The sequence below is a fragment of the Sarcophilus harrisii genome, chromosome 1 (genome assembly GCF_902635505.1).
Source record: "Sarcophilus harrisii chromosome 1, mSarHar1.11, whole genome shotgun sequence".
NCBI lineage: Eukaryota > Metazoa > Chordata > Mammalia > Dasyuromorphia > Dasyuridae > Sarcophilus > Sarcophilus harrisii.
Genome location: NC_045426.1, coordinates 335928378 through 336182967, shown reverse-complemented (window position 1 = coordinate 336182967; position 254590 = coordinate 335928378). Strand labels below are relative to the sequence as shown.

At 34.4% G+C, this 254590-nt stretch overlaps 1 protein-coding gene across 4 annotated transcripts; it reads right to left on the bottom strand.

The window, feature by feature from the left end:
• Window positions 1-60298: 60298 nt before the first annotated feature.
• CREBBP (CREB binding protein) lies at window positions 60299-223945 on the bottom strand. 4 transcript variants are annotated; one of them, XM_031945613.1, is made up of 31 exons: window positions 223704-223945; window positions 196116-196828; window positions 148926-149102; window positions 139429-139678; window positions 136924-137037; window positions 119529-119771; window positions 118750-118849; window positions 114475-114621; window positions 113516-113633; window positions 112893-113085; window positions 112111-112164; window positions 109348-109472; window positions 108544-108732; window positions 106134-106553; window positions 103218-103418; window positions 102382-102568; window positions 98041-98159; window positions 96112-96351; window positions 94879-94967; window positions 88996-89106; window positions 87208-87264; window positions 84279-84356; window positions 83863-83930; window positions 76165-76315; window positions 75679-75825; window positions 74019-74132; window positions 73363-73528; window positions 72450-72617; window positions 69274-69435; window positions 67668-67949; window positions 60299-65529 (listed from the first exon to the last, which is right to left on the bottom strand). In XM_031945613.1, the coding sequence occupies exons 1-31, from the start codon at window positions 223786-223788 to the stop codon at window positions 63388-63390; spliced, it is 7410 nt and encodes a 2469-aa protein (XP_031801473.1). In that variant the 5' UTR covers window positions 223789-223945; the 3' UTR covers window positions 60299-63387. The 4 variants fall into 4 exon arrangements, with proteins under 4 accessions (XP_031801473.1, XP_031801474.1, XP_012398614.1 ...); XM_031945614.1 differs by having other exon boundaries at window positions 88996-89076; XM_012543160.3 differs by having other exon boundaries at window positions 103218-103397.
• Between the last annotated feature and the right edge of the window lie 30645 nt (window positions 223946-254590).

Here is a 254590-nt window from a genome sequence, read left to right as displayed (position 1 = left end):
AAGGGAAAGGGATCTGTATGTGCATTAATGTTTGTGGCAGCCATCTTTGTAGTGGCCAGAAACTGGAAACTGAATAGATGCCCATCAATTGGAGAATGGATGAATAAATTGTGGTATATGAATATTATGGAATATTATTGTTTGGTAAGAAATGACTAACAGGATGATTTCAGAGAGGCCTGGAGAGACTTACACGAACTGATGCTGAGTGAAATGAGCAGGACCAGGAGATCATTATATACTTCAGCAACAATACTATATGATGATCAATTCTGATGGACCTGGCCATCCTCAGCAATGAGATGAACCAAATCAGTTCCAATGGAGCAGTAATGAACTGAACCAGCGACGCTCAGCGAAAGAACTCTGGGAGATGACTAAGAACTATTACATTGAATTCCCAATCCCTATATTTTTGCCTGCCTGCATTTTGGATTTCCTTCACAGGCTAATTGTACACTATTTCAGAGTCTGATTCTTTTTGTACAGCAAAATAACGGTTTGGTCACGTATACTTATTGTGTATCTAATTTATACTTTAATATATTTAACATCTACTGGTCATCCTGCCATCTAGGGGAGAGGGTGGGAGGAAGGAGGGGAAAAATTGGAACAAAAGGTTTGGCAATTGTCAATGCTATAAAATTACCTATACATATAACTTGTAAATAAAAAGCTATGAAGAAAAAAAAATTAAAAAATAAAATGACAATGAGAGTTAAAAAAAAATAAAAAGAATGAAGTGATTCCAGAAAGTCAGCCCCAGGATAATACACTATAACCAAGTAGGATTTATACCAGGAATGTAGAGCTGGTTCAATATTAGGAAAACTATTAGCATAATCAGCTATATCAATAACCAAACTAACAAAAATCATATGATTATCTCAATAGGTATAGAAAAACCATTTGATAAAATCCAACACCTATTCTTATTAAAAACACTAGAGAGTATAGGAATAAATGGACTTTTCCTTAAAATGATCATTAGCATCTATTTAAAACCATTAGCAAGCATCATATGTTATGGGAACAATTCCCATTGTTCCCGATAAGAACAGGAATCAGGGCAGCTAGGTGGTGCAGTGGATACAGCTCAAGCCCTGAAGTCAGGAGGACGTGAGTTCAAATCTTGCCTCAGACACTTAACACGTCCTAGCTGTGTGACCCAGAGCAAGTCACTTAACCCCAATTATCTCAGAAAAGAAAAACCCATCAGGAATGAAACAAGGTTGCCCACTATCACCCTAAATGCCCACTATCACCATTACTATTCAATATTGTATTTTAAAATGTTAGCTTTGGCTATAAAAGAAGAAAGAGAGATTAAAGGAATTAGAGTAGGTCATGAGGAAATCTCATTTATCACTCTTTGCAGATGATATGATGGTATACTTAGAGAACCCTAGAGAATGAACTAAAAAACTACTAGAAACAATTCACAACTTTAGCAAAGTTGCAGGATACAAAATAAATCCACATAAATCATCAGCATTTTTAAATGTTACCAACAAAGTCCAGCAGCAAGAGATACAAAAAGAAACTCCATTCAAAATAACTGTCAATAGTATAAAATATTGGGGAATCTATCTGCCAAGGGAAAGTCAGGAACTATACGAACACAACTACAAAAGACTATCCACACAAATAAAGTCAGACCTAATCAGTTGGAAAAATATCAAGTGTTCATGGGTAAGCTGAGTGAATATAATTTAAACGGCAATACTACCTAAGTTAATCTACTTATTTAGTACCATATCAATCATAGTCCCAAGAAATTATTATACAGATTTAGAAAAAATAGTAACAAAGTTCATTTGGAAGAACAGAAAGTCAAGAATTTCAAGGAAATTAATGAAAAAAATGCTAATGAAGATGGCCTAGCTGTGCCAGACCTATATTATAAAGCAACAGTCATCAAAATCATTTGGTACTGGCTAAGAAACAGAGTAGTTGATCAGCGGAATAAGTTAGGACCACAGGACAAAACAGGCAACGACTATAGCAACCTAGTGTTTAACAAACCCAAAGACCCCAGCTTTTTGGATAAAAATTCACTATTTCACAAAAACTGCTGAGAAAATTGGAAACTAGTATGGAAGAAATTAGGGCTCGACCCATACCTAACACCACATACCAAGATAAGATATAAAGAGGTTCATGATTTAGACGTAAAGAGTGATATTATAAGCAAATCAGAGGAACAAAGTATAGTTTAGCTCTCAGTTCTGTGGAGAAGGAAGGAAATTGTGTCCAAAGAAGAACTGGAATTCATAATTGAACACCAGATAGACAGTTTTGATTATATTAAGTTAAAAAGTTTTTGTAAAAACAAAATTAATACTGACAAGATCAGAAGGGAAGCAATAAATTAGGAAATCCTTTTTACATTGAAGAGTTCTGATAAAGGCCTCATTTCTAAAATATATAGAGAATTGACTCAAATTTATAAGCATCCAAGCCATTCTTTAATTGATAAATGGTCAAAGGATATGAACAGATAATTTTCAGATGAAGAAATTAAAACTATTTCTAATCATATGAGAAGGTGCTCTAAATCATTATTGATCAGAGAAATGCAAATTAAGACAACTCTGAGATACAACTATACTATGAGATCCTCTCATATTGGCTAAGATGACAGGAAAAGATAATGACAAATGTTGGAGGGGATGTGGGAAAACTAGGACACTAATACATTATTGATAGAGTTGTGAACAGATCCAGCTATTCTGGAGAGTAATTTGGAACTATGTTCAAAAAGTTATCAAACTGGCATATCCTTTGACCCAGCAGTGTTTCTATTGGGCTTATGTCCCAAAGAGATCTTAAAGGAGGGAAAGGGACCCACATGTACAAAAATGTTTGTGGCAGCCCTCTTTGTAGTGGCCAGAAACTGGAAACTGAGTGGATGCCCATCAATTGGAGAATGGCTGAATAAGTTATTACTGTTGTGTAAGAAATGATAAGAAGGATGATTTTAGAAAGGCCTGGAGAGACGTCTATGAACTGATGCTGAGTGAAATGAGCAGAACAAGGAGATCATTATACATGGCAACATCAATATTATATGACGATCAATTCTGATGAATGTGACTCTTTCCAACAATGATATGATTGATAACAATTCCAATGATCTTGTGATGAAGAGAGCCATCTACACCCAAAGAGAGAACTATGGAAATTGAATGTGGATTATAACATAACATTGTCACTCTTTTTGTCATTGTTCGCTTGCATTTTCTTTTCTTATTCATTTACTTTCTTTTTTTGATCTGATTTTTCTTGTGCAGCAAGAGAATCATATAAATATGTTCATACATATTGGATTTAACATATATTTTAATATGTTCAAAAAAGAAGAAGAAAAGAAAAACCATCCAAATATCAGAATAGCAGGAAGCAATGCAGTCTAGGTCACCCCTAGGCACAAAAATCCAAAGAGAAAAATGCCTTAAAAAACAGAATTCATAAACATACACATACACACACACACACACACACAAAAAAAAAACATACAAAAATTCACTGAAGAGAACTACCTAAAAAGCAAAATTGGACAAATGGAAAAAAGACATATGCAAAAATTCATTGAAGAAAAGATCTTAAAATGTAAACCCAGACAAGTGGAAAGACTTATACAAACTGATGCAAAGCAGCATCAGTAAAGCATTGTCCATACATTTCACAACAATATTGTATGTTAATCAGGTTGTAAATAACTTAGCTAGAATAATTATGATGATCCAAGACAATTCCAAATAACTTATGATGAAAAATGCTCTCCATCTCCAAAGAAAGAAGTGATAGAATCTGAAAGCAGATTTAAACATGGTTTGTTTTAACTTTCTTTTTCTTTGGCCTGTTTTTTCCTCCCACAATTTGATTAATATTTTATTGTTTATCATTTCAGGAAAGGGGGAGGAAGGCAGAGAAAGAATTTGGAACTAAATTTTTTAAGTTAATGTTTAAAATTGTTTTTACATGTAATTGGGGCAAAATTAAAATGTTAAGAATGTTTAAAAAAAAAAAAAGAATGAGGTGATTCAGGCCAATTCCAATGGTCTTGTGATGGAGAAAGCCATCTGCAACCAGAGGTGCACCCCCAACCCTGGCTGTGGGAACTGAACGTGGATCATAGTATAGTGGTTTTACCCTTTTGTTGGTATTGTTGTTACCTTACTTGTTTTTTTTTTTTTCCCCCTCTCACTTTTTTTTCTTTTTGATCCGATTTTTCTTGTGTAGCATGGTGGATGTGGGGGAGTGTTTGGAAGAACTGTACATGTTGGGCTTGGGTTGGATTGCTTGCTGTCTGGGGGAAGAGGGAGGTGAAGAGGGAGGAAGAAAAATATGGAACACAAGATTTTGCAAGGATGAATGTTAAAAACCATCTTTGCATGTGTTTTGAAAAATAAAGAGCTATTACATTAAAAACAAATTTTAAAAAATTTTAAAAGGAAAAAAGACATATTTATACAAAAGTATTTATAGTAACTCTTTTTGTGGTGACAAAGAATGGAAATTGAAGGGATGTCCAATTGAACAATAGCTGAACAAGTAATTGTTTATGATTGTGATGGATTATTATTGACAACAAATGCCAAGAAAAATAATTTAAGAAAAACCTGGAAAGATTGATGCAAACTAAGGCAAAGTGAAGTGAGTACAAGCAAGAAAATATTTTATACAGTAACAGCAATATTGTATGATGGTCAACTGTGAATGACATATCTATTCTCATCAATGTAATGATACAAAATAACTCCAAAGGACTCATGATGAAAAATGCCATCCACGTCCAGAGAAAGAATTAATGGAGTCTGAATGCAGATTGAAGCACACTATTTTTCATTTTATTTTTTGCATATTTTTTAGTCTTCGTTTTACAACATGAGTAATATGGAAATATGTTTTTGGTGATTGTACATATAAGACTTTTATCAAATTGTTTACCATCTCAAGGATGGGGAAGAGGAGGAGGAGGGAGGGAGAGAAATTGGAACACATGATTTTTAAACATGAATTTAAACTTGTTTTATATGTAATTTGGAAAAAACAAAATATGAAAAAATTTTAATTTTTAAAGAAAAGGAAGTAGTACATATTAATAAATGTTATCAGTTTCGTATATAATACAAATGTTTTCTGTTCTACCATGTATTTGATAATGTTTATTTTATATGGTGCTTGTTAAGTAGTGGCATAGATTTCTTAGGGTATACTTGTAAATGGCTATCATTATAACATTAGCTCCCAAGTTCCCACTAGTATTTGCCCCTTTAATAATCAACCAGTAAACTCAGTTACTTAGTAAAAGACATTTACTTAAATGGAATAACAAAAATAGTAGTTAAGAAATATTTCCTTCAATGACAAGGGAACACTATTTTACATGGAGGAATACAGAGTCCATGGAGAAAGGGTAGATGTGATAATGAAGTATAGTGGAAGTGAGACATGCTTGTAAGGAACATACATGGCTAAGGCAACTCGTGTCTCCAGAGATGATCTCCATATCCTTTTTTTCCCTAGAGGATTCTCATCATGTGTGAGCTAATGCTCAACTGGACCTTCTTCAAAGATGGCTCAGTTAGACAGATAGCTCAGTTGAGATCATTCCTTTTAGTGTGTCTTGCCTAGATAGTTCAGTCTGTTAGACTAGATTGAACAATTTACCCAGTGATTGTGTTGAGTTGCTGCTGAGCTGCATCTATCAGGCTGAACTGCTACTGGGAAATGGCTATTGAATGAGGTAAGACAGGATTCTTTGTCCTTGAATAATTGTTAGCTTTCGACTTTCAGCCTTGACTTGCATTTGTCACCTGGAGTGTTATGGTGTTTCTCTTCAGCTAGAATGGTCTTTCAGCTAAGGCAATGATGCTTAGTTTAGGATTATACTCCTTCTCTTATATTCCTTCAGAGCTGAGGCTAAATTATTACCTCTAAGCAGAAATTTTACTGCTCCTATTCCAAGATCCCTTTTTAGCTCAAAAGCTCTTTTCTTCAATAAGCCTTTCTAACCTGTCTTAGGGAGATTAATTTCAATATAATCAGTTCCCCTCCTATGCAGATGAATAGTTGGGGACAATCTTATATAGATAAGTAGTTAGGGTAGTTAGGTAACACAGTGGGCAACATGCTGGGTCTGGAATCAGGAAGACTCATCTTCTTAAGTTCAAATCTGACCTCAGACACTTAACTGTGTGAACCTACTCAAGTCACTTAGCCCTGTTTACCTCAATTTCCTCATTTGTAAAATAAGTTGGAAAAGAAAATGGCAAACCACTTTGCCAAGTATCTTTGCCAAGAAAACTCCAAATGGGATCACAAAGAGTCAGACATGACTGAAAACAACTGAACAAAAAAGTTGGGAACAAGAAAATGAATATACAAAGTATATCATGGAGGCAACTTCACTGTCTTTCTGGCAATATCATGTGCCTGTGCCAGAGATCAGTGATGGGAAAGCTCTCACATTCCCCCCTACTCTACTGCCCATACCAGAGACACTTGCTAGTAGCAGGCAGTACATATATCAAGCTGGGAGCAAAGAAATAGTAAGGATGGTTCATGTTTCCTTACTCCACAGAAGAATGCCTGCTCTGGACTCAAGAAAGGACTTCCTGGCCATAGAGTACTAGGACTTATAAATCAGACCTTTGTTACATGGGTATTGTAACATTTCTTCCACATGTCCCATTTTCTCCATCCACAAAAAGGTTTTGGTTCTTATACATGCCTTAATTATTGCAGTAGTCTTCTCGTGGGTGTTTTTGACCTGTTTCTCTATTCACTTCAGCATATGCTTCCGTTAGCTGCCAGAGTGATTTTCCTAAAGTGTAGGTAGGATCATGACTTCTAATTTTCAAATTAAATATAAAATTATCTTTTCTGAATTTTAAACCCTTTCACAACTTGGACATTTTCTCTCTTTCCAGTTTTTTTATATTCCATTTCCCTTTACATGTTCTATAATCCAGTAACCCTGGTTTTCTTGCCATTACTCATGTAAGACACTCCATTTCTCCACTCCATGCCTTTTCACAGGCTGTCTCATCCCCGGAATACTATCCCTCCTCATTGTTTCCTTCTGGCTTCTTTGAAGACTCAGCTCAAATTCTATCTTTTGGAGGGGGTCTTTTCTGGTGCCCTCCACAATTTGTGCTTTCCTTCTGAAATTAACTTTCACTTACACTAAATATAGTTTTCATGTACAATTTTTTTTCACATTGTCCCCCCAATGAGAATTTGAGTTTCTTGATATCAAGGATCATGTTTTTGTTCTCTCTTTGTATTCTAGCACAAAGCATGTGCTTGATAAATTCCAATTAATTAATTTGCTGCCTCCCATTATACCCTGTCTGAGCCTCTTTCCCATAGATGTTTGTCTATTTGAGAGATCATATGTTTCACACTTTGGGAGCATGGTTTGTACTGACTTATTATACCATCCTAGCAAATGTCTTTATGAAAAGATAATTATTCTGGAAGTTGATAACTAATGAGAAGTTCACTGGCAGGGGCTTTTGAGTCACAGTATTAGGAGTATTGAGCCACAGTGTAGCCACTAGATCACTGAACAGTAATCAGCTGCCTTTTGGGGCCCTAACTCAACTCAAGAGTTTGTGTAAATTGGGGGAAATGGTTCTCATGGGGGTACCACACTTTTATTTTTATTTGAATTTAATTTCATGTATGTGCCTTCTCTACTTAGGAAGCCATTTCTTTAACAAAAAATAAAAAAGTAGAAAAAATCAATTCAGCAAAACTAACCAACATTTCAACTTAGTCTGACAGCATATGAAATATTCCATAACCATAGTACTCCACTTCTGCAAAGAAGGAAAAGGAGTATCTCTTCTGCAGTGCCAAATTTGTTCATTATAATTACAAAGTTGTCATTTTGGGATATTTTTATTGTTCTTTATTGTAGTAATTGTATATAATTTTTCTCATTCTGCTTACTTCCCCTTACATCAGTTTATACTGATATTTCTGACAAGGTTCTGACTTTCAAAATATATAGGGAAATAAGATAAACATATAAGACCAAGAACCATTCCTCAATAGGAATGATCAAATAATATGAAGACACAATTCTCAAAGGAAGAACAACAAATTATTAATAACATGTAGTTATTGGAAGATTGTTCCAATTTATAATTATGAAAATTTGCACAGTTTTTTTTTTGAAGTTTCTTCTTCCATTCATCAAACTAACAAAGCTGAAAAAAGGAATAGGCAACGTTGAAGTAGTTATGGAAGCATAGGAAGACTAATATGGTTTTAGTGGAGTTCTGAATTGGTTATTCCACCTAAGGGTAAAAGAGATGAAATCCAGGTGAATCTTCTATAAAGTCTGACAGTGTGTGAAGGAATCACTTAAAAAAGTTGTAGTGAGCAGCAAAAAAAAAAAAAAAAAATCACAAAAATTCAGGCTATGAAATAAATAAAACAAGCATAAGAATGCCTTGACTATTCAGTTTATTTGCTGTGTGTAGCTTTAAACCAATTACTTCCCCTTTCTGGGTGTGAGTTTCTTCATCTTAAAAGTGAAGTATTAGACTAATGTTTTCTTATAACTTAAGACAATTTTTTGAATCTATCTGAGATTCAGGAAGCATGAAGTAATGCTTCGATCATACTTTATTCTACTGAAATAGCTGATTCTGACCATATCTTCCTCAAATGCCACCTATCCAATGCATTGATTTAAGAAAAGCCCAGAAATACTGGCAAGGGTTTATAGCGGGAAGAAGGATAATGTACTAGAAAGCAAAGTATATGAGGAAAAGCTAAAGAAAGGTCAAATTCATTTGTCCTCAAGACCTTGAAGTCAAGAAGGATTTGTACTTTATGAAGTTTTTATTCCAACAGATTACAGGAACTTCTGCCTCCACTGATGTCAAAATAAAGGAAGTATACTCAAAATACTGTGTAAAGAATTTAGCAACAGTGAAAAAAAAATCTTCGTTGTAAACGTTGTTCAACACAGGATCAACCTGTAAAAGAGGTGGGATAATTTACCTTGCTGGATATTCATTAAACTAAAATTCTCTTCTTCCTAAAGTCATGATTTGATTCTACTAAAATCACAGTATCATAGAAGCTTAGAACTATAAGGATCCTCATACCAACAACTGAAATTTTTATAGAGAGCTTTAAATTTTGTTAAGTTCTTTATCACAAAGTTCTAAAAAGGCTCAAGCTATAAATTATTTCCCTTGGGCTTAAAGATTTGGGAAGTGTATGAGGCAGCCTAACCCTTCCCTTTAGAGGTCAAGTGTCCTTATGACTGAATCTATTCCCTGTTGCGTGGGTCTAGAATTAAGAAGGACCACTTAGTAGAAAGTGAGAGGGCAAGTTTCCCAGATCCCTTGGGGTCATCAGTGCTTTTTTGTACATAGACATTCTCCCCATTTTACAGATAAGGAAATTGAGGCTGAAAAAAAGACTGAGGGACTTGTCCTGAGTCACATAGTTAATACATGTCAGTTCTTCCTGACTTTAAGTATAATACCCACTATACTTCTCTTCCTTCTCTTCCTCCTTCTTCTCCTCTTTCTCCTCCTCCTACTCCTGTTCCTCCTCCTCCTTCTCCTTCTCTTCTTTATTCTTCTCCTTCTTTTCCTTCTCTTCCTCTAGCTCCTCCTCTTCTTCCTCCTTCTTCTTCTCTCTTCTTAATTTTCTTCTTCTTTGTCTTCATCTTCTCTTCTTCTTCTTCCTCCTTCTGTTCCTTTCCCTACTCTTCTCTTCCTCCTCTTCCTTCTTCTTTTTCTCTGCTTCTCTGTCTCTGTCTCTCTCATGCACAGATACACACACACACACACACACACACTCACATACACATTCATATAATAATTTCTTAATAGCCTAAGGTCTTTTAAAAATTTTATCATAGCTTTTTATTTACAAGATATATGCATGGGTCATTTTTCAGCATTGATAATTGTAAAACCTTTTGTTCCAACTTTTCCCTTCCTTCCCCCAACCCCTTCCCCCAGATGGCAGATTGACCAATACATGTAAAATATGTTAAAGTATAAGTTAAAAACAATATATGTACACATGTCCAAACAATTCTTTTAATAGCCTAATGACTTGATAAAAAAGCTGAGGCTCAGTGGTCTAGTAATCTGCTCAAGGATGTTTAGTAAATCAGCAGCAGAGATGTATCCAAGACCCAAGTTTTCTGACTCAGAACCCAGGGCTTTTTCCAGCCTTTCCATCATGTTGCTGTGGAATATGGGTTGAATGGTCTAGCTTGTAATCTTTACAAAATTGGATGTGTGTAGCCTATCAATATGCCCCTACAAATACCAGCATTATGTTGGATATAAATACTTGTTCACACTGGATACATGAGTAGTTGTTCACTTGAGATTTAGACTGTGCTTTATCCACAAAGTTAGTGATCTCTTTAACTAATATAGTCATCAGGGGGGTCAAATGATGTCTAGAACATTACTCCTGGACAGAGAGGAGGCATGAGAGAAAAAGGTAGAAAGGAGACATTAGATACATAACAGGTTCTTAATAAGACTCTACTGGATTGTACTGGATCATGAAGAAAGCTGCATCCAGCAGACTGGACTGGCCCTGGGAAATGACTATTGAATCAGATAAGATAGGATACTCTGCCTCTGAACAGAGAAAGAAAAAAATGATCATAGAGTTGGAAACTAAAGAAAAAGGGTGACTAATATCCATAGCCACTTCTGTGCTGTTCGTGGTTTTTCAACCAACCCCTTCTCTAGGCAGTATGTGCAAAATTCCTGCTGATGAGGGAAACTAAACTCTGACTCATTCCTTTTTCTTTGGCTTTTGTTGAATTGAGTCAATTTTTGGATAAATTTCTACCTGAGTCACCACTACTTCCTCTCAGGTTCATAAGAACTTATTAAAATCTCTTAGATAAATCAAGAAGTCCAATAAAAAGTTTGGGGAAGGAGAGGGTAGTAGGAAATGTTTTATTTTGAGTTAAGATTGTGTAGTTTCTACATTTTGAGGTGAAGAGATAGAGAATAAAAACTTCCTGTAAGAAAATCAGTTGTGAATGTTTGGCATTTCAGTTAATTTTAAGACCTAAGGGCTAAATTTATCTTTGCAAGACAAAATCGTCAGACTAAAGTATGGCATTTCCAGGAGAAAGGACTTTGTAAATCTTTTATGTCTTCAGCCTAGCAGAAATCATAAGTTCTCTGTAGTACTCAATGCTTCATTTGGAATTCAAATTTCTTTTATTGCATACTGGCATTTATATGGCACTTATATCCTTAAAACTGTTGAGGTTTGGGAAAGGGACCCCAAAAGGTTGGGGGTCACAGACCGGTGTCTCAAAAGAATTTGCAGGCTTGAACCCATTCCAAGTCAAGGAGCAAAGTTTGTTATTATTGTAATGCCAATTGGAAGCTGTCTAAATTCCAAGAGAATTTAGCAAAGGAACAGAAGCAAAGAGACACATTCATCTAGTTTTTCATGTTATATATATGTTAATTTTATGGCCCAGAGGTAGGACCAAGGAGTGGTCTCTGGAATTTGGTTATCATTGACCACTAGTCAGCAATGAACTGAGGAATGGTCTATTCACTATTGTCTCAGGAATTTGATTTGTGGGACTATCCTGAGGCCAGAAGACTAAAATAGATTGGGTGCAGGAGTTCCCAGGGTCAGACTCCAAAGTCAAAGGACTTAAAATCACTGACTTATTGTTGAACAGAAGCCCCCTAAGGGCAGGGAATGTCAAAATCATTGCTGTCTCCCCTAGAAGGTATCAAAACAATTTCACACTCACCTTCTATTTTGATCCTCACAGCCATCTTATAGCTTTGAAATCTCAGGATTTATCCCCATTTTACAAAAAAAAAACAAACAAAAAACTGAGGTCAGAAAGTGGTCAATATTATCTGAAAAGCATTTACTAAATATCTACTCTGTAACAGGCATTGTAATAGTAAAAACTAAAAACAAACAAAACAAAACAATCCCCAATATCAAGGATCTTACATTTTGTTGGAAAGTCAACATATGTATATATAGATAGGTAAATGCAAAAATATATAAAATGAATATAAAGTGATGGGACTGGTATGGACTGGTACGGGGAGAAACAGAAAAGACTTATGTATGAGGTGACATGTAAATTAAGCTTTGTAGAGAGGTAGGGATTCAAAGAGGCAGGGGTAAGAAGGGAGTAGTGTGTTTTGGCTTGGAGAAGAGAAAGCCTAAGGAAAAACATGGAGGTGAGAATGTTGTGCACATGGAAGAGTGCTGATATATAAAGTTAGAGGAAGTGATATAAAATCAGTCTGGAAAGACAGGTTGGAGCCAGTTTGTAAAGGAGTTTAAATGATAAATGAAGGATTTTGTGTTTCATTTTAGAGACAACAGGGAACCCTTGAAATTTATTGAACAGGGGGGAGTGACCTGTGCTTTAGGAAAATCAACTTGGCACCTGTGTGGAGGGATGGATTGGAGTATGGATATATTAGAGGTAGAGAAAGGCTAATATGGAATCTAGTTCAACAAATCAAGAGAGAAATAAAGAGTACCTGAAATAGGGGAATGACCATGTGAGTGATGATAAAGTGGAAAAGAGAGATGTGAAGGTAAATCAACAAGACTGGGCAACTGATTGGATATGAAGAAGAGTGAGAGACAGAGATAGAAGAATTGAAAATGAGATTGTAAACCAGGATATGGTGTTTTTGACAAAAATAAGGGGGTTTAAGAAGAATAGGTTTGGGGAAAACGATGAATTCCATTGTAGATATATTAAATTTTCATTGAAATTCATTTGATATCCATGGGATATCCAAGTAGAAATATCCAGACAGACACAGATGTTTGACTCAAGAAAAAGAAGAGGATTGGATATGTATATTTGGAAGTCACACTTACATGGAGATAATTGAACCAGTGGGAGTTGATAAAATCACCAAGAGACTTGAGAAAGAAAGGAGGGACAAAATAGAACCTTCAGTGATCACTAAACACTGGAAGTAGAATATGGATAATTATCAAGCATTGGAAATTTAGAAGCTGTCAGATGCATACTAGGAAGACCAGAAAGCAGCAGTGTTTTACAAATACAAGAGAGAGAGTTTTCCTGAATTTTATAATAGCCAATAGTATCAAATACTAGAATGAAGTCCTAAAGGATGAGGACTAAGAAAAAGACAACAGATCTAACAACTAAGGAATTATGATAACTTTGGAAGAACAGTCTGAGAGGATTTGGGGAGTTAAAGATTGCAAAGGTTTGAGAAGTAAGTGGAAGGTAAGAAAATGGAGGAAATGAGCATAGGAAGTCTTTCTCAATTTAGTTGGAAGGGAGATGATATAAGATGACAGCAGAAGAAGATCTTGGTTGCAGACAGAAGGAGAGAGTCAAGGAAGAAATATTGGTGATTATAGAGAGGGGAAGGTCAAAAAGGGCAAGATTCTAGAGGTGATAGGAGGCAATGGAATCAAAAGTACAAATAAAAGGATGGAAAAAGATCTTTTGAGAAAGGAAGGAGAGAATGAGTGACAATCCCTTTATTAGGGGATATGAAGTTTGAGAAAAGTAGAACCAGGAATTCTTAATAGATGCAATCAGGTTTCTTTTTTTATTTAATAAATTTTTATTTTTACATCACTAACCTTTCCCAATGTATTCTTCTTTGTCTTTCCCAAGGAATTACTACTAAGAGTAAAAAAATTTTAAAAGGGGGGAAAGTTCAGTAAAACTAATCAAGATATTTTAAAGAGTCTGACATTTTATTTAGTATTCCACATCCATAGTCTCCACCTTTGCAAAGAAGTAGGGAGACATGTCTTCTCATACCTTTTCTTTGGAATCAGCCTTGCTCATTATAATTCACAGTGTTCAGTTTTGATTGTCATGCTTTTTCCATTTATATTGTTGTACTTACTGTGTATTTTATTTTCACAATTATTTTCATATAATTTCCTAGGCTTTTTTGAAACTGTCCCTTTCATCATTCCTTATGACATTTATATTCTACTTCATTCACATGCTGTAATTTGTTCAACCACTCCCCAATTGAGAAACCACTTCTTAGTTTCCAATTCTTTGCCTTTACAAAAAAGCTACCTTTCTTTTCTTTCTCTTCTTTCCTTTTCTCTTTTTCCTTCCTTCCTTTTTCACTCTCTCTCCCTCTGTCTTTGTCTCTGTCTCTCTTTCTCCTTCTCCATCTCCTTTTTTGCACACATAGGTCCTTTTCCTCTTTAATTTCTTTACAATATAGGCTGACAGCGATATTGTTGAGGTTGGGAAAAGGACTCCAAAAGGTTGGGGTCACAGATCAGTGTTGTGAAGTGTCTCAAAAGAATTTGCAGGCTTGAACCCATTTCCTAGTCAAGGTAAGTTGTCCAATAAATGTTAAACATGGTATAAATATATGTTAAATCCAATATATGCATACATATTTATATAATTATCATGCCTCACAAAAAAAGAAAAGCAAAATAAAATGCAAGCAAATAACAACAAAAAGAGTGAAAATGCTGTGTTATGGTCCATAACATTTATATACCATGACTTATTCAGCCATTCTCCAACTATTGGGCATCCACTCAGGTTCCAGTTTCTAGCCACTACAAAGAGGGCTGCCACAAACATTTTTGTACATGTGGATCCCTTTCCCTTCTTTAAGATCTCTTTGGGATATAAGCCCAGTAGTAACACTGCTGGGTCAAAGGGTATGCACAGTTTGATAACTTTTTTTTTCTTTTTCTTTTTTTTTTAAATTTTAATAGTTTTTTATTTACCAGTTATATGCATGGGTAATTTTACAGCATTGATAATTGCCAAACTTTTTGTTCCAATTTTTCCCCTCCTTCTCTCCACCCCCACCTCTAGATGGCAGGATGAGCAATACATGTTAAATATATTGGAGTATAAATTAAATACAATATATGTATATGTCCAAACCATTAGTTTGCTGTACAAAAAGAATCGGATTCTGAAATATTGTACTATTAGCCTGTGAAGGAAATAAAAAATGCAGGCGGGCAAAAATAGAGGGATTGGGAATTCTATGTAGTGGTTCATAGTCATCTCCCAGAGTTCTTTCAGTGTGCGTAGCTGCTTCAATTCAATTCTGCTCTATTGGAACTGATTTGGTTCATCTTAGTGCTGAAGATGGCCAGGTCCATCAGAATTGATCATCATATAGTATTGTTGTTGAAGTATATAATGATCTCCTGGTCCTGCTTGTTTCACTCAGCATCAGTTCGTGTAAGTCTCTCCAGGCCTTTCTGAAATCATCCTGTTGGTCATTTCTTACCGAACAATAATATTCCATAATATTCAAATGCCACAATTTATTTAGCCATTCTCCAATTGATGAGCATCCACTCAGTTTCCAGTTTCCAGTTTCTGGCCACTACAAAGAGACCTGCCACAAACATTCATGCACATACAGGTCCCTTTCTCTTCTTTATGATCTCTTTGGGATATAAGCCCAGTAGTCACACTGCTGGATCAAAGGGTATGCACAGTTTGATAACTTTTTGAGCATAGTTCCAAATTGCTCTCCAGAATGGCTGGATTCTTTCACAATTCCACCAATAATGTATGAGTGTCCCAGTTTTCCCACATCCCCTCCAACATTCCACATTATCTTTCCCTGTCATTCTAGCCAGTCTGACAGGTGTGTAGTGGTATCTCAGAGTTGTCTTAATTTGCATTTCTCTGATCAATAGTGATTTGGAACACTCTTTCATATGAGTAGTAATAGTTTTAATTTCATCATCTGAAAATTGTCTGTTCATATTCTTTGATCATTTATCATTTGGAGAATGGGCAAGCACAATAATGTTAACCATTGGGTAGAAAGGATGACATGCAGATTGGAGATAATAATTACTTTTAAATGGGTTTGATCTCATTTAGCAAAAACCTCTGAGTTTTTTCAGTCTTACAAGGGAAGGCTTTTACTCAATTAGTAAAGGTGACCACAAAAACCAAAAGAAAATAGGTTTCACAAGAGGTTGGAGTGCATTTTTTTTCCAAGTGAGAAGCTTAGTGTAGGCCATAGAGAAGTTTCCATTGGCTGGCTTCAGGATTCAGAATGTTAGTTCTCAGGAGGTTATGAAGAAGCTTTAAGGAAGATGATGTAGAAGCATTATGAGTGAGTTTGCCAGAACAATTTTGGAATGGATGTCCCACAATTATTATGTGGATAAGAGATCCTTTTTGGCAAGAAAACAGAAGATAGCCAGGTTAAGGTTATTCCTCTTGAGGTAGCTAGTACAAATGGGGTAACATCCAGGGTAGGGATGGTGACATTTGGGAATGGGGCCTTTGCACATAATACATCAGGTCCCATCTTTGGGCTGCCCTGGGGATGGTGAGGGCACCCCCACAATTCGGAAAGCCCGCACTGGCCACCGATTTCCCAAGCCTGACTAAGTTCTCTTTCCACGGGTGGGGGCCACATGGTGACAGCAGGAGAACTAGAGAGAAAATACTAGGAGCAAAGCTCTCATCCTCAGAGTGTTGTTCAAGTCACAACTAGAAAAAGTGGGAAATAACAAGAAAGCAAGCTAATCTTAAGTGCCTCAGCTTCCTTTCGAGTTATTTGAAAAGTGAAAGCTGGGCCATTGTCTCTCTGCCAAGAGTTGGGCAGGCCAAAAAGAAGTTCCCACTGGCTGGCCTCTGTGATTGAACTTACCCAGAAGGAGAAAGGGTATGTCCCCTTTCTTCCAAGCTGGGCAAGTAAATGGTCAGGGGTAAATGGGCAGCAGCACGGGCAGCTGAATCTGCAAGCCTGTTTCCCTTGGCCTTAAGTGAATCCACATTCTGGTGTCTTTAGGTTCATGGACAACTTGCAATAATTGTAGGATTTCCCCTGAATTTTTAATGGGGGAGTTATTTATTTATTTATTTTTGTTGTCAAAAGTCCCCTTTCTTTCCATATAGTTCCATGAGTATGCAAAATATGAAAAGCATATTTGGAGTCTGTATAGATGTTCACTCTCATTCCTTTCCCCAGTTCCAAGAAAACTGGACCCATGTGTAAACCATTCACTATCTGGGTTGTAATGTCACTCAACTGAGTGTTGTCAGGGAGCAGAGTGGCAGGGTTAAGGGTGTGGTACACTAGGAGAATCAAGTTGGGATGTCTAACAGGAGAGCCTGATAGTTGGTAAGCTTCCCACTAGCAAGCCACTGATGCCTTTGGCTTCCAAAATGCTCTGACGCCGATGGTGAGCTCAGAGGCTTCCTCAATTAGAAGGTCTGGGACAGCTAGCTCTAAGGCAGGAGAGTCACCCCCAAAACATCAATTTTCTTTGAAAGGTAAGCAAAGAATCTGGGATAGGATTCAAGAGACCTAGGGCCTGGCCTTGCCTAAGGCTGGGGCAAGAGATGGGCTTAGCTTTCAAGGTTTTAACAAACTGGTAAGACTATGTGGACCTTTAAACAAAGAAAGTTCATTGCCCTGAGTGGGGACTGGAAGTTAAGGGTTTGTACGGCTGCAGTCAGAGAAGCCTCTCCAGTAAGGCTACAGATCAAGATATCATCTACATGTTCTCTTGTCCATGTGCATTAATGGGGGGTTATGTTCCCCTGGATTTGCTCCTTGAAGGGCAAAAAGAAATTGTAAGTCTTTATGCGATGGTATACAAAAGAAAGCATCTTTTAGAAATAGAGTAGAGAACCACTGTGTCCCCTGGGATGCTTGTATTGGGCTAAGCTTCTAATGACCCTTTGCTTTGATTATAGAAATTTGCTATAAGAGGAAAAGCAGGGAAATGATTATAATAGCATCAAAACAACTTCTTCAGGCTTTAGCCTAAGAGCGCACACATGACAGGATAAAGCATCCTTAGATCTGTTTGACAGCTGATCATGCAGTAATAACTAGCCAGACTCAGAAATAATCAGGTGGCAATCAAAGAAACAGAGCTGGGAAATTGAGTCAGAAGGATCCCACTTAAAGCAGAGGCTATGGTTGTGTCCTCCCAGCTTTTGTCCAGATAAGTCATTCACCTAGACATTTCAGGAAGGCATTTTCTGAGTAATTTATGGCTTTTCTTTCTTGACTGATGGGCTACTAATTTAAAGATCTGGCAATCAAATTCAAAATTCAAAAGAATATCACTTTCAGTTCCAGGAGATTTTATGTCTAATAGCAAATTCTACTAATGGTAGCTTAGGGCTAGAAACATTATTTTAAAAGTTTACCAGTTCATACACACATAGGAGATTTTGTTTAATGGTTTTACATGTTTAAATTTATCCTGATGCAAAAGATCAATCATTATGCAGGCTTATAAATTCTTAGTAAATGCATTCCTTGTTTAAAACTATAAATCCTAAACAGGCTCATTTCAGGACTGATGACCTTGCTTACCCTGATGGTTTCAAGAAAACAGACAAGCTCACAAATTAAGGGGAGTTGACAGAGACCTCAGGGAAGGGGCTAAGTTTGCTGTTGTCCACCCCAACTATTCTTAGTGCTCAAAAACAGGCTGTTATAGCCAGAGTTAGCAAACTACTTTTCTGTTTTCCTAAAATTCCCAAATTCTTCTGTTAACACTATCAGTGCAAATAGATTACAATTTACATATCCCTTTAGTAAGCCTTAATTAGAGGCCTTTAAAAATTGCTTTTACTACTATATGATAGTAAAATAAAATCTATATAAAATATCCTGGAAAAATTTACAAATTACTTTATACATACATAGAAATCATTTATCAGTTGGTCACATCTAAAAAACCCCATAAAGTTATTAAATATGAAGTAATTATGTCCAATAAAGCAGTTAACATTCATATAGCATGTTTTATGCTAAGCACTTTTGCAATCAAGTGGTCTTCACAACAACTATTATTTCTCTTTACAAATCAGTAAACTGGGTAGAGATAAAATAATTTGCCATAAATTACATAGCTATTATATATCTACAATTGAGACAGAGAAGGGTGGGCTTACCAAATGTAGAGCCTGACTGGCTTTCTCAACTCACACTGCCATGCTTGGTGTTGCCAGGGGTATCTGAATTCTTCCCAAGCAGTTCCTGGACAGAACCTACTGAAAGCTGGGGTGACTGTTGCCAGAATCTCCCATTGATGGTAATTTCAGGTGCCAGGGCTCAGGGAATGCTGATTGTGAAACTTGACTCTCACTCCATCTTTATTCCTCTAAGCTGGGTTGGGGAGATATTTGGACAAGGTTGTGTGCTTCCCCTATTTCTACAGGTGAGGCCGAATTTAAGTTTTAATCTGATCTGAAATAAGAAGGGTTAGCAGAGGGACTTAGACTGTATTAATCTTGTTAGCAAACCCCACAGCTGAAATATACCTAGGACCACTCTGGGGAGAGGAGTGAAGAGGGTCCCTTAATATCTTCTGGGTTCTTTCCCAAAGGAGCAGAAAGGGATTCCAGACAAGATAGGGGTCAAGGAAGGGTTAGCAAAAAGTTGTTATTTACCTGGTTTGCTTTTTCCTTTTCTTTTCTTTCAGAATGGGGTAAATTCCTGGAATTATCCTCAATGTTTCAGGAATTTTTCTTGCAATCTTAAAATGACTAATTGCCAAACTTAATTAATCATTGCTTTCAAAATTTAGAGAATCTGCCAAGATGTTATTTTTGTTTTAATTAGCTAACTTTATTTCCGTAGCCCCAGAGCTGAAGTCCACAGAAAAAAAGTTAGATTTTTAAAGAAATTTCCCCAACATTCTAACTACAGCATAGAGGTTTTGGGTTTTGGTTTTGGTTTTGATTTTTGGTTTTTGTTTTTTTTTCCCCCGGTTGTGTTTTAAATCTTTCCAGGTAACAAAATCTAGCTCACAGAACAAACATGACAGATTCTGCACAGAGACACAGACACAGACAAAATGACATGAAAGAAGACTGTCCCATCTTTGCTAAAAGCAATAAAATTATGCCAAAAGTCATCCTATAGCAAAGGTTCCCTAGGATCTTTGCTGAAAACTGCAAGAATTTTCCAGTCTGGACATCCCCAGTCAAGGAAAACTTACTGAGTATGGAGCTCATGATGACTCAGAAAAGCCTTCTCCCAGTAGCTTGAGGTGTTCTGCTATAGGATTGAGGGAGAAAAAATGGGGAGACTTACCTTGACAAGGAGGGAATCAAGCCAGGGGAGGCCACTGTACCCGGCCATCAAATGTTGAGGTTGGGAAAGGGGGCCCCAAAAGTTTGGGGTGTTGCAAGGTGTCTCAAAAGAATTGGCCCAGGCTTGAACCCATTTCCTAATCAAGGGACAAAGTATATTGTAATTGTAATGCCATTACAAGTGGGCTGAATTCCCAAAGAAATTACCAAATTCTTAAGAGAGAGGAGACCCCTTTATCCAGCTTTCTATCATTGACATGCTAATTCTATGGCCCAGATTGGTTTTCACTAACCAACAGATTATCTATCTGCTAGACAGCAATGAACTGATAAGTTTGATCTGTGGGACTATCCAGAAGCTATGTGACTGAGAAATAGTCTATTCAGAATCAAATAGATTGGGAATTTCCTGAAGCAGACTCCAAAGCCAGAAAATTTAGGATTATTGATTTACTGTTAGTACAGAAGCCCCTCCGCCAAAATCAAGGGATCTCAAATGCTATATTACATCAGTATCATTAGGTCAAAGAATACTCACATTTTAGTGACTTTGGGAGCATAGTTCCAAATTATTTTCCAGAATGGCTGAACCAATTCACAGCTTCCTCAACAATACATTAATGTACCTATTTTTCTCATACCCTTTCCATCATTAGTCATTTTCCCTTTTTGTCATCTTTGCCAACATAATGGATTTGAGGTAGTACCTAAAGTGTGTTTCAATTTTCATTTAAATTATTGCTAGACATATAGAATATTTTTTTCATATAAATTTGCCTGTTTTCCCCCCAATAATAACTATCAAATAGAGTTCTTTCCTTGGCAAGTTATGTTTTCAAGCTTTCTGAAGACTGAGGTTACTGAGTTCAGATATTTCTGATTCTTCCTTGTCTAATCTGCTCTATTGATTAAATTTCTATTTTAAATACTAGCAAATAATTTTGATTATAAATGTTTTTTTATTATAGCTTTTTATTTACAAGTTATATGCATCAGTGATTTTACAGCATTGACAATTGCCAAACCTTTTCTAATTTTTCCCCTCTTTTCCCCCACTCCCTCCCCCAGATGGCAGGTTGACCAATACATGTTAAATATGGTTAAAGTATAAATTAAATACGATATAAGTACACATGTCCAAACAGTTATTTTGCTGTACAAAAAGAATAGTGTATAATTAGCCTGTGAAGGAAATCAAAAATGCAGGTGGACAAAAATAGAGGGATTGGGAATTCTATGTAGTGGTTCGTAGTCATCTCCCAGAGTTCTTTCGCTGGGTGTAGCTGGTTCAATTCATTACTGCTCCATTGGAACTGATTTGGTTCATCTCATTGCTGAGGATGGCCAGGTCCATCAGAATTGATCATCATATAGTGTTGTTGTTGAAGTATATAATGATCTCCTGGTTCTGTTCATTTCACTCAGCATCAGTTCATGTAAGTCTCTCCAGGCCTTTCTGAAATCATCCTGTTGGTCATTTCTTACAGAACAATAATATTCCATATTTATATACCACAATTTATTCAGCCATTCTCCAATTGATAGACATCTCTTCAATTTCCAATTCTTTGCCACCATAAAAGTAGCTATTACAAATATTTTTGTAAATATGGATCATTTTCCTGTTTTAAGGGATTCTTGTTGATCATCCTTCATTTTTAAGAAGATAAATGACATCATAAGAGTGATGTTTTCACTTGTGTGTGACCTGAATTTAAGTGAGAGTTGGATAACAGATGAATACCAAAGATGGGTGAGCAGCCCTAAAAAGGGCTTGGCAAAGGCTTAGAACTAGAGGTGCTAGTCCTCTGAATACTCCATATACTCCTTTGTGAAACATTTGTTTGAGACATAGACCTAGTATTGGTATTGTTGGCTCATTGGATATGCACAATTTTATAGACTTTTAGGCATAGTTCCAAATTGCTCTCCAGAATGTTTGGATCAGTTGGCAACTCTACCAACAATGAATTAGTGTCCTAATTTTCCTACTTCTCCAACATTTGTCATTTTCCTTTTTTGTCACATTAGCTAATCTGATAGGTATGACATGGTACCCCAGACTTGTTTTAATTTGCATTTCTCTAATTAACAGTGATTTAGAAAATTTTTCCCAGTCCAAGTTCTTTTGAACTGCTTTCTAGTTTTCCAGAAAATATAAAAATACAGAAACCTTCAAAAAGAGGATTTCTTCCTAAATAATTTGGGTTTGGGTTTATTGAATACTGTTAAGGACTTACTATGTTAGACACTATGCTAAATACTGGTGACATAAGAAAAGGAAAGTCTCTGTCCTCAAAAAATTTAGTGGGGGAGACAATATACAAAAAGAAGCTGAAAATAGAGGAACACTAGAAAATCCTTTATATGGGAATGTGATGATGTTCTTAACAGCTAAAATCAAGCAGAACAGTTAATGGCAAATGAAATTAGTTGGTATTTACTTTTCAGTTAATTAAAAAAAAACTTATTTCATCTTTATTCAGGTTGTGAAAAAAGAAATAGAACAAAAGAAAAAACACCAAAAAACCCAACAAATCAAAAAAGTGAAAATAGTATGCTCTCATCTGCATTCAGACTCAAAAGTTCTTTCTCCGGATATGGGTAGCATTTTCTATCATGAGTTTTTTGGAATTGTCTTGGATCATAATATTGTTGAGAAGAGTTAACTCAAAGAATAGCTCAAGACAAAAAAAAATCAATGTTGTATTTGACTTTTTCTTGATAACATCCAGTTTTCAATATTAGTAGCTGAAATTTTTTTTTATCTCTAAAAGTTCGAATTTGTATTTCTTCACTAAATTTTACTTAATCTCAAATTGGACCTTGAGTTTAAGATTAAATGCCCTGCTTTCAACAAAATATTCCCATTAATAGTCCCTCTTTAAGTGAGTCCTTTTTCCATAAATAAAAACCTAGGGTGGAAGGTAGCTAAAATAACACCAAAAATAAGCAGCTTATGGAGGAAGAAGTCTAGGGAGAGAGCAGTGATATCATTGATCAAAGCTACGTAGGGCTTACAAATCTGAGGAGAGCCAAAAAAGGCTCAAAGACACATGGAATGTGGAGACAAACATTCTGGGGCCAAGGACAAAAGTGTGTAGGTTAGGAGGACATGTGGGATCCAGAAATTCTGACCTATAGGAAGGTAGGGCTAGAGGTTAGATAGGACACCAGGTATGGAACTGGGGCAAAAGTCCTCTCTCTTTCAAAGATTAAAAAAAAAAATTTTAAAGATGAATTTCCTAGCTCCCTTTCAGTCAATTCCTTTTTATTTTAAAGGTTGTTTTTTTTTTTTTTTTTTTTTTAAAGAGGAGAGGAAAAGAGAGAGAGAAAGAGGGGGGGGGCAAGGAGGAAGAAACAAAGAAACAAAGAAAAAGAGAAAGAAAAAGGGAGAAATGAACAAAGGAAGAAAGAAAAAGAAAGGAAGAAAGAAAGAAAAAGAAAGAAATGAAGAGAGAGAGAGAGAGAGAGAGGGGAAGGGAGGAAGGAAGGGAAGAAGGAAGGGAGAGAGGGAGGAAGGAAGGAAGGAGGAAGAGAGAGGGAGGGAGGAAGGAAGGGAGGGAAGGAGGAAGGGTAAAAAGGAAGGAGGAAGGGAAAAAGAGAGGAAGGAAGGGAGGGAGGGAGAAAGGAAAGAAGGGAGAGAAGGAGGAAGGGAGAGAGGGAAGGAGGGAGGGAGGAAGGCAGAGAGGGAGAGAGGGAGAAGGGACAGAGGGAGGAAAAGGGAGACAGAGAGATCTGATGATTTGTTCAGAGCTAACAAAATCATAAACATACTCAATCTCTCAACTTAAAACAGGAAAAAAGTTGTCAAAGGGGAAAAGAACAGAGAATGTACTTAAAAGCTATTGGCTTCTGATGGAAATTCTGATGGTAATGACTGTCTCTGACCAAAAGGCAAGGGGACAGGAAAGAGTCAGGACCCGGCCTGGCTGAACGAACCTCAGTTCAGGCTGTCTGACCAGTTCACAAAGCACTTCTGCATCATATGGTTAACAGACAAAATCCAGTTATGTAATATCTGTGCCTGCTGTAAAGGCTATGAACTCAACATTAGCTGAGCAGCCTATTTATGTTCATCGGGACTGGACTCACAGGCCAGTCCTCCTTTACATTTTGTCCCTGTCTTTTGTTGTGCTTGATCTATTTTTGATGCAATGTGTTGCTATAGGTTCCTTTCTCCTCCTTTCCTTCCTAGCTGCTCCCAGTTGCCTACTCTTTCTCTAGTTTAGACATTTTTCTTAAATTTATTTTTCTTCACAGGCATAGTTCATTTTATTGCCCTTTGCTTTACTGCACTTCATAGATAGTGAATTTTTTGTTTGCTTTTCTAATGGCATGTATTCACATCATGTCTCTGTGTCATATTTTGGTAATTCTTACAACATTTCAAAGTTTTTCATTATTATTTTCTCTGCTGCGTTGATCTGTGATCGGTGATCTTTGACTTTACTATTAATTGTTTGGAGGTTCCACTAACCTTGCCTGTACAGATCAGTAAATTTAACTGATAAAATGTTGGACTGCTGTTCCTTTCTCCCTCTCCTTGAGCCTCCTGTTTTCCTGAAACATAATAATACTGAAATTATGACAATTAATAATCTTATAGTGGCCTCTAAGTGTTCAAGGGAAAGGAAGAGTCAATTGATAGGGCAAATTTCATTGTATTATTTTAATAAATTTCCACAGTGACTCCAAAACTTCAGCAACCACCATCTGGATCAGTCAGCAGCCATCAATATTGAGGCAAAACTCTCCAGTAAAAAAATTACAACTGAATGAAGGCTCAGATGATGGTTAACATTTTTAGTAATAAAGTATTTTTAATTAAGGTTTTTTTAGACATTATATCATTACACACAATAGACTATAGTATCATGTAAACATAACTTTTATATGCATTGGGAAACAAGAAAATTCATGTAGCTCATTTTATTGCAAATTTTTCCCTATTACAGTGATATGGAACCAAACTCACAATATCTCTAAGTTATGCCTGTATTTCTTTTTCTTTTTTTCTTTTTTCCAATAGTATTTTGTTTTTCCAAATGTAAGTGTGAAGTACAGGTTAGCACCCTGGATGCCTTAGAATCAGCCACAGTCAGGATAAGCAAAAGTACTTGGTCTTTAGGAGAGAAGTAAAGGAGATGGACAAAAATTCCACAAGCTCTCCACAACCTCTTCTCTCCTCCTTGTCCACAGCCAAAGTGACCCTGGCTTGTCTTACTCCACCCCCTAATCCCTCCTACAATTCTCTGTATACACCAAAAGATAGAGCCAACACAGAATAGTGAGAAGGGCCATTTTCCAAACATATGCTAATAGAGTATTGTCCAATCAGTAATTAGCCTTAAGTGCTCCACTGTCTGATTCCAGTGCACATATTCAGAGTTTCAGCCCTTTACAATAAGTAAAGAGAGTTTTTAACATTCATTTTATTAAGATTTTGAGTTCCAATTTTTTTCTCCCTCCTTTTTTTAACTTTTTCTGTCCCGAAGACAGCAAGCAACCTGATACAGGTTATAGTTACCTATATTGCTTTATTATTTTTTCCTCTTTTTTGTCCCTTCTCTTTCACTTTTCCTTTCAAAATCTCTACTTTTCCTTTCCAACTTCCTATATTTCTTAGTTTTATTTTTGCTGTGCCCTTTTTTCTTTGATTTTCCAATAGTATTTTATTTTTCCAATTTCATATAAAGTTAGTTTTAAACATTCATTTTTGCAAGATTTTGAGTTGCAAATTTTTTTCTCCTTTCTCTCACCTCCTGACTCCCCAAGACAGCAGACAATCTGATATAGGTTATATATGTACAATCGTTTTAGACACATTTCCATATTAGTCACATTGTGAAAGAAAAATCAAAAAAAAAGGAAAAGCTGTGAGAAAGAAAATGCAAACAAGAGAGGTAAAAATAGTATGCTTTGATCTGTATTCAGTTTCCATAGTTCTTTCTCTGGATGTGGATAACATTTTCCATCCCAAGTGTATTGGAATTGTCCTGGATCCCCACATTGCTGAGAAGAGCTAAGTCTATCATAGTTGCTCATCACATAATCTTGCTGTTGCTGTGTATCATGTTCATTTGGTTCTGCTCATTTCACTCAGCATCAGTTCATATAAGTCTTTCCAAGCTTTTCTGTAATCAGTCTGCTCATCATTTCTTATAAAATAATATTCCATTATGTACATATACCATAATTTATTCAGACATTCCTCAACTGATGGGTATCCACTCAATTTCCAATTTTTTGCCACCATAAAAAGAGCTGCTATGAACATTTTTGTGCTGTGCCCTTTTATAACAAGGTTTTTTTGGGCTTTTTTGGTTCTCTTCATGAAGTCATTTTTGTCTATTCTGAATTTTTTTCCTTTGATCCATGGGCTATACCTTTATTTTTTGTTTCTTTAATTTCTTTCTATTGCTCATGGGATTAGATTTTGAAATTAATGGGGGGCAGCTAGGTGGTGTAGTGGATAGAACACCAGCCCTGAAGTCAGGAGAACCTGAGTTCAAATCTGATCTCAGACACTTAACACTTCCTAACTGTGTGACCCTGGGCAAATCACTTAACCCCGATTGCCTCAGCAAAAATAATAATAATAATAATAATTAATTAATGGGTTTAGGCCCCTTTTTCTAATCAATTTTAATGTTTTTGTTGTTCTCGTTCTTTATTGTTCTTGCCCCACCATCTTTTCCCCACTTCCTCCAGTGTTATACAGAGGAAGCCATATATAGTAGAAATTTATTTCTATCCCAACATAAAATCCAGTTCTACCCTGATTATTTTCTTTTCCAGTACTTATGCCATTTCATCTCTACATCCAACCCTATATCTACTTCCATTTTTCTGGGTAGTCAACTGTTCCTAAGACCTCACACATCTCTTCTCTTGGGCTATCTTTGAGGTACAATATTCTCTTGAAGAAGGTAGTCTCCCAATGCATCATCTTCCCTCAAATTAACCTCATCTTGAGTTCCTCAGAACTCCAGAGGAACTTGAGACCTATTGTGTTGAATGTAACCTCCCTTTTTAATCTCTACAATCAATATTTCCATTCTTTTGCCTTTGTTATTCTCCTGTAGTGCTGTCTGATCAGGGCAAAATAAAATAGGACCTTCCTCTTTTCAGGCTTTTTTTTTTTTTTTTTTTTTAATGCAGCATGAGCTTCTTATGGGCACCATGGAATACTGTTGAACAATTCTCTGTTTTTTCCTGTCAAAACAAAGGGTGTGATTGATTACATTTTGTTTGCTTCTTTCAATCTCTTGTGAACTTCTGGGCTCTATGGCTAATTCTTCTTCTTACATTGTAATTTACTTTCTAACTTGATAGATACTATATCTAAGTATATTTTCCTCCTCCTTTTATTTATTTATTTATTTTTGGTTGCAAAAGTTGATTTCACATGTTGGATTCTAAGCAAATACATTTTTTTTGCTTTTAATATTTTTGTTTTTCCCCAGTTACATGTAAAACCATTTTTTTACATTTGTTTTTTTTAAACTCTGAGTTCCAGATTCTCTCACTTATTCCCATCCCCACTCCATTAAGAAAGCACATATGAAATTGTGCAAAATATTTCCATAAAAAATCATGTTGTGAAAGAAAATACAGATCTTGCCCTCTTAAAAAAAAACCCTCAAGAAAAATAAAGTAAGAAACAACACAGAGTATGGTTCAATTTGTATTCAGACATAAGCAATCAATTTTTTGTCTAGGTATGGATAGGATTTTTCATTCTAAATCCTTAGATACCATCTTCTTTACTCAGAAAGAATTCTGCCTCTCTTGTCTAAAACCCTTGCCTTTCATTCACAATAGGAATAAAACTGCTTTATTTTCTTGCCCAAAACTTCATAATTCATAGAATACTTCCTTTTTAATTTTAATTTTTTTATTAAAGCTCTTTATTTTTAAAACATATGCATGGATAATTCTTCAATATTAGGGTTCTTCAATATTAGCCCTTGCAAAACCTTGTATTCCAATCCCCCCACCTTTCCTCTATCCCCTCCCTTAGATGGCAAGTAGTTTAATATATGTTAAACATGGTAGAAATATATGTTAAATCCAATATATGCACATATTTTTATACAATTATCGTGCCACACAAGAAAAATCAAATCAAACTGGAAAAAATGAGAAAGAAAATAAAATGCAAGGAAACAACAACAAAAAGAGTAAAAATGCTGTGTTGTGAACTACCCTAGTCCTCACAGTCCTCTCTCTGAGTGTAGATGGTTCTCTTCATCACAAGACCATTGGAACTGGTCTGAATCATTTCATTGTTGGAAAGAGCCACACCCATCAGAACTGATCTTCATATAGTCTTGCCGTTGCTGTGTATAATAATCTCCTGGTCCTGCTCATTTCACTCAGCATCAGTTCATGTAAGTCTCTCCAGGCCTTTCTGAAATCATCCTGTTGGTCATTTCTTACAGAACAATAATATTCCCTAATATTCATATACCACAATTTATTCAGCCATTCTCCAACTGATGGACATCCATTCAGTTTCCAGTTTCTAGCCACTATAAAAGGGCTGCCACAAACATTTTTGTACATTTGGGTCCCTTTCCCTCCTTTAAGATCTCTTTGGGGTACAAGCCCAGTAGAAACACTACTGGGTCAGGGTCTGCACAGCTTGAAAGCCCTTTGGGCAGAGTTCCAAATCATAGCAATATTTCTTAAATGTCTGCTGGGAATATTTCTTATGCTCATGCCAATCAGAAGTCATCACATGTTTTGAGTAGGAGGTCCACTACCATGCTGCATACATTTCCTGAGAAGACAGCTTTTTGTGATCAGGTTAATATATAGCTGCCTTAGTACCCCTTAGCAGAGAATTATAGCCAACCCTACTCCCATCTTACTCTGACCCTCATTGAATGATCACCTCCTGGTAGAGGTACCTATATAGTCAGGAAGACCTGAGTTCAAATTCAGCTTTAGAAATTTGGGAATTTAAATAGAATTTAACTTCTATTTTCCTCAGCTGTAAAATGGGGATAATATCACCTACCTCCCAAGGTTGTTGTGAGGGACAAATGAGAAATTATTTGAATAGCACTTAGCATTATACTTGACACATGGTAGGTACTTAATAAATGCTTGTTTGTTCTTCCATGGCACCCATGGATCCACATTCTTATTCCTTTGAGTCAAATAGATGCTTCCTCCTTTAAGGGCCCAGTTTCCTTCCTTCCCAAGGCCTTATTATCTATTTCCTTATTCTAAATATCCCCCTTTTTTTTTTCTCTATATGTCATATTGTTCTATTTTCCAACCTCCTATTCCCTGTACCTTTCAATTTCCTTTCTTTTTTCTCTTTACATTTTTATATCGAGGCCCTTTTGCCATTTTATCAGAAACACTTTAACTTTGAAAGTGGAGACATGTTTATTATGTCCCTTTACTTTCTCTTCTAGGAGTTAGACCAAACTGCATTTTGAGGGCAGTGGATTTCAGCAGTGGCTACGGGACAAAACACCATGTATTTTATTTGCAGGGCCTTTCCTCTGAGACTGCTTCCAGTTTTCCTGTATATATCATGTCTGTATATAATTTTTTGCATCTTGAATTGCAATGTGAGTACCTTAAAGGGACAGCAATATTTTTCCCCCTTTCTTTGTGTCATTAACACTTAATGACTTCTGGATTACAGTAAGCATTTAATTCGTGCTTGTTGACTTGATATTGCTCATTTTCCTCTTCCTTCCAATCTTTCTTGAACTTTCTTCATTTCTCTACTATTCTGTTATAGTAGCTTTATTTGGCTAGCTCTTGGAAAAAGGAGTTCTTGACTCTGCAATTTCCTGACTTTAAAGTTCAAGACAGAAACAAAGATTCACTCTGTACCAAAATATGCACATCAGCCCTTTTTGCAATAGCAAAGAAGTGGAAACAAAATTGTTTCCACAGATTAGGGAATGGAAATGAACTACAATATATGAACATAATGAAATATTATGGTACAGTAAAAAAGAAAAATTAATTCAGAGAAATCCAGAAAGTGTTCATTGAAATGCCACAGGGGGGGGAAAAAAAAAAGTAGAACCAAGAGAATACTATACACGTAGCAAGGTAATAAAGAAAAGTCCTAATTTGTTGGCCCAAGGTACCTATCATGGAATTTGGTCTGGACCTTAGATAAGGGCCATGTACTTTGCTGATATACAATAAGGGACTCCTAATTCATCTCCTGTGACTGGGGTATTAGATAGTTGGAGAGGGCAGGCTCTTATTAGAGGAACTTCCTCCTTCTGAGAGCTAAGAAGAAACGAACCATTTTTTTTTGTTTGTTTTATAATACTTTTCCAACACTTTCTCTTGTTTGAGATTCCAGGAAGGAATTCTGGGGGATAAGAGAGGGCTCTTTTTTACCCTCTAACAGTAACTATTTGCGGAAGAAAAACATGGTAGTGGGAGACATATTCTTGCCTAAGAGAGTTCGAGATTAGACCTCAAGTTTCTGGCTGCTTTGTTCTACTTTTATTATTTCCTTTTCTTAGCATACTTCAGCAGCTAGCAAACCTAAGAAATGGGTGTTTCTAACCTTTGTGGTTATCTTGTGGTTGAGAGATCTGGAATTCAGGATTCAGACATAAGTTGACTAGTGGAAAGATATTTTCATGATAGCATATTAGAAGAAAAAAAGGACCACCATGAAGGTCATCCTGCACTTGAAGGGCTAAAACAAATCATACACTGGCTGGTCAGGAGATCTGGACATTACAAATCATCCTTTACATTTTCTGTGTCTCTTAGACAACGCAGATTTAAGGTGAAAATGAAATATCTGTTTAGCAGGACCACAACAGAATTTTATTTTTCGAAGGGGAAATGGAAATATAATAAGTATAATTGGTGATTTGAGTTTTTCTGTTTTAAGTTTTTCTGTATTTGTTCATATGTACTTTCAAACCATATGTATTTTCTCTGGGATGAAATAAAGGTTATGTCCTGCCAAATACCCACATGAAGGTACCTTTGAAGGAATAGATAGACTTTAGAAGGCATTTTTTATATCTAATCATTTAAAAAGGATTTTCTTGGAGGAAACCAGTCAGAAGGCTGTAACAGAGAAAACAGGACTCCAGAGGGATCATCTCATGATGAACTGGAATTTGTGTGGGCCCAGATCTTCTCTCTCTCCCTTTAGTGACATATGGAGAGCAAGTATGCTTTGACTCACTCTGCCAGAGTCAGATCTCAGGGTTTCAGGCTACACTAAATAATTTGGGTTTTCTCCTTCTTTACTGACTCAGCTCAAGCCCTCACCAGTTGTATTCTCACACTCTTGAGGGCCAGTGACTAGTGTCACAGTTCTGTTTAACTAGTAGACATCAGTTAGCTTCTAGAAAGAAATAATTACTTTGGAAAACACAACACAAATGTAGACATTTTCACCCAACACCTTGGGATCTGACTTCAGTCTTTGGGAACAATGGGTTCAAACTTAGCTTAGTTCCTAGCCTTAGTCCCACCAAATTCCCTTCCAAATGCATCACCATTACCAGATAAGTTCTTGGATTAGCTACCATGGACTAAATCTTAAAAGCTACTCTTATAGTCACTCTTTGATCCTAGAAGTATAAATGTTGAGCTGGCTACAAAAGCTGGATACTGGATGCTCTTCCAGTGCTCTTTCTACATTTAAAATAGAGGAACAAATGCCTGGACAAGCAAAGAGTTTTGCAGGAGTAGGTGGCCTAAGTAGGGAGATCAAAACTTTTTCCTTACAGAATTGTTTCTTACTAGATGTTATCAATAAAGAAATCTAATAGATACAGCAAAAGTATATACAGTGAAAAAACTGCCAAAGAGACTAGGTCAAGATTGACTCAGGGCTTTTGGAATAATTCCAGAGTCGCTCAAAGAGCATCCCATTCACCAAATTGGTTAGGTGACCAGTTGTAATTATAGAATGGTCTACACATGCTCCACAGCATCACACGTCATCACAAGGTTCCTAGAAGCAGTCTCATTAGCTCCTAAAGGAAGGTATAATCAGGAGTGCTCTACATATGTGGCAGATCTATGAAATAACTATAATAACATAAATAAAAAACTAACCCAAAGGAAGTTGAAGTCTGAGTAACGGAAACCAACATAAGCCCTAGAGAAGAAATAGTATATAGGATTTTTGCTCAATTATTCTTCTCAAAAGGGAAGATTTGATCTAGGGATGATTAGGAAGTGACTATGATGTAAAGACAGACATCAACATTTTTTAATCCTCAAATTCATTGAAGAAAAATAAAATGAAAAGCTGTCATTCCCTCCTCACTTCATTACCTCATTGAGAGACATGTCAGACTTGACTTCCCTTGTCTAGCACTAAGTTTCTCCATTTCCTCTTTCTCTTCTTGTCTTTAATCCTGCTCTTGGAGCTAGGACCAGTACTTTTATTTTTTTTTTAATTTTGAAAAACATTTCTTTACAACATTATCCTTTGCACTCATTTCTGCTCCGACTTTTCCCCTCCCTCTCTCCACTCCTTCCCCCAGATGGCAAGCAGTCCTATACATATTAAATATGTGGACCAGTACTTTTAAAAGGCTCAGACTCTCAGACTTGTTCTCTTTCCTCCATACCATTACACCATGTGAAACATTCCCATAAACTTGAAACTGAATTCAGAAATACAAGGAGCTAAAGAAGGAAATGAGAATGGATATCCTTTCTGGTATTGGTTCCTACTTGGCAGAGATCAATGTTCTTCTTTAGGAGGGAGCAGAATCATGGGCCTAAAAGGAGGTTTTTAATCAGGCAAAATCACAGCCTTGATCTCACTGAAACAGTTTAGATTTCGCTGAAAGACCTGGAGGGCTCTTTTACCAAATGGTTTTCTTCTACTATGTCAGCAGCTTTTCACTTTTAATTCAAACCTTATACTCGTAGCTTTGGGAATGTCACAAAACAATATTCTGCATCCAACAAAAATTCCTAGGATTCTTTTTCCCCACCCAAGGCAATTTCACCATCATGGAGCCAATGAATTGGTCTGGCCTGCCTGTTAACAAAGACTCCAGAAAAATCTTCCAACTTTTAGAGAAACATGCTCTCAGAAGGGCCCTTGAAGGATTCCGTTATTCATCTGCAGTGGATGACTGTTTCTTTTAGTCTGAAATAGTTTTGAGAAGAAGGCACTATAAAGTACCTTTTGAAAGCATGTTAGGTGGATGAGATGTGCTGTAAACCAAGATCTCTTTCAATTCTGAGACTTTTGAGACTTTGTCACATGTTTAACAATTTTTGCTCTTGAGAAATTCTGATTATGTTTATCTCTCTGGACCTAAGTTTTCTCATGAGTGTGATGAAGTGGTTAGCTTATATGATTCATAAGCACCAGCATTTTTACCATTTTTCAGTCTAAATTTCTTCTGTTTCTGATTACATCCATTTACTTTTGCTCTATTTACCATGTCTAGCATAGCGAACTAGGTTGGTACCTACTAGCTGAGTCCCTACTGCCCTAGTAGTTGGCCCTGGGTTCATTGCTTTGGGGTTGCCTTTCCTTTCACTAGGAAAGTTAGGTTCCCTGGTGCAATTCCACTCCTACCTTGGATTCCCAAGGAACAATTCTATTTTGGGCTCTAGTCTAATGGTTCTCCCCAAAAATGGGGAAAAGGAAAATGGTACTCAGAATACAAACATGAATCAGATTTGGAAAAGGCTGTATGATTACCCTACAGAAAAGAAAATGCAAAACTATCAAGAGTCATAGAATAATTAAAATTAAATCTAGTAGCATCATACAAATGTTGAGGTTACTATTTAAACTTTGTTGGAACTTTTGCAAATATTTTCTGGGCAAAGGCTCATACTAGGCCTTTTACATTTCACATCCATCCAAGTACGGCCTGACCAATGTCAAATGAGTTCTATTTTTTCTTAGTCTTTCTTTCATTGCAGATTTCTCCTTTTCTTCTGATCAGTCTGTCTTTGTAGTCTGGCTGTGACTGCTCTGATGACAGCTACCCGTTGTCTCTGTACAGCACCCAAACAACATCCAGAAAGGAAAGATGGCATCTGCCTTTTGAGATCTCACAAACCAGAGAGGAGCCCTCTCCAAATACATTCTTCTTAAAGAGGGGAATGAAACTTTTCATGAAGCTGCCTCACACCTTTTAGTGCACCTACAGAGTTCAGGCTCAGCAGTCAATTAAAAGACGTTTTGTTATTACACAGTATGAACCCCTGAGTTTATATGTCTGACAGGAAACAGTCAGATGATACTAGAGCTTATTATCAAGTGGAGGGGGGTGGAAGGGGTGGGTGGATGGAGGGTGGGCTACTACTCACACACCCACCCATACCAGGCACTTGTGTATGGAAAAGGACAGAAAAGACCAAGATACTGGAGGTAGAGCCAAAATGGCAGAGTAAAGGCAAGGACTTGCTGAGCTCGCCCCCATATTCCTCCAAATTCCTTTAAATAATGACTCTAAATAAATTTTAGAGCATTAGAGCCCATAAAATAGAGTGGAACAATTTTCCAGTTGGAGACAACTGGGAAGGTTGGCAGGAAAGGTTTGTTTTACCAGGATGAGAGGGTCTTGGAAAAGCAACAAACCATGAGGAAGCCTTGAGAGCCATTAAGTCAGCAGTGGTAACAGCAGCAGCAAGCAGAGGTGGCTAGTGGCAACTTCTGGGATCTCAGCCCACACTGAAGGGGTCCAACTGGTTAGAAGGAGGCCTTTTTACTAGCACTGAGGGATTCTGTAGCTTTAGCACACCAGAACGTACAGCCATAGTGGAGTGGAGACGTTCCTCAAAGTTCCAGGGTAGAAAATAGTGCTTGTGGTCACTCAGAAATACTTCTTCTTGGATCATAACACCTAGGAAGAACAGTAAACTTTCAGGTCCCTAGAAGGAACCCTGAAAACTGCTGTGAAAATCCTGAAGCTTGGGACATTGCATCCTCTATCCTGGAAATAGAGTCCTACTTTAACAAAGAATTAAAAGCAAAGTAATAGGCTGAGAAAATGAGCAGACAAGAGAAAAAGATTCTGACCAATGAAAGTTATTATGATAACAAAGAAGACAAAAATACACTCAGAAGAAGATAACAAAGTCAAACTTTCTACATCCAAAGCCTTCAAGAAAAATAAGAATAGGCTCAGGCCATGGAAGAACCCAAAAGGGATTTTGAAAATCAAGAGAGAGAGAGGAAAAATTGAGAAGAGAAATGAGAGTGATGCAAAAGGAAATAAGAAAAAAAATTAATGAGAAGAATGCTTTAAAAAAGCAAAATTGGCCAATTGGGAAAGGAGATACAAAAGGTCACTGAGGAAAGAAATTCCTTAAAAATTAGAATTGAGCAAATGGAAACTAATAACTTTATCAGAAATCAAGAAACAATAAAACAAAACCAAAAGAAATAAAAAATTAGAAAATAATGTGAAGGATCTCACTGGAAAAAAAAAAAAAACTGACCTGAAAAACAAACCTAAGAGAGATCATTTAAGAATTATTGGTCTATGGAGAGCAATTTGGAACTATGCTCAAAAAGTTATCAAACTGTGCATACCCTTTGATCCAGCAGTGTTACTACTGAGCCTATATCCTAAAGAGATCTTAAAGGAATCATCAATTTCTTCATCTGAAAATTATCTGTTCATATCTTTTGACCATTTATTATATAGAGAGAATTTACACATCAAATTTATAATAATTAAAGCCATTCTCCAATTGATTAATGGCTAAAGGATATGAAGACAATTTTCAGATGAAGAAATTAAAATAATTTCTAGTCATATGAACAAGTGCTCTAAATCACAATTGATAAGAGAAATGCAAATTAAGACAATTCTGAGATACCACTACACACCTCTCAGATTGGCTAAGATGACAGGAAAAGATAATGAATAATGTTGGAGGGGATGTGGGAAAACTGGGACACTAATACATTGTTAGTGGAGTTGTGAATGGATCCAACCATTCTGGAGAACAGTTTGGAACTATGTCCAAAGGGCTATTAAATGATGCATACCCTTTGATCCAGCAGTGTTTCTACTGGGCTTATCCCCCAAAGAGATACTAAAAAAGGGAAAGGGACCTGTATGTGCCAAAATGTTTGTGGCAGCCCTGTTTCTGGTGACTAGAAACTGGAAACTGAGTGGATGCCCATCAGTTGGAGAATGGCTGAATAAGTTATGGTATATGAATGTTATGGAATATTGTTGTTCAATAAGAAATGATCAGGAAGATGACTTTAGAGATGCCTGGAGAGACTTAAATAAACTGATGTTGAGTGAACTGAGCAGAACCAGGAGATCATTATACACAGCAACAATAAGACTATACAATGACCAATTCTGATGGATGTGGCTCTCTTCAAAACTGAGATGATTCAAATCAGTTCCAATTGTTCAGTGATGAAGAGAGCATCTACACCCAGAGACAGAACTATGAGAAATGAGTGTGGACCACAACGTAGCATTTCCACTCTTTCTGTTATTGTTTGCTTACATTTTTGTTTACATTCTCAGGTTTTTTTTCTTTCTTTCTAGATCCTATTTTTCTTGTATAGCAAGATAACTGTATAAATATGTATACATATATTGGATTTAACATATACTTTAACATATTTAACATGTATTGGTCTACCTGCCATCTAGGGGAGGGAGGGGGAGGAAGGAGGGGAAAAGTTGGAACGGAAGATTTTGCAAGGGTCAATGTTGAAAAATTACCCATGTATATGTTTTGTAAATAAAAAGATATAATAATAATAAAATTATTAGTATAGGGGAAGGATTCTGGGAAAATGGCAAAGTAAGTCAGAAAATTCCAAACTCACCAGATTTCCCCCATAACCAAAACAAAATTGTGCCTCAGGACAAACATAGGCCACAGAAAAACAAATAAGATTAGGAGCAGAACAAGGGTCCTTCTGGAACAACCTGAGAAGACCCAAAGAAAGACCCCAGGACAGAGCTTTAACCAGTGTGAAAAGTAAACACTTCTAGGTTAGCTTCACCGAAGCAGTGAGCAGGAGTCCTGGGGCTAGCTGGGTTTTGAGCGAGCCTCACCCGGAAAAAGAACTTTCACCTGTCAGACAGCCTAGGGAACTGTGGGGGTCTGAGTTCAGGAAGACTAAAGGAACCTCGGCTGATTAGAAATGCCAGACCCAGCTGTACTGCTGAGATAACTCAGGGCAAGAGCAGAAGCAGAGCCACTGCTCCCTGTGGGTACTTGTAGGAGAGTAGAGCTTTGGGATTCCAAGACAGAGGGAAAAGCTGAAATGAAGTCAAAAGCACATCCCCCGTTCTAGAATTTGAAGTGTTTACACTAATATTTCTCATGAAAAAAAAGAACCATCAAAAAACCAAGAAGATTGTGAAAAAACAACAACTAGAAAAGGAGATAGAGTCTTGAAGAAGAAAATAATTCTTTAAAAATTAGGATTGGGCAAGGGGAAGTTCTAAGCTACAAGTGAAGCTATAGGAGACGAAGAAACAAAATATAAATATACAACAAAATATAAAAAGAGGAAAAATAAAAGAGAATGTGAAACATCTTAAAGAAAAACAACAGATCTGGAGAACAGAATAAGAAGAGAAAACATAAGAATAATTGAACTACCTGAAAGTTATGACCAAAAAAAGAACTTTGATACAATAATACAATCAAGAGAGAAATTCACCTTATATGTCAGCCATATTATTATTGTTTTAGATACATGTCTACATAGGTGTAAATGCATATGTATATATGTGTATGCATGTAGGCATATGTATCTGTGTATATATGTTTGTGAATATGTGTGTGTTTATGTGTGTATGTGTATATATATATATATATATATATATATACACACACACACGCATATATATATCTCAATTATACCTTTGCTTAACTGTGGCTTGCTTATGGGAAGCAAGAGGAATGAAAGAAGGGGAAAAAGAATAAAGTAAAAAGTGAATAGCAGGGAAGAAAAAATAACTTATAAGGAAGCAAAGAAAAGATGGACAGTTATGAATATAATCTCTTCTATTATTTTATATGCTCTCTCTCAAAATGGAAATTTATTGTTATATATTTTAAATTCTCCCTGATGTTCTGCTTGAGCACATGATAGATAATGGTTTGTTTTCTTTTTCTTTTATGTCTTTCTTTTTCTATTTTTTTCTTATTTTGTATTTAGTTTTAAATAAATATAAAAAAATTATTGGTCTACTTGAAATCATGATCAAAAAAAGAGCCTAGACATCATCTTTCAAAAAATTATCAAGGGTAATTATTCTGATATTCTAGAACCAGAGAGTAAAATAGAAATTGAACGAATCCACTACTCACTTCCTGAAAGAAATCCCAAGATAAAAGCTCCCAAGAATAGTATATACAAATTCTGAAACTTTCAGATCAAGGAGTAAATATTGCAAGCATCCAGAAAGAAAAATTCAAGTAATAATGGAACCACAGTCAGGATAACATAAGATTTAATAGCTTCTATATTAAAGGACCAGAATTGTTTGGAATATGATATTCTGGAGAACAATAGAGCTAGGATTCCAATCAGGAATTACCTGCCGAAAAAAACGGAGTATGATCCTTCAGTGAGGACATTCAATGAAATAAAAGCATTTTCTGATGAAAAAACCAGAAATAAATAAAATAAATTTTCAAATACAAATTGCTTCAGGGGAAGCAAAAGGAGATAATCAGGAAAGAGAAATCATACAAGACTTAAAAAGATTTATCTGTTTACATTCCTACATGGGAGGATGATACTTGTAACTCATAAGAACTTTCTCATTTTTAAAGCAGTTAGGAGTATGTGTGTGTATATATATTCCTTCTAACTGTTCTTATATATATGTATGTGTGTGTGTGTGTGTGTGTGTGTATAAACATACATACAGAGCACAGGTGTGAGCTGAAGGGATAATATTTTAAAAAGGGATAATATTTTTTTAACAAATAAAATTAAGGAGTGAGAGAGGAATGTAATGGGAGAAAAGGAAAGGAAGAGGAAGAATGGCATAAATTATCTGCCACAAAAGAGGCAAGAAAAAGTTTTGCAATAGACGGGAAGAGGGCTGAGGAAAGGGGGAGTGAGTTAACTTTACTCTCATCAGAATTGGCTCAAAGAGGAAATAATATACAAACTTAAGATGGATATAGAAATCTATCTTATCCTGCAGGAAAGAAAGAGGGGAAGAGGATATGAGAAGGGAAAAGGTAATAGAAAAGAAAGCATCCTGGGGGAGGGAGTGATCAGAAACAAAGTACTTTTGAGGAGGAATAGGATAAAAGGAGAAAGAGGATAGAATAAACAAGAATATATAGTTAGTAATAGTAACTATGAAAAGAATTTTGAAATAAATTTCTCTGATGAAGGCTTCATTTCTCAAATGTATAGGGAACTGAATATCATTTCTAAAAAATAAGGGTTATTCTGCAATTGATAAATGATCAAAAGATATGAACCATGCCCAAAGGGCTATAAAATCATATATATACATACATATCTTTTTTTTTATTTAATAGCCTTTTATTTACAGGTTATATGCATGGGTAACTTTACAGCATTGACAATTGCCAAACCTCTTGTTTCAATTTTTCACCTCTTACCCCCCGACCCCCTCCCCCAGATGGCAGGATGACCAGTAGATCATACATATCTTTTGACCTAACAATACCACTACTACTCATGAATCCTAAAAGATTTTTTTAAAAGGAAAAGGATCTATATGTGCAAAAATATTTATAGCAGTTCTTTTCTCAGGCCAAAGAATTAGAAATTGAGAGGATGTCCATCATTTGAGGAATGGATAAATAAACTATGGTATGTGATTATGATGGAATATTATTATTCTATAAGAAATGATGAGCAAGATGCTTTCAGAAAAACCTAGAAAGTCCTCCATGAACTCAAGTCAAATGAAATGTACTGTGTACAAAGTAAAAGCAATGTTATGGGATTATCAGTTGTGAGTCACTTTGCTATTCTCAGCAATACAATGATCCAAGACTACTCTGAAGGACTTATGATGGAAACTGTTATCCATACCCAGAGAAAAAACTGATTGTGTCTGAACACATATTGATTGAAACATACTTTTTTTTAACTTTATTTTTCTTGAAAAGGTTTTTTTGGTGGGGGAGGGGTGGATCTTTGTTTCCTTTTGCAACATGACTTTTCTAGAACTATTTTGCATAACTTCACATGTGTCTTCCCAATGAGAGTAGGGGTGGGGAGGAAGGGAGAGAAGTTGAAACTCAGAGTTTTAAAAACAAATGTAAAAAAATTGTTTTACATGTAACTGGGGAAAATAAAAATATTAAAATTTTAAAAAATGAAACAACCAAGAACCTCTGCCCTCTCCCCATCCCTATCACACAGATCTGGAAGCCTAGTGTGAGTATGCTGGAATTAGCTCATATTTACTTCTGAGAGCTGATTATTAAATTTTCAGTGTGAGCATCTTCACCTTGGAAATTTACTAACATTAAAAATTAGAGCTTGATTTATTGTTTTATTGATTGTGTAGACCTGAGAAAGTGATGGAGCAAATGTTAAGAATGTAAATAAAGCCTTAGAAGTATGCCCTTCTCACAAGTCCCACCGCCATACCTCAAACCTATGTCAAGCTGCTTGTTAAATATTCACTAGTATACCCTTGAAGTAGGCCCACATCAAGGTTCCTTCATCTTTACTAGAATGCTGATTAAGGAGTCAGTTAACATAGAGATCAGTTCCTTACTAACTTGCTGCAACAAGTCTCTGTATACTTAAAGTTGTTATATCACAATATTTTCTGAGTCATCTCTCTCTCATAGGATGCTCTTTATTTCCTTTCCCTTTTTCATACAGGCCTTATTTCTTATTCCTCTATTCTCTGGTCACTTTTCTCTTAATGTGCATGTGGCCACTCAGTAGGAACAATATTATATCAATATTATTTAATAATGAACCAATCAGTGATAAATAGAATAAAATATCCTGTATACAAGTCATACATCTCAGTCCCACAGGTTCTTTTATATGACAATGAATCTTCCACATCACTACAAACCCTACATCTGTCTTAGCTGTGATTCCTGCACTTTTTTACTCCCCTTCCAGAAGATCATGCATAAATAAACATTTAGAGAAGGCAGCTAGATAATGCAATAGATAGAGCACTGTCCCTGGATTGAAGAGGATTTGTATTCAGATCTGGCCTCAGACACTAGTGTGTGATTCTGGAAAAATCTCTTACCCAATTGCCTCTCCACCCTCCTCTCCCCCTCCACACACACAAATGAAAAAAATAAAAACATTTAGAGCTAGACATTTATTCCACATTTCCTCCCTCCAGAGCTCAGTGTCTTCCTCTGGGAAAAAAGGGATTTGGAATAGAAATTTTCTAAGAGCTCTTCTCGATCTGATATCCTATTTGCTAAGGTCCTGTCACACACACATTTCACCTGACAATCCATGAAAGTATAATTTGGATGACAGAAAAGTGTGTGTGTAGGGGAGGTATTGAATCGAAAAGTGCAGAGGATGCTGCCATTAGTAGGTTGCATGAAAGCTTAAGAAAGTGAAGGGTAAAAAGTACAGGAAAAAGCAGAACAGGAAACAAGGAACTCAGAGGTAAGGAGCTGAGGTAGTACACCATGGGGCCAGAGTGAGACACCAACTGTGTGAATTTGTTTTGCCCAACTATACTTAGCTTTCACAAGGGAGGGGATTTATTTGATTGGGGAAAGGAGATTATAAGAGGAGAAACAGGTGAATATAAAAGTTATGGCAAAAATAAATAAATATTTTAAAATATATAAAAAAGAGCAGAAGGAAGTTTAGCTAAAAAGAAAGAGATTACCAGGGCATCATTGGAACTATTATGCTAAAAATATACATTTTTTGAAAAATAATTATACGTTGTAGTTCAGTTTCGCATACAAGCCTCTTTCTGTACTTTGTGTTTTATAATGTGATGTAATTTAATCATTTTTCAGACACATCTAACTCATTACAACCCCATTTGGGGTTTTCTTGGCAGAGATATTGGAGTGATTTGCCATTTTTTTCTCATACTCACCTTACATATGAGGAAACCGAGGCAAGTTTTAAGTGATTTGCCCAATGTCACATGGCTAGTGTCTTAGGCTAGATTTGAACTCATGGAGATAAGTCTTCCTGACTTGGGACCCAATACTCTGGGCACTATGGCATCACCTAGTGGTCATTGTCAATGTCCGCTTACATCATAAGAGCATTTATATAGCAGTTTAAGGCTTGCAAGGCACTTTACAAATATTGTTTCATTTTATCACCCCCCCCCCCCGTCTCCCAATCCTGGATAATAGGAGTTATTATGGCCTCTATTTTACAGATGAGGAAACTGAGGCAGATGGAGGTAAAGTGACTTGCCCAGGTCATACAGCATGTAAGTTTCTGAGGCTGGATTTAAACTGTGGATTTGATTTTTTATCCTAACTCCAGTTGGGTAAACTATCTACTGCACCACGGATGCCTCAAAAACAAACAGGTTTTTCTAAAATCTGTCTGTTCATCATTTCTTATTGCACAATAGTATTACAATGAATTCATATTCCACAGCTTGTTTAGCCATTTCCCAATTGTTATTTATCCCCTCAATTTCCAAATCTTTGCCACCACAAAAAGAGTTGCTATGGATATTTTTGCACAAGTAGGTTCTTTTCCTTTTTAATGGCTTTTTTGGGATACAGATCTAGACTCAAAGTATGCAGTTTGATTGCCCCTTGGGCACAGTTCCAAATTGCTCTCCAGAATGGTATCATTCACAACTCCACCAACAGTGCCTTAGTGTCCCGATTTCCCCACATCATCTCCAACATTTATCATTTTCCTCTTTTTGTCACATTAAACAATGTCATAGGTGTGAGATGCTACATCAGAGTTGCTTAATTTTGCATTTGTCTGATTAAAAGTGATTTAGAGGGGCAGCTAGATGGTGCAGAGGATAGAGCACCAGGCCTGAAGTCGGGAGGCCCTGAGTTCAAATCTTATCTCAGACATTTTACACTTCCTAGCTGTGTGACCCTGGGCAAGTCACTTAACCCCCAAATGCCTCAGGGAAAAAAAAAGTGATTTAGAGAATTTCTTCATATGCTTATAAATGACTTTGATTTCTTCATCTGAAAACTATCTCTTCATGTCCTTTGATCATTTATCATCTGGGAAATTGCTTGTATTCTTATAAATTTGACTTATTCTCTATATATTTGAGACATGAGGCCTTTATCAGAGATACTTGCTATAAAGATTGTTTCCCAGCTTTCTGTTTCCTTTCTTATCTTGGTGGCATTGGTTTTGTTTATATAAAAGCTTTTTAATTTAACATAATCAAAATTATCTATTTTGCATTTTATAAAGCTTTAGACTTATATGATCTGATGAAAAATGAAATGAGCAGAACCAGGAAAAAAATTGTACACCATATCACCAACATTGTGTGATGAACAACTATTATGGACTAAGCTTTTCTCAGCAACACAATGATCCCATTCAAGTACAAAGGACTCAGGAATACCATCTATAATCAGATAAGGAACTGATGGATTCAGAATGCAGATGGAAGCATATTTTTTCACTTACTTTATTCTTTCTTCCCTTTTCCCCCCTTTTTATCTGTTCTTTTACAGTTCTTAACATGGAAGTGTGTTTTATATGACAGCAAATGTATAAACTATATGAAACTGCCTGCCATCTTTGGAAGAGGACTTACTTCAACATTCTAAAGGTCCATGACTTCATTAAAAGTGGGTATCTCCTTTGATGAAGGTAGACCACGATTCTTTGTGCTTTAGGAAATGGTCTCTGAGAAATGCTGAAGTTAAAAAATATTCATGATGCAGCGGGTTTTGGTCCCTTTTTTTTTATCCTTTAATATTTTTTCAATTATAGCCTTTTATTTAGAAGTTATATGCATGGATAATTTTATTTTATAACATTGACAATTGCCAAACTTTTTGTTCCAATTTTTCCTCTCCTTCCCCCCACTCCCTCCCCCAGATGGCAGGTTGACCAATACATGTTAAATATGTTAAAGTATAAATTAAATACACAATAAGTATACATGTCCAAACAGTTATTTTGCTGTACAAAAAAGAATGGGACTCTGAAATATTGTACAATTAGCCTGTGAAGAAATAAAAAATGCAGGTGGACAAAATAGAAGGATTGGGAATTCTATGTAGTGGTTCATAGTCATCTCCCAGAGTTCTTTTGCTGGGTGTAGCTGGTTCAGTTTATTACTGCTCCATTGGAACTGATTTGGTTGATCTCATTGCTGAGGATGGCCAGGTCCATCAGAATTGATCATCATATAGTATTGTTGTTGAAGTATATAATGATCTCCTGGTCCTGCTCATTTCACTCAGCATCAGTTCGTGTAAGTCTCTCCAGGCCTTTCTGAAATCATCCTGTTGGTCATTTCTTACCGAACAATAATATTCCATAATATTCATATACTACAACTCATTCTCCAATTGATGGGTATCCACTCATTGTCCAGTTTCTGGCCACTACAAAGAGGGCTGTGTGGTCCCTTTAAGAAACTGTATTTCCTATTGATCTGTGATCCCTTTCAAATTCTTAATCCCTCCTGACTGAGGCATATCCTCCCCAGACAAGTTGTCTTTCCGGATGCCAGATCCTTTGATTCAATTACAAATCCTGGTCAAAAGCATCCCTTTGAAGTGTTATTAATTCCATAGGAGATCTGGGCTGTCCCAGCCCCAACTGGGTCTGACCTGCTCTCCTCAGGCTGTCCCAGCCCCCCACTAAGACACCCAATATAATAAGCTTCCTTCAACTAAAGTCTTTTGCAGATGGACCTTGGCAGCTCCCTTTGCTACCAGGACTTTCTGTCTACTGAGAACTGCATTCTCAGTGCAAAATTCTATTTTCCAAAGATCTGTCTCTATAGAAGTCAGTTTCTTGGTAAACTGATTTCTAACAATAAACTTTCATTTTGCAACTAATAATTCGGGAATGAGTGAATTCTTTCACTCCTAAAACCTGCAACTGATTTAAAGGGGATTCTTAATAACTTTCTTATAGCCACTAACCTCTAGACCACCAGGAATCTAGACCACTCAAACAGCATTAATTACATTCTCTGAATTTAGCAAGACCAGTCCCTGGGCAATAGACATAAAATCCATCACTAGGACCCATAAGCAAAGCCTTTCCAGATTGGAAGGACATACCAAAGATGATGCTCTAGTGGCAAAATCTTTGAGAACTCAAGATTACTTCCACGTCATGATGAGATAGGGAGGATTCTAACAGAAAAGAATACTTATGATCAGAAAAAGGAGCTTCATTGGTCACAAAGGAAGAATAAAGCCTAAAAATGTTATGTGGACCCTTTGTTGTTGTTTTTGCTTAATTGTGTCTAACTTTTTGTAACCCCATTTGAGTCCCTATTGGGGTTTTCTTGGCAAAGATGCTATAGTAGTTTGCCTTTTTCTTCCCCAGATCATTTTATAGATGAAGAAACTGAGACAAACAGAATTAAGTGACTTGTCCAGAGTCACATAGGTAGGAAATATCTGAAACCAAATTTGAACTCAGGAGGATGAACCTTCTGAACTCCAGGCATGGTGCTCTATTTATTATGCCATCTAGTTACCCTAGTTTTGGCATTCATGAGATTTTAAAAGAATCAGAAGAAGGCTTATAATGCATTGATTGTATATTGGTTAAAGGAATTGCAAAAAGATGTAGCCAGGAATCAAACAGGATGACAGGAGGGAAGGGATGATTGTAAGCGATACACAGACCCATCTAAGAGCCTAATTTAGACAATTGTCTTATTTTAAAAGAAGATTTGCAAAATTTAAATACAGAAATACACATGGCATTAAAGTGACATAAGTAAATTTTAAAGTGTTAAGAGGAAGGTACCAAGGCGCGTGTACTCACACATATAAAGGTACTATATATTGCTTATACACTGTGCATAGATATTGTTTAAAAGTGGATGATAGTTTTTCTACATTTAAAAATGATGATGAAACACATAAGTGAATATGGATGAAACGTCAATTATCCAGTAAAGGAAACACGAAAACCATTTCCCATTTACAAGGCCTAGATTGCCAGATGCCAGTGAGATAAGTCTTTGGGAGGCGTAGCCAAGACACCCACTGTTCTATTGGTCTGGCAGGTCTTCATCCTTATGGTTAGCAAACACTTCTTACTCTTCCAATTTCACTTTTGCCAAATCCCCTGCTGTCCAAGAGTAAACCATCTCACTTCCAAATATCTACTTCCCATTTACTTGTTTCCTTCCACTTCAGTCCTACTCTTCTTTCCACTTACCTCTGCTCAACCTTTCTATTTATGCCATCTGGAATTCCTGTTCCACAATTCATTTTCATCAGACCTTTCTATCTTACTCTTACTTCATCTTCTAGTACCAACCAAGACTAAGTTTCCCACAGAAGACATCTTATCTTTGATCTTCCTTTCCAATACTGGATGCATGCTATTTCAGAGCCTTGAATACTGATCTTAGAGAAAAAATCTTCATACTTCTTACTTTTTATTGACACTTCCAAGCTCTCCATATATCAACATTTCCAACCTTTACTCCTTTGATATTCACTTTAATAAAATATAACAATCAGTCTAGATATTGGTGGCCCTAACTCTATATATCATTCATTTTCCTTACTCAAAAAATTCAGGATCTAGCTTTCAGTTTTCCTCTTTAACTGCAATACTTGTCCACCAGGCAATTTCTTTTATTATTGCTGTTATTATTAAATATTATTTTATTTTCAAACAAAGCTCAACCTTTTCTCCCTCCCATTTCCTCTAGTCTGCATCTTGAGGAAGCAAGAACAAGAAAATTTCTGTTCATGGGAGAAAGAATTAGAAAGGGAATTAACAGTTTAGCACAAGAGGTACAAACCACACTGAGCAGCAAACTCCCTAAAAATTCAAATGAACCAAAGAGAAATCAAACAAACCAAAATTTCTCTTGGTTATGTTAAAAAAAACCCACCTTAGCTTATACTCTAAGTCCAACAGCTCTTTATCAGGAGGTAGGCTTTTTCATCATGAGTTTTCAGGAATTGGGTTTGGTCACTGTGTTGATCAGAGATCCTAGATTTTCTTTCTTTTTAAAAAATATATTTGTTAAAAACAGCCAAAATCTGCCTTCTTGCTCTCTTATCATCTCCCTTTTGCCTGTCCCCCCATCCCAAGACCACAAGAAAACAAAACTTATTACATATGTATAATCAAAATAAATTTCCACATCAGCCATGTCTTTTTAAAAAATTGTCTCATCTTCATTCCGAGTCCTTCACCTCTCTATCAGAAGATGGGGAAAAGGATTCACCATTGGTCCTCTGGAATCCTGCATGATCACTATGCTGATAAAAGTTCTGCATAATGGCATTATAATAAAGTCCATATTATATAACTAAGTCATCCATCCCCAATTTATGAAAACCTCAGATTCTTTCCCATTTTTAAGACTTATAAATATTTTTGCATATCCTTAAAATTTGTAAGGACTAATTAATAATTACAACCTTAATCTATTGTCTAAAAAACGCTCCTCACTTCTCTCCTTTCCCTTTTATCTTCCCATTGAGTGAAATTATTTCTATACCCAACTATGTCTGTGTGTAATCTTCCTTCTTTGACTAGTTCAGATGACAATGAGGGTCAAGTGTTAGTTGCTCCCTTCTATCCTTTCCTCCTTTTTTAATAGACAAATATAAAATGTCTGTTTTATATATGTGTACCCTCATTATAAGAGATAATTTCCCCATAATTTTCCTTTCTCTTCAGTCCCCCCATCCCCTCCCTTTCCATTTTTTTTCTTAAGATCATCATGATATGACAGAACCATTCATAGACCTTGTCTAATTGGATTCTCTCTATGAATCCTAATGATCATAAGATTCAGAGGGTCAACATGTATCATCTCATATTTGTTTATCCTGTTTAGTACTTTATCATTTTTTAATTCAGATTTACCTTATTATGTTTCTCTTCAGTCCTGTACTTCAAAGCTCCTCCATAGTACTGGTCTTTTCATCAGGAATGCTTGGAAATCATCTATTTCATTCAAGGATCATTTTCCCTACTGTAGAATTATGCTTAATTTTGCTAGGTAAATTATTCTTGGGTGTAAGCACATATTCTTTGCTTCCTGGATCATCTTATTCCAACCTTTCTATTTCTTCATAATGGTCACTGCTAAATTATGATTATAATTGTGGTTTCTGGGTTCTCTAATTCTTTTCTTTCTTTCTGGCTGATTACAGTATTTTTTTTTTTTTTTTTTACTTTTATCTAGAAGCTCTGAATTTTGAATCCTGTTTCCAGGATTTTTACTTTGGGATTTTCTTTTATGAGATGATTGGTGGAATCTTTCTATTTCCACTTTACTCTCTGGTTGTAAAAGAACTAGGTGTCTCCTTTCAACAATGGGAATAGACTTGTAATGGACAGAACCATCTGCATCTAGAGAGAGGACTGTGGGGACTGAATATGGATTACAACATAGTATTTTCACCTTTTTTGGTGTTTTTGTTTTTCTCATTTTTTCCTTTTTTTGATCTGATTTTTCTTGTACAATATGATAATTGTGGAAATATGTATAGAAGAATTGCACATTTAACATATGTTGGCAGCAGGATAAATTCAGAGAGACCTGGAGAGACTTATATGGACTGATACTAAGTGAAATGAGCAGAACCAGGAGATCATTGTACACAGCAACAAGAAGATTACATGATGATCAATTCTGATGGCCGTGTCTCTCTTTAATACTGAGATGATTCAGACCAGTTCCAATGATCTTGTGATGAAGAGAGCCATCTGCACCAGGAGAGAGTACTATGGGAAATGAGTATGATTCACAACATAACATTTTACTCTTTTTGTTCTTGTTTACTTGCATTTTGTTTTCTTTCTCATTTTTTTTCTGATTTGATTTGATTTATCTCATGTAATAAGATAATTTTATAAATATGTACATTATTAAATTTAACATATATTTCTACCATGTTTAACATATATTGGATTACTTGCCATCTAGAAGGGGGAGAAGAGAGAGGAAATTGAAACACAAGATTTTGCAAGGGTGAATGTTTTTTAACTTTTTATTTCAAAAAATATTTTTAAAATAAAAAGTTAAAAAAAACTAGGCAATTTTCTTTTAAGATTTGTTGAAATATGTCAGGTTTTTGGGGGGCACAGTGTTCATGCATTCCAGTGATTCTTTGGGGGCGAGGGCAAGGCAATTGGGATTAAATGACTTGTCCAGTGTCACACAGCTAGTAAGTGTCAAGTATCTAAGGTTGAATTTAGTCCAGTGATTTTTATATTTTTTCCTATTCATTATGTTTGCTAGGTTAGTTGTTTTTTGTTATGAGATACTTTGCATTTTGTTCTCTCATTTTGTTTTAATATTTCTTGTTGTTTCATGGTATCATTGGTTTCTATTTGGTTCATTTGAATTTCCAGGGAGTTATTTTTTTTTTTTTTCATTTTGGAGTTTCTTTCAGGAAATGATTATAGGTCCTTTTATTTCTACTTTACCTTCTGGTTTTAAGATCTCTGGAAAGTTTTCTTTTAAGATTTCTTGATGATATCAGACTTTTTAAAAAATTTTTTATGCTGCTCAGGATGGTTTTGCACCTCTTATGCTAAACTGTTCATTCCCTTTTTAATTCTTGCTCCCATGACTCTATTTCTTTTCCAATTTTTTTCTTACTGTCATGCAATTTATAAAAACATTTTAAACTCTTTCAAAAAAAAAAAAACCTCTTACTTGATGTCTTTCAAGAATTCTAGTTTATGTCCAACCTTTGTTTTTCTCTGCGATAGTATGATAGATGTTTTGGAGTCAATTCTGTTCTACATTTGAATTTGGAGTGTCCCAGCCATCATAATAGCACAGTGTGATGAGGTTTTTTGTTTGTTTGTTTATCCATCCTTTCCAGAGACTTGATGTTATAGCTGGACTTTGTGGTACTTTTGGAGTGAGATCTGCATTGGTCCTGTTGCTGCTTTCTTGGGGTATTAAGGGTCGTGTTATTCTAAGTAAGACCTCAAAGACAGGCAGGAGACCTACAATTTTCACTGCTTCCAAATCAGTCTGATCCAGGGCAAAGTCTGATGACTACCCCCTATTTTGAGCTCTGTAAATTCCTAAACTGAGTTTGGATCTGAACAAGAGTACAATGCTGCTGGATTCTGCCCCTATCAGCCAATTGGAAAGCTCTGTTGACTCAGAACATCAAAATTGTATATTTCTCTTTGGCTTTTGATTCTACCCTGGTAATTTTTTGGTAGGCTGGATGTGAGATCCTATGTTTCTGAGGTGTAAGTCACATCATTATTGTTTCTGGCTCCTGAACTTCTTCATTTCTCCAAACATGCTTCCATTCATTGACGCTGGCTTCTTGGTTGTTCCACAAAGAAGGCATTCCATCTCTTGCCTCTAGTTATTTTCTCTGCCTGTCTTCCTTGCCCAAAATGCTTTATTTCTCTGGTTCCTATAAATCCCAATCAGAATCCCACCTTCTACAGGAAGCTTTTCCTAACCCTACTGTGTTCACTACTTTCCTATGTTCTGCTCTATGAATGACCATAAGTAGTCTTTTCTGTCCTGGAATTGTGACTAGGGCCCCTGCTCCCTTGAAGCCATAAGCTTTGTTGTCCTAATGTTCACCCTCAGCCTGAAGCTTTGACCCAGGACTGTCACCTGGATTCAAGTTTGAGTAATGCAACAGAGGTCTGTACCTTCTGCCAACAAGGAGATCCTTGTATTTTCCTTCTGAGCAGTTGTATGGCCCTCTTACCATCTGGGAGTGAAGAGTTCCAAAAGCTACTATTTCCTTTGCTGATTCAGTTACCCCCAAGTCCTGCTGTTACTTTCCTGTATCAGGGCTGGTGTTGGTGCAGCATGCACTGGACTGTGCTCCACTCTCACCCCAATGTGATTAAATTTTTATGCTGATATAAGTTGTCTTGGGTCAAAAAATTATATTACCCTGTCCTTTTCTGTTTTGCTGCTCCAGAATTTGTTTTGAGGATGTTAAAGTTTTGAGGTGAATTTGCCTCCTTATGTTTCAACAAGTATGTTTTCTGTAAACAACATATTGGATTCTGTTGTCTAATCCATTCTGCTTTTTTTTTCCCATAGAAGATTTCATCCTACTCACAGTCATACTTGTAATTGTTAATTGAATATTTCCCTACATTCTATTATCATACCTTTCCCTCCTTGCTCTATACCCCTTTCATAATAAGGAGGACTGTGAATGAAAAGTATGGCCAGCAATAGTGTTCTGTTTGATTCAATCAACTTCTCTCCACCCTTTATCTATTCCCTTAGTCCAGATTCCAGTCATAAATTCTTATTATGTATTTCCTTTAAAAGTTATTTTCACAAAAAAACCTGAGATTGAGGAAGATTTTGTTTATGATTAATTCCTTTCTGAAGAAAAAGAAACCTGTATGTGCCAAAATGTTTGTGGCAGCCATGTTTGTAGTGGCTAGAAACTGGAAAATGAATGGATGCCCATCAATTGGAGAATGGTTAGGTAAATTGTGGTATATGAATGTTATGGAATATTATTGTTCTGTAAGAATTGATCAGCAGGATGAATACAGAGAGGCTTGGAGAGACTTACATGAACTGATGCTGAGTGAAATGAGCAGAACCAGGAAATCATTATACACTTCAACGATACTGCATGAGGATGTATTCTGATGGAAGTGAATTTCTTTGACAAAGAAACCTAACTCAAGTTTCAATTGATCAATGATGGACAGAAGCAGCTACATCCAAAGAAAGAACACTGGGAAATGAATGTAGACTGTTTGCATTTTAGCTTTTTTTCCCGGGTTATTTCTATCTTCTGAATTCAATTCTTCCTGTGCAACAAGAGAACTGTTCGGTTCTACACACATATATTGTATCTAGGATATACTGCAACATATTTAACATGTATAAGACTGCTTGCCATATAGGGGAGGGAGTGGAGGGAGAGAGGGGAAAATTGTAACAGAAGTGAGTGCAAGGGATAATGTTGTAAAAATTACCCTGGCATGGGTTCTGTCAATAAAAAAGTTATTAAAAAATGATTAATTCCTTTCTGTATTTATCTTCTTATTTTGCCTTCTCATCTTTTTTTATTTTCATTTTGGGCTGAATGAATTTCTGCATGACTCTCCTTCTATTCTTCCCAATTCCCATCTCCCTATCTTATCTTCTTTTGACTGGCTCCATTCAAGTGAATGTTCTCTTCCCCTTTGTCTTTCTGTTTGTTTATGGAATTTTTTACTTGCATATTCATATTATATTAGATAAATTCTTCCACCCTTACTTTTCCTTTGTCCCTCAGAGTATTTTCCTTTTCAATTTTTTCTTCTTTTAAGATTATTAAAATATAAAACCATTTCCCATGCTTCCATATAAACTTCCTCCATAAACCCTGAGGACATTAGGGTTCTGCATCTTCTTTTATGAAAATGTCATCATTTTGGACATGGATCTTTCCAACAGTAAGGTGATTCAGGCCAGTTCCAATGGACTTATGATGGAGAGAGCCAAATGAACCTAGAGAGAGGACTTTGGGCACTAAGTATGTATCACAACATAGTATTTTCACTTTATTGCTGCTTGCTTTGCTTTTTCTCTTTCTCATTTTTTTAGTCCCTCACCACCCTCACCTTCAGTTTCCTAAACATTTTGCACTCACAACTTTTTTGCCCAAGAAAATTTTGTACAACCCTGAACATATAGGTATATGAAGTAGGTATACAAACCAATAATAAATCATTTTATGACTTCCCAAATTCAGTTCTAAGATCTCATATGACATCATGAACCACAGGTTAAGTAGCTGAACTCTAGACTACCACCATAGTCTTATAACTAGCCTGTTTCATCTCTCCTCAGTCCAATCAATCTTCCATTCAGCTGCCAAAGTAATTTTTCCTAAAGTATAGGTCTGATTATATCAGCACCCATCTTTACCCAACTCAATTAGCTTTGATGACTATTACCTCCCGGATAAAATATAAAATCTAAATGGCATTTAACACTCTTCATAAAATGGGCCTTTTTTACATCTTATTTTGTTATACTTATTCTATAATGCAGCTATCCTAGCCTTCTTGAACTTACTCAAGCAAAATACTATTGTATCCCATACCTGGAGTGAACTGCCTCCACATTTTGATGTTTTAAGTTTCATTGGCTTCCTTCAACTCAATTCAAATCTGTACTACTGCAGAGAGCTTTTACAGTTCATCTATTATATATACCTTGTATGGTCTTAGTTATCTACATATTAGATTGAACTTCTTGAGAACATAGACTTTCTTTGGCCTTCCTTTGTATACCCCATTTTTAGTACGGTGTGTGGCACATAATAGGCATTTAATGTTTACTGAGCTCTTCGAGGACAAGGGCTAGGTTTTTTTTTTTTTAAACTTCTCTTCATATTGCACAGTTCCTGTGCAAATAATTTAATTATTTAATAAATTAATAAATGTTAATAAACTGTTAACAGTTTATTAATGTTTATTAACTGACTTAGTGACTCAAAAGTATTTGGATGAAAAAAGAATGTCTACTGTTTAGATACATGTAGCCAAATGAACAAGCTATAGTTTGTGTGTGTGTGTGTGTGTGTATGTGTATAATGGAAAAGATTACAAATGGATAATAAAAACAGGAGAATAATAAGCTAGAATGCCTTCACTTTTAATTAAATCCCCTCTAAAACAAAGGTCCATCTTTTTCATACAAATATCCTGCATATTTTTCTTCCTTTTTCCTTTCCTTTTTTTCCTCCCTGCCTTTCTTTTCCCCATCCTTTCCTACTTTTCTTTCATATGGCTACAAGTTATGAAAAACAAGTCTCTGAAGAATAAAATATTAGTATTACAGGGAAATTGCAGATGTTGTGGGTATGAGCAGAATGAAACTTATAACAAAGAATTACATAGAAGAATCAGAGTAAAGGATATCATAGGGGAAATTATGATTTTTAAAGTTAGTTTGGTCACACAGCAAGACTGGAAAATAATAGGTAGATGGTAACTTGAATCCAGGTCTTTTAAAGTAGGGATGGTCCCTGGTACTTGAGTGGCCTTTTATGTGGTGAATATATGATATGTTATGAACAAAAATTACAAACTGGATAAACAAGAGATGGTTTTCAATTTATGTTATTGTAGATCAACATAGATGAGACTGTAGATCCATTTGAGCATAGGTAACAGGCAATGTATATGACACTGAGACAGATGTTTTTTCAGGTGCTTAGCAAGTGCCTAGTCAACTTAATTTGACTTTTCATTGTATTTCTTTCTATTCTATAAATGTTGTGTTGATCTGTTACAACTTTTTCAGGCTCTGGGATCTCTCTTAACTTGGCTTTATTTGTATAGTTAATAGTTAACAGAGGCTACCTAGCTTTAATCACTGAATGGATGCAGCCTCAGTCAAACAGACCTGTTGAAAACCTCAGCTTAAGGCCAATGTCTCCAAGTGAATCCAGGATTACCTCCACTCTTCCTCATCTATATCTGGCTAATGGATCTAGATGGCTCTGGAGAGGAAACTGAGGCAGGATACCTTGCATACCCTCCCTCACTTAATCCCATTCATTTACATGTCATGACATCATCTCCCTGATATCATGGTCCTCTTCCTCTCCCCCCCACCAAAAAAAAAAAATTAAACCCACACCACTAAAGTTCAGCGAAACAACACTTTAACTAATGACATTCCAAACATTATCTTCCCAATCTGCAAAGGGGGAAGTTGTTTTCTTAACCTTTTCTAAATCAAGCTTTAGGAAGGTGGGGGGAATGACCAATGTATTTTCATTACTGAGGACTACAGATGTAGGTGGCTGGACTGAAATTGTACCGATTCTTTTGCCATTCTCTGAAATTATTTCTCTGTTTACCAACTAACTTGGGAGAAAAATCTTCATACAACTAATCAGGGAAAATTTTGGAGTTAAACCAAATCAACAAATTTAATCTGCAATGCTATTTGAATCCACTATTTCTAAATAGTCTTTAAAGGATGCAGTTTTTGGATGTTTTTGTGAATGATAGTCTTTGTATACGATTTCCTCCCTGCCTTTCTTTTCCTACTTTTCTTTCATATGGCTACAAGTTATGAAAAAATATATATCTTAAGAATAAAATATGTATCATTGTATGCAATTTTCATTATAGCATTGGCCTGCGTCACTTTTCCTACTTAGATATAAAATTGTTGCATGGGATACAAATAGGAAGATCATACTGAGAAATGAACCAATTATTAATATTGGGAAGATCTAGGATTTTTTCCCTACTTCTTTTAAAGATTAGGTAAAAGTTTAGTTTTCTTAAGAGTTGATGAGATGAAATCTTGGATGGGATTTACTCAACTGAGAAAGCTTAAATACAATCTAAAGGTTAAGAGCCAATAGTTTTAATTCTAGACCACTGTGCTTATCAGACAGGTCTGAGTGGAGTGGATCTTGTCTAGATTGCCCTAGGAAAGAGTCTGGGTAGACAAGTCTCTTTCTCTAAGAGTGTGATTAATCATGTCCCTCAGCCCTTAATAAGCCCACCCCATATTATATTCTCTTATTGACCAGAGTTGATTGCTGCCTGTGGGAATACCCACTCTCCCATGGGTATATAAGCATACAGGCCTCCAGAAGGGATTTTTGGTTACTGAGAGGTCAGATGACCACTTTTTTTGTCACCCATAATAAAATTACCCAGAAATTCTCATTAACTTTTTATACATTACAATATTTATTGCTCCCTATATAAAGCTTCTCATTTCCAAAAAGAAGTTAGATGTGTCAATCTGAATTCTGGGTAACAGGTGACTATTTGGGAAATAGTTTACATTTCCCAGAAACACCATCCTCACTTTGTTAAGGCTAGATAGTCATTTAAAAATGGCTTCAAAGGCAAGTTATTCCAAGGCTCAAGCAGTAAATGGTAGCTTCTGCCCCTCAAGGAGGAACATCATTATCTTTCCTTTCTCCTTACCTGCTAAAACTATTTGTCCCATTAGCTCTTGCTGGAACATCAAGCCATTTTTACAGAGTTTCTTCCAAAGGGTTTCTCTAGCCGATTGTTTTCTCTATCCCAAACTGGAGAGCACATACACACAAATCCATTTTCCTGAGTGAACTCAAAGACCCTTTCAATATCCCTTAAGGATACTTCTGAAATCTACAGATAGCTAATAATCATGCTACTCCCCTGTTCAGTAACCTTTCTTCATTACTTTTAGGGTAAAGTACAAACAACTTTGAATTAAGGATCACCACATTCTGGTTCCAATTTACCTGTCCAGATTCAATATTACAACTAAACTTTTAGCCATTTCCTGAATCCAATGTGTCAGCTGCTATACAGTCTACTTTCTTTCATAAGTCTCACTTCTCAAGTCTCTTAGTTATTAGTCTTCCCGCAAGGCCCATATGTATGTGCTTGTTGTATTCTTCCCAATTGACCCCAAGCAACTTAAAGACTGGGATTATTTAATTTTGGCTCTTGCATGCTCAGTGCCCCATCACTTTTATAGGTGCACTTAGAACCTGAGGTCCTTTCTCAATCTCAGCATGAGTTAAAAGGCTATGAGCAAGTCATTCTGTAACTTTTGAAACCTTTCCTCAACTGCAAAATTGTCATTAAAAAACAAAACCAAACCACTTACCTGAGAGTTGTTGTAAGAAAGCACTTTTTAATGCTGAAGTAATATGTGAATTATCATCATCCAAATAGTGTGAAGCTTCAACATTTTCTCCATGGAGCATAATGGCTGGATTCTTTAGATGCCACACAAAACAAAGTGCCTCTCAAAGAGCATCCATGCATTCTGAGCACCACCCTTCTCTCACCCTCAAATAGCCATCTATAACATGAAGCTCACCCCCCCCCCATTAATATTCTATTTTCCAAAAGAAACACTTTGATGTGATTTTTAAACTTCAAGTTTCTTGGGTTGTCCTAAAACTAGCACATGAAGCCTATGAACATTGTTAAGTGGAAAAAATGCAGCTCAGAAAACTCACAGATGCAATTCACATGTTGAACATTAGAAAATTATGTGCCCATGGGTAGGCACAACCATGGAGATTTCATTTGCAAAATTTTAATTAATAGTATTTGTGTCACTGACTATATATTTGTGATAAGTCAAATGTTTTGGAAACCTTAAAGTGTTACAGAAATATTTTTGAAATCACCATCCTCCACAATTATACAGTTTACCTATGCAACTTGGCAAATCCTGTTAAGTTCTGCCAAGTTCAGGTTGAGAGGAAATAGTTTTCTACAGGTCAAATTGGAGAGAATTCTCTGTGAATATTTGAACATAGAATTATTTTGTTTTGCTACAAATCAACTATCTATTCTCTTAATATCCTCCTATATACCTATCAGTGTTCCGGATTGAGACATTCATTATACATTGCTAGATAATAGTCTTGGGAAACAACCGGAATCCATGAACCTTTTGTCCCCTTCTCCCCAACACTTTTATTTCAATATAACTGACTCTTAATATGATACAATGTTGTTTTATGAATTTAAAAACATCATCCTGAACACAGGGGTTTCACCAGAGTGCCTAAGGAATTCATCACACCAAAGTCAAGAACCCCTGCTATAGGGCATCCTCATTTCCTTATGCTCTACTCAATGAATAGAACTGCTTCTTGCTTAGATTTGGCTCTTTTGCAAAGCTCTTATAACTTGAACCTTAAAACACAGACCCTAAGAGCAAGGAAAGACCTTTGCACCAAAGTATCTCTTTATACAAAGCTCAATGCTTCATTAGGGGAAGATTAAATAAATTAAATACACTAAAGCACTCTGCTAGTCAGATTAGCATAAAGCAAATAATCAATATTAAAGAGTATGTTTTTAGAAGACTGGCTTTCCCTGTTACTTTAGATATTTGTAATACATTCCAGAAACGTATTCCAAAAAGGTTAAATTCCACAGCTTTCTGATGGTGCTCACAAAGCTCACTTTCTGGCTGAAAATTTTAAACCTACTTATTTTGGTCTTTTTAAGCACCATAATCTAAGTTCCCCATTAAGAACCACAATACAAAAATGGTGCTCTGGCTGGAAAACCTGACATTTGAGGATGCTTCTTGCCAGTAGATATTTTTTGAGTTGCTACAGTTCATCAGAGGATTTCTTCCAAATTCCTTACTAATACACTTAAAACATTTTAAATTTAGGATTAGAGAGAAAAGGAAACTCCCTTTTCCTTAACAATATAACAAGGTAACCCTGTTTTGTGGCTCATTTGCTTGCTACTTTGGGCTTTTAGATTCTTGGCCTGAGGAATATGTTAATTACATTTGTGTATGTGTGTGTGTGTGTGTATATATATATATATATATATATATATATATATATAGTGTGTGTGTGTTCTATACAGTAATAATCTATGCATAGAACACACAGATATATAACTCCACATTTCTTTTTATTTTCTTTGTAAAGCCTATGTATTTTATTTTGTGCATGTAAGAACATTCTTACAAGAAGGGGCTCCATCAGCTAGCTTCATCAGACTGCTAAAGGAATTCACAACATAAAAAAATTTAAGAACTCTTGAAGGGAATGATGGAAGTGAGAAAAAAGAAAAAAAAAAGATATGATAGAAAGGAGGAACATGTCAAGCAATATGGATAACTAAAAGATAGTGTTTCATATGAAGGGAAGTCTACTTTAGTTCAATTCTACACTTTATAGATGAGCAAATGTTAGGGCTTGTTAGAACTACATGCAGGTGTATTGACTTCCATCATTCAAAATGTTTCAAAAGTTTCAGGTATAGTTTTAAGCTTCAGTAGATTAAAATTGCACTAAGTCTTCTGGGATATCCATAATAACTCTAGTTAGGCCTCAACAAGTTTTTCTTTTCTTTTTAAAAATATACCCATATTTGTCATTTCAAACTGTAAAAATGGAATTGTGCCCTTTCCCTAAAAAGTCTATGATAACATTTAGACTTCAAACCAAAACGGTTTCATCTTAAAAGAGCTATAGCCTACCCTTGAATCTGAGTTTAGTTGGTCAATAAAAAACTAAATAAAGCAGCACCACATATTAAATAGCTACATTTTCTTTTCTATTAAATTCTATAAAACCTGATAAACTTTTTCTTGCTATCGCTAACATCCATTTTAAGGAATTGTTCATCAGATAAAAGCTAAATTCACAAATGAATGTCATGTAAAGGTATTTTTTAAATGATTACAATGCTTATGACATTCAGAAATTGTAAGAAAATATTTCTTTAAAAAATTTACCAATATTTTATTAATTCCAATCCTATTAATCTGCCATAATAGTGAAGAAAAAGTCTGGACAAGATGTTATTTTTGTCCTGGCTGTGGAAAAGTTTCCAAAGCAAAGAGAAATATTTAACTACTCGAAATTAAAAATATTTTAAGGGCATTCTTTGCACAAATGAATTTTACAAATCCTTCTCAACTATACACTGATAGAATTCATTAACAAAATTTACCACCAATAGCCTGATTATTGCACACAGAGTTATAAGAGGTTCTAAAAAAAAAAAATTCTAAAGTTTAGACTTGATTTTTCTTCATGATATTTTATCACCTTGCCTCTTCAAATAACATGCAAGTATCCTTTTGTATATTTCATACATACCTGGGGTCTTGGTCCCAACTGAGTGAATATTGTTTTCTTTAAATATATGGCTGCTTGTTTCTATTTAACAAGTTAAAAACATTTTCAATAGATTCCCTCAGGTTCTAGAAGAAATATAAGCGGTTTTTCATTGAACCTCCTCAAACAGCACTGATTGTTTACCTCAGTAATTTTGAAATAAAATATTTTTGTAATACAACCAAAAAAGGCAAGCTTTAGCTCTAGTCATATCACAACCATTTTTATAGACAAGTGTTTCTCTAACTTTGATCTTAGAAATAACTTCGACTTATCCAACTAATGCTTTTTAGGCAAAATCCTCCATCTTATAATCAACTTAAATTCTAAACTACTTATAAACAAAACAACAGAAGTCACAGCCACCAAAAGAAACAAATACCCCACTAATATGTACACTAGAAAAACTCAGTAACTGAGTTCCTTCAATCTTTTGACTCAAGGGCTAAACTAATTCTAAAGGTCACTAGCCAATTGGAACCATCCTTGAATCCAAGCAGTTTTACCAGCTTTTATTATAAACACCAGCACATTTCAAGTTTCCTCTTTTTGATCACAAATATAGGACTTTCCCCCCTCCCCCCTTTTAAGTATACAGCATGAGACACAGCATTGGGGCTTTCCATCTTTCTTACAGCAATTTCCTTCTGACAAGCTTAGGGTTAGTGTCCACTGACCACACCCTCAGCCCCATCTTTTGACATCTTGATTGCTTAAGACAGTTGCATGGGATGAGGAATCCAAAGATGTTGAAGTTGGTACAACGAGTTTCAAATTGCAGAAAAACTTTTAACAGAAATGCTCTTCATTTAACAGGTGAGAAAGACTAAACAAGGTGGGAGTATGCCATATTCGCAGTATGGGGCCAATAGCTCTCCAGTTTCACAAATCATCACCTACAATTATCTTTGTTGTTTTTATATACTGTCCGATACTGTCCCACTAGTAAAAAGGTAATACTGGCAGGGGCTAATATATGTAAAAATTAAGCAAGCTAAGCACTGTTAATAAGCATTGTTTATACCAGTGGGGACCTAGGGTATTTCTTGGGGGAGAGGGGAGGAGCGGTGTCCTGCATTCTCATCTGATGCAAGTCTAGTTCAACTAATTCTACATTATTAAAACTCAAATCATGGAACACTGTGCAAAAGTGGATTGTAAGGTTTAATCTACTCGGAAAGTTTCTTCAGATTTAGTTTCTGAAACAAAGCATTTTGAAAATATCTCCAGAAACAAGAGGGCCAAAAGGAGTATATTTGGGCCATGATTTTTATTCCACAGAAAACCCACTTGATCTAGAATTCCCATTTCATTAGGGGATTGGGGATACTAGGAGAAACAGAATTCAAGTCATTAAGCAACCTATGGTGCAGCAGACTAAACAAGATTAGTCTAACTTGAAATCTCTCCATTGGTGATCCTTCTCTGAAGTGTATGCAATTTTTACAGTAATCATGGAATTAAAATGATCAACCCACTCATTATGAGCATCTGAAAACTGGACCTAAGGGGGAATCAACAGGTCCCCTTGGATTACAGGGTGTTCCCACAGTACTGGGATGGCCACACTTAATCAATCATTGGCCTGGGGCCAATTATAGAATTATTGGTAGGAAGAAAGGTGAACTTCCATTAGCAAATTCTCTGATTAGAGAACCTTATGCCTTTGGCTAAGTTACTAAAAGATACTGAACACTTCACTTCCACAAGAATATGGGATTTAGTCTGGGCCAGATAAGCAAGAGCCAAGTGTAACAATGGATAAGGATCAGGGTTAGCTCTGGAGGTAGAAGAGTCTGTAATTTACACCTGTAATACAGGCAGTATTATTATTTTAAGCCAAATGGTCAAGTAGAATAGTTGGGAACCAAGGACAACACCTAAAGTAAACCTTCTTCTGGCTTTCCGGTTGCTCATGAAACCAGGCCTGGATCTTCTATTCAGGAACTGCCACCCATACTAAACAACTGGATGAAGGCTCTTCACCCAGTATTTCATAAGGGCTAAGAAAAGGAGGTAGGATGGGTCAAAAACAAACAAACAAAAGAAAAGTAAAAGAAGAAAAAAACAAAAAAACAGAAAACAAAAACAAAACAAAAAAAAGAAAGGAGTTTCATCCAAGGCCCTTTTAAATAAATGGTTATTCATCTACTATATAACTTATGAATACCTGTAAGCATTTACTGTACGGGATATAGACTGACCTTGCTTCACTCATTCCCAAGGAAATATTCTAAAAAATCTGCTCTCTTCACCAGACATGTTAACTAGATATGTCATAAATCACGCCACCACTACCAATGCCCCAGGCTGCTTCTATGAGTGAATACCAGAATCATGTCTTACAAAGAACAGAATCCAAAAAAATATATAAATAAATAAAAACCTTAAACATTCTTACATGGATCTTAAAGAACAGAATACATGTTAAAAACTTCAGTAATTTATATCAATTTTAAGCAGTACTTTATATACAATGGGAAAAAAAGACATGCATAGTCCAAATACAATGTTGAAAACAGCATTTTCATAACAAAAAACCCCAAACACTAAGTGTTAATACCATGTACATGAATTCAAGAAGGACCACCCTTTTTGTCTGTTGCACACAGTTTATTTAACAATATGATATAATAAGTAAGAAATGAGTTGGTATTTTACCATTCTATACAGTGATTGAATCTTCTTGGATTTTCTTATTTATAGTAATTATAGAGCTTGCATGATTTACACTAGAATTGCTTTTCCTCATTTCAAGTTTCACATAGAAGAAAGAAAAGAATGTTTCTTCTCTATTAAAATCAGCACGGTCTAAGAGTGATCATCCCTATTTTATCATCTAAAACCAGTTTTATCAGAGAAACAAAGCAACAATTTCTACATCTGCAAGACAAGGATTTTGGCATAAGCCAGTATGTATAGGGGGTGCATGTGTGTGTTGTATTTGTGTGTTGTATTTGTGTTGTGTGTGTATGTATGTGTGTGTGTGTGTATGTATGTATGTGTGTGTGTGTGTGTGTGTGTGTGTGCGCGCACGCAAGAGTCAATTCCTATCTTCCAGGGGTAATACTTGGAACGCCCGCAGAGTTCACTATAGAAAAAAAATCTTCCCGGAACATGTCAGAAAGTTACCGGGACACATTATAAGCTTGCATTATTTCAGGAATCAGTTTCTGAATATTATTTTTTCTTCTCACTTTTAAACACAAATGTTTAAAGTCTTGAAAATACAAATAAAAAATATGAATATAATGAACTTGTTTTCCCCATTTAAAAAAAAGACATGAGTCACCATCAATGACAAAAAAAAGAATTCAAACAAAACCACCCCTCCCACATCCCCCAACCCCAAAAAACAAAACAAAAAAAACAAAAAGAGACCAGATATTTAATCAACTGGTTTTAACAAAAAATATATTCTTTGTATTGTTTCTTTAAACAGCAATTCGTCCTTCCATGGCTTGGAAGTAGCAGTTCCATCTAGGATCAAAAATAACCTAGATGTCTGGATTTTCAGTACAAAATGTCCAAGAACATGAAAAGGAAAAAAAAAAAAAGATGATGCTCCCATAATGCTACAAACCCTCCACAAATTTTTCTAGTGTGTCTCCTGTGGTATCACCAACCAGGGATAATTCATTGGACAACGCACTCCTGTTTGGGGTGTTTAGTTGCGGAAGCATTGCACTCTGTTCGGGGTTACCCAAATGTCCCTGATCCATGGAGCTAGCCATGGTAACTGCAAGTCCTGGGTGGGGGGAACCAGTCTGGGGTGAGACGTGATGTGGTGAAGGCTGGGGTTGTATCCTTGGTGATGGGCTGGAATGTGGTGGCTGGGACTGGGGACGTGGAGACTGGACAGGGGCTGGAGACCGCACCTGGTTACTGAGGGAGGTGGCTATCTGTTGGCCAGGGAGATGAGATGCCTGTGGTTGTCCTGAGAGCATATGCTGCTGTGGGCTCATAGGATTAGGCTGGCCTGGGGACCCTATCTGCTGCTTCATTTGTTGTTGCTGCAGAATCCGCTGCTGCAGTGCTTGCTGAATATTGGAGGTGCCATCTGCCCCCAGGCCAGGTTGGCCCATTTGGCTCAGTTGTCCCATTTGAGCCATCTGGCCCATGGAGCCGCCCTGTATGGATAAATGTTGTTGCATCCTTTGTTGCTGCATGGCTTGAGGATAACCCCCAGGTCCTTGAGGCTGCTGGAACTGGCTATGCCCTGCCATTGCACCCGCCATCCCAGCACCTCCTTGTTGTTGCTGCTGCTGTTGTTGCTGCTGCTGCAGCAACTGCCTTCTAATCATCTCTCTGTACTGTGGATTCATACTTGCCATGCTGGGATTGTGCCCTGTGTTCATGATGTTTATTGCCTGTCCCTGGGGATTCATGCCTCCCATTGCTTGCTGCTGAGGGGGGACATTAGGCCTCTGAACTCCTGCTTGCATTGCACTCATGTTTTGTAAAGCAGGCTGTGTATGCATGATGGGTTGCTGCATTCCAGTTTGCTGCTGGATACTGGTTTGGGGCTGCATTCCAGGCTGGTTAGCCACATATTTAGCTGTTCGCTGCTTTATGAAAGCTGCCATGAGTTGAGGATTTGCTTTAAGGATATTTAGCACTTGTTGCTGTTGCTGTGGTGAACTGGGGGATTTCAGTGTCCGTAACAAATCCTGCAAGGCAGTAGGTGGGATACTCCGTGGGGGCTGCACTCCTGGCATCCGTGGCCCAGCAACTGTCTGCTGTGCTGGCATCGGCATGACAGGTCTCTGCATTCCTGCCATAGGCTGCTGCTGAGGGATGGGAGCTGGCTGCCACTGACCAGGCTGCATATTAGACATTACTGGCCCAGTCACTGGGTTTGGTCGGGGAACATTCATGCCAACTTGAGGCATCTGATTCACTGGCCCCACAGCTTGACTCACCATGCCTGTACGCCCTGGAGGCAGGCCGTTGTTGATGCTATTGACTCGATACAGATGTTGTTGTTGCTGAGCTTCTCGCTCAATCTGCCGAGCTGCTTCCACAGCAGCTGGAGGGGGTTGGGCGGGAGGGGGTGGCGCAGCCACCTGGTTGGAAGGTTTTCCAGTGGAAACTGTGGTTGGGGGTTGTGTTCTGGCCACATTGGAGAAGCCAGCTGGTGACATGCTTACAGGTGAAGGCTGAGGTTGGGGGGGAGGCTGAGGTGTCTGGGGGGTGCTTGGCTGCTGTGTAGGGGTACCAGGTGTTGCTGAGGTAGGAGAAGGCAAACTTTGCTGAGGCACATTGCGGGTGTTCATGGTGGCCATTCGTCGTCGCATGAGTTGAGCCTGCTGCAGACGATGCTGAATCTGCTGCTGTCGAAGCTTGTGTTTGATGTTGAGACAGAATGGCACAGGGCATTTGTTCTCTTGGCAGTGTTTGGCATGGTAGCAACAAAGGGCAATGAGCTGTTTGCACACTGGGCAGCCTCCATTGGTCTTGCGTTTGCAGCCCTTGGTATGCTGAACAACCCGTTTCATCTTCTGACAAGATGGCAAAGAGCAGTTTGCATTTCGACACTGGCAGGCATGGACCAAGGATTGGATGCAACGCTGGATGCTCAAACGCCGTGATTCCTGTGGGCTCTTAGATTGCTGCTCTCCTTGGCTATTGCTCTCATCATCCAAGCCCAAGCCCCATTTAACCATTTTGTGGTCATGACTCTTAGTGTTGTAGCAGTTAATGCAAAGGTCATAATCCTTTAAATACAGAAAAAGAAAAAAAATCAGCTTTTTAACACGGTGTAACACATTAGGCAATAAAACATCTCACCACTATTGATAAATATGAAGAACATTGACTTCTTTATTTTCTTCTCCCCCTTGCAAAATGTTTTTGTCCCATAATATATTTCAATTCTTATAATTATGAGCCAAAGACTTTTAATATATTTCGGTCATTCAAATTCAACTAAATTAGTGGTTCAAGCAAGACAGGTCAGTTCAAATTTGGGACACAAGTTCTATGTTAGCATTACCTCATCACCTTGATTCAGTGATCCTTAAACATCTTGGGGATCTTCATAAGGACATAATCAATTTATCACCACAAATTTACCCTATTACCTTGGTGGTAGGTAGCCTATGAGTTCATCTTGGTTCACCTCTTATATTTTACACATAGGAAAAATTACACTGAGAGGTGTTAAACTCATTGTTCACTTATTAACATTATACATACAGGGGCAGCTAAGTGGCACGGTAGACAGAGCACCAGTCCTGACGTCAGGAGGACCTGAGTTCAAATCTGGCCTTGAACTCTTAACACTCCCTGGCTGTGTGACCTTGGGCAAATCACTAAACCCCAATTGCCTCAGCCAAAAAAAAATTACCCCCCCATACACACTTGCTTCATAATAAAGGTATTGGGTATTAAGACTTGGATTTTCTACAAAGTGAGATGTTTATGTGTGTTGAGATAAAGCAGTAACCACTATCTGTCCAATGTGATAAAGCTTATGAAAGAACTCTACTTTTTGCTTTTTCTCTCTCAGATGGCTAGAAATCAATCAAATCATAGGCAATCTAGCAATAAGGACTAGCATTTATCACGTAAAGATAGAGCCATACTAAAAGAATCTGTGTCTTAATCAAGTAGCCAGTTATAATGGAATATTGGATTTATGATTTTTGAGGGCCATGAGAAAAATGAAATTTGGTGTGACCTCACTTCCTACTTCACTTTAATGTGTATTAAGATAATAAGGATTTCATACTCTCACAATTATTCACTCTTCCCAATCCAACTCATTCCCATTATCCTTGAACAAAGCACACTCCTAGGAATAATTTTTCCCCCTAAGGGAATGATATGAAAATATAGGAAAGTGGATATAAGGGAGTAGTAGGTTTAAAACAAGACTGAGAACTAGTGTTTTAGTATTACACTAGTCCTCTCAAAAATTGTAATTACCCTAATTTCAACAAAAAGCATGCAAACTGAAGTCATGTGAGAAAACATTACAGCCATACAAAATCAGTAAGTTAACAGGATATTAAAGACTATTTCAATCTATCTAGAGAATGGTCCAAGCCATTAAACTCTAAGTACAAAATGTCTCTATACTTCTCAAAAATAAGGCTAATGAATGTAAGCAGTCCTATAGGCTACTGGCCCTGATTTACTAGTCTTATATGAAGGCGTCCACAGTGAACCAAGGTAATATTTGACTGGGTGGGTGATGTTATCAATGTACCTAAGCTCCCTCAAGTCTTGAGAAAACTACACAATAAGATAATAGGGGTTTATGAATTCAGAGAAAAGGGAGGTATCAAAGGGCAAAGTTTTCCCCTGCTACCTTCTAAGTAACTGCCTCAGGGATAGTGTCTGTGGGCTATTTGCAAATTTCAAGACATTTCTTTTAGGTGAGCTGTAATCAGTGCTCAAAATTGGAAAGGTAAGAATTTCTTAATTAAAAAGTAGATTTTTCTGTATTCTCTATTTTATGACAAAAATCTACACTAGGGAATATCACCTAACATAAGACCAAACAATCCTATCAAATGTCCTCTTTTCCTTGACACCTCTAAATAATGTCTATGTTCAAAGTCTTCCTTGTAATACCATTTCTATAAGGGGAGTTTTATGAGATATCTTTAGAGAAGATAATTTTGATACACTGATCCAGGCAAAAATTCAGTGACTTAATTATAAAGATTTAATAAACTTAATTGGAATGGCTGGTCATAGACGTGAACTCTCTGATCCAATATTGTACAAGTAACTACTGCCAAAAGCAAAGTTTGCTCCGTTCAGAAAGGAAGAAGAAACAAAAAGAGCAGCCCACTGAGTAAAGAACCACTGTGGAGATGAAAAGGAAAAAATGTCCAATACTTACCTCACAGACTGTACAATGCCACCTGGTTTCTACATGGTGTTTACACTCATTGCAAGTGTAGACAAAACGATCTTGCCCTTGAGTGTGTAGCTCTACCAACATACACAATGTTGACCACTTGGATCGACGTAATGAGGAGAACTCCCAATGCTTGTCTCTGGCTAGAGTAAGGAAGGCATCACGCCCATCCATTAGATCACAGCTGAGTAAAGGATCAGGGTCCACAATGGGATGCAGAGTGTTTATTACAGGCCCAGCATGGAGATGAATCACAAAGAAGACCTACAGTTAAATGAGAACAGTAAGTGAGTTAAACATCAGTATTAAATAGGACACGTGAGGGAAGGGAATGAAATTCAAGACTAGCAATGAGATAGAGCTTTAATCAATACTCTGCTAAAGGCCCTTGTATTGTCCTCCAGGTTCTTCTTTTGAAAAGAATGTGGCACTAGAGAACAGAACTTATCTACCATTCATTTTTTTAGGTGATTTTCAAGGGTAGATCAAGTTTTAATCTGACTCAGTTAAATTTGGAAGAAATTATTTTATCCATGATACACTACACAGCTCTTTGGTGACTCTTGTCCAGGGTGAATGGATAATTTATTTCTTTCTTTCTTCTTTTTTTTAAATTTATCTAACATGTTTGCACACATATAATTTATTATCCATTCAGTTCATTAAAATACGATCCTTTTTTTTTTCTTTTTATTTATTTAATAGCCTTTTATTTACAGGTTATATGCATGGGTAACTTTACAGCATTAACAATTGCCAAACCTCTTGTTCCAATTTTTCACCTCTTACCCCCACCACTTCCCCCAGATGGCAGGATGACCAGTAGATGTTAAATATATTAAAATATAAATTAGATACACAATAAGTATACATGACCAAACCATTACTTTGCTGTACAAAAAGAATCAGACTCTGAAATATTGTACAATTAGCTTGTGAAGGAAATCAAAAATGCAGGTGGGCATAAATATAGGAATTGGGAGTTCAATGTAATGGTTTTTAGTCATCACCCAGAGTTCTTTCTCTGGGCGTAGCTGGTTCAGTTCATTACTGCTCCATTGGAAATGATTTGGTTGATCTCCTTGCTGAGGATGGCCAGGTCCATCAGAACTGGTCATCATATAGTATTGTTGTTGAAGTATATAATGATCTCCTGGTCCTGCTCTGAATGGATAATTTCAAACTGTAAGTCGGGTATGAGGGTTTAAATTAGGATGCCACCTGTCTTTTTTTTTTTTTTTTAAATATTATAGCTTTTTATTGACAAAATATATGCACGGGTAATTTTTCAACATTGACCCTTGCAAAAACTTCTGTTCCAACTTTTCCCCTCCTTCTTTCCACCCCCCGATACCACCGGTCTTTAACACATTCTCATCATACAACCAAGGTACAAAATGCAAACTTCAGAATCTCAGTAGGAAATAAAGTCTTGCAACATTTTGAGGTCTTCTGTAAGACAGCCTGGTCTAGATGGGTTCTCCTGGTTGCCAGTGACACATAGATAACTAAGATGAACAGGGTGTGGTTGGAAATAAGGCAATCAGTAGGCTGACACACTTTTTAAAGTTGGAACTTGCAATTTTACCTCTTTATGTTTCTCCATGGTGGCATAGAGCTTCTGAGACAAGTCATTGGACACATTCGGCATGCTGGGCTTCTTCTTGTTGGCTCTGCTGATGCTGCTTTTATTCTTATTGGTTTTCTTGTTGTTCTTTTTCTTGGCATTCTTGCTGTCACCTTGGCTGCCCTAGGATGACATTGCAAAGTGGTTAAACCAGCCCCTCCTCATATTGGGATAACCTAAAGGAATTAACTGTCCATAGCCTGCCTAGGAGAGCTGGACATGTTCAGGTACCACACATGCATAAAACCTCCTCCATTCTGGTGTATGAATTCAATGATGGCTGACAATGGATACAAAATTGGCAAGAAAGCAAAAAATAGGTATTTAAGAATTTGAACAGAACAGTACAATACTAAGTAAAATTCCCCAGTATTTTATTTATTTATCCTCTTACCCTCTCATCCCCCAGAATGTAATGGTTATTTAGGAATGTTTCTACTAAACTTTAGAAATGACAACTATATTGTTTTAATAGTTTATCCCTAAACCATCAACCACAGCAATAAGTGATACAGATACAGAAGATTTCAAGAGTTGGAAAGTACAAAATCAGAGACACTTTCCCATTTATTTCTCATTGAAAATGAATTGCTGTTTAGTGGGATGGCAGCCTGAACATGCTGTGAGACATAGCTCACCAAGAGGAGCTATATACAGCTCCTAATAAACATCTCCCCTACTCTGCTTACACAGAACTAAACTTATACATACAACTGTTTTCTTCCTTTAGTTTGTCAAGCAAGATTGTTGTCTATTCTTAAATACCTAACTCTATCCCCTATCTTCATTACTGAAAATTTCAAAAGTATGATTTTTTTCTTTACATAAAAACATCATATCTAATAAGATGTGCTATTTACACCCTTTGATTAATTGTATACCATTCTGGAAAGGGATTAAGTAGCTAAAAAATTTTGTGAATTTAACTTTACAAGGTCACTTTAAATACATATGGACATTTCTTATAGAAGAAATTGTAGTTTTAAAACATGAAATATTGGAAATACATTGCTTTTGATGAACCAGACATTCAATAATAAATTGGCATAGTAAATGTGACACTGGATTCATAAGTCCCGAATTTGAATCCCGATTCCGCTACTTGGTAAGTGATACTAACTAGTTTACATGACTTTGGCTTGTAAATCCTGTAATCTCTTTTTGCCCTTAATTGTCCTCATTTGTCAAATAAGATCTAAATCTGTGGTATGAAAAGAACACTGCTAATAGATCTGTTTTATGACTATATAAGTCTTTCGATTTCTCTAGACTTCAGAGACTCAGGCTCCCCTCATCTGTAAAGTGATAAGAGCTAGATTTGATTCCTCAATAATTCCCATCCTGAAATTCTGTGATCCTACAAAATTACCATAAGCACAGAAATTGTAGTCTCCATGATCATACTAAGGTCTGGAAATGTAGACATGATCTCTTCTTACAAACTTAATTGCCACCCTTGTTCAGTCAATCAATAAACATTTGCTAAGTACCCACTGTGTACAAGGCACTGTGCTAAGTTAATGGGGGAGACAGCAACAAATGAAGGTGTACAAACAAGTTATGTACAGGACAAATAGGAAATAACCAATGTAAGAAAAATAGGTTTGGTGTAGAGGATGATTTTGTTGGACCTTAAAAAGAAACTAAGAAATCAGTAAGAGGAGATGATGGAAAGCTTTCTAGGGATGGGAAAAATACTTGGGGCTTGAGATAAGATTTACTGTTCCTAGAATACCAAGGAGGCCAATGTCAGTTGGTTAAAAAAATCTGTGGCACAAGAGTAAAATAAGAGAAAACTGGAAAAGCCTGCTGACTGCAGTTCTTTATGAGGTCTCCATCATACCAGCGAAGCTCATTTAGGAAACAACTCTTCATCCTCTGAAGATCTTATCAGTCTCAATACTCAACTCATCACTACCTTCTGACTCCAAGAGGTTAGAGTCATGTTTGCCAAACCTCCATTTAAAGATAAGATTCAGCTTAAACATCTCTTGATTTCTCACCTGGCTGCATCTTCTTGGGACATCTTCATACCCAAAGCTCTGGTACTTGGTTGTACTCCCCACTGTTACCTTCTTACTCTCTTCCCTTCTTCCTCAATCCCCCTCCCCCAACTTTTCAGCTTCCTTTTGTGTTTTATCTTTCCCTGTTAGATTGTAAGCTCTGGGAGGGCACAGACTGCCTTTTTTTTTTTTTAATTAAATCATTTGTTTCTCCAGTGCTTAGTGTAGTGCCTGGAAGACAGGTTGCTTGATAAATGCTATTGAGAGGGCTAGGTTATAAAGAGCTATTGGGAAGAAATAGTCAAATAAGTAGAAGAAGCAGGAGAGTTTGGTGTCCTCAAAACTTGGGAGGTTCTTCTAATAGTTTCCAAACAATGTCATCTTTCTGAAAATTACCCTACCTAAAAACCTTCAATGGTTCTGAAAATGCCTCCAGAACAAGGTTTATATAGTCTGCAAAAGCATTTTCCTTGAATATCACAGGAAAAATTCATCTTGGTACATGGCTTAATGTAACACATACTCTCATCTTTTCCATCAGATTTAAAGTGAAGATCAGGGACCGTATCTTATGCAATACTGTATTCCACAAAGCATTTGCATCTAACAGGCATTTAAAAAACACTTGTAGGTTCTATGAATAGCAGTTGACCACTGACATGGCAAATGATTAAATGCTTATTAATCAATTAATTAATTAATGCTTATGATTTCTCATAAGCAGAAAAATGATCTAACTCAAAATGAAAGTTAAAGAGACATACTATTTAAGTACCTCAATAATCTAGCCTATACACCCCCAGGAATTCACTGTGAACAATGGCTGACAGGCTTTGATGACTATCTCCATTAGGCCTATTTGCTTCTTTCCTACTGTAGATTAGACCTTCAGCACCTTATGCCATTATTATGATAATAATAGACATTCCTATTTACGGTTTCTTTTCCTTCTCCCATTTATCCTCCACTCAACTGACAAAGTCACATTTAAAACAGTTTTGATATCATTCTCTTGCTCAAAAACCTTCAGTGAGTATCTACTACAAGCCTTAACTTAGCTCGACATTTAATAAAGCCAATAACAATCTGATAAGAAGTGGCCAACAGTTACCATTAAGATCACAGGATAGTTACCTCTGTGGTTTCACTAGCTGCGGTACTCTCTTCTTTTTTTCTTTCTTCTTCTTCCTGTTCAAGTTCCTTAATGCTCTCTTCCAAAACATTAGGCCAAAAATCACCTTCAAAATATGGTAGCTCCTTGGCACTTGTAAGCCTATCCTCCGTTGCTTGTTTGAAAATGTCCTAATGAGTGGAGTACAAGATGATAATATGGTCCCTGTCATAAACTATTCTGTTTGCAATGCAGTGACCAACATTCAGATAGTATTTATCAATATTCATAAACAACATTCTAATGAGTTAAGTTATTTTATGTTATCTGGACAACAATATAATTGTTGGCACATACCAATGATGTACACTGAGAAGTAATTTCAACGTAATTTTTAATCTGTATTTTTCTTATAAAAATCAAATGAAAATCTCAATGAAAATGCTTAATAACTTACTCTCAGTGAAATATATTTATGCTTCTCTTTGAACTTATATACAAATTGATATTACATCTATCAGCATGTATCTTATTACTCTTCAGATTATAACCTCTTAAGCAGACCCATGACAAGGATGTAGAGCTAAAAAGCCCTAGTGTTGGAAGTCAGAATACTACACACAGATGGAACTGCAGCATCAACCACTTACTACTTGGTAAGTGACTCCAGGAAAACCACTTTAACCTTACTGAGCATTAAGTTCCATCATTTGAAAAATACTGTAAGCAAAGTGATTTTTATATGATAAAGAACTACATAAATATATGTCTTTGTTGTTACTACTATCTTATCTAGCATGGTGAATTACACATTATATTCACCCACATTATAGATATTTATGTGAGATTTCCCTAAATGAAACAAAATGAGAACAGCTTATCTAATACATGAAAATAAGTCTCATGAAAAGTGTAATTTAATTTAACACTAAGTACCTTATAGTCGTGAATGATGCGCTCAGCAAAGGCCTTGTCCAGCATCTTTTTGTACCATTCCTGTAATCGTTTAGGTTTAGGGATTTTTTGATCAGGAGGGTGACAATGAAAAATGTAATCATCTCCTTCACTTGGAGGACATGCCCAGATATGTCCTGTGACATACCTGTAAGGATATACAGAATCATCAACAGACCAGGAATAAGCCATTTGGCACTATAAAAATTTCTTCTAGGTACATCAAGTCAATTCATAGATTCTCTCAAGGGGAATGAAATAAGAGTAAGCTTATAATCAGTTCTGTTTGTGAAATTCCCAGTTCTTAATTTATGACTGGTACACTAATTCTTCTAGGTTTAAAGGAGTATAATATTGTTGCATAAAAAGCATAAAAATAAGAGGGACATAGGGAAATTGCTAAAAGATAAACTTGAATATACTAAATTATATAAGGGTTATAAAATGCACATGATCTAAGTATTCAGTAAAAATGTTGAAAAAAATTAGCATTTGGAGACCAAATTAAAAAAAAAATAGTACCTCCCTTCCCCCAAACACTCATTATTATAAAAAAAATAAAATAACGTAACGAAAATTAAGGAAAAATGAAAATGAAGATAGTTTCCTTTCCTACATCTCTTTCAAATGAAACTCACCCCAATTTCTTCACATATTCCAGATAACCAATTAGGATTTCATGATAAACAGCTGTCCGAAGGCAACGAGGTCGGAAGAAATGAATACTATCCAGATACGATATGTACACGCGCCTGGGAGAAAGTGATTAACTTAAATTCAATGTTTGCCTCAAAAATTCTGTCAGCATTCACATTAAGGCCAAAGTTGGAAATGCTGAAATTCTTGTTACTTTATTACAATTATCATTACTGGTCAAGAAACGAGCTTCGACACCATTAGGTGCAACTACATTGAAAGGAGCAAAAGATAATGAAATTTTTTCTAATAGACAAACAGTCAAAGGTCAAGAATGAAGTTTTCAGAAGAGTAAGCAAATGAAAAAGGGTTTTCATATCAATGAAAAGAGAAATACAAACATAATAATTCAAATTTTTACTTCATACAAACTGGCAAAAATATAAAAATATATACTATTATATAGATATATTCATAGAGATAGGGAAAAACATATCTATAAAATGGTTCAATTATTTGAGAAAGCAAATTGTAATTACATGAGAACTGTCACTAAACTACTTATATTCTATGATCCAGTGATCTAACTGTAGGGCATATGCTACTTTCAAGGAAATCATTAACAGAAACAAGATATTCCAAGTAACATTTTTTGAATAACCAATATTAGGACAAAAAAATGGGTAACCATTAAGTGAGGAGTAGCATAATAAATTTGGGCATATGAATAATGAAATTATTACTCCCAATGCTATCTACCTCCACAGAAATGAACTGATAAAAAGTCTAATGTAGACTGAAGCTTACTATTTCTTACTTTATTTTTTTCATGACTTATTCATTGATATTTTTTGGTATTTTCTTTCACAACATGTTTTCTATGGAAATGTTTTAAATGATTGCACATGTATAATAACCTATGTCAAATTCCTTACCATCTCTGGAAAGGGAAAAGGGATGCAGGGAAAGAATTTGAAACTCAAAATTAAAAAAAAAAAGTTTTAAAAAATTGTTTTTGACATGTAATTGGGAAAAAGTATTAAAAATAGAAAAAAAAAACCCATTATTGTGCCATAAAAAATGACATGCATGTAGAACATAGGAAGACTTCCACGAAAGTAATAGAGCGAAGAAAACAGAATCAGAATTAGTCCTTAATAAAACCAAACACACACTAAAAGAGGCAAAAATTGAGTTAAGTGCAATTAACAATCTTTGTACTGGAGAGAAGGGGTGTTACTTATCCTTTCTCTACCCCTCACTTTTGTTTTTGTCTTTTTAAACCAGTACCTATACATATGGTTTATTAATGTTTAAAAAATGACTAATATTCTAATTATCTATTACTAACTAAACCCCACTCTTATAACAAAGGAGTAAAATAAAAGTGTTAATCTGATACTTTCTAATTTTTAACATTCTTTCCTTCATTCACTAGTGTCATAAAGAAAATATTTATAATGGCAATGGTAGTAGACTCAAATATTATTAATCACAAGCTATATTTGAAACTTCCCTATACAAATCTTCCTTGCTCACAGTTTTTCGTTTAATTATGGTTCTATTTCTTCCAACTCTGTTCGAATCTACATTAGTTTATTAGAATATTAAAACAAAACAAACAAATACTAAAAACGGCCAAGAATGAAAATGAAAGAGTACCTTGTATTGGGTGGAGGGCAATCAGAGCCATATTCCTGTACATGCATTCCAAAGAAGCATACATCCACGCCATCAATTTCTTCAAAAGCAAAGAGTGCTTTGGTTCGATAAGGAAAAGATTCAGACATTTCACCAGAATCCACAAACCTGCAAGTTACATCTAACTTTAGAATTCTAACATTGAATGTGATTGCTTACATTTCGAACGTCACAAATATATATTTTAAAATTTAGTTTAAATATTGAGGTATAAAAATTTGGAGACTGAACAACTTTAAATCTTATATTATAAAAAGAAGATAATTTCCCCAAAACAGTACATGAATAAAAATGACTAAAAAATACCCCAATACAGCGTTTTAAATTTTTCCTTTGGAGTATAAGGAATGGGGAAAAGGGAAGAAGAGAAATAAAACGGAAAATTGGTTGTGTACAAGTGTGTGGTTTTTTTTTTTTAAACTTTCAGCCACCGTAAACCAAACAAACCTTGATTTCATTCCAGGCTTGACTTCTACTGTTTTATCTGAACTGGCCACCACTCTGACAAAAACTTCGCCAGCTTCAGGATGATTTTGACGCCGCAAAAATTTATTAACTCTGTCTTCAAGATGGTTTCCCAATCGGGTAGTTTGTAGTCCTAGAGAGGAAAAAATAACCAGGTGAAATAGATGAATTATGAAAGACTGGGCAAAATACTTCTGTTTTTAAAGCAAAAACTTGCAAATATCTAATAATTAATTAATCTTCTCAATGACCATTAAATTATTTTCACTACCCCTAATAAAAAGCATATCAAAGATATGATGCAGTATACCAGAAAATTCATTACTGCTTGTCACTACAGTTTACTGACATTCACCAGGAATTTAAGTTGTAAAGTATAGACCAATTTTTTTTTTAAGGGTGTGGGGGGAATGGAATAGAGAAAATAAACTTTAAGTTCTCTATCCTCTAGTGATTGTTGAGGTAAATTAATAAGTTTGGTGACATGTCTATACTTGTTGCTAACACCATTCCATTCCTGAGGTCAAAGTAAAGAAGATGGCTTTTTAGCAATTCCTAGGTAAGTATACCAAAGTCTGTCACAGGCCACCAAAGACCTGATATTTCATAATTCCCCTAGAGTTTGAAGGCATAATTTTGAAGTTTGTAGATTACAAAGTTGCGTCGACAGAAACACTGTTTTGGCTATAATGGAACAGAGCTGAAGTCAAAGTATTATGCAGACATGGATTCAGTCTCTAGGCCAATTCCCTTCACTCTTACTATTAGAATATCACATTTCTAGAAAATAAAGAGGAGTAAAAGGTAGAACTCCTTGGAAAAGATAGAAGGAAAACAGAAAAGAGATAAACAGAGGATAAGATAATAGACAATATCATGGAAACAGCAAACATGAACTTGAACAGACTTCGAGAGACTATTGGAGGATCATAAGCTGCTATGATCCATGTGAACACAAAGAAATGGGCACAATGGAATGACACAACTACAATGCTATAAGAAGACAGGCACTGTATCAACAGTTTGTGGGGGGGGGAGGGAGGGGGAGAAAGCATTTGTGTGTATTTGAGACAACTCTTTAAGAATCTGATATGAAGGCATGGGCAGAATTACTTGACTACAGTCCCACCTAGGTGGTACAGTGAACAGTACAAGGCTTGGAGTCAGGAAGACTCATCTTCCCCAGCTCAAACCCAGCTTCAGACAATTACCAGCTGTGTGACCCTCAGAAAGCTACTTTATCCCTATTGCCCTCACTTTCCTCATATATAAGATGAGGAACTGGAAAACCAATTCAGTATCTTTGCCAAGAAAGAAAAATCTCAAAGGGATATATGAAGAATTAGATACATTTGAAAAATGACATCAACTGGAAACAGAAAACTGAATGGCTCAATGTTAACAGTTCACTTTAAGTCAATAACGATAGCTTGTATTTGTGAATTATTATTTATATAAAACTATTCTAGTAACTATTCTAAACTATGGAGTAAAAATTCTTTTACACTAGTAAACTAAGGGTCTGAGGAGCAGAATGACTGGTTCATGATTAAACATCTGTTAAAAGTCAGGACTAGAACTTAAATTCAAATGTTTTCACTCTAATGCCAGAGTTTTTTAAGTATGCTGGGTACCCCATTAAATATTTACAGACCAGTGATATATTAAAACACACAGTGAAATGAACTAATTCCTCATTGCACTTCCACCATAGCATATAAAATTCTCAAGAAAAATTGTGTGTAATACAAAGTAAATGAGCTGACCAAGTATATCTTACATGATAATCTGGGGAAAAAACACTAATTACTAAATGTTATAATTAGAAAAATAATACAGATTCATCTGACTAACAAATGACACAAGCTTAAATAACCTGGTTCAATGTATTTTCTTTTAAACCTTGAACTAAAAGTCAAATTAACATGATTTCAACAATTTTAAAGATGAGCTTTTGCCTTGGCAATTTTTTTCCCATCATTATTTTATTATCGTGACAAGAAGTTTAAGAAAAACAGATAGAAAAACTCACAGAAATCAAGAAACTTCTGATAAGCTTAGTATAAAATTTCTTCACCAAATTTTAGCAATAAAAAGATTAAGGAAGTAAAAAATAAGGAAAGAATAAGGAATAAGTCTAACAGGAAAAAACAGACTTCTATGTATTGCATTACAATTATACAAAAAGTATAATTTACAATTAATGCATTTCATGTATCTCTTACATGTGACATTTTCTCCTTTCTAAGCCTTTGTAGTGATATACACATCACTGTACATAAACTATCAGTCTGAAAAAGACCTTGAAATGCTATGTACTGTATCTTGGCACTAAGCCAAGGATATACAAGCTTTGGATACCAGTTGTATAAATTTTGTTACCAAGAAATTTCCAATACAGCTTATGAATAAATTCTTAATAAGGGATCTTGGGAACATGGCATAGGTAAATAAGACCATATAAAAGTATATCAAACCTAATGTTATTAATTAGTTCCTCACAATATTGGGCAGAAAAACCTTATAGAAGTACTTTAAGCCTTAAACTATATTTAAACCTTACAGAAGTATAATACATTAACATCAGTGTTAATTGTGGAAACCTGGAGCGGCAATGGGAAACACACTAATACTAAGAAAAATTAATGCTAAAATACTGGCTTGAATAATTGCTAAGCTTCTGACTACAGATTTTTGCAAATTATCACAGAGCTCTGTATTATTCTGATGATATGTTTTGGGTATTAGTGATCTGCTTTTGAATATTGTATAACATGTATCTGTATCTATTTTCAATGAGTTTCTTTCCTGGAGCATGTGTCGTAAAATGCAAAGTACTGAGAAAGATGTAGACTAATTTCTATAGCTTAATTTAACTCATGGACTACAACTAAAACTTTACTTTTATCAAAACCATTTGAATTAACAGCACACAAAAAAATGAATTTTTATGTCTAAATAAAATTAGCATCACTGTGAGCTTTAAATAATCCTCAGAGAGATTAGAGACACTCTTCCTAACCACTTTCACATATTGTAAAAATTAGCCATATTTGAATAAAGTTAAAAATTTTATTTTTTATTTACATAATTATCCTATACTCATAAAGAAGCCAATGAGAAAGTTAGGAGAACTACAAAAATACTAGGTCAAAATGACTTACTTTTTCTTTAATCAGAAACTGAGCTAAATAATAAATTTCCTAACTGGCTCTACTTTCAGCTACTAGGACAAGACTGGTAGTGCAAAAAAAATTAGGCTGTAGTCAAATGTACATTTTTATTATATCAAATATTCTCTTGTAAGGTTATCAAGTTACCCAAGAAACATTAGCAAGTAGAATCAGAGGTGAGGAATGTTATCCACGATATCAAGCCAAATCCAAAACCAAAATGAAATTAAGATTTTCTTTTTCTCATTTTTTTCTTGGTTATCACTTTCTAAATAATATGTAAGAGTAACCTGACTTATACAAACCAAACCCAAGAATGTTTGCTGACATATAGTCACTATTTTTCAATTACTCTGTCTGAAAATGGCCAGATGTCTGCTAAAGGATCATGTTAAGTCATGTCACTTAACTTCTAGGTATTTCCTTTTCATAATCTTTAAGTAAAAGATAATCAGACTTGCATGTTCACCTCCTAGCAGTATTACAAGCACTAAATAAAAGCACACTTTTTATAAAGTGCTTCATAAAAGAATCTCTTTTTACTAACTCCTTTTCTGTTGCCTACAAATACATTCAGTATTTTCAATCTTTAAAAAAAAACAAAAAACAACTTTATTTTGATGTCATTCCCTCAAACTGCAATGCCATTCTTCCCAACCTTAAAAAAAAAAGCAGTTTATACTAATTACCTTGATTGCCTTATTTCCCACTCCTCAATCCCATGAAACCTTTCTAAGCATTAGGCTGACTGCTTTTTTGAAGTTACCAACATCCTTCCATTTACTAAGTCTAGTTTAGGCATTTTCTCAGTCTTCATTATTCTTGACTTCTCTTTGGTTTTGACAAAACAAATCATACCCCCTTATTTAGTTTTATGACATCGCTCTGTTCTATTTATTCTTTTACTTTTCTACTTCTTAGTCTTTTTGCTAGTCACAATCCTTTAAATGTGGATTTAGTTTTGATACTGGAACATTTTTGCCATAATCTCTAAGTATTTTCATTGGCTTCTATATGTTCAATTATAATCTCTAGGATAATGGCTCCTTCAAACTAAACATTTAGCCCTAATCTCTGTTGTCTGAGTTACCATCCTTTTTCACCACTTGTCATGTGACTGTCCCTAATCTGCTTGATAGATTTCAAATAGGAATGATGCACTCATTATTTCTAAAATACTAGTTATCTCTTATGCTTACCATTTTTTCCAAATTGTTGTTGTTGTTGTTGTAGTTGTTGAGGAAATCACTATCTATCTAGTTGGACAGGATTTGTAACCTTGGACATTCATTCTAATTGCCCTTGCATCAATATCCAATCAGTTAACAAGTCTAGTGGATTTAAAATTCATAATATTTTCCCCATTCATTCCCCTTTCTCCAAATACATGGCCACTGCCCTAGTTTAGTGTCAAATAACCTCTTATTTAGATTATGGTACTTGCCCTTTAATTGATGTTTCTGCTTTTAGAATTGTCTGTTTCTCTTCAATCTAGCATTTATGTAGTTGCCAAAATCATCTTATAAAGGATTGCTATATACTCCACTATTTTTAAGTCCCTGAACTATCTATCTTTTCTGACTTATTTCATGACATCATTAACTTAACATTCTTTAATGCAGCCAAACTAGCCTCTGTTATGATTCTAGGATGTAGCATTACATCTCTTATATCTGTGAACTGGCACAGGCTATTTTCCACACCTAGCATATACTCCCTTCTTCTCTTTGGTCTCTTAGAATTTTTAGCTTCTGGAAAGGCTCAGCTCAAGTTCAATTGTTCTTAAATTCTTCTAGGTATTAGTGGCATCTCCTTCCATCAAATTAGTTTGTATTTATAAATCTGTATACTTTACTAGGTTCTCTGAGGACAGAAACCATGTTTATTTTGTTTCACTTTTAGCTACTAGATAAATACTTAGAAATGGTAGGCACTTAATGTCTGTGTAATTGAATTACATGTAGAGCCTTTAAAGCTAGGGATAAAGCAGTTAAAAAAATATGAATAGTAAGCTACCAACATTTCAATGGATTAGTTACAAAAATACCTAAATAACAGTAATTAAAATTTTACCAAAACAAACAAAAAAACTAAATATCCCATCTTTTCCTCTAGCTCATATCTTTTTTCCTCCCTTCCCTTTCCATTCTTTCTAATCCTATTCTTATTTCTGTTCCTTAAACTTTAACTAGCCACAACAGTTGAACTAAATTTCTATTTTAAGACCTTACCATGATTATAGAGCTACTGAATGGTCATTTTTTTTTTAAAGGGAGTTAATTGAATATTTTCTATTTTTCTGTATAAAATACAAATTAGTTTACATACAATATGTGACCTGTTTACTGTAACATTTCAGCTGTAGTAAGGAGCAATGTCAAAACAAAACATGGCTTGGATTTGGAATGGCTTTCACTTTTGTGATCCTGAGCAAGTCATTTCATTTTACTAGGGCTCAATTATTTTATCTGTAAATTGAAATAGTTGGATCATGCAGCATCTGAGGCCCTTTCTAGTTCTAAATCTGTGATCCCATGATCCTGGTTATACAACAAATTTGTGAAACAGATTTAAGTGTTTCCATATATTTTTAGCTATAGTCTGTCTTGATCTCAAGTAAACACTAAACGAGAATTATTAGCCAATCTTTAGTTATCTTCACTATTAAAAAGAATCACCTTATGAATAATTCAATGTAGTGGATAATTAACAACTAAAGTCTTGGTGCAGCATGAAGCTTTACTAATTTAGCAGAACTCCACCAAGGCTTTTGGGATACCCTGTATTTGGTTTCAGAATATAATCTTACCCTCACTACTTTGAGATTTTCTTCCTATTTCTTTTTTGCTCAAGCAAATATTAAAATTACTTGCATTTCTTGAATTTACACTGATGTATACATTAGTTCACAAGGCAAACTCAATCTGAGATTAAAAGCTTAGTGATAACTGAATATAAAATGGATTCGATGGTATCAATATCTAAAGACAATCCTAAGTTATTTTTCAGCTACATAAAACATTATCTGTTGATCTCTTGGTGCTGACAACATTACCACTAAAATGATGAAACTAAAGGAATTACTAAAAGAAGTATAACAAGTAGCAGTTCCATGAAGTGACAACAGAAATGACTCCCATCAATATGCTAAGGAAAAAGATGCTATAAATTGAAATTGAGTGACTATAGTGACAATTAAATAAAGCCAAGTCTCCATATGATGGTTATATCACAAGTATACAAAAGATTCAAGTGTTGATTTGAAGATGCTAGGCATTAACAGATGCAAACAATTTAAACTGGAAGAGGAAAAGAAAAAAGACTAGGTAATCCAGATTTAGGTTTTATATTTTTTGTTTAAGAAAAAAAAATAAAATTATTAAAAAGAACTCTTCAAATTATACAAGATTTAGTAATGATGATTTGTTTTTAAATCCCCATACATACAAATCTAGACTTAGATTTGTAACAGATTTGTCCAAGATCTTCTTTTTATAGATTTAGGAACTTTAATTTAGGAATTTAGAATTAGGAATAAGTTCAGTGATCTAAAAACTAAGGTTGCACAGTTGAACTGTGGCTGAGCCAGATCTAAAATCCATGAACACAAGCCACTTCTTTTTCTACATGATGCTGTCCTCATTCCCATAGAAGCTGTTTATATTTGACACTGATGAAATTTTTACTATGATACAAAATAATAACACCAATAAGAAAATAAAAATTGGTTGTAATTTTGCTCTTTCTTAAAGACATGTTCTAAAAAACCAACCTAAGTTTTATCTACATAAACTTAAATTTTGATTTTCTGGCATCTTAATCAGAATAAAAAACTCCTCACATTCACGGAGTGCTTAAAGTACAGCTAAAAAGTTTCCACACAATGCTTAAAGGTAGTTAATAGAATAATTATTCTTCTTTCCATTTTACAAATGAGAAAACAGAAGACTTGAGAAGTTAAGTGACCTGTCCACAATCACACAGATAATAAGCAGATAAAAGAGGAAAAAGATCTTGTCTACAGATTCAGCACCACTGCATATTATGTGCAGCAAAGCATTTTCCATCGCAGGCACTTGATGGCATCTGTTGAATGAATGATTCTTATCCAAAACAGCATGAACATATATTGTGTTTCATATTAGAATAATGACTGAGGAACATCAGGATTTGGTAATTTATTTTCTTGGCTACCTTCATGGGATCTTCAAAAATTCAACCCCATTCAAAATTTACTAGAAGTCATGTTGATTGTCACGTAGAGATATAACAAATGATCAATCCAAGAAGGCAAGATAAAGCACAGCAATAAAAATACCTAACTAGAGAAACCTTCTGAGAGAACTGAACTTGGTTATACTTAGAATAAAACAAAAAACAAAACGGCATTCAAGAAGATGCATAAAATAACACTGGAACAACTTGGCAGCAATTAAATATCCTGTAACGGTTTTTAAATAGACATAAACCAGAAAAGAACAAAAAAGAAAATTTTCTACAAACTTACTCTTAGCACTGAATTTGTTTTCTTTGCGAGTTCTGCCAGTTTTCTTTAAGCAATTGTCACAAACAAAGCTGTAAATAAAATCAATAGGTAAAATTAGCAAAAACATTTATACAATACAATAAGTATTTGTCCAAGCAACCAACTATGAAGCATTCCCTTATCTACACAGATCCATGTATATTCCTTGACCATTGAAAAAAATCAACAATAAAAACTCTTCCAAGTTAATTCTTGCAGAAACTACAAAAGAAACTTTCATTAAAATGTTTGGCGCTTTACATGTTTAACAAATTCTACATGGAATAAACATTAAGAAAAACAATTTAGAACAATTGCATCACTGACAAAATCAGAAACATACGAATACTCTACTTTAATTCCTATCAGAATCCAAGTCCAAGAAGAGAATGACTTACCCTGAAGGCCAAATAATATCATAGTGCAGAACACAAATCTGATGCATCTTCCGGCCACATTCCTTACAGTCAACAAAGCTGGAAGAAAAAGAAAGCAAAATTTCATGCAAGGAGAATGCAGCTGTGGCTATTTTAATGTCCTTATATTGATTTTATATTCAGTCTCTTGTTACTTATATGACTCTGTGACAATTTACATACTTTTCATACATCTTACATATTTATCAATGAGATGACATATGCAATGGACTAGACTCAGTATTTTTGTACTCTCCTAATCATGGGTTCAAAAACAAATGGAAATATTTAGTTTCTTTTTCTTAAGCAAAGCAACAGACACGCAGAAAGGAAAAAAGTTCACAAAAAACATGAAAATGGGTATGATTCATGATTTTGTTTTTAGAACATTTTTAAGCCAATATCATTTATAAATGAATTCTACAGTCTTGAAATGATCAACAAAACACTAGAAAGGAATTGTATCTTAAAGTTACTTGTAAGCAAATGGTACCAAGATCAAAAGAGGGAATCCAGAAATTGGATTTAAAAAATGAAAAGGTAATCACAAGTAATACTAATTGAAAAAAACCATATCATAAAGAGAAAAATTATCCTGAATATTTAAATAGGTCAAAAAATTATCAACTTTTTGGCAGATGATTGAGGGGTAAAAGGCAAAAGAAGGTGAAGAAAGCAACCAAGTAATTTATTGTTATTTAGTTATTTTTCAGCTGTATCAAACTGAGACTCCATCGGGGTTTTCTTGGCCATTTCTTTTCCAGTTCATTTTGCAGATGAGGAAGTGAGGCAAATAAGGATTAAGGGACTTGCCCAGGATCATACTGCTATTAAGTGTCTAAGGCCTGATTTGAACTCGGGAAGATGACTTTTCCTGACTCCAGGCCCAGCACTCTATCCACTATTTCATCCTAGCTGTCCCAAATGAGGGAGAGATCCTTGTAAATCTCAACCTACTAAGATGGGTTTTTATCATGATTAACTCATATTTCTAAAGACATAATTAGCAAAGAATTTTCTATTCAATAATATATATCTATTATTTTCAATTCCATCTTTAAAATAAGGAAATTGAGAAAGGTTCAGAGAGATTTAGTGAATTACCCACAATTACAAAGGGCAGTAAGTGGAGGAAGCTAAACTTCAAATCAGGTTCTCTTAACTTCAAAGTTAGTTATTTCCATTAAGCCATGCTATTCCTCAATTAAAGATTTAAAAGTAAAAACAAACCTCAATAATACTAAAATTACATGTGACATTTATTCTATTGAGGAAGAAACTAACAATGACAAGTAATTTTCCTATTAAGTATTATTAATGCCATCTAAGGAGGTATTTATACTTTGCCTATGTCTTACATGTACTTTTGCATAAAGCAAATTTTATTGCTATCAGGTGATATTATATAACACTTTGGGAATTGTTGGAAAAGATAGGATTATTTCTTTAAAAGATTTCATAATCTACTCACCAGAAGATATTGCCATTATTTATCAAAAGCATTAAGTATATAACTATGCAAATTATCATGTTATAATTTCCATAATGTCAGCACAATCTCTTTAGTGTTAGAATTAATCCCTTTCAAAATTTTAAAATATCCAATCTTGAAAAGTTAATTCTGAAAATTCTACTATATAAAATTCAACACAATAACACTTTAAAGATTTAATTAAAACTTTTAAATTGCCTATGAAGGAGTCACTTTTGAAGTCTTTTCTTTAAAGAGATTTATAAATCTTTTAAATCATTATTGATATCCTAACAACAATAGTTTCAATTAATAATCAGGATGATTGGCATTCAGGTTATCTTCTCTATCTCTATGTGTAAGTGAATACCCACATTTGTATGCAAAAGAAAATATCCCACTAATTTGGGAGAAAAAAAATCATCTCCCAATTTTAACACTGACTTCAAATCTATAAAAAATGATATGATATAGAAAAATAGAAGTCTAAAAATTAGAATTTTTCATAGAGAGAAAACAGATTTGGCATCAAAGAATGTGGCACCTTCTAATATAAAACCATTGGTAAAAAGGGCCAACGTGCAGCTTTTTTTCAAGTAAGCAACCAACTACTAATGGATAGATTATAAAACTTAATTGCAGAATATTTTATGAAAGTACTTTTAAAGCACCCAACATACGGTTAAAAATAAGAATCCCAAATCATAAGACTATCATGACTGCAAAAAGCCTTAAAACTAATCAAAATATCATAAGATACAGAGAAAAGGGTCTTGTCAAGGTCAAACAAGCCAGGGGCAGGACAAGAAATAGGTGTTAGGAACACAAACACCCAGGTCCAAGAGCTAATACTACCGAGCATATCCAATTGCCATTTCACTTAAAACAGGGCAGGAGTTTTAAAGAAAATATGTAATAACAAAAGGACAACTAACTTTTTTGTTATTCTCTTGGACAATTTTAATTTCCTAACCAAATATCTTTCTAAGTCTTCCTTAAAAAGCACAATTAGAATGCCCTGACAAATAGTTGCACAACCTGAAACTACTTGAAATAAAACCTCACATGCAAAGAGAAGCAACATGTTTGACTAACATAAATTACGGCTTCCAAAAGGTCAACACAAAATGGCTTCTTATTGATGAGGGGCTAATATTAGCCAGTTGCTATTTAAAAGATGTTCTATTATTATTGAAAAACACATTCTTTGAGAACAGTGCTTATATTTAAGAAACCATTCCATTGTAGATTCATGTTAAGAAAATTAGTATCAAAAAACTTTATAAAGAAATCTCAACCATAAAGACAATATATTTCACAATTTTTTCTCCATATGACATATATCATAAGGGGAGGAGAATACTTCTACACTATCATGAACAGACTTTTCTCATTTTAAAAATGAAATATCTAATCACAGAGAAACAGGTGTATACTCACGGCTCAGGATCTAGTGTATCATTTTTCTTCTTTTCAAACTGATCCTTTGAAATAGTCCTTAAAAAAAAAAAATCAAAGAAAGAAAAATCATCATAAAATGTTACCTACTGCCAAGTTTCTATTAGTTAAAAGAAATAACAAACCAATAATAGTAACAGCTAAACTATTTATACAATGCATTATCCTGTATAAATCACTTTGACAAAAACTCACTGAGGCAAGTAGTGAGATAATTTTACAGAAAAGCAAAGTGAAACTCAGTTTAAGTATATGTACATAGCTTATTGAGAGTAACATGAACAGTAAGAGACAGGGGTCAGATTTAAATCAAATCTCTTTCCTTCAAGACGAGGTATCTCAAGTTTTTACTTCCCTTAACATGCCACATCACTCTGTGCCCTTATACTCTTAAGCACCTAAAGGCAAATTGAAGGAAAAAGAGACCACTTCACTAGCAAGTCAATTCATTTTACTTAAGAGCACCATCACCCTTTCTTTTATAACCAGTATGAAATTGTTGTTTTTCAGTCATTTATAACTGACTCTTTATGACCCCATTTGGGGTTTTCTTGGCAAAAATAATGAAATGGTTTGCCATTTTCTTCTCCAGCTCATTTTACTAATGAGGAAACTGAAACAAATAAGGGACTTGCCCAGGGTCACACAGTTAATAATCATCTGAGCGGAATTTAAACTCAGTCCTCCATGCTCCAGGCCTGGTACTCTAATATGAATCAATAAAAATGATGGATCATTTCTTCCATTAATTTTTGGTCAGATTTTCATATAATATCTGTTATATGAGGTGTGTATCACTATAACCAATATATGTTGGAGTAAAACAATTCTTGTATTCATTCTACTATTCGTGAATACCCAACTAAGATAAAGTGAACTAAAAAGCAGATACTATACTACTTTTAAAGTGTTTTATTTCACACTAACAAGTGGGTTTTTTTTTTATTATGAATATATCAAAGATCTTGGTGTATGAATGCTCTCCACCAAAGATCAAAATCCACCTACAATTAAGTAAATAAATCCATCTTGTAGTGACCCGAGGCTCAAAGATGTTAACTGACTTGCTCATGGTCATATAGCTATTAGCACAAGGAATAGGATTTGAAAGCAATTTTTTTTATCTCTAAGATTAAGGAAAGAAAAAAAGGGGAGACTGGTTATTGTATTAAATTCCCCATATAAGAAAAACATTTCTAGTAATTTTAAAATGAAGGGAGGTTTATCTGTTTATTATATTTTTTCCTAATAATTTAAGGATTAAGAAATGGCAATGGTGATGTGATAGGTGAACTATACATAAGACATTTGTAAAGCGGATCTTCCTGCACTCCAATTACTTTTAAAAAACTAAACAGAAAGTTAATAAAGAGAATAATCTTTATTTTCTCTACTCCTTACTCTATATATTCCAATCCACAAATATGGTCCTCTGAGGTGCTTTTTATTGAAAAATAGTTTCTTAAATAGTCTCTAAGAAACAGTAAGCAGCACCATAAACAGAGAAGGCAAGGCAAGATACATCTTGAATTACAGTAGAAGACATTGTGGTTAAGGAGATGCAAAGAGATGTTACATTGAATATCTCCTAATTGTTTGAGGGGAGAAGGGGGCATATACATGGTAACACATTTTTAATTAAAACACTGATGGGATCTCCCTTTTATTATACAAATAATCAAGTCAGAGCTAAAAGAGAATATTTGACAAGGCTCATTACCTATGAACTTATACCATTCAATACTATAGGAAAATCATGTCAGTACTTACGTCTGGGGCTGAGAAGGGTCGTCACCCAGGGTAACATTCTCCCCCTGGATCTCTGTGAAACACTTCTCACAGAAATGATACCTGTCAGCAAGAAGGCCATACTTGGGTGAACTGGTCCATCATAACACACAGCCACCCAAGCAACGAAGCCACCAATCAGAGCAGGGCAGATCACCACGACGAAGGGGGGGCGTTGTTGGTTGATTGATGGGTCAGTGAGGACAATGAAAAGGAACAGAGGGGGCAGGTGGGGAAGGGCAGGATTAGAGAACAGGGAAGGGAACAAATAGCACAGACATAAAGGTAAGACGCAAACACCAAGACAACACATAGCAGAAAGCCAAGGCAAAGCATTGATTAGCATTCGGTCTCATTTCATACATTACAGGCCATCATCACTAACAAATGATAGATTGTCAATCAGATTCAAAGACTTGGAATGATTTGCAGGATGCTGTTAATACTAAAGTTGTATGTGTCCTAAATTTAGGAATTTGAAGTTTGTTATTATTTGTAAAAATTTAATACTCCAGGCTTTGAGATTCAACAAATTTGCTTTGAACAGAATATTCTGTTTAGAATATTCTGATGAAGGAACTAAAAAAATAAAGATTCAAAACAGCTTTTGTTATTATTTGTTAAACAAACAAAAAAAAAAAAAGAAAAAAAGAAAAAAGAAATTTATGCTTGAAAAGCAAGCATTCCATAATTTTATTACCAATCTTAAGCCAGAATTTTAATAATTTTAAAATGTATGAAAATGTTGAACACCCAGAACTGGTTTTTGCTTTTAATAATTTCATTAATTTGGCATATACAATTAATAAAACTGCTTAGCTCATTGGATAACAATACAAATGAAACCAAATCCATATTCTAGACAAACATTTAACAGAAATGCAATTGAGAGGGTCAGAGACTTTCCAGCCATTTATAAAAAAGTATATGTGTGAAAAATATTAATATATTGTACGGCAATACAATATATATAAAAACATGAACAATCTCTCAGGGCTTAAAGTTATATGCTAAACTTTAAGAATTTTGGTCCCATGACCAATTAGTAGCCAATCTGAGATACTCAGCAATCTAATGCTGTAACTTGGTGGCAATCCAAATTAAACAAATTTAGAATATAATTGTAAAGTTACAATCTGCATTTGAAAAAATTATCTGTTACACAATATTTTTTTTTTCCTTAAGATGATCTGGAGCTTGGGCCCAAGTTGTCAAATAAGGACGATTAAAAAAAATAAATTACTAAATGTTTGGAAAGGACATGATTTAAAACATGAATGAAAAAAATAAATAAACAAAAATGCAGGTCAGTGCTGCAATAAAGCAGGGTGGGTTCACAAGAATACTGTCAAAATAAATAGGCTTAATGAAGGTGAATTTTATGAGCAAAGAATGAGGATAAGGCAGCAACGGCAGCACAATCAAATGCAGTTTTAGTGTTCAAATGCTACATCTAAAAGATGCTAAGAACGATTAGTATTAATGACACTGTAACAAGACTCAGAGTGCCACACTGAACCAACAATTGCAGGATGAAAATACGGCAGCTTAGAGGTCCCCATTCACTCACTCACATACACATAGCTACAAACTATTGTGATGAACTGCTTTCTTATGCTTATATTTGTGGATATGTCATTTATAGATTCTGATTCTATTCTCAATGAAAAATAGCAGACATTCTTTGTCAAGCTAATCAAATGTAGCCAATAAATAAAATGTAGAATTTTTAAAACATGCAAAACAATTCATACTTTTCACACTTGCTTGATGAGGAAGGAGTAAGAGAGAGGCGCTGCAGGCAACATTAGCATTAGCGAAGATTACAAATAAGATCTTTCTTCCAAAGGCATCGCCTACTTATACTAACTCAGATTTAAAATTCTGCCAAGAACATGAACTCTGGCCAGGAAAAAGAGAAATTAACTTTATTGTAAAAAAAAAAACAAAAAAACAAAAAAAACAAAACAAAAAAAAACCCAAAAAATAATTAAATAAAAAACCACTATCTTCATTTTTATATAGATATATAGATGATTATCTATAGCAATATCCTACCTAGTCACTCTTGTGAACATGCTTACACATCACAGAAATAAAACCATATTGAAAAAAAACTTGATTCCTTTAACACAATTTTCATGTAGAGAATGGCATCACTATCACTAGGCAAGAATTTAGCAGTAATGAAACTTCAAACTGACTCACTGAAAGCCAGTACACTATGGTAATCCAGAACTCTGTGTCATCAAAGGTTCCCTATTTACAAAAAAGTAACTGGAATTAAGCATTCTAATCCATTTTTTTTTTTTGACCAAACATACAGCCATTGAGATTTAGTAAAAACTGAGAACTAAATAGCTATCAAAACTATATTGCTTAAAATAAAATTGTCATTGAAATTAATGTAAGTTGGAGTGATTTCAAAATGAAGTTAATTAACAGACATTTTATGTTTGCATTGAGAGAGCATACTAAAAAAATTTAATTCAGTTAAATAAAAACTGAGAAAGATAATTATTATCAATTCCTTTTACCAAATGATCAAGTTGATGCATCATTTAAAAAAAACAAAATGTAGTGGCCAGTGGAACACAGATACTGAATTGTGGGCAGGCCCTCTAGAGCTGTCTACTTTGAACCTACCGAGAAAAAATCAAGATGGCAAAGAACTGAAGAAAAGGACTATATCTAGAGTGATAGAAGCTGAAACCTAGAAGAGACTAAGAAAGCTGCCTGCTGATTTCAGCAGAGGCACAACAAAGATATTTCAGAAATTTGATAATCTATCCTCTTTTAAAGTAGTAAAGGGAAGCTGCACAGCAAGCAGAGAAAGGCTCAGAGTCAATTTGTAAATGAAGAGCCTAGATGACATAATACAATTATTTTATGAAAAGTCTAATGAATATGTATAGAAAACATTCAACTTAATCTACTGTAATATATATATATATATATATATATATATATATATATTGTGTGTGTGTGTGTGTATTTATTTATTTGGAAGTATATAGAATATATATATATATATATACACATATATATATATGTATGTTGGTACCTGAACAATGCAATTACTTGGTAGCAACTGTGGTTTAGGGAAAATTTAACTGAAGGCAAGTTTTCAAATGCAGATTGTTCTATGTATTTGTATCTTATTTGTATTTTCTACCTTAAAATGGAATAAAACTACTATTGTAGCTAGGAATCACAAAACTACAAAGTGGAATTTGTGTATCATCTTTATGTATCATTTATACATAAGGCACTACTAATCTGAATTACTTTTAGACCTTTGTAAAAATGCTTATGAAAAAATGAAAGCGCATATTTATATATTAATATGTTAGAGCATTTCTTGATTATTTAGATCAAGAGCTTCTCTTTCAGTTTAGTACCCAAAAGATTAGGATTCAGAGAATTAGAATCAATTGTTAGAAATAATATCACAAAGTATCTATAAATAGGCAAAGCCGAGAATAAAAATGTAAACGTAGACAAATTCTCATTGTCTATCAAGAACACTATTTCCTGAAATAACAAAATATTACTTACTAAAGAATATACTGATGACTAAAATGTGAACTTAATTCAAAGAAGTAAATTCTATATTCCAAAAGAGCAGAGTCTCAAAGAGAGCATTTCCATAAACTAGCATATCCCAAAATTTTGGTGGAAAGATTATTCTAAAGAACTGAATATGACAAAAGTATATTAAATGCAGATGTTATAGAAAAAAGTACAAAATGGCCTTTCATAGAATTATGAAGCTGAAGGAGACTTTAGGGATCATGTGGTCTTCAGAAAAAGAAAACTGAAGTCTAGAAAAGTGAAGTCATAAAAGTCATAAAAGCAGAAAAAGATCCAAACCATTAGTCCTCAAAAGACAAGTCAATTGTTCTGGCTATCAAACCAAGCTGGAGATACTCTTAATAATGTTGTGCTAATACTCTTAATCAAATAATAAATATTTATAAAAGCCAAGCACCAGACTAGGAACACTGTCAATATAACACTTATTAGTAGAAATATTCTATTCCTTCCCTATTATTTCTATAAAAGGAGGATGGGGTGGGGAGTGAAGTAGAGAGGTTTTGAATTTAAATAAAGTCAGTCTATGAAAACTGAGTAAGTAGTTCAAAATAACAGTGTCAAAGGAATATTCAGTGATTTGAAAATAGCTTTAAGTTGTTTAAAAAGATTAACTTTAAAAAATAAATTTAAACTATTATATAAATGGCTTCTATAGTAGATATCTTTATATGTCTGGATCAATAGAGTTAGCAGCAGCAAAAACACTACCTGGTTGATTTCTTTTAAATTTACTTTGGTTTAACTTAACCTTATATTTCTTTAAAAACTCATAAGGATCAAATACACTTTTATTCTCATTTTACAAAAGAAAAAACTCGAGGCTAAATGGAGCAAAGTGATACCAGAAAACTGGTACTAGGATTCTTGAATGTGTCATTTCTTAGTAGTGTTTTTTCCATTATTCCAGGCTGCTTTTCAATTTTTACTTTATTGATAAAAAGGATAAAACCTACATTGAGAAGTCCAAAAATATGAGTCAAAATATTATTAAGTATAGCTGCATAGGTCAAATTTCCAATTATATTATCCTTCAATGATGTACTTATGCTTTGTCAATATGCTAAAATTTCATTTCAGTGAATATTTGAAATATATAATCCAATAATACCAAGACATATTTTTAATAGAGATATGCTTGTAATAACAGCATTTAATGTAAATATGACATATAGCACATAAGTTATTTTTTTCTGGAAAATACATTCACAAAATTTGGAATAAAATCAAATTGGTAAAAACAGTTAACTCAAAATCCCAGCCAAGGAACATTTAGTCCTAAACACATTTTTCTAAAAACAATAGGAAAAGGCCCAACTCTCCAAACTAAGGTATTTGTTACCTTTTTTGGCAAAAAAAAAAAAAAAAAAAAAAAAAAAAAAAAAAAAAAATGTTATTAATGCCATTTAAAATAAAAAAATCACTTAAAATACCCTTTATTCCAAAATCAATGCAAAATATTACAGTAGAAATGGATAGCAGAAACCTATCCATCTCCCAAAAATAATTTTGTTCTAATTTCAAAAATGGGAGGTAAAGAGATCAACAGTCCAGATTTGATTTTCATTATTGGATATCATATACCACAATAATAATAACCTAAAACACACTGGAAAATAAGTTAAAAATCTTAAAATTAAGTGTTTGCATGATGTAAATGTGTGGATAAACAAGCAAAAGTGTGTTTACAAAACATATACATATATAATTTTAAATATTCCCTCAATATTTTAGTTTATTTTCTCTAAAATGTGTGTATTAAAAATATTGCCTCTCAAATATACAATCTCTAACAACCAAGACAATAACAAAATGATTATTGTTAAAAGGCAATATATCTAAAATTTTTTGTGATACTTATTTAAAATTTAATTAAAAGTATACTTTTCATTGAAAGATAAAGGCTTCTCATTTCTTCACTTCAAATTTTACCTAAGAAACATAAAATTAACTTAACCTTCACTGTAAGCTTGTTTTTTAACAAATATCTTGAAATGTTTTTTCTTCTTAAATTATTATATTTTTTTAAAATGCCTTAAAAATGAACATGATTTTTAAGTAGTGAATATAGAGTTCCAAACTTGAATAACTTTTTCAAAAAAAAAAAGTGTTAAAAGCTACAGAGGGCATGTGAGCTTAAATGAATGACAGTAAATCAAATTTTAAAGTGTTTCTGTCAAATGTTATCTGTCAAGACTACAAAAAGATGAGCATGCTTTGTCACAAGATCTAATTTCCTCAAAATATGCAGGAAAACTGCTGGGTGCTTACCTATTCTGATAACTGTAGTAGGCAGCATCTCGAGGAATTGTACATAGCTGCTTACCATAGCAGCACAAGGTCTGTGGAGAGAACTCATACTGCAAAACAAAGGAGAGAGAACTAAAACTTTACCACATTTACCTCCATTGCATTCTTAAATTGACTTTAAAGATTTAGATGCAGTCAAGTACATCTGTTAAAATTGTGCACAGTGCTGAGAAACTTTATAGAAAAGTGGATTAATCTAAATTATTAAATGCCAATAGGTGAAATAGGGAAAGGGGTCAGGAAGAATAAGCATTGATAAACCATGTACTAAATTACAATTTCTCATTTGTTCCTCAAACCAATCCTGAGAGGAAAATGCTCCTTACTATCTCCATATTATAGATGAATAGACTTGAGACAGGGTAAAGTCATTTGTCCACACATCTAGGAAGTACTGGAAAATAAGATCTGAACTTAGATCTTCTTAATGCTAGGCCCAGTGATCTATCTATGGTGTCACCTAGCTGCCTCTGTCCTAATAACTACAATTAATTTTTCAATGCTTCATCAGTTTCAGAAGAAATTTAAATGGGGTAGACAAATTTTATGTCTATATTTCTCCAGACTTCTTGCCTTGATGACAACCCAATTCCTCTTTAACCAGTAGCTTTTCAAATGATTTTGCTCTAATTAGGGACTGTAAAAATCTCTAACACTGGTCACCCCAATGGAAAATCAAAAAATTAATCAACTTAAAATTATTGAGATGACCTGCACCAAAGAAAATGCACAAAAGACATTATTAAGAAAATATGATGGAGGTGGCAAAAAACAAACAATGCCAGATAGACAGCCATAGTTTACAAGAAAGGCTAAAAGGTTTAGCAGAAGATCTCCAACATGTTTGTCAGATTTTCTTAGGAGAACATGGATAAGAATTATGTAAAATGAGAACGGCTAGAAGCAGTTTATCCACACTGATGATGTAAGAGACTCTGAAATATCTAAGGAACTTAAGACTTTAGATATGGAAGGGAACATTCAGTAGTCCAATACTCCCAATTATATACAGGTTGTAGATAAGAAGAATGTTTATGGACATTTTCCAATTTTTCTGAGATCTGATGGGATTTGAAAAGTTTTCAGAGCCAATCTAATTAACTTTAATCTTTATAAATTTTGCCCGTATGTCTTAAGGTTTCATGTTTAGCATGATTATTTAAGTTAATTTTGTGTCAGTAAATAAAACCGTACCTTGCGTCCACAGCAGTATCCAAGGGACTGCATAACAGGGTCAATTTCTTGTTCGAAGACCTCTGCGAGTTTAGTACAAAACTTGTAGACTCTGGAAGTCTTACGATTGTAGAGCCAGGCATTGTTAAACATTAACCAAACATCATCCACATATTGCCAAGGCTCTTGGTACTGCCCTGTATCCAATTTCCTCTTAATGGTGGAAAGATCCATAGGGTTCTTCACAATGTCAAAATAATCCTTCAAAACACAAGAAAGATTGCCCTCTTATTGTTAAGATTTACCATATGCATGACATCCATGATAGCCATACTGATATCCCTAACATGGAAGTTTAACAGTGAAAAACTGTATCATGTGAAATGGAACTATAAAATAGCCTCTGTTGGATGGAGTTTTCCAAAAAACTTCAACCAGAACTAGCCATTTCAATGTCTGAGAGACACTTTGTCCATTTACCATGATTCTATGACAGTTCCAAATGTCCATCTCTCCATAGGGGGAAAAAATGGAGGAAACAAGCATTTATTAAACAGTACTATTTGGGCACTGGGCTAATCACCAAAATAATATTACAAACATTTCACTTGATCTTCACAACAGAACTAAGAGGAGACAATGAGTATCTCCATTTTGTAGTTGGCCTGAGGCAGACAGGCTCAGCTAGTAAAGATCTGAGTCTGCATTTCTGACTACAGGCTCAAGTTTTATAGTAATTTTGATACTTAGATGGCAAAACTGCAATAAAAAAGAAAAAAGACCACACACACCATAACAATTTTACTTTTGGTAATGAGAGAAATCTATGCAACCAAACCAAACCAAAAAACAAAAAACCCCGCGCAACAACCTTAATTTTTACTGTAAACTGAAAATAATTACTAGACATCAGAATAACATTTTTATTTTAGTAATCACTTGAAAGAAAAATATCAGACAAAAAACAAAACAGGAAATTTAAATAAAATTAATAAGCCTTTAATTTAAAATTTTTTATCACCTAAAACAAAACCAAAGGTCCACATAAAATTTACTTTTCAAATTTTGTAAAAAAATGAGATATTTCATCTTAGCATAACATGGAGTTGTAATAAAAGAGAAATTGGAATGTCGATATCATAGTCATTCTATAGCAAAACTTGATTCAATATAGAGAATTTAACCAATAAAAAGACTAAAAATCTCTCAAAATCAACACTCCTAAGAAGGTACAAATCTATTTCATGAAACAGCAAGGAGATGCCAATGGATTTTAAATCAAATGAATATTTCATTTTAAAACTTTTTCTTCTTTTTTTTTGGTGAGGCAATTGGGGTTAAGTGACTTGCCCAGGGTCACATAGCTAGTAAGTGTAAGTGTCTGAGACCAGATTTGAACTCTGGTCCTCCTGATTTCAGGGCTAGTGCTCTACCTACTGCACCATCTAGCTGTCCCCATTGTTAAACTTCTAATCAACTTTAGAAACACCTAGAAATAAAACCAACCATAAATTCCATGCCCTAAAAAATGAAAAGAAAAGCAACTTCTTGATAACTACTTGAACAAAATTCCTTTTTTTTCCTTTTTTAAATAATAGCATTTCTCCCTCTCCTTCTCCCCCCTCCTCTCTTCCTCTCCCTCCTTTCTTTCTTTTGCTGAGGCAATTGGGGTTAAGTGACTTGCCCAGGATTGCACAGCCAGGAAGAATTAAGTGTCTGAGGCCACATTTGAACTTAGGTCTTCCTGACTTCAGGGCTGGTGGTCTCTCCATTACACCACCTAGCTGCCCCTAGTTTTTTATTTATGAAATGGATAATTTTCAACATTCATCCTTGAAAAACCTTGTGTCCCAATTTTTCTCCCTCCCTTGTCTCACTCTTTTCCTTTGAAAGCAAGTAATAAAATTCTTAAATTCTTAAAGTGAGAATGCATTTTTAGTGTCAACTCACTGGAATTCCTAGGAGCTGGGGATCCACAGGCTGCCTAAAAGGCAAAGACTCTGGATCTTGGCGATACAATGCTTCTAATGTAGGCATGAGAGCCTGTCGCAATTCTTCTGGTTTAAAGACTAGTGGAAAAATGACAGGAAAAAAAGAATCAATGATGAAAAATTTTTGTTTAAAACCCTAAAATTAAATAACATTCTTAATGATAAAAGTGAGTCACTCAATTAAAGAATATTTTTAGACATTTAAGTAGTTGGTTTAATGAAATATTGACATATAGAACACAATGCAATATATTATTCGAATGTAAGTAGTAATTAAACCCAGTAAACCACTCCTGAAATTGTCTACATGATGCCTTTTCAAAACCTTTACTTCCAAAATAAACCAATGAGTTTCTAGTTATAGTGAGTATAAATTCCATTCCAATGTTACAAAATTCAATCTTCTTATAACTTCTGCTCTTTAAAAATTGTACCGAAGTCATGATTTCAAAGAGAGCATAAGTTTAGCAACTCTATGGAAACTATTTTATCATTCATTGTTTATTGAAGTAAAGCTTAGAGCTTCCAAGTTGACATCCTGGATCAAACTGGGTGATAACTAAAAGCATTTCAATGAACCACAAATCTGACTAGGTCTTTAAAAGTTTCATTGATAAAGCTTTCCAGTCTCTAGAAGTTGTTAAACCTAAGCTACTTAATATAATTTTCACTCTAGGAAATTTGTAAAAACACTAAAGCTGCAAAAATATTAGACCTGTAAAAATTTTCATCTACCTGTTATTAGTAATTTTTGGTACACTGAGTTATTCTATTTTCTGTGGCTCTTCCCCCCACAAAAATAATAATACAAACATTTAATTGCACAAAATGCAGGCAAAGTTAGTTTAAAAATTCAGTATTTCAAAACTAAATTAAAAAGATCAGAAGCAGGGCATATTGTATTTGTTGGCATAGTATACAGGAAAGCAATCTCATTTCCTTTAATACCATAAAGGTTGCTCTGATTTTTCTAACACCTAAAGTAATGGGGCAGGAAAAGAGGGGTATTAATATTTGTATTATATAAGTCAGTAACTGAAAATCAACCAAAAGACTCAGCAAACTATCTTTGGTAGTATTAAGCCAAGTAGTACATCTATAACCATGTCACAAAGACATAGGTTAAGAACTGCCTCTGACAAATTCCTTCATTCCTTTCCCATACCCAAGAAGCGTACCTTTCTTTGTTTGCTGAGACTAATCACTCTATCTTGTTGGAAGTATAGCAACTGCTCAAGTGTCATCAGGAAATGTGACCTGCTGAATTGCTGAAACATGTTGGTTTGCCTCTACTTAGGCAACCTTGAGGGCGCATCACAGTGGTACAGAACTTATGAGGACACCCCCAAGACACTTAAGTGATTATAGCTGAGAACTTCTCAGTTGCAGCAAGCTACCTACTTCAGTCACGCACGAGAGAAAGCAGTTGTTCTAATGTTTACATTATGTGACAGTGAAGTTGAAATCCCTTATGTCCAACACATTCTTATTTCAATCTAAACATTTAAGTTCTGTAATAAACTTTCCTATATGAAAATAAAAAAAAATTTCCTATATGAAAATAATGAAGCGTTAAGTAACTTCAAAAAAATCTGAAAACAGCTGCCCAGTCACTTATTAAATTTTTCTTGCTATTAAAATATAGCTATTAGCCAAATAGATTCCAGAATGCTTTTATGTGAAATAAGAACAAAATCAAATTTGACTGAAATTAAGCTTAAGGGTTTTTCCTGTACCAAATAGAGTAACTACATGTCAAAGCTGCTCCTATTTACCTTGCCTAAAAACAAACATATAAGAAGCCTATTTTTTCAGTATATATCTCATTTTTAGGAGCAGAAGATATAACAGGGAGTACAGTGAACTATGTTTGAAAACAATACAGTTCCTAGCACCATGAACATGAGGTATAAAAATTAGCCATGTTAATTCATTCTTATAATAAGGGAGCAAATACAAAAAACATGTAAAATCTGTGATAGGAAAGCTGTCACTTTTCATTTCAATAATCATTTCTGAAAAACCTATGTTATAGATAGCCTCAGAAACTAGCTAGCCCTGTGACACATGCACAAGTCATTTAAACTTAGTTTTCCTCATTTGCAAAATGAGGAATACTTAATAATATCTGCCTCCCAGAATTATTTTCAGACTCAAATGAGATTTTTGTAAAGTGCTTAAAAAGTAGGCATGACATAACTGGTAAATAAAAATAGTAAGCAAAACCAAAAAGCTACACATGTCCATCTTGGATAAGAATGGTAGCAATAACAAACAGAAAACTATTTATTTTCTGTTTTCAGGTTTTTTATTTTGAGCTTAACTAGTTTCTTCAATTTCAACCTATCCAAATAAATTTGTTAAGTTTTCCTCAGCATAGTTGCAAATGATTTTTATGTGTATTTTAAAATAGTGACTCCCTACTTTGACTGTTCTATTCCCCTATTTATCCCGTACATATTTATCTGTTAGTATTGTCCTCTTAGAGAACTGTGTGGTATATGTGACACTATTATAGAAAGTAAAACCTAAGATTTTGTTTTCTCCCTAATAAAGGGACAAAAAGAAACTTCTAACAATGTCACAAATGACTCTAATATAGCCCTCACTTCCAAACTCCAGTTGACTGATTGACCCTTAATAAATGCCTTTTCATTCATTTATTAAACAGATCATCTGAAATCTCATTTTTTTTTTTGTTTACAGATTGTTTCATACTTAACATCTTCTCAATTCTCTCAGCTGTCTCTCCATTCTGACTGATGACTGGAAAAGAGAGGAATATATTCCTCTTAAAGTCTTCCTTTATAGAGGGCTCAGAACTTTGCAGCAAAGTCTCAGTTTTTCTTCAGCAGTTGGCTTGGTTTCTGTTCCATCTCTCCAGTCTCTTTTCTGCTTCCTTTTCTGTTATCTTCCCCCATTAGAGGCTATTGCATACTTAAGGGCAGGTTCCTCCCATCCCCTTATTAATATTGCCAGAGCTTATTATTTTGTTAGGCATAATAAATTTTGAATGAACTGAAATCATTGCAATTGCTTTTTGAAATTTTCACTAGTTCTAGCAGCTCAAATTCATTATATATCTAAAGAGATCCTACAGTTATTCCCTCAGTCCTCTCTTGATTCAACTACTTTAGTCAATGGTATCATTATTTTCTAGTCATTAAGAATTGATATCCCAGGTTTATATTAATTCCTTAATTTCCCTGCCTAAGTCACCAAGTACTCTCAAATTTTTCTTTGAAATGCCTGTTATATCTACCCAATTCTTTCGAAGGCCACCTCAGCTTTTATCAGTCATCACATGAATGGGCTGTTCTCACAAGTTGTAAAATGGTCATTTTCTCTCCGGTTTTTCAAGCCAACATGCATGTTACAAAGTTATATAACTATGATCAGGGCATTAGAGACTCTCCACTATGTAAATGATGGCATTCAGCTTGGTCTAGCACTGAAGAACCAATTTTCAAGACCTAACCTTTTAAAATTTCTCACTATTGTTCTTTTTTCTTCTACTCTGATCCAAATATTACCTATCCTAGAGAGCCAAACTAAAGAGTTAACTCCTTCATGAAACCTTCCTTGATAAATCTAGCCAAAAGTAACCTCTCCCTTTCCTGACTTCTTACAGCGTTTACTTTTTAGTATGACTCATTTGCAATTATATCACCCCTTATGACAACTCATATCACATTCTTCTATTACTATTTAACAATTTCTTTATGTCTGTATGTTATATGTCTTCAGTTGAATTATAAACACTTTGAAGGCAATGATTATATTCTATTTTTTTGAAAATTCTCAATGATCAGTTCTGTGCTTTAAGATTAATGTGTTAGCTAAATACATAATGAATAAATAAATGCAAATGGCAGTATAAGGAAGAAAAGGAAATGTCATTTAATCCATGAAGTTGTTCACTGCTTGCAGGCAATAAACCAGAAAATTTATGGTAAATTTTTCTCATAAGGAAAACAATTGGTTGTGATTAGCAAGCGTTATCAAGATATGTTTCCCATATGGAAAACAGTAATAAAAAATAAAGAAAATTGGTTTTACTTTTCTATCATGAATATTTTCATTAATAGGGAACAATCCAGTTCTTTAATGTATTATCTATTTTCATTAATAATAACCTTCTAGACAAATGAAATTATGCAGAGAAATGCAGAACGGCAGGTGAAAAGACAAAATAACAAGGGAGATGAGAATATTTAATTTTCCTAATTTCTAATCCTTAGATTGGATTTGCAGAATAGTGTGACATGTAGTTTAATGCACCATCTCTAAATCTACCTACTTTTTTTACGAGGCTGAGAAGGTGATGTAGACTGGGCAGTTGCACCATTATTACTATTCTCCTCTTCCTCTTTAGACTCCACTTTTATTTCTGATTTCTTTTCTTCAACCTCCATTGGTTCCTGTTTGGATTCTGTTACATCACTTTCTTCTTTTACCTGGGAAGACCCCTGCAAATCCTCCTCCATCTTGAGAAAAAAATAGAATTTTAGAAATAAAAACAAAATTTCAGACAGTTTTTGCAAAATCTGTATGCTTGTAAAATTTTTTTCCCAAATAGAAATTTTTCATCAAGTTCTACAGAGCCATGATCATAGATTCAACATTTTTTGTAGTGAAGTTATAATGAACATTCATGACAATATGATCTTATTTGTTCCTATCAACTCCTAACTTATGAAACTCTCTTAATTTCTCTCAAGACCTAGTATTACATTATTTAAAACAACCATATGCTACTTATTTGCTGCTGTTCAGGCATTTATAATGTTTAGGCAATTATAATTTATAATATATTTTATTAACAAATATATGATAATACTACAAGTAACAATATAAATTCCAAAATCTAAATGTGAAGGGTTGAAAATTTAAAAAAAGAATGAAAGAAAAAAAAAGAAAATACTTAAGTGAGAGCCTGGAAGATACACAAGTAATATGGTAAAACAAAATTCCACATATTATACTTTTAAATTTATATTTTCATATACATTAAACGGACTACAGGAATTATGTAGCTTTTAGTTAATCAACTTTTATTGGATATTTTAATTATGCATAATCTACTATAAATTTTGAAATCACAATATATCTATTAATTGCAAAGAAGTTACACACCTCAGTTCTAGGTTCCCCCTTTGTTTCACTAGGATCAGGCTCAGTTTCTTCAGGTTTGCTTTCTGTTTTACTTTCCATCATTGGTGCATCAGGTCCAGGTTGCTGGGAATTGGTTTCAGCACTAGCCACTGAGGCTGGAGTGGGAACTCTGTTTTCAATGCTAGCAGCTGCCTGGGAAAGCTTTGATGCAAAATATACAAACTAAAATCAGAAAATAAATGGAATATTCACTTGTTCTTGGAGAGCAAAATGAAGATAAAGGTGATTCCAAGTTGAACAAGGTAATCATTGTATATACTCATATTCTAATATGGAGTAGTAGATTTCTCAGAAAGAAAATTGAAATATAGAATTGTGAAGTCAGAAAAAATCAGCAAAAGATTCAAGAAGAATCTACTGCTCTTGACTGAGGATATGAACACACAGTGAAAAGTAAAGCTTCTGTCTACTACAAACACTATATATTACGTGGTTTTGTGTAACTATTTTAAAGAAAAGATACTGTGGGGTACAGGAAGTATGGAGAAGTGGCAATTGTGTCTAAACAAAATTCATCAATATAGAAAAGCTTTAAAGATATAAATTTTTTTGTGAGGCTGTTGTCAGACACAAAACAGAGCTACTTTAAAATTAATTTCTTCCAATAAACTAATATCTAAAGTTTATGATTCTCTATATTAGTGAAAGGATAATATAATAAAGAATGAATAAACACACAAATTAAAGGAGAAAAAAAAAATCAACATGGTTACCCTAATGACGTTTAACTCATCTAGTGAACACAGTGCAAAGAAATCACCATGTAGATAAGAATGAATATTTTTACATTTTTCAAAAACTCTGCATCAAGGTTCCACTTGAAAATCTTAAAACATTAATACAATATTGATAGAGAGTCTTAGGCAGTGCAGAGGGGTATATCTTTGCATAAAAAAGAAAAACCTGCAGGAGTGTCCCAAGGATATAAGGCCTGGGTAGGCCTGATTTTGATATTTTATAAATCATCTATGATACCTCCAAGTTTTTGGATGGTGCAAGATTTTTTCCAGTAGTACAATAATATCATGTCAATGAGTAGAGCATGTTGGAAAATCTCAGAAAATCACAAAAGTAACTTTCGCAAATGAGCTTTTAGTATAAGCAAAGTCAAGATAATGTACTTAGGAAAAAAAAATATTTCAACCACAAACAGCTAGGTGGCCTAATGGATAATGGACTAGTCCTGGAATCAGGAATGTTCAAGTTCAAACCCAACTTCAGACATTTTTTTTAATAGCTGGGTGACCCTCAGGAAATCATTTAAATTTTATCTGCAACAGTTTCCTTAATTGTAAAATCAGAATAATAATAGAAGCTACCTCCCAAGGATTGTTGTGACTATTAATCAACATATTTGTAAAGCGCTTAGTACAATGGCTAACACATACTAAAAGTACTTAATAAGTTTGTACACTTCCTCCTGTACTTAAAAGATACTTTTGAGATATAATTTCCAATTAAGTGGATGTCCCTCAGTTGGGGAATGGCTGAATGTTATGATATTGGTATATGAATGTAATGGACTACTATTATTCTATAAGAAATGATCAGCAGGCTGATTTCAAAAAAATATTCAAAAATTTATATGAACTGATGCTAAGTGAAATGGGCAGAACCAAGAGAACATTGAACATAGTAACAAGATTATGTGATGATCAACTATGATACACTTGGCTTTTTTCAACGATGATATGATTCAAGACTTGTATACTTGTGATGGAAAGAAAGAGCCATCCACATCCAGAGAAAGAATTATGGAAAATGAATGTGAACCAAAGCATAGTATTTTCACTTCTTGTTGTTAATGTTTGTTTGCTACTTTTTTTTTCTTTCACCTTTTGAGCTTATTTTTCTTGTGCAGAATGATGAATAACGGAAATCTTTATCAGAAGTGCAAATGTTTAACCTATATGTGATTGCTTGTTGTCTTGAGGAGGGAAAGGAGGAGAAGAGAGGGAGAAAAACTGGGAACACAAGGTTTTGCAAAGGTGCATGCTTAAAACTATCTTTGCATGAATTTTAAAAAGCAAAGTACTATTTAAAAAGAGAGTAATAGAGAGAATTTCTAAATATAGGAATTAGACATGAAAAACTATGAAGCATTATTCTCCGAAAACATAGACACAATGTGTTGTTGCATAATATGTTTTGTTAACAAAAGACCATTAGGAAGAGTTTTGAACAAAACAAAATTATCCTACCCTTGATAAGGAAAAAAAAACACCAGGTCTCTACTTGGATAAAGTGAGCATACTTTTGGTCACTGAACCATAATAAAGATATAATAACCCTTACTAGTTAATGTATTGTGAAGAGTACCCAAAATAAAGAGATATGAAGCTCCTATGAGAAAACAAAATAAAAATTGGGTTTGTTTGGCAGGAAAAGAAGGATGTCAAAAGATATGACCAAAGGCTATAAAAGGTATGAAGGGTATAGTGGGATTCTGTTTTTTCCAAATAATAATAATAATGGTGATAACATAAGCAACATAACAATGTTTGCCTAATTGAAAGGGGGGAACAAATGGATTTGTTCATCAAATCCTGGCATCTCAATAGTGTGTCAATAGTAGTCTTATAAAAGACTAAGATTTAGGATTAAATAATATTTTACAATAACTATAGGCTGTGAAATTTGCTTAAAATATAAATAAGTTCATGGAAAGTTGTTTCATAGTGGATTAAAAGAAGGTAGGTTCTTCTGAAGTAAACTATAAGTAAGCCCTTAAGTTTGATGAGGAAAATGAGAAGAGCTTTCTACTATATCCCCTGTTGTTACCATCTGTGGCTTTCATATGAAGATTTCCCTTTACATGGAAAATTAGCTTCCTTAGTATTTCTGTATTTGGGTGCTTTCAAAGCATATGATACTCACTGGAGTGCCAGGAGGTTGAGCATGCACAGATGTTGGCTGTTGTTGAGATGGTTGTGGGGTGGGCACAGATTGAGGCTGTACAGGTGTCTGAGGCTGAGGTGTTACTTGGACCTGAGCTGCTGCTTGAACCGTAGGAGTACTCTGTGTTTGGGTAGCATTAGGTACTGAGCCAGGAGTTGGGGTGGGCGTCTGTCCTGAAGAAGAAACTGGTGTTGAAGGTTGTGTAGGGGCTGCAGGCTGAGGAGGAGTCATTCCAGGAGGTGTCTGATGCTGAATAGGTGGCATGCCAGCTGCTGTAGAAACTGGAGGTGGAGTCTGATGCAATGGGGACTGGGTTACTGGTGGACAAGGTAACTGACTACCCTGTGGACCCAGTATATTCATGGTGTTAGGAAGAGCAGTGTTGGGTACTTGTCCCTGCTAAAAAGAAAAAAAAAAAAAAAAAAAAAAAAAAAAAAAAAGCAGATGATGTTAATATATACTTTTTCAAGGGACCTTAGAAATAAAATCATTTTACATATGAGAAAACTTAAGACTAGAGAAGTTAAGTGATTTTAGGTGACATATGGCAATTAACAGTACTGTACTCAAGAGTTGGGAGTTAGGTTGGATGATACCTCAGAAATTTAATAGCTGTCATCAGGGCTAACCTACTTAACATCCTTTACACATTAATTTTCTTCACATAGGGAAGAGCGAATATATTATTTTACCTACCTCAAAGGATTTGTGTTATAAATGTTTTGCAAACTTTAAAGTGCTATATAAATTTGAGGCATTATTTTTCTTCAAAAGTCACCTAGCTTATGAGCAGAAAAACGCTAGGATTAGAATCCTGATCTGTGATTCCTAGTTTAATATACTTTCTATAACAACAATACAGATATGGAAACAAAAATGAATTCAACTCTGTACTTAGATGTTCATGTCTCAAAAAATATAATTATATTTGTTTTAAATAATGGCAATTTGATGCAATATAAGAGAAAAAGTTAAAGTAGTAGAATTACTTCTTTATACAATTAACTGGAATAATTAAAACCCATAACAAAGAAACAACTTTTAACTCAATATATTATACTGGAATAAAGCAGTTATCACTAATTTAAAGTATTATATAAGTGAAAGTCAGGTCAAGGAAATGCTGCCTATATTAGAAATTATTTGCCTTAGCATTATAAACTCTTAATTATCTGACTCCTTCTTATCTATCCAGACTTACCTCAACCTACTTCCTACCCTGTTTTCTTGAGTTTGTGAAAGCCAAGCGAACTACTAACTTTACCCTGTACATATTACATACTCTCCAACCTCCATCACTATTCAGAATCCTCTCTACCTAGGATGCCTATGTTCTAATTCTCTCTCCTCTCCCTCTCTCCTTCCCTCTTCTCCTTTTTTCCTCTCTCTTCCCCACCCTACACTACCTTTTAAAATCCTATGCACCTTATATCCAATTCAAAATGTCACTTCCTCTATACATTTTCTTTCCTTTCCTAAGGCTTTCTGTTTGCAACTTTATATGTTATTTTGTTTTAGCACTAGGCAAGTGTGTATGTATTCTGAATATCCCCTGCTAGATGGTGCTCAATGAGAGCCATAAATATTGCTTACTTAATCTGTCTCCCACAGATCTCAAACTGAAACAAACACCCTCTAACGCTCCCCCCCCCAAACAAAACAAATAAAACCCAAGAGATTCTTTCAGTATGGATTTAACATAACAATTAATGATATATAGTTAGTAATATAAGTCAATGTTAATATTTGATAAAATTTAAAAGGTCTCTTTTCCACACCTGTTCATTAATCTAAAATTTGCCATGATCAGAACTGATCACTAGACAAAGATCAGATTTGCATTTTATTAAGCTTCTCCAATATTTCCAATTAACCTCTCCTTGTCCTAATCCATTGGAGACAGAAATGACAAATCACTCCAGAACGCCATGTACAATATGTACACAGCAACATCAATAATAGTCCAAATCCAGATTGCTTTTACATAAAAGTAGCCTATAATTGTATTATATTAAGTTGACCCATAAAGAATAAATAGTAAAATCATTCATTGAAAGTTCATTCAATTGAAAAACTAGGAAAAAATAAGCTAACAAATATTTGTCAATGACACAATTTCTAAAGAGAGAAATAGGATTAAAGGAAGTAAGATTAAACATAACTCATCTAAATCAGGGGTAGGGTCATTTGGATATTTCTAATATCATTCACAGACTGTACAAAATTATTAACTTAATAAACTCAAGCAGTGGGAGGTTGTAGCTGCCTGCAGTTACATAGGTATGGCAAGACCAAACGATTTCATGGGCCTTATACTATCTGTAGGCCGGAAGTTCCCCATCCCTGATTTAAATGTAATTAAAAGTCTATAGGCCACAATTATTTTTACCTGTGCTACTCCTGCTTGTGCTGTTGACTGACCCATTCCTACACTGTTGACATTCATAGTCCCACCAGAGGGTGGAAATTGATTCTGTGGCAAGAACTGACTTTGGGTAGGAGCCTGAGCCATCATGTTATTGGAATGAGCTCCCATCATGTTCTGTGGTTGAGGCATCCGGGAAGGAGACATTGCCATCTAGAAGTTAACAAATAACATGACAATCACATAAAAGAAAGTTCTAAAGCACAGCTTTCAGAGGTTAAAATTTGTCTTCTGATTAGAATGCAAGAATGTTTAACCTTGGAAAAAAAAAAAACAAAACGTTTTTTTCAGAGAATGAAGGTGAGGTCAAAGATGAAAAGGATCTTGTTTAAAGTTAATTGGAGTTGTTTATTGAGCTGGAACTATAAAATAACACCAAAATGTGATCTACAGTTACAAATATTGCTTTCTCATCAATCCAATTAAGTTTTTAGAAAGTATCCAAAGAAACTTAAACTTTTTAGTGTTAACATTTCCTGACTATTTATTCTAATTAAATGAGACTTCCTATTTTCATTCTTTATAGTCTCATATGGTTCAAAGTTCATTTGATTCTGTAAAGCAGTGAAAATATTTTAGTCAGAGATCAAACTAGGACAAAGATAATCAAAGGGATGACTTTAAAGAAATTTAAACTACCCCAGTTTCAAGGGAATAAGTGTCATATATTCTTCAAAAAGTATCTAAACTCAACTATTCAAATCCTCTTTTTTAAAAAGTGGAAATTCAAAGTTCAAATAATATAATAATAAAAATTTTGATACAAACCGCTGGAACAGAACCCATGTTATTCATTTGGACAGGGTGATTCATCGGTGAAGCTGCCCGAGGTCCCATGGGTGCTTGTGACATTTGAACATTTCCTATTGACAGTGGATTAAACTGATTCATTCCTGCAAAAATACATCAAAAACAGATTATTAGAAAACATATCAATATGAAAATACTTTCATATATATATTCCTTTCTAGGAAAAAACCCAATAAAGAAATAAAATAAAATATAAAATGGTCATCACTCAACATAAATCTTCCTTCTTGTCAAACAATACTTGGGACACAAATTTATGTTGAAAAAAAAAAAATGGGGAGGGAAGAAAGCAGTAATAAGGGAGCTATACCTGATTTTTCAAAATTTTCAAAATGAAGTAGAACAACTATGGGATATGATCTTAAATCATAGAGGTTTGGGCAGGAAAGGAAAAGAAGTAGGGAGAAAGCAAAAAATTAAAGAGTAGCAAGAGAAAAACAGAATAAGTATCCTATATGGGAAGAAGTACTAGAAAATAAAGGGAAAGGCAGTAGGTGTGAATTAACAAAGAGAGGAAACAAGTGTTAAAAGGAATATAATCTATCACAACAATCTTTGAAAGGTTTGTATGACAGCAGAGGATCATTCTAATAAGACCCAAGTACCCCCCCCCTCCCAAAGCAAATCTGCATCAAAAACCTCTGAAACCTGAATCCTATCTACTACCAAGTAGATCTTCAAAAGAGATGAAACAGCAGGCATGTTTATATGTAATATACTATATGTGGTGCTCAGAACATAAAAACAAAAAACTCTTTTTGCTATTACATAGTTCTCAATGATTCCAAAGTTGAATTTCTCTCTGAATAAATTATTTTCTTTCACTATCATATCCAATCCTATTGTTCCCAGTATTGGCAATTCTTCCACTATTTACCATTTCTACATTCATAACATTAGTTTAAGCATATTCACCTATCAAAACTACCCTGGTGACCTATCTTGTTCCCTTCCCCAACTAACCTGCAACCTCAACCTTGTCTTTCCTCCTCCTCACAAAACTACTTTGTATTTGACAATTCCTTCACCTGTTTCTTCAAATAACATCCTCATTTCCACCTTCCAAAAATCATATAAAAATTCATCTTTTCTGATTTCACAACATATAAATCCTAAATATAAAGATCTGTAATGCTTAGTAGTTAATATTTATATGATTCCTTTGGGGTTACCTCTCTTCTTCTATACTCTCTCCTAGGTTTTTGTGACTCTTGGTTCTCCTCCTGACTACTCACTTTCCTCTGCCAACTTTTCATTCATATAACACTCTAAATGATGGCTATTCCCCAAGTACTATATTAAATAAGCCCTTTTCTCTGCTCCTTCTACATTCTCTCAGCAACTCAGAAACTTCTATAAGTTAAATTATCTATTTACAGATAACAGATATATGCATATTTTTATACATAACATGTATAGCTCCACTTGATCTACAATATCACATAACCAATTGCTTACAAGACATTTTAAACTTATGCCCCAAAGACTTGCTCAAATTCAATATATTCAAAACTGAAGTAATGTTCTTCTCCAAGAAATCCATTTTTCCCCAAACTTTACTTTTTCTGTCAATGTCACCATACCATCATTCTAATCTTGCATTATCTTTAACCTTGGGCATTATCTTAGATACTTCACTATCTCTACCATCACATCAACTACCCAGCTGCCCAAATCTTGACATTTCTACTAAATTCACATCTCTAGAATCTTATCCCTTCTCTCCACTGACAGAGCTATTATCCTTTTTTCAGACTGTTGTTGTTGTCGTCGTCGTCGTCGTCATCATCATCATCACCTCTTGCTTAGATTTTTCTGAAGCTTAATTTGTCTCCCTACCTCATGCCTCTCAGTATTCCAATATTTTATGCATTGCTACCCTACTTAAATGCAAATCTAACCAGTCATAACTGCCTTATTCAATCAATTCCAATGGCTTCCTAAAGCTACCAGGACAAAATATGAATTTCTCTGTTTTGCTTTTCCATTTCACAATTAGGCCTCAACCTATCTTTCCCAAGGCTTACTGAACAATACTCCTTCCACTATCTTGTGATTCAGGTAACTGCCTTTCCCTCTATAGTCTTCATGTCTGGTAATCCATTTCTCATTCCCCCATGTCTATATTGGCCTTCCCACATATGTATGAAATGAGAATCTTTTTTTACCTGTTCCTTACAGAGTATGATTATTCTTTTAAGATTCAGAGCAAGCATCATTTTGCGAGAAACCTTTCCAGATTACCTTCAACTGTTCATGCTCTCTTCCCCAAACTATGACAGATTTATTTTATATTATTTTAATTTACTGTCTTTATATTTACACTGTATATAATATATTGGGATTTGTTATTTCCATCATTATAAAATAAACTTGTGAATAGGGGCTATTTTATTTCATTTAAATCACAAGTGCCTACTTGCATCTGGCACAAAATAGGCACTTAACAAATGCTCATCGATTATGAACTTATACATAACTATTTCATCTTCCCCATAAATGTAAGAACCCCAAAGACAAAAAAGATCATATTTACTAATTTTATTTTCTTTCCATACTGTCTAATAAATCATTCCGCAGATACAATTAATTTTCAACAAAGACTGAAATCATGGTTAAAAAGTTTCACAGAGGAAAAGTGAAAAGAAAAAAACTTATATGAAAAAAGGAAGGACAAAACCCAAAGTAAAAACTATATGATAATTTAAAACAAGCACAAACCTGGAGAAACCTGCATGCGGTTCATAGGCACACTTGGCATGGTCATAGGTCCATCTGTAATGATAACAAAAGAATCAACTTAAAAAGTCTAAAGGAATATTATTCACAAGAAAGGAAAGATTAAGTTGTTTTCTTTTTTAAACAGTCAACTGGTCTGACAGTATGCTATACAATAACCATACATAGAATGTTTTAAAGAGTCTATAAAGAAACTGGAATATTCAAATACATAGACAAAATGATAGCTGTTTCAATTGGTGGTCTTAAAAACAAACAATGACGTTTTATGGTAACAATGCATGATATATTTGTGTGTATTCATACATGTATGTATATGTATATACTCTTGTTTGAACTTTCAACCCTATATAGTAGGCAGAATAGATATCATTAAATTTATTTTGTAGGAAAAAAATATGAATTGAAAACATGAGAGTTACTAAGAGCACAGCAAATAGAAAACATGAAATGGATTGACTACTGACCTGCAAGAAAAGATATAAAAATACCTCTCTCTTCTATTTGCAGAGGTAGTAGGAGATTATTGATGCAGAACACTGCATATACTATTACATTAGAATAAAGTCTTGCTGAACTGCTCTCTCCCTACCCTCTACCCATTTTTAAAATCTTTAAAATCTAATAACAGATGTTCTTTGAATTGGTGAGCAGAGAGGATTATAATGGGAAATTTAAGTGGTATAAAAATATTATGTATCAATAAATGTTTTAAAAGAAAGCATATGGAATGAATTATAAAAAAAAAAAAATTGAATACTTACTTGGAGGTCTCACGGACTGTGCCTGGCCCATGCCCGAAGCAACCTGTGCAATACCTGGGGGTTGAGCCCCAGGGGTTTGTAAAGCTGGCTGATTAACCAAGATCCCTTGTTTATGTAAACGAGACCTTCGTTTTTCTTCTAATTCTTTCTGTATTTTATAGATTTTCTCTGCTAACAAATGATAATATTCATCCTATGGGGGGAAAAAAATCAATACCAAGTACTTAGATATTATTCCATAAAATTCACCTTTTTCAAAATTTCTAGCAGAGAAATTAATAAGGAACTCCACAAAGAGACAAATGAACATTATACATAAAAAGATGAATTTACATTCATTTAATTTTTAAAACCATGTATTTTTGTTTAGTGTCTTACTACTTCAATAATTGCAATGAAATCATAATGACAAAATATTCAATCAAAAATATCTTATAACAAAGCAAGGAGTATTCATTATATATTCCATAATTATAACAAGGCACTCCATTAAAAATGAATTAATTATCCAGATTGTTTTGCTCTCTGGCAACTCTCTAAAAAAAAAACAAAAAAGTCTCAAGACATTCCAGACTGCTTGGATAGTTGGATATCAGTACATATCCCTACAGAATTAAACCTACCCTGCTATTAGCAGACTCATACATGTCCCCTTCCACTTTCCTAGCATAAGCCACCAAATTCTCCATGCGGCGATCCTTCAGGGCTGCTGGGTCAGGTGTTGGAAAGATGGCTTGGACACTAAAAGAATAAAACATTTAACAACGCACACTTGGAAAATGATTTCATAATCTATATAAAATAAATTTTAAAATCTCATGTACTGTCTACAAATGAGAGATGTCAGAAGACTACCTGAGCATAACCATCAGATTTTACAGATTTATTGCTGGGAGGGAAGGGGGTTGTATGTGTATATTCTGTAAATATCTGCTGAAAATTATATCACTTCACCCTCTTCAGACCAATTCCAAGATGCTTGCTTTATCAAGAATAATTCAAAGATAATTTTTGGGAAGATATCTTAGATTTTACCATTTAATAGTGAAGAACAATTTGATACTGATCATGGTACCTTATAGCTTTGAAGTTAGTATAAGATGATTATGGCAACAAACTAAAAAAAGTCTTTAATCAGAAATGGAAAAAAAAAATCTCATTCCCATGCCTCTAATACATCTTTCTTTCTACTAAAAATTGTACTACTACATTTAGTTATTTGAATTACAGATATGCAATTAATTCAAATGCCCTACTTCTGTGCTACACCTCTCCCCAATATCTCTTACTACCCCCCTCTCTTCCCATAAAGAAAATCAATTGCCTCTAGTACAAGTAAAGATTACTTTAAGGGACACTGAACTAATTAGGTGTTATCAAATTAATTTTAGGGTTTTTAGAGCTTCCTGAAACAAATGGAAAAACATCTGCAGAAGTTAAGAGTACCATAATGTAAGGTACAATAACTTTGGGAATGTAGTCTAACTGTGTGCTGACCTGAATAGTTGTCATGTCTATGAATACTTCATCCTATTTATGAACTATTCACAACTGAAGGAGTAACACTGTAGTTTTTACTTACAGTTTATGTACTAAATGGTTACGCAGGTCCTGAGTGACATGTTCATGCCAGCCTTTCCTAACTCCAGTGCTAGAAGGAGGTGCAGCTGTAGGCATGGTGCTGAGGCTTCCAATATTACCAGAATTGGTACCATCACTCATTAATGGGCTAAAATGAGAAGAAAAAAGGCTTTTTATCTATCTGCTACAAACACTAACATAAACTTCATTTCAGAATGTTAACTTTTAGCCTATTTAATTTCTTCTATCTATCCTGCAACATTATTTTAAATGAATATTTTGAACTAAACTACTAAACCTCTTAAAGATATTATAGTCAGTAAAAAAAAAAATTAAACCCTTTATGTCACATGTTTATAAAGCACGTTTCCTGCTTGAATGCCTCAGTTGAATGAACAAAGAAGCTGCTAAGTAAGAAACGAAAAGATAAAAAGAATCTAAGAAAGAGTTCATGAGTTTCATGAAAAGAAAAAAGTGTGGGAGAGAGCAAAAACAAAGAATATGGTGTATCTTAATGAACAAAACAAAATATGATAGTATCTAGTTGAATGTGTATTATAATTCTAGTTTTATTTAAGCATTATTTGGATTAATAAACTATACTGTTGAGTCATAGCCAAGTATTATCTTAGAAGGGCACACTAGATTTAATAACAAAGTGGAGGGAGACATAAGTACAAGAGCATTTACATCTTAAATCAATTCATTTACATATTTGCCAAAAAAGCAAGGAGGCAACAATACATCCCCCTTCTTTATAACCAACCTAGGATTCACAGAGAAACTGAGCTACCTTGGCTTGAATGCTTAAGAGTTGATATCACAGCATCGATTTCCTATTCCCAGCAAAATTAGGTTTGGAGGCCTCCTGCCCACCACAGACACCTACTGCCTGGCTTTTCCTAAGTCTTCACAACAAAAGGGAAGTTCTAAGCCCCTATGATTTCTGCCACAACACCTTTTGCTCACTAAACTGAAGAGGTCTGACCTTGAATAACATCAGCCTGAGGAGATGAGGCTTTTTCCTAGTTATATTCATGGACTGAGTTTAGAGGAATCTTAAAGGCCTTCTATTCTCAAAATCTTCTGTCTCCATTTACTGTCCTGCTTAAAACCTATACCTAGCTTTCCTTGTGTCAGTAGAATAATATCACAAATTCTATCTTACCAACTAGAACCTAGATCAGGGAAATCAATAGTTCCTAACTCATCACTTGAGTATATAAATCTTGCGCTCTGTTAAGGAAAGAGGCTTTTGTCTTTCTACCATTCTTTGTTCTCTCAACGCCATTCAGCTCTTCCTTCCCTTCATCTCTGCAAACTCACATTTGCTCTGCCTTACTGCACATAAGAGAAATCTGGCTTCCATAACATAAAATCCTACTTTCTATACCTCAATGGCTATTCCCATCCCAACCCTGCTTGGTATCTGTGACTAATATCCTCAGTATGAGATGTACCTTTTCTCTCATAGCCCCTGAATCCTTAAGCCAGGAGTAGGGCATATACTTTGCTCTTCACTGCTACCTGCAAAGCCCTCCCCACAAGTTGTAGTTCTTATTGCTGTTATTATCAGCATTTACATAGCGTTTTAAGATTAGGAAATCATTTCACAAGTATTATTTTATCCTCACAACCCTGGGAGAGGGGCACTACCTATGCTTTTTTGTAGATATTTCTTAATGGAAGTAGATAGAAGGTGAGTGATTTGCCCAGGATAATATACTATAGTAAATGTGTGTGTGTGTGTGTGTGTGTGTATGTATACACACATACATATACATATACAAAATAAAATATAGATAAGATAGATAGATAGATGAGGCTGAATTTTAATTCTTTGTGCAGGTCGAGCATTTCCCTTCAACACCTAGCAGCTTCTACTCCATCTGGCTAAATTCGTGCAATCTAGAATATCTACTCTCCTGATTACTTCCCTCTGTTCTCAAATAATTAAGTACTTCACAAAGTTTTCCTGCCTAATAAAATCTCTCACATTTGAGGACTTTAAAATGAAAATGGATGTCCCTTAAATACCTATCTTCATTTCCCCATTTCCAATTTTACCTTAACCTCATCATTATTCATAACCAGAAACACTAAAATTCATCTATTACCTCATCCTACTCTTCCATGCTGGCCCACATAAGCTATCTCTGCTATGGCCTCTAGTCCCTTCATGCCTGCTCCTACTGCTCTTTACTGGTTCTTTTCCTATGTATGTGACCACTTCTCAGTCTCCTTTACTGATCACAATTCATCCTTTACCTGCTAAATTAATGGTGTTCCCTAAAGCTCTAACCTACACTGTTTCTCATTACTTGAGAATAGGAATTGTTTTATTCCTTGTATTTATACCTTGTTGCCTAGTGCAGTATCTAGCACATGATAATTAATAAATGCTTAGTGGACTAACTGGTGATTTCATCAGCTTACAAGGTCTCAAATTATCATCTCCATGCATACGGATCCTAAATCCATCCATCTAACCAGTCCATCCATCCATCTGTCTGCATTATTCTTCTCAAATCTAATTCCATGATTACCAATTGACTGATGAATATTCTAGCCTCAATATCCTCTGAGGGACTTTAAACCTAAATGAACTCATGTTTTTGCTGAGATCTGAATTCTATTCTATAGTCATCTATTTCTGATGTATCCTTCGTGTTAGTCAAATAAACAACAGAGTCATACTCAATCTCTTCCTTTCTCTACTATTCAACCAGTTTCTAACTCTTGTATTTCTCATGCTCTCTACTCACAAGACTATCATTTGTCAAGATTATAATAAATGCTCCCAAACTAGACTCCCTGAATTCACTTCACTTTTCCATTTATTTTCCACAAAGATACCATAAGTCTTCATAAGTTACTACGTTTAATCATGTCATTCTCTTAACTCGAAAATTATCAATGGCTTCTTATTGCCTGAACAATAAAATTGCAAGCTCTTTAGATCAGCATTTAAAACCCTAAATAATCTGTCTGTAGCATGCCTTTTCAGAATTATTTCACAACTTATATATGTCCATTCTCTCCTCACTTCTACCTCTCAGATTTCTTCAATCTCTTTAAAAGTTGATTTTCCAGAAGCTTTTCTAGATTCCTCCAGTTTTAGTGCTGTCTTACTCCTATTAACTGATGATTATCTGTTTGCTTAATGCCCTAGTAGATAGCAAATTCCACGAGGGGAAGTATCATTTGAGGTTTCTGACTGGATCTACTCAGTACTTAGCCCATAGTGCTTTGCACACAGTAGTCACTTAATGAACCGAAGTGAAGGCAGAAAAATTTAGTGATTACTGCTAACAGAAAAACAAACAGAAAGGGCAACACATCATCAAAGAAATAATTATATCATTTTAAAAGAAAGTATGTACATATATATGCATATATATGTGTGTGTGTGAAATGATTTAGATACTAAATTATACTTTTCTATAATGATTAAATAGGAAATAATCATGAGTTGCTATAACAATTTATCTTTCTAAAATGAAGTGGGAAGGGGCAGACTTGGGATACAGAGGCAATGAGTCAAAGAATACATATAAGGGGCTTTGGTACTCTTAAAACATTTATACCTCAAGAATTCAAATTCACCTCTTCGAAATAGAAACCTCTTTGGAAAATTGTGTGAAAAGAGTCCAGTACCAACACAGAATTGTCTTTTTTTCTAAAACCCTTTTGCTTAATACTCTACTCCTCATTTCCATACATGTACTCTACACCTCCACTAATGGACACACACACTTTTACAAAATTTGCCCTAGAAACATACAACCTAATAAATGACCTTTCTTCCCTCTGTTATCCTAAAAGATCTGATTTATCTATAAATGTTTTAAATTAATATTAAATTAGTTTTGAAATTTTAAAATTCTGTCAAATATGACTAATAACAATCATCCATAAAAAGAATGCATGTTTTCAAATAAAAAGCATGTTTCTTCAAATTCCAAATATCTAGTCCAGTTCTGAAAAACCTCACAACCACAAAATGTTCTAAAGCTGCTCCAATAATGAAATGTCATAACAATGAATTTGACAGAAGATTCCGAATTGTTAAACTCTAAGCAATATTCTATTCCCATTTTCATTCAACAACAACATTTCTTCCTTTCTTATTACTACTTATATACAAATTAACTTTTCTTACTGGTTCTAAACTTCTAGATTTACATTCTATAATACAATAATCTTACATTATTCACAATGCATATAATTATTATTAATTTATGAAAACAAGAATCAAATGAGTAATAAGACTTACTTTGTTGCTCCAAGGGAAGTTGGAAGAGCAGTTTCTGAAATCAGATTTGGTTGTTGGTCTGTTGCAATCCCTCCAGTTGGAATGGTCATTGGATTAGTACCTTTGAGAAAGAAAAATTAAACTAATAAATTCTAAAACTAATTCTATTGCTATAATAATTATATTTAGTCATTATTACATTGAATATGTTAATTCAACATTAATAATGCCAAATTTTATTGAGAATAATTAAAAGTATCAGATGCTGAGTTCATAACCAGGTCTCTCGTAAATCCACTGTTGCTTATTCTATGCTATTGCTGCCACAAAAAGTGAAGCTGTCATACAACTAATTAAAATTAGGATAAGAACACAGATCTTCTGTTAGTTTCTAGATGAGTGTTTCCAAACTAATCATTTTTACTGACAAATCATAACCAGCTAACAAAGACTGACAAACCACAAATAATTTCAATAGTGAACAGATTGTTTGCTGCCTCTTACTAAATTTATTTTACTCTATCTCCATGTGTAGTTATATGAATATATAATATTAGATTCAATAATATAAGCAATGGAGAGTTCATTACCAATACCAAACTGAAGCAGCAAGGTAAATAAAAATTTTTAGTGTATTTATTCCAATACATCTTTTAAAAGATATGTTTTCATTTATGAATAAAACACCCAAATTCCATCAAAAGGAATAATGGCATGGATACTAGTGAGAATTGAATTGAAGTTGTAATTCAGTTCACTGCTACTGGACTAAGAGTATCTTTTCTGATTTCTTCACCTACCCAATGCATTCAGAGTCCTCATCTGCTGGTGAGTTTGAGGTTGTGCTGGTTGCTGGCCAGATACTTGAGGCTGCAACTGTGTCTGTGGTTGGTTGCCATAGGGTAGTCCAAGAGCAGCATAAGCCCGTTGCATGGAGCTGGGATCAATTGGATTGGGGTTACTTAAAGTAGGAGTATTCTGTTGGCCAGAACCAACAGAACCAATGGTATTCTGAATTCCACTTGCTGGAGATCCCAAGATGGCTATTTAAAAGAGAGGGAGAAAGAGAAGGTAAAAGGTCAAAATAACTTTTAAAAGGCCACAATATCACTAATTCTTAATAAAATTACAAGAGCACAAAAACAAATTACTTAATACTAAAACACAACTATCAAGGAAAAAACCACCCATGGAAGGAACCTTCCCAGATCTCAAACTACATTATATAACAATCATCAAAAAATCACTTAGTACTAGTTTTAAAAAAAAGAAATAAAAAATCAATCAGTGAAAGGAACTACATAAGCAAAAAAGAAATGCAACTAAAAATACTGGTCCATTATTAGAAAAATATCAGAAGGCATATCATCAAAATAAATCTAAAAACTATTAGATGCTCACTCAATAAAAATTTATGGCAAAACTAGCAAACAGACTGGCACACAAAATAAGGAATTTTGAATACATAAAAATATAAAGTTTACATATGAATGAAGTCAATAAAAAAATAATGGGGAAAATATTTATATCAACTATAATTCACAGAAGTTTGAGGTCCAAAATAAAACAAAAACATATTAATACAAGACATACCCTAGTAGGGTTGGTCAAAGGACATAAATAATTTTCAAATAAGATTGAAAATCTTAACTCACAATAAAATGTTCCAAAATATTAACAATAAAAGTACAAAACCAAAAGAATTAAGATGCAAATTGGCAAAAAAGGAAAAATAATGGAAATAGTCAATGATATTGTGAACAAATAGGCACACCAGTTTATTATTGTAAGAAATGAGAAGTGTTACTAATTTAAGTCTTGACTTTACAACTTTTGACCCAGATGAGGACTATGCATATATGCTTAAAAAGGTTACAACATAAGATAATGAAATTATACTCAGTAACACTCTATGTTACAGAAAAGAAACCAACACAAAGCTGAAGTCCATTATTATGGCAAACAACTCGGAGGAGGGGAACACCTATGACATATAATGTAAAGCAATATTACCATGCACAAATAAATGCCAAATATAAGGAATTTGAAGACATATTCGAAAGCCCCATAAAAACAAATGCAAAGTAAGCAGAACCAAGAAAACAATAAACATAACTATAATAATATAAAGAAAAAGGGTACCATAATAAACCTTAAATTTAAGTACCCAAAGGATTGAAATAAAAAAAACCATACTTCTTCACTTACAGGAGAGTGAAGGCAGGAGACAACTATTAGAAAATATAATTCACACTTTCTGACTAATTGTTTTTCTTTATCACAAAGAAATGGGGGAGTAAAATGGCTATGATATAAAGATAAATGTCACCACTTTTTTGTTGTTATTGTTTGTATGGAATATGTATAGGAGGAGGGGCTAAGAAGATTATGTGTATATATAATACACACTATATATATTTACAGATATAATATACAGCATGTACATATAATGCACACAACAATATGCATATGCAATGTTGTACACACACATGTGCAAATGAAATACACTGATATATTTCAGTATTCTGTGACAAAATCTAGGCAATCAAACTAAGAAAACTCAATTTAAAAAATTTTTTTTCAATAGTATTATTTTTCCAAATACATGTAAATATAGTTTTCAATATTTGTTTTTGAAAGATTTTGTGTTCCAAATTTCCTTCTTCCCTTCCTTACCTCCTTCCTCCCAGGACAGGAAGCAATCTCTAATACAAGTAAAATATATGCAATTCTTTTTTTTTTTTCTGCAGACTCAACAAATTCATTTTTTTTTATTTTGAAAAAAAATTTTTTTACATTATCCCTTTCACTCACTTCTGTTCCAACTTTTTCCCTTCCTCCCTCCACTCCCTCCCCCAGATGGCAAGCAATCCTATACATGTTAAATATGTCACAGTATATCCTAGATACAATATATCTATTATGCAATTCTTTCAAACATATTTCCATATTTATTGTGGACAACTCAAATTTCTGTGAAATGTTCTAGCCATTCTAAAAAACGATTAGGACTATGTCTAAAAAGTAATATCTAAGAGTGCATACTCTTTAAGCCACCAATATCAATATTAAGTCAATAGTTTAAAGAAATTAAAGAGGTAAATGACTTAATACATACAAATTATTTATAGCTTTTTTTTTTTTGGTAGAAAAGAATTGAGAACTAAGGGGGTATCCATCAAATAGGGGAATGGCTGATATATAAACAGAACGCAATATATGTTACACTGTAAGAATGATGTAGCATGGTAGTAGAGGAGAAAAAAGAAATTGGGCACAAATTCATGCAAAGTGAAACACACTATATCAAGAGATCAATATATATAGCAAGACTGAATGACTTAAAAGTTCCTTAAAATTGAGAATTTAAAGAAAATTAAAAGAAAATATAACTTTAAATTTCCACACTGGAAAATGCTATAAAACATGAAATCATATTAAAATGATTTTATTAAGAATTATTCTTTTCAGGGAAGTTTTCAAAAGAAATTCGAGTTATTACTAATAGAGAAATGCTAATTAAAAATTGTTCTGAGTTAAGATGTCACATCTTAATTGACAACTGACAAAAGCAAAATGATAAATGGTGATTTTTTTTTTTGGGGGGGGGGAGAAGCATATTATTGTATTACTGGTGGGGTTGTGAACTCGTCAACCTATTGTAGAAAGCAATGTTAAAAGCTACTAAAATATACGTGTTTTTTAACTCACTGATATCATTATTAGGCTAATTCCTCATTTCCAAGAAATGGGGGAAGTTCCTATTTGCACAAAAAACTCGTAAATACAAAGAACTGGAAACTAAAGGGAATGTCCATTAAATGGAGAACAGCTTAATAAATGTCTGTAATAGAATACTATTATTTTGTTCAAAAAGATGATTTTAGAGAAACATGAGAAGACTTTTGTGAAATGATGCAATGAGATGAGCAGAACCAAGAAAATATATTACATCAATATTGAAAAAACTAACAATAATAAAAAACTTAACAGGATTACTGATGAAGAATGTTACTCATTTCAAACAACTTCAATAATTCAAAACAAATATGAAGCAGCAGAATCAATAAAAGGAAAAGGTGAAAATTTTTTCCACCTAACACAATTTAAATCAGTAAAAACATCTATACAACTCTGAGATACAACTTCACACCTCTCAAGTTGATTTAAGATGACAAGAAAAGAAAATGGCAAATGTTGGAAGGGATGTGTAGGAACACTGGAACACTAATAAATCATTCATAGAGTTGTAAACTGGTCCAACCATTCTGGAGAGCAATTAGGAAGTATGTCTAAAGGGCTTTGACCTAACAGTCTCACTACTGGCCCTGTATCACAAAGAGATCATAAAAAAGGGAAAAGAACCCATATGTACAAAAATGTCAGAGCAACCCTTTTTGCAGCAGCAAATAACCAGAAACTGAGAGAATGTCCATCACTTGGGGAATGGCTGAATAAGTTATGGTATATGAATGTTATAGAACATTATTGTTCTATAAGAAATGATCAGCAGGATGATTTTCAGAGAAGCCTGGAGAGACTCACATGAACTGATGCAAAGTGAAATGAATAGAACCAAGAAACACTGTACGCAGCAAACAATTCAACAATGAGATGATTCAGCCACAATAGACTTGTGATGGAGGGAGCCATCTGCATCCAGAGAGAGGATTAGGAGGACTGAATATGGAACACAACATAGTATTTTCAGCCTTTTTCCTATCGCTGCTTGGTTTTTTCCTCATTTGATCTGATTTTTTTGGGGCAGCATGATAAATGTAGAAATATGTTTAGAAGAACTGCACATGTTTAACCTATGTTGGATTACTTGCTGTCTAGGGGAGAGAAGGGAGAGAGGGAGAAAAATGTGAAACACAAGGTTTTGAAAGGGTGAATGCTGAAAACCATCTCTGCATATATTTTGAAAAATAAAAGCTATTATTAATTTTTTTTAAAGAAAAAAAAGTCTACCACTTGTTGAAAGTCTGCTCTCAAGACCAGCAGATCCCCACAAGCCAGGTACAGCAGCAGGCTATAGGGGCAATTGAATCTGCAACAATGGCAGTTTCTGGACCTTTCAGTCCCCCAGAGTAAGACTAGTCACAAGGAGGTTAGAGGGAGCCTTTCCCAGCAGGGGGGTAAAGAAGTGTTACCTTGCACATACATGATCAAAGTTCTAGAATGAGAAGAAGCAATTAGCAACAGCAAGGTCCCTCCCTCATCAGAGCTCTAGAACAAAAAAGTACTTGTGTCACTCACAAACCATGAGAAGAAGAGGTACATCCAGGGATGGTTAAGAGCCAGTGAAAAAGAATGGAGATGGTTTGGCATGTAGACCTCAAGATGATGAGTAACATATAATAAGGTTGGGGCCAAGTTTTAGAGAGCTTTAAAAATCTAGCAGAGAAGTTTATATTTTTAGTTTACCTCAAAGACAAAAGAAAGCCTTTGATTTTATTGAGTAAGGAAGGCCTTTAATCACACCAATGCTTAAAGAAAAGTATTCTGGCAGTTGTATGGAGGACAAGTTAGAGTAGGAAGAGATTTGAAGCAGGGAGACTTATTGAAAAGCTACTGCAATCTAATTTAAGAGGGACATTTAGATAGGTTAACTGCTTGGGGAAGAGGGTTTGCTTGTATCTCCACAGGTGGAGAAGGAATCAGATGGGTGCCAACAAGGCCGTATTCGCCTTGTCCATCAGAGAGAAACAGAAAAAGAGAAAAACCTCTAAACAAAGGAGAAGATTTAAGAAACATCTGACACTGAAGGAGCATGGCTGACAACGAGACTGTTAAAATCTTCAGGAATCATTGGATTTCTAACACAAGAAGAGACTGTTTCAAGTTCTTCAAAACAAAGGAGAAGATTCAAGAAACATCTGACACTGAAAGAGCATGACTGATAATGAGACTGTTAAAATAACTTTAAAATCTTCGTGAATCATTGGATTTCCTAACACAAGATGAGACTCTTTCAGTTCCTGAAAACCAACAAGAATCACTGGATTTCCTTGAGATGAAAAATTGTTGATGAGACTATTGCAGTACTTCAGGGCCTACAGGAATTATTGGATTCTTGGCACATGAACTAATGGACAATGGATTCCTTTTGGACTATTTTTAGAACTTATGGACATACATAATTCTGTATGTTGATTCATGTTATTTGTTAACATTACTACTAGCCTGTGTTATATTGCTATGTGATTATGTAACTATGTGTAATGCCTCCCATATTGATGGATTTATGTACACCTTGTTTCATACTTGTTTCAATTGAGTCCATTTAGAAACCCGCTAATCTGATTTGATTTTCTATTTTCCTTTGTTTTCACCTCCCTTCCTGAGATGTCAGGGAGGGCGTGACCACCTTATTTTTATGTTCCAGCGCCAAAAGGTTGGTGTTTTTCTTCTTTAAAATATAAGAGTTCTCTCTGGGAGAGAGGTTTCTTGGGGAGGTTTTCTGGAGGCAGCCTAAGTTTCAGTTACAAGTAAATAATGACCCAAAATCGCAGCCAGCTGATAAAAGTTCAGATCTTTTATTGTATCCTTCAATATAGGCTGGTTAGCTCAGAGGCCTATCTCTCTGCTTGCTTCCAAGAGCTCTTGCAGCTTTGTCCTTTGCTCCTGCCTCTGCTTTCTTCAGCTTCCAGCCAGCATGAAGGTGAAAGTTGTAATGAATCTCTCTTGCCTGGGACAGAGGATTTGTGGGCTTCCTCCCAGAGTGCTCCTCTCCGACCCCTGGGAATGTTCCCAAGAAACTCTCCCAAGCTCTAAGAGTTTCCTCTATATATATGATCTCCCAAAGGTTAACTCCTCCTTCTGGAGGCAGGGATTAAAGGAGGTGTGAATTCAGATATCTCTTTCTAAATCCTGAAATCTCCCAAGCATGTGAACTCCAATGAGTACTTTAAATATTTCTTGCTTCTTCTATGAGCTCTCTAAAGGTGTGAATACAAGCATTGTTTCTATCAGTTGTACTTAGTACCTTGTTTCAAGTTCTGGCCCAAAATATCTCCTTCTAAGATCAAATCAATCATATTGAACCATGCTAAATTAGATAATTATTGTCTCTATCAACTCTAATGGCTTAACAGTTTGTAAAGATTCCAACAGGACATGATAGTCTATACAGAAAAAAGAAAGTGATTTAGGATAGGGCAGTTAGTGAGTACGACTTAAATGATGAGTAAGAAAAAGATATGGAGAAAGAACAATAAATAGGATAGGTAGAAAGAGAAACAAAAGAAAGAATATGATAAAAACCCAGAAAAGAGAGTAGTTAACATTGCCGAACAAAGCAGAAAGATTGAGAAGGCTGAGAACTACTACTTTTAGTTAGGGCCTATGAATAAGTAGCCCAGTGTGGTGCTAAACTGTGGCATTAATTATAACTGCTAAAAGTACAACCTCCTGTAGCATGTACCTTTCATAACTTATCACTAGTATTGGAGGTTTCAGAGATATGAGACAGAGACACTTATCACAAGGCATTTTCATAAAGTTGGAGAACAAGGAGCCAAAGCTTAAATTTTAATGCAAGATTATCAACAACTCATACTTACAAATTTTCATGATTTGTAAATTGTTTTTCCTCAGGACAATTTAGTGAGGTTGGTTTTTATCTCCAATATACAGATGAATTGTCTAAGGTTACACAAGTTTCAAGCAGAGTAATAAAATTGAATTGTCCATCTCCAATTGCAATGCTCTATTACATCTGCTTCAAATCTATGAAAGCTTAAGTTTAAGTGTCAAATGAATGTTAATAGTTATAAATAACAATATATTAAACAAGAAAAGAATAGTTTAGGGCTGTTACATGACCTTTTTTTTCTTGAGCTAGAATATATCTTATATAAGGACAGAGACTATTATTTATTTACTTTAAAGCTGGAGGGAAAGTTTAGTGCCCATAAAATACTTAGGACACTGATCTTATTGGAACTATAAGTTAAAGCATACTTTAATTGCTTTTGTTGCTTGAATTTATTAATTTGATCCCTTCAGTAGACAAAATTATTAGTTAGCTATACCACAACAGCATCCCCATCTCCATTGTAGCTCTTTTTAAAATGGCATTGATTGCCAAGAGATAGGGGGAAAATTGACAGGTTATCACTTGTACTCAATCCTTTACAACCTCAATAAAAGCTTTTGAGATATGGCAATATAAACACTTTCTTTGCTGAAACTTAAATTCCATTCCAATCATTACTATTCAATACTGTTATTAGAAAAGCTAGCTTTGGCAATAAGAATTGAGAAAAAGATTAAAGGAATTAGAGTAGGTAATGAGGAAACCAAATTATCACTCTTTGCTGATGATATGATGGTATACTTACAGAACCCCAGAGATTCTACTAAAAAGTTATTAGAAATAATCCACACCTTTAGCAAAGTTGCAGGTTTCAAAATAAATCCATATCAGCATTCGTATATATATATCACCAATAAAATCCAACAGTTAAGAGTTACAAAGAGAAATTCCATTTAAAGTAACTACTGATAGTATAAAATACTTAGGAATCTATCTGCCAAGGGAAAATCAGAAACTTTATGAGCAAAACTACAAACACTTTCCACACAAATTAAGTCTAATCTAACCAATTGGAAAAATATTAAATGCTCTTGGATAGGTTGAGCGAATATAATAAAGACGACAAAACTGCCTAAACTAATATATTTATTTAGCGCTATGCCAATCATACTCTCAAAAAACTATTTTAATGACCTAGAAAAAAATGACAAAGTTCATATGGAAAAACAAAAGGTCAAGAATTTCAAGGGAATTAATAAAAAAAAATCAAATGAAAGTGGCCTAGTTGTATCAGATCTAAAATTATATTATAAAGCAGCAGTTATCAAAACCATTTGGTATTGGCTAAGAAATAGATTAGTTGATCAGTGGAATAGGTTAGGTTCAAAGGACAAAACAGTCAATAACTTTAATACTCTAGAGTTTGACAAACCCAAAGACCCCAGTTTTGGGGATAAGAACTCACTGTTTGACAAAAATTGCTGGGAAAGTTGGAAATTAGTATGGCAGAAACTAGGCACTGACCCACATTTAACAACATACACCAAGATAAGGTCAAAATGGGCTTATGACCTAGGCATAAAGAATGAGATTATAAATAAATTAGAAAAACATAGGATAATTTACCTCTCAGACCTGTGGAAGAGGAAGGAATTTATGACCAAAGAAGAACTAGAGATCATTATTGATCACAAAATAGAAAGTTTTGATTCTATCAAATTGAAAAAAGTTTTTGAACAAACAAAACTAATGCAGACAAGATTAGAAGGGAAGCAATAAACTGGGAAAATGGTTTTACAGTCAAAGGTTCTGATAAAGGCCTCATTTCCAAAATAAATAGAGAATTGACTCTAATTTATAAGAAATCAAGCCATTTTCCAATTGATAAATGGTCAAAGGATATGAACAGACAATTCTCAGACAAAGAAACTTTAATTATTTCTAGCCATATGAAAAGATGCTCCAGGTCATTTTTAATCAGAGAAATGCAAATTAAGACAACTCTGAGATACCACTACACACTTGTCAGATTGGCTAGAATGACAGAGAAAGATAATGCGGAATGTTGGAGGGGATGTGGGAAAACAGGGACACTAATACACTGTTGGTGGATTTGTGAATACATCCAACCGTTCTGGAGAACAATATTTGGAACTATGCTCAAAAAGTTATCAAACTGTGCATACTCTTTGATCCAGTAATGTTGTTACTGGGCTTATATCTCAAAGAGATCTTAAAGAAGGGAAAGGGACCTGTATGTGCAAGAATGTTTGTGGCAGCCCTCTTTGTAGTGGCTAGAAACTGGAAACTGAGTGGATGCCCATTAATTGGAGAATGGATGAATAAATTGTGGTATATGAATATTATGTAATATTGTTCTTTAAGAAATGACCAACAGGATGATTTCAGAAAGGCCTGGAGAGACTTACATGAACTGATGCTGAGTGAAATGAGCAGGACCAGGAGATCATTATATACTTCAACAACAATACTGTATGATAATCAATTCTGATGGACGTGACCATCTTCAGCAATGAGATGAACCAAATCAGTTCCAATGGAGCAGTAATGAACTGAACCAGCTACACCCAGCAAAAGAACTCTGGGAGATGACTAAGAACCATTACATAGAATTCTCAATCCCTATATTTTTGCATTCCATTTCATTCATTCATTTCATAAATTTTACTGAGAAGCATATAAAACGTTACACACATAAAATATATACCCAGGGGAATAATGACAATATAAGGTCTCTAACAATAAACACAACGAATTTTAGCTGGATTTGATTAAAGAACTCATAATCTGGTGAGGTAATCATGCCCAAGTTTAAATTTAAGAAAGAAAGGGAAGAGGGAGGGGAAAAAAAGATAGGCAACTAGTTTAGAAAGAAAAACAAGGCACAAAAGTAGTAGTACTTAAGTACTTGAAGCATTTCCAATGGAGAATAAAATTGTAACTTATGAATTGTTACTTAAAACTTCAAATCTATTTCTGTTTTACAACTTACTAGACTTAAATGATTTAAGGTAGACTTATATTAGTATTTTTGATCTCAACTTTATTCCTTAAGTTCCTTATGTCTAAAAACAACAAATATATATACATGGCAAAATAATTCAAAAAAGGTTTAAATGGTGAGTAGGGAAAAAGGTGCTTCTAAAAAGCACATCCACTAAAACCTCTCTTCAAATAACTGTTAATTAATATTCACTAATGCTGTATCCTGAAGAATCTCTCACCTTCAGGGAGTTCTAAAGGGAGGATAACATGTAAATAATTAAATATACAGAAATATAGATATAATATAGATTAAAAGGAAATCTACTTCTTTGCCAACTTCACTTCCACAATTCCTTGAATTTAATGCCCCCCCCCAATTAATTTCCCTTCCATCCCCTGACAAATCTAAGATTTGATCCATGCCTCCGTTCTTTTCACCAGATTCCTTAGAACCTGGAAAGTAGTCAATGAATAATTTTGATCCCTATACCTCCTAAAGCTTATTCTTAAGCTTTCCTTTACAATCTACTTTTCACTGAATATTCTGTAAAGAAAAAAGATCAGTGTATCAAGATACCTAAAACATAGTTAAAAGCACCCTTTAAAATGTCTGTACAGACAACTGGAAGTATTAAAGAGATCATTAACATTCTCTCACCCAGCAGACCAATCAAAAGTATAATATGCAACCAGTACAGAAATGCCTACCTTCCCCAAATTAACTTCAAAGAATTTTTAAAAAATCCTTGTAATTACACAAAACATTTTAATTTCTAATTTCTAACAAGAAAATTCAAGTTCCACACTCATCAAAAGTCATTCAACCCAATTCTACACACTATGCAGCCCATTATTACAAATGAAAAGTTAAGTTCTTAATTCTCATTTTATGACAAATACACAGATCACAAATGGGTTATGTACAATTCCTTTAAAATTATCTTTCTAAAGTTTAACATACTCAAATATTTAAATGCTATAGCTACTAAAATATTAACGTGTTAAGCATTTGTAATATGTCACTACTTAAGACAGATATCAGAAGAAACCAAATCACAAAAAGTCTCAACATTATTTAAAATGTACCAAAGTAAAATCCAAATGATAATTGCATATAAAAAGATACTATAATAAAGAGGTATGTGGTCTAAGAAGGTTAAGAGTGTTCCATATAGAGTAGGAAACATAGCCTTAGGCACATAGGATAGCTAGAAAGGTAGCATGGTGCAAGAGGCAAAACAAAGGCTGAAAGAAGAATGTTAAAGGAACTTCTAAGCTCCTCCTTCTGGTTATCTAAACAGATTTCTAACAAAAGAAAGTTACTTTAATACTCACTCCTTTAAAAATTGAAGGCATTTTTTTTTTACAAGAAAGGGGGAAAAAAAGCTGCTTGATGTTTTTTCAACTGTTCTTTTCCCTTTCTATTATTTAAAAATAGGAATGCTTCAAGATTTCTGCCTTAAACACTTAAAAAAAAACAACTAGGAGTTAACTAAAAGATAAATAAAATTTAAACTAAGAAAGAGATAAACCTCTTCTTGAAATTTAGTAATATTCTTAACTAAGACTCTGAGCTACTGTGATTGAACTATGTCATATTGCCCCTAGTGTGACACAGATCATTCACTTAATAAATACTAGTATATTAACTGATCCATTACACGAATTAAAATTTTCAGCTAAGTAATGATTTACTATTTAAAATTTAAAACACTTTTGCAGAAAGTATTATTGACATATTGCATTCTTCATTCTTTTTTTTAATTCATGATTTAATCTTTGAATAAGGTCAACTTAGCCATAAAACATACTATGTAAAATTATTATTAATTAAATAATAAGCTTTCAGGCTCTTGTCTTACTGTCAATATTTATGATGTCTTTTCAATATCCTTCTTTTACTCTGCTTTGGTCTGACAAATCAAACTAGGACTGTTAAAATTATATATAAATTACTACTCAATTAACAAATGTTTATTAAGTATCTATTATGTGCCAGGTGTCATATATAGTCAAAAGCAAAACAGTCCTTACTTTCAAGTAGCTTAAGTTCTTTAGGATGATATATATGCCAAAATATATGCCAGAACTTGAAACAAGATGCTAAGTCAGGGAATTGCTAGAGACAATGGTTATCTAGTTTAGCGTGGTGCTTAACAGTTCTCTAGTTCAGTACATGTACTTAGTACTTCCTATAGTTCTACAAGATTCACACCTTTGATAAGAGACCTTTATATAAACTTGGACAAACTCAGTCAGAATCAGAACTGGAAAACAGAGACCTTGGTAGCAGTCTTCCTGGCTCCCCAACAGAAACCAAGACACATTCAGGAGAACTTTAACAAGCTGGCAGAAACAGAAAAGACAAACGACTGGTGGCAGGAGCTTAAACTCTCAGAACCAAGGAGAGAAAAAAGTCTCTAAGAAAGCTAACAGGGCCCCCAAGAAAGGAGACAAGACTGTGAAGGAGACAATAAAGGATTTGTACTTTAAACCCCTGGCTACTTGTGTGGTTACTGAACTGAAACGAAGGCTGCCTCCAGAGACCCTAAGAAAACCTCAACAAAGAATATTACATATTAAAGAGAATATTACACCTATAAACAGCAAAAAGAAGTAATGTTATACCATTTCCAATCCCTCTGTTTTTGTCCGCTTGCATTTTTTAGTTCTTTCACAGGTTAATTGTACATTATTTCAAAGTCCAATTCTTCTTGTGCAGCAAAATAGCTGTATGGACACATATATTGTATTTGACATATATTTTAAATACATATATTTTATTTGACATATATTTTAATATATTTAACATGTATGTTAACATACATGCATGTAACATCTGCTACCTGCCATGGGGGGGGAGGAGGAGGGGAAAAATTGCAACAAAAGATTTTTCAAGGATCAATGCTGAAAAATTACCCATGCATATATCTTGTAAATAAAAAGCTATTAAAAAAAAAAAAAAGGGAATGTTAGAGAAGATGAACAGTATTGGGGGGGGGGGGGGGGCATGGACAGCACAGGAAAAAAGACAAAGAAAAGCTGGTGGGGGAGAAGGCCTTAAGCCTTTAAATGGTACTTTACAAAAATCTTTAATTTAAGTGAGAAAATGCTTTAAAACACAAAGAACACAGAGAAAACAAGTATAAAGGCAGGAATTGAGAAAAGCAATTTTTTGCCACAGGAATAAGAGGACTGGTTTAGCTAGACTGAAGAGAGCCCAGATATGAAGTTATGTGTAAAAAGGCTGCAAAAATGAGAGTGGATTAAGCAGAAGTGTCTTAAAAGTTCCAAAGAAGTGTTTATATACTGTGTAAACCTAGAGTTTGATGGGGAAAGGGAATAACTGTGAATAAACTCAATAATGGTTAGAGCCCTCTTCAAGAGTACAAAGATCCAAGTTGCCTCTGCTTCGTGCAACATACCTAAGATTTTTGGTTTTGTTTTCAACTAGAGATTTACTTCATACTGTTGTGGAGAAGCAAGAGATTCTTAGGAAATATAATTAGTACCATACTATGCTATAAACCAGAATACTAGAATCCCCAACCATTCTAAAAATTTGCTTTATTCTGAATTCTTAAAAGCAGGAAGTAAATGTCCAAAGTTTTGAAGAATAAATGAGGTCTAGATAATGAGTAAAATTACTATATGTTTAGTAATCTTGCAATGAAATTCCATTTATATAGCACTCGACAAAGTCCTGAAATTTTCTCTTTAGCATTCTAAACTGTTCGAAACTCAAACCTAAGATTCCTTGACAAAAACAAAACAACAACGAAAACTCTTTATCCTGCACAAATCATGGACAATATTGATGAGCACTTCACATTTGTAAGCTAGCAAATACTAATCAGCAAAACAAATGACCTTAACAAAAGTACACCAATGATTAGCCTGTGAACAATCAATCCTACTATTAAAAAAATCCAAACTCTGGTTCAAGCTTCATATAAAATAGTTTCTTTGAAAAGCTAATTAAATCAAAGTATGGACTGGTTTGGAATGTTATTTTTAATCAAACATAAATCAAAGTTAGAAATTCTTTTCATTAACCTCACTCTCTAGACTAGTAGCTTAGGCCAGTTAAGAAGTCCAGGTAAGAGTTGGAACCTTTCTCAAGAGTTTACTTTCTTAGAAAATGCCATCCACATCCAGAGAAAGAACTATGGAGTTTGAATACAGATTGAAACATCCTATTTTCACCTTTTCCCCCCCTTTCTTTCTTCTGCTTTTCCCATTTTGTTCAGATTCTTCTTTTACAACATGACTCATGTAAAAATATGATTACTATGATTGCAAATGTATAACCTATATCAGATTGCTTGCTGTCTTAGGGAAGAAGAAGAGAAGGAAAGCAGGGAGAAAAATTTAGAACTCAAAAAATAATAAAAGAGAATGTTGAAAACTATCTTTACATGTAATTGAAAAAAAAAATACTATTAAGTGTGGGAGGAGCAGTGGGGGGGGGGGGGGGCAGGAAGGGGTGGAGTTTACTTTCTTTAGAGCATTTTCCATGGAGTCTAGGTAAACCCAGAACTCCAAGATATGTCTTAAAACAGACAATTCCAGAAGCGATCCAGGATATTGAAGATCTCTTCAACAAGGGCTTTAGAAATAAGGGCTAAGCAACATTAGTAATCCACAAACATCACTTCCCAAGATTGCTTTGGGAAACATCAAACCAGTACATTTTAAAATATTAAACTGATCTTTGATAAGACCAATATCAAAAATATCAGGAAAACATAAAAAATAAAATTTCTTATCTCAGTACAGAAAATGATATGCTCTATTTTCATTCACTTAATTGGGTTCTCTAGTTTGTCTCAAATATAAATATGCTCATATGACTATGTGTATGTATGTATATATATATGTGTATATATATATATATACACACACACACACACACGACTATAAGATAGGCCTAATACATGCCGTCAACACACTGAAAGGCAATAACTATTTGTATTATATAAAGCTTACTGGATAAAATTTAAATTCATAAAGAAATCATAAAAGTATTCATTGATAGACTGAATTTAGCTAGGCCAAGCATCCTATCCCCTGCACCATTTAGCCACAATTTTAAACAAAGTTTTAAGTTCTGCATTCTCCCTGAAGCTTTTGCCTCATCTCAGTAAAGTTTTTTCCCCCCAAGGTAACACCTACCCACAGTAATTGTTATCTATTTATTTAAGTATATACTACTTTGTATTAAAAATAACACTCAATAAATGGTAACTATCAATGACATGTTTGTTGGTATTTTTTAGGATAGCAAAAGAGAAGGAAAAGTTTACCTTTATTCAGCTTGACTTTTTTTTTAAACAGGCAAAGCATCAAACAATAAACAAAACAGAGTAACTAAAGTGGTTTGCACACTTATTTCAAGCTAAAAGAATTCTTCCTTCCCCAGTGTATTCAATTACAAAAGCACATAATAAAAACAATATTTATTGAAATCAAATATATTCTACTCAAATCTGTAACTTACTTTGAAATGGAAAATGTATTCTTTTTTTTTTTTTTAACAAATCAAAGAAGTATCAAAAGAGTGAACACTAGAATGATGGCAATCCCTATCTTTCTCAGTGACTTCAAATTATAAAATCACCCTTGTAAAACCCTATATTATGACTAGTAGAAAAGTTGTGGTTCACCACTTAAGAGTAGCAACACTGAATCAATTTTCACAATAGTCATAGCTACTAGCATGTTGGTTGTTTTTTTAAACCACATGAAATTTTTTTTTTATAAAAACCACATAAGACCGTCAAGGGGAAAAAAAAATATCACAAAAATTTGTAATGACTGTGGCAGTGCATATTCAGAAAGATAAAAATTGCCCAGAAAACCACACCCCCAAATCTAAAGTTGAAAGTAAAATATCTATATAGCCTAAAAACACTGCTTGTCCATGTATCAGGTACTTTACACTATCAACAAAAAGTTATTGCTCAAAAAAAATGCTTATTTCTAGAGTCAAAGGATCTTATAACAATGTGATTGTTATACATAAATTATATTTACTCACAACCTGAGAGGTAGAGTGACAAGAATCCTTTAAAACACCCAACCACACTCACAGATAATCTATGTAGTTCTATATCACTAATGGGGGTAGGAAGAGCAAAGAACAGAAAAATTCAGATAAAAGATATGTCATATAAGTGCTTCTGAAATATGCATACAATGAAATGTATTATGAACAAAAATAAGAATAAAATGAAAATGTAAGTAACCTAAATAAATAGAAATTGCTCCTTAAAAGACAATTTACCTTGTTTTTTTTTTTTAAGTGAAAATTTCTTTGTGAAAAAAATTCTCTTTTCACTATTTCAATTTATCTTTTGAGTGAAACTGGATATTCATCTTAGTTACTTTAAGTGAGATAAATGTATAATACCTTCTCACCTAAATATCCAGGTAGTGATATATAAGGAGTGATAACAAAATCCTATACAGCAAAATGTTTCTAACTCTAGCACAAATAATTCATAATATTTTAGAAGAACAAAGGTCTCTTTAAGCTCTTCATGCCACACTGAGAAAGAATGAGATAAAAGCATCAAATATATGCTGCACTATAGACAAAAGTAAAAACTTTAAGATAATCAGGAATTATGATAGATAATATTCATATGTAAAACATTAACGTTGGAAAATATAAAAAAACTGCTTGGTGGTTATGAAAATGGTGGTATCTACTAGGATAAGAAATAAAAATTATAAGAGAAAAAGATCAAGTTTATGTGTGTGTATACACACACACACACACACACATACATATATATATATATGTATATGTATAATTTCTTAAGTGAAGATAAGAAAGGGATAGAGGGACCCCTTCTGAAAAAAGAGTAAGGAGAGATAATTGTATAATTATAATAATTCCAACATCCTCATAAGACTGCACAGACTACACACTAAATTGCTCAACTACATAAGGCTAGGTTTATAGGATAAAAACTAGAACAAAGTACAGATGAGGCAGTTATTTTGGTCGTCTTCTTAAGTACGAATCACTGAGATTACTTTGGTCAAATGTTAAATAAATCACATAGTTAATCATGCCATGACAAATTTAGTGACAAGGGAATGATCAAAATCTAAATGTATAACTGAACTGCTACAAAAGCACCCTTATGTTTTTGATTTCTAAGATGGATACAAAAATAAATATATTTCTCACACAAGTATATGGAGCATCCTACTCAACATAAGTAATTAATGAAGAAGACTTTTCCCATTTCAGATTATCCTATCTTCCACATACAATGTTATCTTATTCTAAATAGCTTACTTAAATTCAAAATCTGAGGTTGATTTGTCTCTCCAAAAGAGGTATAATGGGTGGAACTTCAGGTCAGGTAAAAAGGTTAACTGTAACTAACTCCAATTTCCCTTTTTCATTAGCCCAAACCTAAATATAAGAACACATGAAATTCGAAAATGCTGTTTTAGAAAAATTTCCTACATTGCTATATAGCATATAAAGCTAAATCAAGAATATTAGTTCTAGATCGTACATTTCCATGACACTCTATGGTCAGCAGTATCCTCCACTTTTTCGTTTATATATGTTAACTTCCATGAAAAACTTCTAAGTTTTATATCCATCTTTCCCAATGATCACTTACGTTGTTGATTTCGCTTGTCACTGGCATTTTTCAAAGGGAGACACACAGGACAATCATGCCGCGTGCAATTCTTCCAATGGGAGATGATTTGTCGAGAAGATGCACAATGGGCAACTATGACCAGAAAAACAATGAAATGTTATTTTGCATCCCAAATTTTAAACTTAGCTTCACATTTAATTTTAAAAGTTTTAACAAAAATATAAGTGTGAAGACAGAGAGACAGATAGACAGATACAAATATAGATATAGATATAGATATGTCACTTCTTGTGGCACTATCCTCACCAATCACTGGACCAAGATTTCAAATCATAACTATCAAACATTAATGAGCACTGATTCTTAGGCTTTTTTAATCACCAAATTCTGCCATTATCAATGCTGAAGCACAGCAAAATATTAAAGGTCCATACAATATTAATGCCAGTTTACACTTTTTATCTGTTCTATGAGTTGCTGAGACAAAACAATATTATCAATTAGTGGTCAGCTTTCTGGTCATGAGCCATATGATATGTAACTAAATTGATCCTTAGACAGGAAATGTACACAGTCTAATCACCAAGCACATACTTGAAGTCATACTTCCAAAATCAGTAAAAGTAACTAGATTCAGGCACCTGTGAATCAAACCAATAGACAAAGAAGTTGGCACGAAATAAAAGGTCAGTCAAAAGCTCCTCTTTAGGGGAGCTAAGGTACTGGTTTCATTGTATATCCAAAGAGATCATTTTGTGGGTATGGATGTAGTCAGCTCTATCCACTGGATCGCTCAACTGCGCTAGTAATTGAGTATTTAGACTAATAAGATCATAAATCTAAGTTTCCATGAAGATAAAATAGCAATTAATATTTAATTAAGAAAAAAAAAAAAATAGTTCAAACTCAAATGGCATAATGTGTTCCAAGAGTTTTGTTGTTTGAAATTCAGGACTTAATTTCTCATGAAAATATTATTAATGGTACTTAGGTTTAGGCCAACAAAACTCAATTTAAATTGTTAAATAACTGAACTATTGAGCATTTTGAATGAAGAACAGTATCAAACAATACTATTGCACTATTATTATTATTTTTTTTTTTGCTGAGGCAATTGGGATTAAGTGCTTTGCCCAGGATCACAAAGCTAGGACGTGTTAAGTGTCTGAGATCACATTTGAACTCAGGTCCTCCTATCTTCAGGGCTGGTGCTCAATCCACTGTACCACCTAGCTACCCCCTATCAAACTACTATTAAATAAAACAAAACAAATTTTTTGGAAGAAATTTTTAAAAATTAATCTTAAGTGATGATATTTAAAGAAATAAAGGATGAGACAGATAAAGAATTACATAGTTAAATTCTTAACATTACTCATATGCCTGAAAAACATGGATCACAAATGGAAATGATAAAAAGGGAAGGATGAATTTTAAAATGGGCAGTGAAGAAAAAGAGACTGTTCTCATAACAAATGGACAAGAAATAAGAAAGAAAGGAAAAAAAGATATTTATGTACATGTGAGAAAATCTACTTCATGTAAAACTGAATGAGCTTTTTAAAGTAAAATAAATCTAGCTGGCACATGAAAAAGAGCACAGAAGTAGGAAGACACAAGTTTAAATTCAGTCTGAGAACAATTCCTGAGAAATCATTTAATTTGTTTGCCTTAGTTTCCTCATTGGTAAAATGGTAGTAGTAGCAGCTACCTCCTGGGGTTGTTGTGAAGATGAAATAAGACATATTTCTAAAGCATATGGCAAATAATAGATTGCATATAAATGTAGGTGTTTATGACAATGAAAGGAAAAATGAGGAAGTACAAATAAGCAAGATCCCCTTCAAAACTGGGCCAGAAACATAGGTTAAACCATGTCACTTTTAATGCTCAGCAAAATTAACTTACAAGGAAGTTTGGTTGGTTTTTGAAGTAGGGAAGTAGGTACATCTAGGACAGGATATATAATGGCAGCTGGGTTTATTCATTCTAGATATTTGAAGATCAAATGTTCATGATTTAGATTAAGGTCTATGATTCAAAAGAAAATCTGAGACATCTATCTGCTAAACATGTTGCAAATATGACAAACAAAATTTGTGATAAAGATAACAAAATACACATACCCTGACTTCATGTTAATTACTGTGGTCTAAAGAAATAATATTCTAGAAGACAGGTACTTCCAATAGAAACATTATAAACAAGTAGCAAAATACAGTATAGCATTTTGCAAGAATTTCACAATGGGCAATTTGGGGCTAAGAGAGGAAAAGGGGAAAGAGAACATGCTTCTGAATACAAAATACAATGTCCTATAGGAACTTCACCTGATGATCTTAAAAAACTATGTCTCATTCTCCTATCCAGCAGCTAATTATTATAATGGTACTCATTACCTGATGTTAAGATTATAGAATTGTAAAAACATTTACCTGGGCTACTTCAAATATGGAACCTTAAATATAGAAAAAATTTCATGGCAACTTTTTTGGAAGTGGGATTTTAGATAAATACACTTACCTTGACAAGCTTTCCCAGCCTGACAATGTGTCATGTGATTTAAAACATTTTTCATGGTTCGACAGTGTGGTAGAGAACAGGCCCGAACCTCTCCATTTGCTTGTTCTCGTCGCTGACATTTATGAGCATGAAGCAGGAGTACCAGCTGCTGCTGTATCAGTTTGCGTTTCTCAGGATCTGCAGTAGGTCCAGTCGCCATTGCTTGTGTTTGTACAATTCCTACTTGCTGTACCTGTGTTTGCATTTGAGACTAAAATAAGGAAAAGAAATTTAATGAGTCAAATGTTAAAATTCATGATTTAAAAAGGGATAATCATTAAGGATGAAAGTCAAATTAATTATATCATAACCTATCTTTGGAGGTACCTTTTTAAAACTTGGCCACTTTTCATATTCACTATACCAAAAGGTATAAAAAGTAGGGATTGTTTAGGCTGCTACTTTTGTTGTAGTAACACTTAAAATCCTATGAATGAATTGATGTGAAAATAACTTTTTGCTTAGTCATATGAAAATACAAAAATTTTAAAACAAACTGTTAAAAAGAAACAAAATGAGGCATTTTAAACAATTATCTGGGGAAAAAACATATTACACATATTGCCTGTAAGAGATTTAGATGAGATAATTTATCAGTAGTTTCATTCTTTATCAAAGTACCACCAATTAATAATCTTTTGAGAAAAAGCTGCTTACAGTGATTAAGATGAAAAGAATTTAAATTTCCATCAAAGGAGTTTCCAATATTTTAAGTGGTACTACTTTTTTGTATTAAACCACAAGATACTTCATACTTCCTAAAAGTCTATCTCCAAGTTTCAAATTTACAGATGGAAGAAACCTGAATGATAATCTAGTCCAATTTTTCTTAGTAGAAGCTCAGGGAACTTGAGATTCATTAAAAATTAATGAGAATTAAAATCATTTGGTTTAAAAGGGTTTTTTTCCCCCAAAAATATTTTTTAAAGAAGAGAGACATGTTTATATCTTTTTTTTTTTTTTTTAAATATCTAAGAGAAAGGTCCCAAAGCACTACACCTCTTACTTTGTGGCCCAGCACTCTAAATTGTTAACTATGCAAGCAAAATGACCTCCTATATAGAAAAGAGGAACAAACAGAAAGGTAAAGATTCTGCATACCATGTGTTATAAGGAAGTTGGTATTTGTTTAACTTCGGAGAAGAGAAAACTCAAGAGGTCTAAATTTGCAAATATTTGAAAAGCTATCATGTCAAGGAATGTACATCATAAAATCTAAGCAGCCAAACACAATGAGTAAAGTTACAGCAAAACAAAAAAGAGCTGCCCAAACAGAAATAGGCTGTATTTAAAACTAGTAAAAATAATAACAGAAAAGATGAGATCTCTTCAAGAAAAATAGACTCATCAAAGGAAAGTTTCAGGCAAAAATGGGCCTGATAAAGATAGAAATAGTAGGAATTTAACAGAAGGAAAGATTAAGGAGAAGTAGTTAAGAATTCACAAAAGAACTATACAAGAAAAATCTTTATATTCTTGATAACTATGATGATATGGTTACTGATGTAAATAGAACCAGACATCCTAGAGAATGAAGTCAAGGGAACCTCTAGTGGAGGGGATGGAATTCCAGCTGAGCTATTTAAAATCCTAAATGATGATGCTGTTTACCAGTAAATTTGGAAAACTCAACAGTGGCCACTAGATTGGAAAAGATCAGTTTCTGTCCCAATTCTAAAGAAGGGCCATGCCAAAGAATATTCAAATTACCAAACAACTGTACTCATTTCATACACTAGCAAGGTTATGCTTAAGATTCTACAAAATATAGGATGATGACTGGCTTTGTTTAATGTCTTATGAAATTTTCACAAATAATCCAAGCATAATTATTAAGAAGAACATGTGTATTAAGTTTGATCAAAGTAGAATAAAAAATTTATGAATTAAAAAAAGGAAAGAAAAAAGAAAGTTGGATTTGCAATATGCAAACTGAGAACTACCTGAATAGCAGAGGAACTGGAGACCAAAGATCTACTTCTGCTTCACTGACTATACTAAAGTCAATGACTGTGTGGATCACAACAAAATGTACCATGTTCTAAACAGATGGAAGTACCACATCATCTTATTTGCCTTCAAAAAACTGCAAACATGGAACACCTATTAGTTTAATACTGGAAATAGAGTGCAGACAAGGCTAAATATTGTTACTTTATTTAACTTATATGCAAAATACATCATGCAAAATGCCAAACCTGGGTGAATTGAAAGTTGGATTTAAGACTGCCAGGAGAAATATCAAGAATCTCAGATACGTAGATATCACCAATCTGATGGCAGAAAGTGAAACAGAAATAAGAAGTTTCTTGCTGAGGGTAAAAGAGGAAGAATGTATGTAAAAAGCTGACTTGAAGCTTAACACTAAAAAAACAAAAAACAAAAAATAAACAAAAACCTAAAAATTAAAAAAGAAATAATGCCAACTGGTCCCATTACCTCTTGTCAAATAAGAGGGCAAAGAAAGGAAGCAGTGTCAGATTTTATATTCTTGGATTCAAAGACTGGTACTGGAAGCCATAAAATGAAAAGATGCTTGTTTTTTGTAAGGAAAACCTAGGGCAAATCTGGGAAGCACATTGAACCACAGAGATATCACTTTATCCACAAAGATCTATATAGTTAAAGGTATGGTTTCTCCACTAGCAATGTGTGACTATTATGTTGGATTATAAGAAAAACTGTACACTGCGAAATTGAAGCTTTCAGATTATGGCGTGGAAGAAGATTTTGAGTCTGGTGGACAGAATGGAGGTCAAATCAGTTAGCAATTAATGAAATCAATTTAGTCTATTTACTGGAAGGTCAAATACTAAAGCTGAAGCTTAAACATTTTGGTGCATATTGCAAAATAGGACTCATTGGGAAAAAACCCGGATGTTGGTTAAGATTAAAGGCAAAAGTAAAAGATAATGGCAGAGGATGAGATGGATAGACAGCATCGCAGAAACTCTTGAAAGAGACATATATTAGATTTAACATATATTTTAATGTATTTCACATGTATTGGACTACCACCTGCAATCTAGGGGAAGGAAAGGAAAATTTGGAGCAGAAGGTTTTGTAGGGGTCAATACTGAAAAATGACCCATGCATATGAGGAAGGAAGGGGGAAGGAAGGGAGGGAGGAAGGGAGAGAAAGAAGAGAGGAAGGGAGGGAGGAAGGGATTATTTTCATTACGAATTTAAAGATCATGATTTATTGCAATATACAAAACACCCCAGAAAATGAAGAATCAAAGCTGAATACTTATTACTTAAACTTCACTATCTCACTTTTCTGTGACACTATCTGACTTTTCTTTGTTGCTTATTTTATGAATGTTTCACTGTATTCTTTTTTAGAATTTGCCTCACTATCATTACTTATTCTCCCCCTACACCCCTTACTCTGCCCTCACTTCATCCCCCACAAAAAAAGTATATAGTTAAACAAAACAAAATTTGAAATTGTCTTACTCAAATTAAAGGGCTCTTAAACCAGGGGTCACAACTGGTGATCTGATGAAACCAATGGACACTTCTCCAAATAATTATTTTTAAATACATAAAATATGTATGATTACAAAAGAAAATAAATTATATGAAACTATTTTCAAAATATTTTTTCTAAGTTCATGAATCTCAGGTTAAGAATCCCTTGCTCTAGTCAATCTATCCCCTTCCTGCCAAGAAAAATGATTAATCATCATTAGTTTTCTAAAGACATAACTGCTTGTTGCATTAGAGTTAAGTCTTTCAGAGTTATTCTCTTTTTATTCCTTTATCTTTAATAGCCATTAATTTTTCCAAATATATGCAAAGATAATTTTTAGCATTTACCTTTGCAAAATCTTGTATTCCAAATTTTTTTTCCTTCCTTTTCCCCCCTCACCCCCTCCCATAGACAGCAAGCAATGCAATACAGGTCAAACATGCAATTCTTCTAAATGTATTTCTATATGCTATGCAAGAAAAATCAGATCAAAAAGGGAAGGAAGAAAGAAAAGGAAGGAAAGGAGGGAAGGAAAGGAAGGGAGGAAAGGGAAGGAAGGGGAGGGAAGGGAAGGAAGGGGAAGAAAGAAAGGGAAAGGGAGGAAAGGAGGGAAGACAGGCAAAGGAGGGAAGGGAAGAAGGGGGGGGGAAGGGAAGAAGGGAAGAAAGGAAGAAGGGGGAAGGGGACAAGGGAGGAAGAAAACAAACAACAAAGTTTCCACAGTTCCCTTTCTGGATGTGGACAGCTCTTTCCATCACAAGTCTTTTGGAATTGTTTTGAATCACCTCACCGTTGAATAGAGCCAAGTCCATTGGATATGATCACATAATCTTCTTGTTGCTATGTACAATGTTCTCTTGGTTCTGCTCATTTCATGTAAGTCAAAGTTATTTTCCTTTAAGCCTGCTGTAGTAATTACATAAACTGTTCTCCAGGTTCTGTTCACTTCATTCTGCATAAGTTCCTATTGGTATTTCCAGGTTTCTCTGAATCCATCTTTTCTATCATTTCTTGCAGCATAATAATATTTCATAATTTCTTCAATCACTCCTCTTGTCCATGCTTTTTGAAATCTTTCTTGATTTTCTAGCCTCCCCAATATAATCAGAAATGCACTTAAGCTCTAAATTTTATATTTTCTATATACTTATTTTTTCACGTTTCCAATCGTTAGAATAAAAGATCTGTGAGATGTAGAGACTGTTTTTTTTCTGTGATCCCACCATCTAGCAATGTGTATTATATATACTAAATGTTTCTTAAAGATTTACTAAAGTGAAATGAACTTATCTTTATAGAGAATCTGAGCACTATTCCATGTAACTAAAAAAGTTAAGAAAATTCACAATGAAGTCATTAAAAACGTTATCCAGTTATTTAACATAGTAAAGTACCTTAATTTAATCTTCCTCAGCTTAAAATATTCTTGTTCCTTGCAACACAGAATGACAGAAGCAGAAAAGCTTGAAGGAACTTCAGAACAAAGAATTTGTCAAAATGGAAGAAAATTTAGAAATCATCTATTCAATCCAGTAAGTTTTTACATGGAATCACAGAATCAGTAAACACCCTAACTTTTATCAATTGGGACTCTCTTCAGCTTCAACAAAATATACAATATGATTCAATAAATACAAAAATTTATATTCTGTAAACTGATTTATGTTTTGCAGATGTATGGTTATTTTTCAAGTATATACAAATGCTATTATGATTAATAAAATACACATTCCTTTGAATTACTCTGAATTCATGAAATCTATTTGGTCACATGGTTTCTCAATCAATGGATATTATGGAACAATTATTAAGCATTAAACTACAAGAATCTTTACATTTAAAGGGGATTCAACTCTATACTGTTCAAGTCTAATCCTTTCATTTTAGAGGAGAAAACTGAGGTCCAAAAAAGAAGTACAAATGAACTGCTCAAGAGCACACAACTAACAAGTACCAGGTTCAAATACAAAACCCAAGTCTTCTGGCTCTAGATCCAGTGTTTTTTCCTTTGTACCAATGACAGCCAAATTATTTTCTTGTATATATAGGCAAAGATATTATGGCGACAGATTATATATATTTGGTCCATAGTAGGTGCTTAACAAATGCATTTTGGTTGATTTGATTATCTTCACAAATAAGAGATTGTAAGAAAAAAAATAGCTATATGAATTTTCATGTTGAAGTTAAAATTTAAGGGAGGTTTAGAATATGCCCTCCCTAAGTGAGATCTTTAAAAATGGTTATTGACTAGCCCCAAATCTTTTAAATTAACCATTATAAAGACAAAAGAAAACTATAAAAAACCCCAATATTTTGACACTAAGGAATCAAAAATATTCCATAACTAATTATATTAGGTTAATAATTACTTCCAAATTTTTCTATGCATTACTAATTTAATCAATGAAGCAGAATTTTTAGATGATGGAAGAATTTCATAATTTCTAAAGAAACTACTACTATGTTTGAGGTGAAAAAAGTAAGATTTGTAAGCTTTTTTGAGAATCTCATTCAAGAGGCCCCAATACACATGAAATTCATATGAAGGAAATTATATTCTGATTCTGTACTGTAGTAAGGTATCTAAAAGGGCAAATATTATACAAATGATGAGGGTATATATGACATAATAGGCTTGGAAGAAACTTATTTCCTTTGATTTCTAGAACATGAATCTACACAGGCAAGAGTCAAAAAGAGAAGGAAGAATTTGTGTATCTACAGATATTTAGTTAGCATGTATATTAAACATCACTGCCTACTCATCATGTGAACTGTGGGGGGCTGTAGAGACTATATGGTAAATCATAGAAACCATTACTGTAGTTAAGGCACCTAGATAATTAAAAGAGAAATAGGAAAAAAATTATATAAAAATATATGATGAAGCCAATTTTTTAAAAGTTGTTTATCATAGATCACAAAATCAAAAAGTTGAAAGGGAACTGAGAAGTCATACCATGTGAACCCATAAAGAAGCAGGAATCTACTCTAAAACATCCCTGGATAAGGGTAACCTAGATTCTGCTTGAAAATCTCCAGCTGACAGGGAACTCAGTTCCTTGCAAGGCAATCCTTCTGGTTTCTGGACAGATATACTTATTAAAAAGTTTTTACTTATACTGAGCTGCTATTTACCTTTCTGCAACTTCCAATCATTGCTCCTACTCCTGCTCCTGCTTTCTAGAGTCAAACAATCTAAAACCTCTTTTCCACAAGAAAATTATTTTCAAGATTTGAAGTTAGCAGACATTTTCCAAATCTCTTCCTTTCAAAAACAGAAATCTGTAGTTTACTACGAAATATAAGTCTTCATATGGCCCAACCAAGTTCCCTCACTTTCCTTTAGATTCATTATACTTACTGATAATGGAGCACCTAAAAATTGAACATTATATTCATGATGTAATCTGATCAAGGCCAAATTCAGTGTAACTATTTACTGTTCCTTTATGTCTGAATACAACACTTTCATTAATGCAAGCTAAGAATGAGTGTGTGTGTTTGTTTTGCTGGGTCCATAACTGATGACTGATTTTGAACTTGTGGTGCAATGAAACTACCAAATTCTTTCTATATTAGCTGTTGTCTAGCTCAGTCTCACCTATCGTAGCATATGACCTCCCTGAGAGAGATCTTTAAAAATGGTTATTGACTAGCCCCAAATCTTTTAAATTAAGCATTATAAAGACTATTCTAATGAAGTTCTATGAACTAATGAAATTCTAATGAACTAAAAAGTTCACTTTTTAAATTAAATGTAAGAATTTGCCTTTGTCTTAATTAAATTTTTATCTATATGATATAAAAGCTATGTGAGATTGCTTGGTGGACCTTTTCACATGTTATAGAGGAAAGTAATATAATATAGAATGGAAGCAAAGGAATGGCATTTCATTCCATGGGATATGTGAAATCTCATTGTCAAGAACAGGTTACCTGAGTAGAAAGAATAAATAGCTTTGTGTACTAGAAACATAACTATATGCTGATAGAAAAGAACATGAATGTAGAAGAGTCAAATGGTGGTTGCAAAACTATTTCTAATTAAAAACTTGAGAATTTGAAAAACTATTATTTATTTATACGTTATGGATACAATCTATATGATTGATTAAAGTGATTCATAAGATGGTTGCTGATGCTAAGTTAAAGGCATTTATTAAATACCTATTATGTACGAGGTGTTATGGCTACAAAAATGAAATAATCACTACCTTCACTGAGTTTTACCTTCTTGTGGTGGGGGAAGGAAGGAAAAATAATATCCACACAAAGATACATACAAAATAAACGTAAGATAATTTAATTTGGAGGGCACCAGAAGCCAGGGATATCAGAAGAGGTTTCTCATAAAAAAGAGTCTCAGAACTATGGAGACTGAATGCCAATCAAAGTATATTATTTTCACTTTTTAAAAAATTTTCCTTTTTCTTTCTAATGATTTTTCCCTTTTGTTGTGATTTTTTTTCATAACATGACTAACATGGAATAGGTTTAAAATGATTGTACATGTATAACCTATATCATATTGCTTACTGTCTTGGGGAAGGGGTGGGAGAAAGGAAGAAAAAAATTAGAAACTCTCAATCTTATAAAAGTGAATGTTGAAAACTTTTTACATGCAACTGAAAAAAAATAGTACTGTGGAAAAGTAAAGAAAATAGTGTCTCAGCTAAGATTAGAAGGAAAAAAAATGATTCTAAGAGACAAAGGTAAGAAGGTAAAGTATCTAGAATAGAGGACAGTATGTATAAAGGCAAAGATGAGACAGTGTTATGTGTGAGGAACTGTAAAATCAGTCTAGATTCGCCTCAGAATGCAAAAAGGGGAGGGATATATAATACACAAGGTCAAAAAGACAAGCTAAGTCTAGGTTGGGAAAGGTTTTTAAAAGTCGAACAAGAGAATTCAACTATTTGGAGAACGTGAGGCAGGGAGATCAATTAGAACCTGCAAAAAGCCTGAATGAAAAGTGCTAAGAATTGGCAATATTTGTTAACTTTTTTCGCTATGTGGGCTGAGTAAAAATATAGAATCATAGATAGCATCCACTCCTATAAATCTAAATATGTGAGTTGGAGAGGCATCATAGTGAGAAGTAAGAGGGTTTATGCCTCAGAAAGCAGAAATCTAGAAAATAAGGATTAGGCAAGCAATATCAATAGGAATTTGATAGCTATAAGCAAAATACAAGTTGACTGGAGTTATATAGTAACAGTACAACTCCCAAAAAGGTTATGAGTAAAAGCTGCATATATCTTAAGTATCTTGAATTTTCAAAGTTTCCATGTAATCTAGATATCCAATAAGTCTAATTACCATAGACTATATCTTATAGTCCAATAAAGAGCTTTAATTTTTTTTTAGAAGGATAACATTTCAAATTGGTATAATGTTCTATTATACTGAGTCTGAAAGGAACAACATAGGCATCGTTTCTGCTTAAAAATGGAAAAATTGAAGACACAATGGTACTACCTAAAATCATCAAGTCAGGTAAATGGCCCAAATCTATAGTTCTATTAAGATAAATGCTGTGTGTATGTCTTTGTACATGTCCCAGGTCAATGGGCTTTCTACTCATATTTATAATCAATTGGCAGTAAACAAGCGTTATAAGAGTGACTTTCATCCATCATATCTCAGGGTTCTGATTACTGAGCAAGATGTTGCAGCTTAGAAAATGTTTTCAAAGACATTAACTTTCTACACAGCAAAAAGTACCAATGAGAACACAAGATAAGCACTCTGACCATTCTTGTTTCTCTTTTACATTTTAGACTGGCAAAGAACTTCAAGCAATTACCTGGATTGTCTAGCTAAGAGACCAATTAACTTTTCTTTCTGTCCCTCTTCAAATTTCATCATTATCATATAATAAATAATTTTCTTAGAATTAATTCAGGAACAAATGATTTCTTATTAAAAACAACTTATCTCAGAAGAATTAAAATATCAAGCGCTAATAAAAACTCACCATATTTGGCACATTGGTAACTGGAGTATTTTTGATGTCAGTAGGAAAGGGTGGCAAACTGTTCACCATGCCTGGTTTGCTTGATAATTGAGGATTTACTCCAGTAGCTCCCATTTGTTGCCCTCCAGTCTGACTAAAGGGTTGCCCAAATGGACTTGTGTTGCCAGTCATTCCCATCTAGAAAAAAAAACAAAATGTCACTTATTAAGATGTGAATAAAACCAAAAGAAAAGGAATGAAAAATTTTGTGGTCAAAATAGTAATTTTCTATTTAAGTTTTACCTCAACTGTAAATAATATCAATTAATTAACAAGTATCAGTCAGGTACTGTATAAGGCAATTGACACACAAATACAAAGAATGAAGCAAACCCTATGGACAATGAACTTAAGACACAGACACAAACACAGATACAGATACAGACACACACACACAACTTATATATGCATAAAAATATACACGTATATATAAAATATGTTCGCAGGATAAATATAGGTAATTCATATACACATACATGCATATTCACTAAGAAGTTAAATAAATGGTAGATTATAAAGGAGAGTGCTAGCAGTTGGAACAATCAGAAAAGTTTCATGCAGAAGGTGGTATTTCAACTGTGTCTTAAAGGAAACAAGATTCTCTTTGGGGTAAAGATAAGGAAGGACCACACTGCAGGCTTGAGGAAAAAGCAAAAGGAGGGGATAGAATAGGATGAATGAGGAACAAGAGAAAGCCAGTTTAGTAAGAAAGGGAAAGTAATAGCTGATAAAGCTGGAAAGATAGGTCAAAGCCAGATTGTCAACATTTTATAAAGTTAAATAAATGAGTTTGTATTTTATTCTAGAGGCAACAGGAAATCACTAGAGTTGGCATGGGCAGACGAGTGCTTAAGAAAAATGGTATTGGTAGCAATGTGATGAAAAAATTAGAGTGGTAAGAAGCTACAGCCAAGGAAAACGAGTTAATAAGTACTGCAATAATCAGAGCAAAAGTTGACAAAGACCTGAATTAAGGGTATTAATAGAAGTGGTTAGACTGAATAGATCTTGTAAAGGAAAAAATGGCAAAATTTAGCAACTGTCTGGATATGAAGAATAAGGGAAAATATTAAATGAAATACATGACAGTAACAGGATTTCAAACTTGAGACAAGGGATACCTTTGGTAGAAATCAGTTAGTTTGGATGGAGAGTTGGGTTTCAGAGAAAAAATGAGTTCTGTTTTAGACATTTTGAGTTTTAACTTGAAATCTTCGATAAAATAGGCAATGCAACTGAGGGGATGGGGATAAGCTAGGACAGAGGAAGAAACTGGGATTGGATATGTAGTTTTGGGAGTTATATACTTACTTAAATTTAGAGGAATTGATGAGGTTAGCAAGAAAAATACAGACTCAGAAGAAAAAAGAGACTAGAAAAGAACCTTGGGGTCATCATAGGTTGTGCTTGGAACCTGCTAACAATCTAAACATATACAACAGCTACATCAAAATAATAGTTTTTAATCCTTGCTACCGAACCCCTCTTCCTATAACCAAATTTTACCACATCAACATGATAGCACCAAGAAAGCATAATCCTTCACATTCTATTGCCACAGGGAAACTTCTCATCTAAATTTTAATATTTAATTGTATTGTCTAATTAAAGAATAGTTTGCCATTCATTTACTTCTTTCATAGTCTTTCACAACTTCTTGTACAGTCTATATGAGGTAGGTGCCCAAGAAAGTGAATAACAAGATATACAAAATTGAAGAAGAGCTCTTTCCCTAAATCCTCCACTAAACACGGGCAGACTTGACATTTCCAGTCTCCCCAAATACCAATTTGCTTCTAGGATTTTACCCAGGTGGTAGGGAATTAAATAGTTAGGATCAGCACTAGAGTATAATCCAGAGTCAATATTTCTAGTTGTCCTGTTTCAAATGGCCAAGACTAGACTACTACAGAAAAATGATGAAGATAATCTCCCATAAATATAAAACCTATAGCAATTTCTGGACCAGTGGTCACCATATGTACATAATGTAATCCTATATCCTTCCTACTGTTGAACAAAAAGTCACTTTATATTATTCCATGAAAATGGGATGGGGGGGAGGGGGAGGAGACAAAGAAAGAAAAATAAAAATTTCCAATGAAGTAGGGTCATACAACTAAGAAGAAAGATTAGCAACAGGAAACTGTGAAAGAAAATTCAAGTAAATAGAAACTCAAAAAAGTACTGACAGAAGAATTGCTTATGAAACATACCATGAGTTTAAGGAAACAAAAACTATACCAACAATGGCTATAAGAAAAATTCTTTGATAAATTGTAGAAATATGTATAGAAGAAATGCATATGTTTAACATACACTGGATTACTTGCTGTGTAGGGAATGGAGTGGGAAGAAGGAAGGGAGAAAAAAATTTTGAACACAAGGTTTGGCAATGTTGAAAACTATTTATGCATGTGTTTTGAAAATAAAAAGCTCTCAAAAGAAAAAGAAAAATACTTGACAATTATCTATCTATATAACATAAGTATCTCCACCCCCTTATTCCCAAATTGTTCACATCCTAAATAATAAAATAAACTCCAAGCTTTAAACAGACAAGAAACTGTTAAAAATTCACTTTGATGATTCACCAGCAAAAAAAAAAAAAAAAAAAAAAAGTAGGGAAAAGAGCACTGTGCTTCCAAGCTCTAAAGCCTATGATTCTATTAGGAAATTTGCTTAATTCATTAGGTTATTGTGGTATAAGAGTGAATTTAGTTTCGGTCTGGTATAAACCAGTGATTTATTTCACTGGTATAGTAAACTCCTTTTACCAAAGCAAATGTACAAATGAGATAAGTCTTGGAAATTTGCCTGGTTCCCTGAGATAGATTAAGTGACATAAAAAAGGAGCTTACGGGGCAGCTAGATGGTGCAACGGATAAGAGCACCAGCCCTGAAGTCAGGAAGACCCAAGTTCAAATCTGACCTCAGATACTTAAAAGTTCCTAGCTGTGTGACCCTGGGCAAGTCACTTAACCCCAATTTTCTCAGGAAAAAAAAAAAAAAAAAACCCAAGGAGCCTAGATCTAACATAAAACCCAAAGTTAGGAAACAAGTAGAGTAAAAATATGAGCAAACAAGAAAAAATTTTTACTCTTAACATACTATGGCAATAGAGATGTTCAGGTTAGAAACTCGAAATAAAAGAATAACTACAACATTCAAAAGCAATGTTTAAACAAAAATTCAAATAGAATTCCTGGAAGAGATGAAGAATTTGTTAAAAAAAAAAATAGAAGAGTTTACAATGTTTTTACAAATTAAATGAAAATTCTCAAGGAAAAAAAAGGGAAAGAAAATTAATAGCTTGGCACATGAGGTAAAAACCTTACCTAGCAACAAACTCCCTGAGAGTTACTATGGACCAAAAAGAAGATAATGACTTAATGAGAGAAAAGGAAATCTTTATAAAAAGAAGTCAAAAGACTAAAAACATTTTTTAAAAATTAAATTATCTCATAGCAAAAATAAGTGACCTGGAAAACAAAGCAAGAAGAGAATATTTAAGGTGCACTGGACTACTAAAAGGGAATATTGAAAAACAAAATACTCTTTAGAAATCATATCTGAAGAAACTGAAAACCATTTACAAGTTAGAATTAGAGAATAAAGAAGAAAAAAATCTGAGTCATTTATTTCCCAAATGAAACTTCAAAATGTAAACTTATGAAAATCATATTCAAAATCCAGAACTTCCAAGAACAAATACATTAAAGCATCCAAAAACACACATGATTTAGCAGCCACTACAATAAAAAGAGCTGAAAGCTTCAGAATAAATATTCCAGAAGGCTTCATAACCAGGAATAACTAACTTATTTGGCAAACAGGATAATTTTACAAGGGGAAAACTTAAGACCATTAAATTTTTAACCTTCCAATCATTCTTGATGAAAAGACCAGAATTACATAAAAAACTTTGAAGTACAGAAACAGTAGTTTAGAAAAAATATAAAAATGAATGACTATGAATGAAAATGTTAAGGGATTAAACAAGAACAAACCGAATATTCAAATACAAAGAGATGCTACGTGTATATCCTCTCTGAACTTCCTCATCAATAGGATCTTATAAGAGAGAAGCTCTAAATAGTAAACTTCAGAGTGATTCTGTTATGTCTTTAAGGTCATAAGAGAAAGTAAGAGGAAGAGGAACATACTTAAAGAAGGAAAAGTTGTGGAAAATTATCTCACATAATGGAATATATAAGTAAAAGTCCATATCAACAAGACGGAAGGGAATACATGGAATGGCTTGTTGAATTTCACTCTCATCTGAAGTGTTAAGAAGAGGGAAGAATGTATACATAAATACATACACAGTACAGAATACATTCAATTATTTAAAAACATTACTCTAGGAAGGGCTACACAAAAACTTTACCAAACTCTCAAAGTCCATGACACACAAAAGGTTAAGAATCTCTCTTCCAGTTTTAAAATAATGTAAGTCTATACATTCACACAAATGGTTAAGTAAAAATCTGTCAACATGTCTCCTTTCTATCTAAAATTTATTTTAATTTTTGAATTTTTAAAAAACTTTTTAAGAATCAAAAACTATTCCAATAGAGTAGTAATGAACTGAACCAGCTACACCCAGCAAAAGAACTCTGGGAGATGACTATGAACCATTACATAGAATTCCCAATCCCTCTATTTTTGTCAGCCTGCATTTTTTATTTCCTTCACAGGCTAATAGTACACTATATCAAACTCCAATTCTTTTTGTATAGCAAAATAACTGTTAGGACATATATGCTTTAACATACTTAACATGTATTGGTCAACCTGCCATGGGGGGGGAGAGGATGGGGGGCAGAAGGAGGGGAAAAATTGGAACAAAAGGTTTGGCAATTGTCAATGCTGTAAAATTACCCATGCATATAACTTGTAAATAAAAAAGCTATAATATATATATATATATATATATATATATATATATATATATATATATATAAATAAAATTTAAAAAAAGAATCAAAAACTGTTCTAGGCTAATCATGTACAGTTATTTTCACATGTAGTTATCTAACCTTGTCTGTATTGTGGTTTTTATTTTTAATTTCTAGCTTTTTTTTTTTTTTTTTTTGCCCTTTACCTTGTATTAAGTCATTCACATCTTTTTATCAAATCTGTGAATCAAATAACATGATGTAAGACAAATATCACTTTGGTAAACTGAATTTATATGCGTATCACAAAAAATATTCCTTATAGTGTAAATTGGGTTCTTCCAACTATTTACAAGTAAGGCTATTTCAGACAGTTGTAATTTGATAATCCTTTTAGAGATTAAATTAGATATGTTGAAATTGCTAACATGCTATTTTTATAGTCCAAGTAATTTGGGAATAAAGCACAGGAAAACCTTTTCTGTACCAAAGAACTCAGAACCTTCAAAACTTGATTACAAAATCAAAGTTTATAAACATGGGAAAGCTTTTAATATTGTCATTCATAAATAAAACTGCAATATTATTTGTAATAAGAGAAGAGTGTTCATTTTTATTTTTATCTAGAATTAGAAAGGCTAGCTATATAAATAAAATGAGGGAAATACTTATAAACAAACAAAAAGACAAAATTATCTCTGCTACTGGGAGGTCATGATGGTTCCTTTTTTTAAAAAATCAGCACATTCACATGGATCCACAAAAATTATTTCTATGTATGATTAATAAAATGTATGTGGGAAATAGAAAGATTCAGTTCAAAATAACTACAAAATAGATAAAATATTAAGAATATTTAGAATGCATATAAATATAACTGCAAACCTCTCTTTGGAGAAATAAAACATAATGAATGATTGAGCATCTTTTTGGGACACACAAATAAAATAAAAATGATACTATATAAATCACCAGATTTGGTGCCATACAAAAACTATCCAAAAAAACTCTATAAAGAACCAGAAAAAATGCTCAATTTATTTTTGAAAGATCATAAAGCTTAAGTCCTCAAAGGAAATAAAAAATATGGTAATTCAAAGAGTCCAGCATCAATAGATATCCAACTACATGATAAAGAGGTAAATGATGAAAATTAGCTGACTCTGAATGAAGAAACAGAAAGCAGATCCCCAAAATCAGCTAGACTTAGGAGGAAATTAACAATGGTTCAAGTGAAGAATGCAAACTGCATCAACAAGAACTGTTGGTAAAAGTGAAAAGAAGCCAACTGGAAATGATGTAGAAATTCATCCATCATTTCATCCATCAACATCTTACACTATCATAGACCATATAACACAATGTTCTAAGTTGACAAGCAACTTAAAAGGTCACATTATTAAAAGATGATAATATAAAAGATAGAGATACTTTTTAACAATTATATTGACAATTAGGGGGGAAAAAAGAAAAGAAAGTGATTGCAAAAATCAAGAGACTCATTGCTATTACATGAAATAAACAAGTATTAGCAGGAACAAAACTAATGCAACCAGAAGGGAAATTGCAGAATGGGGAAAAACTTTTATAAGCAATACCACTAATAAAAATCTGGCATCTAAAATCTACAAGGAACTACTACATATATGTGAGAGCAACATCCAACAGATAGTTAGCTGAATGATATATTTTCAAAATAATACAAATTATCAATCACAGCTTAAAAAGTATGCTCCAAATCACTAATAAGAAAAATGCAAGTGAAAACAACTTAACAGTTTTCCTTCAAACTTCTCAAAGGCCAAAAAAGAAAAAAAAGAATAGAATGATCTATGTAAGATGCTAGAAAACTAATAAATACATATACCGATGGTGGAGGTGTGAATTAGCCTAATCTATCCAGAAAGCAATTAGGAATTTTAGAGAAAAATAACTGCTCACACCCTTTGAGATATAGCATGGCACAGTGAAAAAAGACTTCTGGATTTGAAATGAAAGATCTTGAGCTCAAATTCTAGGCTCTGTTATTTACTGCCTGTGTGACCACGGCCAATTCATTTGATATTGTGGAGCCTGAGTTTTCTTATTTGTTTCTTTCAGCTCACTGTCTATGATCCTCTGTAACTCAAAACTCACTGGCTACAAAGCTTATGGAGAAAGAAAAATATAGGAAAAGTAAGTAGTACAAGTATTATCATTTCCATTTTACAGAAGGAAAAACTAAGAATGGTTCAGTGACTTGTCTGTGGTCGTACAGCTAGCAATTGTCTCAGGTAGATTTTCAACTAAGATTTTCAAGATTCTAACAACCTTAAATCCACTACACCATACTGTTCCCTCTATTCTTATGAATATATAGTGATATCTAATATGTTAAAAGAATAATGGAAATTAAATTGGCTAAATAAGGTAATGCTATTTTAACAGAATCTAGATTTTCATGAGATAAATTCGCTGTACTATGCTTTGATTCTAACTGGAATATCATATTCGGTTTTGAAAACTCCATTTTAAGAAGAATATTTACAAAATGGATCACATCAGAAGAAGTGATGTATTACCATGTTACATGAGGATTAAGCAATAAGCTTAAAATTGGGGGGGGGGGATTAGGACATGATCATGGACTAAAAATATCTGAAAAGTTTTCATAGGAAAGAGGATTTATATAACTTCTACTTGGCCCATACAATAATCGATAACATAAGCTAACAGAGAGGAAAACTTTAGTTCAACATAAGCAACAATTCCTATCCATTAGAGTTATACAGAAATGGAATGAGCCAACTTGGGGAAGAGTGAGCTCCTCCTCATTAGAGGTATTCTAATAAATAGTTTTTAGATTTTCAGAACTTCTGTACTCCCTTTCAACTCTGAGATGCCATATCATCATGAACAGAGAGATTCCACTGGAGTTGATATTTCACCTTATAATAAAAAATTATAACAAAGGGTTTGGCTAACCCAGTGACTAATCAATCCAGCTACAAGCATTTATTTAGTGCTTACTATCTGCCATATACCTAGAATACAAAGTCAGAAATGAAAATAGTCCTTGCTTTCCATGAGCATAAATTTTATTGGGGAGACAGCATGTGTGTATTATACACATGTATTAGTATAAATATATATGAATAGGTGAATATACACCCATACACAAAATACTTTGGATTCAATTTTCATCCAGTGATAAGGCTCTAGATTACAGGATGGTAATGAATACAGAAAAAGGGTTAAGTATGATAGATTTTATGGACTCTGAATCCACAAGATATGGTAACTAATGGAAAATGAGGAACATCTTAAACTTAAGACTCAGAAATCTCTTTCTTAGGACTATATTTAAGGACATTTTCTTAAGAAGGGAAAAACTCTACAGGTGCAAAAAGATTAAAATCAGTTTAATTTTTATTTATTAACTAATTTTTTTTTCAATTGTCAAAGCTTTTGGTTTTTCTCCCTTCTACCTAGTTTCCCCCTCCCCCCCAATGAGGGAAAAATAAACCCAATGGTTTATAACAAGTATAGTCAAACAAAAGATTCCCAAATTGCTCATGTTCAAAAATGTGTGTTCTGCTTATCAGTCTACTGTTTTTCTGTCAAGAGATGGGTTGTAGTTCTTTGGAAGTGATAAGCATTAATTAAGAGTTCTTACAAATCTTGCAAAAGTTATTTTTATAATGTGGATGTTATAAATATATAATGTTCTTTAGATTCTGCTCATTTGTTTATTAGTTTATACAATTCTTTTCAAGTTTTTCAAAAAATGGAATTTTTCATTCTCTCTTATAGCACAATAGTACATTATTCCGTTCATATACCAAAATTTGTTCAGTCATTCCCCAAATGATGGGCCTCAGTATTTTGCCACTATAAAAAAGTGCTTCTGTACTTTTGTACACACAGAAGCTTGTTCTCTTTCTTTGAATCAGTAAAATGGTATGTATACAGTTGAATAACTTTTGAGGCAGATTTCCTAAATGCTTTCAGGATAGATGAACTAATAGCTCCATCAGGAGTAAAACAGATCTGTTATTCACAACTGCTTTAACATTCGTCCTTTTTCTTTGACAATTTTATGAGTGAGAAGAATCTCACAGCTGTTTTAATTTGCAATTTACCAATTAGTAGTTATTTCCATATGATTCTAGATAGCTTCGATTTCTTCCTTTGAAACTTGTCTATTCATATCCTTTTGACCATTTATTAACTGGCAAAGAGCCCTCTTATTCAAAGACATTTGGATTAGTTTCTTTTGTATCTTGGAAATTCTAAGAAACTTGATGTAACTATTTTTTCCAAATAAACTGCTTCTTTTTTTTTTTTTTTTTTTTTAATCTTAATGTAGTTTCATTTGTAATTGTAAAAAGCAAAGAAACAGAGTGGACATAGCCAGGAAATAAAAAAATGTAAGATAGTGATATAATAAATATGTGAAAATAATAAACATAAAAAACTCAAGAAAAGAAAGTGATATAAATTGAAGATATCAAATCAGAAAAATAAACTGAGTAGCCCATAGTTAATGATGTTTTAAAATCAGCTATCTGCCTGTGGTCAGATAATATAGTTAAAAGTCAATTCCAAATCAACAAATGATATTAAAAAATGAAAAGTCTTGTATAAACTTATACAACCTTCAACTTGGTCTCCTCAAGAAATCTATTCATATTCATACAGAGGAAATAAATGAAACAATTATAGCTCACAACTAACATTTATAAAATGCTTACTATGCAGAAGACATAGTGTTAAAAGCTTTACTATTACCAGGTGCTCCACCTGATGAGAAAACTGATGAAGACAGAAGTCATATGACCTACCTGGAAACATACACACTTAGGAAATATCTGAGGTCACATGTGAAATCAGGTCTTCATGCTTTGAGACCCAGAACTCTTATTTACCATGCCACTAAATGAAAAGACATTAACTTTTATCTAAATTTCTTTGAAATATTTTGTAACGCAGTTTCTATAATGAGGAAGCCAAGGACAGAAAAAGAGCATCTTCATGTGGTAAAATGGCTTTTATTTCATTTCTAAGTGGAGAGAAGTAGAAGTCAAGCACAACCCTGGTTTAGAAAACAGACTCATCTAACAGGTCAACTTCAGAAAAGCCTGGAAAAACTTACATGAACCGATACTGAGTAAAGTGAGCAGAACTAGGAGAACATTGAACACAGTAACAGCAAGATTATGTGATGATCAACAATGACAGGCTTCGTTGTTCTCAACAATGTGTTGGTCTAAGACATTCCAAGACACTTGGAATGGAAAATGACAACAACATCCAGAGAGAGAATTATGGAGATTGAATGGGGATCAAAGCATATTATTTACTTTTTTTTTTTCCCTGCCCTTTTCTTCTTTTGTTCTGATTTTTCTTTTACAATATGACCAATCTGGAAATATGCTTAAAATGATAGTACATGTATAACCTATATATCAGATTGCTTGCTGTCCTGGGCAAGGGGGAGGTAAAAAAGGGAGGAAGAAAAAAATTGGAAACCCAAAATCTTTTTTTTTTTTTTTTAAATTAAAGCCTTTTATGTTCAAAATATGCATGGATAATCCAAATTTCCCCTCTTTTCCCCCAGCTCCTCCCTTAGACAGCAAGCAATCCAATATATGTTAAACATGTTAAAAATATATGTTAAATCCAATATAGACATATATATTTATACAATTATCTTGCTGCATAAGAAAAACCAGATCAAAAAGGAAAAAAATGAGAAAGAACACAAAATGCAAACAAACAACAAAAAAAAGTAAAAATGCTATGTTGTGATCAACACTCATCTCCCACAGACCTCTCTCTGGGTGTAGATGGCTCTCTTCATCACAAGATCATTGGAACTGGCCTTAATCATCTCATTATTTAAAAGAGCCAAGTCGATCAGAATTGATCATCCTATAATCTTGTTGTTGCCATGTACAATGATCTCCTGGTTCTGCTCATTTCACTCAGCAGTTCATGTAAGTCTCTCCAGGCCTCTCCGAAACCATTCTGCTGGTCATTTCTTACAGAATAATATTCCATAACATTCATATGTCATAACTTATTCAGCCATTCTCCAACTGATGAGAATCCACTCAGTTTCCAGGGATTCAAAATCTTACAAAAATGAATGCTGAAAATTATCTTTACATTTATAATTGGGAAAATAAAATATTAGAGAAAAATAAGACTTAGCTAACCTGATAAGACCAATATCCAAGACAACTTCAAAGGACCTATGATGAAAAATGTTCTCTACTTGCAGAGAGAACTGATGAACTTTATGAGTGTAGACTGAAATATATTTTTATCATTTTCCTTTTATTTCTGTTTTTTATCTATTCTTTGTGCAACATGCCTTATATGGAAATATTAGTTTACACATCTTTACATGTATAATTGATATATTGCTTACCTTTTAAAAAAAATTGGTAGACAGACAAGATAAAAAGAAATTTGGAATTCAAAAAATTTTAAATGAACATTAAATATAAATAAATGAAATTTAAAAAAAGAAAAAGGAAATGAACTCATCTATATAAGTCTAGATAGGAGCAATACTCAAAGATTAATTACATTACTTCACAATGCCAGAAAGGTAGCAGAAAGAAAAAGGAACACTGTAGAAAGCTTGGTAAGAATATTCCAGGTGAGACAGATTACCCCAATAACACTGACAAAGATGGGGTGGGGAGGATAAAAAAATAAACAAATAGAAAAACAAAACTTTAAAAAAAAACAACAATATTCTTATCCTAGATGATAGTAGAACTAACTAGTAAGAACTACAACAGCACTTTAGTACTTAATAAAATCCATTCAGTGGGCACATATCTTAAAACTTTCCAGCTTATAAATACTAAAGCTTTACATTCTGCTAGCACAATCATTAAAAAGTTATCACCAAGTCATAATGAAGCACAGAAATTGGACATTGTGAAATTTGAACTGTAAACTCAAATTTTATTATAAACATTCTGAAAGCATAATAAAATAATATGATTTAACAATATAATTTATTAAACCATTCATGACTGAAAAACAAGTATTTCCTTTAGTGCAACTATAGCTATCCAAAAAATGTTTTTCTAAAGTAGGATTTTTCATCCCATTTCTTCACACCTCACTATCCATTTATAAAAACAAATTAAATAGATAAGATATGTAAAGAAATTTTTAAAAGAAAAAGGCCAAAAGTATAAGTTTGTCTAACTTAATATTTCAAAATTTTATTTAAGGGTATTAATTTCTTTTAATTAACATTAAGAACAGAACCACTAGCTATGGTCATATTTTCCTGAAAAGCCAAAAGTGTTAGGGTGTTGTTGTTGTTATTGTTTTTGGCATTCTACAAAAGCTGGATGGAAGCCAAAGAAAACAGTTTTTATGAAAAGACATAACAGCATTCAGTTGTCCTTTATCACATGGTTGCTTGGAATCCTTCCAGTTACTCATCTTAGACAAATAAAGAACAGAAATGCCAACTTGTTATAAAGCCACAGATATTGCTGTGGCCATCAAGAAAACATTTGTATTAAATATCAAAATAGGTAAACATCTCAAGTTGAGAAAAAAAAAAAAAAAACAACTGGAGAAAAATATATAAATACTGTTAAATGTACTTTAGAAGCCTAATACTGTGCTGCTGCTGCTGCTGCTGCTATTGCTTCTTTCCCTGTTGCTACTAATACTAACCTACCATAAAATAAATGATTAAGAGAAATTTTTCAACCCATAATAATTGAAAATTTCCCTTAGGGGGAAAATATTAAGCATAAAGTTGGAAATAATTCTAACATGATGCTAGGTAGGCAGGGTCTTAAAGTAGTTCACTGTGGTTATGTGTACACAGGTAAATGAACTTAATCCAGAATGATAAAAAATGGAGAAAGAACTCTATGTTCAAAAAAAAACTCGATGGGGAAAAAAATGGATAGATGTTTACAGAAAAGTAATTCTGGAATGGCATCTTACACCATATGTACAACAATAAATTAGAAATGGATAAATGCTTTCAAAATTTAAAAGCTGTATGTTAAAAAGTTTAGAAGAGAACAAAAGGTTTTAATTCAAGGAATCTATAACCCAATTTAATATTAATTTTAAAATGCCTAACAGACTACTTAAGTTATAAGGATAGGGATTGGATCTATGATTTCAATGCTATAGGGATCTGCCAGGTGAAAAAGCTCCTTTTCAGAATACAGATTAGAATTTTCTTTTCAACTTATTGTCTCTTAGATATTTGACTCCAAAGTGGCTTATCCAGTATCATACAGCATATGAATGTGTGTCAGAGACAAAAAGAGACAGAAAACTTATATAGTAATAATAGCACAGTAAGAATACTTATACAAATAAAAGCAGTTCCAAAAAATGAACACGGGAAAAATCCTTGAATAAAACATTTCTGTTCAAAAGTCTGGGAATGACAATCTACAGAGAATTAATATAAATCTGAAAAATTAAGGACCATTCCTAATTGATAAAGAATATGAACAAATACTTTTCAAAGGAAAAATATCCTTTCAAAGAAAAAATATCCTTTTAGAAAGTGTTCAAAATTGTTAACAATATGATAAACTCAAATGAAAACAAAGAGGTGTTCCCTCATATACATAAAGTTGGCAACATAGTAAAAGATGGAAAAATTTTATGTTGGTAAAAATAGGGGAAATTATATACAATATTAAATGTTGATGGATCTATGGGTTGACCCAACCATTTTGGAAAACAATTTAGAATTTATGTAAGAGAAGCTATGAAATTATGATCTATCAATCCCATTAAAGTTTATATCCCAGATTTGAAAACAATACTTCTGTATAAAAATACACTTAGCACCATTATAGTGAATAGTATCAATAGTGAAAATCCAAAGACCGGTGTTGCAGAAAAGGAAACAAATGTGATTAGACTCGACCATATCATATTGAATAAAACATGATTGGCTTCCTATTTCCTCCAGGATAATTAAGTACAAAATCCTATTTGGCTTTGAGAATCTTTTATTACCTGGCCCCTTTCTACTTTTCTGATCTTCTTACACCAGGACTGCCCTCTACATATCATATGATCTACTAACTGTGGCCTCATTGATATTGCTCATACTCTCTCAAATATGTCCTTTTCACTGAGTATATGCCTAGAATAGCTAAAACCTTACCTTCTAAAATAATTTTTTCCCAATCCTTCCTAATGTGTCTTCCTTCTGAAATCATCTCCAATTTATCCTGTATTTATCTTGTTTGTATGTTATCCTTACAACTCTCTCTCCCTGGCCACTCTCCACTGGACAAAGTTCCTTGGAGTCAAGGACCAATTTTGCTTTTCTTTGTATCACAAGCACTGAGATGATTAATAAATGCTCACGAACTTGACTTGTTGACTAAAATATTACTGCACCTTAGGAAAATAATATGAAGAATTCAAAGGAACATGTGAAGATTTGTGGTAAGTAACTCAAGTCAACAAAGCAGAATTAACAAAATTACATATATAATTACTAAAACTGTGAATAAAAACAATGTTGAAGTAAATAAAATATAAGTTAAGAACTATGGATAATATTGATACTTGTTTATAATGCACATACTTGTTCTAATAAGTAAAAAAAAAAAAAAATTATTGAAGTGTAAAATCACATGTACCATTAACCATTCTTGTATGCCATCGCTTTATTTTATTGGGGATTACCTATTGTATGGGGCTAAATTGGGAATATAACAGAAGAGATATATGATATGCAAAATAATTTATCAAGAAAAAATGGGGGAAAGTATAAAAGGGAAGATCAAGATGAACTATATTCAGTAAACTGCAGTCTTTTTCAATTATAAGATTCTGTGACTACACTATTCTCTATTACAAAAGACAATTTTAACATGGATGTTCTCCTAATGAAATCATATGGCTACAAATAATTAAACCTCACAATCTCAGAGAAAAAGAATTATGAACATCTGAATGGCAACACAAAGACATGAGAGGGGTAGACAGACTACAATATTTCATCAACAAGGACCTACATGATATGATATTGGTAGGAACAGGTAAGACCAAAAAAAGAATGGAAATTTTTCAATTTTAAGTTCATCATGTCTCTGGTGAGGAGATGAATGGCATGTTTCATCTTTCTTTTGGACTCATGGTTTATCACTGTGTTAATAAGAGTTCTAAAAGACTTTGAAAGCTGTTTTTCTCTATTATTATTACATAAATTGTCCTACTTTCCACTCCATATAAGTTCATAAAGAACTTGCCAGTTTCCTCTCTAATTGCCAGTTTCATTAATTATGGCACAATGGTATTCTACTAATATCACAATATGTTTAACCATTCTCCAATAGCAGGACATTCCCTTAGTTTCTAATTTGGGGCTATCACTTAAAGACTTGCTATAAATATGTTGATATATGATAGTCCTTTTTCCTCTTTCTTTGAGGATATAACTCTACTAGTGAAACAGGTAGGTCAAAAGGAATTTAATTTGGTAACTTTCTGGGCATAGTTCCAAATTCCTTTTCAGAATCATTGATCAATTCACAGTTCCACCAACAGACCACAGCTCCCCACAGTTCTTCCAACATCTGTCATTTTCTTCTTTTATCATCTTTGTCAATCTGGCAGGTGTGAAGTGGAACTTTGTTTTCATTTATATTTCTTTAATTAGAATTTAAGGCATTTTTTTTCATAATATTGTTGATAGCTTGGATTTCTTTCTTTGAAATTCAATTCTTTTCTTTCTCTATCATTAAGGAATGGCACTTATGTCTTATAAATTTAAATCTACTTACATATCTTAAAAATAAGACTTACTGAATAAATGTTAAAAATTTTCCCCTTTTTAATTTTAACTAATCCATTTTATCTTGTCATCTTCTTAATCATTTGTTTAAGTTATAAACTCTTCTCTCTCCAGAGATTGGAAAAGTAATTTCTTTCCTGTTCTTCAAATTTATTTAAAACTTTTTACATCTGGTTCATATACCCATTTGGACTTTATCTGAATATATGGTTTGATGTTTTGATCTAAAGCTAATTTCTACCAAATGGCTATCCAGTTTTCCCAGAAGTTTTCATCAAATACTGGGTACTTCCCTAAGAAACTTGGGTCTTTGAATTTATCAAATACTACACATTCTGTTTGTTTCTTTCTGTATACTGGGTACTTAATTGATTCCACTGATTGATTCACTTTTTAAAATCAATTCCAAATCATTATAATGACTCGTGCTTTGTAGTACCATTTGGAGTTTTGGTACTGGGAGATCCCCTTCTATCCATCTAAGGCACTGTGATTCTCAAGGAGTCCATACCTCCATCTTTAACACAATATTATCACATGCCTAGAATATATTGTGTCCTATCGGAAACCATCATAGGAAATACAAAAGAAAAAAAAAAATTAGACAATCTGTGTTAGAAGAAGCCCCAGAAGTCACCTAGAAGTGAAGTCTCACAAGTTACTCAGAAGTCAAACTCATAATTGAACAAGAAAAACCTTTTCTACTGTACCAATGGTTATATAACCTTTATCTGAAAATTTATGTGTGAAGACTTCCCAAGGCAACCCATTCAGCTTGTTTATAAAACTCTTATAATTTTAAAGTTTATCTTACACTAAATCTAAATGTGCCCTACTCTCCCACTGGTCCATAAAAAGGCAGTGGCAAAGATAGAAAAGGTTATGTCCATGTACTACCCAAGGGAAAAGAATCTGTTCTTCAGGAATACAAGTAAAGTCCACAAAACCTTTAAGGGAAAAGTAGAAGGTCAATCTCCAACCCTTGATTACAACCCTAATTTGTTCAATGAGTTTTATGGCAATATATATTAGAAAACTGAATCCCCAAAGGTTCTGATAAAGGCCTCATTTTCAAAATATATAGAGAATTGACTCAAATTTATAAGAAATCAAGCCATTCTCCTATTGATAAATGGTCAAAGGATATGAACAGACAATTTTCAGATGAAGAAATTGAAACTATTTCTAGTCATATGAAAAGGTACTCCAAATCACTATTAATCAGAGAAATGCAAATTAAGACAACTCTGAGATACCACTACACACCTCTCAGATTAGCTAAGATGACAGGAAAAGGTAATGAATAATGTTGGAAAGGATGTGGGAAAAGTGAGACACTGATACAGTGTTGGTGGAGTTGTGAACGAATCCAACCATTCTGGAGAGCGATTTGGAACTATGCTCAAAAACTTATCAAACTGTGCATACCCTTTGACCCAGCAGGGTTACTACTGGGTTTATATCACAAATTAGATCTTAAAGGAGGGAAAGGGACCCACAAGTGAAAAAATGTTCGTGGCAGCCCTTTTCATAGTTGGCTAGAAACTGGAACCTGAATGGATGCCCATCAACTGGAAAATGGCTAAATTATGGTATATGAATGTTATAGAATATTACTGTTCTGTAAGAAATGACCAACAGGATGATTTCAGAGAGGACTGGAGAGATTTACATGAACTGAAGCTAAGTGAACAAGCAGAACCAGGAGATCATTATACATGGCAACAAGACTATACAATAACCAATTCTGATGGCGTAGCTCTCTTCAACAATGAATTGATTCAAACCAGTTCCAATTGTTCTAATGAAGAGAGCTCTACACCCAGGGAGAGGACTGTAGGAATTGAATGTGGACCACAATATGGCATTTTCACTCTGTTGTTGTTTGCTTGCACTTTTGTTTTCCTTCTCAGGTTTTTTTTTCTTTCTAGATCTGATTTTTCTGGTCCAACAAGATAACTGTATGGATATGTATGTATACATTGAATTTAACATATATTTTAACATGTATTGGAATACCTGCCATCTGGGAAGGGGATAGGGAGGAGGAGAAAATTTGGAAGAGAAGGTTTTGCAAGGGTCAGTGTTGAAAAGTTCCCCATGCATGTTTTATAAATAAAAAGCTATAATTAAAAAAAAAAAAAAGGAAATTGAATCCCTTAAGGTTCTGAAGCCTAGGTCGAGTCCCAACCACTTGATGTCTCCAAAGGATTTTTTGAATAGGTCACAGTCATTCTCTGCCTAATGGGGACTATTCAATTTCCTTTAAAAAAAACATTATGCATGATAATTGTGGAAATATGTGTAGAAGAATTATACATATTTAACATATATTGGATTACTTACCATCAGGGGGAAGGGGTATGGGAGGAAGAAAACAAATTGGAACACAAGGTTTTGTGAGGGTAAATGTTGAAAACTATATATTTTGGGGAAAAAAAAGCTTTTTAAAAAAATAAATCACAATATTTTTTTCTCTTTGCTCACACGACTGAAAATTCTACCCTATTCTATGTGTAAAAACATTTAAAGCATTAAAAAAAAAAAAAAAAAAGATGTTGGGTGTAGAGTCCCTGCCCTCATGTAGCATAAAGCTTAGCAGAAAGAGAAGACACATACACAAACAATTATATATGCTTTACCCTTCCATATATTTTTATGTTTAAGGCCAATCTTCCCTTGCTCCCACATGCCTTGGTTTTCTTATTTTTATGACTTTATCAATGCTATTTTTTGAAATCTAGAATTTCTTCCCTTATTTTTGCTTGTTGAATTCCTAACCATTCTTTGAGCCCAACTCATGCTACTTCTACAAAGTCTTCCCTAATCTACCCTTCTCATAATTTAGGTTATCTGGTGTGAAGGCAAAGATGACAAGATCTGAAAATAGGACTGGCTTTGTTAAGGATGACATGTAAGTTGCTGGCTTGGGTAAATGGGGAAATGAAACTGTACTCACTAAGAAAAAAAAAAGTTCATTGGGGGATGAGGGGGAAGAGATTTCAAATAGAAAGATAATGAATTGTTTGGACATACCTATTGTCATAGGACATACCTATGAAACATTAAATTCAAGATGTCCAAAAGGCTGTTGATGATACAAGACTAGAGCTTAGCAGAGAGAGGGGTTAGGGCTAGATATATAGAAATGGGAATTATCTGCATATAAATGACAACTGAACCCATAGGGAGCTAGCTAATGAGATCATTAAGCAAGGAACAAAGAGATAGAGAGACCCTTAGAAGCCACCTATATTTAGTGGCTAACATGAAAACTGAACAAACAAGTCTGACAGTGGATGGATGATAGCAGGAAAAGGAAAGAATCAAATTAAGTAAATGTAGAGAGAACCTCATCCAGAAGTAAAGATGTTTAATAACAAAACTGGTAACTTTGGAGAGGGAAGTTTCAGTTAAATGATGTTGGAAGACAAGATTGTAGGTTTGAAATAAAAAAATAAAGGAAGTAGAGCCACCTAATGTAGATGGTTTTCTCAATAAATTTAAAGGGAGACAACAAACAGATCAATAGTAAACAAGGATGGCTGGATGAAGTGAGTTTTGTTTTTTTGTTTTTTTAAACAGAAGAGTAAGGCAGAAAAGATGAGTAAACAGTAAGAAGAAATCAGTAGATAGGAAGAAATCGAAGATTAGGTAGCAGCAAGGAGTGTTAGAAGCATCAAGTCGGTGGAAAAGACAAGGGATAGGATCAAAAGTACATAGAGAGGCTAGTCTTGCTAAGAAGGGCTACCTCTTAATACTAAACATGAGTAGAGATGGGATGATGGGGAAAGATGCCAATCTTTTGAGAAGAGGAAAGGGCAGTTCTCAACAAAAAGGCCTCAATTGTTTCAGTAAAATATGAGGTAAGATTGTTAGCTAAGGAGACAAAGGGAAAAACTTAGAGGAGATGAAAAGATTGATTATAACCAATTTCAGTTTGATGTGCTAATTTTAGAAGCTAACTCTCTAATCTCTATTGCAGAATGTCCCAAGGAAGGCTAAACAAGATCAAGGTGTGAAGCTGAAATGAAGCAAAAGTAAATGAAAAAAAGTACTGGGAAGTAGCAGAGAAGTAAAAGAAGAAAAAAATTTAAAAGTGCAATCAAGGGCTTCAAGTAGAACTCACCCCCAAAGTTAATTTTGTAAATAAAAATTTAAAAACATACCCAAGTTAAATTTCAACAATATTATTGATGGAATAAGAATTGTAAATTCTTTATAAAGGTCACTATGCATACCAAAATATTCACAGCAGCACTTTTCTTTTGGTGGCAAAGAACTAAAAACAAAAGTACATGCCCATGGAATGGAGAATAGGGAATGCCTAAACAAATGATTGCACATCAAAGATATTGGTCAGTAAGGAATTGTGTCTTTGGAATTTGAAGAAACACGGCAAGATTTATGTGGACTGATGCAAAGTTAAAGGAAAATAATGTAATCAATGACTTCAAAAATTTAAGTTCAAAGAAGGAAAAAAACTTAAAATTGTATGGTGAACAAGATGAGAAAAATCAACCCTCAAACTCTTTGGAGAGATTAGAAACTATGCTTGTGGAAGACTATATACTGACACACTTAGCTGTTATCTTGGGTGAGTTTTGCTCAAATACTTTTCTTCTCTTTTTTATTCTTTGATTTCAAGAATTGTTCACTGGAGACTTGGTCTATATTCAAAAATGACCCAAAATTAGCTACATGGAATGAATATCTATTCATTTTTTAAGGTTGCACACATTTTTAACAATAGTTAAATATATACTTATGATTCAAGCTGATATTCATCCACAATAACTTATCCTGTGTGGCTCTTGTCCCTGGTCTTTCAAAAATCTTCCACAGGTAGTCCTACCAAACATGCCAGGGAATGTCAACTAAAAACAACATTATGGCTAACAAAGCACATCCACTATCCAGCAACTTATTTTTCACTCTTACTGTATCACTGAACCAGCTTCTTTCATAATCATTTATTTTTTATATATCTTATGTTTAATTTTTTACCAGTGAAACACCACTAGGTCAATATGACCACCATGAATCTCCCCATTGTCATTTAGGTCAAAGCTTCTTAAACTGTGGGTTGTGACTCCATATAGGATAGCGTAAATGAATGTGGGGTTTGTGAAATTATGATTACCAGCAAATGTTTGATTTGTATACCTAAGTCATTTATCTATATACCTGAGGCAGCAAAAAAAAAAATTTCTCAGGCAAAAAAAAGGGTCACAAGTGGAAAAGGGTAAGGCTCTAATCTAGGGGATATGCAATTTTAATTCTTCAGAGAACATGATATTCCATTCTTCATAAACATATGGTATCAAAGAAAAATAAGACTTTGTTTTAGATAAAACTTAGCATCATCAAAAGCAGCATAGCTCACTCTTCCTGGCTCAGGTTCACTGTTGATCAGCAGTGTCTGTTCTAGATTGATGACATGCATTGACGGATCAGCTCTGTGGATGCCCATTCCATCTCTTGATTTAGACAATAGGAATTCTTCATCCACTTGGCTTTATTCTGTGTAGGCTGGTTGAATTTTTAAATTGATTTTTAGCTAAGAAATTTCACTATTTTCTGAATTTGACCAGGTCTTTTATCCGGAGTCTGCATTGAATACCTTCCATGATAACAGCAGATATCTTTGGCAAACAAGTCTTCTTGGTTTATGCTTTACTTGATATTCACAAATGGGATAAAAGAAAGTTAACACTACTCTTGGATATTTGAAGATTTCTTGTATTATTTCAATACATACATCAGAAAACACCTCATTGGAGAACCTTAAGGCACTTCTTTATTACTTTATAGTCAAGGAACAATAATAAGCACAAGGGGATACTGTATTCTCTGCATCTTTCATTTAACTGCATAACTGAAATGATGTGGATTAAAATATAATTTGTTAAAGTCAATCTGTTCCATCTGATATGTTCATTGAGGATGCCGTCAATATATGTTTAGACTTTCAAACTCTTTAATCCAATAATTTTATTGACTGCGATTCACCCACATATTTGACCAAAATGTATCCCAGAATAGCTAAGTCAACTCACAACTCCACAAACAATGAATTAATGTGACTATCTTTCTGTAATTTCCCTAAAACTGAGCATTCCCAACTTTTGTAATTTCTGCCATTTTGCTGTAAATAAAAGGAGAGAGCTCAAAATGTTGTTTTGATCTACATTTCTCTTATAGATGATTAGGAACTCTCGTATATGTTAATAGTTTGACATTCATCTTTTGAGAATTGTTTCCTCCTATATCATTTGAGTACAAAATCAAACTGAAAATGGCTTTGGACTTAAAATTTTTGTGTTTAATTTTCCATATATCTTAGCTATAACAAACCCCAATCATAAAACAAAATCCTTCTCAAACGGATAATTTTCCATTATTTTCAGTTAAGTTTGGCTTTGCCATTTCATGCAATCAGAATTATCTATCTTGTCCTTTTTGATCACCTATAGTTTTAAAACCTGTGTAGAACCAGGGTTATAGTTGTGATAGGGACTTAATTTGGTCTTATTCTAATCATTTTCATCATCTGACTTGTAATGTTTAGACTTATGCCACCTGAAACAAAATGTTAGTTAAAACATGATTTCTGACAAAATTATTTCCAGTATTTCTTTTCAAATAGGAAGTTCTTCCCTAAATAATATATGTTCTCTGATTTTTCAAACACTGGGCTATTATGTTCGATTTTTTCTACTTCTTTCTTATATCTGTTTCACTGTTACCAGCTTTTCTGGGTTTTTTACTTTTACTAGTTTTTCTTATTCTTTTTGAACTAAATATTTAGTCCAGTTCCTGGGTTATATATAGTAAAGATTTTTTGATCGAATTTTTCTTGTGCAGCAAAATGATTGTATAAATATGTATGCCTATTTTGGATTTAACATATAGTTTTATCATGACTAGCATATGTAGGATTACATGCCATCTAGGGGTGGGGGTGGAGAGGAGGGAAAATTTGGAACACAAAAGTTTTTCAAGTGTCAATGCTGAAAAAAATATCCTTGCATGTATTTTCAAAGTAAAAAACTGCAATATATATATATATATGTGTGTGTGTGTGTGTGTGTGTCTGTGTGTGTCTGTGTGTGTGTGTGTATAAAGATTTAATAAGTTCTTGTTGACATAGAACTACATTGTGGAACATAAATAATGTCAGATTTTTTTTGATGTAATTGGTTATAATGAATTTTTTTCTATTCCTCTTGTTTTTTAAAACATTTTTTTAAAAGACTGTATGATGATCAACTATGATAGACTTAGTTCTTCTCGGCAATAGAGTGATCCAGGACTATTCCAATAAGATTTGTGATGGAAAATGTCAAAAAGAACTATGGAGACTGACTATAGATCAAAATATACTATTTTCACTTTTTTGTTTTTTTCTTTCTTGTGGTTTTCTTCTTTTGTTCTAATTTTTCGTTCACAACATGACTAATATGCAAATGTTTTAATTTACTGTACATATATAATCTATATCAGATTGCTTGCCGTCTTAAGAAGGGAGGTAAGGCAAAGAAGGGAAAAAATTTGGAACACAAAGTTTAACAAAAATGAATGTTGAAACTATCTATACATATATTTGGAAAAGTAAAATACTATTTTAAAAATGTAAAAGAAAACAATAACAAATGTTTGTTGTGTTTTGACTAACCAGTGCCAATCTGATTATTACAGTTATATATGATTTGACATTTTATTCTCACTTAATTCTTCTTTTTCATTATTTCCTTTTAGATTCTAGCTCTTTTGTTCCTGATGTATATATAGGTGTAGAGAAAATGTAATGAATCATTTTAGAATCCTCATTGGTTTTTCCTTCTTCAAGCAAGTACTAAGATAGCCTTTAAACTGGAGTCCATTTAAAAATGCTTCTTAGGAGGAAGAAATTTGTGACCAAAGATGAACTGGAGATCATTATTGACCACAAAATAGATAATTTTGATTATATTAAGTTTTTGTACAAACAAAACTAATGCAATCAAAAGGGAAGAATAAATTGGGAAAACATTTTTACATTCAAGGGTTCTGATAAAGACCTTATTTCTAAAATATATAGTGAACTGACCCAAATTTATAAGAATTCAAGCCATTCTACAATTGATAAATGGTCAAAGGATGTGAACAGAAAATTTTCAGATGAAGAAATTGAAACTATTTCTAGTCATATGAAAAGGTGCTCTAAATCATTATTGATCAGAGAAATGCAAATAAAAACAACTCTGAGCGATTTAAGAACTCTAATTCAAATAATGATCAATCATAAATCCAAAAGACTCATGATGAATGTAATGCAACTCCCAAAAGAGAAGATGCAAGATGCAGTGTTATGCATTTTTGGAGATTACCACATTGTGAATTCAGTTTGCAACTATGTGTGATTTGTTGCAAAAAGTTTTCTTTTTCTTTTCTTTCTGTTGGTTAATTATGTGTCTCTGTGTGGAGGGTCTTTGGGGGGTTTGGGAGATGATGGAAAACCAGTGTAATACAAAAGGAAGAGAAAGAGAGAGACAATGAAACATTCTTGTAATGCACCAATGAGAAAAGAAGGGAATTCAGAAGGAAGTATAATCAGGTGAATTTTAGAATCAATGTATAGAATTGATCATAAATTGATACTTCCATGTTAGAACTATATATATATATATATATATATATATATATATTTTACTTTGTGCTTTCCTTTTTTAAGTCTCTAATTTCAAAATAAAAATACTTTAAAAAAAAAAAAAACCAACTATGAGATACCACTACATACCTCTCAGATTGGCTAAGATGACAGGAAAAGATAATGACAAATGTTGGAGGGGATGTGGGAAAATAAGGACACTAATACACTGTTGGTGGGATTATGGACCCAACCATTCTGGAGAGCAATTTGAAACTATGCCCAATGAGTTATTAAACTGGCCATACCCTTTGATCCAGCAATGGTTTCTACTGGGCTTATATCTTAGATCTTAAAAGAGGAAAATATGCAAAAATGTTTGTGGCAGAACTCTTTGTAGTGGCAAGAAACTGGAAACTGAGTGGATACCCATCAATTGGAAAATGGCTGAATAAGTTATGGTATATGAATGCTATGAAATATTATTGTTAATATATAAGAAATGACAAGCAGGTTGATTTCAGATAGGCCTGGAGAGACTTGCATGAACTGATGCTAAGTGAAATGAACAGAACCAGGAGCTCACTGTACAGGGTAACAGCAAGATTATCACATGCTCAATTCTGATGGATGTGGCTATTTTCAACAATGAGATGATTCAGACCAGTTCCAATGGTCTTGTGATCAAAAGATCCATCTACACTCAGAGAGAGGACTGTGGGAACTATGTGTGGTTCACAACATGGCATTCTCACTGTTTTTATTGTTATTTACTTGCATTTTATTTTCTTCATCATTTTTTTCTGGTTTGATTTCATTTTTCTTGTATGGCAAAATGATTGTATAAATATGTATGCATATAAAGATAAATAAAAGTGTCTCTTAAGAGGTTTGACAATTGTTAATGCTGTAAAGTTACCCATACATATAACCTGTAAATAAAAGGCTATTTTAAAAAAAAAAATGTCTCTTAGGATTGAGTTGGTTATGAATACAAAATTCATGGCCTATAATAGCTTCATCCATCTCTTGACAGAGAGCTTTAAATCTCTAAGATGCTCACTTGAATAAAATAAAAAGAAGATCAACGAATTGGGCATGCAAATAAAAAACTAGAAAAAACAGAAAACTCCCAATTAAATACCAAATTTGAAATTCTGAAAATAAAAGAGGACATTAATAAAACTGAAAGAAAACTATTGAACTAATTAGAGGGACAGAATACCAATGTAGAAAGAGATATATTTTTGGCCACTGCCATTGTGGGAATTTGTTTGCTTGATCATGCCTTTGATTATGAGGCTTTTGCTTTTCTTTTGGTGGGTGGGAAGAAAAAAATGTGTAATAAATGAAATCTTTTCTAAAATCTTAATTATAAAAATTAATTAAATAAGCCTCACCTGGATATATATATATATATATAGCATCTCAATTCTAGGACCTCACTGAGTGACAGGAAAAAGAGGGTATCATTTCCTCCTTACATGGAAAATTGTAGCTCAAAAATCACAAAATCCCATCCATCAAAGTATGCACTAAACAGTACATCTTCAGCTACTGATGACTTCTCAAATAATAATAGTTAATTTTCTGAACACCCAAATAAATCATCAGATTTTAAAATGAAAACAAAGTTCCTCAACTCTATTAAAATTCTCTCTTCAAGGGACCCGTATATGCAAGAATGTTTGTGGCAGCCCTCTTTGTAGTGGCCAGAAACTGGAAACTGAGTGGATGCCCATCAATTGGAGAATGGCTGAATAAATTGTGGTATATGAATACTATGGAATATTATTGTTCTGTAAGAATGATCAGCAGGATGATTTCAGAAAGGCCTAGAGAGAGACAGTTTATGAACTGATGCTGAGTGAAATGAGCAGGACCAGATCATCATTATATACTTCAACAACAATACTATATGATGATCAATTATGATAGACATGATCCACTTCATGAGGGTCCATATGAAACCAATGAGATGAACCAAATCAGTTCCAATACAGCAGTAATGATTTGAACCAGCTACACCCAGCGAAAGAACTCTGGGAAATAACTATGAACATAGAATTCCCAATCCCTCTATTTTTGTCCACCTGCATTTTTGATTTCCTTCACAGGCTAATTGTACACTATTTCAAAGTCTGATTCTTTTTGTACAGCAAAATAACTGTTTGGACATGTATACATATGTTCTATTTAACTTATACTTTAATATATTTAACATGTATTGGTCAACCTGCCATCTGGGGGAAGGAGTGGAGGAAAGGAGGGGAAAAGTTGGGACAAAAGATTTTGCAATTGTCAATGCTGAAAAATTACCCATGCATATATCTTGTAAATAAAAAGTTATAATAAAAAAATTTCTCTTCTTCCTTCCTTAATCTTTATCCCATTTATCTTGTCCAGTCTTTTTCTTTTTACTTAATCTGTTTATCATATTGTGATATGTAAACAAAAAGATGACATTCGGTTAAAACTATATAGTCATCTATCCCAATTATCCCTTATACCTTTCCTTGGCCTACCTTCCTTATGGAAGGATCCCGATAAGCAGAAAGAACAGGACAATGTCAAAAACAAAACTTTAAGAAACCTTTTCAAAATGGCATAGTGGATAGAGCTCAGGGACTTAAAAAGTCCTGAACAAAACCCACCTGAAACTTGCTGTGGAGTGGAACCAAAATGGCTGAATAATAGAAGCATCTCAGTTCTTCCAATGTTCTCTTCCAAACAATATTAAAATCAACACCTCAAGTCAAATTCTAGAGTAGAAGAGTCAACAAAGGATGAGACATTTTCTCGGACAGACAATTTGGAAGTATAAAAGAGGTCTATGACAGGTAGTTGGGGCTGGACTTTGGAACCCATATGGTGGCAACACCAACTGGGGGCCTTGCAAGCAGAAGCATCAAGAGCACTCAAGCCAGAGAAGTAGAGGATCTATAAACTAGTCAGAAAGAGATATAAGGGACCTCAGTGATGATGATGCAGGTTGTGGTCCCTTTAAGAATTGATTTATTCCTTTCTTTCTGATTCCCAACCCTCCTAGTTGATGGATTATCAATCCAGGAAGCTAGGACCTTTGATTCACAAATCCTGGTCCCTTTGAATTCCAATCGAAGAACTGGGCCTGATTCACTCCATCCAGATCTGACCCAATTTGGGCTGTCCCAGCCCCCATTCTAATGATCTGCTCAGGTTTCCCAACCCCCACCAAGCAAACTCAAACCTCCACTGAAAGCCAAAGGAGCCAACCTGAGATTCTATCCACAGGTCCCTTTAGCTGAATCTCTCATTATAAAAGAGTTAAGCTGGAATCCTCTCTTTGCAGAGGTTCCAAACATGCCAGTCTTACACCTGGCACGCCAGGGATCTCTGTCCCCTGGAATCCCGTTTCTGGTGTCCTCTTATCTCTACCTTCACCTATTTCCTTAACTAGACTTTAACCTTACTTCCAAATCCCATAATAAACCTCCTCTTTTATCAATCTAGCTTTTCAGGTCTGTAAATTCCTTTGCAGGGGACTCGCACAGTTACTAGACCTCATTTAACTCCATATCCTTGTGCCAAATCCAAAGGGGTTGCAGGGGAGCTCTATTTGACTCCCTGTACCCCAAACCTGCCACTAGACCTCAATTAAACCCTAATTTCATTTAGGTACCCCATTTCTAGACCTCATCAACAGCACTGTATGCAAGGTGCTGTTTGGAAATTTTACTGCCTATACCAACTTCTGAGCGGAAAATTATACTTGTAATCAAGCACAGTCTCTGAGGAACAGTACAGCTACCAGTCACACAAAGGAACAGGGGTCAGAAGAGCAATATTACAAGGAATCAGGAGTCCTTTGTGAATAAAGACCAGAGTGTAGACCAAGAGAACAGTAATCACATCTTTCCCCAAATCACAGTAGCCTGAAGCTCTGAAAACAACCAAACCCCAAAACTAGTTCTGAAAACAGCAGTGCAAAAAAAAAGCCTGAAACTTGGAACACACCCTGACCAACACATCAAGAAGAGGAATCAATTTTAACAAAAAGTTTGAAGTCAATAAATAGGTTGGAGAAAAAAGAGCAAATCACAAAAGAGAAGTTACTATGGGGGCAGAAGAGCAAGACAAATTTTGCTACAAGCAAAATTGTGGGGTAAAGGAGGGAATGAATTGGATGCAAAATCCAACAAAAATTCCTAGAAGAGCTAAAAATCAAATAAAAATGATAAAGGGGAAAAATGGAAAAAGAGATTAAGTAGGGTTAATCAAGAAAATTTTGAAGAAAATTAACAGCTTAGCAAAAGTGGCACCAAAAAAAACTGAAGAAAATAACACCTTAAACTATGCCCAAAAGGCTCTCAAACTGTGCATACCCTTTGATCCAACTGTATCACTACTGGGCCTATATCCCAAAGAAATAGAAAAAAAGGAAAAGGACCTACAACTGGTAAAATATTCTTCTAGCAGTTCTTTTTGTAGTTAGCAAGGGACTAAAAACTGAGTGGATGCCTATCAGGGGAATGGCTGAATAATTATAGTATTCATATAATGTATGTAAATTATTGTTCTAGAAATGAAAAAGCAAGCTAATTTCAGAAAAGCCTGTTAAGACCTACGTGAACTGATGCTAAGTGAAGTGAGTAGAACCAAGAGAACATTGTCCACAGCAAGAACAAGATTATGTGATGGGATTTGGCTCTTCAACAATGAGGTGTTTCAAGATAATTCTAATAGACTTGTAATGGAGAGCCATCTGCATTCAGAAAGAGGACTATGGGGACTGCATGTGAATCACAACATAGTATTTTTGCTTTTTTGTTGTCATTTACTTGCCTTTTTCCCCCCCTTTTCATTTTTTTCCCTTTTTGATCTAAATATGATAAATGTGGAAATATATTTAGAAGAACTGTACATGTTTAACCTTTATTAGATTACATGCTGTCTAGGGCAGGGGGTTAGGGGGAAGGGAGGGAGAATATTTTGGAACACACAGTTTTGTAAGAGTGAATGAAGAAAACTATCTTTACATGTATCTAAAAAATAGAAAGCTATTATTAAAAAAAAAAAAAACTTTAAAAACTGAGAGGCCCAAAAAATTCAATGAACTCCTTAAAAAGTACAATTTGCAAAAAACAACTTATCTCAATGAAGAAAATTAATTACTTAAAAATTAAAATTGGGCAAATGAAAGATCCTTCAAAAAATAATAACGCAAAATAAAAAAAAAACAGGGGAAAATGGGAGAAAATATAAAATTTATTGGAAAAAATAACTGGTCTGGAAACTAGATCAAAGGGAAATTATTTGAGAATTATTAAAATACATGAAAACCATGAGCAATTTTTTAAAGAGAGCTTAGACATTTTACATATATACACATATAGTTATATAGTTGTATACACATACATACAGACAGACAGACATAACACGAAAAAGTACTCCAGTATCTTAGAAATAGAGAGTAAAACAGAAATTAAAAGAATCAATTGATCACTTTCAGGATCACATAAGATTTATCAATTATCACGTTAAAGAAGTGGAGGGCTTAGACTGTGTTATTTCATGAGGTAAAAGAGCTAAAATTATAACTTATCCACCAAAACTGATTATAATTCTTCAGGGGGAAAAATGGACATTCAATGAAACAAGAGGGTTTTCACACATTCTTGATGAAAGCACAAACATCTTTAATGGGGATAAGCTAGAGAACTTCTGATAAGATCAGGGGCAAAAGCAAGGATGTCCAACACTACAGCTAATTATCCAATATTGTATTTTAAATACTATCTATAGCAATAAGATAAGAAAAAAAAATTGAAAATAAAAATAGGCAACGAGGAAACAAAACTATCACTTTTTGAAGATGATCAACTAAACAACCAGTTGAAATAATTAACTATTTTTGAGAAGTTTCAGGATATAAAATAAACCCACAACGGTTGAACATTTATATATATTAGCAACATAACTCAACAGGAAGAAACAAAAGACAACTCCATTTACAATAACTGCAGAAATCCAGAGAGAAGACAATGAGGACTGAATGTGGATCACAACATAGCATTTTCAGCTTTTTTGTTGTTTGCTTGGTGTTTTTTTCTCATTTTTTTTTCCTTTTTGATCTGATTTTTCTTGTGCAGCATGATAAATGTGGAAATCTGTTTGGAAGAATTGCACATGTTAAACCTATGTTGGATTACTTGCTATTTGGGGCAGAGGGAAAGTGAATACAAGGTTTTGCAAGAGTGAATGTTGCAAACTATCTTTGAATGTATTTTGAAAAATAAAAAGCTATTATTAAAAAAAAAAAAAAAGCAAAAAAGTATAAAATATTTGGGAGTCTACCTGCCAAGACAAACTCAAGAATCTATAGGAGCAAAAGAACAACACTTTTTCAAACACAAATAAAGACAGACCTAAAGAACTGGAAAAAGACATATTACTCATAGAGGCCAAACCAATATTTAAAAAAAGACAATTCTACCTAAATTAATTTACTGTTTCAATGCCATACCAACTGAACCACCAAAGAATTATTCTATGGAGCTGGGGGGAAAAAAACAAATAATAAAATTACTCTGGAAGAAAGATTCTCATCATATTCTTGACCTTTTTCTTTCTTCCAGAGTAATTTTATTATTTGTTTTTTTCCCCCCCAAGCTCCATAGACCTTTTTCTATTTCCCAGTCAACATATGATATATGCCCAAAAGGCTGTAAAATCCTTTGACCCACCAACACCACTACTAGGCACAAATCTCAAGATATTTTAAAAAAGGAAAAGGACTTCTTTTTACAAAATATTTATAGGTGCTCTTTTCTTAGTGCAAAGACTGAAAATTGAGGGTTTACCCATCAATTGGGTAATGTCTGAATAAATTATGATATGTGATTGTGATGGAATATTATTGTTCTTTGGGAAATGAGCCGAATGCTCTCAGAAGAACCTGGAAAATCCTCCATGAACTCAAGCAAAGTGAAATATGTGTACAAAGTAATAGCAATATTGTGGGATGATCAACTATGTATGACAGCTATTCTCCAACAATATAATGATCTGCAACTACTTTGAAGGACTTATGAAAAATTCTATCCATATCCAGAGAAAGAATTAATTGTGTCTGAATACAGATTGAAGGATACTTTTTTTTAAACTTTATTTTTCTTTGGGTAGGTAGGGAGGAAATAGTTGTTTTCTTTTGCAACATGACCTTTATGGAAATGTTTTACATTAACTTCACATGTACCTTCTTAATGGGAAGTTTTAAAAACAAATGTAAATAATTACATGTAACTGGGGAAAATAAATTTAAAAAAAAATTTTTTTTAAAGCATCAAGAGAATCAATTAAAAAATGTTAAGGAAGATCGCTTAAAAATACTAGATTTCAAACTATTAAAAAATGTTAATCATCAAAATAATCTAGTATTGGCTAAGAATGGGAGTGGTGGATCAGTGGAAAAGACTAAGTACACAATAAACAGTAGTAAATGACCATAATGACTTGGTATTTCATAAACTTAAAAATTCTATTTCTTGGGACAAGAACTCTGACAAAGATTGTTGAGAATACTGGAAAGCAGTCTGGAAGAAACTAAACATAAACCAATATCTCACACTACACACACACACACACACACACACACACACACACGGTCAAAAATGGGTAAATATTTAATTCAGACAAAGGATATCATAAGTAAATTGAGAAAGTATAGAAAAATTTAACTGTCACATCTATACAAAGGAAAAGTTTATGACCAAACAAAAAGTAGAGAGGATCACAGAAATCTAATGGATAATTGATTACATTTTATCAAAAGGCTTTTGCACAAACAAAATCAATGTAGCCAAAATAAGAAAGCAGGAAAACTTGGGGGAAGTTTTTATAGAAAATTTCTCTGAAAAAAGGCCTCAAACATAAACAGTAAAAAAAAACAAAAAACAAAAACAACAACAACAAAAAAAAAAAACCTGAAATCCAATTTAGGGGGAAAAAAATCATTCCCCCAACTGATAATAGGATATGAAGACAGTTTTCAGAAGAAATCAAATTATAGAGTCACATAAAAAAAAAAAAGTCCTGATTAGAGAAATGCAAATCAAAACAATTCTGAGGGTCAGTACCCCATCCATATCAAATTGGCTAACGTGATAGAAAAACAAAATGGTAAACATTATAGGAGTTGTGGAAAAATAAATACATTAATACACTTGTCAAGGAGAACCAACCATTGTGGAAAATACTTTAGAACTACACCTAAAGAGCTATGAAACTATGCATTCCCTTTGACAAGAAAAACCACTACCAGGTCTGCATCCCAAAGAGAGTAAAGGAAGAGGACAAATAAAAAAATATATGTACAAAAATAATTGTACAACCTCTTTTTGTAGTAGCAAAGAACTCTAAATTGAATAGAAGGGGCAGAAGACTCTTCTGAGAAAGCTCCAAGGTATCAAAAATCTAAAGTTTAATGTTAGCAAACTGGAGTTCAGGCTTAGTCTTTGCTTTTATCTGCAGAGTTCCAAAGTTTAGAAGTTTCTCAGACCTTGCTGACTTTGGCTTGGCAGAAAAGGGGCCCTCTTCCTTTCTTCTTAAAAGTAGTACTTGCCAGCCCTTTTTGTAGTGGCTAGAAACTGGAAACTGAATGGATGTCCATCAGTTGGAGAATGGCTGAAAATTGTGGTATATGAAAATTATGGAATATTACTGTTCTGTAAGAAATGACCAACAGGATGATTTCAAAAGGCCTGGAGAGAAACCTAACGATGCTGAGGAAAAAGGACCAGGAGATCATTATATACTAACAACAATACTAGATGATGACCAGTCCTGATGGATCAGGCCATCCCTCAGCAAAGAATCAACCAAATCATTTTAATGAGCAGTAATGAATGAACTAGCTAACCCAGAAAAAGAACCTGGGAGATGACTAAAACCATTACATTGAATTTGTTCCCTATATTTATGCACACCTGCATCTTTGATTTCCTTCAAAGCTAATTGAATAAACCCAGAGTCTGATTTTTTGTAACAAAATAATGTTTTGGTCATGTTACTTATTGTATCTAAGTTATATTTTGATGTTTTAACATCTACTGGTCATCCTGCCATTTGGGGGGGGGGGGTAAGGGTGGGGAATTGGAAAAGAGGTTTGGCAATTGTTGATGCGTTACCATGTATATACCCGTGTTAAAGATTAAAAAAAAAAAAAAAAAAAAAAAAAAAAAAAAAAAAAAAAAAAAAGTAGTACTTGCCAAACGTTTGTGGCAGCCTTCTTTGTAGTGGCCAGAAACTGTAAACTAAGCAGATGCCCATCAATTGGAGAATGGCTGAATAAATTGTGGCATATGAATATTATGGAATATTATTGTTCTGTAAGAAATAACCAACAAGATGATTTCAGAAAGGCCTGGAGAGACTTACACAAACTGATGCTGAGTGAAATGAGCAGGACCAGGAGATCATTATATACTTCCAACAACAATACTATATGATGATCAATTCTGATGGACCTGGCTATCTTCAGCAATGAGATGAAGCAAATCAATTCTAATGGAGCAGTAAATGAACTGAACCAGCTACACCCAGGGAAAGAACTCTGGGAGATGACTAAGAACCATTACATAGAATTCCCAATCCCTATTATTTTTGCCCGCCTGCATTTTTGATTTCCTTCACAGGCTAATTGTACAATATTTCAGAGTCCGATTCTTTTTGTACAGCAAAATAACGGTTTAGACATGTATACTTATTTTGTGTTTAATTTATACGTTAACATATTTAACATGTATTGGTCATCCTGCCATCTAGGGGAGGGGGTGGGGGGAAGGAGGGGGAAAATTGAAACAAAAGGTTTGGCAATTGTCAATGCTGTAAATTTACCCATGCTTGTAAATAAACTTGTAAATAAAAAGCTATTAAAATTTAAATAAACAAACAAAAAAGTAGTACTTGCCCATCAATTGAAGAATGGCTGAAGTTTTGATGAATGATTGAAAGGGAATGCTACTATGCTATTATTCTATATAATGAGCAGGATGGTCTCAAAAAAACCTGAGAAAATTTATATGAACTCATGTAAAGTGAAATGAGCAGAACCAGAAGAACATTGTACACGGTAACAGCAATATTGTATGATGATCAACTGTGAAAGACTTAGCTATTATGATCAAGACAATTCCAAAGGACGCATGATGTTATCCACCCTCCAGAGAACTGATGAATTGTAAATGAAAAATGAAGCAAAAAGTTTTGACTTTCTTTTTGTTTTATGGTTTGTTAGGTTATTTTTTTTTTTTTTGCAACATGGCTAATATAAAAATATTTTGCATGTCTTCACATATTTGAAATATTGCTTGCCTTTTCAATGCATAGGAGGAAGACAGAAGAGAAAGAAAAATTTTAACTCAAAAAATTATTTTAAATGAACACTGAAAAGTAATTAATTTTAAAGGTTGGGGGGTTAACTCTGATTGTACGATCCTACCAAAAAACTTAATTTCTTGACAGTTAATTTCATCATTTTTAAGATGAGTGAGGATTGAACTTTGCATGGTACCTTGAAGTTCCTAATCTATAATCTAATGATCTTCCATTGAAAAAAGCAGTAACACTCTACAAGAAGTCTTCTTAATTTAAGGTTTAGGGACTTCTTTAAAAAAATATTTTTCATAGTTGCATTTTTAATTGGTTTCTTTTGTAATTCTAGTTATTTTATGTTCTTAAAACATTCGGAAAAGTCACCAATTACTAGATTGCTACAATACAAAAAAAAAAAAAAAAAAAAAAAAAAAAAAAAACTCCAGCTTGACCCTAGCCTCTCCCTATATCCAACAGACTTTTTAAACACTAATTAATATTCTCTAAAGTTAAGTTAACATTGTTACTAGGTTGTTCAAAAATGTAACTTTTAATGAACTACAATGATAAAGTTACAGAATGTTAAGTTATCTTTGTTCTTGTCGGTTCTTGGACCAATGACATTACCCTCGAAGACAATTAAGTATATGATAATGGTACATCTCCACAAGATGATTGCCCCAAAGAGGAAACCCAACTTACATGTATCTCTTTCAGCAAAAGCCCTTAAGATAGCACTAGACCAAGTAATAATAATAAAAAAACCTACACTGTTACTTCACCACCCCAAAACTATACAAAAACTCAATCAGATATCCACAAGGAACAGGATAGGGAGCTTTGCCCAAAAAGCCAATGTCATTGTAAGCAAAAAAGAAACTTCTTGGGATCACTATAACTAGACTAGAAAGACTAGCATCCTTCAAATTCTCTATCCAGAGGCAGAAGGAGCAGAAGAGTTTTCTGAGAAAGGTCCAGGGTATCAGAAATCCAAAGTTTAGTGAAGGAAAAGTGAAGGTCAGGTCTAGTCTTGGACTTTCATCTGCAGGTGCCATCAACATCAATTTCTCAAATCTTGCTGACTTTAGTTAAGCATAGTTATCCCAGATTGTCATCTTAATAAGGGTCTCTGCCTGAACAGGGGTCTAGATCCCAGTTCTCCCAATCCTGAATTTTATGCTAAATGGGTCAAGGGACACTTAGGCTAAATGTTCAGAGGAAAACTGAGTAATGACTCCCACAGCTATGTAGGTTGGGTACTTGCCTCCATGAGGTCCCCCTCCAAGCTAGTTAGCAGACTCCAAATGCCTTTTATTCTGGGCATTAGTTTTCCATAGGTGTTCTGCCAACTTTATTCATGTGTCCAATTCTTTCTGAATAGATTCAGTAACAGGTGAAGCTGACCTCCAAGTAATTAAGGTAACTTCCTTCATTGTGACAGCTCATTTGTTCCCACTGTTACCCATTTTGGGTAACAGATCTGAGTTATCCCAGCTAATAAAAAGATTTGATGGTGATATTTTTATTTAAAAAATAATAATTAGAGGAAATCTTGGACTACAATATTCCAAAAGCAAAAGAGAAAGACTTAAAACAATAAATAATGTATGTATCCTACAAGTGTTTTGCCCCTACAGGTAGGAAAATGCACCTTAAATAGAAGACTTTAATGAATTTTCCATTTGTCTTTTCCATGCAAGGAGGAAGGGTAGGAAGAAGGGAACAAAAATTTGGAACTAAAAAAAAATTTTTTTAAATTAATGCTAAAAATTAATTTTAAAAAACTATGGAAACAATGTGAATCAAAATGCAGTATTTTCACTTTTTTTCTTTGCTATTTTTTCTTGTAGTTTTTTCCCTTTTGGTCTGATATTTCTTGTCCAACATAACAAATAGGAAAATTTGTTTCAAACTACTCTACATGTACTTGCTTGCTATCTTGGGGAGGGGGAGGTAAGGAAGAAAAAAATCCAGAACATAAGATCTTACAAAAATTAATGTTTAAAATTATATTTACATGAATTTGGAAAAATTAAATAGCACTGAAAAAAATACACCAAGTTCAAAAGGGAAAAAGACAGGATGGGAGGAGGGGAAGAGAGGAATTAAAAATGAAAGGAAACTAAGGGATATCAACTAATCAATGGCTAAAAAAACTGCAGCACGTTAATATAATAGAATATTATGCACTATAAAAATGTCAAAAGAGATGATTTCAGAGAATCCGGGGAAATATGAACTAATGACCCACATGTATACACAGAACAAAGAAAATAATTTATAGAACATGGTAAAATGTTATGAAATATCTCAGATCAATTTTTTGATGAATGTTCAATAATTTTCAGTAGTACCCAACTCTTTACAACCCCATTGAGGGTTTTCTAGGCAAAAATAGTGGATATCCATTGCCTTTCCAGCTCATTTTACAGATGAGGAAACTCAGGCAAACAATTAAATGGCATGCTCAGGATCACACACTCAGACACAGTAAGTGCCTGAGGGCAGATTTTAACTCAGATTCTGAGTCCAAGCCTAGCATTCTCTCTATACTGTACCACCTAAGATCAGAGGAGCAAAGCAATGACTAAATTATGGATCCAAAGAAACAACTTTTGGATGTGACTATTATGTAGATTTGTTTCCCTATGTTTATTTGTTACAAGAATTATTTTTCCTTGTTTTAACTGAAGAGGCTAGTTTAGGGAGGCAAAAAAAGAAATTTCTAAAGGAAAAAAAAAAAGAGGATCATTGTAATATTTTTTTAATACTCAGAAGAGAAAAGGAAGATGAGGATACACAGAGAAGCAAGACACTTTTGAAAGTAACTTGTTATACACAATTTTTAAAAGATGCAATATGTAATGGTCACAATTTTAAATAAAACCCTCTTTGGGGTTATACTTTGTATATGGAAAAGCTGCTTTTGTAAAGGAATGCCTTTTTAAAATTAGAAAAAAAAAAATACTGTTAAAATAGTCAATGATAAACCTAAAGGGCCCAGCTTTTGGGATAAGAATTAACTATTTGACAAAAACTACAGGGAAAATTGGAAACTAGTATGGCAGAAAGTAGGCATAGACCCACACCTAATACCATATACCAAGATACGGTCGAAATGGGTTCATGATGTAGACATAAAGAATGACGTTATAAACAAATTAGAAGAACACAGGATAGGTGTGGAGGAGGAAGGAATTTATGACCAAAGAAGAACTAGACATCATTACTGATCACAAAATAGATAATTTTGATTTTATATTAAGTTAAAAAGTTACTGTACAAAACAAATGCAGACGAGATTAGAAGGGAAGCAATAAACTAGGAAAACATTTTTACATCCAAAGGATCTGATAAAGGCCTCATTTCTAAAATATATATAGAATTGACTCAAATTTATAATAGTTCTCCATTCTTCAGTTGATAAATGGACAAAGGATATGAACAATTTTCAAATGAAGAAATTGAAACTATTTGTAGTCACATGAAAAGGTACTCCAAATCACTATTGATCAGAGAAATGAAAATTAAGACAACTCTGAGATACCACTACATACCTGTCAGATTGGCTAAAATGACAGGAAAAGATAATGACAAATGTTGGAGGGGATGTGGGAAAACTGGGACACTGATACAGTGTTGGGGGAACTGTGAATGGATCCAACTATTCTGAAGAGCAATTTGGAACTATGCTCAAAAAGTTATCAAGCTGTGCATAACTTCTGATCCAGTAGTGTTTCTATGGATTATATCCCAAAGAGATCTGGGTGGAGGAGAGAAAGGGACCCACGTGCAAAAATGTTTGTAGCAGCCCTCTTTGTAGCGGCAAGAAACTGGAAACTGAGTGGATGCCCATCAATTGGAGAATGACTGAATAAATTGTGGTATATGAATGTTATGGATTATTATTGTTCTGTAATTAATGACCAGCAGGATGATTTCAGAGAGGCTTGGAGAGGCCTACATGAACTGAGCTAAGTGAAACGAGCAGAACCAGGAGATCATTATATATGGCAACAAAACTACAAGACAACGACAATCAATTCTGATAGACGTGGCTCTCTTCAACAATGAATTGATTCAAACCACTTGCACTTGTTCAGTGATAGAGAACCATCTATACCCAGAGAGAGAACCATGGGAACAAAGTGTGGAACCTAACATAGCATTCTCATTCTCTCTGTTATTTGCTTGCATTTTGTTTTCTTTTCCTTCCTTCTTGATCTGATTTTTCTTGTGCAGCAAGATAACTGTATAAATATGTATACATATATTGGATTTAGCATGCATTTCAACATATTTAACATGTATTGGAGTACCTACCAGTTAGGGAAGGGGGTGGGGAGAAGGAGGGCAAAATTTGGAACAAAAGATTTTGCAAGGGTCAAGGTTGGAAAAATTACCCATGCATATGCTTTGCAAACGCATAAATAAATAAATAAAATACTGTTAAACTGCTATTTTCTAGCTCGCTGTTCATATCATCTGGCTGGAGGGGAAAAGCATAGTAAAGAGTATCACAAGGATGGAAATTACCTAGTATTTAAAAATCACTGACTGCAAATAGCAAAATCACCAATGTCGTTTTGTTTCTTAGATAAGATAGTTTTAAAGAAGAGCATCATCTCATGGTCATTTTTAGTATACTAACCTCTTTACTTAGTTCTTTTCCTCAAATTATAATACATTCATTTATTTGGTTATTATGTTGTAACCCCCTAGGAAAACATAAGGGAAAGGACTTCACATTTCCTCTTCACTTTATAGTCCAATACCTAATAGTACATTCCTTGTATAAAGTAAGTGCTTAATAAATACCTATTAAATTAGATCTAATCACATTCTGATCAAAAGTTCTTAACCTGGCATCACCATACATTATAAATAAACTGCAATTTTAGTCCCTATTTTTAGCCAATATTTTTCCTCCCCCAGAAACATTCAATTTTTATATTCAAATATATGCTCTTAGAATACTCTCTTGGAAAAAAAAAATACTCTCTTGAATCTTTTCTAATTTGACCACTGAGTACAAGTACAAAAACAATTAGCTACCATTAAGAAATGGGAAATGATATCTTTGTGAAAGCATAATACCTTCTTTTCAATTAAACAAATATTTACTTGGCAACTACTACACATATAGTATATGTTATGTACCAGGGATACAAATACAAAAACTGAAATAGTCCTTGCCCTCAAGAAGTTTACATTCTCCTAGTAGGTATGCTAATAAATAAATACAAATTAATTTCAATTACTGAACAATCAGTGTACCTCCTAAACAAATTTTTTCTATAGTAAAGAGTTCCTCTTTTCCTTCAGCTGATCCTCATATGGCAGAGTCAAAGTGCTACACTATTGTAGTTGTCATCCTTGGGACATTCTTCTGTTAATCATTGTACCTTATAAATATGTGGCAAACAGCTCTTATATAACTTAAATTTTGACAGTGGAGGCACTATATTTTAATAAGTTACAAGTGGCTGCTTTTATTGGGAAAATTCTCATGACAAAGTCTCTTATTTCTGACAGTCAGCTATCTAGTACTGTTTTCATCACCTCTTTCCTGTGGCATTTACCTTGGCAAGTTCTCCTTTGAAGTATCTGCATTTACACCTTCAAAAAATGAACATAATCACACAATGGAGGAAAAGAACACAAAACTCTCAAAGGCAAAAAATGAACTGTAAATCAAATTTGCCTCTGCCAAGAAAATGAAAGTAAAAATGTTAAATACTCCAGAAAAATCATATAATCAGAGAATAACTATCCTTGTGTGACAGTGATCACATTCTCCCAAAAAAACCCCACAGAATGATAGAAATGGTACAATAGAAAGAGGACTGGTTTTCAAAAGAAGAGGTCCTAACTTTGAATGTCGCTTATTCTCTGTTTCTTCCTTGTAAATTTAATAGCTTAAACTACCCATCTTCTCATGTCCCTTCCAGCTCTAAATCCACAAACCTATGATCATTTCATATACCCTCTCATTTTAAAGATAAGGAATTTACTAAATCAGAATTAATAAATATCAAACACCTACTACCTAGCAGATATTACTAGGCAATGTTAAGATACAAAGATAAAAATTAGCTAGTACTTATTCTGAAGATATTGCCTAAGTAGATGGGTGATGATACAATGGGTAGAAAGCTGGCTCCTTAGTCATAAAGACTTGATTTCAAATCCAACCTCAGATTTAATAGCTGCTAATAGCTGTGTAACCTTAGGTAAGTCACAATTTCTATTTGTCTTAGTTTTCTTCTCCGTCATAATAGGTTATAACTCCTAAAGTTGTTTTAAGGATCAAATGACATAGTATCTATAAAAAACTTTAATACAGTGCCTGGCACAAAGATGGCAGTACATAAATGCTAATTATTGTTTTTGTTGTTATTATTATTATTATTACCAATAACAACAATAATTTGAGGTACTGCTAGGAAAAAGGTCTGACATTTTTTTTCCTAATATGCTACATTTCCATCCAGTAAAGAGTATGTCACAAAGGTTTTTACAGCTAAGTTTGGCTGTAATTATTCAGGCTGAAGAATATCAAGATGTCAAACTGAAAGCCAAAGAACCTAAATTCAATGAGTTTCTGGGTTTTGTATGAACTAGATTTAAATTTTTTTTAAACATATTTAATATATTCATATATTTTGATAACTTCATTACGATTGATTTCTTTTGTAATCTATATATCTTATTCATCTGAAAACATTTTAAGGAAAGGGTTCACAGCCTTTATCAGATTGCCAAAGAGGTCCGTGACAACAACAACAACAAAAAGTTAAGAACCCTTGGAAAAATGCACAAGAGGCTTTTCATTTAAAGCAACTCCAAGCGTTACTAAAATGAATATATCCTTTGACCCAAGTCCTACTGCTAGATCAATAACAAATCAAACACATCAAAATATTTATAGTAGTATACTGTATTATAGAAAAGAAAGTAAATGCTGTTTATTCAGGAAATGGCTAAATAAATCTTGGCACATAAATATAGTAATAAAAATATTTACTTAACATACACAAGGACTACAATAATGTAAATGGAGAGAATAGTAAAATAATAATCAAAACTGAATGCTGAGAAATTATAACGAAGCTTGGTCTCAAGGAAGTGATATGAGAAAGCACCTGTTCCCCTATTCCTTTCTTTGCAGAAATATATGATCAAATGAACAAACTACTGCATATAACATCGGACTTATTTCACATGCTGGTTAGTTTTAATGTACAAAAGCACTCAGGATATAAATAAGGGCTATTTACAAGTAATTAGTATTAACATTATTATTACTTTCTTCCTCTTTTCTTCATTATAAAAAAGTAATTTTAAACAAGAAGTCCACAAGTTTATTTTTTAAAAATAATACATGCAGGGGGCAGCAAGGTGGCACAGTGGGATAGAGCACCTGCTCTGAAGTCAGGAGGACCTGAGTTCAAATCTAGCCTCATACACTTTACACTTCCTAACTCTATGACCCTGGGCAAGTCACTTATTGCCTCAGCCAAAAAGAAAAATAATACAAGCAAACTCTTTCTAAAAACTAAAGATGCTTTTGAGAAATTTTGGAATCATTATCTAATCTATTTTTAAACTTCAACCAATAGCTTCCCACAGGCTGTACTCAATATCTGATTGGCATAACAAATGGTACATGCCAAATTAAGAGGGGGTGACCCAAAGCTAGGCAGAATAATCTATTCTCTGTCCTGCACAAAGTCATATATGCTGCAGAGATCTAACATGAAGTATTTCCTTTTCTCCAAATTTAGGGACTTTTCAATCCCAGCAGATTATGCCAATGTATGCCACTTGAATAGTTATGTTTTTATAGGATTTTGTAATTCTTTTAAGAACTTTCTTCAATAGTCTAATAAAAGTGCTACTTTTTTGAAATAAAAAAAAAAAATCTGCTCTCAAATCTAAAAGTTGCATGGATAATCCTAACAACAATGTATACTAAGAATGAGGCTGACCTAGAAAGTCCTGTTCAGGCTGATACACACAATGGAAAGACTACAAATGAAAAAAATGCTTAAAAAAGAGGGATTTAAAAGGAAAAATGCTAGAAGAGTTGTAAGAGGACTTAGTTTCTTATCCTGAGTCTGTTCCTGCCTATGTGTTACCTCCAGCAAGTCATCACACCCATTTTGGGTCTCAGTTTCCTTCTCTGTAAAATGAAGCTGCAAGACCAGATTCTGAGCATACTCAACTGTCCCACTTGTCTCCTTCCACAGAGGACAGGCCAGTATTCATTGGGTAGTTATAACAATCACAATTCAAGTTGCACATTCAAAATTCCCTCCCTATCTCTGCCTTCAGCAATCCATTATGGCCTTCCTCCCAATCTCGTTGGAAATGGTACATGAATAAGAGCTATTAAAACATCCTCTTTTTTGATTGAGACAGTAAATAGAAAAGGATAAGCAAACACATATGGATTTCAATCTGTATCACACATCTCTTAATAGTATCTTTCTTCTAAAACTTCCCTGTTTCTATAAAAAGTATCATCATCCTTTCAGTCATCTACTTTCTTCACAACCTTGGTATATTCTCAATCTATTATCTCATACACATAACCAACTGCTAAGTCTTGATTCTGCTTCCACAATGATCAAAAAAAGATCACCTTCTCTCCACTCAACAATCACCATCCTACTTCACTTCCTCATCACCTTTCCCCTGAAGTATGATAACAGTTTCCTAACTGACTCAAATTTCATATCCTCCACACAGGTGCCACACAGTGAATTTCCTCTAGCAGAGGTCTTACTATGCAGTCACTACTCTACTAAAAATTCCACTGAGTGTCTCCCTACTGGCTCCAGGATCAGATATTAATTCATCACTATATCATGCTTAATTCCTAATTTTTGTTTTATAACATACATAAGTACTATAAACACAAATAATTACAAGTACAGTAGTATATGTATATATAAATAAGGCGGGAGCTCAAAAATTCTTTACTGATAGGAGTGGTCAAGAGAATTTAAAAATCGCTGCTTTAGAAAATTTAGAGAACTATTCAAGCTTTCTTAAGTTTTTCATTTTTCAAAAAGATTCTCAACAATATAGGACTAAAATTAAACAATACCAAAGAAAATATGGTACATGAATTTAAGGGAATTAAGCAAAGCCAGGAAAAAATATATACAAGGACTATAATAATGTTAATGCAAAGAACCACCACCACAAAACAATCAAAATGAAATGCTACAAAATTATTTTAAAAAATAAAAACTTGGGGCAGCTAGGTGGCACAGTGGATACAGCACCAGCCCTGAAGTCAGGAAGACCTAAGTTCAAATATGGTCTCAGACACTTAACACTTCCTAGCTATATGACTCTGAGCAGGTCACTTAACCCCAATTGCCTCAGAAAAAATTAAAAATTAAAGAAAAAGTTTGGTCCCAAAGAAGACATGAGAAGACATCTTCACTAGCTCATTTGCACAAATTTGGATCCATGTCTCACTGGATACACATTTCAAAACTAGGTATCAATTAGTATTAAAAAATGAATCTCAAATCCCATGAAATGGAAATATTATTAAAAAATTACACTGCACATTTCCATTGGTAACCAATATGGTAAGCAATAATGATATTTTACATCATTTTAAAACTTTGAATAGTGAGAATTTTAATAATCTTAATACGTACAATCATTATTCACTATTCTCACTAATCTGGACCTAGTTGTATCAGATTCCTAATTTTTACAAATGGTTTAATCTATGCAGAATCTTTGCAGTCACTGCTTCTCTTTCTAGATGATCACCTAGCATCCTTTAATGAAATCACCTAGAATTTTCACTGGCCAATAAGCATAGAGACTATAGTTCTTTTTTAAAAAATTGGGACATTTGTCCTTCCTTCAATCTTGTGAGCTCTCTATTTTCTATAATTTTTCAGATATCACTGATAGTGGCCCAGTGATCATATAGCAATTCTTTAAAAATGTGTTCATCTGGGCAAAGTGACTTGAATCCTAATAACTGCCTGTTGCTTGATTTCTTCTCAAACACTTCTCTCTTTTTTAGGCACTTCCCATTCCTTAAAGTAGGTGATCAATCTTTGCACCTCATCTCTCCTCCTTCTATACCATTAACATTTAGCAATATCATCCAATAGCAAAACTAAGCAGATGACTCCCAAATGTGATAGAGGTCTAAACTTCTCTCTTGGGCTCTATAGTCATCACCTCCACCTGAATATCCAAGCACTTAAAACTTAACATGCCTTTGACTAATGTGGAAATGTGTTTAATATGACTGTATGTCTTTGGAGAGGAGGAGGAGGAAGGGAAAAGTGTTTGTAGCTCAAACTCTTACAAAAATGAATATTGAAAACTATCTTTACATGTAATTGGGAAAAAATAAAATACTATCAAAATTTTAAAAATTAAAAAAACCTTAATATTATTTAAAACGTATTATTTCCCCCCTCTAAATTTGCTCTTCCTAACTTCCCTATATGTAAACAGAATAAACATTCACTCTATGTTCCAAGTTTCTAATTTTGGGTTTGTCTTCACCTTTCCCATTGCGACCATTTTTCAAATCTAGTTAATTGCCAAGTGTGGTAATTTACTAATTTATATTGCAATCTACGAAGATTATCAAAATTTACCTAGACATTTCATTTCTCTTCCCCCTACCACCAGAGGCCTTTATTACCCTTCATCTGAGATACTTAAGAATCCCCCAAGATTCTTCCTAGACCTCCACTGTATCCATTCTAATACAAATTTCATTATGTTGCCAGACTAATCTTCCTTATACATAAGTGTTATTGGGTTAATCCTCTGCTCAAAAATCTTTGGTGGTATCTTACTGCAAACCAAGGAGAAGTTCAAACTTCACGCAAAACTCTCCAAAGTATGGCACCACCCTCCACTTACAGCTCCATCTCTCCATATAAGCTATACTCTAAAGGAAACTACCTTCTGTGCTATGCGTTGCCATCTTCTCATCTTTACTCAGTGTTCCTTTATGTCTGGAAGGTCCTCCCTCCTCTCTGGCTGAATTCCTACCTATAACTTTCAAGTCCAACTGAAATGTGACATTGAGCAGATCAAAAGGGCCCTTGATTCCTCATCTGTAAAATGAGAGAATTAAGACTAGATGATTTCTAAGGTCCCTTCTAGCTTTAAATTCTAGAAAATACTTTCTCCATTTTTCATGAAATCTGGAATTTCCCCCTCCCCCACATCAATTACATCCTCCAAATCTCTCACAGAAGCTTAGGAAATAATATAGCATAATAGAAAGAGAGCTACCTTGAAATCCAGGAAGACCTGGGTTCAAGTTCTGCCTCCAACATATGACTATGACTCACTTAACCTCTTAATGCTCTAGGCCAGGGGTGTCAAAACTCAAAAAAGAAAGGGACACCGATTTAGAAATAAGCAACAAGATTTAGAGGGTCACAAATTAACATAATCTATGTTTCATTTTTATTTATTTTGCTTCATGCATTTCTCAACAGCATCTTAATCAGATTCAGGCCACACTTGGCAGTTTTTTGGGCCATATTCGTAAAAAGTTTTTTTTTGCCAAGTTCGACATCTCTGCTCTAAAGCAACTCTCTAAATATAAATTTGAGAGGTTTCAACTTGCATTGGTAGAGGGAATTTCGGCATTACTAATCAATGAAATCACAAATCTAGATCCTATCCCTAACCTCTCAAGTTTCAAAACTTTCTAAATTACCTTACAATCTATTAAAGTTACTTTTTGTTTGTATTTTAGCTCTCTACCAGAAAGTAAGTTCCAGGAGAACAGGAACCATGGGCCTTCAAGGTTCCTTCCAGATCTAAATCTATGATTCTATCTATGTCTTTTCAAGACTTTGTTAACTTCCCCTGTATGTAAGTGATATTCTGGACAGAGTAGAGTATAAATAAATCTTTTTTTTTCTTTTCTTTTTCTTTTTGCTGAGACAATTGGGGTTAAGTGACTAAATAAATCTTTATTGCATGCTGCATATATCTGCTTAGATTAACAAGAAAATTTCAAATACAATGTATATCCTGCATTGGGTACCCCCCATTAGGTCACTGTGCAAAAACAACATTAGTACAATTATGTTCAAAACTCACTGCAACACTGCAAAATCCATACTACAACATCATTTGGCCAACTGCTTATGTCATAAAACTCACATGGAAATAATAATCTGAATTGCCACTTGAGCCCTAGCAGTTTTAGTTTTTCTAAATCTTCTTAATATCATCCTGTTGATAACTGCATATGCAAATATACCATTCCTATGAAATAATCTCCAATAAAAAAAATTTCAAGTAGCATTTTTTTTTTTCAAGAAACCAAATAATTAAAAGATTAGCCAGGATATTCCATGCTAATGGGCTATTTGTCAATAAGTCACACCATTAAATAGAAAATTTTTTTTTAAATTCTAAGGACATACACTTACCTTTGTCATAGCTCCTGCCTGTGCCGTGCTCAATCCTGCATGACTGGCCATTTGTGGTGAAACCTGGGTCAGAGTCTCTGCCAGCACACTGCCTGCATTCCCTGGCATGGCAGGAGCAGAATACTGCATCCCAGCTCCTCTTCCTCTTCCAGCTGCACCAAGAGATCCATTCATTACCTGCCCCTGGCCTTGCTGGGGCTGATTCATTAAACTATGGCCAGAGTTACTATTAAGAAGGCCTTGATGTGTCTGATTAAAATTAGCATTCATGCAGATCCCAGGTCCAGTCTGTGATGTAGCAGGACTGCTAGTCACCAACCCCACTTGTTTTTGTGCTTGAGAGTTCAATGCTTGTGAAGCAGGGGGTGTAGGTCCAGAGGTGTTAGTGGCCTGCTTTGGCAGGTTTGATGCTGAAGAGTCTCCCTGATTCAGAGGGCTCTTGCCCATGGCACCTAGATTAGCAATATTAGCACTGTTCGGCTGCCCTTGGGCCTGGCTACCAATTCCTTGCTGGACAGGGCTATTGGAGTTCACATTTCCTATTCCTGGGTTTAGACTAGATCCACTGCCTCCTCTCAGAAGCTCTGAAAGTTGTTTGTGTTTGGAAGCTGCATCTGGAACAAGGTTCCCACTGTTTAAAATGCCTAATTCTCCACCATTGGGGATCAGCTCATCAGGAAGATCATTTTCTAAGTCAAACAGTGACCCAAAATCTAGAAATTAAACAGAAATAGGTATGAAACAACACTAAGTAACAATAAATTTTATATAATCATTATATTTTTCTACAATTTTTACTGTACAACTTTTTACTATAGTTTGTGTGTTGGACTGATGGAATACTAAAAAGTTTTGAACAGTATTTTATATTTTCCAGGTAGTCATGTCACAATTTAAGGGGGGGGAGGGGGAACGGACCCACAACTACTTCAAGATATACTACTTAACTGCATTTAAACATGTTACACTTGTTAAATTGTTTTTAGATACTTCAGAGATGGTACCCTCCCCCTCCAAGTAAAATTACCTATTCAGGAAAATGACAATCCCTAAAACAAACAATAGAAAGTGTTATGCAATAATTTCATTTAATTTATCAATAATCTTAATTATAACAAGGAAATTTGTCCTGATACTTTCCTAATCCTTATCCTTATCACTCACCCACAGGTGATTCCAGTTCCCCTTTTCATAGGGATCAGAGAAACTAATTATAAAAATTTAAAAGGAAGTATCTTAGCATAATCTCAACTATTTGAGTTTTGTTCTACGTACCACACACATGTATACATACACACATAGCCTTCCTTCAACAAATCCAAAAAGTTACCAAACCTTGTCCTAAATCCTTTTTAGACTTGAAGACCGTTACCATACTTTAAAATAACTATATAAAAAAGAATTAGATATTCAAAATGTTTAGACCTGTATGTTTCATTGCAATTATGACAACATTAAATGTTACTGTTTAGAACTGATATTTAAATGTCCTCTTAGCCAAAATACTGCATAGCTAATACCAATCAATAAAGAATAGTTTTTTTCAGCACCTTAGTTCTCTAACTCACTACCATACCACTCCCAAGATTGCCCTCCTGCCCCCATTATTTCCTAAAGTCAAAATTTCTACTTAGCTTTATGTTTCCTCTTACCTGGAAAACACATGCCAAACAGTAATGACAAAGAAAGAAAACTTTCAGATACCTGAAATTTGTTTTGTTCTTCTTTTAAAAATTTGCAGGTGCTTTCCTATAGTTAACACCCAAATCTTTTCTTGCTAAGGGAGAAATGTCTGAAGAGTCATTTCTTACTAGAACTATGATTAAGAGATGCAAAAGTAAACATACTATTCCAAAATCTATTTCTGAAACGCCATAGCTTTTTAAAAAACTTTTTAACTTTTTAAGGCATATTTTATAATAGCAATATTAATGCTACTATTCCAAAGTCTATGTGGATCTAAAAAAATACATATAATGTATTTTTTTCCTTCTCTACTTTCTTATTAACAGTAGTGAAGAAATTTAGGACACAACATGCCAGTGACAATTTTTTCCAATGCCTTCAATGAGAAACTATGGCTTGAATCATTGAAAAGTAGAAAGTTTCCAAAATTCAAAACTAAAAGCTACCCCTTGAAATTCCAGGTTAATATTCAATTTAATGTTGCTATACCAAGTACTTGACATCTAGTAAATATGATCTAAACTTTTTTTTTTCATTCCTACAAAACATCATTAAAAACAAGATGAAATCTAGAGCCAATATGTTCTAAAACAAACAAAAATCATGGAACTTTTGTTTTTTTCTGGTAAAGAGTTTAATTATTTTCTGAAATTTCGAACTAGGAGTTATCATTCGCCTTCTCAGTAAGTGAGCTATATCTCCACTTTGAACAGGAAGTTTCTCCATTTGTTGATCTCGCCAGCAACAAAATTGGAGAGTTCTGACAAGGTAGTTAGAAGAAAAACAAATAATGATAGCATATGTTTCCCAACTTCATATATAAAGGTGGAAAAGTACTCAATCTTCAAGGACTTGTAGGGAGGTAAGGAGAGGAAAAGGAGCTAGGATATAGCTCAAACATTGATTACTATTAAGTACACAGAAAAAAAGTCTTTCATGAACTGGCATAAAAATGATTATCTTATTTTTAATCTGGTAAACAAATTCAACAGCCTACAGATATAGGGAGACTTAGTATCAAAGAGAGCTTTACTTCCATAAATAATACCAAGTATTTGAATACATTCAAAATCAATTCTAACAAGCCAATAAATTCATTATCTACAGATAGAAGAACCCAATTTTAAACACTTCGCAAAGACAATTTCAAGTCATGGTAGCAGAGACAAAGGTACTGGATGTGGGTCAACCAATAAAGAGGAGCGATTATTAAGTACTAACTATATGCCAGACATTAATCACTCTACAAGCAAACACCTGTGGCACATTAAGCAGAAAATCAGTGACTTTCTACAAGTGTCTAACCCAAATGAATGAGTTCTTTGAAAAGATACCTACAAAACTCATTTCACAAAAGAGATTTTTCATTTTGTGAGAAGTGAATATTCTTAAAAGTAGTCTGAAAGTTTAGATTTGGACAGTCTTTGTAACTAAATTTGAATTAAAAAAAATAATTTTGTCGTTCTTAATTGTATGAACATTTTGGCAGAACTGGTTCTTTTGGCAAAAGCATACAAATAAACAAAAATTATGAAATTACTTAATTTCCTGTTTTATCACATTGTCTATTGGCCAAAGCATATACTAGCATAATACTGCCCATGCTGAACAATTTTTAAAATTATAAGAACAATTTTGTTAACGAAGTAGTAATACTGACGATTTGTTTGGAATCATGAGAAGTATTGTCTGTGATTACCAGAAAAATTTATAAAACCACTAATATTAATCAAGTTGTTTCTCTAGTCAGAAGTTTGAATTATATCTCAAAGAGGTTAATTTCTACTTTTTTTTCCTCTTAACACAGAAACTGAAAGGTAATAATCAAAAGCATCCAAGGAACCAATGTAAAAACTTTACAGGGGGACCCATATACACACACACACACACATATATACATATATATATACACATAAAGACACAAACACACAAATATATATGTGGCTTTCTCTTCCCCTTTTTTCCTGTTTTATTGATTTTTTCTTTTTTTGTATCAATTTTACCTCTCAACAACTCCCCCTAGACATAGAATATTCCCCCCTTGCAACATATAATACAATCAAGATTCTCTGCCAAAGAACAAGAAAATGCATTACTGAGAGTTCTAAACGCTTTCAATTTTGTTTTACTTTACAGTATTTACAACAGCTCTCTTCACTAAAAACTGTTTTAACAGACATGCTATAGCTACTAGCTACCTTTATTCAGTGTAGGTCCTAGAAATATAAAAGGGGAAACAAAAGTGACTATCCTCAAGTAGCTTATTATATTCTAATTCTAAGCCAAACTAGGCAATTTAAAAACTAATAAATCAACAAATATTTAAACACCTACCATGTGCCATGCACTGTGCTAACCTGAGACTATAAAGTAAAGCAAAAGGAATTCATGATGTAATGGAGAAGACAACATGCAAACAACCTATGTATAAATGTTATATACAAGATGAATTGAAGATAATCTCTGAGGGAAGGTACTAAGAATAAAAAGAACTGGAAAAGGCTTTTTGCAGAAAGTGGAATTTCTAATTAAGACTAACTTGAAGCTAGGAGACAAGGGAAATGAGGAGAGAGGATTTCAGGCATGCAAGAAAGCCAATGAAAATGCCCAGGAGATGAGAGATGAAATGGGAGTAAGGTATAAGAAGACCAAGTTATGAATAAAGGAGCCAAGGATTCCATATTTGATCCTGAAACCATTGAAGTTTATCAAATAGGGTGATAAAGTCACTATCCTGAAGTTTAGGAAGATCAATTTAAGTGCTGAGTAAAAGATAAAGTAGGAGAATTGAGACAGGAAATCCAATCATATACCTATTACAGAAACCCAGGCATGAAGACAATAAGAGCTTGTACCAGAGCAGTGGCAGTGTCAAAGGACAGAAGGGGGAGCCTACGCCAGAGATGTTAAGAAAGTACCTGACTGGATGGGGGAAGCAAACAACTGAAGAGAGAGAACAGAACCTAAGTGACTGAGTAATGGTTGACTAAAACAAATAACAAAAGAAATGTCCCTCTTCACTGCACAGTGGCAGGGAACTATTAGGATAAACTATTAGAAAAATACACAGAGAAAGTACACTGTTGGACATGTTACTGTTACATGTATTTTCTTATGCAAAACTTATCTGTAGCATTCTTAACTATTTTTCTTTTTTGAGAATATGTTCAATTGGGAGGAATGGGAGTTATTTCCAGAAATGATTATGAGGAAAAAAAATATTAATAAAACTTTTTTTGTTCTTAAAGAGGGGGAGGTGATGAGGGAATGGAGGAAAAGAGGGGGAGAGAAAGGGAAAGAGGGGGTAAAAAGGGGGAGAGGAGGAAAGGGAAAGAGGGGAAAAAAGAAGAAGGGGGGAGAGGGGAAAGGAGGGAGGGGGGAGAGGAGAGGGAGAGACAGAGACAGATAACAAAAAGAGACCTGCATTTCAAACAACACTGATATGCTATACTGGCAATGTGGCCTTGTACAAGTAGATTCCTTTCTCTGTTCTTCAGTATAAATGAAGACCTATAAAATGGGGATGACTATACTAACATTCTGCCATCATGTAACTCAACAATGCTGCTGTGGAAAAAGTGCTTTACAAATTATAGAGAAAAACCTAGGATTAGAGATCTAAAAAGACCTGGGTTCAATTTTCTTTATGCCAAGACTGTGACCCTAAAGCAGTAATTTAACATCTCAGTACTCCAGGCAACTCTTTAAAACCATAAACTGCAGAGTAATAGATTTCTGCATTGATAGAGGAACTATCTCCAACAGATGGAGTTTCAGATGTAGACCAAAACAAACATCATAGATATATGAACTTTTAATAAATACAGGAAAATCTGAAACAATATTATCAAGCCAAGGTCATTTCACAGCACCATATATTACAACCATATATCAGCAAAATAGGGAGAAAAATATACACATATAGTGTCCAACCTACAAGATCACTGTCAGATTCAAATGAGAATTATGCCAAGGAGCTGTGAAAACGTTAAGCATTATATAAATGTCAGTAGTTGTTACTACTACTACTACTACTACCACTACCATTACTACTACTATTTTTACTATTAAACTAATTGCCTTCTACCAACTTAGTTTTAGTCAACATGGTGTTTGATACAATCAATTAATGATATGGGGATGTGCCTGTATTTTAGTCATAGAACAACATCTAAATTTGGGGATTCTTTAACCTTTTTCTTCTCTAGTTTGATTCTTTATTAAAGTATTTTCAAATTTTTTTCTTTGCCATCTCCCATTTTCCTTTTTCTTTGGTTCTCACATCTAACAAAACAGCAAAATGTTACACCTTCTATAAGACACTAAGTATTTCTCTTAAGTAATTTTGAAAGGTATCTTTATCTGTCCTGGGAAACCTAACAGAAATTCTGATTCTTTAGTAAAATGTAGCTGAAAAACTTAAAAGTTATCAAGGCCCCACAATTTGTACTTTAGTTAGGTAAAACTTCCTTTTCAACTGTGTCACAAGTGGTATACTATGCCTCAGGTAAATCCAAAATTGTTTCTAGCAATAGTTAACATTAAAGTAATTACATCAATAAAAGTCTACATTGCCACTGGGTTACTAAGAGCTTATGCATAAGTAATCATGTCACCTTCTTTCTCAAAAAAAAAAAAAAAAACTCTCAATAACTACTTTGTACCTTCTCCAAGAACAAATATAAACTAGTCCAATTTGCATTTAAATTCCTTCAAAAGCCACCTTCCCTTAGCAGAAGTAGTGGTTCATGTAGTAAAGATTTTTTAAACTGATATTTTTTCCTTTTCTATTTTAAAAAATATTTTGCTTTGTGGGACAGCTCTCTAGAAGACTTTGTATTTAACTTCATTTTTATAGAATGAAGTATTTTACAACCTGGACTCACCCAAACCTTTCCAATCTTATTGCACATTACTCCACAGATACTAAAGTTTAGCCAAATTGGTCTTTTCTACTGCTTTTAATAGGTGGTATTCTATCTCCTAGTCTGGAATGAGCTCCTTTATCATCACCTGCTATCAGAATAGAGATAACGAGGAGTTTCCTTAAAGGCTAAAGCCAAACAACATCTTTATGTCCCAACTAATTTTTGCTTTCCCTGAAAATCATGAGGTATATACCTATGTATATAACATGCCAGTCAGTCAACAAGCATTTATTGTGTACTGTGTACGAGGCACAGAGAATAAAAAGACAAAAAACAGTCCCCACTCTCAAGGAGTTTTTAGTCTAATTGGAGAGAGAGCACACAAACAAGTATGTACAATCAAGTTATATAATAAAATAAATTGTAGATAATTTCAGAAGGAAAGATTAAGGAAGGAAAGGAAAGCTTTCTTGCAGAAGGGGGACATCAAGTGAGATTTGAACACAGACTTGCATCCTAGGCTTATAAGGACAACCAATATAGATCCTAAGTATGCAAATGGAATTTAAGAAATGGCATAGAGGTCAGTGTCATTAGATTTACACAGTACATGGAGAAAAATAGTAAAGCTAGAAAGATCGGAAGGAACAAGGTTATATAGGACTTTACAAGTCAAATCAAGAATTTCATATTTGATCCTAGAGGTAACATGGAACTGGCTTACTTACATAGGGTGACACCAAGCACGATCAGATTTGCATTTTACAAAGATCAATTTTTCTTTGGCTATAAGATCTTTTAAGACATAGACTATTCATTTTTGTTGGGCTTAGTATAAAATAAGTGATCAGTAAATATTTACTGCAGAGGTCCTCAAACTATGTTCTGCAGGCCAGATGCAGCAGCTGAGGCCATTTATCCCCCTCACCCAGGACTATGAAGTTTCTTTATTTAAAGGCCCACAAAACAAAGTTTTTGTTTTTACTATAGTCCAGCCCTCCAACAGTCTGAGGGACAGTGAATTGGCCCCCTATTTAAAAAGTTTGAGGACCCCTGGTTTACTGTATTGACTAAACAAAAAATACAAATAAAAACACCACTAAACAAAATTCTTGTAATTTGCATTTGGAACTTTTTAAGAATTAAAAACTCAACCAATTTTCTACCTTCAATGACTAAGATGTAGCCCTAGTTTGAAGGTTTGGTAAAAGATTAAAATTTTGGGTCAAATCTGCCCCAGCTCTAAGGTGTAAGAATACAATCCTGGTAACAAACTGTATGTTTGTTGTCCAAGAATCAGTCTGACTACAATGAAAAACCAATGGATAATACGTTTTTCTACCAAAGCAACTTTTGGAAACCATCTATACCAAGTGAGAAGGGCTGTAATTTGTTCTTGCAGAGGAAATACCACAATAAGGAAATTACAAATCTGTCAAATACAGAAGGCCAAAATGTATCTTTTCTTTAGGTATTATGCTAATTGACATAACAAGAGAAGTACTACAAATACATTTGAACAATGACTGTAACTTAAATGAAAAGATCATTAAAAGAGCACCAAAGGTTCTGATAAAGGCCTCATTTCCAAAATATATAGAGAATTAACTCTAATTTATAAAAAAATCAAGCCATTCTCCAATTGAAAAATGGTCAAAGGATATGAACAGACAATTCTCAGATGAAGAAATTGAAACTATTTCTAGTCATATGAAAAGATGCTCCAAGTCATTATTAATCAGAAAAATGCAAATTAAGACAACTCTAAGATACCACTACACACCTGTCAGATTGGCTAAGATGACAGGAAAAAATAATGATGATTGTTGGAGGGATGCGGAAAACTGGGACATTGATGCATTGCTGGTGGAGTTGTGAAGCAATCCAACCATTTTGGAGAGTAGTTTGGAACTATGCTCAAAAGTTATCAAACTGTGCATACCCTTGATCCAGCAGTGTTACTACTGGGATTATATCCCAAAGAGATTATAAAGAAGGAAAGGGACCTGTATGTGCACGAATGTTTGTGGCAGCCCTTTTGTAGTGGCTAAAAACTGGAAACTGAATGGATGTCCATCAGTTGGAGAATGGTTGAATAAATTGTGGTATATGAAAATTATGAATATTACTGTTCTGTAAGAAATGACCAACAGGATAATTTCAGAAAGGCCTGGAGAGACTTACATGAACTGATGCTGAGTGAAATGAGCAGGACCAGGAGATCATTATATACTTCAACAACAATACTATATGATGACCAGTTCTGATGGATCAGGCCATCCTCAGCAACGAGATCAAGCAAATCATTTCTAATGGAGCAGTAATGAACTGAACTAGCTATGCCCAGAAAAAGAACTCTGGGAGATGACTAAAACCATTACATTGAATTCCCAATCCCTATATTTATGCCCACCTGCATTTTGATTTCCTTCACAAGCTAATTGTACAATATTTCAGAGTCTGATTCTTTTCTACAGCAAAATAACGTTTTGGTCAGGTATACTTATTGTGTATCTAATTTATATTTTAATATATTTAACATCTACTGGTCATCCTGCCATCTAGGGAGGTGGGGGTAAGAGGTGAAAAATTGGAACAAGAGGTTTGGCAATTGTTAATGCTGTAAAGTTACCCATGTATATATCCTGTAAATAAAAGGCTATTAAATAAAAAAAAAAAAAAAGAAAAAAAAGAAATGAACCCTTAAAAAAAAAAAAGAGAGATATACAGAAATTATAATGATGTAAGAACAAAAAGCATCCATAAAATAAATATATTTTTAAAAATAATTTTATGAATAAACAATTCAAGAACCCTTAAGTACTTTACAAAGAGAACACTTAGAGGAAAAAAAAACCTGTGGCCTTGAAGTCTCTCACAATCTTCAAAGTCCTAGGGTAGTTGAGAAAGACTTAAAGATGGCAACAACAATTATATGATGATCAACTCTGATGGACGTGGCTCTCTTCAACAATGAGATGATTCAAACCAGTTTCAATTGTTCAGTGATGAAAAGAGTCACCTACACCCAGAGAGGATTGTGAGAACTAAGTGTGGTTCACAACATAGCATTTTCACTCTTTTTGTTGTTTGCTTGCATTTTATGATGCTTCTCTTTTTTTTCTTGTGCAGCACAATAATTGTATAAATATATTGGATTTAACGTATATTGGACTACTTGCCATCTAGGGGAAAGCATGGGGGAAGGCGGAGAAAATTGGAACACAGAGTTTTGCAAGGGCTAATGTTGAAGAATTGTCCATGCATATATTTTGAAAAATAAAAAGCTTTAATTTAAAAAAATGTTTTTTAAAGAAAGAAAAAGATCTAAAGGGGAGGGTTGAGCTTGATGATCAAGACTACCAGCCTAAGCCCAAGGGCTTCTAAGTTCTCAGAACTGCCAAAGATGTTCCAGGAGATCCAACACTAAGAAGCCCAAAGTTGTAGGGGAGGCCTAACCCCTTAAAGTGCAAATGAATTAAACAATAAAAGAGATACAAGGAGAGATCAAAGTATCCTATCTCTACCCACTCAACAAAGGAAAAAAATCACAACAGAAGGTAGAGAGTGGACCTAGCATAAAGCCTCAATTCAGGAAGTAAAATCAGAGAAATGAGTAAATCAAATAAAACATCAATCAATATCAAAAAATAATACCAATCTAACTTCATAACAAATGTAAAGAAGGGAAAATGAGTTTTTCACAAGGGCTATCTCTACCTAGATCAAACACAAAATTAAATCTCTTGAAGAAAGAATTAAAAGGAAAATAAGCAGCTAGGATAAATGATAAGAGATAATGGTAAAACTTGCCCAAAAATGGACTCCCTGGAAAATTAAAATGAACTGAATAGAAATCAATGACTCTCTAATATAGAGGAAATATTGGAATAAATCAAAAAATACAAAATAAAATACATATCAAAAACAAATGACTTGGAAAATGAGTTGAGATAATTTAGGAATCACTGCACTGTCCAAAATCCATGATTTTTTTTTTTATAAAGGAATATTTATTGACAGTATGTAGAAAGAACAGAAACACAAATATTTCACACCAAATAAGTATACTCTCCCCTATATTCTTTTTCTCCCTAAAGAGAGCATGCTCACATTTAAAGCACACCACAATTTTTTTTAGATTCCTAAAGTTTTTACAATCTTTACAGGATTTATCTAGTAGAACCAGATGGCAAAAAAAAGGCAGAAAAAAATTCACCAATGATCTCTTGAATGGTACCTCAAAAGGAAATGTCCTAGGAATGCCATGGCCAAAATATAAAGCTCCTCTATGAAAGAAAAAGTGCTGTAAAGCATCTAGAAGAAACAGTTTCAAGAAACTACAATGAGAATCATAAAAAACAGCTTCTACTAAAATAACCCTAATAGCAAAAATAACATTTATATGGTATTGAAGATTTCTGAATTGCTTTGAAACTATCCTATTTGCTCCCCACAAAAACCCCAAGATATAAGGACTACTACCCTCCACTTTACAAGGAGGGAAACTGAAGCAGCAAACAAGTTAAGTGACCTCAGAGATACACGACTATTATCTGGGATAGAATTTGAACTCAGGTCTTCCTGTAGGTTCAAATCTTTATAGTATCACCTAGGTTCTTCAAAAATCAAATGATAACAAGAAAAAACAGAAAGACCCTAGAATACAATATTCCAAAAGGCAAAGGCAAACAAAACTATTTTGTTCTGTAATGTAAGGATGAAAAAACAGATCTTTAAAGAAACACAGAACATTCAAGCATTTCAGACGGAAAAAAACAGAGTTGAGTAGGAGCATTGAAACACAAATAGCAGAGAACAGAGAAACCTAGAAAACAAATTTTACTTAATGATGATGGCAGTATCATCATTCTAATAGGAGGATGGAAGGGGAAGGTAAGGGAGAAGAAAAAACAAATGTCCCTTCAGAAACTGAAAGTCTTAAAAAGGTATTGAGAGAGTTATTAAGAAAACAGGAGTTCTAGAATTGAACTGATTCTGTTCTAAGTTTTAAAAAGGACAAGAAAAGAAAAGGATAAAAAAAGGCAATACAATAAAGTAGAAAGATAAAGATAGTGAAGAACTAATAACTAATAATGAGAGTGAAAATACTATTCAAACAGAAATGGGCATTGGATGAACTTTAATCTTATCTAAAATGAATAAAGAAATACTGAACATACAAACATAATTTGGCATAGAAATAGATCAAACTCAACAGGGAAAGGGTGTGTGTGTGTGTGTGTGTGTGTGTGTGTGTGTGTGTGTGTGTGTGTGTGTGTGTGTGTGTGTATAGAGATAAGTGAAGTTAAGGAGGAGGATAACACTGAGGAGGGAATGGTCAAAAGCAAAATGAATTTTCCAATCTAGAAGCAGGTATTAAAAGGGGGGAGAGGGGTAATTAAGAGGAGAAGGGGAGGGAGAAATGTCTAAGGTTACTTTTTAGACAAAGAATGGCTAAACAAATTGTGATGTGAATGTTTTAGAGTATTATTTTTCCTGAAATGTTCAGAGAAGCCTAGCAAGCAAAGTGAAAAGAGCAAAACTAGAACAATTCACACAAAGACAAAAACATTGTAGAGAAAAACAACTATGAAAGGCTTTACTATGATCAAAGCACTAATTATTTCTCCAGATTACTCACTGTTACCTACCCCCTGACAAAGAGGTGATGGAAACAAGGTACAAAGACATTCATTTTTGGAAGTAGCCACTATGGGGATTCATTTTCCTTAACTACACTCACTTGTTAATAAATGTTTTCTCTTGGAGGGAGGAGGAATAAGATGTGACCCAAGCAATAGTGATGGGGAAAAAAAAAGGCTGTTGGAACATGTTTCATGAAAGGAATTTGAGAACAGTTTTTAAAGTAACATAAAATTAATTATATACTATTTTGTTTTAAAGTAGGCAATATGAAATAGGAATTCTGCTATGTATATAGAGATATTCCTTTTTAGTGTTTTAAATTTTTAATATTAATATTTTATTTCAGGGGTGGAAAGAATGAAAATGTCCTGGACTTCATGTAAAAGAATCTCAGTTCAATTCCCGATTCTGACATTTACTAAATTTGTGATTATAGACAACATTTAGTAATCACCTACTTTGTACCTAGCATTGAGTAGGAAGGACTAAGAATGTAAAGGTAAACAAAGAAACAATCCTTACACTAAAAAAGAGCTCAGATTCTACCAGAAGAAAATCTGAGCAGAAGTGCAGTGGAGAGTTATGTGTTCCTGCACCTTCAGTCAAAATAAATCTGAATTCAAATCTCATCTCTGTGACAAACTCAATTTTAATTTCCTCATCTTTAAAATGAGAATGAAAATAATGAGAGTACCTACCTCACAGAATTTCTGCAGGGCTCAAATGAGAAAATGTACATAAAGTATGTTGAGTTCTATGTATTAGTATATTATGACTATTATTGTTCCCTGCCCTGTCAAATGGAAATAATCATTTGTTATATTTACTCACAAGGTTATCTTAATAAAAGCCCCTTGTAAAACATATAACTTAACCTCTCAATGCCTCAAGTAATTCTATAAAATTATAAGTTATCTGTTTCTAGGAGTCAATCAGGAGACGCAGACTCTTATTCTCAACTCTGCCACTAATAACTATTTAGCTCTCTGAGTCTGTTTATTCATTAGAGCTGCACTAGAGATGATCTCTAGATATTGCCTACTTTTAATACCTGATGACTTTAATAATTCTTCATTCATTTTAACAATACCAAAGCATTTCTCCAATATGCTGATATGAATTTATCAGTATTAGAAAAAAAAAAAAAAAACAGATTTCCAAAAGAAATTTATAATTAGCACTTTTCACTAATTTAGATCAGACTAATCCCTATTACTACAAATTAATGAGATTTTCCTCTATCTAGAAGACATAGAACTATTATCCAAATGTTGGTTCAAGCTAATAGATACATTTGTCAGAGACATCAGAAGTTTTAACTAAGACTAGGCCTTTAGTCTTAAGTCATACAATACATTCACTTAGACCAAGGAAAAAGGAAAGACTTCCTCCAATTTACTGAGCAGTGTTTGTTACACTGACATCACTATTTGTCAATCAATAATTTTGGTACCTATATTAATGGGAACAAAGGGAACAGATACAAATGAAGTAAACAAAGGGACTCTAATAAGGAAAAGGGACAGATGTATTTGAAAGCACACACACAAAAAATACAGAAACAAACTTAAATTAACATAATATATAAATGCTAGAGAAAGATACAATAATCAGCAATGGGGTACTAAAGGAAACTCATGATGACAACTGTTTTTAAGAGAAAAAGCAGATTAACAAGGAGAAAGAAAATGAGAAATGACGTGCAAAATTACCAAAATGGGAACAAGCAAATTAAGCATGAGTAAGAGCAAGTAGTGTTGTTTGAAGTAGATTGTTACATGAAATTAAGTTTCTATAAAGGTGGAAGATCTAGAAGCTCATATAAAGGATTTTCAATTCAACAAATATTTATGTGAATTTGGTATGTAATAAAAGGCTATTAAGTTTTCTGAATGGGAAATTTAAATAAGTTATCTTCATATGACCATGTAAATAATTTTCCAGTAACTATTAGTCAGCATTATTTAGGTCTTTTGATGCCAATATCCATCAACTAATAATAGCTACCACTAATGCTATAAAGTTTTCAAAGCACTTTACAAATATTATTTAATTTGATCCTTACAACTTTGGAAAGTAGGTACTTACAAATGAAGAAACTAAGGCAGAGGTTAAATTACTTGCCCAGAGTCACACCACTAATAAGTGTCTATAGCAGAATTTAAACTCAGGTCTTCCTGACTCCAGATTCCACTACTCTATCCATTGTGCCAACTAGGAATCTACAGCTGCCTTTTAACAAGGAAAAAAATAAATGTTATCAGTTTAAAAAAAAAAAATAACATATGAAGATACAAATTTATTTATGTATATGGATAGAAGCACACAGAAGTACTTTTAAAGAGGAGTTTAAGTTCATTGCTGGATCTTTAAGTAATTGATACTTTGGAGAAAGAATTAAAGAGAAAAAAAATTCATGTTAGAAATTATGGCCAAGAGAAGAACAGGTTGAATACAATGAATTCACATGACTATTAATAAATTGAAACTTACGTATTATTCAATAGCAACAAATTAAGTCTCATATTAATTACATAGCCTACTTTATACAGTAAGGACTCTGACTTACTTTTCATTTAACTCATTTACCTCACATGATACCATCTTACTTTCTCCCCAAATGGTTCAAATAAAGGCCTGCTCAATTGTTAATGCTGTAAAGTTACCCATGCATATAACCTGTAAATAAAAGGCTATTAAATTAAAAAACAAACAAACAAACAAACAAAAAAAAAAACAAATAAAGACCTGCTAGGATCTATATAGAAATAAATTAATAACTTCACAATATTTATGTTTTTAGTAGACAGCTAAATGGATAACTTTTTCTGGTCATTTGTAGCTGAACAATTATTAGAAATGAATTTGAATACATAATATATTTTTAAAAACAATTCACATATGCCAAAACAGAAGATATCAAAGTTCAATCTCACCTCTCTCACTGGATTCTTACATGCAATTGAGGCAGTCTGTACTAATTTCCTATATTCACTTTTATAATCTCATGTTTTTCTATGAGCTATATATGCAGCCAAAGTATTAATATAGATTCAAGTGTTTAGACAAGAATGTTTGAATTTTAGAACCTATAAATTGCTACTTTTAATCAAGTGATAAAATATATATGCTTTCAAAAAATATGAACTTTCAAGTTTGCAAACCACTATGTATAATGGTGTGCATTTATATCATAATAGAATAATAATAGAAAAAAATTTAAAGAATAATAATAAACAATAGGAAGTCATAGCATTATCAGAGTTCAAAGTACATTAAAGAGAAGTAATCATCAAAAACCATTTGATAATAAAAAATGAGAAAAACTGAACAGAGTAGGTAAAAAAGACCCAGAAGACTTGTTACAATAATCTAGTACTCAGTAAACATAAGGACACCAACTCTCAGGTTAAGGACCCTCTATTTGACAAAAATTAATGAGGAAACAGTAAAGTGGTTTGGAAGAAATTAGGTTTAGACCAAAAAAATAAAACCAAATACTACTTTAAGCTACAAATGGATATAAAGCCTAAATATAAAAGGATAATCACTAAAAAATAAAAACAAAAACAAATAGAATGGAAGGCGGCATCTTATTCAGCTAGGGGTAGGGCAAGAATTCTTAACATGAGATTATAAAACATAAAACAGACCATTTTGATAACACAAAATTGAAAAGTTTTTACCACAAACAAAATCAATTTTGGGACTAGAAAAGAAACTGTTAACTGGGGGAAAATATTTGTCACAAATGTCTCACATAAAGATCTTACTTACAAAATTAAATAGAAAACTAATACAAATATACAAAAAACAAGGGCTATTTCCCTATAGAAAAGTGGGTAAATAAAGATAAACAAGTAGTTTACATTTCTTTTGAAAACTATCAACAACAATGTGAAATAATATTCCTAACCTTGAATATTAATAGAATAGAAATGTAAACTGTTCTGAAGTTCTTCCTTACAGCCATTAGATTGATAAAAATGACAAAAAATGAAAACAGATTAAAGAGGATGTGGGAAGACTGGCAACATCGATGTACTAATGGAGCTATTGACTTGTTCAACTGTTCTGGAAAACAGCTTGGAATTCTAGTTTAAAAAAAAAAAACCAACAACCCACTAACCTATACATACTCTTTAAATCAGGGAATAACTGAGCATATATCCCAAAAAGGTTTTATTCAGGAAAAAAAAGATTCCATGTATCAAAAAACATTTATAAAAACAAATACAATATAAATATATAATAAATGTAATTTATAATACAATAATATAAATAAAAAATTTAATAGTGGTAGAGATACAAACTAGAGGAGAATGAGGCATACATTTGCAAGCATTCATTCAGCTACCTGTTAGTCTATACGTATTCTTATTTATTCGGAAAGTTTCCAATAAGAGGTAAAAGAAAGTTATTGGAAATAAAAAATGAAAAAATAGGAAGAGTAACTTTTTTTTTTTAAAAAGAAAACAATTAATTGGTAGGAAATAAGAAGTCTTATTGCACAAAAGAAGTCTTTGAAAAGCCACTGATCAACATAAAATTCTTCTAAAATAATAAGTTTTCACAAACATCTGAACTCATAAGGAAAGTAAGTAGCACAAATTGCCCTTGGTAACCTATTCTAGTTGAGGAAGTCATTTAAACTAACTGAGTTTTGAATTCCTCTGAGTTAAGATAACAACAATAACAATTATATTGCCTCCTACTGTACCTCAACAAATAGGTCTAAGTGAAGTACTAAATAAATAAGAGCTAAATATTGCAGGAGTAAATAATTACATTGTTCCTTTGGTGAACTTTCCTGATGAATTTACAATATGATTTGACTTCCATGCAATTGCTATGGGGCATAATTATTGTGTAAAAACATGGTGAAGTTGTATTGAGGAATGATTTAAGAGATATTCACATAAAAACAACTTTGCCAAACAGACATAAGAAAGAGGAAATGTTACTTAATTAACTAATTAATTAAGTGAAATGTATTTTTCACTATTTAATCTTGCATCAAATTGATGAAATATAAAGGGTTACTCCTGAATTAAAAAACAAAACACAAACAAAATAAGGGATCCTCGGCTAAACAATATTGTACATTAAAAGATCTCACATGGACTGAAAATTCAGTATTGTTTTAAAAAGTCAGCATGGCAAAAGACCTAATAAACTCTTCTTACATTACTATCCTTTTAAAACACTTTTAAATCTCTTATTCTTTGCCTTCTATCTTCACTCATCCAGTAGCCATTGTAAGGTGAATTATAACAATAATCTCTATTCCTAACCCATAGTTCTGAACATGTCACTACCCTAATCAATAAGCTTTAATGACTCCCTGTTACCTTTAGTATCCATACAAAATCTCAAACTTCTTTTGCATTACTCTCACTCATACTGTCTTCCATTTAGCCAATTTGGTCTTCTTGATATTTCCTACTAAAAAGGATCGATCTTCGAGGACCATCTCCAGTTGTCCTGATCTATTATCTTGCCACTGGAACCAAATGGCAAGATGGCTCTGAAGAAAGTGAGGCTGGTAACAATGCACAGCTCTCCCACATCACTCCAATCCAATTCACTTGCAAGTCAAGGCATCATTTCTGTGATGCCACGGTCCTCTTTAAGAATAAAGAATAAACAATAACAATCCATCTTCCTACCTCTATTCCTCATGTCTGGAATGCAGAATCTCTCTTCATCTTGCCTTCGCAGAATCCCCAGTTTCTTTCAAAGCTCAAGTCTAACGTCATCTCCTACATGAAATCTTTTGATATTTCCTCAGCCGTCATTATTTGTCCCTCACTCCACTAAAACTATCTTCAATTTATTTTAGGCATATATTTACCAATACAAGCTCCTCAAGGTAAAAACTGTTTCCTTTTTTGTCTTTTAACCCTAGAATCTAGTGCAGTGTCAGGCACAGAGTAATCACTAATAAATTTCCATTGACTGAACAATCAAGGGAGATGAAAGTCTCTCAGTATTCAGATCTGGATTTTGTGTCTCAAATGTGGAAGCTGCATTTAAGAAGGACAGAGTGCATATGCTCTTAAATGCAGCTTCCACATTCAAAGAACAACAATCAAAATTATGGAGAATGGGAGAGGACTTATTAAAATCATGCTATAGAAATTTGAACTAGGGGAAACAAGGGGATTTGGTCTAGAGAAAAGACCAAACATTTTGGAGAAAACATTACCCTTCACTTCCTCCTACCTCAAAATACTTGAAGGGTTGTCATGTAAAAAAGTGAAATCAGATTGTTTCTTTTTGTCTCCAACCGACAAAACTAGACATACTAGTTGACAGATTTTGCATTGATACAAAAGTTTTCTGTTTGTTATTTCCAAATGTGAAAAGTTACCTCTGAAAATAAGAAGACAGCCCTCTCAAATCTCCCATAACTTTAAAGAATTTTATAATTTAGAGTAAGAAACCTCAGAGATTATCTAAACAAATACCTTCATTTTACAAATAAGGAGAATACAGCCCAAAGAGTTGAAGTGACTTGCCCAGGATCCTAGAGGAAGTGTTCGATGTTGATATTAAAAGCCTAGTCTTCCGATATGATAAAGCTCTTTTAACTCCAAGTACAATATTCTTTCTTTGACATATAATCAAACATTATAACTGAAAAGAAGCAGCCACATCTAATCACATCAATGTCCCTCTATAAGATAATGTTAGAGAAGAGAGCAGTGCAACTTTTGCTTTAATCTTGGAGCTCAAAAGGAATTTTGCTTTTTCAAATTTAGAGTTAACAATAATCATTTATGGAAGAAGTTAGCAGCTACTTATTGCCTCTGTCCATTGGAGATAAAACAAAAAGGTTAATTTAAATTGTTGAATGAGTGACTTAGAAATTTTCTACATCTGACACTTTTTAACACTAGCTTAGGTTATTAAAGGAAATTGTCTTATTTCCTCTCCTGGAAAAATCAAGATTTCAATTTTGAGAGAAAGAATGGGCAAACTGGTATGAAAAGACCATTTCAATCTCAGGGTACAAAAACTAGGGAAAAACTCAGATGCCTAAAAGATAAGATGAATTAGTCAAGACATATCTGAGAAGAATGGAATTAAACATGTTAAAAATATCTTGTCCACACTTTCTTTCTTTTGATAGCTCCATGTATTAGAGGCTCTCTCTCCTTTCTCTATCACTTCTCATAATCAATTTAAGACCAAGTTTTATAGATTTTACCTCTATAATTTCATCAACCATGCCCTCCTCTGTACCCTCACAAGAACTACCCCACTTCAGATCTTTAACACATTTCTCATCTTAACTATTGCCAACAGCCTTTTAAATTGGTCTCCCTGCTTTGCCTCTCCTCTCTTCAATCTATCTTCCAAAAAACTGCCAACATGATCCTAAAGCAAAGATGTCTATCACTTCACAGCTCAAAAATCTTTAATGGTTCCCTAACTGACTCTAAGATAAAATCAAAATCCTCATCCTAACATTCAAGACTCTCAACACTGTCTTCAACACACTTTTTTAGGCTTATTTCATTACTTCCATTTTGATTCCAACTAAACCAAAATACTTTTTGTTCCTCCACCTTGACAAACTATTTCTTATGCCTCTTCCTTCCTACCTTAAGAGTGGGAAAGTGTTTCTCCCTTCCTGCTCTCAGAATCATCATTCTTCAAAGCTCAGCACAAGTGTCATCTTCTCCATAAAACCTTCTATGATCCTCTACCACATCATTACCACATACACTCTCAATATTTAAAAAATGACAAATACAAAGAACTTAGAGAAACTTGAGAAGGTCTGCATAACTGATGAAGGCCAACAGAACAATGAGTACTACAATAAGAATCCAAAACCAACCAATGCAGTGTCTAAAAATGACTTGAGAACTGATAGTGAACCCTGCTATTCGCAAAGTTGGCCAATGAATTTTTTTCATTTCCTTAATTATTAATTTGTTACAAATGAAAGTTTTATAGTAGTAGAGCTACATGGAGACAGAAAAGAGAATACCAAGTTATAAAAGAAAATGTTTTTTAAAGTGTAGACCAGCATGCTGATTCAATGGGAAAACGTTAAGGCCTAGAACTCAGAAGGTTCAGTTAAACTAGTTCCACCACTACTGAAACTGATCCTGAGCAAATCTCATCTTCAAATGTTAGTTTATTTATAAAATAAAGGAACTGGATGAAATTTCTAAGTTCCTTTCCAATTCAAAAACTCTATGATTCTATACACTATCTATGAAACGCTATATTGTTTCATTAGGGACTTTAGAATGCTATGATAGAACTCAGAAATTTTAATTATCTGATAAACCACTTCTAAAAATTCTTAATATTTAAACTTTAATGGACTCTCCCAGAATGCATTACTAGGAAAAACTCTGTGCTAGTAATAGTGACCACAGTAAACCCAATTCAAGATATGGTTCCATAACAAAATAGTTGTAACTTAATCAAACTATTTTAATTACTTATTTTTTCAAACATATTCCAAAAGAAAATTACCATTACTATTGAAAAGTCCACACAAAAGTTCATGATACATGAATCCTGTTTTTACAGTACTTGAAAAAAAGGGTGATAGTTAACCACTGAATATTTTTTTGATTATGTTTCAATTGTGTTTAAGAAATATACAGATTAAAAATAATTTAAGTACAAGTATGTTCCATTTATATATGTAAGTTTGACTCTCTCAAACCTCTATTTAATCTATGAAATTAAAATCTGTCTTTTCAGAAGGTAAACTAATACTCTTCTAGATAGAAACTAATTCTAAATTTTAAGAAAAGCCTATTTAGTAGTCTGAAAAAATTCTAACTAATGTCAATTAAATACCCTTCTAAAGAGAGCATCAGAATGTGAAAATCAAACGACTAGGTTAAGGCTATCAAAAAATGGCCCATGATTGATCCATCAAATTCTTTGGTTATATTCTTTATTCCCATTCTTTGGAAATTTCTTGTGATAATCTAGGTACATAAGACTTTCCTCCACAGATATTTTTCCATTTACTTTGTTTTCCAAGTACGATATTGTTTTGTGTTTACATACACTGACTTCCAAACTTTTTAGAAGTTTCAAATAATGGCCCATCTTTCAAATAAAAACACTTTACTAGTGTTGCTTTATGGCATCAACCTAAAACACCAGATATGGTTTTACACCTATATTCCACCTATCACCTATCAACCAAAGACAATCTTCACAGAGAGGAAAATGGTCAGGCTCAATGAGGTATGTGAGCAAGATTCAACCTATAACTAGGAACTCCGAAGAATGTGAATAAATGATATATCCAAAGAATTTGATGAAATAAGATGGGAATGGTTTAGCCCTTTAGTAAGGATAAAACAAAGAATGAGAGATGATAAGTAGAAGACCAGAGTACTCCACCTATACATTCTTGTTTTAAATTGGGTAGATTACTTGTGGTAAACTTTTGGGAGAACAATGAGTCATATAGGAGGCCCAGGTATGGATGGTCAGCAATGACTGGAAGAAACTCTTAAATCAATGAGATCACAAATCTACTCGAATATATCTATATATCTCCCTTTTAAGAAAAATCAACATACAATTGGGAAGTAATCAATACCACCCAACTCACATGTGACCATACCTCTGATAAGTGGCATTTCAGCTTCCATCTCTAGTAATGGGAAAAGGTGCTCCTTCTTGAAACATTCCCTTATACTGAATTTTAATCTACCTCTACAAAATTTCTACTGCTTGCTTCTAGTACTGCCCTGGAGCCAAATAAAAGAAATCTAATCCTTCTTCCACCTAATAGTCCTTCAAATACTTTAAGAGAATTATATACTTTTAACTCATGTTGAAACTGCATCTTTCAGGTCCATTTATTTTTTAATTTCATGAACTTTTCATCTCCTTTTCCTCTGTCCTGTCCTGCCTTCAGAACCTCTTCACATGGATGATCCATAAGTATCTCAAACACAATTACATTCAAAAACCCCAATTATACTTTCCACTATCCCTGTTCCTCCCTCCAACTTACATTTTCTCTACAGCACCAAACAGTCTCATGTTTCCCATCTTCTTAACTTTGAGATTATTCTTATTTGTCCCCTCCCTTCTAACATGCAATTAATTACCTAATTCTATTGATTCCACCTCAGGAATCTGTCATGATTTCCTTTCTATTCCCACTGTCACCTATTCCTCATTCCATTACCACCATACTAGACAGCTAAAATAGCATAATAAGTTTTTCCCCTCATCAATCTCTCCTTCAAATTTCATACTGCTATCAGACTAATCTTTCTTTTATGGAAAGTTAATCCCTATTCAAAAATCTTCAACAAAGTGTTTCAGCCATGTATAATCCAAAGTCAAGGCCATCAAGAAGTTCATCAATACTGTGAAAGCCATGGTTGTCAGGAACATATATTAAGTCAGCATCTTCTACTCCAATGTGCTTCCCAAGCTGTATATAACATGTAATCTATACAATCCAGGGAGGACACATTCCTGTGAAAAACGTAAAGATCAGACACTTCCACATTGATTCTTAAACTGTTTATGTTACTTCCAGACTAAATCTAAAAATCTATAATAAAGGTACTATGTCAATCAACACTCTGAACTCTTTAGAGAAAATAAAATGGCCCATCTACCTATAAAATCAAAACGTTCCATGCCTCCCTACTATTCACTACTTAAGTTCCAACTTCATTACCTGGCATTCAAGGCCTTTCTTAAAATCAGGTTTTACCCTAATTTTCAGAGTTTGACTCATGCTATCATTACTATCCACCTCATTGTTTAGTTCAGGGATTCTTAACCTTGTATGTAAGAAAATCTTTTTTATTCTTTTGACAATGTATTTTGTAAACTATTTCCTATAACTTCCTTTGCAATCTTATGTATTTTATTTTAACACATTTAAAAGCATTATTCTGAGGAGTCTGTAGGCTTCACCAGACTGAAAGAGTAACTTGGCACAATAAAGGTTAAGAAACTCTGATCTAGTCAAATATGCCTCCCCTTTGCTCTTCAAACTTGCCATGCACCCTCAAACCTCTACGTCTTTCCCTTCACACCATGTTCTTTACTTTTTGGAAATGCCTCCCTCCACCTGTCAAATTAGTATATAAAAATACTATTTATAAAAAATTATATGGAAAAGCTATGGAAAAAAATCAAGCACTCCTATTTGGTACTTTGGGACCTAGGAGAAAAACTATTTAAAACAGTCTTCTCCCATCACATGGATTTTTTTCTTTCTTTCTTAGAACTTTCCCCTCAAGATCTACTTTTGAAAAAAAGACACTAAATATGCTGCTTCCACAACAGTATAAGTTAGTCTAAGTTTCATACTCATTTAAGAGTAGGTCAAAGTTTTGGAAGAATGAAAATATAAAGCCTAATAAAATATGCTACAAAACATGAAGATTTTTAAGATCATTAATTTAAAGCTGGAAGGAATCTTTAAAGGCCATCTTGCCCTACTATTTTATTTTACAGATGAGGAAACTGAAACTCTTAAGCTTGCCCAAGGTCCCACAAGTAGTAAATGTCAGAACCAGGATACAAATCCAGGTCCTCTGATACCAATCCAGAACTCTACATTGTATCATGTTGCCTCCTTAAAGCTCTAAGAGTTCTTCAACATATAATTTGGAAGCTTCTTGTACTTCCTGCAGCTCTCCCTCCTTTTGTCACTACATAATTAATTAGAACTTCTACCTTCAAAACTTTGTTCCAGTGCGACTTCCTCCAGAAAGCCTTCATTATCAACTCCTTGATTATGGGGCTAAAGCAGGGATAACAGGTGTATGACCACAGTGCTTTACTCCATCTTCTCTCCCCACCCAAAATACTAGTACACTATAGCACTACCTTTAAGATATAACTTAAGTTGTACAACTTTCTAATGCACTTATATAAAACACACTTATGATATGTTTTACCCCTTTCTAAACTATAAACTCTGTGAGAACAAGGGCAAGTGAGTCTAAACTTTTTTAAAATTACCTCCTATCTAGAAAAAGACCTTGCATACTGTAAATATTTTGTCTTTTTTTTTTTTTTTTAAACAAATGAGCACATTTTTCATTTGGCCCTTGCCATACATTGTCTCCTAGTATTACCTTTGTATGTCCCCTCATCCATGCTTGTAAACAAAGTGAGCTGCTTGCTGAATAAGAGAATCTTAAGCTTCTTTATATCTACAGAACCTGGCGCAATGCTTTACGCGGAGTAATCCTTTAGGAAATGTTAGTTGATAGTAGCATGCTGCTCAAATATTAGATCTGATTTTACATTAAAAGGAATATTAAAAACTAATATGACAGTGGGAGTGGGTCAGGATTACTCTGTATTCAGAGTCACTGTAAAAGTTCTCCTGAATAGCTTATTTCCTTCTCTCAGAATCATGTCAGAGCATGAATCAACTTTCAACACTTCTTAGGTCTCAGAGGTGAAATGACATATACACACTGGCACATAGACAGTAAATATAAGAATTAAGAGCCAGGATCTTTGATTCCAAGCTCAAGCTCAATGATTATTCCAGTAATAGTCCTCTCACTTGCCATGCTTTCAGGTTCTTTTCAGACAATTTACTCAATATTCTCATTATTCTTCCAAATTCAAGTGTTCAATCTCTAATAATACTCATAAAGCTTATTAAACACTCCTCACTCCAAGTTGGCCCTAGTTTCTCCCTATGACTCCTAAAGCCTTCTCCAATTTTAAGGATAGTAAGTGGTTTTCTCTAATTCCATACTCTCTATGACTTAATTTTACTTCCCTTTCTCAGGAAACACATTCACCCTTTAGCTGGTGTATTTCATATATTATAATTTATCTGTTGATTTCTTTCCCCAACATCCTTGTCAATTTCATTATTACCTCTCTCAAATTATCAGCTCCTAGACAGTATCTATTTGACTTGCTTTGTAACAACACTTTAGATAGGCCCCTATACAAATAATATAATGATACTGATTAAGGTTTAAACTAAGGTTGAGAAAAAAGTTTGTCTATAGAATTAAATTTGGGATATCTGCATTACATATTTACAAAGGTAATTATTAAGAGTTCTGAATTTTCTTTTTTCATCCTCAGAAATATGAAAATCTCCCTCATTTGTTCCTAGAGCTGAGCATAAAAAGGAAGAAAAACTGACAAAAATGTAAATCTTTTTCTAAGGAACTTTGTTGGGATTAGCAGTATGTAGCTGGAAATAGTTGGGTGTTTATACCTGGAAAACACTTTATGGCAGTTGTATAACCAGTTTATGTTTCTATACAAAGCTTAAAACAAACTAAAGCATTACCAATGCAAAAAGCTGCTATTAACATCTGCACTAAGGTTACTCAGTTTGAGGATACTAAAATTTGAGGTCCTTTGTTTTCCACTTAAAGACTTCATATTCACATGCCAAAATTAAAAGGGAGAAAAGATTTTATTTTCAGATTTATAAAACAATTTCAAAGTAACCTAAACCCTGCTTTGCTGAAAAGAAATGATTAAATTATGGTTTTCATATTTATTGGGGTAAAAAACACAAAAGAAATAAATATTTAGTATCAAAATAAACTCCAAGTCAATCAACTCAAAATTTTTATTAGCTAATTACCAGCACCATTTCTCCCACTGGTTTGTATTTTTCCTTTAACTGCTCAAGGACCTGTGCAAAAGAGTATTTGTCATTTTTCAATAATAGTAATATTAAATATTTTATATGCTATTCAAGAAAAATGGGACATGGGGTACTATTTAAAAACAAAGAGGCAAGCTAAAGTTTCTGTTGCAAAGTATGCAGTTGTTTTTCTGTTGTGTAAAAGTTACATCAGATACATGTGTTTTCAAACTGTTACATTTCAGAGTGCACATCTATGGGTCAATATTGAAGCAGCAATATAAATCAATTTAGATTCATTCATTATAAAGTGATTTTTGGATGTTACTGAGATAAAAAGGTTTCATGTGAGAAAGAATAGCCTCATACTAGTAACTTCAAGACAAATTTTTACTATACAAAGACAGATTCTCAAAAAGAGGAAATATGAAGAGTTCTCAAATCTGCACCAGGGAATAAGGTAATGAGCACATTAAAAACAAACAAACAAACACACAAACCCAAAAAGTAGTGACATTAAAAAATGCCTGCCTTATTATCTAAGGAAGTCTTCAAAGAAGTTGTCCTAATGAATAAGCACGGTTTTACATTAAGAAATTCTGAATCACAATGAATTTAAAAATAAAAAAAAACAAACAGATGGCCATTTTGTTTTTAAAATGACCTAAATTAAGTTCAGCCAAAGGTGAAGCTTAATTTTTAATTGGACATTTGACTTGCATAAGTTTATTTAAAACTATCCCTAATTGTTAGAAACACAAAATCAAATACATTGTAACTTTTATGATATATTACTATTATAGTTTCGGGTTTGGGACAGCAGAAAGATTTAAGTGGATAGTTTCCAAAGTAATTTAAGATTATCCCCAGAAATAAGATTGTATTTTTAAAGATTAAGTTATCATTATAGACTGCATCACGTAAAAAGTTTCTGGATTTCATTACTTAAAAGCATATTACTATCCGCTAAAAACTAGAACTGATGTTATTGCTGTCCTGCAGATTCATAAAATATTTCTAGTCACCAATCTTTTAGCCTCGCTATTTCTTTCCCTTACCAAGATGCAGTCCTGCCACTCACACGTTTCACCACTCCGCAGCAGATACACTCATCTGATATCACCACACAAAATAAACACCCTGCACCTTACTTTTTTTTTTCCTCCTTGGAAAAGTCATTTAGCTTCGAGAAACCCGAGCAAGTCTGTACCCTAGCAAATCAATCTGAATCGGAGTACCTTTTTTTACCGCTTTTCCAATCACTTAAGTCCCTTCAAACTTGTAAGAATTTTTAAGGTGATCAAGGTAAGAGTGGAACGAGAGTGATTGAAAATTTAGTGGGAATATGGGGACAATTTTACGTGGAATCCCTTTGCAATGCCTAACCACTTGTCTTCGGAACCCCACCACCTCGGCCATCGCTAATATCCCATTCATCTAGATAAGATCCCAAAGCTTTTTCAGAGAGAAGCCCCCTCCCCTCCTTATCTGTGATCTGAAATGGCTACTCACCTTTGGCGTGGAAAGTGACAGGTAATTCAAAACAGGGTCCACGGACACTAAGCCTACTATCCTGACTGCAGGCTGGGCCTTCTCCCAGTTCCCTGAAACCTACATTACATCTCGACCCTCTGAGACTCCCAGGACACTTTGCTTCAAGCCGATTCACTTCTCTCCCCTTCCCCTCCGGCACTCCAACCCTTTACATTTTCAACCATCTCCCTCCGCCCTTAATTACAACTAACTCCCCCCCTCCTCCCCACCACGGCCCCCAGTCCTCACCTGTATTGTCACTGGCGGAGAACCCAGGCGAGTTGAGTTTGGCTCGTTTGGGGTTGGGCGGTCCGTCCAGCAAGTTCTCAGCCATTTTAGCCGGCTCTCGAAAACAGCCCCGCGGGTGGGGGTAGGAGCTGCGAAGGGTCCGGGGCAATCAGGAGACAATCCGGAGCGGGGGGTGGGGGGGGTTCGGAGGGCAGCCCCGGCCGGGCCGGCACCGAGAGGGAGCGGGAGGTGGGGGGGGATGGTGTCCGAGTGTATGTGAGTGAGTGAGATGGGGGGTCGGAGGGGGGGAGGGAGGCCAGTGAGGTGGGGGGCCGGTGGAGAAATCACAGCCACAGCAACAGCGCCCCGCAGCGCTCACCGCCCGCCCCCGGCCGCGGCCGCTGCCGCCGCTGCTGCTGCTGCTGCTGCTACCGGCCGCGGCTCCCTCATCCCCTCCCCGCCGCGGCAGCGGCGGCGGCCCGGGACTCCCCCCCGCCCTCCCGAGCGCGACACTCCAAGGAGGGGGGGGCCGAGGTGGCCCAGCTGCCCCCCCGGGGCCCAGCTGGCAGCGACGGTGCCCGGCTGGGGCGGCTCAGTCAGTCCCGGGGAACATGGTGCCTCCCGCCCGCCTGCCTCCTCCTCCTCCTCCTCCTCCTCCTCTTCGTCCTCCTCCCTCCCCCCCCTTCTCGCCCCACTTAATTAATTAATTCTCTCCCCGCCCGGTGGGAGGGGGGCTTCGGGGTTCGCTCCCCTACTCGGTTTGAGGAGCTGGAGCCGCCGCCGCCGCCGCCTTGAGGAAAAACAATGCGCGAAGCGGAGCCTCCGCCGCCGCCGCTGCCGCTGCTGCCCCCCCCACCCCCGTTCCGCCGCCGCCGCCGCCGCCGCCGCGGCTCCGGGAAGCCGAGCCGAGAGCCGTGCGGGGCCGCCGGAGCTGGCGCCGAGGGCCGGGCGGAGCGGGCCGGGCGGGCGGAGTGGGGTGCGCGGGCGGTTGTGGGGCCCGGAACCGGCGGGGCCGAGTGGATCGCGCTCGAAGCCCCGATCGGGTCCGCGACAAGATGGCGGCTGTTGATTCCTCAATTAAAAAAAAAAAGAAAGTTTTTTTTCTTCTCTTTTCCAGAGCCTGAACGGGAGGGGGAGGGGGCGGGGCACGCTGGTGCGTCACCACCACCGCCACCCCCCCCGCAGCGTCACTACGCACGGCCCCCGCCCCGCCCCCCTCCACCTGCACCCGGGAGCGGCCGGAAAGATACGAACGCGCCCAGGCGGAAAGGGCCGAGCGACCGGCCTGGAGTGCGTAGCGCTGCCGAATTGTGGCGGACAGCGCCGCCCCTGGGCCGAAGGAGAGACGTGTAGGCCCGTGGGCATCTGCGAGATCCCTTTTTCTCTTCTCTCACTGTAGGTCCCTAAGTGGGACCCGGGAGGTAGGGGGTGGAGTGGGGAAAGTGGGCAGCCCGTCGCTAGCCTATTAAAGTGTTAATGCTCGCGCTGTGTGCGACCTAGGATGAGCCTTGGCCACTAATCCAGCCGGCCGTAGTGACCGACGAGATCGCTTTTACAGCCTCTTCCTCCTCCCCCATTAATTGTGCTGAGTTTGAGAGGGTTTGGGCTTTTCTTTTTTTCTTTTTTCCCCAGTGGTATGGACCAGGAAGGGACGAGTCGTGCCCTGCCCGTGCTCTGTGGGGACTTTTGTTCGGAGAAAGTTGTCAAGGGCTCGAAAAAAGAAACAACAAAAAACTTTGAAGTTTTGGAGTAGAGGTGAATTGCAGGACAGAGAGTCATAGTTGGCCTGGCTCTACTGGCTCTCTCCTGTGTAGTCTGGCTTCTCTACTCAGGTCTGGAGAGCCAGGCTTCCCAAAGCCCTCTAAGCTTGAAATTGCGGCATGCTTTGCTTCTGAATACTGGAGTTGGGGGCGGGGGGAGGTAGATTGAGAAGGGGCCAGGGTCTGATATTTTATCCATGTTGGGAGCTCTCAATTTAAAAACCTCCTTCCAAGAAATGCAGATCTCATCTGTAGCTTAAGGGGTACTGAGATAATAAGTGACTTCCCAAGGTTACACAGAAAATAAATGTCACAGGCGGAATTCTTTCTGAGTCAAGTTGGCTTTCAATCCACTGCACTGGGCTCCCTCTCTCTATTCCCTAGGTCTAACTTATGGTTATAAAGGAGGGCCAAGTGTAGGTCTGTTGCTCTCTCCTGTGTGCTCTCCCCTTGCTTTTCTCCCAGCTTTATTGCCCAAGTATATGATACTTTTCTTTCTCCAGGAGGCTGGTGCACAAGCAAAAGTTCAGCTCAACAAACATTTTTAAAGAGATTACTATGTGCCAGGCAGTGTGGTGCTGCTGGGAATGCAAAGGACAAGAGTAAGACAATTCTTATCCTCAATGAATTTACGACTCTCTAGGGAGATACAACTTGCCCACAGAGAAGGCAAGGATACATGCAAAATAGATACAAAGTGTTGAGAAAGAGATTAACAATTGAGGGAATCAGGGAAGGTCTTTTAAAAGTGGAAGGTAGCCCTTGAGATGAAAGGTGCCAGGGGTTCCTAGAGACAGAGGTGAAAAAGGAGAGCCTTCCAGGTATGAAATATAGCCTGCTCAAAGACAAAGACAGAAGATAGAATGTTACAAATGAGGAATTAGGGTACAGAGTCATGTGAAATCATGCCGGAAAGTTAGACTGGACCCACATGTGAAGCACTTAAATGCCAAACAAAGAAGTTTGTATTTTATCCTAGAGGAAATAGGTTAGTTAGCCACTGGAGCTTATTAAGCAAATCAAAGTTTTAAGAATATCAATGAGGGCCTGAAATAGAATAGTAACGTCAAGCAGGAAAGAAAGACATAGGGAGAGATGCCAGAGTTATTTTAAAGGAAAAATAAACAAAGCTTGGTAAATGATTTGATATGGTGGGATGGGAGATGGTAAGAGAGATGGAATCAAAGAAAATGATTCCTAGGTTTCAAACCTGGTTTGAAGCTATTTTGGTGGTTTTGCTTTTCTGGAATCGAAAAGGCTTGGCCTTTGAAAAACTGGGTAACTAGAGGGATGTGGATACCCTCAGTAGAGAAATTGGGGGGTGAAGGTGAGTAGGGAGAAAGTTAATTCAATTTTGAACATGTTAAGTTTAATATGCCTGTGAGACATCAATAAATCAATCAAGCTTTTACTAACTGCTTACTTTGCACCAGGGTATTACCAGCTATAGGGGATAGGGAATAAATGAAGAACCTCATCCCCTTTTACTGACTCCCTGGCTTCTTCCAAATCCCATCTAAAATCTCATCTTCTATTGGAAGTCTTCCCCAATCCCTCTTTAGTTCTTTCTCTCTATTGATTATTTCCTATTTGGCATATGTATGCTTGCTTGTTGTGTTTCCCTCATTAGATTGTGAGCACCTCTAGTATTAGGATTGCACACCTGGTGCTTAAGAACAGTGCCTGAAACTATAGATGCTTAATAAATGCTTATTGACTGACTATATAACTTGCACAGGAGAGTAGGAAGGTAAAATCTAACCATGGAAGAGAACCACAATAGAGCAGAGTCACAAAAACCCAGGGAGGAGACTACATGTAAAAGAAGAGGGTTGTTAACCTTATGAAAACTAAGAAAAAGCCCTTGGATTTAAAAATAAATTAATGGTGGCTTTGGAAAGAACATTTTCCTGGTAAACTCTGATAAGCCTATCACATAAGTCATGTAATTACACTTATTTGACTGGAAAATAGGTTATCACAACATTTCTGGGTCATTTCCAAATACTATTACTATACCCATTCTCTCCCCTTCTTCTGCTTCCCAATTCTAGCTCCTCCTAATTGATGTTTCACCCTCTTAGAATGTAAGTTCTCTGTGGGCAGGTTTGTCTCACTTGCTTATTTATATTTGCATGGCCAGGTCTAGCACATATTAAGTGCTTGATAAATGTCTTTTTTTTTTTTCTCCCATTCATTTATTCATTGAAATGTAAAGTTAAGAAGTGTGTAGGAGCTGAGAAAGTAGAGGCTCTATAAAATGTCTGGCACCAGTAAATACTCAATAATGTTTGTTGATTCATCGATTGATTGATAGAGCATTCAAACCGAAGACCTAAGTATGACTTAATGTCCAATAAGGGTGTGAGTGACTAACTCACTATGCCTCTGATTTTTGTTTCTTTGACTAAGGATTGGGTTTACATCTGTGAATTCTTTCATTTAAGAGAATTTTCAGATAAGAACAATGAAGTCCACATCTCTGCAACTAAACCCCAACTTCTTAAACTGTGGTTCTCAATCCCATATGGGATCTCATAACTTAATGTGGGAGGTCATGAAATTATGTTTTATTATTAGTAAATGTTTGATATGTATACCTATTTTATATACCTGTATGCCCGGGCTCATGTAAAAATTTCTCAGGCAAAAAGGGGTCACAAGTAGAAAAAGTTTAAGAAGGACTGGTCTACAAGACCAAGATGTTAAACAACTATCTTAAGGTCACAAAAAAGGTATTTATCTCATGGGGGAATTTGAACCCAGGTCTTTCTGGTTCTGAGGCCTTTACTCAATCCACTATTCTATGCTACTCTTTAAAATGGATATAATCATATTTGCTCCTCTCTAAGAGAGCCATTAGAAGCAAAGTAGTTTGTATACTTTTATATACTATATGTATACAAAGCTGTTGTCCCACTATTTACCTCTGGCAATTGTCCTAAGGAAAGTACATTGCAAACAGTATGGCTTATAGAACTACTGTGAGTGAAGTCAGGGAACTTACTTCCATTGATTTTTGAGTTGTACTGCATCTCTGGCTTGAAAGAATCTTTGCCTTTGAAAAGCAGGTGAATATTCTTGCAAATGTCTTCCCTTGGACCAAAATAACAATGGATTCAAGCCATATCAACTGAATATTTTCCCATGACATTCCACTATCAATGAGGTGCTATGAAGATTTTTTTTTCGCCTTGCTAAGAAAAAAGCCATTGGGCCAACAAATATTTTCAATATATGTCCAATCCTACAGCAGGCTAAGAGAGAGACCAAAAAGAAAAAAGACTTCAAATCCAATTCCAACTTTTGATGCTAAGGATCTCACAGTAGAGAGGGGGAAACCAGATATAAACTTTGATAAATTATAGACTATATAGCACAGAATATGACATATGTCACATCAGCCCCCCTCTCTGTACTCACATGGCTTTCACCCTAATTTCAGCCCCCCACATTTCATGCCTGGAATCTTGCAATTGCCTCCTAATTATTGTCCCTGCATCCAGCCTTTCCCCTCTCCAAACCATCCTCAATGCAGCTGGTAAATTGATATTCTTAAAGCACAGGTCTGTGTTTGTCACTTCTCAAGAAGCTTTGGTGGCTGCCTATTGACTCTAGGATAAAATATAAACTCTGTTTGGCATTTAAAGCCCTTCCCCAACATCCAACTCCAACCTACCTTTCCAGTCTGATTACACAATACTCCCCCTTATGAGCTCTATGTTCCAGCCAAACTGGCATACCTGTTCTTCCCTATACTTGACATTCCATCTCCTCCCTTTGTTGCTTTGTGCTGTCTTCCATGCCTGGAATGCTCTCCCCTCTCACCTCCGACTCTTGGAATCCCTAGCTCCCTTCAAGGAACAGCTTAAGTATTACCTCCTATAGAGGTCTTAGCATGTTCTGCCTCAATTGCTTTGTATGTTTTGTATTTACTTATCTGTGTACATATTGTTGTCTCCCCGGTTAAAAAGTAAGTTCCTTGAATTTAGGGACTTCTGTTTTTGTCATGGTATCCCCAGTACCTAACATAGTTCTTGGCATATAGTAATAGACAAAATAAATATTTGTTGATTTGAATGTCTCTAGCTCAGTAAGACAAGAATAGGAGCCCATAGTAGAAGTAGATGACAAGAAGTAATACAGTATTGTGATTTAGCAAGGTACAAGTGGCAATGGAACAAGAGGCAAAGGATTCAAGCATGAACAACAATTTATAGTTGAACTTAACAATTACAGGATTAACTATGATTAGACCAAGATGTTACAGAACATCAGGGATAGACTGGGAAAACAGAGAAAGACATGGAGAGACTGACGGTTATGGTGAGAAAAAGAAGTTTGGAAATGAAGCAGAAGAAGAAATGGAATTAGAAAAGAGATTACAATCAGAAATAGGAATTTCTTTGTTAGTGAGAGGGAACATTAATTTTTATTTTATTTTATTTTGAAGTTCCAAAGTATAAAAGTAGGATTTGTAGTTAGGAGGAAGATTGTGAGCTAAATATTGAACTCCCTGAGGAAAAAAAGGGGAGAATTTTCTAGAGGCTGAAAACTGAATAGATCAAGGATCTAAGCAGGATGGCATAGACAAATGGAGTGAAACTTAAAAGAGAAGTTTCTGAGTGATGGTGGTGAAAGAGCAGTCTAGAAGTGTCAACAAGGAGTTAGAAATATGATTGTTTCTCCTCTTGGCCCAGTGTATTAAAGAATATGAGAGAAAAAATATTCAGTATTTGAGGAAATACCTCTATATCTAGTATCTTCAGGAGGAAGTTTTACATATATATAGTGATAAAAGTCTTAAATATATATAATGTGTGTGGAATATAATATGTATATAATACAGATATTATAAATACATATAATATATATATACACACATACATATAAATATAAAATAAAAAGCAGGGATGAAGAAATGTCTATTAAGCACAGAAAAGGGGTTCCATAGACTACAATGGATGGAGAAGGGAGAACAGGAGAAGAACCAAGGAGGGAGAGATTCAGATGTGCTGGATGAGGATAAATAAGAAAATTAAGAGAGATGACTAAATGAGGGAGCAAGGATGGAGTTTCAACATAGTGACTTTGGGAAGAAGAGGTGAGAGTTTCCTAGCCAAAGGCTGGGGGGAAGTATTGTTAGATTGGGACTCCCAAATGCCAGATTATTGTGATAATCTAGTCTAGTATCAGACCATATTATGTCATCTACCAGAGAAGATCAACTAGTGAAAAGATCAACCCAGTTGTCTGACTTAGTGAATGAATGGTAACCAGGTCCTCAGGGACCTAATCGAACTTAAACTTGCAGATTTCCAAATGTAGTCCCTGAGTAGGGCCTTAGTAAAAGATTTTTCTTACCTCGTCTTTATAACAATGGAATCATAGACTTGATTCAATTAAAAAATGTGACAAGCATGTGACAGACACTGAATATACAAAGACAAAAGTGAAATAGTCCCTGCTTTGAAGGAACTTTCAGTTTATCAGGAGATATATACAACTACAAAGTAAATATAAGGTGATTTGATGAGGGGAAGAGAAACACTAGCAACTGGAGGAATCGATAAGACACTCATTTAAGACATGGAACATGAAATGAGCTTTGAAAGTAACCAGGAATATTAAAAAATAAAGGAGAAGAGAAAATTAGTTCCAGGCATAGGAGGCAGAATGTTTAAAGATACAAAGGCAAGAAATGGAATGTGTATGGGGAGCAATAAATGGGACTGTTTGGCTAGAACCTAGAATGTGCAAAGTGAAGTACTGTATGATAATCTTGGAAAGATAGAATAGAAGACATTACCCAAAAAAGGTTACATTTGATCTTAAAGGTAATGGAGAGCAAAGGGATAACATGATTAGATTGGTGCTATAGGAATGTCTGGCAGCAATGTTGCGGATATGATAGAGAAAAAAGTGACCAAGAGAATGGGAAAGACTGGTGAGGAAAACAATTAAAATCAACTGTAATAGTTCTAGTGAGATATGGTAAAGTCCTGAATTCCTTTCTGGGCTCTACTCTTGACTCTTTAGATTTTCTACACCATGCCCCAGCAGCCTTCTCACCCTTAAGTTCACCTTGTCCCCTGTGACCACTTCCTTTAATTGTTTCTTTCCTTCTAAAACCTCCATTTTAAGGAAAGTGTCTAACCCAGGCATGTTTTCATTGTCCTCTAGATTCCACTTCTGTGTCTCTGGTACCTTCTCTCCTCCCTCCTTCCCCACCATCCCCTATCAGCCTTTTTTTTAAGGAGTACCTACCATTAGAATGTAACTTCTTTGAGGGCAGTCAATTTAGTTCTTTCTACCTATATATTTATCTCTAACTGTAAGTTATAGTGTCCAACATAGTAAAGCAATTAATAAATGCTTTTTGACTTGACAAGGTGATGGCAGTTCAAGTAGAGAGAAGAGAATGAATAATGGAGATATTGTGGATCTAGAACCAGACTTGGTGGGTGACAGGTATGGAAGAGTGAAGAGCCCAGGATGATTCTGAGGTTGTGAAAGATCCTTGACAACTATCCATACCTTCTACTGTGTTCTCTAGAATACCTGCTCCAAAGGTAACAAACTGGTTTTCATCTTAATTAAACCAGTTGTCTCATAGACATCTGAAACTCAAAATGGCCAAGACTGAACTCATTATCTTTTCCCCCAAACTCTCCCCTCTTCTTAACTTTCCTATCACTATAGAGGATATCACTATCTTTCCAGTTTTTCAGGTTTTGCTATCTGTCATCTTTGATCCCTCACTCTTTTAACTCCATATCCTATTAGTTGCCAAGTCCTGGTGTTTCTCTCCTATGTTTCCTTCTCTTCTCAGACACTGCCGCCATCCTAGTGAAGACCCTCATCACCTCAGATCTGGAGTGCTGCAATAATCTGCTAGCTGGTATCTCTGCTTCAAATTACTCTTCATTTCAATCCATTCCTAAAGTATATGTCTGACAATTTCACCTCTTCTTTCAGTCAACTCCATTGCCTGCCTTTTGCTTCCAGGATCAAATATAAAATCTTTTGACTCATAAAATCCTCCATAATTTGGCCTCCTTTCTACCTTCCTAGTCTTCTTATACCTTACATCTCCCACCCTATATACACTGACCTCCTTACTGTTCATCTAACATGATGCTCCATCTCCTGGCTCTTGAGCATTTTCACTGGCTATCCCATATCTGGAATGTTCTTCCTCCTTATCTCAATCTTCTAGCTTCCCTGGTTCTTTCAGATCTTAGTTAACTCCCACCTTCTGAAAAAAGTCTTTCCAGAATTTTCTTAATGTTAATACTTCCCTTCTATCAATTATTCATAATTTATCTGGTATATATTTTGTTTGCACATAGTTTTTTGTGTATTGTCTGCCCCATTAAACTATGAACCCCTGGAGAGCAAGGTCTGCCTTTTGCCTTCTTTTGTATTGCCAGCACTTAGTGTAGTGCCAAGCACATTAGTAGATGCTTAATAAATGCAAGTTGACTGACTGACTGACAAATAGGGAAATTAAAAGAAGGGGTGAATTTGGAGGGAAAGATCATTTTGTTTTGAACATATTGAGTTGAGATGCCTGTAGGGTATCCAGTTAAAACTGCTCAAAAGATAGTTGATGATGCTGGATTAGAGTTCAAAAGAAACACCAGGACTAGATTTATAGATTGGGAGTCATTTAAGAAAAGATCATCAATGGAATTTGGAAATATTGTGTTCTAAGTAAAGTTGGATAGAGATACCATGTAGAAATGCAAGGCTAAAAATTAGCTGAAAGGCCAAGAATAGAGATAACTATATGAAAATCATACAATTAAATATAAACAGATTCTCAGCTGGAAGAATTGTTAGATGTTATCTGATCTAACCCCTTCTTTAATTTTTCTAGGTGAAGAATCTGAGGTTATATGACTTTACTAAGGCCACATAGCAGTAAATCACATAAGTGTGATTCAAACCTAGATTTGTTGATCGTAGAATCTCTACGCATTCCACTATATCATGCTGAGTCAATGGGGCTTGGCCTAGGACCTATGGGTGGTCAGTCTATGAGAATGAGAATGTTTTGGGTTTAAGGCATGGCTCCTAAGAAAGCTATCTTAACCAGTAAACCCCAAGATATTTTGGGAGGGTTCAAAGATCCAAAAAGGAAAAAAAAAAGCTTTTAAGAGCATCTGTAGATAAGGATGTGATATTCTATGTCAACAGAGGAGAGGAAGGAAGGCAGAGAGGGGTAGGGAAGAAGAGAGAAAGGAAAAGAGGGAGGGAGAGAGGGAGGAAAAGAGAAAGAAAGAAAAAGAAGACAGAGAGGAAAGGAAGAAAGAAAGGAAAGAGAGGGTAAGAAGTAGAGAATGTAAATAGCAATCATTTCTGCTTTGACCAGAAATCCTGATAGTCTTCCTCTCCCAGATTTATTTATTTACATTTTTTTTAACGATGAAAGAGAAGATTCTTTGCCTCAAATGCTCCCGATCTTTAATCACTGAATGGGTATGGCCTCTGTCAAACTGAGACCTGTTGAAAAACTCAGTTTTAAAAGGTCAAGATCTCCCCTTTTCAGTCAATTTCCAGTCATCCTGATCTATATCTGGCCACTAGATTCAGATGGTTCTGGAGGGTAAAGAGAAGCAGTTGACCTTCCTCAGCCCTCCCTCACTTCAATTCAGTTCATTTGCATGTCATGCCATCATTTTCCTGATGTCATAGTCCTCTTCCATAATAAAGGAGTAACAACAACAATATCATGCTAGCTATGAGCATAAGCAAAATCACCCATTGAAAAAGCATACTGGGAAAGGAACAGTCACAAGAACAGACCTTTGAAGATTCCCTCACATTCAAAAGGGAACCAGAGATGTAATTAGATCTTGCTAATCTAATCTAATCTAATAAGAGATGACACATAGATAACCATAATATCCAGAAGATTACTGAGTGATTATTCAGAAATGGATGAGAGATAGAGGAAAGATTACTTGTTAGTGGTAGGGCTTTATGGTAAAGGCAGAACCATGATTATAGGTAGACTTTCATGAAATAACAAGAGAGAAATTGTATACAAAAAAGAGACATTGTATACAGAAAAGCACTATCATTTTAAGAACAACTTTTGAGTGATTAAATCATTTTAACTATTAGAAATAACCAAATTTACCACAAAGTACCTATGAAGGAAGAAGCTATCTACATCCAGAGAAGTGATACATAGAAGTATGTATAGAATGAGTTTACATATATATACATATTTGTAGCTAATGGTAACCATATTAGGGAGAAGGGAAGAAAAAAATTACAAGATAGCTTTATTATGTATTTAAAAGAAATAGCAAATTTTACATAAAAGATATGCAGTTTCATGTGTAATCATCTTTAAAAATACTATATTATGGAAATGCTTGTTTTATTTCATAAATTAAAAATAAAATAAATTTAAACAAAATTTTTAATATGGGAAAGATAGGTTGAAGCAGATGGTAGAAAGTCTTGAATGGCAGCCTAAGGAGTATCCTTTTTAAGGAAGCAATGGAGGACCACTGAAGGTCCTTGAAGACAGAAATGATTTGATTAGAGATGGGCCCTGGGAAGATCACTATATTGGTATATCCACGATGGTCTAAGGAGGAAATTGGAAGCAGATAAATTAGTCACTGAAAGGGGTACTGAGGGATTGAATTAGGTTTGGCAGTGGAATTGTTCTGAGGACCTGAGAGAGAAAAGAGTTATTTTGGTTAGGTACCTGTGCTGTCCATCACTATCACTCGTTACATGGCAGGCTTTTCTTCCTTTTTTCAGTCACTGATCTTTTTAATGTCCCTTATATCATTTCTCTGAGAGGCTATTGCAGACATTATAGAATAAAACACCACACTTTTCCCAGCCTCCATCTAAAATTATATGTGTATATGTATGTATATAATTGTGAACTTGACAGTCAGGAAAATATGAACTTTTCATTTACAAAGGAGAGAAAAAGAGGTTTGCATTTAAAATTGTGGATCTACCATATGCAGCTTTAAAAAAAAAAGATACATCAGTTTTAACACGATATTACCAACAATCTTCCTTGTTTATATCCCTTTCTGATCTTCCATTAGATCTCTTCAGTGAATATTTTACCTGTTTCAGTGCCCCCCTTTTTTGCATAACTATCAAAATCCTCCCACTTGCCCAGCCCAAACTCTTCCAATTAGTGCTTAGAACCAAACTCCCATTTTTGCCAGAGCTTGCTTTATCTCCTCACAGTTGCCCATTCTTTTGCAAAATTTGAACGTTAAAGGATTTCTTTTAAAGCTATTGTTCCTAAGGTGAAGAAGAAATCTTTTAAAACTACTTTTAGCATTCAATTCTACTTCACCAGCCTGCCAACTTAGACTTTGGAAGCCCTGAGGCAGGTCAGGAAGTTTTGAGCCTTACTTACCTTCAAACATCCTGAATTTCTTAGTAATTAATTGTTCAAATCTAGTAATGGTTGCTCACATTAATAGTACATTTTAAAATTCATAAAGTCTTTTTTTCTTCCTGTACTACCTAGTCAGCAGACATCTTAAAAGCGATTTGTCTAAAACAGAATTTATTCTCTTTCATCCCTTCCCCCACACAAAGCCCTCACCCTTCCCACATTCTCTGTTACTGTAGTGGACAATTCCAAACTCCCAGTCCCTCAGGCTCTAAATGTAGGAGTCAGCTACTCTGATCAGTGTTATGATGTCAGACAATTCCAAAGGATTCATGATGAAAAAAATACCATCCACTTTCAGAGAGAACTAATGAAATTGATGCAAATTTCAAGTATATTTTCTCACTTTTATTTTTTTGCCTTTTTGGAAAATATGACTAAAAATGGAAATATATTATTTTACATGATTTTACATTTACATTTACAATTGATATGTTATTTGTCTTCTCAAGATGGGTGTGAGGAGAGAGAATTAGGAGGTCAAAATTTTAAAAGAAAAGAATGTTAAAAATAAATGAAAAGTTTTAAAAAACTAACAACTTAGGGGGTCATCCCAGAGTCCTCATTCCCTCTCACCATCCCCCACTATATATCTCTTTTACTTTTCCCACCAAATTCAATCTGTTTCCAAGGTCTGTTGATTTTACCTTCTCAACATCTCTCTACTCACAGTGGCATCATTCTAGTGCAGATCCTCATCACCGCATGCCTGAATAATAATAATATCATTATTATTATTGCTGATGGGTCTGCCTGCTCCCCTCCTATCCCCCTCCCCCCTCCCCCAGATGGCAGGTTGACCAATACATGTTAAATATGTTAAAGTATGTGTTAAATAGAATATATGTATACATGTTCATAGTTATTTTGTTGTACAAAAAGAATCAGACTCTGAAATAGTATACAATTAGCCTGTTAAGGAAATCAAAAATGCAGGTAGATAAAAATAGAGGGATCGGGAATTCTATGTAGTAGTTCATATTAATTTCCCAGAGTTCTTTCTCTGGGTATAGCTGGTTCAATTCATTACTGCTCTATTGGAACTGATTTGGTTCATCTCATTGTTGAAGAGAGCCACATCCATCAGAATTGATCATCATATAGTATTGTTGTTGAAGTATATAATGATCTTCTGGTCCTGTTCATTTCACTCAGCATCAATTCATGTAAGTCCAGGTCTCTCTAAAATCATCCTGCTGGTCATTTCTTTTTTTTTTTCTTTCGTTTTTCTTTTTGTTGTTGTTAGTACTGTTCTATTTGCATTGTTTCTTTTATTTATTTTTTTGTTTTATTATAGCTTTTTATAAGATATATGCATGTGTAATTTTACAACATTGACAATTGCAAAACCTTTTGTTCCAATTTTTCCCCTCCTTCTCCCCACCCCTTCCCCCAGATGACAGGTTGATCAATACATGTTAAATATGTTAAAGTATAAGTTAAATATAATATATGCATACATATCCAACAGTTATTTTGCTGTACAAAAAGAATCAGACTTTGAAATAGTGTACAATTAGCCTGTGAAGGAAATCAAAAATGCAGGTGGATAAAAATAGAGGTATTGGGAGTTCTATGTAGTGGTTCATAGTCATCTCCCAGAGTTCTTTTGCTGAGTGTAGCTGGTTCAGTTCATTACTACTCTATTGAAACTGATTTGGTTCATCTCATTGTTGAAGAGGGCTACGTCCATCAGAATTGAGCATCATATAGTATTGTTGTTGAAGTATATAACTTCAACATGAATGAAGTTTATGCTCATTTCACTCAGCATCAGTTCATGTAACTCTCTCCAGACCTTTCTGAAATCATCCTGCTGGTTATTTCTTACAGAATAATAATATTCCATAACATTCATATACCACAGTTTATTCAGCCATTCTCCAATTGATGGGCATCCACTCAGTTTCCAGTTTCTGGCCACTACAAAGAGAGCTGCCACAAACATTTTTGCACATGTGGGTCCCTTTCCCTTCTTTAAGATTTCTTTGGGATTGTCTGATGATGAGCCCAGTAGTAGCACTGCTGGATCAAAGGGTATGCACAGTATGATAACTTTTTGAGCATAGTTCCAAATTACTCTCCAGAATGGCTGGATGTATTCACAATTCCACCAACAATGTATGTGTTTTCCCACAGCCCCTCCAACATTCTGCATTCTCTTTCCCTGACATTCTAGCCAATCTGACAGGTGTGTAGTAGTATCTCAGAATTGTCTTAATTTGCATTTCTCTGATTAATAATGACTTGGAGCATCTTTTCTTATGGCTAGAATTAGTTTCAATTTCTTCGTCTGAGAATTGTCTGTTCATATCCTTTGACCATTTATCAATTGGAGAATGGCTTGATTTCTTATAGAGTCAATTCTCTATATAGTTTGAAAATGAAGCCTTTATCTCCTTCATTTTATTTTATTTTGGGTTTTATTGTTCTCATTTTTATTGAGTGACTTGTGCAGGGTCACAGAGCATTTGAACTGAGGCTGGATTTGAACTCAGGTTCTCCTAGCAGGGTCAGTGGTCTAGCTACTGTGCCACCTAGCTGTCCCTGTTTTTCATTTTAGAAGACCAGTGACATGACTTAATGACTCATTCATGAATTGGATTTTTTTTATTAATAACTTTTTATCGCCAAAACCCATGCCAGGGTAATTTTTTACAACATTATCCCTTGCACTCACTTCTGTTCTGATTTTTCCCCTCCCTCCCTCCACCCCCTCCCCCAGATGGCAAGCAGTCCTATACATGTTAAATAGGTCACGGTATATTCTAGATACAATATATGTGTGCATAACCGAACAGTTTTCTTGTTGCATAGGGAGAATTGGATTCAGAAGGTAGAAATAACCCGGGAAGAAAAACAAAAATGCAAACAGTTTACATTCATTTCCCAGTGTTCTTTCTTTGGGTGTAGCTGGTTCTATCCATCATTGATCAATTGAAACTGAGTTAGATCTTCTCTTTATCGAAGAAATCCACTTCCATCAAAATGCATCCTCATACAGTATCATTGTTGACATATATAATGATCTCCTAGTTCTGCTTATTTCACTTAGCATCAGTTCATGTAAGTCTCTCCAAGCCTCTCTGCATACATCCTGCTGGTCATTTCTTACAGAACAATAATATTCCATAACATTCATATACCACAATTTACCCAACCATTCTCCAATTGATGGGCATCTCTTCATTTTCCAGTTTCTAACCACTACGAACAGGGCTGCCACAAACATTTTGACACATACAGGTCCCTTTCCCTTCTTTAGTATCTCTTTGGGGTATAAGTCCAGTAGTAGCACTGCTGGATCAAAGGGTATGCACAGTTTGATAACTTTTGGGGCATAATTCCAGATTGCTCTCCAGAATGGTTGGATTCGTTCATAACTCCGCCAATCATGCATCAGTGTCCCAATTTTCCCGCATCCCCTCCAACATTCATCATTATTTTTTCCTGTCATCTTAGCCAATCTGATAGGTGTGTAGTGGTATCTCAGAGTTGTCTTAATTTGCATTTCCATGAATTGGATTCAAGTGAAACAGAGTTTCATAGTCATAAGTCTGAGTCTCTTCTTCAGAGTCATAGGTTTGCTACTTACATCTCCAATAGACCACCTTTTAGTAGAACTCTCCACTATAGCCTGTCTTCTTGGGTAACTTTACATATCATAGCTCATAGTATCACAAAGCTTCTCAAGCCCCCAACCACTATGATAAGAAAGACAAGAGAATAATGCAGGACTCTTCATTTGAGAAATGAAAAACTAAGGCAAAGAGAATAAGAAAGTATTTATTGAGGTCACATTGCTACTGAGTGATGGCCCTAGGATTCAACCTGGGTCTTCTGCCTCCAAATCCTAGGATCTTTCTACTGTACTAATTATCTAAGCTCATCTATTCTCTGTCATTGACTTTTCCAAGTGTCTTCTCTAAGATTCTATTTCACTTCACCTTATTCATCCTTTCCTTGGATCCCTTTCTTTCTTTGCTAACATAGTGTTGGTTCTTTTTTCTTTTTCCTTCCTTGAGTCAAGCATTACATTATTAAAATGCTATTTTTAAACATTGAGTGGAGGGTACCAAAAAAGTGAAACATAGTTCTTATTTGTATGAGACTTAATTGAAAATATGCAAGAAACCACTATTTTAAAGATTTATGACTTCATCAGCACTTTATACTTTATTGTCTGATGATGAGCCTCTCTGGACCTAAAGAGGCGTACCTCCAGCAATGGGCTGTTCATCATTAAGTATTTACCCAAAGCATTCTGAACATGGTAGGACAAAACAGAAAAATTATTCTGTCAGCTTAGTCTTCACCAGGGTCAATCAGAAGAAGTCATCTCATACAAAGTGACTGAGCCTCTATCCCAACAAATTCAAACAGAAATGGGGGTAGTTAGATAATCTAAACCATACATAAGAATCTCTATGGGCCACATATTAATGGATTATATGATCTGCCTTTTGATATGATCTTTTAGATTTATTTTGTTAAATGTTTTCCAATTACATTTTCATATGGTTTTGGCCCGAACTTGGAAGTGATATGGACCATGTATTTTGATATCTCTTTTCTACAATATGTCAATCCACAGGCATTTATTAAATGTCTACTTTATGCCTGGTACTGAGACAAAGACAAAAATTAAGCATTCCTTTGCCTTCAGGGAGCTGACAACAGTTACATTTTATTAGGAGATAACATGTACAACTATTAGTGACTAGGGGATCTGGAAAGTCCTTATGTGGCATTTGATCTGAGCTTTGAAGGAAATCAGGTATTTTGAGAGCAAGGTGAAGAGAGGAGAAATTACATGCCAGTAGGAATGATAACCTATGCAAGGACATGGAAGGAAGAACAAAGGAAGAAAACAAGCATATTTTTTTTTGTTTTTTTTGATAGCTTTTTACTTATAAGATATATGCATAGGTAATTTTTCAGCATTGACAGTTGCAAATTCTTTTGTACCAACTTTTTTCCCTCCTTACCCCCACTCTTCCCCCAGAAGGCAGGTTGACCAATACATGTTAAATATGTTAAAGTATAATATACATACATGTCCAAACAGTTAATTTGCTATTAAAAAGAATCAGACTTTTTCTTTGATTATTTCTCTGATTAATAATGACTTGGAGTATCTTTTCATAGCTAGAAATAGTTACAATTTCTTCATCTGAGAATTGTTTGAAAACAAGCATTTTTTAAGTAGCTACAGTGGGCCAGGTACTGTGCTAAAAGCTTTATAACTTTATCTCATTTAATCCTAATAATAATCTTGAGAAGTGGCTGCTATTGATATTCCCATTTAACAGTTGAAGAAACTGAGGCAGATACAGCTTAAGTGACTTCCTTACTAGTAAATGTCAGCAACTGAATTTGAACTCAAATCTTCCTGACTCTAGGGCCAGTGCAATATCCACTATGTTACCTAATTACCATTAGGCTATCTAATTACCAAGACAAGAGATGGAATGTCATGGGGTAGAGAGAAGCAAGAACCCAAATCATGCTGAATCATGGTGTATAGGAAAGATACCAACATATAATACAATAAGAAAGATAGGTTTGAACCTGGATATAAAGGACTTCAAATAATGAGAGGAGATTTTTTTATTCTAAAGGTAATATAGAATCATTGGAACTTACTGAATAAGGAGAACAAATCTCACCTGATCTTTAGGAATTTTCTTCCAAAGTAGTCATGCTGATTTTAACTGAAGAAATCTAGGAAGAAGCCATCACTTCCCACTTTTGGATATCTCTAAATAACATTGCAGTAGTACTTATTTTTAATATGTGGCCATTTCCAAATTAAGACATTTTTGCTGTATCATCCCTCATTGCTTATCATTATGATCTGATGTTCATTTTTGATAAATTCAAGTATCCAAGAATCTAAAATGTTGGGTCATGCCAGCCATGGTGCTCACTGCAAACATCCAACTTTATCCACAAGCCCAAGAGTTAGATGGCAATAATGTGTCAAAGAACATTAGTGCAGCAGAAACAAACATATATAAAAGACATAGTAATGCTTTCACAGCAGTAAAAAGGACCAAAAGTTAATATAAAATATAAAATCCAGTATCTTCCTTTTGTTAAATGAATAAATACCTAATTCCTTAGCCTGATAGTCAAGACCTATTATAGGCTCTCTCCAACTTCCCTTTCTAGCTATTAGAAAATAAGTGGTGGGGTTTTTGTTTTTGCTTTTTGTTTTTTAACATTACAAACTAATCAGTAGACTCCAATATGATGGTTTAAGGCTTACAAAATGCAAAGTACCCATCATCTCATTTGATCTTTTTTGACAGTCCTGGGAAGTAATACCTATAGGTGTTACACCAATTTTACAGAAAAGAAAAATGGAGCTTCAGAGAAAAATGATTAAGTTTACCCAGGTAGTAAATAGGGATTTAATCCCCAGAGTTTACCTAACTCCAATTCCAACATGTACTTCATTCTTTTCTGAGTTCCACTCATAACTCTCTGTACACTTAGACCTTTCTCTACTATATCACAACAGCCTCTTTTTCCTGAATGTTCACTTTGCTCCTTGATTTCCCAAACTGGAAGTAGTAGTCTGTTCCTTTGACTCTTTCCTCTAATGGACTAATTTCTCTCCCATCTTCATTTTAAAGAAAAAACCCAGATCACCCGTGACTCTCTTGACTTTCTCTGCCCTGTCCTGGATATTCCTAGGACCACTTTTTAGTTTTTGACATTAGAATGTAGAACAGAATAACACTCTACACAGTAATAAGCAAGATTATGTGATGATCAAATGTGATGTACTTGCTCTTCTCAGCAATGCAGTGACCCAAGATAATTCCAATTGACTTGGGATAGAAAATGCCATCTGCATTTAGAATTGTGGAGACCAAAGATTAAAGACCTTTTTTTTATTATTTGTTTGCTTGCTTTTTCTTTCTCATGGTTTTTCCCCTTATGGTTTATTTTTTCTTGCACAATGTGACAAGTATGGAAATATATTTTAAAGTATTACACATACTTAACCTATATTAGATTGCTTACTGTCTTGGGGAGCTGGGGGAAGTAAAGGGAGAGGAGAAAAATTTGAAGCACAGAGTTTTACAAAAATGAATGTTGAAAACTACCTTTACATATATTTGGAAAAATAAAATTACTATTGAGAAAAAAATGCTCACAAAGAAAAAAAAATGTAAGCTCTTTGAGGATAGGAAATATCTTTCTGTTTGTATTTGTGCTTCCAGTCCTTAGCACAATGCTTTATAATAAGCATTTCACAAATTCTTTCTTATGGACTTTCCAGTCCATCATATAACCTATATCTACCCCATTCCTTTCCTTAGATCTAGATATTTTTCCCCCCAAATTTTAATTCTTTCCCTTTTCCTTTCTGATCTCAGTCTTTTCTCCAGGCTCATTATCTACAGTTCCTTTAACTTACTGTCATATAACATAGATTCGATACCCTATTATGACCACCTTGTGATCCTCTGGACACGGTTTGGCTTATCAGTGTACTTACATGTGGTGCCCAGAACTGTATGCTTTACTCTAAATGTAATTAACTAAAATAGTATAGAGGAAATTCCTTATTTCTGGAAGTTGTCTCTCTTAAAGTAACCCAAGATCACATTAATTTTTTTGGCTATAAGTGTCGTACTGATAATTCATATTGTGTTTTCAGTCCAATAAAACTCCCAGATCTTTTCCCCCACAACATGTTTCCTAACTATGTCTCCTTCAATTTATACTTATGAAGCTGATTCTTTGGACCAAATCATGAAGCTTTACATTTATCTATATTAAACTTATGTTAGATTCAGTCCAATGTTCTAGCCTTTCAGGAGATTTTTAGATCTTGACTCTCAATTAGTATGATAGTTATTGACTAATCAGTGAGCCCTTATTAAGAATTATCCTGTAGCAGGCGCTGTGCTTCCTGTTAATCTCCTTTGTTTGACCTTTGAAGATCTTCCCAACCTGGCTCCAACTTAATATTCCAAATTTATTCTATATCATTCTTTTCCACACAGTCTTTGATCTAGCTAAAATTGCCTTCCCACAGTGTGAGGAGACAGTGGGGAATACAATGACAAAAATGAAGAAATCCTTCAGAGACACACTGGTAAATATTTAACAACTACTTCTCCAGAGAGAAAAAAGTGTGCACAATATATTTTAAAGTTCAATCTGTATTATTCATATTTCTCCATCATTTTCTTAAGTTTAGATAATCAACAAAACAATAAATCAAGCTTTGATATACAATCATTGCCATTTCTAAGTTACAAATGCTCACACTAAAAATGTTAACAATTATCTTGGAGCTAGCTCTAGCATACCCCAGCATCACTTGCTCTGAAGGAATTTGTATTTAATTAATGGAGATAATACATCCACATATAAGTAATTTTGAGCAAAAGACTACAGTTGAGGGGATCAGGAAAGGTTCCATGTAGGAAGTACCATCTGAATTATAAAAGCAACTTGGAATCCTGAGGGGAAGTTGAAGATAAGCATATTCCAAACACAGGGAGAGCTTACACAAAGATGCCTATGTAAAAGATGGAATGTTACATGTACAATATAATAAGTCCATTTAAGCTGAATTGAAGAGTGCATAGGGTAAGTAATATATAATAAAACAGGGAAAGTAGGTTGGAACCAGGTTGAGAAGGGCTTTACTTTTTTTAAAATTTTAATAGTTTTTTATTTACAAGTTATATGCATGGGTAATTTTACAGCATTGACAATTGCCAAACCTTTTGTTCCAATTTTTCCCTGCCTTCCCTCTACCCCCTCCCCTAGATGGCAGGATGACCAATACATGTTAAGTATATTAAAGTATAAATTAAATACAAAATAAGTATACATGTCCAAACCATTATTTTGCTGTAGAAAAAGAATCGGACTCCGAAATATTGTACAGTTAGCCTGTGAAAGAAATCAAAAATGTAGGCGGGCAAAAATATAGAGATTGGGAACGCTATGTAATGGTTCTTAGTCATCTCCCAGAGTTCTTTCTCTGGGTGTACCTGGTTCAATTCATTACTGCTCCATTAGAACTGATTTGGTTCATCTCATTGCTGAAGATGGTCAGGTCCATCAGAATTGATCATAATATAGTATTGTTGTTGAAGTATATAATGATCTCCTGGTCCTGCTCATTTCACTCAGCATCAGTTTTTGTAAGTCTCTCCAGGCCTTTCTGAAATCCTCCTGTTGGTCGTTTTTTTTTTACCAAACAATAACATTCCATATTATTCACATATCACAATTTATTCAGCCATTCTCCAATTGATGGGCATCTACTCAGTTTCCAGTTTCTGGCCACTACAAAGAGGGCTGAAGGGCTTTACTTTTCAAAGAGAAGTTCTTGTATTTGATTTTTGAGTCAATGGGATGCTAATGGAATTTATAGAGTAGAGGGATGACATGGTTAGACTTGTACTTTAATAATAGCATTTTGGCAAAATGTTAGAGATAGAGTCCTTCTTCAATCTTAAAGCACATTTTCCATAGTATTTCAAGTACCACTAACAGTAGCTCACTAATTATATCTACTAGGTCTTACAGTGCTTGGGAATGTAGTTCATCTGACCAAGATATCTTAAATTCATGATAGGCAATTTTTAGTTCTTCTCTTACCATCTCCTTATCTTGGGTATCAACTCCCTGTGAGCCATTTTTGTTTTGTCCTTTCTGGAGCAAAGATCATTCTCTTGGGCAGAGAAAAGCAAAGCAAAATATGAATTGACCAGTTCTGCCTTCTCTTTATTGCCAGTTGCCATTATCCTGTCTACCTTAAATTTAAGAAGCTATTTGGCTCTGTTTGATCACTAGGAGAAAATGTAATCTCCCCAGTTTGACATTTAAAACCCTTCACAGTGTGGTTCAAATCTATTGGAAGCAGCATAGTGTAGTAAAGAAAATAAAACTGTAAAATTAGTACTTTGAGGTCAAATTCTGACTTTGTTATTTACTACCTGGGTGATCTTGGACAAGTCACTTCATTTCTCTGTGCCTTCATTTCTTTATCTATAAAATGAAGGCATTAGAATAATAATAATAATCCATATAGCACTATATATATATATATATATATATATATATATATATATATATATCCCAGGCATTCTGCTAATTTTTTACAATTATCTCATTTGATCTTCACAACAACCTTGGGAGATAGGTGCTATTATTATCCATATTTTGTAAATGAGGAAACTGAGGCAGACAATTATTGAAAGTTATCTTGACTCAGTCAGTTACTCATTGTTCCCAGCCCTGTTAATCAACCAGTGTTGGGGGAAGTTTAACATCTCTGCAGTTTTTGTATCAAAAGTAACAAAGGTTACTTACCCTTACTTAAAAATTGTCATATTTTTGCTACTTTTCTGGATGAACATTCATGCCAGATGAAATTCAAGGGACCCATCTATTTTGCTGAGGTGGATCTACCTAGATTATCTTAAAGTTACTTATAAAAACTGTTCCCGAATATGGAAATATGTTTTAAAAGATTGTACACATTTAATTTATATCAGATTGCTAACTGTCTTGGGGAAGGGAGAGGTAAGGGAGGGAGGGAGGGAGATGCCAAACTCTTACAACAAGAATATTGGAAACTATAAGTGCATTTGGAAAATAAAATGTTATTGGGGGCAGGAGAAAGGTAAAATATATATGTGGGGTGTGCATATAAAATAAAAGCTTTCCCCATTTTGAAATCATTGCTAATCTTCAGTGATTAGCCTTCGCAACCTTGCCATATTTAAAATAAAGGGCTTTTAATTCTTTGTCCCCAGTTTTGCCTCCTAACTCAAAGTGAAAGCTCAAAAGAAGAATTTTCCTTTCAACACAGGGATTGAGTAATTTGCCCAGGTTCACATAGACAGTGTTTGAATTAAGATTTGAATTCAGGTCTTCCTAACTCTGTGCCACTTAAATGACCTCTGAAATCTTTCTAGCTTTAAGTCTATGTGTAATCTATCTTGCCAGGCTTATTTCCCATTACTTTCCCCCCTAAACCCCATTAGATTCCAGCCAAATCAGTCTTCTTGTCATTCCCTACAAATGGCATTCTTTCACTTTCTTTGAGGCTTCTGTACTTTCCAGCAAAAGGCAAGGTCATACTTCCTCCTCCCCTTAGGTAAGGCAATTGGGGTTAAGTGACTTGCCCAAGATCACATAGCTGGGATATGTTAAGTGTCTGAGATTGGATTTAAATTTAGGTCCTCTAGACTTCACAGCTAGTGCTCTATCTACTGCTCCATCTATCTCCCCCCAAGGTCATATTTTGGATGCTCATCCTCCACCTGCCTTTTGAACTCCAACTTTATTTTTATTTATTTATTTGTTATTATTATTATTATAGCTTTTTATTTACAAAACATATGCGATGGGTAATTTTTCAACATTGACCCTTGCAAAACCTTTTGTTCCAACTTTTCCCCTCCTTCCCCCCAACACCTCCCCAAAAAGGCAAGTAGTCCAATACATGTTAAATATGTTAAAGTATATATTAAATCCAATATATGTATACATATTTATAGTTATTTTGCTGCACAAGAAAAATCAGATATATAAAGAAAGAAAAAAAAAACCTAAGAAGGAAAACAAAAAATAGCAGAAAAAGTGGAAATGCTTGTGGTCCACATTCATTTCCCATAGTTCTCTCTCTGGATATAGCTGACTCTCTTTATTACTGAATAACTGGAACTGGTTTGAATCATTTCATTGTTGAAGAGAGCCATATCCATCAGAACTGATTATCGTATAATTTTGTTGTTGCCATGTATAATGATCTGGTTCTGCTCATTTCCCTTAACATCAATTCATATAAGTCTCTCCAGGCCTCTCTGAAATCATCCTGTTGGTCATTTCTTACAGAATAATAATATTCCATAATATTCATATACCACAATTTATTCAGCTGTTCTCCAATTGACAGGCATCCATTCAGTTTCCAGTTTCTGGCCACTACTAAAAGGGCTGCCACAAAGATTTTTGCACATGTGGGTCCCTTTCCCTTCTTTAAGATCTCTTTGGGATATAAACCCAGTGATAACACTGCTGGATCAAAGGGTATGCACAGTTTAATACGGTTTTGAGCATAGTTCCAAATTGCTCTCCAGAATGGTTGGTTTCATTTATAATTCCATCAACAATGTATCAGTGTCCCAGTTTTCCCACATCCCCTCAAACATTTGTCATTATCTTTTCCTGTCATCTTGGCCAATCTGAGAGATGTGTAGTGGTATCTCAGAGTTGTCTTAATTTGCATTTCTCTGATCAATAGTGATTTGGAGCACCTTTTCATATGACTAGAAATAGTTTCAATTCCTTGACCATTTATCAATTGGAGAATGGCTTGATTTCTTATAAATTTCAGTCAATTCTCTATATATTTTGGAAATGAAGCTTTTATTAGAATCTTTGAATGTAAAAATGTTTTCCCAGTTTATTGCTTCCCTTCTAATCTTGTCTGCATTAGTTTTGTTTATACAAAAACTTTTTAACCTAATATAATCAAAATTATCTATTTTGTGATCAATAATGATCTCTAGTTCTTCTTTGGTCACAAATTCCTTCCTCCTTCACAGGTCTGAGAGGCAAACTATCCTATGTTCTTATAATTTATTTATAATCTCATTCTTTATGTTTAGATTATGAACCCATTTTGCCCTTACCTTGGTGCCTAGTTTCTGCCATATTAATTTTCAATTTTCTCAGCAATTTTTGTCAAATAGTGAATTCTTATCCCAAAAGCTATGGTCTTTGGGTTTGTCAAACTATAGTTATTGACATTTTGTCTTGTGAATTTAATTGTTCCATTGATCAACTAATCTATTTCTTTTTTTTTTAACTAATCTATTTCTTAACTAATACCAAATGGTTTTGATGACCACTGCTTTATAATATAGTTTTAGATCTGGTACAGCTAGACCACCTTCATTTGATTTTTTTTTCATTAGTTTCCTTGAAATTCTTGAAATTTTGTTCTTCCAAATGAATTTTGTTATTTTTTCTAGGTCAGTAAAATAGTTTCTTGAGAGTTTTATTGGTATAACACTAAATAAATGGATTAGTTTAGGTAGTATTGTCATCTTTATTATATTCGCTTAACCTATCCAAGAGCACTTAATATTTTTCCAATTGTTTAGATTTGACTTTATTTGTGTGCAATGTGTTTTGAAGTTTTGTTCATATAGTTCCTGACTTTCCCTTGGCAGGTAGATTCCCAAATATTTTATACTATAGACAGTTATTTTAAATGGAATTTCTCTTTGTATCTCTTGCTGTTGGATTTTGTTAGTGACGTATAAATATGCAATGATTTATGTGGATTTATTTTGAATCCTGCAACTTTGCTAAAGTTGTAGATTATTTCTAATAGCTTTTTAGTAGATTCTCTGGGGTTCTCTAAGTATACCATCATATCATCTGCAAAGAGTGATAATTTGGTTTCCTCATTACCTGTTATGAGTCAGGATTCTGAACTTGAAACAAAGGATGCTTACAAGGTACTAAGTGGAATTGATGAGACAATGGTTATCTAGTTTAGCATGGCTCAGTATGATTGATTTAATACTACAACAAATAATGTTTTCTTAGTGATATAATGATTGGTTTATACTCAGTGTAGAGCATATAAGCTGGGAGCCTCAGCGAGGTTGATTCAGAAAGATTCACAGAGCCAGAGAAGACAAGTGGACAGAAGGCTGGAGGTTGGAGGCTGGAACACAAGCCCTGGGACTCAGACAAATTCATGCCATCTCACACCACGTTGGTAGCAGGCTCTCCTCCTACACTTTTCCACTGAAACCAACACTCTGAAAGGCCTCCAGAAAACTAGCCAAGTCCCAAGTAAAGGAGATAGGACTTTGAAAGAGATAATAAAGGATTTGGACTTGAACCCCTGGCTACTCTTCTGGTTATTACTGAACTGAAAAGAAAGCTGCTCCTAAAGACCAGAAAACCGAACCAGAGAACATTACAATTACCTCTAATTCCTTTCATCTCTTTTTCATCTCTTATTGCCAAAGCTAGCATTTCTAATACAATGTTGAATAGTAATGGTGATAGTGGGCAACCTTGTTTCACTCCTGATCTTATTGGGAATGGTTCCAGTTTATCCCCATTACATATGATGATTACTGATGGTTTTAGATAGACACTACTGACTGTTTTAAGGAAGAGCTTTATTCCTATACTCTCTAGTGTTTTTAATAGGATTGGGTGTTAAATTTTATCAAATGCTTTTTTCTGCATCTATTGAGATGATCCTATGATTTTTATTAATTTGGTTGTTGATATAATCAATTATGCTAATAGTTTTCCTAATATTGAACCAGCCCTGCATTCCCGGTATAAATCCTACTTGGTCCTAGTATATTATCCTGGGGATGATTTTCTGTAATCTCTTTGCTAGTATTTTATTTAAAATTTTTGCATCAATATTCATTAGGGAGATTGGTCTATACTTTTCTTTCTCTGTTTTCATCCTACCTGGTTTAGGTATCAATATCATGTCTGTGTCATAAAAGGAATTTGATAGGGAACTCCAACTTTATTCATGATTGTCCAAATCACACGTCCTGCAAAAACCTTTACTGATCCCACAACTGTTAGTGTTTCTCTCCTACCAAAGATTCATATTGACTGTATGTATATCTGAATTTGGGAGGTGCCAAGAGTTAGGAGGATAGAAAGCCACCCTGGAAGTAAGGACAAACTAAATTCAAGTTCAAATTCTGGCTCAGACCCAAGCAACTCTCTAAGACTATAAATTACAAAAGAGCTGCAGATCTCTATGGAAAGCAGTAGTATCCTTTTCAGACTCCTACACTAGTAAATTCCTTAAAGGTAGGGACTATTTTCATTATGGGTTTGGTTTGGTTTTAAATCCCTCATCCAGGCCAACTTTTGGCACCTATTGGGTACCCACTAATAAATGCTAGTTGAATTGAATTGAATCAATGTCAAAGACATTGTTAAAATCCTATTAACGCCATCAAGGTTATAGGATCAATGGAGCAATTGACACCTTTCAAGGATTTAAAATCAAAGTCCTTCAAGACATCACCTTTAATCTTAAATTGCCCAAATTTGTTCTTTAACTACTTGGATCTGACCTGTCTTTGACCTGACTCTGGACATCTCACCCTATCCCATAACCTAAAGAATGAACTCTGGCTTTGCAAAGAACAGAGACTTATTGTATTCTTTTCCAGAGACTTATTCCCAAGTTTTTCAAAACTGTCATTCTGCTTTCTTCCTGCTTGGTTTATCCTTGTTTTCTTTGGTTTATTTTATTTGTTTGTTATTTATTATATATATTATATTGTTATGTATTAATTAATATAATTAATATATGTAATTAATAAATAGATAACATATAGGTAATTAATATATATAATATGTTATTTATTTATTCATTTGGTTCCTATTCTCATGTTTTGTGTTGTGCTGGCCTCACTTTTTACCCAAGTTTCCTTTTTCTGCTCTATAAATACTAGTTACTTTCTCCACCATTTTGTATGATGCTTCCATTTCTGATCCTGTGTCTTTTTTTTTTTTTTTTTGGCTGAGACAATTGGAGTTAAGTGACTTGCCCAAGGTCACACAGATAGGAAGTAGTAAGTGTCTGAGGCCAGATTTGAACTCAGGTCCTCCTGACATGAGGGCTGGCGCTCTATCCACTGCACCACCTAGCTTCCCCAGATCCTGTATCTTTTTTGATGGTTAAATTCTACTCATCAGGCACATGTAGCCATAATATACATGTGCACCACCTAGCTGCCCCAGATCCAGTATCTTTTTTAATTGTTAAATTCTACTCATCAGGCACTTGTAGCCATAATATACACATGAATCTAGTCCAAGGACCAGGAAGCCATTTGGAGTAGAATTTGAAAGAAGGAAAGAAATAAACATTTAAGTATTGCCTAGGTGCCAGGTACTGTGATAAATGCTTAACAACTATGTTGTTTGATCTTCATATCAACCCTAGGAACTATTATTTTATAACTGAGAAAATGGAAGCAAATGGGATATGTGACTGTCCCAGAGTCACACAACTAGTAAATGTCTTGAGATTGGATTTGAACTCCCATCTTCTTGACTCTGGGCCTAACTCATTATCTGTATCACTTTGTTCCCTTTATCCTTGAAGGACAAGTAGCTTCTTGTCAGAGATGAGTACTAGAGAGATTTTAGGGAAAAGGAATTGTGTGAGCAAAAATTGACTGTGGAGTAAAGAAAAGGGAATAGTTGGAATCAGATCATAAAGGGATTTTGAAGGCCAAGTTGTTGTGTTTGTTTATTTCTTTGTTTGTTTTCCCAGTGTGCAGTTGGGAGTCATTGAAGATTTTATATGGACTAATGTAAATTCATTAGACAAGTCAGAAAAACTAGGTATGGATGAGTTCCCACTGCCTCTGTGACTTTCAGCAGTGACCTCTTTTTGTATCTGGGTCTTATAATGCTTTCTTTACCTACTTCATATATTTTAATTAACACTATTCAAAGTTGTAATTATGTAAAAAAAAATATATATATATATATATGTATATAAAACAATGTAAAATTGGTTCCAGCCCAATGGAAATATGCAGTTCAGATCCTAAGGATGGGACCATTTCACAGTACTTATTATTATACCACTATACAAAGACAGAGGAATGACTCTTAGATACTTGTTCTTTCTAAGAAAGTAGGCATCCTCTTCAGGTTCATCCTTGTTCTCCAGGAACAGAAGAATCTATCAACATTAACTGAGCACCTCAGAGAAGGAAGTCTCTTACTGAAGATCACACAGCCAGCCAGTGGCAAAACCAGAATTGGAATCCCAAACTTTTAGGTCAGAATCCCTTAACACTTAAGATTCATTTAACATTTGTTAATGTTGTTATGCACAATACACTATTCTAGCCTTTGAGAGAGATAGAACTATGAACTCTGTCTTTTATTATAAGCTATCTTCTTGAAGGGAAAAAAGGATTATAGGGGAAAGGGTATCTTTTTCTTGAATGGGTTAGGTTTATCAATCTTTTTTTTTTTTTTTTTGAGAGTTCAGCCTAAGAAAAGAGAAACAGAGTTAGAATGTATGCTTGCATTTTCTCCTCATAAGCAGGCAGATATGCATGAGAATAACAGTTAGAAATGAGCTCTGGGTGGGTTTAGGCAGCAGGGATCATAAAACAAGTCAGGGGATGGGATATAATTGCATAGTGGTCTGGTCCAGTTTGCCCATTAGTCTCCTGGACTGGACTGTTCTTAGAGATAATAAAATACCTTCGGAGTACAGTAGATCAAAGTAGAAAATCCCCAGGGGTCCCTTAGTTCATTGGAGGTCAATATGAGCTAGTCTAAGTTGACTTGATAACTATGGCATAGCAGAAGGAGTTCCAGGTTCAGCAAGTGATCACTGAAAAAGATTTCTGATATGTCCAGTTTAGATGTTTAGTTTGCCTTTTGCTTGTCTAATTCTGATGCCCAGGTCAGTTTGACCTCCTTTGGAGTAGGGGAATTCGAGCAAATCAATATGGTTAGTAACAATCATTAACTGTCTCAGTTCTATAAACTCACTTTAACTATTAGAAACTAAACTCTAAGGAAGATGGTGAAGGGGGGAGGCAAGAAATTGATAACTGATTTTTTTTGGCGGGAGAACTACCTAAATTGTGCATTGAAAAGTCCTAACAACTCAAGAGAATTAATATTAATCATCAGAATATGTGGATGAGGTAGAAAGGTATAGTTTTTAGAGTTGTCTGATATTTACCTTTCTACTCCTCTCATCATTCTACCTCTCAAACAACAATGACAAAAGCAACTTTAAAAGAATTGACAACAGGGCTTGTATAAGATGTCTGGATATTCATATCTAGAAATGTCCTTCCATTTCCTTTTTTTCCTTTTTCTTTCTCTCAGAATTAATTTTCATGAACTGAATGCTCTAATCAATCTCATTTATTCATTTTCCCCTAATCATTCTTTGGACTCAGTTATTTATTCTCTACTTTTTTCTGCTATGTTCTCTACTTTCCCCACTATCTATCCAAATCCTATTAATTAGTAAAACATCTAGAAGGCACAGTAAACCTAGTATAAAGCATGGGACTTAGAGTTAAAAAGTCCTCAGTTTTAATTTGAACTCAGACATTTAGTATTGATGTGCAGACCTGAGCAAGTCAATTAACCTTTCTCTCCCTCAGTTTCCTCAATTCTAAAATGGGGCTAATAATATAATCTACTTCCAGGGTTGTTGTAAGGATCAATTGAGATAGTATTTGTTTATTGCTTTGTAAACTTTAAAGTGCTGTAGAAATATATTACTATTTTCTCCAAATTCATGCAGCCTTCTCCTGATCTTGTTTTGATCTCCAGTTCCATTCTCACAATCTATTAATTTTAAAATTGTTGTATAGAATCACAGCTTCTTAGGCTTCAGCTCTCCCTATCCTTTCTCCCATACAAAACCCATTCCCATTGCAATCTCCAAATCATTCCCAACCTCCTCACCTTGCTTCCCTGGGCCATCACCACTGGTCTGACTTCATTTTTCTTTCTTCCAAATCTGTTCTCTTTATGTTAGAATCCTTACATGCTCTTAAGTCATTAGAATTGATAGAGACAATAATTATCTAATTTAGCATGATTCAGTATGATTGATCTGATCTTACAAGGAGAGGATATGGGCC

Excerpts from the sequence above, each read along its gene's own strand:
- CREBBP (XM_031945613.1), bottom strand. The coding sequence starts at position 223,788 with ATGGCTGAGAACTTGCTGGACGGACCGCCCAACCCCAAACGAGCCAAA. Across the intron at positions 98,160-102,381 it reads TTCTCAGCCTCGTAAAAAAA|TCTTTAAACCAGAAGAATTG; the intron begins GTAGGTAGATTT and ends TTTTTCCACTAG. Across the intron at positions 65,530-67,667 it reads GGCATTGTACAGTCTGTGAG|GATTATGACCTTTGCATTAA; the intron begins GTAAGTATTGGA and ends CTGTATTTAAAG.